General features: G+C 50.6%; 11 protein-coding genes and 1 long non-coding RNA gene across 35 annotated transcripts in view; 2 read left to right on the top strand and 10 right to left on the bottom strand.

Moving 5' to 3' along the window:
• The window catches only part of QSOX2 (quiescin sulfhydryl oxidase 2), a 23,884-nt gene extending 9,728 nt beyond the window's left edge, over positions 1–14,156 (bottom strand). Inside the window, exons 1-9 of one of the 2 annotated variants that reach the window (XM_063409208.1) lie at positions 13,583–14,156; positions 8,711–8,811; positions 7,472–7,520; positions 6,260–6,368; positions 5,964–6,054; positions 4,957–5,102; positions 4,278–4,421; positions 2,444–2,573; positions 477–599 (exon numbers count right to left, since the gene is read on the bottom strand). In XM_063409208.1, the coding sequence (XP_063265278.1) occupies positions 477–599; positions 2,444–2,573; positions 4,278–4,421; positions 4,957–5,102; positions 5,964–6,054; positions 6,260–6,368; positions 7,472–7,520; positions 8,711–8,811; positions 13,583–14,141 (1,452 nt within the window). In that variant the 5' untranslated portion in view covers positions 14,142–14,156. The remainder of the gene's footprint in view (positions 1–476; positions 600–2,443; positions 2,574–4,277; positions 4,422–4,956; positions 5,103–5,963; positions 6,055–6,259; positions 6,369–7,471; positions 7,521–8,710; positions 8,812–13,582) is intronic. The other variant, XM_063409209.1, reaches the window with a different exon arrangement.
• A 2,081-nt stretch (positions 14,157–16,237) lies between these two features.
• On the bottom strand, positions 16,238–48,934 carry CCDC187 (coiled-coil domain containing 187). Of its 11 annotated transcripts, none has more exons than XM_063410206.1 (25): positions 48,650–48,934; positions 47,634–47,706; positions 46,871–46,914; positions 46,038–46,131; positions 45,368–45,437; positions 44,337–44,935; positions 42,419–42,517; positions 39,506–39,631; positions 38,529–39,175; positions 38,086–38,177; positions 37,329–38,008; positions 36,800–36,899; positions 32,434–32,609; positions 26,196–26,293; positions 25,734–25,844; positions 25,361–25,464; positions 25,164–25,248; positions 24,193–24,407; positions 22,866–23,049; positions 22,517–22,679; positions 19,474–21,785; positions 18,510–18,851; positions 18,002–18,145; positions 17,442–17,567; positions 16,238–17,158 (listed from the first exon to the last, which is right to left on the bottom strand). In XM_063410206.1, exons 2-25 carry the CDS (start codon positions 47,674–47,676, stop codon positions 16,973–16,975), a joined length of 6,840 nt encoding a protein of 2,279 aa, XP_063266276.1. In that variant the 5' UTR covers positions 47,677–47,706; positions 48,650–48,934; the 3' UTR covers positions 16,238–16,972. The 11 variants fall into 11 exon arrangements, with proteins under 11 accessions (XP_063266276.1, XP_063266278.1, XP_063266282.1 ...); XM_063410208.1 differs by having other exon boundaries at positions 22,586–22,679; XM_063410212.1 differs by having other exon boundaries at positions 45,368–45,453; positions 47,626–47,706; positions 48,650–48,933.
• A 13,837-nt stretch (positions 48,935–62,771) lies between these two features.
• GPSM1 (G protein signaling modulator 1) lies at positions 62,772–131,296 on the top strand. 3 transcript variants are annotated; one of them, XM_063408903.1, is made up of 14 exons: positions 62,772–62,909; positions 84,416–84,637; positions 85,025–85,160; positions 86,151–86,293; positions 87,394–87,517; positions 89,150–89,265; positions 89,404–89,559; positions 91,492–91,600; positions 94,043–94,169; positions 105,674–105,744; positions 108,112–108,291; positions 125,682–125,841; positions 127,939–128,147; positions 128,249–131,290. In XM_063408903.1, the coding sequence occupies exons 1-14, from the start codon at positions 62,851–62,853 to the stop codon at positions 128,432–128,434; spliced, it is 1,998 nt and encodes a 665-aa protein (XP_063264973.1). In that variant the 5' UTR covers positions 62,772–62,850; the 3' UTR covers positions 128,435–131,290. The 3 variants fall into 3 exon arrangements, with proteins under 3 accessions (XP_063264973.1, XP_063264975.1, XP_063264974.1); XM_063408905.1 differs by lacking the exons at positions 62,772–62,909; positions 84,416–84,637; positions 85,025–85,160; ... (6 more) ...; positions 105,674–105,744; positions 108,112–108,291 and adding an exon at positions 113,657–113,753 and having other exon boundaries at positions 128,249–131,296; XM_063408904.1 differs by lacking the exons at positions 62,772–62,909; positions 84,416–84,637; positions 85,025–85,160; ... (6 more) ...; positions 105,674–105,744; positions 108,112–108,291 and adding an exon at positions 121,380–123,423 and having other exon boundaries at positions 128,249–131,296.
• A 1,826-nt stretch (positions 131,297–133,122) lies between these two features.
• Positions 133,123–134,908, bottom strand: DNLZ (DNL-type zinc finger). Its single transcript, XM_063408909.1, has 3 exons — positions 134,571–134,908; positions 134,020–134,159; positions 133,123–133,463 (listed from the first exon to the last, which is right to left on the bottom strand). Exons 1-3 carry the CDS (start codon positions 134,904–134,906, stop codon positions 133,298–133,300), a joined length of 642 nt encoding a protein of 213 aa, XP_063264979.1. The 5' UTR covers positions 134,907–134,908; the 3' UTR covers positions 133,123–133,297.
• A 234-nt stretch (positions 134,909–135,142) lies between these two features.
• On the bottom strand, positions 135,143–141,257 carry CARD9 (caspase recruitment domain family member 9). Of its 2 annotated transcripts, none has more exons than XM_063408907.1 (13): positions 141,166–141,257; positions 140,645–140,866; positions 140,174–140,311; positions 139,499–139,824; positions 138,923–139,102; positions 138,605–138,754; positions 138,203–138,331; positions 137,911–138,102; positions 137,322–137,363; positions 136,691–136,736; positions 136,004–136,074; positions 135,444–135,520; positions 135,143–135,282 (listed from the first exon to the last, which is right to left on the bottom strand). In XM_063408907.1, the coding sequence occupies exons 2-13, from the start codon at positions 140,826–140,828 to the stop codon at positions 135,186–135,188; spliced, it is 1,632 nt and encodes a 543-aa protein (XP_063264977.1). In that variant the 5' UTR covers positions 140,829–140,866; positions 141,166–141,257; the 3' UTR covers positions 135,143–135,185. The 2 variants fall into 2 exon arrangements, with proteins under 2 accessions (XP_063264977.1, XP_063264978.1); XM_063408908.1 differs by having other exon boundaries at positions 138,203–138,328; positions 141,166–141,254.
• Positions 141,258–142,803: 1,546 nt separating this feature from the next.
• Positions 142,804–155,762, bottom strand: SNAPC4 (small nuclear RNA activating complex polypeptide 4). 4 transcript variants are annotated; one of them, XM_063409950.1, is made up of 23 exons: positions 155,451–155,762; positions 154,820–154,860; positions 154,332–154,493; positions 153,826–153,951; positions 153,516–153,594; positions 152,916–152,997; positions 152,288–152,392; positions 151,729–151,801; positions 151,297–151,461; positions 150,937–151,084; positions 150,526–150,632; positions 150,162–150,256; positions 149,921–150,015; positions 149,558–149,643; positions 148,709–149,098; positions 148,227–148,316; positions 147,772–147,997; positions 147,612–147,682; positions 147,209–147,292; positions 146,975–147,002; positions 144,541–146,549; positions 143,906–144,057; positions 142,804–143,304 (listed from the first exon to the last, which is right to left on the bottom strand). In XM_063409950.1, the coding sequence occupies exons 1-22, from the start codon at positions 155,614–155,616 to the stop codon at positions 143,935–143,937; spliced, it is 4,551 nt and encodes a 1,516-aa protein (XP_063266020.1). In that variant the 5' UTR covers positions 155,617–155,762; the 3' UTR covers positions 142,804–143,304; positions 143,906–143,934. The 4 variants fall into 4 exon arrangements, with proteins under 4 accessions (XP_063266020.1, XP_063266019.1, XP_063266021.1 ...); XM_063409949.1 differs by having other exon boundaries at positions 143,924–144,057; XM_063409951.1 differs by having other exon boundaries at positions 143,924–144,057; positions 148,709–149,095.
• Positions 155,763–156,600: 838 nt separating this feature from the next.
• LOC134557199 (endosome-associated-trafficking regulator 1-like) lies at positions 156,601–159,883 on the bottom strand. 2 transcript variants are annotated; one of them, XM_063409958.1, is made up of 7 exons: positions 159,260–159,883; positions 159,144–159,223; positions 158,357–158,430; positions 158,095–158,206; positions 157,780–157,842; positions 157,072–157,205; positions 156,601–156,751 (listed from the first exon to the last, which is right to left on the bottom strand). In XM_063409958.1, exons 1-7 carry the CDS (start codon positions 159,771–159,773, stop codon positions 156,670–156,672), a joined length of 1,059 nt encoding a protein of 352 aa, XP_063266028.1. In that variant the 5' UTR covers positions 159,774–159,883; the 3' UTR covers positions 156,601–156,669. The 2 variants fall into 2 exon arrangements, with proteins under 2 accessions (XP_063266028.1, XP_063266027.1); XM_063409957.1 differs by having other exon boundaries at positions 159,144–159,883.
• Positions 159,884–159,886: 3 nt separating this feature from the next.
• PMPCA (peptidase, mitochondrial processing subunit alpha) lies at positions 159,887–165,354 on the top strand. Its single transcript, XM_063409955.1, has 13 exons — positions 159,887–159,975; positions 160,092–160,294; positions 160,404–160,483; positions 160,836–160,918; positions 161,216–161,310; positions 161,457–161,557; positions 161,961–162,224; positions 162,414–162,506; positions 162,745–162,863; positions 163,321–163,411; positions 163,521–163,583; positions 163,923–164,067; positions 164,361–165,354. Exons 1-13 carry the CDS (start codon positions 159,923–159,925, stop codon positions 164,528–164,530), a joined length of 1,560 nt encoding a protein of 519 aa, XP_063266025.1. The 5' UTR covers positions 159,887–159,922; the 3' UTR covers positions 164,531–165,354.
• Positions 165,355–166,302: 948 nt separating this feature from the next.
• Positions 166,303–176,394, bottom strand: INPP5E (inositol polyphosphate-5-phosphatase E). 2 transcript variants are annotated; one of them, XM_063409953.1, is made up of 11 exons: positions 176,241–176,394; positions 174,483–175,522; positions 172,845–172,968; positions 172,536–172,633; positions 171,096–171,220; positions 170,857–170,976; positions 170,378–170,485; positions 169,494–169,655; positions 168,841–168,956; positions 168,343–168,479; positions 166,303–167,351 (listed from the first exon to the last, which is right to left on the bottom strand). In XM_063409953.1, exons 2-11 carry the CDS (start codon positions 175,316–175,318, stop codon positions 167,219–167,221), a joined length of 1,959 nt encoding a protein of 652 aa, XP_063266023.1. In that variant the 5' UTR covers positions 175,319–175,522; positions 176,241–176,394; the 3' UTR covers positions 166,303–167,218. The 2 variants fall into 2 exon arrangements, with proteins under 2 accessions (XP_063266023.1, XP_063266024.1); XM_063409954.1 differs by lacking the exon at positions 176,241–176,394 and adding an exon at positions 176,011–176,163.
• Positions 176,395–177,064: 670 nt separating this feature from the next.
• On the bottom strand, positions 177,065–203,721 carry SEC16A (SEC16 homolog A, endoplasmic reticulum export factor). 4 transcript variants are annotated; one of them, XM_063408953.1, is made up of 32 exons: positions 203,586–203,712; positions 197,145–199,666; positions 195,939–196,442; positions 195,229–195,374; positions 192,870–192,955; positions 192,073–192,202; positions 191,029–191,227; positions 189,782–189,959; positions 189,251–189,393; positions 188,766–188,827; positions 188,410–188,548; positions 187,917–188,159; positions 187,580–187,677; positions 186,971–187,052; positions 186,709–186,826; positions 186,381–186,492; positions 186,056–186,161; positions 185,464–185,604; positions 185,255–185,368; positions 184,445–184,646; positions 184,014–184,250; positions 183,261–183,349; positions 182,710–182,868; positions 182,373–182,450; positions 182,086–182,142; positions 181,801–181,912; positions 181,364–181,501; positions 181,193–181,287; positions 180,740–180,814; positions 180,081–180,140; positions 179,129–179,203; positions 177,065–178,733 (listed from the first exon to the last, which is right to left on the bottom strand). In XM_063408953.1, exons 2-32 carry the CDS (start codon positions 199,593–199,595, stop codon positions 178,665–178,667), a joined length of 6,498 nt encoding a protein of 2,165 aa, XP_063265023.1. In that variant the 5' UTR covers positions 199,596–199,666; positions 203,586–203,712; the 3' UTR covers positions 177,065–178,664. The 4 variants fall into 4 exon arrangements, with proteins under 4 accessions (XP_063265023.1, XP_063265021.1, XP_063265020.1 ...); XM_063408951.1 differs by having other exon boundaries at positions 195,939–199,669; positions 203,586–203,721; XM_063408950.1 differs by having other exon boundaries at positions 195,939–199,666.
• Positions 203,722–207,775: 4,054 nt separating this feature from the next.
• Positions 207,776–250,299, bottom strand: NOTCH1 (notch receptor 1). 2 transcript variants are annotated; one of them, XM_063408968.1, is made up of 34 exons: positions 250,064–250,299; positions 248,370–248,451; positions 231,996–232,258; positions 231,077–231,415; positions 227,961–228,083; positions 227,600–227,833; positions 227,328–227,483; positions 227,054–227,239; positions 226,531–226,644; positions 225,825–225,938; positions 224,633–224,866; positions 224,181–224,291; positions 223,000–223,192; positions 222,635–222,780; positions 222,005–222,118; positions 220,958–221,077; positions 220,569–220,721; positions 219,942–220,170; positions 219,609–219,810; positions 219,368–219,521; positions 218,948–219,132; positions 218,645–218,777; positions 218,081–218,338; positions 217,860–217,972; positions 216,848–217,425; positions 215,727–216,155; positions 214,793–214,941; positions 213,949–214,165; positions 213,536–213,626; positions 213,161–213,326; positions 212,220–212,515; positions 211,778–211,925; positions 211,568–211,665; positions 207,776–211,140 (listed from the first exon to the last, which is right to left on the bottom strand). In XM_063408968.1, exons 1-34 carry the CDS (start codon positions 250,119–250,121, stop codon positions 209,653–209,655), a joined length of 7,674 nt encoding a protein of 2,557 aa, XP_063265038.1. In that variant the 5' UTR covers positions 250,122–250,299; the 3' UTR covers positions 207,776–209,652. The 2 variants fall into 2 exon arrangements, with proteins under 2 accessions (XP_063265038.1, XP_063265039.1); XM_063408969.1 differs by having other exon boundaries at positions 218,081–218,200.
• A 3,268-nt stretch (positions 250,300–253,567) lies between these two features.
• LOC134557058 (uncharacterized) lies at positions 253,568–257,756 on the bottom strand. Its single transcript, XR_010081980.1, has 3 exons — positions 257,435–257,756; positions 256,807–256,894; positions 253,568–255,988 (listed from the first exon to the last, which is right to left on the bottom strand). It is a non-coding gene; the product is annotated as an uncharacterized LOC134557058 (long non-coding RNA).
• Positions 257,757–275,990: the final 18,234 nt, after the last annotated feature.

Raw genomic sequence — 275,990 nt, 5'->3', positions numbered from 1 at the left:
AGTTCTGTGCAAAGACAACCCTATCACAGGAATTTGCCAAAGTGGGATGGGATTCCAACAGGGAAATTAGAGACTATTTGGGGAAACTCTTCAGGAATAATGCACATTTCAGTGGGTAAATTTCCCATGATTTAAACTCTGACCTTCAAGAGAATCCTGCTGACAGCAGGCACAGCAAAATCAGAAATATCCTCTGGGAATCTTGCATCCCTGGGGATGACATTAGGGACCAAGTATTGCTTGCTCATTATAAAACCCAGCCAGGATTGTGCGCTTCAATTCTCTCATTTCAATTTCTTCGTGTGGATGTGGGTTGTTTTTTATTTTTTCTGCTAATGATTTCACTTTATTTTCATTTTAACCTTCTTATACCTCCATTATGCCTGGGGGAGGAGCAGTAAGTGATGTCTTAGATTGATATGGAATCTTATCCTTTCCTAATGCCCTGTTTTATGCTGGAACTGGGAACAGCTTACCCGCATTTTGTTGTTGACCAGATCCAGGATAGCATCATAAGGGATTTTGTCTAATGGAAGGCTCACCAGCCACTCCTGCAAGGTCTCTAACAACTTCACCACAGGCTGACGGCCAGGAAAAAGCTGAGAAAAATCAAAACAAAACGAGAAGAAAATATTTTCAAGCGCAAATCTCATTAGCGGCGAGACGCTTTTGGATTTATCCAAATGTTTTTGCCGTCTGTAAAATGCTTCTTTTTGTTTTCTGAGGAGCAAATTAATTATTGGTTCTGCTTTCAATAAAAAGATGTCTCACATCAGCTTTTGCTTACAAAATTCAACAAGTTTTTCTGTGCAAAATGTTAAAAATGAAGAAGGCAGGAATGCTACAGAACAACTTGATGTTATTTAGGATTTCACATTAAGATAATTCAGTTCAGAACATTGCTCAAAACAGAGTAAAACACCTCAGTGAAACAGAGGCTGAAATCCTTCTCATTTTGGAAGACCAGTCACAAAAATAGTTCTTTTAGTCAGATTTCTGTAAGTTTAGGAGCTGTTATCCAGAAGAAAATTTTCCTTTCCATGTGTAACAGTGATTTCCAAAGTGACCTGGAATCAGGGACATCCTTAACTCAGAACTCACAGGAGCCTGGCAGATGAATGTGAGGAACTGTAAATCATTATTTTACAGCAGAAATGGTATTTTGCTTTAATGAGGGTTGGAATTATTACAGAATTAAGTCAAGTGTCTGCCATTCTTTAGGGCCCTTCCAGAGGGAGAAAGATTTCAGTCACAAAAATCTTCCACGGAGGGAATCAGAGACCTCAGTGCCTTTGGATTGACCATCACTATAAACAGGAGAGGAATATTAAAATTTTCCTAACAGATACACCTGAAAATATGAATGAGAGCAGAGAGGAAAGTGTTATATGACAAAAAAAAAAAAAGCAAATAAAGGACAGCAACCCATGGTGGGACAGGGCAGGTGGAGATGAGCAGGAACCTAAAAGAGAACATTCCAAATTTATCACCAATACCAAGGAATCAAATGGCATCAGCTGGCCAGAAGCCACAGGGAAGAAGAGAGGATGTTTTAGGGATAATATGATGGAAAGATTACCACCACACTTTCTTAAAGAAATGAGGCCAGCTGGAGATTTCTGACCTCTGATGGCTGCAGGGGGGAGCTGGCTGGGTAAGGAGCTGTCTGTCTGATTTTCAGATAAACCCAGATATTTGGAAATGGTTCATACAGGCCTTGTTATTCCCTTAAGAGTTATTGATTCACTTTGCAAAAATAAAACATAGTGTTAGCTACACAGTGAATAAAAATAAAGATATATTGGTCATTTTAGGAAGCCGGCATTATAAAGCAAAATTATTTTAAATTTTTCCAAGTCATATCACATTATATTACGTATATTTTCTTTTCATGCAAATGTAACACTTAAGTATTTTTAATTTTTAAATACTCAATTATATTCAATAGCTCAGTTATTTTTGAATACCTATTTAATTAAAATCAGTACCTCAATTATATTCAAAATTCAGACAGAAGCTACTAACATCTCTAAACAGAACAGCATTTGCCAAGTGTGCATTAATGAAATCCCAAAGTCAAGAATGAAAAACAAAGGTTGGTTTAATCCCACTGAGTTACAATAGCTACTTATCCTGAAAATCTGATAAATGGACTATATTTACAGTGTTTATTCAATATGTTGCAGTCTACTTATGCTTTATTTAATTCTGAGCCCCCTGAGGTGAAATTAAATTGCATTTTAACCCTGTAAGTATGTCAGAACAGCAAACAATACCTCAAAAATAGCCTTTAAAACAAAGCCACCAAACTCTTTCCTAAGCTACTGAGGATGCACACACACAAACACTGTGCAAGACATTTGCAGAGTATTTATGCCCCACGATAAATTTTCTGGTGGAGTCACTTTATCTTCACAAATAATCAAAGCCCAGCAGTGCCTACCTTGGCAGAGATGGTGACAAAGTCCTTGAAGGTTTTCAGCTCAGCCCCCTCGAGCGCCCTGTGCGTGGCCAGCTCCACCCGGAGCAGGAAATGCAATCCTGACTCAAGGTCAGCCATGTAGAGCCTGGACCTGCAACACAAATCAATCCTGGGTGCTCTGGCAGCTCCTGCCACTCCTTTTTCACTAATTAGAGGTAAAATTGATGAGAGGTGTTATTAAAGCCCCCCCCCCAGCACTGCCACCCCACAGGGATTGCTGAGTCCTGCCCAGCTCTGAGTCACAGTTTGGACAATTGAGGCAGAAGCACACATGAAAAAGGTTTTTTTAATATTTGACTGAGTTTTTTGTCTCCCAGCCAGCTTTACCTTCTCATGAAATGACAGCCCTGGGGTGAGGAAATTACAGCTTCTCTGTTGGGCTGACCACAAAGAGAATCAGGACATGCTCTGAACAATAGGGCAGGGGTGCAAACAAGACTGAAAATTTCAGTGTGTTGGAAAGGACTGAATTAGAAATCCTCTCCCAAATGCAGCAGTTTTACTGCAGCTCCTTCACCTCCCAGTTAAAACACAGCAGCTGTTAAGACAAGAGTTCTGACAGGTACAAGTAAAACAAATAAAACATTTTTAAAGTTCCTTCTCACAATCAAATATCTTCATAACTAACTCCCTTTGTGAAGTACAAATGCAGCAGGGACACAGCCTCAGCTTTCAGAGCTTTTCAGGCAATGCAACTGAACAAACAGAATTTCAGAGTTAATACTTCTTGTAAGAGTTCAGCAGCAGTATTATTGCTAAAAAATAGATTTAAAAAACAATCATTGAAAAACCTGGCTGCTCCCACCTCCTAAATAACATGCAGGAAAGAACATATTAAAAACCAGAATCATCTATAATCATATATACTACATCTATAATTTAATTTAAGCCACAGAGTTAGTCTGAATTTATCTCCTTAATTAATAAAGTACTCACTTAAATTATAAAAAACAGCAAAATTCTGCTTCAAGTTTCTTAAATAAGGAGACATCCACAGGAATGCAGGAGGTTCTCCAAAAGGATCTTATTTAGAAGATACTTGGGGTGGAAATTCATGTCAACAAGATTTTGCCTTGCTGGAAAGCAGCTCAATTTAACAAAGTTGTTTTGCTAACAGAATGTTCCATATAAAGTATTTTATAATAGTCACTGAAAGAAGATGACACTAATAGTGTCTGTGAAAGGAAAATAAGTATGATATTAAAGCTCTCAGCCCCACATCTTTTCCATCTAAAGATGCTGAGGGATTATCTCTCTGCAAAGGCTTTGCATCCTTCTCTCAAAGAGGGAAAGAGGGTGAAGATAAACCTCAGAGGATTTGGGGTGATAAACATCTTTTCCAGTGACTTTAGTATTTTCTATTATACTTGCATTTGATGAGCCCTTTTCAGTGGGCAGTGTTTCACTATTGCACACACAGAGAATTTCCTACAGATATCTTACAGCTTGGTATTTTATAATTTATTTTTTCAGGGACACTGATCACTTCTTTCAGGCAGTGGGTGGAAAGTCCTTGGTAATTTCAAGGCAATTGAGTATTTCACAACATTTCTGGTAAAATCGTTCCTTCCAGAGCAGTGCACACATTCACTGCTAAAATCAAAATACCTCAGTAATTTCACCTGTGGATTGTTTGAAAAGCTGCTCACAACTGAACTGAGCAGAGTAAAATGAAGTAAAATATGGAACTACATGAGGATTTTATAATAAACTACAGCACAGCTTCCCATGTGGCAGGAAAAAGCTGTAGATAATTTTTAATAACCAAATTTATTAAAATCAAGGCATCACTTACTTATCAAACTCTTTCCACGCCTTGATTTCTGTGCTCTCCTCTTTGTTTTCTGGAGCAGGCAGCTGCAGTGGCAAAAGGAGTTTTTTCCTTACACCTGGCAGTGACTTTAAATATGAAGAAAAGAAAGACCGTAGAGGCTTCAAACTGCAAATGGACAAAGAGAGATCACTCTTAATCTCAGCCTAAATGAATGTTCAAAGCAAATAAATGTATTTATACAACAAGATATTCACTTTGGCTTATGTTTTACAGTCCTAGTACAGCATGGCCTGTTTTGATACAAACAGAAAAGAAATAATGTTCAATTTATGAATAACAAATCACTTGGATTAGGGGTGTGAAATTCAAAATAAGAGCAAATGATTATCCAAATGTCAGTTCACGTTACACAAGAAATGGTTTTTTTTAAGAACTTTGGGGTTTCATTTATTTTTCCCACTTTTATTCCAAAGTTTTTTTTCCTTTCAGAAGTATCACAGTAATAAATTAAAGCTGTAAATAGGCAACAGTGGAAGTAAAAGCATTTTAAAAGTAAAGTAAGTACAAATTTTACTGATAATACAGGGAACACCCAACTTCAGTCAGTACAACATATTGATGAGGTGTCAGGACATCAAATCCTGACATTTTTGTAAGTGAAGTGAACCTCCCCATAACCCTCTGACAGATAATTACTCACTTGTTAATTAATCCATGGCTGCCATTGGGCTGTATCAGGTAGCACGAGGGGACAGAGGTGACCCCCAGTTTCTCCAGGAAAGGTTTATCAAAATTCAACGCTCTCCTCACCACGATGTTTTCATACTGGATCAAGTCTAAGGTAACCTGGGGGATGAAAGGATGCCATGAATTAGACATTGTTCAAGGAATATCCAATCTTGCAGGACAGGACACATAAACAGAAGTGCATCATCCTTTAAGAGCATCATTAAGCAGTTTGCAGGAAGTGCAGCTATGACTGCTCCATGCACATGAACAAATTCACTTAAAGAAGATTTACTCTTCTCTAGAAATCATTACTCCTATCTTCTTTTTTTTATTTTATTTTTTCTTGGTCTGTTCTGGTCTTTTCCTCCTTTCTTCCATCAGTGATGACACATGGCCTCCTTTTCTTCAGCAGTATGGGAGGGTTTGTCCATTTTGTGTTGTAAACATGAAAACAATGCTATTTTCTGTTTCGCTAAACTGTTCTATAAAGCTCAAATACTACATGACACCAGTAAACATTTTTTCAGTGAAAAAATGTTCTGTTTTTCAGAACTCTGTTCTGAAAGCAGACTCCACTTTGTGTTCATCAAATGACTCTGTCTTCCCCTCTAACTGTAGATAATAAAAACAGAGTGTGACAAAAAGCTGAAGAACTTTATAACCTTCACATTTCTTCAGTAATGCCCACTTGCATCACCACAGCAACTTCCAGAGAACAAATGTCTGGAAGGAGCCTGATCCCAAAGTGATTCCCACTTTTGGCAGCACAATCTCCTCCACTCACGACACTGGACCATCTCAGCATCAAATCTAATTAGAAACAATTTGCAGACATTGGATGTTTCCACACAGATTATGCTTGGATAATTATAGAATTTTTTTTCTTTATTTATCCTAGATCTCAGCAAGAAGAGAAAAGTAATAATTGTCTGAGCTAACAGCAGGCTCATCAGGTGGGGAAATGATGCCCAGTCTCACCTCCCGGCCCACGTAGGAGCTGTTGCTCTCAAACACAATGGCTGTGTAGTGGTGGCTGCTCTTGTCAAAAAGAGATGGGAAATCACTGGACCTTTGAAGAAAAGAAAAGTAATTTTGTTTGTAATGTTGTTTACAGGATGCAATACACCCACTGTCACCCATGGAATTTCTCTTTAAAATCTCATAGCAGAACGGGTAGTGAAAAAAAACCACCTCACTTCATTTTTAATCTTCTACATTTTATTTAATTAACCGAGTAAACAGAGAGCAGCCACATTTGAAAACAAGGAACTTACAACAGTGGATCCAGTGGTGGGCAAGCAGGAGGTCTCCCCTCCTGGGAATGGTTCTGCAGGAAGTCAATCATCATCTGCCGAAGCGTTTGCAGCTCTCGATCTGCTCCTGCTGAGAACACATTCCAGAAAAACACAGCCCTTCAGAAAACTGGGAAAAAATGACTCACATGAAAGTTTGCTGCTCATGTGGGTTTTTTCATGCTTTTCTGGGTCAGGTTTTTGCTTCAAATTCAGACTTAAAGCCCAGCATACTATTTGGCTGAAGAAAAGGAACTAAGGATTTAGTTGTAGGATTTCATTTTAATGTTGCTGTGAGATGGAATTTAAAAGCTGTCATCCCACCCCAAAATTAATAAAACTTCAACACTTTTCCAAATGTATCCATCTGCCTGCATTGCTGATTTTCTCTTCAAACAATGCTTGATTCTCAATGTGAATATTTTCATAGGAGCTGCTGTGGGCAACTTCAGCAGGATATTAACCACAAATTAAAATCTGCCAAGGTGTATCATTCCTACCAAATGGAGAGGCCACAAAGCCATGGAACAAGAGGAGGAAATAACTGAAGTGTGAGAATATTTTATTTGCTTTAAAATAACCACATTAAAAGACAGAAAATACTTCCAGTGCCCTAAAGGTAAAACTAAGGTTCTGTTGTACAGGAAGGGTTAATGGTGCAGGTGGTCTCTCCTCTGACCTCTGGCCTTTGAAATGTTCATCCACAGAAAGGGACAACATCACTTTTGTCCCACACAAACCACCTCAAGCTGTGATGCTGTCAAACCCTGGGATAAGCCTATTTTCAGGGAGTCCCCCTCTGAATGGGAGCTCTCCCAACTCGGGATGCTGGGAAGTGGCTGAGGGATCAAAAGGCACCCGAGTCAGGATTGAGCAAATTGGATCTCCTGCTGATGAGGAGTGTGCTGGAAAAAAAAGGATTAAAAAAAAAATTAACAAGGTGTTTGTGAAAATTAACAGCTATATTAGAAAAGAACAGGAATGTTATCCCTGAGTCTCTTGAAGAAATGTTTTGCCTGCCTGAAATTCTGATTAACACTTCATAGAGTATTTGAAATATTCTGCCTTAAAGAGCTATTTAGTGTCCACCCCATCCCTGTCCAAAGGAATTGACAGAAAATGGGATTTTGTGTGACACAGCCCTGGCTGACAGGAAAACTGCTCTGGGAATTTCTTACATGAAAATGTTCTTACCTTGGTAATTTTCTCCAGTTGTGAATTGCTTTGTAAACGCTTTGAAGTACTGCGTGGGAGAAAAGAAAAGTCACTGTATCAGACAAAAAAATCCAGTTTAGGAACAAAAACAGCTTTCAAGAGTTTTTGCTTTTACAGCTCTAACTACAAAACATTTTTATTTATCTCGTTGGGAGACAGTTTTCCCTCTTAGTCTATGAGTTCCAAAAAGCTGCTTCTCACCTACCTGAGGGCAAGAGGAAAAATACCTTAATGCATAATTCAGTGGTGTGTATTGATCCTGTACTGCAAACATTAACCCAAACACAAATGAACTGATCACCAAATCAGTGCTACCAACTGTGTGTGTACTTGGAACATTATTCACATTTTCCCAACTCCCTCCAGTGGTTAAACAGGAGATCTAAGGGAGCTTAGCTGCCTTCTGTTACAAAAAATAAAATGGAAAAGATTCAGTGTTTAATAAAGAGGATATCACAATTCACACCTAAAACTTTGGAGAGTAAAAGAAAATTAACATAATGGTTTTACTATCAGGGTAAAAGATCACAAATCCTACACTGAAATGTCTCCTGTTTCCTCTCCTGTCATCACAGTTTATTCAACCCTCTCCATCCACCACATTCTGCTCATACTTAATAATGTGATTAATACAGACTGACTGAGAAGGTAAAAATTGCATTTAGACTTAAAAATAAACAGTGGCAAATACTTTTGGCTAATGTGGCATCTCCTTTAAAAGGCAGTTTAAGCATTTTATTATGAAAAATATTATGAAATTAATCATAAAAATAGTGAAGGATCCATCAAGGGTAAATTTTTAATTTTTCATTCAATCAGCTGCTTTCCTGAGGCAATTTCAATGTGCTCCCTTTACTTTCACACACCAAAACGAAAAACATTATTAATAATCCAGTAACATCTGAATTTGAAAAATATTACTACAAATGTTTTTTATCTAATAATTCTATTAAAACTAAATATACATGTGATAACATGATACTTTACAGAATGATATCTTCTTTCAATAAGAATTTTTCTGATTCAGAACTGAATTACTGCTCAAAACAGCTGCCTCAGCTCTTGCTTTCAGCAAAACGCCCTCAAATTAATCTTTTATCAACTCTGCAGTTTTCTCAGCAAAGCAAAGCAAAACTCCAGCTACAGAACAATGAGTTACACAGTTTAATTCCTATAAAAAATGCATCATTTGCCTAAGCAGGACGTTCTGCCACTTACCCTTAAAGTTGGGTAATAGTGGATCCCATATTCTTTGCACGTCTCATAGTTCCCCTCTTCCCCACAGTCCAGCACTCCAACTCTAATTGCAGATTCCCAGTCTGCAAACAAAGATATCTTTCAATTTTCAGCACAGATCCCAGCTGATGAATTACCTTGCTTCCCATGGAAACCAGCAACAGGACTCAGAGATTCCAGTGGCATAAAAATCCAGCCCTGGGTCGATTCTCATTTGCCATTCATTTCCATCCCCCAGTGTAATGCAATCTACTGATTTTTAAAATAACTAAAACCTCCCTGTTTTTCTTGGCTGCATCAGTGTTTTCCACGCACCTAAATAAGAGGAATCCCAGCACACAATGCAGGGGTGAATCCAGTAAGATGAAATCAGGGCAAACCCAACAATTGCAAGGGACTGAATTGAATTCCTCAGCTTTTCCCACCAGCTGTGCTCATAAAATAGAGCATGCAGGATGTGTATAACTGAATAAAATTCATCCAACAGTTACTCATCCACATGGCTGTCAATTACAAACCCATAAATTTGATGCACCTTGTATTAGAGCTTTTTTAACAAGCTGCTTTTTCTCTGACTTACAATTTTCTCAGAGGATTCAAAATTACAAACAACCCCCAGCTCATGCAGTGTCTGCTGAAAGCTGTATTTATCTGACAGTATTGTTCAGAAATACATTACTTAGACCTCCAAAAAATACCTGAGTTTTTAACCAGAGTGTTTAGTGGTTGAGTTTGAGCATCACTCTGACCTTCCCTTATAGCAATACCCACAAGAGTTCAAGGATTTCCATAAATACGCTTGTATAACTCCAATAAAAGCTTTCAACTAACTTACAGATTTTTCCTTCTCCTTTTGCTGGGAATTTATCTTTTGTGAGCCAGGCTCTGCTGCAGCAATCACTTTAAGGAAGAATCACTCCAAGAGAATCCTTAGACAGCTGCTTTTAAAAGCAAAGTTAAATCAAACCAGCCGTGGGCAGAATTTGAAAGTCCCCCACAATTCCCAATAAAATTTAAAAAGCACTAAAATTAAACTTCCTTTTATAGCAAAGAGCACGATGCTTCATCAAGTTCAAGGGCTGATGGAGACAGTTCTGGTCTCTGAAATTTAGCTTTGACCTTTACTTGTGTTTGGAGAACAGGACAGCTGATGGAGAGGTTTGTGCTGAACATGCCAAGAGCTGAGCGGGCACCAGGAGAGCCCTCAAACCACGCTGGAGCAGATGGGCACCCATTCACAGCAGCACAAAGCACACAACAGCCCATTTCATCCAACAAAATGCAAAATACAAAAGAAAAGTTTGGCTTCTGGTTATCTCCTTCATTCAACTTTCACCACTCCTCCTCCTTTTTCCACCTGTCTGGATCCTCCTCCACGCCGTGAATAGGAGCTCTCTGAACACAATGCAAATAACACAATGCAAAAAAAGCAGCCCCAGGGTTAAAGAGCACCAGCTGGGATGTGCTGCTCAGCATTCCTGCTGCTGGAAACGGAGCTGCTCCTCTCCAAGGGATGCTGGAATTACTGGAGTGCTCTGGAGTTACTGTGGCACTGTAGCCTGGGCTGGCTTTTTTTAAAATACTGATTAATTTTAAATTAGCATTAGTGGGTTTGAAATACTGACTCACAAACGACGTGAAAGATCAGATGAGGGATGCATTAACCAGTACAATCTCTGTTTATGCTAAACAAGCTCCAGTGAATGACAGGACTGTGTTGGACAAACCGGAATCCTGCAGGTGGAGGTCAAAGCTCCCACGTGAGAAATGCCACAGCATTGACCTTGAATTACAAGGAATATATTTCCTTTTCACAAGCCTGGGTGTTTTCCTTCAGGAGGTTTCAGTCAGGGAGGCAAAAGGCTCATCACAGGCACCTCTCTCACAGCTACTTGAGAATTGTCTATTTTGACACTTGGCTGTTTCCTGAACCATGATAAGGTGACTGCAGTTCCCCACCAAATGTGTTCAAAGAACAATTTCGTGCAGGAAATAATTATTGCAGGATTTGAAACAAAACCTGCTAAATTTGGACAGTTACTCCAAATCCTGAGGAGTGAATTGATTCTGTGTATAATTCACAGGTTGTCCTATGAGGCATTTCCAAGAGTTTGTTATTACACGTAATTCCAGCCCGTGGATATTTTGCTGGATAGACTTAATCATCTTTTAGACAGAAAAAGGATAATTAACTCTAATGGCCACTTTGGCCACTGCTGTAGTAAAATGAAATGTGTGATTAGAAAAGCAGCAGCACTGTTCTGAGGGGGAGTATCAAAATAAAAGCATAAATTACACAGAGGCAAACACTGATCCTATTTTTCAAGACTATGTTCTGCTGTGAAGTCTGCAATGGTAGTATTGCCAAGATTTAAATGAGAAACAAAATAAAAATTAAGTCTATTAATACAGGCCTTTTTGGACAAAGCTGTTGCATCAATTTAACTGGATTTTGTTTGTATATCAAATCAGCAAACATAACCCCAGTGTTCTAGGAGTTCCCTAATGTAAAATCTGCATCCTCAAGGATATCCTTTAATATCCTAGCAGATGAGTAAATATTTTTGAAAAAGAAATGCTGAGACAGATGAAGTGGGGAAAATGTTTTGGGTTTGGTTTCTTTGATGAAACTACCAATGAAAAGTGTGACTGTTCTCAGTCTCCTAAAATCCATTCATCCAGCTTGAAAATGGAAACATTTGGCTGACAAGTAACACCAGAAGCCAATAGCATTGGCTGGTTGTGCCAATGTCCACAAACATTCAAAATCCACTTTCTAAATGGAGAGTTTTCATAAAAACTCAATGGATTAAAGGAGAGGCCTTTAACTGATTGCAGTGATACAAGTGCATAACAGCATCTGCAGTTACCACGTCTGCAGATGAGAAAGAAAATGTGTATTTGAAGAAGTCTTTACAAGTTACAAAGGTATCACCCTGCTGTAATCCTACATAAATCCCTGTCTTATTTTGACCAAAGCTCTGGCCACTTTGGGCTCTTCATGCTCTCCACTGCTGTGCTCAAAGACCTCCTTGTTACTTCAAAGAAGGAAAAGTTCTAATATTATTTTGGCCACGAGCAGATTAAAGCAGCAGAGAAAATGTTACATAAACTTATGCAAATTAAACAGAAAAAAAGGTACTGGTTTATAAACAAACCCCTTATGCAAGTAAGGAGCATTTGAAGTGCTCTGAAAACCATGACTGCTGTGTGTTCCTCTGCTTTTGAGTGTTTGCTCATCAATCACAATTCCTCAGCGTGCGATGAGTTCATCAGGACCTATTTTAGGGTGGTTTCCATCTCTATATCTCTAAATGTACATCGAATATTCTCATTTCATGTGAGTTGTTAATGCTATTCAGAGTGTCACAGAACAGCCAGAGCTCTTCAGTCCCTCTCAAACAGAAATCATGAGTGCATTAAAACTGCTGTATCTATCCTGGAAATGCCTCCTGGGTGAAATGTGAAATTAAGAGTAGTTTAAAAGCCTTTTACACTGCTATATTAAGCATAATATTTCCTACAAATCTGATCTCAGGTTTCCTCCATAGCAGAAGTACTGAACTTTAATCGATACCTCAGGGGCCTGTTTGTTTCTTTACATCTACAAATAGAGTAAAACACTTCAGCACCTGCCAAAAAACTGAACAGGCTAAGAGACAGCAAGGCAGGTCCCTCAGCACAAGCTGTGGAGGCCACCATTACTTTTAAAGTCAGTAATTGATAAATCTGAAAACCTGGTTCTCACTTTGCTTAATTCTTGTATTATTTTCTGGTGGTCCTTTTCCCCCTTTGAGCCCATCCACAGTACATTGAATTTGCAAGATATAAATCAAGTGTGTGCACGGCCTCTCCAGTACCACAGTATTTTTTGTTTATCCTGTGAAACAAGCTGCTCTCTTTACAAAACATTTAGAAGATAAACATCGTGCCTTCAAGAGTTCAGCCTAAACAAACCTCGGGTACACAGGGACACTTCCATGCAAACCCACAGCTGAAAGGTGATGTTTTCTCCCTGGATTCCTTCAAAACCTTTAATTTGGAGGTGTGCTTCCACCATCCACCCCTTGCTCTGTCCCATGTGCTATTTTGGCTGTGTGGCACCGCCAGGGCAGGGGATGAAAGCGATGCTCACACACCAAAACACCACCGGAGCAGGGGATGAGGGTGATGCTCACACACCAAAACACCACCAGGGCAGGGGATGAGGGTGATGCTCACACACCAGAGCACCACCAGAATAGAGGATGAGGGTGATGCTCACACACCAAAACACCACGAGAGCAGAGGATGAGGGTGATGCTCACACACCAGAGCACCACCAGAGCAGGGGATGAAGGTGATGCTCACACACCAAAACACCACCGAAGCAGGGGATGAGGGTGATGCTCACACACCAGAGCACCACCAGAGGAGGGGATGAAGGTGATGCTCACACACCAGAGCAGGGGATGAAGGTGATGCTCACACACCAGAGCAGAGGATGAAGGTGATGCTCACACACCAGAGCACCACCAGAGCAGGGGATGAAGGTGACGCTCACACACCAAAGCACCACGAGAGCAGAGGATGAGGGTGATGCTCACACATCGGAGCAGAGGATGAAGGTGATGCTCACACACCAAAGCACCACCAGGGCAGAGGATGAGGGTGATGCTCACACAACCCCCGGCCACACGTGGCACGGCCCACAGGTGACACAGTGACCGAGGCCCCGCTGTCCCCCAGCCCAGCGCCCCTCGGGGCACCGCCGCGGCCCTGCACCGGCTCCGGGCACGGCGGGAGGCCGCGAAGGGCCGCGGGACAGCGGCCGGGCCGGCGGGGCCGTGTGCGGTGACCCGGTCCGAGCCTCACCTTTGACGTCCCCCGCCAGCGCTCGCCAGGTGGGCGCGAAGGCGATGCAGTGGCCGCAGGACGAGCTGTAGAACTGCACCACCCAGGCGGCCGAGGAGTTGAGCAGCGCCGGCCGCACGGAGCCGGCCGTCAGCACGGTCAGCGGGTCGTGGCCGGGCCGGTACAGGCGCGCAGTGGCGGCGGCCGCCAGCAGCAGCAGGAGCAGCGCCGGGAACAGCACCGGGAACGGCACCGGGAGCGGCACCGGGAGCGGGAGCAGCGCCCGCCGGCCCCCGCCCGCCGCCGCCATGTTGGGACGCGCGGAGAGGGGCGGGGCGGGGCCGCGCCATAGCAACGCGCCGGCCATGGCGGCGCGGCCTGAGGGCAGCCCCGAGGGGAGCGCGCTGTGTCCCGCGTCCCTCAGCGGAACGGCGGCTGCCCCGTGCTCCGGGGAGGAGCCGGGATTGTCCGTGTTCCTGAGGGGACCGCCCTGTGTTCTCTGAGGGGATCGGGAGCCGTCCCGTGTCCGCTGAGGGGAGCGGGGATTGCCCGTGTCCCTGACGGGGCTGTCCGTGTGCATCAGGGAAGCGGGGACCCCTCTGGTGTCCCTGAGGGGAGTAAGGACTCTCGGTGTCCCCTGAGCGTTGCGAAATAGGGAATGTATAAAATTTTTATTAAAAAAAGAATATTCTTTCATGTTTGATTCGATCCGTGAAACAGAGAGCAACCGACAAGCTGCAAGTGTTAGAAAAGCGCTCGTCACAAGTGGCCACGCACAGGAAGGGGTTGCCCTCACCGGAGATATTCCAGAGCCATCGGGACACAATCCTGTGCCAGGTGCTCTGGCCTCCTGTGAGATCACCCGGTGGCCAAATTGATGTGACAATTGAGAAAGAGACGGTTTAACTTCACGAATGTGCTCGCTGAGCAGAGATGAAAGCAGGGCAGCCTCTGGGTCGAGAGCTCTTTCATCCCCGAGTGCCTCTCTCGGCAGGGAAGAGCCTTCTCTCCTCAAACCGAAGCTCCGATAAAAGGCTGTGTGTAGGCGGTCTGATAGAACTTCTGTCCTTTCCATAAATTCAGGATGTGCACTAGTAATGGATTTTAGCACCTTTTAGAGCTCTAGCCCAGTATGGAAGTCTCCTTTAATTTCTAAATATGGGCTCAAGGTTTTTCATTATGTTAATGAGATGCAGAAACCTAACATCATCCCCAGAGATGGGTTTCAGAGGAGTTTAAAACGTAATAATGAAAGACTGAGGTCTCTGAAAAGATAATCTTGCTTCTGCTGCTCACAAACACTTCTTTTAATCCTTGAAGGACAACTAGGAGACAAAGGGGTTTAAATTCTTACTCCAGGCCCATCGGGGATGTTCAGGGTTAGAACTTAATTTATCATTGTTTGTGGCCAGCAACCCACAAACAGTACAAGAGTAAAATTCTACTACTTTTGCCTTTTCCTGACCCTTTCTTTTATTTGACCATTAAATCTGAAGTGGTTCAGACACATATCTTTTGATCCATGTCCACAGCTACAACCTAAATGGTTTCTCATATCATATCTCAGCTTTGGGGTTTTCTGTCTCTATTTTTCCTGGGTACAGCAAGCAAAAAAAATAGATGGTTACAATAGCAGAGCCTAGCAGCTTCCAAGAATTGAAAAACCTTGTAGCAGCTGCTAATTAGGATTTTAAAAATCTGCAGTGCCTGAGATATTTTAGAGCACATTTTATTCAGAAGAACTGTTAAATGTATGAAGATGAAAGAGATGGATTACAGGAGAATTAAATGTAGGGTTTAACTGAGAAATAATCATTTTCTATGAAAGATAATGACTCCTCTTGAGGCTAGTATCAAGATTTATTGACCCAGGAGGTTAATATTGATCAAACCCAAGGCAAACAAAATATTAGACCTTGAAGGAGAGTAATCTTGATATTGAAGCCTTGCCACTGAGTGAACAGGTCAATATATCTGGGTGCCGGAATCTCAGGTTTTGAACACAGAATTGGTGAGGGATATTAAACACCTCTGACATGTCCTGTGTTCACACTTTTTATTCTCATCAGCAGGAGATAACTTTATAGCTGTGTCCTTCCCTGTGTGAGCGTTCAGGCTTCACTCACAGCCCTCACAGCAAATCTGATGGCTCTGCCTCAAGTGTAACATAAGGCAAAAATCAAACAAGTCCTTCAGCTATTTCTCCATATCTAAGCAATATTTTTAATAGATTTCATTCCAAACACAAGGATCCTGCTGCTGCAAAACCAGAGTGAGAATAAACTGAAAAACCAGAGTGCTGCAATTTATGGATTTGTCATTGTATCCAACACTCCAAGTCCAGGAGGAAAAAAAAATTGAGTTAAATTTTGCTATAAACTGACAACAAGAAAACAAGGAACTCATGTGGATTAACTAATCAATGAGGATAAAGTCAGAGACAAGGAAATGTACCACTAGAGACATGAAAATAGTTTATAGGATAAGATCACCAGTTAAGGCGCTGGGGGCAGAAGTTGCCTTTTTATTTCTGTTCATATGGCAACAAGCAGGGGAGGGTTTAATGTGCCCAGCAAAACAAAACAAAAGTGCACCCACTCACTGCTGAGAAGAGCAGTATGTACAGGATAATCTGTAGTTCTAATTGATTTCACTGAAAATAAACAAACAAAATAAGCCATGTATATAATATTTTATTCAGAAAACAAGTACAAAAACAATTAAGCCAATAGCACTTAAAAATATTAACATAAAATGTATTCTATTCCCCCCAAACAGATTTTAAGTATTGCATTTTTAGAAGTTACATTTATTATTGACCCTGATTTTAATTTTATTTGAAAGACACTCTGAATGAATAGGATTAGAAAAAATCTGATCTCTTTACAAGCAATTAATCAATAATGGAATTCAGTTTCTGAATTCCAGGAAGAAATATTTGCACTATATTTATTTTAAAAAGAACTAACAAAAATTTGATTTTCTCAGTACAAAACAGGTGGACCCACAGCAATTAGCATAGTGAACAATTACCATGCTGAGCAAATGCTTCTCTTTCCTTGTCAAAAATCTTGATTTTTTTTCCAGTTTTGCCAATACAAAAGGAGTATTGATTTCCTCTCTTTTGTCTGTTAAACAACATTCTCAGCACCCCACATTTGGATGTTGTAAAAATTCAATGGGCTCCTGTGAATTGCATGATAAATAACCCAATTGCAGGCACATATCTAATTGTTAGGAAATGAAAGTGCTGATAGAAAAGTCTCTAATTTAAAGTGCATCACATCAGTATTTGCCTCATTTGCATAAAATTATAGACATTAAACCTGAATATCTGGCTCTGGATCCTGCAATTCCCTGTGCCACCTCTCTGAAACATCTCCAGGCCCCTTTAAGCAGTTTCACTGTGTTTTAAAAGAAAAAAGATGGTGCACAGCCACCTTTAAAACTGGCTTTTTTCAGATAAATCTTATTCAGAACTCTGATTGTATCCAGGATCAAATTATCAAATATGGCTTCAGTCATCCTCATCTTCACTGTTAATTCATCATCACCATAGGAAGTCCACTGAGCTTCTTCTTTGCGGAGCTCCTGGATCTAAAACATAACATGGAAATGGATTTTTACTTCAAAAATATGAGCTTCACAAAAATGCTGAGACACTACATCCAATCCACCAACTTTAATCTGCACCATTAATTTATTTAATTTAAACCATTCACAAGAACTGGAAATACTGGATTATTAATTCCATTTTTTAAAAGTCAGTAATTTGAAGTTCTGAAATTCATTTAAGTGAATGTGATTCTCATAAAAGGATGAGAATTTCTAGTTTAAATCTAGAGGAAATAAACAAATTCCCATTGGAAAGTCTGCTTACCAGAATAAGGTCCACTCTGTCTCTCTTACAGTTTCCATACTTGGTCATATTTAGGATTTTTCTTTTCATTTCTAAGTCATTCTTTTCCAGGCTCATTATTTTAATAATTTCACCCTGAATAAACGTCTACAAAATAAAGAAGGCTGAAAAGAACTCTCCTCATAAGAATTCTGGTGCTGTGAAGGTTCCAGATGAGTGACAGGTGCCAGTGTGAAGATCCAGCTTTAAGTCCAGAAACATCCCAAGGTTTAGGGGACTGATTTGGAGGTAGCTGATCAATACCGGCCAACCAACACATTTTAATCATAATATTACTGTAGAGGTTGCTCACAAAATAGTCATAATTAGGAGAGTTGAAAGGCCCATTCCCAACTCCATACATCTGGAATGTTCTGACTAATCAGCTCAGTATTTATTCAGGCATTTCAGAGTAATTCTGTTTCTTCTCCCATCACTTCAGTTACATTGCCATAACCCTCACAAATTCCACATTTCTTTTTGTCACTGCAATCTCTGCTCTTTTCACTCTTGATCCTGTACTTTACATTTCCAGAACGTACCTTGACATCACTGACATCCGTCCTTCTGCAGAGACGCCTGCAACAGTGAGAGCCCACATTTTTTTTCATCCATGGAAACACATTTGGCTTTGCAGTCACTTGATATTCTGCACACAGCAGCTCACGGCTCAAATCAAATACAACCTGTAACAAAATCAGCAGGACTGAAGGCAGGAGAGCAGGATTCCAGTCCCCAGCTTCCCATGGAACTTGGCTTTTCCTGAACAGACCCAAACCAAACACCGGGTCAGGTGTCCAAAGTGTTATGGTGGAACTCTGGCAAAACTCTGGATTCTCTGCAAGGACATTTATTCTACTGGATTTATTCTGCAGCAAATTGCAAAATACTCCTGGTAGTACCTTTCAGTGTCCCTTATTTAAGGGAATTTTAGTACCTTTTAACCCTATATTTAGTGTTAGCAACTGGAATAATATTAAATATTAGCTAATATGATTCAGCCTCCAGAACACTACAAAAGTTAACTAACAGTTAGTGCTTTAAAAATACCTGATTATACATCCTCTTGCTTTCTGCTTCCAAATCATTCCCTGAGAGATCATTACATTCCAAGTACTTTGGCATGCTGATGTTCCTGAAATTTGAATTTATGTTCTCTGGGGTCCATAATTCTTCCACAGCATATGCAGACAAATTTTTAACATAAGAACTGTTGTGTGGTATCACAAGAGGAACTTCCACAGTTTTCTTCCAAGGAGCTGAGTGCCACTGGTCTAATTTGTACAAGTATTGCTTTTGTGTCTGCCTCACCGGCATGTTTAGGTCAGAATTAGGCTGATCAAAATCTTCAGAGCTTCCAAAAACACCAGCATCAAGGATCTTTAAAAGGAGCTTCAAGAGAGAACAAGAAAAGACAGATAATATATTCCATATTTTCAGAGGGATTGAGATTATTAGCAACTGATCAAGGTTACACTTAAAACCATCTTATTCATGGGTTCAAAGAAAGGCTTACTGATGTATTATTAAAAAAAACCCAAAACTATTTTAACTGTATTTGGCAGAATTCAGAATTAGAATTACAGTTCTGGAGTTCCATGAAAATTTTTGACATTTAGCATCATTTTTGTTCGAAATGTGGAACTGCTCTCCCCACCATCACCCTCAAAGCAATTTTCTCACAGCCAGGAACTGGAAAGGAGTCAGGCAGATGAGCTGACAGGTGTTCCAGGTTTGCTCTGAAGTCAATAAAAATTGACGTTTATACAGATTTATCAGTTTTGACAATTGACAAATTCCAATAAAGAAGTCACATTTTCTTTGTTTGGACCATACATGTGCATCCATCGGATACAGGATAATTCCTTAAATAAAGAATGGGTCATATGAATTGAGCAATCTGGTTTCTAACATTGATATAATTTTTATGGATGATGAAAAACTGGGTGACACAAATTCTTGCCTTTATAGGCAGGGCCAGCACTTGAAATAAAAACTTTCTCACTATACTTACAGGCAAAGTTGTTGGAGAAGTCTCTGGAGATAAATGAAGTACCTTGTCTGCTTTTGATCTGTGTTTTCTTTTAATCTTCTTATATTCTTTAACTGCATCATCTATAAATTTAGTTATAATTCTGTCTGTTACTGTGTGACAATCATGAATGCAAAGTGTATCAAAATCACCCAGTAAAACATCAGAAACCTTCACTGATGGTTCAGATAAGGCAGCAGCTGAATTTCCTTTGAGGAGAAATGGTTTCTGATTGTCTTCTTGCCTTAGGTCTTTGCCATAATTCATCATGTCTTTTTCAAAGGCACTTTTATATTTGTGTTGAGCTGTTTCAGAAAATGCAATTAAAATGTCAAACAGAAGTTTTTTACTGAGTTCACTTGCAATATCATCAGCAAGTTTAATTCTTTTCTGATCCTCTACCAAGCAACAAATATTTTTGCTTGTGTTTACCTCATCTGTCTTGTTTTTCTTTGGAAGAACATCTGCAAATATCATTTGTTTTATTTGTGTCAGTTCTGTTTTTTCTTTATCTGACCCCAAGCACATTAAGTTCTTTTGACAGAGGAATTCATCATGGTTACACCGGTTGGAATGGGGAAACTTTTGCCCTTTTCCAGGCAGCGAGGCACTGTGTAACCCAGACTGCTTTTCTTTCGCTTCAGAACCTCCTGCACTGTTTGTGTCTTCTGCTTTCTCCTCTGCAAGCCCCACTCTCTGCCCATCATCTTCAGAATATTTGCAGTCTCCTTTGAGGGAGTTATCATCATCATCATCATCATCATCATGGAAGGAGTCAGAGTCTTCCTTTCCCATGTAGCTGGAATTATTTTTGTTCACCCCCAATGGGTGTGAAATCTCATCAGGTCTGACAGACACCCCACAGTACTGAGCATACTCAAAATATCTCACCTCTTCACAAGTTCCAACATTGTCACCTTCAGCTTTGGCCAGTGCAACACCAGCCCAGTGGCCACTGCCAAAATGAGTCTGGCCTTTGAACATGAGAGTTTCAGGCTGGCTCTGCTTTACCAACACTCTGTCCCCCATTTCAAATGATGATAATGGGTCAGCACTGGGCAGCTTTTCATACATTTTGCATTGTTTCATTAAGAATTCAGAACTTTTACTTCCATCAGAAGAATCTGTATTTGACATAGGCAGAAACTCCAAATTCTGCAAAGGCATCTCCTGTTCTTCATGCTGGTTTTCTGACAAACAGCTGGAAAGAGCTGTAAATGTAGATTGTTCTGAGAGACGACCATCCTGAGCTGAAAAAGCACCACTTGTCTCTGTACTGAGCAGGGGAAATTCCTCAGGCACGGTGTTATCAGGTAATGGGGGTAATGCATCCATTTCCAGTGACAGATCTTCACCCGTGCCCTGACGAGACTCTGATCCTGTCACTTGTTCTGGTGGAGAAGCAAAATCATCTGTGCTGGAGGCAGGATCACCATTTCTCATTGCAGCTGCACCTAAAGGGGGAGGAGGAAGATCTTCCCTTGGAAATGACAAATCCTTTTCTTTAAAGGATGGCAAGTCAGCACTTCCAGAGGACAATACTTCATCCACAGGACACAGCATTGCCAACAAGGCATCCTCATCACCTCTGGAGGTTGCACTGCTGCATGAAGGGCTGGCAGCTGCATCATTCCCCAGTGCTGGGATCTCCTGGGAGCAGGGTTTGTTTCTGCTGCAGCTTTGTGGCTGGTCCTCTCCCTCAGAAGGGTTTTCAGACTGGGAGGAATGTTCTGACTCCATTCTGGAGGCATTTTCTTGGTCTGCTGGAGTGAAGGAAAGCAGGTGATCAGCACAGACACAATCCAGTGCATCTCCGGGGTATTTCTGGGTGAGGGATGAAGTCTCAGCTCCATCATCTTCAGGCAGCTCACGTTTGTTGTGTTTGTCACTAGGTGATGTTTCTTTTCCACTGCTTGTTGCTATTGGCATTTCTTCTGAGAGATTAGCAAACACATCACCACTGGCACAGACAAACTCTTCTGGGACACTGACATCTGTGTCCTCTCCGTGTTTCAGCTCTAATTCTGGGTCTGAAATGGAACTTTTTGAGATATTGGTCAAAACTGCAGACACCTTCTGAAATTCTGAGTGAGGAGAGTCTGATCTGGCACTTTCACATTTCAAAAAGAAGTTGTTTGACTTGGACAATGATTCAGTGGAAGATAATCCTTCAGAAAATGCTCTTAAATTTAGTTCATCACAAGCTTCATGAGAAACACGGTCCAAATGCTTCAAATATTGACTGGAATCCACCTGATGAGTCTGAGAAGGGACAGGCACTTCCACTTCTTTAACTAGAATATTTAAAAGATTTTTTTTAAAAAATCAGCATTTAAACAAAATATTTTATAGAAGAGCTTGCTGATAGATCACTTAGGATACACAAATCTATCTTGCTCCTCCACTATACCTAGGAGTAAATTAGGAATTGGACTTTATGATCCTTGTGAGTCCCTTCCAAATCAGGGTTTTCTGTGATTCTATGAAATGCAGAAAGATGGTTCATTAGAGAAATGACAGAAATAGGAAATATTGCCACAGTAAATAAATATTTATATTACAGAGATTATGCACACCCAGAACTATGTAAATGAGATAACTGACTCATATATAAACACTTTTATTTTTCACCTCTCCTACTGAGAGTAAGAAATAAGAACTGAGGATAAAACCTGGAAACAAAAATAACTCCAGCATGTCCTGTTCAAGTCTATCTCCAACTGATCTATGTTCTTTTGAAAAGAACAGCCTCAAATTCTTGAAAAACTGTATCAAAAGAGAGCAAATTGTTAATGACACAATCAGAGTAAGTTATAATTTTGTTCTGGGGAAGCAGTATAATGATATCTCTTAATAAACCTCTGAGAGATCCCCACTATCTTGCCCAGCAGTGATTTATACATTGGCTATAGCGAGCAAGACACTTGGGTAATAAATGAGAAGATTGTCTCTCTTTCTGTCTGGATTAAAATTTGATTGAAGTAGTTGAAACAGATTGGACATAATAGCATTAAATATGATTGACCTGTTCCTTCAAGAGTATTTTCTGCCTGAACCAGGCATAAGTTACTCCAAGTAGGAAGCATCCCCAAGCCTTTCTCTGGGTACTTTCTGCCACATGGATTAATATCTTCATGATTTTTAGGATCAGGGTTTGAAAGAAGTCCTTCTTCCTCCAGCACAGATTCCTAGAATGTAAATATTTAGGAGACAGAGTTAATGGCTTAAGGAAAAAGTGCACATAAGCAACACACTTATTTTGACTTCATGTTCCTAAGTGCCAGATGAGTCTTGTGCTGGTCCTATTTTAAGGCAAATATAATCTGGGACACCCTTTCTTTAGGCACTAATGGAATTCCAGAGGTGGTCCTTACCAGAAATACACACTTTTGATCTTTTCTTCTAGTCAGTGTGGCTAGAGGTTCCATTCCAGCTAAATTTGTAGATTCCAGAGGTAAGAAAACATTATCCTGAGCATTAAAGGACTGCTCCAAACCCAGGAACTCCTCCACCTGTTTCTGGTGTTGTACCAGTGACTCCTTGTTCTCAGTAGAAAAGCTGTAAAGATTTAGACATGGAATGTATCATTCCTGATCAGTATAAAATACGAACATACCCATGCAAGTGAATAAATAGCATAATCACCACCCTGCACTCCTACACAGGACAGAGATCTATGGACAATCAGCCAGAATTTGGGTGCATTTGAGTTCCACCAGCCCCTGGCTGCTCCAGACTGACACCAATATTCACTGTTCTCCTACGAGCAGCCTTGTCAGTAATAAGAAGTGAAAGCACAGCCAAGAAACCTTTTAAAGATTTCTCTGACTTGTAATCAATAACACCATGAATTATAGATCAGTTCCATGCAGGGATTTATTTGAAAGCCTTCCCCTGTGGGGACTTTAAGTAAATGCACAAACCTGACTCACCACCCTGCTAAAGCTCTGGGTAACACTGAATGAAAGGAGGTTTTAATTCACATAGATAAATATATGTCTCTAACTGCTTTTTCTCTCCCTGAAGCAAACTAGATTTTTGTTCTGAGCAGTGTGGATGCCGTGGGGTTCTCATTCACACTGCTCCGTGGGAAGCAGACAGGGATGCAGGGGATACAGCTCCTGAGGAACAGCAGGATGGGGATTTCTCAGTCTGACTAAACTCCTGAATTATATCTCACTGTAGGATTTTACATGGCACCTCTGCACTTCAGTTTAAGCCTAAAATTTAGCCCTGTGTATTACAAAATCCTTCTGGGGTTAAACCCTCTGTGAAGCACAGACCAGCTCTGAGGGGCTGAGTGATACAGAGGCTCAGAGGGTGACAAAGGAGTGAATTTCACCAATTAAATCAATACATTTCCACTTATTCCATATGGGTTTTGTGAAGCCTAATTAATATATAGTTGCAAAGTGGTTTGAGTTTGTAGTTAAAAGCCACCATGAAAACATGAATTATCATTAGCAGTTGTGTGGCATCATGAAAGGTGCCCTGAGGAACTCACCATTTAGGACAGAATGATAAGCAGTGATCCTGATTAATCAATTTCTTGAACACAGAAGTCTTAAAAATTTATCATCTTTATAAACTTCCTCTTTGGAGTATCTAAAGCTCACACAATTATCTAGGAGATACATGTCTGCATCTTCTCCACCGGATCTGGTCTTACCTTCAGCAATCACTGAGAAAGGTTTTACTCACCCCTCATAATTCTTGCTCTTTTTATGCTTTAGCTGAACACAATTGTCTTTACTCCCTGACTTAATAACCTCCTTTTTCCCAGCCAAACTGTGCAGCTTTTCCTGGAGTTGTGCTGTTGAATGCTGCATCATTAGGATTTCTCTCTGCTGCTTTAATAAAAGCTTCCTTTCTTGATGGGCTGCCCTGTGGATGTTTTGCAGGTGCTGGATTTCTGCCTACACAAAGCAGAGAAAGAAAGGATCATAACAGAGTGAAGATAACAAAGAACTACACTTAAAAATATGTATAATGTTTCTTAATATAGGGCACTTTTAATCTCAAAATACCCTGGAAATTCAATATGTAGGTTTTTCCCTTTCTTATAAAAAATTTGCAGGTTTCACCTGTGAAAATTGATGACTGTTAAAGGGATGTTTTGATGGGGTGGGAAATGGTGTGACCTTTAAAAATGAATTGTCTTCAGATCATTCAGAACTACAGGGTGCTTGTGGTTTGCACTAGGAATTTCTTTACTTAAACAAGAGGCTCGTACTACTTAAGGAGCAGGACAGAAATTTTCTGAGTACCAAGTGTAACTGTGAACCATGCATAGCAGAATAACTGAGACTATAAAATTATCTGTCAGATTAATTTAATATATTTCAACATCACAAGCATAAATCAGTGGAAACCTACATTATATGACCTGTTTGTTATGGCATAAATAGAAAAACCCACAATAACAGTGAGGTTAGCAGAAGAGAAAAAAAAAAAAGATGTTTTCTTTTATCCAAGATTTACAGACTGCTGACTTTGGCACAAAACCCACCTCACTGTGGGGATGTAGGAAACATGCAGAATAATGGATGCAAAGTGATTTTTTTAAAATTTTTTTTATTTTTTTTTAACACCAACCCCACTTGCTCCAGTCAACTCCAGACACCTCCCTGTGGATATGAGATGAATCCCAGCTCCTCTCACTGCAGCATTACCTGCTCCTGTCTCAGCTCCATCAGGATTTTGTGCTGCTTTGCTGCTGTGGCAGATGCTCCAGTATTATCTTGGTTTTCCAAAACACTGGAGATCACAAGGATGAGAATCAGAGTCAGATTTAGTGCCCCAAAAAATGAATATAGTCAAACCAGAGGCCAAATCCTTGGAGTGTCTGGCTGTATCCTGTCCCCTGTACCTGCCAGCAGCAATGTCACCTTCCAGCCTGTGTCCTCTCAGTGTCTGCTCTGCGTGGTAGGGTCCTGTCACAGGAGGATCATTGCTTTTGGAACTCCTGCTGTCCTGCACACACAGAAATCGTCACAATGACCTATTTGAAAAGCAAAACGTTTAACCCTTTTTTCCCTGCCTTTGGAAAGCCCCTGGTTGTAGATAATGCTTTTCCTATGCCAACAATTCTTAAAGAGTTTAATTATTGGGCTGGGAGAAAACTCTGTGGGCATGTGAGGGTAAGGTGGTACAGCAGCTCACAGATTGCTGAGTATTTAGAACTGGGCTCATGAGAGTGGGGGCCTAGAGGCATTAACCCAGGATCTGAAATCATAACTTACCTCTGAACTGAGCTGCAGCAGGTCCCTCAAAAACCTGTGGCTTTCCTCAACCTCTTGCTTTGCTTTCTCCCTCAGCACCAGAAGCTGATATTTCTGCTGTTTCTGCTGGAGCTGTGTTAGGAAATGCCACATTATAAAAGATATCTTTAACCAGGTGACACAACACCTGAGAGCTGGGGACAAAGGGCAGGACAGGAGACACCCAGGCAGCTCCTGCCACATCCTGCTGCTTCAGCTGCAGCACAGCAACATCTCCTCACCCACCAGAGCCACACCAAGGTCACCAAAAAGCAAATCTGGCCTGGCACCTCACTTTTATAGTCCATGGGGTTTATAGCCCTGACTGAGATCAGCTGGTGATGGCCTAAGCACACCTGAACCAGGGGATAGGGAACATCTTTCCACCCGGGACAGCAGAACTGGAATTAATTCCCTTTTCTGGGTACACAGTGTCCCACTGACCTTCAGTTTGTGAGCCAGTAGTAGGGAGGTTTGCCTCAGAATGTCCAGGTGGCTCCTGTGTTTGTCTTCCAGCTCTGTGGCACCAAAAACTCCCTCACCTGCAGAAGTTTAGGGGATCATTACAAGGGGAATGTGTCCATTGTTCCAACTGCATTTTGCTTTCCAATCCTCTCTGGGCCTATTTTTGGAAGCCTCCCAAATCTGACATCTGCCTTTATTCCTGAAATAATTTCTCTGCATACATTTACTTCTTCTACCATAACTATAGAAGGAAAATGTCAGTACCTACATCCTGTCAAGAAATGTGTCAGCAAATCGTGCAAGTGTTGGGAACTGTCAGGACTTAAAGGTCTATGCCAGGAGAGGAGGAATGAGGAACAATTCCTGTTCTAAGCCTGAATTTCAGTGTGGGTTACTGTCACTCTTGGTCCCACTGCTCCTTTGCTGCAATAACAGGACCAGAGCCAGGGCACAAAAGAAAAACTTCCCAGTTTTGTGACAGGGTTTCCCGTGTGACAAAAGGTCACTTCTTTAGGAACTCGAGCAGTATCCTGCATGTCCCCTCCATCTGTACTGGGGTGCAGGCTGGTTCCTCTCTCTTTTCTTGCAGGGCCACACAAACCCCTGGAAAAAAGCTTTCATTTTAAAGTGGGGAAGTTTTATCTCTTGCTCCAGGTTCACATTTTTCACTGCTTCTTCCCTCTTGCCCCTCCCCTGCCCGTGTGTGACAATGCAGCTGATATTATGTTTACCAGAGAAATGTTCTTGGCTGCTTGAGCTTCTCAGATGAATTGCTCAGCTTATGCAAACAGGTTGTGTGTTTATTCTGTGCTGTGCCACTGTCACAGCAACCAGAGTCATAAAAGAATGGAAGTGTGGGTCATAAATAGAAATAGGTTTGACTTGAAAACTTGAGATCAAATCTCTGTCTCTATCCAGGTCACCTGAATCCAAATTACCCCGTGGTGCAGGATAAGCCCATGACATGCAGAGTTTGTTTTTGCTTTACAGACTGAAGGGTCTGTAACACAGAAGGAGCAGAGAGATGGGCTTGTTTGCATATCAGGATGGGTTTTGTGTTTATGTGGGTGTGAGTGAAATAAAATATTAAATCTTTGAGCCTGGTGCAGATTTTCTATCAGAATGCTGCTCTGTTTTTATAAACAACTTGATTGCAGATTTCATTTTCCTCCTACAGTGATACCATACAAGGCTTCTCTTAACCCTCTCCTTTTTGGAGTCAACAGACTGGATAGAAATCTCATCCTTTATTTTGGTAATGGGCCTTTCCTGGTTTTGGAGGGTGCTTTGAAAAGGCAAAATCATACTAAATTATCTAGACATGCCAAATGAAGAGTTCATCTTTTTAGAAAGAATTTTCATTCTAGCCAGTCTTTCTAATTTTGAGGACTGAGTCAGACTCTTTAATGACAGTTAACGAGAGATGATTTTGTGCAATGACCTATTTAGGCAAATGGAGTGGATGAAAAAACTGGGTTTTGTACATAGAAGTTTTATTAGTGGTTTTATGCAATGCAATAGGAAAAAAGACATGTGAACAATTCTTTAGTGGGTTCACAGACAGCACTTTCCTTCAATACTAACAAATAAGGTAATTCTATTTTAAAAAGTTTCAGGGTATATTTATTGATGCTAAGTTGTCTGAGCAGCTTTTAATACTAATATCTGGGCCAATCAGAAATATGATCATCTATTAGGATTTAATTTAAAACCTGATAAATATTTTCAATTTGTCCCTCAAACTGAACAATGCTCTTGTTCTTCTGACCAAAGCCCAACCAGTGCTATTGACCTCAAAGTGATTAAAAAGTTTGCTCTGATCTTTTTTTCCTCCTTTTGAATGTAATTTTCCTAATTGTGGCTATTTCCAGATGCATTTCGTGTGTTGCAACATCCTGCATTAAAGAAAATACCATCTGGCTAAACTTCACGTCCTTTTAGGTGATGATGAATGGCATTTACTGCCTACCCAGATAGCTTCAATGTGCATACACTCAGCCTGGTGAAAAAAATGCTATTTATTAAATCACTTTCCGCTGCACCTGCAGAATCTCAGCAAAGCCCTGTAGAATCTCCCTGACATATAATTAAAAAAGCCAGGCTAAAAGTCTCATTTTTCTAATCACTTGAAGCAAGGCAGAAGCATTTACTGCTGCTTTACTCAAGGACAGCTTTTTCTCTTTCTGCCCATGTCAGCAATCAGACCAACCCAGTTATTATAAAAAGACATACTTGCAATTTTAGCTGTAAGCACGACTTTGTCTGCATTATTGCCTGGAGGTGTGGGAATATGGGGTGTAAAATGTCCTGAAATGCTGCTGTGGAGTGGAGCAGATCCAGAAGGAATTGCCCCACTTGCTCCCATTCGTGCACTCCTTCCCCTCTCAAAAATTACCGTGTTAGCTCAATTGCTTTATTATTTCAGGATGCTCTCCAGCTAAGGTGAAAAACCACCCAGATTTCAGCACTCTCTGTGCAGGAAAGGAGCTGCAGTGATGGCAGGTAAAAGGGGAGGAAGAAAAGAGATTTGGTAACTCCCAGCAGGTCCTTCTCTCCTCTCTAAACACGTCTGGTATCCCGCTTGTCACCGAAGAGTGGCTGCTTACCAAACAAGGGGATTAGTGTGGCCTCTGCTGCTCGTGGCCTCTGCATATTTTGTGTTTATATCTAAATCCTCTGGTGTGGAGGGCTGGCCTGAGTTCAGCTCCCAGCCAGATGTTGCAGCACATGGCAGTGCCTGACCCTGCTGCTGCCCCTTCCCACACAGAGCTGCAGGGCAGCTCTTGGCTCAGGATAGCAACAGAGCTGAACCTGGACCTAAACAGAACCCTGAATTTCCATGGAATGGTCCTTCTGTTCCTCATCAGTTATCCTGAATTCCCTCTGTCAGTGACAGCATCATTGCAGACAGCTCCAGAGGTGCTGGAGGCAGGGCTGGAGCTTGCTGGGGCTGTGGGAAATACAAAACACAGCCTGGGATTTGGGAGGGAACATAAAGAGCTGCTCAGCTGAACACTCCCCATCACAGCACAATTAGCTGGAGCTATGCTGGTACATTTCTGTGCTTGTTCCACCAATTTAATAATTTCTCTCTCTTCTACAAGCAAGAAGGCAGCTCCCTCTAGTGATACAAGAAAATATGGCAATCAGCAGTTTACAGGAAAGATGACACATATAAATACATTTTTCTTGTAGTTCAGGTTAAAATTCTGCATTTCAAGAATGATGGAAAACATTCCATTTGTTTTCCAAATGCAAATTATTTTAAAGCAGTAGCCATGATTAAGCATCAACATTTAGAAAATACTTTTTTAACAATTAATTTCAGCTTAAATGCTGTTATCTCTCAAATACAAAAAAGAAAAAAGAAAGGAGACAAAAAGTTTGGTCTGATGAAATGAGATTTCTGGCTCATTCAATCCAGTCCGGCTCAAAGGCCGTTACCCAGACTATAGGAAGGGGAAAATAAAGTTCTCTTATTTAATAGAAATACAGAAATTTAGATACTGTGGGCTGTATTCAGAGGACATGCTGGAATGGCAAGGAAGGTAACTCATCTCCTCAGCTCCCTGTGGGAGAGCCCTGGTGGTTTGGCACGAATGACAGAAAGATTTTACCTAGCAGTGTAAAATACAAAGCCTTTCCTCATCAGCTCATTGGTTATATCAAGTTTTGAGCCTAAACTGATGAGAAATTCATGTAAGTGCAAGGAGAAATACTTCCAATGCTACCTGTGGAGACAATTTCTGTTCATGAGCTTATAGGATTTGCAGTTATGGTTTTTATACTGGCTGTATTTAAAAAGAAAATTCAACAACTCAGGACAAGTTCACTGTCTTATCCCAGGCAGCAAACAAATATTTTGTGAATATCTTCTCTCTGCTTTAAGATGCTTGAATTGAAATTTGTTAATTTGTTAAAGTGTGTTCACTACAGAAAATCTCTTTTTGGCACAGCAGTGGGTGGCCAGGTGACGTGTGTCCCTCTGAAAGGGGAATATGTGCATTGTGTGGGATCACACCTCATTGTGTTGCGTGTGCACGGTGACTTCTGTGTCCCCTGAAAGGACAGAGCCAACTGCTGGGCACTGCCTGGAGCAGACAATGCAGCCTCGAGGCTGAATGTCCCTGCTGGGGTGGGGACAGAGCCACTTGTGACCCATATTTCAGCCCCACATTGTGTTGAGCAGTTCGGTGCCTCCTGTGCTGGGAGTGATGCTCCCCATGCAGCCTTGGGCTGGCAAATTCTCAGGGAAGGGAAAGGTTTCTCCCGGCAGGGACACGAGGCAGCAGCTCCTGTTGTTGCTGTGGTGAATTGTGGATGGTTGGGCCTTGTAGAATTGGGGCCCTCGGTTATTAATAGTAAATAAATAGATTGTGTTTCGCTGGGTTAAACACCTCAGACAATGGCCTTGCTGCCCACTCGTCTGAGATGCCCTTCTGGTCCCTGAGGGGGAGGGAGAGGCACAGTAAACAATGCTGGCTTCTCCACCACCCCAAAATCCAATATGATGTATAAAATGTTGTGAGGAAAACAATGAGGAATCCTTAATAAGAGCAAAGGCTTTTTGTAAGTCCCCTCTTTGAGGAAAGGTTATCTGATCTTGTTCTTTTGTCTCGGAAAAGCCCTTAAAACAATGCACCATCTGCTCCTGTTTGGTGGGAGCAGGCAGGGATCTCTCCAGACAGAGCGGTCTGCACGCTACTGGTCGGCTTTTAACCCTTTCGGCCACAAACTTTCCCTCGGTTCTGTGTAAACCTTTGCTCCGGGCAGGAGTGGCCATGCCCTCCATCCCTGGCCAGCCCTGAGCACCCTGCAGCACATCCCTCCATCCCTCCATCCCTGCATCCCTCCATCCCTCCATCCCTCCATCCCTCCATCCCTGCATCCCTGCATCCCTCCATCCCTCCATCCCTCCATCCCTGCATCCCTGCATCCCTGCATCCCTGCATCCCTGCATCCCTCCATCCCTGCATCCCTCCATCCCTCCATCCCTCCATCCCTCCATCCCTCCATCCCTCCATCCCTCCCTCCCTCCCTCCCTCCCTCCATCCCTCCATCCCTCCATCCCTCCATCCCTGCATCCCTGCATCCCTCCATCCCTCCATCCCTCCATCCCTGCATCCCTGCATCCCTGCATCCCTGCATCCCTGCATCCCTCCATCCCTGCATCCCTCCATCCCTCCATCCCTCCATCCCTCCATCCCTCCATCCCTCCATCCCTCCCTCCCTCCCTCCCTCCATCCCTCCCTCCATCCCTCCATCCCTCCATCCCTGCATCCCTCCATCCCTCCCTCCCTCCATCCCTCCCTCCCTCCCTCCCTCCCTCCCTCCCTCCCTCCCTCCCTCCCTCCCTCCCTCCCTCCCTCCCTCCATCCCTCCATCCCTCCATCCCTCCATCCCTCCATCCCTCCATCCCTCCCTCCATCCCTCCATCCCTCCATCCTTCCATCCCTCCATCCCTCCATCCCTCCATCCCTGCATCCCTCCATCCCTGCATCCCTCCCTCCCTCCCTCCCTCCATCCCTGCATCCCTCCATCCCTGCATCCATCCCTCCCTCCCTCCCTCCCTCCCTCTCTCCATCCCTCCATCCCTCCATCCCTCCATCCCTCCATCCCTCCCTCCATCCCTCCCTCCATCCCTCCATCCTTCCATCCCTCCATCCCTCCCTCCATCCCTCCCTCCCTCCCTCCATCCTTCCATCCCTCCATCCCTCCATCCCCCCTGCACCCTGCCCGTGTCCCATGCCTCTTGCTGTCCAATATCCCTCACTGCTTCGATGGGGTAATTATGAAAAGTTAATAAAAGAGACCTCCAGATGAAGCTGCAGAGGTGCTGGAAATGTCTCTGAGCTAAATGAGGTTTGTTCCACCTGTAGCTGTCGCTGTGAGCTGAATTCACACCTGTGACAGCACAGTGTGGAGAAGGCAAAGAGTTTCTGTTGCATTTTATGCAATTTTAATAATAATGCCATATGATCTCTTAAATTGTGCATGGATGCTGAGAGGACAATTTTTTCATGCAATCCTTTTTCACCTTCAAAATCTGGAAGAGAACCAGATATTTGAAATTCCCCCTCACCCCAGAGGATTTTCCAGCCCTAGCCAGAACCATCAGCAAGAATTCTGTTGCAATGAGGGAGTGTTCATTTACTGCCACAGCACAAGAAATACTTTGGGAGGGCACCGAGTGACGCTCTGGAAGATGCCACCTTACCCAAGTCCTGCTCAAAGCTGTTGGTGCTCAGAGGGGCAGAGGGCTGGAAGCTCAGGCTGTCCCAGATCCTCAGGCTCTCTCCACGAGATGGGTTGGCCATTTCCTCTTGGTTCTGAACTTTCAAAATAGTCTCAAATCCACATTTATCCCTCTGTGATGTGAGTTTTCCCTGCAGGCTGTGTCAAGGAACAACAACAATTAGTAAGTTTTTGAGATGTGTATAAAGCAATCTTTTGAACTTAAAAAAAAAAGAAAAAAAAAAGGGTTATTTCAGCTAAACAGAACTATTACATTTTGTCAAATGGAAACAAAAGGCTCCTTGAGAAGTCATACCTGGCAACGAACAAAATCTCCTGTCTTGTACCTTGGTGTTGTCAGGAAAGCTAACAACGCTCATTTTTACCTACTCTAATTACTGCCCTGAAAGAGCTGGGTATTTTCTGGTGGCAAATACAAACAACAACCTTGCAGTGTGGAAGCTTCATTTATGAGGGCTGCATTGTACAATCCGTGCCATTGTTGGGACTTGGTTGCACAATCCAGCTCTGAGCCTTGGCAAAAAAAAATCTGTTTAGAAACACCAAGTCCTGAACTCTGTTCCAGTGTTTCTGGGACTTGTGCTGAGCACATCTCTGACCCAACTAAGATCTGGGAGTGATGCATAAACTTTAATATTTCAAAACAATGTCAGCACCAAGTCCCACAGACAAAGCCCTCAGCTAACTGATATTACTTTGTTTTGGTCTGTAACTATCTGAGCTTAACTAAAAAGATTAAGAAAGAAGGTGTGAAAATGGGCATTTATTGATCAAACCTCAGCTGAACCACACGCAGGGACACTGAGACACTGAAATGGTGACAGATGTTTTCTTTTTTATACAGAAAAATGAATGTGGAAATTTTTTTTTTTCATCAGCAATCAGCTTAGGAAAATCTTATTTCATTTTTCACGCTAATAAGCTTTTCTTTGTTTTTCATGACCCAGAAACTGCTAAAACGATTAGTACAGCTTCCACTAACGCGTCTTGGATGTAGTCTTCAGAAAGTGGGAGCAAAGGTGGATGAGAGAGAAAGAACAGAGGAAACAGGGAGTTCTTACAAAGCTATTCTAATATTAACTGGTTAAATGCGCTGAGTTTTGTCTCTGCAATTGTGTTGTGATGGTTTTTTAGGCAATGTTTTCTTAGGCTCTTGGGAAATGCCTACTCTGTTTGGGGAGACTGATGCCAAGGTTTGTGTCCTGGGAAGGGCATCAGTGGAAATCAATGCAGATTCTACAGAAAACACTGGATTTCCACAGCAACACCTGCCCTCCACACACAGCCAGCTCTACATCAGCCACCACAACTCCCAGCTGAAGCTCTCTGGGTGTGCACTAAATAAAAAGCATTGCTGAGTGCACAGGAGGAGGCAGAGCTGTCATCCAACAGGTGACTGTCCAGCCACCACCCTCTGTCCCAACCCAGAGCACTTCCAAATCTGAACTTACAGCAAAAACAGGATGATTTTTTTGACTCTCGAGAATGTAGCCACTTACAGAGGCAACCAAAACAAAATAAGATGGAATTGCCCCCACATTTGCTGGCGGTTTGGAGAATTCCCATCAGTGAGTCATTTGCATCAGCAACAAATCTCCGCCAGCCCCTGCGGACGGGGGAGCAGCCGGGCATGAAATGGGAACATTTCTTATGGAAACAGGCACCTGCAGGATTTTGGGCATGAACATGAGCTGCTGTTTTCAGAGCCGTAATTAAACATGTAAACAGCAAAATGTGCTGTTGAAACTGGCTGTGGAGAAGGTCGTGCCCAAGAGCGCTGGGTTTGGAGCGCTGGATGTTTTGTATTTGGGAATGAGGCCGGCACACAGTCAGTTTTAACAGGGGGCTTTGTTCAGATGAGCTATTGGAGAGAGAGAACTCGGTCTGTTGTAGCCAAATGTGGACTCCTAACTCCTTAGCAGTGGAAGTCAGAGCACAGACCCAACTCAGCTGCTTTTACCGTCACATTTTCTAACCCAGCTCTAGCTACATCAATGAGAGCTCTGTAGAAACAGGTTTACAAGACCGAGAACACAGCACTGACCCCTCCTGTTAGCACAGCCTGTGAAGTTTTGTGTGCAAGTTAACAACAGACAGGCTCCCTTCACCGCCTGCTGGCATTCCCCACAGAGAGTTCAGGCACTCAAAGTGAAAATGTTCCTGGAGCAGGGGAAGTTTTGGCCCTGCAAAGTTCCTCAGTCACCTCCTTAGAGCACACTGATGCTCCTTTTTGTGGTGGTTTTCTGTCTGATTTATCTGTAGTGACACAGTTGATACCACAACTTCAGGAATAATTTGATCAGGGGAGCCTCACTGTGTGCCACAGGACTCATCCACTTTTGTTTCCTGTGAGTGTGCAGACTTCAGGAGAGGTGCAAAATCAGACTCTAGATTATATTCAAATAAAAGCTGAGGACAAAAGATGGGCTTTTACTCTGAGCCTTTGTATTAATTATGTACTTTACCAGTAGCTAAGGAATGTTTAGGCATGGGGTGGTCTGTCCTTTATATTGTCTCCTCACTGTCACTGCTGCTGCACACAGGGAGGCCTCAGCCCACCAGGAAATGAGCCTGGAGTCACAATACAGCCACACTTTCCACTTCTAATCTCTAAATACAGCGATATTTTATCAGCAAGTAGCTCTCCTCATCTTCTGAAGCAGCACTTGCAAGAGGGTTGTGATTTATTGTTTGAGAGGTTTTATTGGTGTTTTTCTCGGTGATGCTCTGAGGACTTTTTGACTCTGGCTGCTTTGCTTTCTCAGTAATTGCACTGTTCAGCAGATCGGTGCAATCTGTCTTATTTCTCCTCGGTTTGATGCTTGTCCCTTACAGCTGGGGGCTGTTCCCGTTGGGGTTTCCTGCACCTTTTTTTGGTGCATTTGGTGGTGAATTTGGGTGGTGTCAGGACAAGAGTGATGGAGGCCAGGGCAGCCGGGCTGTGCTCCCCAAGGAGCAGCGCAGACTCAGCTCTGACTCTGCACTGCACACTCTGAGTTCCCCCCTGCTCATGTTTTATACATTTGCCATCTCCTGTGACAGAACAGCTCCATAATCCTTGCAACAGATCTCCCAAAATCAGCCCAACCTTTGTGAGCGTGGTGGTTGTGCACAAAGAGCAGGGGTTTAACTCTTGGTAATTCCAGTAATTACTCCTAATAACTTTGGTAAGCTCATCTTTCTGGACTTATCTCTCCAATTTTCATTTTCCTCCCGCACTGAGCTGTTCAAAATCTCCTTGGAAGGAACACCGGGCACGGGGCGCGCTCCGTCCCGCTCGGGCGGCGCCCTCCGGTGGCCAAAGAGCATCACGGCAGCGGGGCCGGGATCCAGCGGGGCCGGGATCCAGCGGAGCCGGGATCCAGCGGGGCCGGGATCCAGCGGAGCCGGGATCCAGCGGGGCCGGGATCCAGCGGGGCCGGGATCCAGCGGGGCCGGGATCTAGCGGGGCCGGGATCCAGCGGGGCCGGGATCCAGCAGAGCCGGGATCCAGCGGGCCCGGGATCTAGCGGGGCCGGGATCCAGTGGAGCCGTGATCCTCTGGGGCAGGGATCCAGCGGGGCCGGGATCCAGCGGGGCCGGGATCCAGCGGAGCCGGGATCCAGCAGGGCCGGGATCCAGCGGGGCCAGAATTCACCAAGCAGAGCCGGGATCCACTGAGCAGAGCTGTGATCCACTGAACGGAGCCGGGCTCCACCGAGCGCAGCGAGGATCCACCGAGCAGAGCCAGGATCCACCAGCTGGAGCTGTGATCCACTGACCAGAGCTGGGATCCACCCACTGGAACTGGGATTAACCAACCAGAGCCGGAATCGACCGGAGCTGGGATCTACCTGGGATCCACCTGGGATCCACCACCTGGACTCAGGATCCACCGGACCTGGGATCCAACAAACAGAGCTGGGATCCACCAACTGGATCTGGGATCCACCGGAGCCAGGATCTTCCTACTGGGGACAGGATCCACTGACCAGACCTGGGATCCACGACTGAATCCAGGATCCACTGACAGGTGCTGGGATCCACCAACTGGACCTGGGGATCCATTGATACTGGGATCCCCTGCTCCCAGGGAAACCACTGCTCCTGGGAAGCCACCAGACCCAGGATCCACTGACTGGACCCGGGGATCCACTGCTGCCAGGAGATCCAGCAAGCCCAGGGATCCACCTCTTCTGGGAACCCACCAAACCCTGGATCCACCAGCTGCTCACGGGGATCTGCTGCTCCCAGGAACCCACCAGCCCTGGGGAACTCACCATCCCCGCTATTTATTTTAAGGCAGTGTGGCCCATTTAGCAGAGAATAAAATATCCAGCTTTGTTTACCTGCTAGTGAGGAATCTGTGAGCTGGACAGGCTGGGCTGCTTGTCGGCTTTTCATGCCATAGACTTATGTCCACCCTGGAGCCCTCATTCACAGGGAAACCTTTTAAAAAGACAAATGAAGACATTTAATAAATATGCTCTTCGTAGAAATGAAATGGCCCAAGCTTTGGCATCTATTCACTGCCTACTTATGTGTGAGCACTTCAGTATAGCTCTTCTTATCCACAGGTTTTAAACTACACGGGCTTAAGTTTATAATTCTTTTACTTCAGGGAAGGCCTAGGCACCAGAAGGTGACATATCCAAAATTGGTGGAAAGTCACAGATAAAATTATGAGATGTGGTTTCACATGAACAAGGAGAGGGGAGAAAAGTAAAACCTAGAAGAGCCACTGCTCTGGGATTTTCCTAGGCATAACATTTCCAATAAATAGCTGAGGGGAGATGAAGCTTAACCCTGCCTGTAGTTATGAAAAACCTGGGCAGAGGCACCTGAGCACCCCTGTTGTGTCAGTTCAAAAGGATTTACCTTGCAATGCATTGCTCAGGTCTCCTGCAGGATTGAGGGGATGTTCTCCTGCACTAGGAGTGATCCAGGGCAGTTCTCCCCTCTCAGCATTCCCACCAGGCAGAGGAATTGGCATTTCCTTCTGTCTGTCCAGGGCTGTTGGTCCCTCAGTGCTGCCCACCAGGCCAGTCCTGCCCAGTCTGTGACATTCCCTGGTGGATGTCACATGCAGCACATTGGGATCTGTGGTGTCCAGGAGCGTTTGTGCAGTCCTTGTCCTCTCTTGCCCATCCCTGGAAGTCTCAGGTTCTGGGACAGAGGGAGGATCACTGTAAAGGTGCAGAGTTGTCTCTGGTGATTGTTTGTCAGCAGAGGATTTAACCCAGCTCGCTGCTCTCAGCCTTTTCCTCACCACGTCAATCTTCTCTGCAAGTTCCCTGCACAGGCTGTGAACAGCCCCCACTCGATCCTCTTTGCTTCTGTGTGGAGAAAGTCCAAAAGATGAGTCCTTGGAGGAAGGTTTTGCATCTTTCAGAGGAACAGAAAAGCTCAGAGGAGGTGAATGCAGAGCTGGGGGGGAGCAGTCCCTCAAGTCTTCACATTTCAGAGGACTGAGAATCCAGCATTCGGGTTCCAGTGGTGCTGCAGGACCTGATGCCTCTCCTTTTTTAGGTGATTGAGCCGTTTCTAGGAGTTGATTCCTGTTTAAAAAAAAGAGAGATGTCTGCAGTGTGAACTGAGAAAGAGGCTTTGTAGGATGCCTTTTATGTCTGAGTACCTGCCTCTGTGATCTTCAGGTGCCAGAGGAGAGGATGTTTCATCCACCCAGGCAGTGAAACTCCTTTCCAGTACTCCCCCACTGGTTTTCTCCTGAAAGAGAAGAGCCCAGCAGTGTAAGCACTCAACACCTGGCAACAGAAGAGGAATGTTTGGCTTTTATTCCACCTAATAATTGGCTCATGTCACTGGAAAACTGCTCACACCACACAGCAAACCTGTTCTTTCAGCTCAGGCAGTGGAGATTTCCAGGTTTTTGGCCTGAAGTCGAGGGTTCCAACCCTACTCATGAGCCCAGCAGTTTATGTCATAATTATAAGCTAATTGCTCTGTTTTTCTAGATAAAACCTTTCCTCCCTGGCACTCCAAAGCATTTGTATGAAGTGTTTCATATCCTACACAGTGCTGCACTGATCAAGGAGGGGTTTCAGTCTTAGGACTTACTTGCTCAAAGTCACACTGAGGATTTCCTTTGGCAAAACCCGTGTTCCAAATGGGTTTGTGCATCTCATCAGGACACGATTTCTTCCCAACAGCTTCTTTTTGTTTCCTGTACACTTCTTGCAACCTCTTTTCCCTCATTTCTGCAGCCTGTGCCAAGGACTTTTTCTCTTCAAGGAGTTTTTTCTTTCTTTCTGCCTTTTTTTGATACATAAATTCCCGAACACTTTCAGGGCTGTAGGGGTGAGGTTTTTTAAGGTTTACCCTCCTCTTTGAAGGTTGCTTCAGGTTTTCTTTCTCAGACCCTTTCTGTCTCTGAGGAGAGGCACTTTTCCCTCTGCTGCAGCTTCCCGAGGTGCTGGGCTTGGCTCCAAATTTCCTTAGTGAAAGTCCAGGAGGAGGAGAATGGATCCCTTGGGGTTGGTGTTTCACAGCATCTCTGGGGAGCCTGAAATGTCTGTGCTCCTCACAGGACTGGCTTTGCAAGGGAAGGTTCCTGAGTGCTTGGTTTGTATCTTCTGTGGGTGCCCTGCTGCCCCTTTCAGCACTCTGAGCTCCAGGACTCTTCCCCACAAATTCATTTCCCTTCACTCTGGAGCTGTTTTCCTTCAGTGGCATTGCCCCAAGTCCTGGACCTCCTTCCAAAGGTTCTGTGGGAAAGATTTGGGAACAACAGGGGTGTAATTATTAAAGAGAGTAAAACAATTCCTGTATCTACAGCGTGCATCTCCCAACCTGCTTCCTACGGCAGCTCTGAGGATTATTTGCATGTGTCTGTTGTGAAATCTGTGATATTCAAGGGGGAAGATCAATCTGTAAAGGTGAAATTTGAAGCTGCAGCAGCCAATTGTTATTGTAAGAGCCATTAAAAAAAGGTGCTCAGAAGGGCCTGGAAGGTTTTTGTTTCAATTAGGTTTAATAAACTCTTTTTTGGGGGAGGATGTGCCAAAACAACCAGTGCTGTAGAGGGACAGCCGTACCAGGGGCCTTTGCTGTGCTCTGCTCTCCAGTTCTGCTCCTCAAAAGTGGAAGTGGAGGGGGATCCAGCAGCCTTCTAGCCAACTTCTGACCTTCTCTCCACGCAAAAACACCAGGCAGATTCACACCTGAAACAAAGAGTTTGTGTTTAATTATTAAAGCCCCACAAAGGCTATTGTCACTCTCCTATTCAAGTCTATTTAATGGTGATTTCCAGGAATCACACTCAGGGTGTGGGAAGGTCTAAAAAGTTCAGTCAGAGCAGGTTTAAAATGAAAAAAAAGTTGGTGCTACTTTGGTAACAAAAAGTTTTTAAAGCCCTCAGACTGTGGAGGCTGCCAGGGTCATGAATCACATGAGTTCATGAGTGTAAAATGTGAAGGTTCAGTGCTTTCCTAAGGCTTTACCATCAGCAATTATATAATTTAACATTTGTAGTGTGTTCACACAGCTCTTACAGGTTTTACTCAGAAACCAGTGACTCCCAGAGGCCTCAAGAACTCTGAGAAAAGGTCAGGACTTCCTCAGTGCCAGCACATTTGAGAACAGAAGGAAAGGGGATAAAATTATTCTTTTCCTTGTGATTACTTCAAACTCACCAGAGGGAACGAATTCATTTTTAAACTGAGAATCAGCAGGATGTGGTGTGGCAGAATCAATGGAAGATACAGGACAAGGGACAGTGTCTAATGCAGAAATAAACTGTGCAGAATGCAGCACAAACAAATTATTCCTGCTTAATAGGTGGTGTCACATAATAGACAACATTTATCACTGTTTTACTTCATAATTTCAGATTGCATTCACAGCATGCCAGTACTTGCACAATTATGTATTTATTGCAAACACTTCTCCAGCACAAGGTGGCTGAACAGGTACTTGGTGGGTTTTGCATGGAAATTCCAAACCCCAGAATCTCCCCCAATTAAAATCCTCAAGGTTTTTTTTTTTAATAGGAAAGATTTTACTCAGAAATCAGCCTCAGCTCATCAAGGCTCACTCAATGGACTGAGTCAGGCTTTCCCTGCTGCTGCTCATAACTTGTGTGTGCTGAGTGTGGGCAGCACCTCGGAGCCAGGGGAGCTGCTGGACACACAGGAATGACCAAAGACTCCCTGGGACTGCCCAAAAATTCCCTGGGACTGCCCAAAGACTCCCTGGGACTGCCCAAAGACTCCCTGGGACTGCCCAAAAATTCCCTGGGACTGCCCAAAGACTCCCTGGGACTGCCCAAAAATTCCCTGGGACTGCCCAAAGACTCCCTGGGACTGCCCAAAAATTCCCTGGGACTGCCCAAAAATTCCCTGGGACTGCCCAAAGGCTCCCTAGGACTGCCCAAAGACTCCCTGGGACTGCCCAAATACTCCCTGGGACTGCCCAGAAATTCCCTGGGACTGCCCAAAAATTCCCTGGGACTGCCCAAAGCCTCCCTGGTTCTGCCCTGAGGTTCATCCCCTGTGCTTTGGGAGCAGGGTAAGGCAACATCTCCTCTGTGCCACGGCCACTGAAGGAGTCACAGCCAGCAGGTTTTATTTCCTCGTTTGCAGCAGCCTCTGAGGTGCTCTGCAGGCTCGTGTGGGTCGTGTCACAGGGGAGATGAGGCTGTTCAGACAGGGAAGAGCTGCAGTCCCTGTGGGGCTGGAGTCACCTCCTGCAATCCCATGGAGTTCCTTGGAAGGAATTATCACCAGATCTGTGCATGGTGTTCACAGAGGGAACTGCCAGAATCTGCTGGGCTCAGGGGGGCTGGGATCCATCCATGTCTTTAAGGAAACACCTCACTGTGTCACTTTGTTTTGTGTTTAGCAGTACTAAAAATGCATTTATTTTGTACCCTGTCCTAGCTCCTGCGAATGCACTGCACAAATGAATATGTGGATCTAACAATCTTTGCCTCACCATGTTGTTTATTTCAATTAAATCTTCTTTTTATCTGCATCCTGTTCATTAACTACAGCAACTACAATTCTAAAGTTCAAGAGCAGCCTGCATTCCTGATGAGAACAGTTGATAGAAGAAACTCTTTTGATTTAAATATTCTCCTGGGTTTTTTCCCCTACCTACGAACAGATTAATATTTTATAGCTGTGGTGACTTAATTTTTTGTTAACTACAGCAAATTTATAATTCATCAAATTTCCTGAGTACTCTGGCTCTGACCCCTGCCCCTCATTCATCTCTTTGTAGCCCTGCCTTGGCTCTTTCAGTGACAGAAACTAATAGCCAATAAAGACACCATGACACTGGCAGTTACAATGATGAATGCTTCACGTGGCATGGTCTTATTATGACCCACTCTCAGAGGAAGAGCAAGCCATTTTTCAAACCATCCATTAAAACAAAAAAAAAAAGGAGGGAGAAGGAAATTATTACATATTTCATGCATTTTAAATCATACTTAGGGACTACAGCACGTTATTCTGGGAATTCTATCTGGATTAGAGAGCTGGGATTTTTTTATTTCTGTTTCACAGAAGTTATTGGGGAACTTGGGTGGTGTAAAGTACAACCCACAGCACTTCCACTTCTTCCCCACAACATTTGAATGCAACCATTTCTATGCAAAGCTACAGCATTAAATGGGTAAACTGACACCAGGAATTCAAACCTGCCCTTAGAAATACCTGTCAAATAAAACTGAGAACCAGCAGTTGAGACTTGGATAATTCATCTGACTTTTCACTGCCTGGATTTTGCTCCTGCTCAGTAGGACAGGAAATCCCTGCCTTTGGTGGGGGATAATTTCCCTTAATTCATTAGGGAACAGAACTGCACAGGTGACAGCTCTTCCCACTGAGGATGTACAACTTATTTTTAATTTCTGATGGTTTTTAATCCTGGCAGGTCTGGAATTCACCTGCTGCAGGGAGTTCTGTCCATCAGTCCTTGTAATTTCTCATGGTTTTCAGCCTTACCTTTCCCTGCCACTGCTCTCTCCAGAACACAAGACTTAGATGAAAGCTGCCTCTGGTGTTCTGTTTGAATTCTCCATGCTGAGCTTCTCTCTCTTCGGTCTTTAATCAGGAGGTGAAAATAAAACACAGAGAAGAATTAGTGTAGCTGAACCCAACAATCCAATCCCAGCCCCATTTTGGAATACAAAACCAGGAGTCTTTTTATTGAAACTGGTCACCAAACATGCAGGACTCTTTCTTTATTTTATTTTTGTTGTGTAGGTGTCCCAGCAAAGGAAGCACTGGCCTGTATCCATCCCTGAGGCTCCATCCATGACTCTGTCTATCCATAAAACACAAAAACAGCCCTGCCCAAAGTGCTGCATCCCCTGGGTGCAGTGGGACACCTTCCCCTTGGTGTCCCTGCAGATCCAGGCCAACCTTTCCATGCACAGCAAACACTGAATACTTGGGGAATTTCCCAATTGTGACACATCATTGCTAACCTGAGATCTTTGGGGCTTTTTTATAATCCCTTCCTCAGCCAGGGACAGTAAATCCTTCTCTGCCTGGTATTCTGCACTCTTCATCAGGCAAGGAGAGAAAAGAGCTGGGGTCAGAGCACTAAAACCCAGAAATTCAAATGTTTGAGAGCCATTTGAGCTGCCAGGACCTGTGCAGATGCTGGTGTGCAACAGCTGAGCTCCTGCACGTGTGGAAAGCAGCACTGGGCTGCCAGGGCTGGGCTGCAGGTGTCTGACACTGGGAATATTCGGCAAAGCAGATGTGACACGCTTCTTTCAGCAGCAAACACAGGCAAAGTGAACAAGATGCAGCTGAAGTGAGTGTCTGGAGCTGTTAATCCCCAGCCTCAGAGTCTGTGTCTGTCCCACAAGTGGAACAGTTTGTCTGGCAGTTCTCTCACTCACTCATGTAAAATGGTCTGGGTTAAAAACAAACAGAACAAGACTTCCCTTGGGAATGTCCCAAGGAGGCTCAGCCTGGATTGTGGCTCTGGCTTTAGGAGGGGTAACATCAGGCACTGGGACAGAAAATTCTGCCTGATGCAGCTGGAAAGGGACCCGTGACTGCCACAGACCCGAGGGCAGCACCACAACATCCCTGCAAGAGGGGCCAGGGAGCAAACCAAGGGAAACGCCCCTGGGAGCAGTGCCAGGGATGCCGGTGAATTAACACTAATGCTATTACATTAAAAAGCAATGAGATTTCTTACGTGCAGCTTTTCAGCTCCTCCAGTCTCGTATTTCCTCAGTAATCCCCCCTGGCTGAGGCTGCAGGGCTGCTCCTGACTCCAAGCCCTGCTCCCAGCAATCCCAGATCTGGAACCACACTAAACTAAAGTGACAGCTGTCCAAGGATGGTTCTGCAGCCCCAAACTTAGCAGCAAAGCAGGATAAGAAGGTCTAATAATATTTGCTTTCAGATCCACTGAATGGGCTGTTAAATCCCCTGTAAGGTCTCTGAACTACACAATTCCTGCTTTAAGTACCTGCGGTGCCTTTCCTCACTACTGTACTGCTGGCTCCTAGTCCATGTTTTATATGTGGCAGAAGGAAGGATGTGGGAGGAAAGCGGAGAAATAAAAATAGATTGGCAGCAAATTCTTTACTATTTTGAGGAAATTTGTGAATTTGTGTGTGCTGGGGAGCAAATCCGGTGAGGAAGTGAACTCAGTGAGCAGGGCGGGATGTACAGTACAGGGAGGTTTGGACCTGCAGAAATAAATGGATTTAGCACAGGGAGGTTTGGACCTGCAGAAATAAATGGATTTAGCACAGGGAGGTTTGGACCTGCAGAAATAAATGGATTTAGCACAAGGACATGGGTGATCCCTCCAGGTGCCACAGGGAGGGGTGAAATTTTAACTTGGGAATACCCAGTTCCAGCCTTTCTCCAGAGATCCCAGACCACCACTGACCTGTGTGAGCTGCAGCAGGAGGAGCAGAGGACACCCTGCAAACCTTTCTTTTCAGGGCTCTCTTTGGCAGGGGCTCTTTAGCAAAAACCAGGCGCTCCTGCTCCCGGGCTGCTGCTTGCTGCCTTCTCTTCTGCTCCTGGATCCTCTTCTTGAGTTGCTCTAATTTATTTTGGGGCGATTTTCTCCACAGCTCCTCCAGTTTGTGTTCTCTGGCCCTGCTGGCTGTCCAGAGGTGGGATGTGGGGAGCAGGAGAGCCGTGGGCACGGGGGTGTTGCTGCCACATGGGACAGGGAAGGAGCTGCTCCCTTCAGGGGAGCGAGGTGGGTGATGCAGGGAGCAGGGAAATTTTTCCTTCTGTGCTGGGAATCTTCTGGAATCTCCCAGCTCCCTGAAATTGTCCCTTCTTGGGCTCTTTGAGGGTGCCCATGTCGCAGCTGAGCCTTTTCCATGCACAGCCTGGATCCTGGCAGGGCTGCAGCGTCCCCAGGCTGCCCTGGGGGACAGAGGGGACATTCTGGACGGGCCAGAGATCACAGCAGGGCCCTCAGGCAAACAGGGCTGTGAGTGAGCAGGGGGGAGAACAGCAGAGCTTCTCTCCCTTCAGAAAAAGAGAAACAAGGGTCAGTATGTGGGATTGGAAATTATTCACTTGGTCAAACACTGACACGAGTGACTGCTGAGTTTGTACGTGTGCCCTCAGCATCTGCACAGAATCAGCATTTTGCCACTCGCCAGCAGCCTGGCAAATAAAGATAATATTGGGGAAGTACAGGGCAAATCGTGACCTGATATGAGAAATTATGGGCATGGGCAGAGAACTGATGTCAGGCACTTCCTTCCTCCGGTGCCTTGTTGGTCACAGCTGAGGGAGAAATTGTTTGGTGACTCTTTTGTTCCTTTTTTCCCCTAATAAATAATAAGGTGCTAAACTTTGCCTGAAGTCCTGCATCCCAGAATTTTAAATCTCTTTACGTGTGTCTTCACCAGCTGTTCATCCCACCCTGCTGAGATTATTTATTATATTATTTACCTGTGGGCTGGAGCAATCTTGTTGCTCTTTTTCTCACTCAGAGCTGTTTCATCTTTGTTCCTCTTGCCATCTATAGCACATCAGAACTATGTCAAAATGTCAAAAATATTCCTGAACCATTAAATTCAAAGAGCAACTTTGACTGGGGACTACCCCTCAAAAAATCTGGCCCATAAATATTAAATAAATATTAAAGGCTGGCAACCAAAACTGTTCCCAGCCAATAAACCACCTCAGAAACAAATATTTAACAGATGTAAAAATAACAAGTCTGCTTTTGTCATTAGTTTTTAAGATCATTCTGGATTTGGGTTAAATTTCCTGCTTTTTTTCTTCTCCCACTTCATCTTTTAGAAACGATTTTGAACACATTATGCATTTCCTGCCAAAGTTAGCAAACAAAATGCTGCATTTACATCACTCCCGTGGATCTCCAGGGAAGGAACCCCCAGAGGAGAAGCACAGGGAGCTTTTGGTGGGTGTTGATGCTGCAGCTTTTGCTTGAGCTCTCCCCAGCAAGGTGTGACTTCCTGTGCATTGTTAGATTTTGCTGGGAACACCACAAAAAGCTGATTAAAATACAGACTTGCCTCAGCAAAGAGGGTTTTTCACTATCTCCTGTCACCTTCCCTTCCCTCCAGCCCCATCTCAGCGGTTTTCCAGGACTCACCAAAGCTCTTTCCGTGCCAAAGCTTTTTTCTGGCTGCCTGTGATTTGGCACAGCTCCACGTTTGATGATCAAATTTGTTTTCAATCCTTTGTAGCTGTGAAAAAGCAGATTTTTCTTTTGAAAGGAGACATATGTTTTGGGGTTTTTTTTTCTGGAGTGGCTTTTTGCTGGCATCCACTGCTTCTCTGATTAATTTTGCAGCTCCTAGTGACTGTGTAAACACTGGCTTGTCTGAGCATGTTCCATGTGGTATTTCCTACAGTTGGAAAGAATGCAATTGACTGGGAAGATGAGAGGTGAAATCACCACTCTCCTTTATGTACAATTTTTATTGATGTTTTTAAAAACAGCTTAAGCTGGAGGTGACCCCAGCCAAGAGCAACTTGAGCAGTGGGATGCTGCTGTGTGCAAGCAACACCCCGTGGATTTGGATAATATTCTGCATTTATCCAAGGAATGTCAGTTATGATGGCAGCTGCTGTGCTCACAACTCCATCGTGTTCCCTACCACGGCAGGGAGAATCCAGAGGATGTCCCAGCTGTTGTTCTGCTCAGGGCTTCAAACATGAGCAAGGCAAAGCTTTGTCTGTTTTTGTCATGAACTTTGTGAGTGCTGTGAAATTGGGTAAAGCTCCTCACTTTTCCCCTTATCCTCTCTTTGTTGTTTAGCAAACAAAGAGGGGATGTGTTCACTGGAAAAAAAAACAAACAAGTGGAAGGTTTACATTGCTTTCAGTTACAATTTTTCCATGGAATTCAGCCCTGGAGGTGATAAAGGCAGCTGACAGAAAGAGATAAAGGTGCGTGACAAGTGCTCCCTGAACTGCACATACCACTGCTTTGGCTTCCTGCAGACTCTGCCAAGCCAAGGCCACAGCTGTGGAATAAAGAAATGAAAGATATTTTAGCGTCTCTTCATTATTGACAATTTCCCCTCATGCCCAAGCCAGAATAGGTCACTGAGCTGGTGGCTGAAGCACAGAACTGCTCCTGAAAAAATGAGTCTGGGCTGCTTTTGTATCTCAGTGTGTGCCCAGTTCCATCAGCTCTCTGGGCTGTGTTGGTGCTTATTCAGCAAAATCTTTGCTGATATTAGCACACATTTAGAAAAGACTGAGCTGAATTTCCCAATTCTGTCCTATTTGTAGTAACTGCTTAAAAAAAGAAAACCAAACCAACAAAACACCACCAAAACCACACAGGACTAATCATGAAAGAATGGCTCATGTCTTTTTATGGAAAAAAAATACGTGACACATCAGATAGAGAGAAGCTCCTGCTGTGAACTCATTGAATACACTCGACAGAAACTGAGCTGTGATGCTGTCAGGCTGAGCAGGTTCACAGAGCAGGTTTCTTTAGAAAGCAGCATGAAATGGGGGCTTGGTGTTGCTCTGAGGGCTGTGAACAGTTACAAAACTGCCCAGTGCTCCCAAACTTCAAAATATTTGCTCCATTGTGCCTGAAGTGACAGGATCCAGATTAAACTAAGCACTGAAGTCTTTCCACAAGCGATAAATCCCGGGTTTAAAATAAAGTTACCCAAGCCTCTGCCACGAGTGTGCAGAGGAAAGGAGAAGCTCATTACCCACACACCAGTCAGAGGAGCCAGGTCTCCAGAGGCAAAGCTGTTCTCCATCTTTCAGCTCTGCTTACTTGGTCTCCATGTCTGAAACAACCGTGCAAAAGGACAGGTCACTGCTGCCCTCTGAGAACAGCCCAGGGCGTTTATATGCTGATATAAATATAAATTTATATCTTATCTCTTATTGCTGACTGCCCATAAAGAGTCTCAGCATTTACATTTTTATGGAGTTTGCAAATGTTCTCTGCTATTATTAATTTTCTCAGCCTTGTGAAGGGGTCTTAGGAGAGACAGGGACATGACAGAGCTGGTAAATGTCCTGCTGTGGGTCAGTGCACTTTGCAGAGCTGCCTGGGAGCTCAGGAATGGCCAGAGAGTTGGGAAAAGCAGCTCCATCCATCCATCACCCATCATCCATCCATCCATCCATCCATGCATCCATCCATGCATCATCCATTCATCCATCCATTCATCCATCCATCCATCCATCCATGCATCCATCCATGCATCATCCATTCATCCATCCATCCATCCATCCATCCATCCATCCATCCATCATCCATCCATCATCCATTCATCCATCCCTCCATCCCTCCATCCCTCCATCCATCCATCCCTCCATCCATCCATCCCTCCCTCATCCCTCCGTCCATCCATCCATCCATCCATCCATCCATCCATCCATCCATCCATCATCCATCCATCATCCATTCATCCATCCCTCCATCCATCCATCCATCCATCCATCCATCCATCCATCCCTCCATCCATCCATCCCTCCCTCATCCCTCCGTCCATCCATCCATCCATCCCTCCATCCATCCATCCATCCCTCCATCCATGCATCCATCCATCCATCCATCCATCCATCCATCCATCCATCCATCCATCCATCCATCCATCCATCCATCCATCCATCCATCCATCCATCCATCCCTCCATCCCCCCATCCATCCATCCATCCATCCATCCATCCATCCCTCCATCCATCCATCCATCCCCCTGTTCCTGCCAGTTCAACCTGTACCTTTTGAAGCCTCAGCCATGCACGGAACAAAATCCCCTCTTAGGAGCTGTCAAAAGCCCTTTGGAGAAGATCTGCAGCCTTTCAAGAGTGGCTGATCCCAAGGGCACTTCCAAAGAGAGGTGTGAGAGTGATCCAAGAGCTGAACTTCCCAAGATGAGCCATCCTCAGGCTCCAGCTCCTGCCACCAGCAGGAGAGACACGTCCCAGATCAGTCCCTGCCCTGCCCGGGAGTCCCGGGAGGAGTGGAGGAGTCCCACCAAGCCCTCCCACCAAGCCCTCCAGGGCTCAGCCACTCCACACCTTTGTTTGTGCCCCTCCGTGCGGGGCGACAGCGGCCACAGCACAGGGAGGGGCTGTTGGGAGCAGAGGAGAAAACAAACAGCAACAAGAGGAGCCTGAGCGCTGATCTCAGCTTGCAAACACGTGGCGAGGTGCCAGCAGATTTCCAGACCAGCCCTTGTGTCCTTTCCAGGGCGTTTGGCATCCTGGCGGTGACCAGAGGACAGGGCAGGGTGACCAGGGAGCAGCTCGGCACTTCTGGGATGCCAGAGCAGGCAGAGAGACCAGATCCCCCTGGATCCTCATCCCAGGGCGTCTTTCCTCACTGCAGAGCAGCTCTTCCCATCCCAGGGCATCTCTCCTCACACCTTCCCCTGTGGGCTCACCCATCCTGCTCTCAGTCACACCTGAATTCCTACTTTCAAGAAAGCAGGAAGCCTAATTTTTGGGTTCTATTTAGGAGACAATTTTAAAAAATAGTTTCTGGTCTTTATGATTATAAACAAAAATTTGATAATACAAAAGAAATGTATACTAAAGTCTCAGGTATATATCTCACGTATTTTAAGCGCCGCGATTTTTTAAGTGTAAGCATTTGAAATCCGGGCTGTAACTATTCAGGTTCTCGAGGTTTTGGGTTATCCGGAGGGAACAGTGTGATAAACCAACAGCAGAGGGCAAACGCAGCCTGCACAGCGGAGCTGCTGGAGTGTTTGGAGCCGGGACAGCCCAGGGGAGGGGCAGGTGCCGCCTTGGACAAAGCCTGGACCGGGAAGCATCAGCAAAACTCTCGCAACAGCAACAATTCACTTTCCTTTTCGTTTTCACTCTTTTTATGGAGCATCTGATGGACTTCACACGGCTGTGATGTCCTGGACTGAAGCTTGACCCTGCATTTCTTACAACCCCTCAAAATTACCTCTGCAAAGCCATCAAACACATTTCTGCTTACCCCACTTACTGCTGCTGGGGGTTGAATTTCAGTGAGCACCCCAAGAAAATGCTCTGTATTCTCTTCTCCCACCCCACTGCAGGGCAGAGGCAGCTGTGTGCTGTTCCGTCAGCATTTTGGTTCATATTGAATCTGACTCCTTTTTCTGGTTTATAGTTTTACTTCTCTGTTCATTCTTTGTAACTCCACAGATTTGCTTCTAGCAGCAATGCCGGGATTGTGAGTGTTGGTTATTAAAGCACTCAGAGGGTGGGGTGAGACTGGCACCACATCCCTCCATGCCCAGGGATCCCTGTGGCCTCTAAGAACTCCTCTTGAAGAAGCAAACTCAGCCTGATCTAATAAATATCCCTACTCAGATATCCCCAGGATTTCAGCTTTTCCAGCCTAACCAAAGAAGGAATTCCTGGGCTGACAGACTGCAAATTCCCGTTTCAAGCTGTTCCAAGCCAACGTTCTGGCCTGATTAGAGGTTTCAGTGCTGGGAATGCAGAGCCTGTCCAAGAGGGGAGCCACAGCTATTCCCTGATAAGAGCCCTGACTGCAGTCTGGGGGCTCAGGGTGGAACCTCAAAGAGGGGACAGAACACGATGTGCAGCCTCAGCAGCGGGAGGGACACGCTTGGGGAAGGTTTGGGAAGATGGGACGCTGTGACAGCCACCAGGAAAGCCCAGAGCTGGTCCCAGGGATGCTGCTGGGATGATGGGAGAGCCAAGTGGAGCAGGAGTGTCTGTGCTGTGACAGGCAGAGCTCTCGGCAGGCGACGCCTCTGCGCTCCCTCAGGTCGGACTGGCGCCTGTTTTGGCTCCATATTTTCTCAGCAAGCTGTCAGAGCTGACAGGAGCCAGGAGAGTGACAGATTGCCACTGTGTTATGCTGCACATCTTGGAGTGTTAGACCACAAATCTGCTGAGAGATGGAAGTGAAACCTATCGCTGGGCCAAATCCCACTTCTGCAGAGTGTAAAACTCCCAAGTCAGGGCGCCCAGTGTGAGCTGAGGCAAAGAGGAGCAAAACCATCAGGATTTGTATTTTAGATCTGGATGAGCAGAATGAGGCAGTGATGTACAGTTCAGTCCTGCTGGCTCCACAGCTCCTGTCTCATGCAACCAAGGCAGGAAGAGGCCCTGGGTTTTCACTCCTGTGGCATTTTTGAGGCACCAGCCCCCAAAACACTGAATTTCCCCGGCTGAGATACTCCAACTTCCACCTACTCATTTTAGCAAATCAGACAACAGGCTGTGGCCTATTCAGAGCAGCTTTTACAGAGGAATTTTAGGCTTTTTCTGGCAAGGATATTGCAGAGTTTCTCATCTAAGAACCAAAGGAGGTGCAGCTGATCCCCCACACGGGGTTTTCCCACACTGTCTGGGTTGGACTCTTCTTTTTCCCAACCAGCTCTTCCCCCTTGCTCACACGATGCAGAACAGGGCAAGAAGTGCCCAGCTCTGCCACACTGTGGCACTCAGAGCTCCAGTGGGGATTTCTGGTGTTTTTGCAAGGCAAAATCAGGTGAGTTTGGTGTTTACTCAACCCTGCACGAGGCTGTTTGGAGTCTGAAGGTTTGTTTGATATGGATTCACCTCCCAGAGGCTTCAGCTTCTGCTGCTGTGCACTGTCACTGTTTAGGAAATACTTCACCCAGTAACCCACAAAGTCTAGCAAAATTCAGGAAGTGCAGATGTATGTGAACCAAAACTAGAAATTCCTCCTAAGTCTCGGTGTTTTGAAATTTTTGCACCCTCCAGAAACGCTCCAAGAATCTTACAAACAGCCCACAGCTCTGGCAGCCACACTCCTTTATTGCCTTGCTGGTTTGCTCCCTGTGCCTGGCTTTGTGGGAGTGTTGTGAGTTCCCAACTTCTGGGAAACTCGTCCAGCTAAAAGGAAAGAAAATGGTATTTCTTTGTTGATTTTTTTACAGTGCCTGACTAAGCAATTTTCATTGGTAAACCATCTCCACAGCAATTCTCAGTTAGCAAACAATCGAAGCCCAAATCTAGACTTCGCTTGCCAGCTGGATGTGACATGAATTTTGTAGTGAGCATGGGGAGGGAAGAGGCAGCTGATTAAAAACCAAGTGCACTGCTCTAAAATCCGACAGCCGAGGCCCCAATCCTGCACCCCCTGGAATCTGTGACAAAACACTCCCTGAAGTTAAAAGGGACAAAGATAAAGACACTTAATAAATTGGGATTTGATTGGAACCCGCAAGGAGCTTAGGGGACCACTCTGCTTTGAAGTCATTCTTAGCAGAACTTATCATCTCTCAAATCAGCTGCATAATAAGACTGAGACAAATGGGCTGCCCCATTAACGGTGCCATATCACAGCTCCTGAGATAAAACACAAATTTCTTTTTCCACAGGTAACGTTGTGAGATATCAGTGTCCATGTAAAACACCCAGAGACCGGGAGGAGTCTGATTTTTGCTGGTACCTCTGATAACATTTCCTCTTTTTTTGTTTCAGATGAAATTCCTAATTCCCTCCCACACTGCTGGGAGGCAGCAGATCCTTTCCCCACGGGCTGTGCCATCCCCACGGTGGCTGAGTTGCTCTGAGTGCTGAGAACAGCTCGGATGCAGGTGGGAGCTGCCACGAGCCTGCCCAGGCTCAGGGAAGGATTTGCTGCAACAGAGACACGCTGCCTTTGCTTGGCTGGCAGCCAGAAACACCAGGGAATAGCAAACTCGTATTTTCCTACTGATGTCCTAAAATAACAGGAGTAATGTGTGTCAGGATAGAAGCAGACCTTCGGAATATCTGGATTTTATGCTGCCTGCCAAGTGGTGTCTGGCAAAGGGCAAGTGTTCTCTTGATGTGCTAAAATACAGATCCATCATCCAGTTATTGGGGGAAAGCGTGTTAAGATAGGGAATAGCTATCCATGGCCCATTTGGGGTTTTTTTTTCCTATCAATAGGAGACTGTGTGAATGGAATCTGAAGTGAAAAGAGGGGAGTGCTGCCTGCACGGTGCAGTGGAATGTGAGAGAGCACAGCATTGCCATGGAAACCCGCTGTAGTAAACGGGGCTCTCCAGCTGCAGGAGAGGATTTATAGTGCCAGGTCGGGAGTTGGCAATTGAAATCACCAATCTACAGGTAAAACGACACATTTCCTTCCACCTTGTCACCCTGCACTGCCAAGTGAGAAAGGAAGGGTGCGTGGGTGGTGAGAATTACAGTACAGAGTGATGAGGTGCCTTAAAGCCTGACCTAAAACACTCAGGAGCTGATGCAAAAAGATTCTTGTGGATCTTGGTGGGGGCAGGAGCAGCCCCGTGTTCCCTGTGCCCCAAACCAGAGCAGCAGGCACAATACCTGTGTCCCTCAGAGGGACGCGAGGCAGAGTCCACAACCCACAGATTGGAGATCCCACAGCTCAGGGATGCTCCTGGAACTTTACCAGAAGAGTCCATCTGGTAAAGCTCCCAAACCAGCCTGCTACACCTAAAAATGAGACAAAATTTGCTGTGAGCCCCAAGCCCTGCTCTGTAACAGGGGCTCAGATAAATGGGGAATGATTTACTGTGTTCAGATGCCCCCATTTATTGACACTTAAGCACAGTGATCTATGGAGTGCTGTGAGACAGCAACAACATTATTTTTGCAGTGCTGCCTTCATCATCATTTATTACCAGGTCCTGAGTGCTGAGTCCATGAGTTCCTGGATTAGACACAGAAAATCTGTGTGATCCCATTCCCAGCTAAGGGCAGGGGTTAAATCTGACTTATGTGGAACCACCATGGGGCCAGGGTGGGCTTTAGCTCCTCTAAGTTTAATCAATTTGCCTTTTCTTTCTATCCTGTAAACCTCAAAATCCCCTGATTTACCGTGGCTTAGTGTGACTGGATTAAAATATGCAGGTTGCTGCACACCTGGGTATATTTGTGTCACTAAACAGAAGAAGGAAAATTCCTTTTGAGCTGGAAAATGCAGAGTCCATGGTGGCAAAGTCTCAAAGCTCTGTGCACTGTGTGAGGCTGTTTTATTGGGCTCCCAGCCTTTTCTTCACATGTTACTTTGTTCTGCTCCAACCTTTCAACAAGGCATCAAACAGCTACCAAGAAGGGCAAGATTTAGCCCTTTCCTTCAACAAGAGGAATGTTTGAAATCCAAACAGTCCAATCAAAATCTGGGAATTGGGTCCTCCTGTCCTACCTCACTGCTGCATGTTTTGAATCCTGCCCACACAGCAGATGCTGCCAGCCACAGTTCCACTTCCCACTGCATTTATTCCTCTCTGGAGTGCTCCCCTTGGCCCTTCCAAATCCCTCCTTCCACCTTTCAGCTCTTTACATCTACTCAGCAATTTGCAGGTCATTAATCCCAGCCCTGGCATCGGAGCTGATGCCAGTCCCAGCTGGGACACCAGCACGACCATGAGAGCAGAGGAGCTTTATAAATCCCCCTTGCTAAGGACAGTCCCTGGGGTTGCTGACCCTCTGCTCATAAATTCACCTGATTCCCCTCGATTGTGTTTGTTTCACCACTAAATGCAATCCAAAACAGTGTCAGTGGAGAAGCAGCAGGCTAAGCCAACACAACAGGACATCTCCTGCCTTGTTACGCTCCATCAAGTCACGTTGGCCTCAGATTTGCTCGAGTTTCATTCCTGCTCTCCCCTGGGATGCCAGGCAGCACAGTCACTTAACCCAAGATTGTTTATGACTGACTGGAATCTGTTTGCCTGGCTTTATTTTATTTTATTTTTTTTTAATTTAATTTAATTTTATTTTATTTTATTTTATTTTATTTTATTTTATTTTATTTTATTTTATTTTATTTTATTTTATTTTATTTTATTTTATTTTTTATTTTATTTTATTTCATTTTAATTTAATTTAATTTAATTTTAATTCAACTTTATTTTATTTTATTTCATTTCATTTTATTTTAATTTAATTTTATTTGAATTCAACTTTATTTTATTTTATTTTATTTCATTTCGTTTTATTTTAATTTAATTTAATTTTAATTCAACTTTATTTTATTTTATTTCATTTCATTTTATTTTATTTTATATTTATTTTATTCTCTCCGTCTCTTCAGATAAACACCCAAACCAACAAAAATATTGCCTTATTATTGACCAAGTGAATCCATATGGAGCTGAGTGCAAAGGAAAACAGATACCAGTGCCTGCCCATCTCCAATGGAAAATCAACCCTGCCTATGTTGAAGGCTGGATTCAGCTGGTGTGAAGTGCAGCTCTCCCAGTTTATGTAAGCAGGGAAGCCGACCCCGAGGATTTCAGTTTGCTTGCAGCAAATCGTAGGCATCTTGGAGAAACAGCAAATCCTGGGCGCCTGGAAATGATGGTTATTCAGGGAGCAAGGAGTGCCAGCACTGTGCAGGAATTTGGTAGGAAAATGCTGGAATTTGGTAGGAAAATGTGGACTCGATTAATTTTTCTGGTAGGAAGGAGCTGAATTTGTAGAGACCAAGATCCAGGCGAGGGAAATTCGCTGTCCTGTCCCAGCCCGGACTGGGAGGGTTCCTGCTCGCCCCAGTTTGGGTTTCTATGTCAGCATCACTTCGCTCATGAGTGAAAGTCAAAAGCAGCAGCCAGGAGGGAGGGACACTCCGAGGAGCCTCCACTGCTTTTGCTTTTCCAAGGAGGAAAAAGAGAGGATGGAGATTGCAGACACAGACTAAAGCTGTGCCAGTCACAATCCTCTCCCTCAGAACCAGGACTGCTCTTGTCCCCGTGGGCTGCAAACAACAAAGGACACAAATATTTGATCCCACTTGGAGCAAACGTTCCCGTTCATCACCCAGGGATGGATCCACCACAAACCCACAGCGCCGGGATTCACCCAGCCAGGGAAAATATCCAATATTGGTGATAACCAGAAGAGTTTTCACAGCTAACAGGGCAGGCTGTCTAATTAAAGATCTGGTATAACACAAACACCGGGTGTTTAATTGTGTTTAACTGCAGCATTTTCAGCCACCGTTCTTCCAGACCCCACCTAATGCAGGCTGCACTCTGAAAAGTTAATTGTGCCTCTGTTTAATTACCTACATTTTAAAAATCACCTCTTATTTCCAGACTGACCCTGCCTCACTACAAGTTCTGGGTGTGCCACTTTCTCCTTTCTGTTCCCAGAATATTTTCTTGTCTATGAAGTTAATTCTCACCTAAGATTAAGTCAGACTTTAAACGTCATTTAAGCGAACAGAACCAATTCACCTGCAAATTTTGCATCACTCCTGTAGGTGATATTTACAGTCTTGGGTGCCTTGATAAAATGCTGGATTGATAAAAGTGTTGGATAACACTGGACCAAGAGTAAATCCTTTTGGACACACTAGAAATTCCTTCGTCAGATAATTACTTTTTGATGCATGTTACTAATTTTTCCATCCATTTAAAATAACTTACACTGATTTTTTTTTTCCTTCTTTTGGGTACTATTTTTAACAGAATGTCATGCAAGATTAAGTCAATTGCTTTGCAGGAGTCTAAATATATTATGTCAGCAGAATTATCTTTATTAACTGAAATGATATGAGAGATTGCTTCTTTGATGAACAGTTTTCTGGAGCAAGGGATTGACATTCCTCAGCCCTTTTGACTGCATCCCATATGAGCATTGCACCAGTATTGGATTAATGAGGTACTTGGGTAATCCCACTTGCTTTTATTCTAAGATATTTAATAAAATCACAGAATCACAGATGGGTTTGGGCTGGAAGGGAACTTAAAGCTGATCCAGGGACATTTTCCACTGTCCCAGGGTGCTCCAACCACATCCAAGCTGGCCTTGGACACTTCCAGGGATCCAGGGGCAGCCACAGCTTCTCTGGGCACCCTGTGCCAGGGCCTGCCCACCCTCACAGGGATTTTTTGTGCCTTTGAACCTTTCCTTGTATTCTGTTATTTGCTCAAAAATCAGCATTAATGGTGTCTGCCAGTTACCAGGCCTAAAATGAGAATTATTACTTTTATAAAATGCTGCCCAGTGTTGCTAAAATGTTGTCCCAGTCTTCGACCAGAATGTTTAGAACAGTCTTACCCTCAAGTGCAAGAAATGTAGAAAAAAGTGTGTAAAAATGTAGAAAATGAGCTGTAAATGGTGGTAATTTTGCTCTGCCTTTCGAGCCTGTGGTTTGAGCAGTTTTGGTGATAACCAGAATGTTCTTCCTGTCACCAGGCTCTGGTTTGGGGACCGGAGCTCGTGGTTGGTGACAGAGCCACTCCAGCAGCAGCTTCTGCTCCTCCTGCCTCAATTCACAGAATTGTTGGGACTTACATGGAAACAAGTTCCACCCCAAGTGTTTGGAAAGCACTTGCAGAAGCCTGACTAAATAATGCAATTACACTGCAAATATTGACAGTCTGTTTAAAAACAAACCCAAACATGCTTGTAATTAATGTCAGTACCAACAGTTACAACTTAAAAGGAAATAAAGCCCCCTTCAAAGGTGAAAATGTTTATTTCCCCCTCTGGGCTTTCAATTCTTAACACAAGATTGCTCTTTATTTCACTCAATGCCAACGGGAGGTTTTCCCAGACTGCCAGCAGAAGAAATTGGGGTTTTGTCTGTTGACTCTTGGAAATTGAAGTCGGTTAAACAAATCCACTGCCAACATTGTAAATAGAAGCTGATCATGACTGAGCTCTGGGATGTTTGTCTCAGAAATAGAGCTTTGATAAGGTGCCTCCAAGAAAACTCCCTGGTAATGCCATCAAGGCTCCCAAGGCCAGAAAAATCCAGGATATTCCTGGTGAGCCCCAGGAGAGCCTCCCACCACCCCACTGAAGCTCTCTCGGAACAGGCACCACCAGGCTGTTGAATTCTGCTGCAGGAACAAAGAGCTGCCCCCAGGCAGTGAGAAGGGATGGGAATTCACCAAGGGATGAGAAAGAAGCAGAAATGAGCCTTGAGCATTTCCAGCTTGCTGCAGACATCCCTGGGTGCCAGGCCCCTGAGGAAACTGCACCCAGAGAGGAGATGCCAGGGCACAGAGGAGGCTGGCACGAGGCAGAGCTCTGCCACAGCATCAGCTGCTGTGCTTGAGATTGCTGAGTTCCAAAGCCTTCCCAGGCTCTCTGCAGAGTCATTCTGCTCCGAGGTAAAGGGCAGGGTTTCAGGGGAGAGGAGCTGCCGGGTTGTGGATACAGGGGATACATGACATTAGCACAAAGGCATCAGGACAGTCCCCTCTGGCCTTGCCTAAAAAATCCCCAGCTCCCACTGCCAGCCCACAGGGCTCCATCTCATCAAACTCCCTACGAGCTTGGGAGCAAGGGCATTTTAAGGATCTCTTGCTATTTATTTAATGAAGCATTTTCAGTCAAGCTTGAAGGCTGAAGGAAGCGGATGAGCTCTGTCGCTTTGTTTGCCTCCTCTGAGGCCCAGAGGAGCATTAATGAAAAGGAAATTCAGGGACATCACAGACACAGGATGTATAAATATGCACAAAGCAAAGGCCAGATCCTCAGGTGTGCCCACGAGGGGATGGGATTGGTGAGAATCACTGAGGTCTTGATGTTTTCAATGCTGTACCAGCAGAGAGGGGTGGGCAATAGGGTGGGGAGAGAAGGGTCAGAGCCCACTGGCTGTGTCCAAGCCCAGCTCCTGGGAAGGGCTTGCATCCAGCTCTATGGGCCAGCAGGAATCTCAGCCACCCCCAAAATGGGCAGCCAAGCTCTCCTGAGCCCCTCTGAGCTCAGCAGTTGTGGCTGGTTCAGGAGTGCCTGCACGCAGCTGAATTATTCAGAGGAGCTCGTTACTCAGAGCTTTTCCTGAATGTCTGTGCTCCAAGAGGTTTTTAAAAGAGACAATCACAGTCAGCAAAACAACCCTGCAGTCTCAGATGATCCTCTTTATTTCAGGTATGAATAATATTCCTGGCTGTGAGTCTCTATTACAGGTTATCTGCAGATTGTAATAACCTTTTTGTGCTTCTACTTTGGAGATAAAATAATGGTTCCTCACTGAGTCCTTCCCTCTGATCAGAGGAGTTTTGTTGCCTTAGGACCAGTCTCAGTAGAAGGAAGGATTATAAAAGCCCTTGAAAACTGTAATTTCTTTCCAGGTCCTGAAAAAGCAGCTGTGTGGCACAGCAGTTTTATTTAGACCTGTTCAATCTTTCAGCAGCGTGGAGGGTTCTGCTCCCCAAGCACAGACATTGAACCTTGTTCTTAATTTGTTGTTTTAACTGAAGGAATAGCTGAGCACTCCTGCTGAAACCCATCCCTGCTCCCTCCCCACTCTCCTGCGTGGCTCTGAGCTGCTCTGAGGAGGATGTTGTTGCAACTGGTGTAATTATGCTTTATGAACACCCCAAAGCAAAGGCAAACATTCCTGCTTCAGGCAGGCCGTGTGTGGCCCCAATTTGCACACCCTCAGACCCTCCAGGGGCATTTTTATTATTCCCTTTTCCTTTCACAAAGCCAGCTCCTCTCTCACCCATCTTCACACTGCTGTCGTTCAGACCCCTGTGCTCACAGCTCAGTGACACATTAGAGACCTCCAGCCATCGTTCCTTCCCCAGGAGGGGTGGGTGAAGGTGATTTTGTCACCTCCACTTTCCAAACTGGCATGAGGCAGCACCAACAGGGATGTTCCACAGAAAAACAGCCCTGGCTAAGGCTGCACATCATCCCCTCCCTTCCAGCTCTGTGTGCCTGGGGAAGAGCTGGATCCAAGCTGAGATATCCCCCCTGTGAGCTCTCATCTCCTGCACACAAAGGAAACTACATCACTTGGGGGGAAATCATGGGGATTTCCTTTTTAAAAAGGTGCAAATTTCCTCCAAGTTCATCTCCATGTAAATTCGTGGCTGTGAAACTGATGTAAGTCAAGACAAAGTTTCTCCAGTTTTGCTGTGTGGGTCTTTTTCAGTCTGGTTTAAACCCAGAACTTCCTTGCAGGCTGTGTTTAGAGGAATTTAGGAAATGGAATGCAGGACAAGAGCAAGGTGCTTTTGGAACCTGCCAGCTCGCAAAAAAAAAGAGTGCCAAGTGTGGTGATTAATCACAAGTGTTGCTAGAAAGAGAAGACAATTCCAGTGCCAGTTCTGTAGTGATTTCAGCTGGGGTCTGTCGGCTTGGGAGCCTGGATTGCAGAGCTCTTCTTGCACACAAACCCCAGCAGAGGCCCCCAGCAATCCATTCCACGAGCTGCAGGAGAGCTGCTGTGCTAATTAAGATAAATCTTTGTGTTTTGGAGGGAGTGCCTGGCTCTGGTGTGTCTGAAGACACGGAGGCAGCAGAGGGATGTTTCTATATCTTGGCAATTCTTAAATGGTTGGCAAAATTTACTGTTGACTTCTGTCTTGCTTTCTTGAACTTTCTGTGCCTTCCTGCTCTCAAAGCTGTCTCTTCCAAGTGGAAGGAAATATGGCAACACTTGGAGCTCTTTCTTCTTGTGTTGTGATAGCTTTGGGTGCCCATTTACATAAAAAATGTTAACAACTGCTCGAGAAGTCTTAAGGATCCTGTAATTCTATTGCTTCGAGCTGTGATTCTGCCTCTGTGTAAGTGAAGATGCAGAAACACTCAGGAACTGGGAAGAACAAGATTTTGAGCTTTAAGATTGCAGAAACAAGAGATGTTGGAGGTGCAGGGGTGAGTAAGGCCAAAGGAAAATGAACCCTGGATTGCCTTTGCTGGATTCTGGCCCGGCTGTGTTGTACCCTGCCCTGTTCTTCAGGATCCACTCCTCCTTTTTTCCATTCTGCAGCAGCCCTTTTAATGTCTAAAGGTTCCAGCTCCACTTCTTGATCTTATCTGCACTGAACAAATCAATTCTCATGCCTTTCTCTGGTAGGTCACACTTGTCACGTTCATCTGGAGCCTCTCTAATTGCTCCAGCTCCTTCCCAACACATGACACAACGTGCACACAGTTCACCAGAGGAATTAGTGGCATTTCTGAAGTACTGGGCTTTCTTTCTTTCTGTATTACAATTTTCCTGTTTCATTGCAGCTGAGCAATGGATCTGAGTTGTGGCTGAGGTCCAAGTCCTTGCAGGGAGCTTCTTGGCATGAACATGTAGGGTTAACCAAACCCAACCCACAGCAAAGCAATCGAATTATTTCATCTAATGAATTCCAATCTATTGTGACCTATTTGCCACTTGTACAAGAGGAGAGAGAAGCCGAGTTTGTCAGATGATAAATTATCCATTGCAAATTCATGAGTTTGAAGGCCAGAGGGGGCCATTACGCTCATCTCAGCCTGACCTCCTGCACAATCCAGCCCCTGGAATTTGACCCAGCAATTCCTGTGTCGTTAGTGGGGGTGACCCGCGTGCCCAGAGCTCTGTGGAACACCACAGCTCTGGCTGGAGCCCAAACTGGAAGCTGGCCTCCTCCCTCCGTTCCCCTGCTCTCCCTTCCAGCATTGTTTCTCTGAAGGGCAATTCCTCTCTCTTCCCACACTCGCTGAATGCCAGCCCAGAGCTGGGGCCCAGCTCAGCATCCCCAGTGCCTGCGGCTGAGGAAGGGCTGCAGCTGCACGGGCTGGGTTTCATCTTGTCCTTGTCTGGAAGAGGGGGAGGCCAAAAGTGCCAAAATCTCTCAGGGCTGAGCAGTCCCACATTTCCACGGCTTGTGAAAAGCTGCTTTGCACCAGGTTGTTTGCTGCTGTCAGTGAAACCACAAACCTGGGTAAAAACTGGCTGATGTGAGGCACAGTGTTCCAGCTTGGTCCTTCCAGTGGGCATCTGTGGCTGATTACTCAGGGGGATTTCCTTTTTTTGGGATAATAAGGCACCCAGGACAGCACCACACCTCTGTGGGTGAGGAGACAGCTCTCAGTAGGATGGTTTCAGCTTTCTCTGCTGTGCTTTATCTACGGAATTGAGGCTGTTCCTAAGCTGAGACACAGACACAGGTTTGTTTATGGGGCTTTGTTTCGAATTTAAAAGCCCAATCAATTAGCTCTTGGGAAACAGGCTTTTGTGGTTTGCTAGTGGGGTGTTATTGATGATGTTCTTTTCTGAGCAGGATCTGGGTTTACTCCTGAGAGGGGTTTTGAGCAGGTCCCCAGGGTGAAAGAGGCAGTAAATAGGCACGGCTCTGAATTCCCACCAACCACAGCATTCTGTGTGTGCAGAGCAAGCTGCTGGAACCCGGGGAAAGCAACAGTTTGTAGCTGTGCTTGTTTGGGAGTGGGTCTGTGATGATAATGACGTTTAATTTGCTGTTGCTGGGTACATGGCCCTAACTTTCAGCCAGGTTTCTGCTGAGTGACCAACGCCCTGACTTTTCCAGGAGCATCTCAAGCCTTGGAGAGCAGAGGGAGCTGGATGCAGTGTTTGAAGGTGAACTGCATCCTCCTCTAGGTGTGGAAATAAATATTTAAGGCCCCAAGTTTCAACAGGACGTAGTTAGCTGAAAGAAGCTGTTGTGGGCTGGAGGGAAAATCCCTTTTCCTGGGAGATTCCTCGCTACCAAAGAGAGCAGCCAGACTTTGCCTCGTGGCTGTGGCACAGCACAGCAAGTGCAGCCCTGCCAGGTCCTGCCAGGTCCTGCCAGGTCCTGCCAGGTCCCAGCTGCTCGTGCTGGCTGCCTCCAGGTGCAGACACTTTCGAAGACAAAAGGGCTTGGGCCAAACCAAAACCAAGACTCATTATCCAACAGCTCCACCTGGGCAGAACTCAGCGAGGCTCCCTCGGCGGTGCCGTGCAGGTGCGGTGCCCGTACCTGGGGCTCTCCCAGGTGAGCGCTGGAGCTGTCCCCGGGGGGATGTCACCGTGGGGGTGGATGAATGTCACCGTGGGGATGTCCCTGAGGGGACAGAGGGGGCTCTGCCGCTCGGGGGATGCCGTGCCCGGGGCCGCGCTGCCCGTCCCGCGGCGGGACCCGCCGTGCCGGGCGGGCGGGACGCAGGCAGGCCGGGTGACATCAGCCGGAGGAGGGGCCTGCCCGCGAGTTTCTTTGCTCGGTGCATCACTTCCCGGCGCTGCCATACTCCGCTGCCCGCTCCCCGCCGCGGGGCCGGCGCCCATGGCGAGCCCGCCCGGCGGGGACAGCCCCGGCTCCGCCGCCCGCCGCTTCTACTGCAGGTGAGCGGGGAGAGCCCGGAGCGGGGCCGGGCAGCGAGCCCGAGGAGCCCCGGGGACACCCGGACCGTGGGGACAGCCCGGGGACAGCCCGGCCCCGAGCCCCGGGAGCGCGGCGGAGGGACCGGGGAGGCAGCGCTCGGGCACGGGGAGCCGGGCACGGGTGGGGATCCAGGCGGGATCCAGCCGGGCACGGGTGGGGATCCAGGCGGGATCCAGCCGGGCACGGGTGGGGATCCAGGCGGGATCCAGCCGGGCACGGGTGGGGATCCAGGCGGGAGCCGGGCACGGGTGGGGATCCAGCCGGGATCCAGACGGGCACGAGTGGGGATCCAGCCCGAGAGGAGCCGGTCGCGGGTGGGGATCCAGCCGGGATCCAGGCGGGAGCCGGGCACGGGTGGGGATCCAGGCGGGCACGGGTGGGGATCCAGCCCGAGAGGAGCCGGTCGCGGGTGGGGATCCAGGCGGGAGCCGGGCACGGGTGGGGATCCAGCCGGGATCCAGCCCGAGCGGAGCCGGGGGGACGCGGCGCTCCCTCCGTGGGCGGTGGGAGCTGCGCTGCCCCGGTGGGTCCTGGGCACCGGGCTGGATCAGCGGCTCCTGTGCTGGGCACGGCGATGCTCGGAGCTCCCCGCGGCTCGGCGTTCGCATGGGAGGCTCCTGCTGGCACTGCAGAGACTTCGGGGCTCAGCTTTAAAACTGGGCGCTACAGAAATTCACGCAGTGCTAGGGGAAAAAAAATGCTCCAGGCTGTTTGGCGTTCATGGCAATGCCCATTCTCTTCATTTAGATCAAAACTGGAAAAGACTAAACCCAAAAAAGACAAACCAAAAGATTAAATGAGTGACTCTGAGGCCTTACAGCGTGGTTCCTGCTGTTCTCTCTCCATCACTGTGTTCTGTCTCTCCTCTGGCAGCCTGAAGTGGAGGCGATGCAGTGGCTGGACTAGAGGGCCAAAAAAGCCCAAGAATGCTTGAAGTGTATGGGATCAGTAGCTTTTCTTCAATTTTCTTTGCATGCTCTGCACTAATTAGCACGGCAGCTAGTGGGTTGTCTGCTTTAATGAGTGTTGGTTTATTAGGGAGGGCAGCAGGTGTTTTCTCGGTTATGTTGTATTGTAGAGCAACTCCAGGGAAAAAGGAGGCAGCAGAGTTAATATCATTACTCTGGGGGAGAAACCTGCTGGATTTTAACCAGACTTGGGCTTCTTCTTTTTTTTTCTTTGTTTTTCTTGGCAACTTTTTGGGGACTAGATTTTGGTCACTTCTGCAAAGGAAATTTTAGCAGGAGACTGCTTATCCCAAAAGTGTGCCTGCACATGGACACTGCTCCCAGCTGCTGGGAAGGGTTTTCTTGTGGCTTATCTGGGTGGTTCTGGCAGGGCATGAGGGTTTGAAAAGTCTCAGCTGTGCCTTTCTAGGCCTTGAAAGCAGATGCTGGTGCAGCCTCTGTCCGCACTGCTCTGCCAGATAAGTGGTAACTTGGTTTCTTCCTTAATTTCACTTTTATTGCAGGGCAGAAAGGAGGGTGAATTCAGAATTCAGTGCCTCTGTCTGGTGTGATGGGTGGAACCTGAGGTGACTGGGCAGCAAAGCCACAGTAACTGGTACTAAAAGCTTAATATGTGAGGTTTTCTCCTTGCCTGGGAGCATTAATTGAGGTGTAAGAACTGCAGAAGGCACTGTGCAGGCAGGGAGTGCCAGACCCCTGAGCTGGGGGGCTGGGGGAGGTATTTTCCTTCTAGGAAACGGGGCCGGGTGGGGAGGAACATGCCAAAAATGAAAGTGTTTATTCATTTTATTACATCCTTTAGTGGTTCCCTAAATTCAAGCCCTCCTAAACAAAGGCATGTGCTCTGTTGTGCTGGCAGAAAATAAGCCATGTGCTGACTGGGCCAAACATCTCTATTTACAGAGACTGGAGTCAAAACTTTTGCTACAGCAGTCACACACCACAAACCAGGGTGTTTCTGCCCCGTGCAGCTCTGTGTGGCTGCATTTGCTCACCTTCCTGATGCCTTTCTCAGAATTGTGGAGTTTCAGGGAGGAAAGTTGGAAGTCCAGGGCTTTGGAATTTGTGATTCTGCAGGGCTGGTGGATGTGTGGGGTCAGCTCCCGGTGTCGGGTCCCTGCTGGGGCTGGTTGGAATTGTCCAGTTCTGTGATTGTGCTGCTCAAATTTGAGCTGGCTGAGTTCTGTGTGAGCCTGAGTCACTGCTTTGCCTTTTGTGGGGTTTTGGGCTGGTGTTAATTCAGCTGTGTGAAACCTCTGAGGACTTGCTGAACAGAATAGAGAAATTTTAGGGCAGAATTGTGAAATACCTGCTGGCAGCAGGTGTCCTGCTCCTCTCCACTGCTGCAGGTCTCTAACTTGCCTTTTTGTTCTGGCTGGCTGATTTTGGAGACATAGGAAGCACCAAATCCATCAAATGGTTCCCCTGGACTGTGGTGGCGACAAATCCATGCTGGGGACAAGTCCAGCATTGTCCAGAGAGCCCCCCTGGATGTGGCCCCTTGCTTTTAAAAGGCCACTCTGGAGATTTCTGGCTCTGGGAGGGAGACATGGACATGTCCTGGGGAAACCCTCACTGTACTGCACTGACACTGTGGAGATGCTATTGATCTCACACAGAAAGAACATTAGATAATGCTGCAATCAGTCCAGAAACGCATTAATCTGGCCTGAGAACTCAGATAAAAGCACACCTTGCTCCTCCCTTTCCCTTGCCCTGCTCTCTGTTCTCCTGCAGTCTCTGTTTTCCAGAGCACTCCAGGCTTTTGTGATGTTTACAAACTTCCCTTGATTGTGTCACAAACAGTCCCCATCTCACTCATTAGTGTCACCAGGGCGAGGACATGACCTGAATGTGCATCGGGCAATTAGAGAGTGCTCTGAGCACCACAGAGCTCGGGAGAGGAGGCTCCTTCCTCCTGTTCTGACGGGATAACTGGGATGGAGAAATTGCTGGTCTGTGGGCATGGAAGGCAGCAAGAGAGGGCACAACTCAGCCTGGTGGTTGAGGCAGAGTAAAATGGGGTTTGCAGAGCAAATTGGGGAGAAAATCCACTTTTGGGGTGAACCTCTGTCTGGAACAGTTCATGTTTGTTCTGTGTGTACCCAAGGGGTAACAATACCATGGAATACTTTGGTGTTTTCCCTAGTTCCTGTAAACTCGCACAACTTTTGAATCTGGACTTTATATAAGGCTGACAGCTATTTTCTTTTCAAGAGGTGGTATTTAATTGTATCTGCCTGAGGTGAAAATTAGCACCAGCAGCAGTGCTGGGTTTGGAAAAGTGCAATCAGCTTCCTCTGTGGGATTGGGAGAGGGCTCAGGTGCACTACCAGAAACCTGGGAATGACCATTTGGGCTCTGTTTACTCCACAGATTCAACTTGAAATTGCTTATTGCATTTCTGAATGCTGGTTCAGAGGTTTCTGAACGATTCTGATTTTTCTTCTGTTGGCAGTTTCCACCGGGCAGAAGGACGTGTAAAACGGGACAAACATTTCTAAAATAGCTGTGCTGCATAATGGCTGGCCTGAGCAAAAATTATATGCTATCTTAGCAGGCAGGGTTGGCTTTGTTGACATCTGTCTGGGGATGTTTTGGATTTCTCACTTGTACTTTCAGCACTGGTGAGTCGTGTGGTCATCCCAAAGTGGAGCAAGCAGGAATTGAGTGTCCACCTCAGCAGGGAGAGGAGGGATCCTTCTGGGCAGACCTGGGACTCGGTGCTTTGCAGGTTTCCCCAGGATTTTGGGCGTCCTTTTTGATTTTTCTGTGTTTTTCCTGGTGGGATGTGGGCAGAGAAGCTCTGTCTCTGGTCTCTCATGGGACAGGGCTGTGCTTTTTGCCTGGCACAGGTCCTGCTTTGCCTCCTCCCTGCCGGTGCTGCTGCCACACAAACTCTTCTTGTCCTCCGGGCGTTAATTGCACACCTAAATGAGGTGAGGTGTTGCTCTGCCCTCTCCCTGTGCTGACTTGCACTGGTTCTGCTGGTTGTGCCTCTCCTGGGGTGAGAGCAATCCCTCGGGATGCTTCACCCCCAAATCCTGAGCCTTGTGCCAAGCAGACAGCAGAGAGAACGCTGTGCCTCGGCCGCGTGTTTGTGGTTATTCCACATTTGCCTCTGAGTCAGCTGAAGTCAGATCAGTTTGGGACTCGGCTGTGGCCTGAGGACACCCCTCAAAGGCAGATTCCTGCCAGATAAATGTTGATAATCGAGATAAATGTTGATAATCTCACCAGAGCTGGCTCTGGAAGCAGCAGTGACCCTTCCCAGCTGGAATGCTGCTGTGAGGAGGGAGCTGTGCCACCCACAGCTCCATGCCCAGCTGCTTTTTGCTACCTGTTGCATTGGTCACTGGATGCTCCTCTCCTGGAAAAGTGTCCCCAGGAGCTCGTGGCCAGCAGGAGAGGAGGGACACTGGAAGGAGTTCCTGTAAGCAGGAGATTTGTGTTTGGTGACTGGGTGCAGCAGTTTTTGTTCACTCCATGGGTGGTGGGTCCTGTTCTGGCTCCAGGTCCTGTCAGAGCTCTGGTTGATACCACAGCATGAGCTGCTTATGCTGCAGGAAAATCCTGTGTGTGCTTAATTTCTGTTTTCCTGGAGGATGTGGCCAATTAGGGATCTGCTGCCCCTTATTTTCAAAGTTAGGGGAAGCAGTGCCTGTTACACCAGAGGATGAAAACGTGTTATGAAAGCTGAGGAATTGATTTGTTATAGAAGAGTGATTTTTAAAATCCTTTTTGGCTCTTCCTCTCTTGAGCCAAATGCAGCTGGACCATGACCACTCTGGTGACTGGGGACAGGAACAGGCAGCACAGCTCCCTTGGCATTCCCCTCCTCCAGCTCAGTGATCAGTGTCCCAGACATTGGATTTTTTCCTGTTATTTTACATAAACCACAGGGGAAAGCCTTGCCTTGGTAGTGCCTTGAGGATGAGCAAGGAGCAGAAAGAACGGCTTAAAATTGGGAATGCTGGTAAAAGTTTGGGGAATCAGGTTCACTCCTCGCTGATCCAGGCCTCAGGATGGAGGGAGCGTCTTGCAAGGCAGATGGGAGGGGATTTTTCGTGGGCTGGCAGTGATAGAATGGCTTGGTTTGTTAAAGGAAGCTCACCAGGATGGAAGATCCTGCCTGGATTCAGCCCTCTGGAGTTTGTGTGTGTGTTCCTGGTGGAGCAGGAGGTGTCCAGGTGTGCCCTGAGGGGTGACATTGCCACCTCTGCTGCTCTGTGCTTGGAGCTGCAGCCAGGGCAGTGCTGGGGTGGGACAGGGGTCCCTGCAGGGCCACCCTGCTGCCACCTGCCTCAGGTGGCTCTGGGCTGAGCCTGGCCTGTGTCCTGGATCCAGGGACTTCCCAGATGTGGCTCCCTCCATCTGAGCTGTTTTAGGACATCCCCAGCTCACAATTTTGTCACTGCTCTCTTCAGTCTGAGCTCCCCACAGAGCAAATGCTGCTCTGTCTCAAGCCTCATCTCCCAGCTCTCATGTTCCTGTTTTCCCCTCTGTGCTCTCTTCCCTCCTCTCCAGCAGATCAGACTTTCTGCTGCTGGAGAACATAACCTGTATTTTTGTTGTGGTATGTTGATTTCTTGCTGCCTCATGTTTTTGCACTCGATGTCCAGACTTGCTTGAAGAACAGGTTTGAACTCTGCAGGTTTTACACTGCAAGAAGCCACAGGCAGCAAGTTTGTGAAAGTGGAGAGGTGGATTTTACTGAACTCTTGATGCTGTTCTGCTTGAGAAGTGATTTTTGTCTCCAGATTGCTCTCAGGTGCTGTGTCCCATCCCTCCCATCCCAGCCCTGCTCTCTGTGCTCCTTTGATCAGCCAGCCCAGAATTCCAGAATTCCACTTCCCTTTGGAAAATCCTTTGCCAGCCAAAGCCATGAAACCCAAATTCCTCCTGGTCTGAGTATCCCAACCACAAAGTGGGGCTGTGGAATTCTGGGCCTGGGCTATTTATATTGTCAGTGGGAAAGCTTCTCATTGACCGAGCTGCTCCCTCCCTAAAGATATTTTAATTAAATGTTATTTGACGGATCTGACTTTCTAATTGGCTTAGATTTAACTGATACAAATGTGATTTTTTTTTTCTACTGGAAACTGAAGAGAGTAGGAATAATTTTGTTGGAAGGCTGTTTGCATTCAGAGCCACGTCCATCTGTTGTTTAATGTAATAAGCTGATAGAGTGAAATTAAAAAAAAAAGCCAGAAAAAACCCCAACACCAAAAAGTCAACATCCCTGCCAGTGCTTGGTGAGGAGAAGGTGAAAGGGACAGGCTGCCTCAGCTTTGAGCTCTCTAAACAATGCCCAGCAATGTTATGCAACTGCCTAGGGAAGGAAGTGAAAAATTATCATTACAGTGCAGTTTCAAGGGCAATATTAAATGAGCAATTTGCAGCACAGCTCTGTGCTTAAGTGACTTAACTCACTTCTCCTGAGATAAAATTAACAGGGCTGGTTAAGGACAATAGCCTTGACCTCTGTCCCCTTTAGGAGAGAGGCTCTTTCTAGAACTGAATCTGAGGCATGGGACTGGGAGCCTTCAAAGGGGGGAGCCAAACCCAACCCAGAGTAAAGGGCTCGAAGTTCCTGAGGGGTCCCTGTCCCACTGAAGCCTGGAAAACGGGGGACAAGCATCTGCTGAAGCACTCATTGAGATCTGTTCCTTGTTTCAGTGGAAGGATAAGACCTTCTGCAAGGCCCTGGACACTGGAGCAGCAACAAACCCCTGAAGTAATGATTTGGAAAGCAGTGCTGCTGTCTGTTCAGTACCTTCAGGCTAGGAGTAAATAGCTTAAAAATCTATTCCCAGTTTACTTTCAGCAAGAGGATTTTGCCCGAGGATGCCAGGCACTGGAACCACAGGCGTTTGTGACTCTGAGATTAGACAGGATCTGTCTAAAGAGGCTTCACCTTCTGCTGTGAATCAGTGGCTCTGTGCAGCTGCCACCCCTGGAGGGATTTTTGAAAGAGGAATATTGGATTGTCTTGGCTCCCCTCAAGCTTTTCTGTTCCACTTTGCTCTTACACCCTCTGGAGCAGCCAGAGGGGCTTCTCCCTGGGAGTTAAGGGCTAATGCAAGAGAAACACCAAGAAAAAGGACTTAAATGGGGAAAACACTAATAACATGGCTCAGTGTAAGAGCTGTTTCATGTTCCACCTGGGAGCGGATGTTTTGTCTTGGAAGCTGCTTTTAAAAATGCATGGGCAGGGCTGGGAGCTGTCAGTTCTGTCTGCAGCTGGCTCTGAGCTGCACAGGGTGACTGCTGGAGGCAGCTCTGAGCACCCAGGGGTGCCAGGGCTCCTCTCCTGCCCTGGGGTCCTGCTCTGTCCCCCTCACACCCTCTGCCTGCCAGGGAGCAGAGCTGGCTCCTGAGAAAGGGAGCCTTGTCCTGGGTGCTGTGGATGCAGGTCCAGCTGCTGATCTATGATGGGATTTGGGACAGATTCCTTGATTTGCAGCCTCTCCCTGGGAGGATTGCAGGAGAGTCAGCCCAAGGAGATCAGCTTTGCCACAGGGCAGCACAAATAATTGAGAGTTGTGCTGAGCTCCCCAGGGGAAGCCCCACTCTCCTGCTGGCACAGTGTCCATGTGTGTGCTGGAGTTTCTCCGTGCCTGGATTAACAGAGCTGCACAAATGTGTATTTACAGGTGGAACAAAGGGGATTCCCAGTTCTGCTTGCAGGACTTTCCTGATGCTCCTGTGGTTTTGCAGAGCACTGGGCTGTATTTGCTCTGGGGGGTGTCACAGCAGGTGCCATTGGAGTGGTCACCTGTACCTGGTGGTACCTCCCTGGGCACTTTGGTGTGAATTGTTGCATTTTCCTGTGCTCTGGAACACCTTCAGCCCAAATTAGTTGCTGTGGGACAAGTTTGTTCTGTAATCCATGCTGCAGAGTTGAGGTGGCTCTTTGTGCCCTCCATCTGTGGAGGATCCTTTCATGCCTGAGGAGAGCTGGGAAGTGCTATTAATACTCATCTCTCTTGGGCTATTTGTTAATTACTGTTATTCATGGTTTGTGTGATGGTGCTGAGTGGATCCTGGCAGGGCTGCATCCATTCCAGCGTTTCAGAGTGTGTGGTAAACACCAGTATTTTACTGCAGCTTTTCTGGGAAATACTGTTCCTGTTCTCAAGGCTGGGAAATTGTATCGCCTTCAGGGTGAAGCAGAATAGGAGTGGTAAAACTGGGACCTGAACGTCCTGACTCCCACTCCTTTCCTTCAGCACTTCCTCACCCACGTCAGAGTGAGGGTAATTGTGCTAATTGTGAATTGGAGACCTTGGCTTCGTCCTTTGCTGGGCCCTGCTGGGCAGTGCAGCGCTGGTACCACACAAAGTTACAGCGGCTCTGCTGCTCCAACAGGGAGCAGAAAGTTGTTCAGGAGGAATTTACGAGCTGGTGAATTAAATACCAGGCTCTGCCTTGCAAATGTGTGGGAACCCTGCAAACCACAGGAGAAGGAGCAGACCTGGGCTCTGGTCACTGTGAAGGACTGGCTTGAAGAAAGCAGAACAGCCCTGAGTGCTCAGGCACCTGTGACTCCATGAGTTCCCTGTCTCTCAGGCTTTGAGAAGAGAACAGTTAATTTAAAAATGGAGAAAGGGACACGGAGCAATGTTCCCTGTCAAAAAATCCTGCAGGTTAAATTGTGTGAGTGAGTGGAGCTGCCCTGCCTTGGGGTGGTTGTCTTTTGGGGTATGGTGAGAGATGGAGAGAGAAAAGCACAAAGCTGTGGTGACAGCCAGGCAGGATTTGGGATGGGCAGGAGCTGCCAGGGCTTTGGGGAGGGTCCTGTCCTCACTGTCCTTGTGCACTCACCAAATCCCAGCTGGTGCTGCAGCAGCACCAACCCCTTTTTTTAGCAGCTGTCTGCAGAGATTTGTATGGAGGAAATGCTCTGGGGATTGGATCTTGCTGCAAAACACAGAGGCCATCAGATTCAGCTTGTTTATCAGCCAAGCCTCCTGCAGCATGAAGGCAGGAATACAAACCACCAGCGACTACCAAATGAAAATATTGAGCTTCCTAAGCCACGGGTGTTCCTATTTTTCCCCTGACAAACAAGCCCTTGTGATTTCCAGCTTGGGAAGCCCACGGGCCAACATCTCCTGGTGCTTGAGTGGAGACTTAGAGCCATCAAAGCAGCTGAATGTCCTGGAATTGTGATACTCCACGTGTACCTCCAGGCATTTCCTGGCCTCTGAGTTCAGCTGAGTGTCTGAGCTCCCGCACGGGTCTAAATAATAAAACATATGAGTTCACTGCGATGTGCCCAGAATTTTAAGGCTGCAGCCCTTGGCCAGCTCTTGTATGAATTTCTTCCATCAGGGCAGTGATCCAGGAAACGACGAGCACGAACTGCTGGGTTGGTGGAAGGTTTGGTGCCTTCCTGGGCAGAGGCAGGGGAGAAAGGAAAGCTGCTGGTTTCTGTGTGCTCATCCCTTCCGTGTGCCCTGTGGCAGGGCAGGCAGGGAGAGCTCCAGCAGGCACCACGGGCTCTGAGGAGATCTTGGTCCATGAGGAGCTTCTGCAGAGTGCTCAGGTGTGTGAGGAGTTAATCGTGAACTGACTGAAAATACTCACATTTTCCTCTGCTGTTCTGAAGAAAAGAAAATCTCACTCTGCTTTAATTAAACCATCCTTTGGCACCAGTGATTTTGGCAGAAAGTTGTCACCAGCTGTGCCAGTGAGTGACCACTCTGCAGAGAGGGGACCGGCAGCGGGTCTGGCACGTAAGGATGAAGAGTGAGCAAAGAAAAATGCTTTGTTCCCTGCACTGAGCAAAGTGATCCTCCCGTGGTGGAAATCCCTTCCTGAATGGGTGAGGTTCCCCCGGTGTGACTCAGGAATTCTCCTCAGGTTTTCTGGGGGCTCCAGCTCTGCTTTGTGGAGCTCCAAGCCCACGTGCTGTGAGCAGATCTCACCTGGCCAGGGCAGCTGTGTGAGCAGCAGCTTGGGAAGGGGAGGGAAGGCAGGAGATGCTTGGCAGACCTGTCTCCAGACAGAACTGAGTCATTTGTCGAGGCTGACGCTCTGGGAGCTGCCTGCCTGAGGCTGGCATGGCTCAGGCAGGAGAGTGAGAACGCAGCCATCCAGATACACACAGAGGAGAGAAAAGTAACAGCCCCCGACATGTGACTGCAATGGAAATTAAAAAAAAAACCCGTCCCCAATTAAAGCCATGTGTGTTGGTGGATGGAACTGCTCCTGAAAGGTTGGTGGAGGCTGTTTGTGCAGCACAAACGCAGCCTCTGTGGAATGCCCTGGATTAGAAGAGGCAGGCTCCTCCAGCACACGAAATCCCTGTGGAAGCAGAGCTGTTCCTGCATGGCAGCAGCTCCCCCAGCCCACCACCCTTAGGGGTTAAGGTAAGAGCTGTCTCTTCCTCCCTGTCCCTGCTCCTGAAGTACATTTTCCGTGCAGCCTGGGGCTGTGCCATGTGTTTTTTTCACTGCTGGATGATGATGATGTCTCTGTGCAGGAGCAGAGATTTTCTTTTTCTGCAGACATACATAATTCAGTTGTCAGGATAAATGGGCTCGCTGGATTTGGGCTTGTGTGTAAGGCTCATTCTGAATTCTCCCTTCTCTCGCCAGTGTGAGGCAGGAGGGGAGCAGGGAATTCTCCCAGAGCTCCAGAGCAGCAGCCTGTGGTCTGTAAACTCACTGCAATTCCTGTGAGGCTGCAAGAAGGATCTAAATTAAACTCAAAACAGGCCTGTGAGAGGAGAATTCTTGCTGTATTTGGGAAGACTTATCAAGAAAAATGATCGTACAAATTCCTCTTGTGGAAAAACAGGACCAGAGCCCACTTCACACGTAAAGGATGTGATCTACATGAAAAACTCCTCTCAAAATACACATCTGCTGCTGTTTACACCTCTGATGGAACTGCACTAATGCCACGGTGTCAGAGCCAAACTGATGTGGTGTGTGGGGAGGAGCAGGACTTGCCTTGATCCGCACAGCAGCGTTTCCAGCGTGGACATTTCCCACGGAGCCATTCTGGGACAGAAGCGCTAAAAATCAGCAGAGATGCGGTGGAGGGCTCAGTCCCACGCTGCTGTGGAAGCAGGGAAAGGAGGATGCTGGAGGGTTCCCTGCAGAGGCAGCAGACACCCAGCACAGTGCCAGACAGCGGGGCTGCTGGAGGAGGAGCGAGCGGAATTCGCGCCTTGCGCGGTGTCGCTGTAGGACACGAAAAAAGGATGAGAGACTCCAAATATTTCAGAAGGCAAAAGGCATAAAAAACATTTAATTGTCTAATTTTATAAGGTGTTCTGGTACAGACTTGACACGATGAGTGAACAGGACTGACACCTCCCCAGTCCCATTGAAACGGCCAAAATGTTTTTATCTGAGAGCCAGAAAGCAACACGCCACCTGGAGAAGATCGTTTTGGGAGAGGATGGTTGTTCTGCCAAGATTGTTTTGGGAAGAAGCTTTCCTAAGAAACTTTTCCCTTGGGAAAGGAATTAGCAGCTACCAGCAGGCTAAAATCTCTAAAGCCCAAAAATACCAGGTCCGTGCAGTGCTCCGGGAATCCCACCACGCTCCGGTCTGGGGGCTTGCACATTCCTGGGATGCACAGATTTGTCCCCCGTGCTCTGGAGCACCCTGAGGTACTTCTGCTGCTGGTCTGCTGGGTTTGGGTTTGCACTGAGGAGCTGGAGGAACAGTTTTAGGGGTGCTGGTGAGGGTCGCAGTGGACACCTGGCGGATATTTGAGCCTCTTCCCTTGTTTTTCAGACAGATGCGGAATTATCTTTACAGAATCCAGAGGGATGCCCTGTGGCTGTGTAACAGCCAGGGAGAAGGGCAGTGTCGAGTGTGAGCTCTTGTTCTGTTGGCCTTTTAAACCCATGAGTAGCTCTGGGCTGATTCCTGATTTTTGGCACCCCTGGAATTTTCAGGGAGAGCGCAGCAATGCTTTGAACAGCCCTCTGAGCAGGAGACAGCTGCAGAAAAACAATGTGAAATCGGTGCAATCTGCTGTGCTGCAGCTCTGCCAACAACAATCCGTCCTGGTGGCTGGCAGAATCTGTCCTCCAGCCCTGGCAGAAGCTCTGCCCACGTGCCCTGTGTGACCCGGGAGAGCCACCTCTGTGAATCCCTCTGCTTTGGGCACTCAGGGCTGTAATCACTGAGGGAAGAACTATCACAGGCTCTCCCTGGTGTGCTCTGGCTGGATTCCACCCTCCTCACAGCCTTTACCAGATGATGATTTGAAAAAGAAGTTGCTGCATGTTTGGATTTGCTGGATTTGTCTGGTTCTTGCTGTTTGCTCTTCAGTGAGTTCTGCAGGAGGTGCAGGGCCAGGTTTGTGCTGGCTCTGTCACTGAGGTCCCATCCAAACCCCCTTCAGGTGCGAGTGCTGGTGCTGCAGAGCATCCTTGGTGAGCTGGGGTCACTGAGCACCTCAAAGCCTGCATGGTTATGAGTTTTCTGATGGATCCCAAGGCTCCTCTCCCTTGGACTGAAACCCTTGGCTTGGGGCTGGCGGAAGCAGATGAGACAGGAAGGGAGCTGAACCAAATTGGCTGGAGGTGCTGTGGAGTCAGTGGAAAAAGCTGTGGTGTGAACTTGCTCGTGGTTTCCTTTTCTGCTGCATCACGATGACGATCCTGTCACCATGCCCTGGGCACGGGCTGTGGCTTGCAGGGGCTGTGGGCAGGAAGGAGGCAGCACGTGGGGAGTGTGTGCAGCCTCCAGGAGGTTTGGGATGAGAGGGGACATAACCTGGGACAGGCAGAGGTGGCTCCTTTGGCTTTGCTGATGTTTCTGGGGCTTGGCAGCACCTTTTCCATGCACTTTTTCCTGCTGCAAGCCCGTGCTCCAAGGCAGGAGCAGCTGAGAGGGGAAGGAGAAGTGGGGGCTGCAGCTGGAGGGGCTTCCAGGCAGCTTGAATGGAGAATAAGCTGGGGCCTGTGGGAAAACAAGCCTGGCTTTCACTGGAGAAGGTTGTGCAGGAAAGGAAACCTCACGCAGCCTGTGCAGCTGCCCAGAACAACTGGGACCATTGTGCTGGTGGCACTGGTGGAGCTGAGCTTGGCCCTGGCAGCAGCTGGGGGTGGCAGGACCTGGGGGAGGAGCTGGGGGAGCTGTGATGCTTTCAGTCAAAGCTGTCTTGGCCGTGTTGGAGTTTCACTGGGATCCCTGAGGACTCATCCCTGCTCCCATCCCAGGACAGCATCCAGGGACCTGGCTGAGCCCCCACTCTCTGGGGACAATTTTAGAGAGGATATGTCTGTACATCTCTCATTTATGGCTCTTCTGAATTCAGAAAGAACCCTCCCAAACCAGGATTTGCCAATTTTCAGTATTAAGTTTGACCTGAGTGAGCTCCTCTGTGCTGGTGGGTAATAGAAGCTGAATGGCATAAATAAAATAGGTAACAAGTGAATTGATTGTTTTCATTGTGTGGCTGTTGATAAGGCAATCACTGTTTTTTCCTGATGTACATGGTAATTGTAACCTGCTGGATTCTGCAGCATGTTTGTTTAAATCACAGCATATATTTTAGTGAGAGTGGGAGATGTGTTGACCCAATTGCCAGAGTAAGTTTGTAATGAAAAGCCTCTCAGCCTGCACGTCCTCTGCTGCTCTCTGGCTTCTGGAAGTGACTGAAGGAAATAGCACTTCACTGCTGCTGAAATCATCCCCAGAGTGCTGTTTAATGGCAGCCTGATGGATTAACCTCATTAAAGGTGCTAGTGTCGTACAAGAAAGCAAAATACTCCTGGAAAACTCAGGAAGCTTCCTTCCTTGTGCTGAGTTCGTTCCAAGCCTCCTCTGTGACAAACCAGAAATGTCTAAAAGCCCTGTTTTAACCCTGATTCAGGTGCTGGTTTGCCTGGTGCTCTGCAGGGCACATTTCAGGGCTCAGGTGCTGCAGGAATGAGACAAACTGCTGGGTTTTGTGTTTTTGGGAAGGAAGGAGCATCCTCAGGCATCAGCATCATGACTCCACTTGTGTTTGCCAAGCTGGTGCTCCTGGCCTCTACATTTATTTCTCTTTTTCTCAGAGGGCTGCTGGTGGTTGGGTTTATTCCCTGCTAATGAGCTGTGCAAAGAAATTGTGTTCCAGGCTCATTTTGTTCTCAGTCTTCTTGAAAGTGAGTTCTCCTGCACAGTTCTCCTTCAGACAATTTGATCAGTTCATACACTTGGTGGATTCATAATATTTTTTTTTTCCATTTGGGAGTCAGAACATGTTTTAATGAATTAATTTTCAAACTGATATCTCCTTAATCATCACTGCCTCAGACCCTGCAAAGTATTTGCATCTTATAATTTAAGTGCTTTGAAACTGGCTATCAAGTGAAACTGTTAACCAGGCTGAGATGAAATTCACATTTGCACCTTAATCTCATCTGAGCATTTTCAAGTGCTGGAAGTTAATTACATCCATGGTAGTCCTTTGATACTTGAGTAATTCTGGAGCACAATGACTTAAATTTGTGCTCACTGCCTGTTAGAAATTTCACTCCTCAGCTGACACGGAAAAATTTCCTTGTGCTGTCTGCTCTTCCCGTGGCTCCAGCTGGATTTGTGGGCAGGATTTGGGTTCAAGTGTGTCATTTACTGAGAGCCCAAACCTTCCAGGGGTGGGTCAGGTGTGTGCAGGTCAAGGGTATCTCCAGCTGCTGGAGTTGGGGCTTTTCTTTGGGCATCCTCAGTGGTTTTTGGCTTTGTGCTGAGCTGTGTGAGCATCCCTGGATGGAAGGGGCTGCACCTCACTCCTGATGGAGCAGGAATTCCTGCCCTTGGCCCTTGTTGGGAGAGCCTGGGTTCCTTTCCCTCCTCTGCAGCAGACTCACAGCAAGCCATGATGTGCCCACAGAGCCTCAGCTGCCTTTTTGACAAATGGAAGAACTGCTGCCCTTGCACCTCTGCAAAATATTTTGGAGTCCTTAGGTTGAAGTTGCTGCACCTACAGACTCAGATTTATAAGCTGCTTCATAAAATGCTCTGAAAACAGCAAATAACTCCCATCTGCCCTCTGCTCTGCCACCCCCACGGATCAAAGGCACAGGGGTTGTGTAAGCAGGGGGATGCTGGGTGACTTTTGCTTTCCAGCAGGCAATGGGGAGTTTGAATTTGGGTTTCTGACAATGACGCAGCTTGCTGGAGCCATTCCCTGTGAAATGGGGTCTTATTCAGCACTGCTAATAAGAGGGTAAAGGCAGCTAAATACAGCTGTCCTCCTCAGTGTCATTTGGGATTTATTAGCAAATATGCAGCGGAATTGAAGCCCTTGTAAGTACTCTGCAGCTAATGGTAGCTAGCAATTAGCTGAAATGACTACTGTGCAGCACTGATGCTGCATCACTGAGGGGACAGGAAATCTGGAGCCAGCAGCTTCCAGAACTCCCTGGAGTTTTTTCTGTTTCATGCCCTTAGCAAAAGACTGTGGTGAAAATCTCTGGGTGTGGGTAATCCCCGGAGCTGCAGCTTGAACAAACACCTCCCCAGCAGCAGTAAATGTGTGTGGATATTCTCATTTTCAGCTCAGGGGTCACTGAAAGGACTCACTGCAGTGCTGCTGCCAGTGGAAGTGTGTGGAGTGGGAACCTCCTCCCTTCCAGATGTGCAGGGATGTGGCCCAGATGCTTGGATCCAGTTCAGAAATCGGGGAGGACTTGGTGCAGCATTTCATCTCTGAGCTTTTCCTCTCCAAAACTCAACAGGAGGTTTTGTTTCCTTCCCCTCACTGAGGAGGTGAGGTGTAGGTCAGGGTGTCCCAGGGGCTCTGTCCTTTGCCTGGAGGGGAACCAGCTCCTGTGTGTTGCCTTCCAGCTTCCAAAAGTACTTTGAATCAGGCTGATTTCATGTATATCTTGATTTGTTTGTGTCTGAGACACAAACCTGCCTGTCAGGAGGGGATTGGTGCTGGGGGTGTGACTGGGTGGGCAGTGAGGGGCTGCGCAGAGATCTGCATTTGGGGTGAGATAATTCTCATTATTCTCGAGTATTCTCATTATTCTCCTGCCGGGTTGCTGCTGGGGGTGTTGATGGAGAGGAGCAGAGTGGATAAGAGGGTCTGAGTTATGGATTGGTGCGGTGCCATGGCGAGGAGATGGCATTTAAGGGCAGGAAGCTGAAATCACCTCTATTTAGGAGTGAACAATTGGATTTTCTTAAAGATTGGAGCTCATTTGGGACCAAATGAGAGAGAGAGGCAGGTGTGGATGCGGTGGACTTGCCTGGGGCAGAGTAAACAGGGAAAACTGCTCAAAACCCCTTGGGAGAGTGCCCCAGGCAGAGAAGAGCAGTGGCCTGAGGCTAAATGGGGGTGAATTCACTGTGAATAAACTCGGGCTGTGCCTCAGGAGGATCTGGAAGCTTTCTTTAGGTAGAGAAGGAAAGGAAAATATTGGGACCACTCCCCATCCCCAGGGGTCTGAAGCACCTGGTGGTGCAGAGCCATCAGCTCAGGTCCAGGAAAGAAAATGAAATTGCTGAAGGAGAATAATTCCCAGCCTGATTGACTGGCAGCACGCCTTAAAGAAAGTAATTATTTAAATGCACATTTAGTTCGTTAAGCCATTGAATATGCATTTACACTGAGCACCTGGTAAATCTGCTCCTTTTTTGGTTCAGAAGAAATGTTTAATTGCCCGTCACCAGTGCTCTGAAATTAGATTTATTTTTTGTACAAAACCTAATCAGATTGCAAGTAAGACGCTAAAATCTGTTGCTTCACTAACTCATATCAATAGAAGTACTAAGGGGGATTTTTTTACTACTCTTGGTGGTTTTGATTGGGTTTTTTTCTGCCTTACCTTCTGTCTAAAAGCTTGGAGTTTTGATGGTCTGATGGGGAATGAGTTTTGCAATCGCCCCCACTAACATGAATCAAATATCTATAAATACCTTTTCCCTTTTCTCCCTTTTTTAAAGGCAGTTTCACCTTGCAGGCAGGAAAAGGTTCTCTTGCCCTGTGATATCTGCAATATTTAAGGCAGCAGACAGCTGACCCCAGGCTCTGTCTGGTGACAGGATAATTTTCTGTGTCCCCTGATGGATTTGTTGTCAGCAGTGACAGGCTGCTGTGAGCAAGGCAGCCCTGAGCAGGGTGTTGGGAGGTCTGAGTGTGTGGTTTTCCTGCTCTGGGATCTCTATCAGCCCCTAATTATAATTTCCTAATTATAGTGTTTGACAGCAGTCGTGGTGATCGTTGATAATGGCACTGGTGGCACCTTTGCTGTTCCTGTTATTTCTCACTTGACAGTGTCCCCAGCACTCCTGGGACTCTCTGCCTCCTCCAAACTGCTGGAAACATTTGATATGTAAGAATCTGTGTGTTTCACCTTTTCCAAAGGCACATTTTTGCTGGGGAGCTCTTTGAACGAGCTTGCAGCAGGCAAAAAGGCAATCTGTGCTCCAGCTCCTCATTAGCTGCTGCCTGACAGTGATGGGTGACCCTGGGAATTCTTGTTCAAGGCTGCTCCTCCCGTTTTTCTCAGCTCTTTCTGCCTTCACATCAGTTATCCTTTAAAGAAGAGCTTGAGGAGGAGGGAGGGAGGCCCTGCCCATGTTGGATTGGGAAGAGGTTTCCTCCTGCCTGTCACTGCACAGGGGAGGGTCGCCCTTTTCTGCTTGTGAGTGTGAGAAGCAGCATCCACCCCTGGACTGGAGACTGGCAGGTGTCACATTGATGGGGACCAAGGCATCTGCCACCCCCTCGTCCCCCTGGCACAGCTCTGGGCAGATTGCTGAGTGCATTTGTGGCCAAACACTGCATTTAAATGTGGCCTCAGCCCCACTGCTTCCTTCTGCCAGTTCAGAAGGAAGGCACAGACAGCAGAAGAAGAGGCAGGGGAGGGCTTGGACCTTGTTGTCATTGCCTTTTTTCCCTTTACTGCTCTGTCAGGGTGGTTCAGGTTTGTCCTTTCAGTTCTGTTTTATGAGTGGTTGAGCTGTGGGCTTTGGAGGCTTTTAGAAGTGGAATTTTAGTGTGTTCGAGATTGTTCCTTGACCTTTAGTTGATTCTTCTGCCCTTGGCATTGTGTTCCTGAGTGTTTTTGAGCCTGAAGTGACTGAACTGTGTGCACAGGGGCTTCCCAAAGGCAGCTCTGAAGGGCAGGTGGGGTTTTACAAGTGAATTGTGTTTTTGTTGATGGCTGCAATCCTTGTTTGATGTCCAGGGCAGCGAAGGCTGGGCAGAGCAGGATGCAGGGAAAAGCCTCCTGTCCCTTCCCCCTGTGTGCTCAGGTCCCAGGCCCAGCAGTGACACTAATTAGATAAGTCAGATACTCTGCAGAGCAGCCTGTGCAAGGACAAACAGATTTTAATTAAGGGCTGTGTGCACTGGAAGGTCATGGCACTGGCCAGTTGCTATGGGGACACCAGGACAGCACCCACAGAGGGTGAGTGTGGCACAAAGAGGGCTCTGGGGCACAGGATTCACCTTGGGTATGGCAGATGTGATCCCACCCTTGCAGTGTATACACGAGTTTTGTTTGCTGCAGGAATGGGAACCTTCACTTCAAGCTCTTAAAATCACCCCAGAAGTTCCATGTGAGCAGGACAGCAATGCCATGAATTTGGGAAATCAGTCTTCACACCAGTTCTTTGGACTGTTTACAGCTGGTGGACTCAGTTTCTCAAAGACAGCCTGGATATTGGAAAGTTTGGGTTGAAATTTGAGCTTAAGTTAGTTTGCTTTTGTCTCTGCCACCTTCTAACTGGACTCCAGCGTTAACTCCAGTGGTGGTGACTCATTCCTGCATTTCAGGGCCTCTCAGGATTCATCCCCACTAAGCTGCCTGAAGTTAATCCTGCTGATTTGAGTACAAGATGTTGCCTTCTTTCAGTCCCAAAGCTCCTTTTGGCTGTTTGGGATGTATCAGCAGAGACTTGTCAATACCTGATGATGATGCAGGACCTGCAAACCATGGATGTACCTTGGGACTGATGAAATTTTGGTGGGATCCCCAAGCAGAAACTCATTAATTTTCGTGTGGTCTAGCAAGAGGATCAGCAGAGAGAAGTTAAATGTTTTTAATGTTTTTATTCCTGCTATCAAACAGAAGCAGTTTTGTTGCATAAATAAAATAGCCACTCAAATGTGGGCTTTGCTTTGGAATGAAGTGTTTGTGTGGGAGTTTGAGGAGGGAGCTCACAGGAGCTGCTTCACAACCCCCTCCTCCCTCTTGTTACCTGGTGGCTTCAGGGACAAATGAACAGAGAGGCAGAAGAGGTCACAGGTGTGTTTGGAGAGAGAGTTTAAAACCAGATCTTACGTTATTTTTCTTTTATTTGGCCAGTCCTTGTGGTTGTCCTGCTTTGCAGGATGCCAAGAGTTGGGTGTTTGGAGCCAACCGAGCAGGGAGATTGCCAGGGAAATGGGCTTGGATTTCAGGCTGTGCATGGACTGCTCATGGAGGAGCTGCCTTTGTTTCCTGGCAGCTGAGCAAGCACCGTTCTGTCTGTGTGTAGGGAAAACCTGTCAGGGTTGGTGTTTGCTCCTTGCATCTCCCTGTGCCCCTTGTTGCCAGTGTGGGATGACAGGAGATGTGGGAGCACAGGCCTGGAGCAGCAGGAGCTGTGTCCTGGAGCAGTGCTCTGTGCCCTGGAGCAGTGCTCTGTGTCCTGGAGCAGCAGGAGCAGTGCTCTGTGCCCTGGAGCAGTGCTCTGTGTCCTGGAGCAGCAGGAGCAGTGCTCTGTGCCCTGGAGCAGTGCTCTGTGCCCTGGAGCAGAGCTCTGTGTCCTGGAGCAGTGCTCTGTGTCCTGGAGCAGTGCTCTGTGTCCTGGAGCAGTGCTCTGTGTCCTGGAGCAGTGCTCTGTGTCCTGGAGCAGCAGGAGCTGTGTCCTGGAGCAGCAGTGCTCTGTGTCCTGGAGCAGCAGTGCTCTGTGTCCTGGGGCAGCAGTGCTCTGTGTCCTGGAGCAGTGCTCTGTGTCCTGGAGCAGTGCTCTGTGTCCTGGAGCAGTAGGAGCTGTGTCCTGGAGCAGTGCTCTGTGTCCTGGAGCAGTGCTCTGTGTCCTGGAGCAGTGCTCTGTGTCCTGGAGCAGCAGGAGCAGTGCTCTGTGCCCTGGAGCAGTGCTCTGTGTCCTGGAGCAGTGCTCTGTGCCCTGGAGCAGTGCTCTGTGTCCTGGAGCAGCAGGAGCAGTGCTCTGTGTCCTGGAGCAGCAGGAGCAGTGCTCTGTGCCCTGGAGCAGCAGGAGCAGTGCTCTGTGCCCTGGAGCAGCAGGAGCAGTGCTCTGTGCCCTGGAGCAGCAGGAGCAGTGCTCTGTGTCCTGGGGCAGTGCTCTGTGCCCTGGAGCAGTGCTCTGTGCCCTGGAGCAGTGCTCTGTGTCCTGGTGTGTGCAGGGCAGGTTGTCCTCAGCCTGCAGAGCCCCTGGTTGCAGGGCTGGGGCTCCTGGGTGCCTTTGGGGAAGATCTTCCAGGGCTCAGCAGGAATCTGGGCGAGTCGTGCTCTTGGGCTGGGTACCACAAACCTCCTCCAAGTGCTGCGAACAGACTGGAAACCACCTCTGGGCATTTATCACCTTCTGACAGACCCTTGCTGTTCTGCCTCTGGACAGGGGAGCTCTGGTTTTTTCTCAGCAGATATCCACCTTTGACCCAGATAGTTTTGACTTTTCCTGCTCGATTTATTTTTAAAAGAGCAAAGAGAAGCATCAGGCTAGAGGAGCAGGAACATGTTGTGTCCATCCCCCTTGGGAAGGGGCTGGCTTTGCAGCAGGCAGGACATTCCCAGTGGAAATTTGGGAGCCCCTTTGGAGAATTTGGGATGGGCATGGTCTAACAGGGACAGCTGTGATGTAGAGGGGAGCACTCAGAGGGAAATGTTTTCCTTCTCTTGAGGCACTGTCACTGCTCACAGTGCTCTCTCTGACAGCATGGGGCTGTGCCACTGCCAGAGGTGTCAGAAAATGCACAGAGGAAAGCTGGCCTGGAGGCCAGTGTGCTGTGGAAAAAGTGACAGCAGGAGAGTTAATGAAAAGCAGACACCGAGAGCTGGGAGCTGCTCAGCCAAGAAAATCTGCACAGGCCAGGGTTTTCTCTGGTATCCAGCAAAAACCTGTTACAATTTGGCTTCTCCCCTGTCTGTTACCCCAGGGAAAATGGTTCAGATATAAATACCTGGGTATGTGGCTGCTGCAGCACCTGGAAGGAAAGCAGGTGTTACTGCTGTGATGATTCCATGTCTTGCAGCCAGGAGCCCTGAGCTTCTTGTCCAGATTCCTGCTGGGAACCTGGGGGCTGCCTTTGGCTGCTTGCAGATGTGGTCTGTAAATGAGAGAATCTTAGAATGGGTTGGCTTGAAAAAGACCTTAAAGACCATTTCATTCCAAAATGAAATTAATTTTGGAATTTCATTCCAAACCCCTGCCATGGGCAGGGACCCCTTCCCCTTGAAGGTGGAGTCTGAATGCTCCTGTGTTTTGAATCCAGGGGAAAATGTAGAGGTGCAGATTTCAGAGCAGAGTAGGAGCACTGCAGCCAAACCCCTCTAGAAACAATTCCCTTGTTTTTGGCAGGATGGAGGCATCTTGCCTGGAGCTGGCCCTGGAAGGAGAGCGCCTGTGCAAGGCTGGGGACTTCAAAGCTGGGGCAGCCTTCTTCGAAGCAGCAGTGCAGGTGGGGACAGAGGACCTGAAGACTCTCAGTGCCATCTACAGCCAGCTGGGCAATGCCTATTTCTACCTGAAGGAGTACTCCAAGGCCCTGCTGTACCACAAGCACGACCTTACCCTGGCCAGGTGAGTGTGTCAGCTCTGCTTCATCCTCATCAGACACAGCCTGGAGTGAGGGCAGCTTCTGTGGGGTCTGGACACAGAAATGCACATCCAAAACTGGCCCTGAGGGTGATTGGAAAGCTTGGGACACACCAAGGATGGGTCAGCTGCCTTCAGAGCAGGGAGGTGGAGAGAGGGGTGTGATGTGAGGAGCAAGAGCAGGGCAGTGTCACCTCTGTCCCCAGGTACTCCCTGTAATGACCTGCAGTCATCAGAGCACTTTGAAACAGCAAATAGGGAACAAGGAGCTGCCTTCAGAACTGAGGGAAGCTCAGATGTCTGTGCTGGGAAGCTGCAGCTTAAATCTGGTGAGTAAAAGTCTCTGAGCTCTTCAACACCTTCACCTTGTAGAACCATTGGGGACCGAATTGGAGAAGCCAAGGCAAGTGGCAACCTTGGGAATACCCTGAAAATACTGGGGCAGTTTGATGAAGCTGTGGTGTGCTGCCAGAGACACTTGGACATTTCTCGGGAACAGGGAGACAAGGTAATGGGGTTCCAACAGGAAATATTTCCTGGCTTTAAAAAGAACCTGTCTGCAAGGCAGGAAAAGTGATCTGGTGAGGGTGGGCTGTGCAAGGAGCTGCAGGGTGAAGCTCTGGCTGCCATCACACATCTGGTGCTGCTGTGAGGGTGAGGATGGGAGAGGAGAATGGGGGCTTGTGGTTCTGGAAGATGGGGAAAAAAAGTGGGCTTGTGGTTCTGAAAGGTGGGAAAGGAAAATGGGGGCTTGTGGTGTTCTGAAAGGTGGGAAAGGAAAATGGGAGCTTGTGGTTCTGAAAGATGGGAAGGGAAAATGGGGGATTGTGGTTCTGAAAGGTGGGAAAGGAAAATGGGGCTTGTGATTCTGAAAGGTGGGAAAGGAGAATGGGGCTTGTGGTGTTCTGAAAGGTGGGAAAGGAGAATGGGGCTTGTGGTGTTCTGAAAGATGGGAAAGGAAAATGGGAGCTTGTGGTTCTGAAAGATGGGAAAGGAAAATGGGGGATTGTGGTGTTCTGAAAGGTGGGAAAGGAAAATGGGGTTTGTGGTTCTGAAAGGTGGGAAAGGAAAATGGGGTTTGTGGTTCTGAAAGGTGGGAAAGGAAAATGGGGGATTGTGGTTCTGAAAGGTGGGAAAGGAAAATGGGGTTTGTGGTTCTGAAAGGTGGGAAAGGAAAATGGGGTTTGTGGTTCTGAAAGGTGGGAAAGGAAAATGGGGTTTGTGGTTCTGAAAGATGGGAAAGAAGAATATGGGGGCTTGTGGTTCTGAAAGATGGGAAAGGAGAATATGAGGGCTTGTGGTTCTGAAAGATGGGAAAGGAGAATATGAGGGCTTGTGGTTCTGAAAGATGAGGAAGGAAAATGGGAGCTTGTGGTGTTCTGAAAGGTGGGAAAGGAGAATGGGGTTTGTAGTTCTGGCCATCTCTGCCCAGCAGTGGGAAGCTCCACGCTGGGATGTGAGCTGTAATTCCTTGCTGTTGCCTGTTCTTCCTCCACAGGTAGGTGAAGCCAGAGCTCTCTATAATATAGGGAATGTTTACCATGCAAAGGGAAAGCACTTATCCTGGAACACGGCCCAGGACCCGGGCTACCTGCCTCAGGAGGTCAAGGACACACTACAGAAAGCATCAGAATACTATGAGTGAGTATCCAAGCTTGGCCAGCCCCTTCTCCTGCAGGGAACAGAGCTACACACAGAGAATTTTCAGGTTGTAACAGATTAGGAATATTTCCCTGACAAGCTATGTTGGCAAATTAATCCCAAGGAAGGTGAGAAAAGGTCTTCTGTAAAATCTGAGCTAAAATTCGTGCTGGTATTGGCTTTGCAAATCTCGCTGTGGTTTGAATGGTGACCATGCAATGAGGTGTCCCAGCCTGCTGCTTGCCAGAGCCGTGTTGGAAGCTGAACTCTCAGCTCCTGTGGCCCCTGCTGCTCTCTGCTGGCCTCGGTGAGGATGGATCCATCTGTCACCCAAGGGAAGAGTCACTTTGAATCCTGGTTCTTCTCAAGACCTGCACTTTGTCTCACCTGTCACAACCTTCCTTTTCCTAAATCATTTCCAAGGTCACTGTCACGGGTCACACAGGAAGGTTGGCACCAGAATTTTGGGCTCATGTTTTTCTCCTGGTACTTCAGAGTTCTGCTTTTGTGATGCAGTTTAAAATAGGCTTTTTAAGTGAGTGACAGGATCTCATATCCCTCCCCTCATACCTGAGGATGTGACAGTGCCTATAAATAGCTCACCACCCTTTTTCCAAGGAGTGGTGCACGTAGCATGGCCAGGGGCTGAATTTGTGCCATTGGTGAGAGCTCCACCACTCTCTGTGTGCTGTGTGTGTGCAAAGGGGGTTAAAACAAGATCCAGAAATGCCAGGAAGCTCCCAGAGCAGAGCCCTGGTGTGGGACTGTGGATTTTTGCCTCTCTCCCTGGAGCAGGACGGGGAAATCTTCCTGTGCCTGGGTCCTGCTGGGGGGTGACATTTCTGGTTTAGTGTGGGATGGATCAGCCCAGGTGTGATTCCTGCACACATCCATGGCCTGAGGGGACAGCAGGACCTGCACCCCTGGTTTGGAGCTCCCAGGGGTGTCCAGCACAGGTCACCAGCCTGTCACCTGTGCCCAGGTGCTTGGGAGGGAACTCCCTTCTCCAGGGCTGGCTCTGCCTCCTTTCTGTGCCAGTTTTCTCACCGTGCTCCCTGCAGAGCTGTGGCTCAGGGATGTTCTGCCCCGGTGTCTTTCAGGAGGAACCTGTCCCTGGTGAAGGAGCTGGGGGACAGAGCTGCCCAAGGCCGGGCTTACGGCAACCTTGGCAACACCCAGTACTTACTGGGCAACTTCAGCGAGGCCATCGCCTTCCACAAGGAGGTAGGAGACACCTCTGCCCCCTCCCTGGGCCTGGCAGGAGCTTTCCTGCTCACCACAGCCCTGCAGGCACAGGGAGCTGCTGTCCCCAGCTCTTTCCTCCCTCCTGTGTGAACCCCGGGGTGTTGTAACAACTCACACGAGCAAATCTTACTCCAGTCCTCGTCAGCAGCTTGAGGGAAGGGTGCTGTTGGCTTGGAAACCAGAGGAGGTATCCAAGGGCACATTGCAGCTGGGTCTGGCAAGGGTTTTTTTTTCCTTTTTTTTCTGCTCTTAATTTGTCTCAGTCTCGATTTTAATAAATGCAAGCCATGAATTTAATTAAGCTGCTGAAAGAGCTGTTGATCAAGAATAAATGCTGCTTGTAGAACATAATAACTTTCTGCAAAGCTTTACAGGGAGGTGAGGTGACAAAGTCTCTGCCCCAATTCAAATGCAATTTAGCTTTTCTTGCAATGTGTGTATCAGTTCCTTTGCACTGGTGGAAATTCACTGCTCCTCTGGTTTTTAAGTGGTGGGGGGACAGCACTGGGATCCAGCATCACTCCCACTTTTCCAGGAGCTTTTCCTGATGCTGAATTTGCAGAAGAGGGAGATGTTTCCTGCTGCTCCCACCCCTGGCAGGCAGGTTCATCACAGCCTCGCTGGGAAGGAGCTTTGCAACCTGTGGGAAATCAAGGCACAGAAAATTCTCCAAACCCTGTGCATGCACCCAAATATCAAAATGAATACAGAGTTCCATTTGAAGCCTTGGAAAAGGATTCCAGCTTCAGAGACCATAAGCAGGAATGTGAGTTTCTAATACAGACAGAGATGTATTAAGCAATGTAGTGGAGAGTTTTAAGGTTTTAAAGTTAAGATACAGAAATAGTTGTAAAGGCAATAAGAAGTTTTAAGGTGTAGTTCTGTAAGATTGTTTTTCTAGCCAATTATCTATCACTAGATAATTGGCTAGAAAAGGTCCTCATTGCTGCAGGGCGTGGCTAATTAAATTACAGTTTAATTAGCCATTGGTGTGAAAGCTAAAACAATGCGTGGCAGTAGATTATTGGCTAGTAAACCTTTAAAACCTCTTGTTACCTGTGGTTTTGTGAGCACTGACCACAAACTCCTGGTGTGTCCAGTGAGGACGTTCAGTCCAGTCCAGTGAAGACGTTCTCACTCCTTGAGACTGAGGCAGTAACTCAGGTTTTGAGATGTGTTACCTTGAGATTTTCCTAGCTAGCTGAGCGTTTCATATTAAGTGGAAGGTTTGTACCTTCACACGCTCTTTTCATGTAAACACCAGCTATGTTCTATAAACATAGCCACTGTTTTCACATTCCATGCTGGGACAAACAAGACTCTGTGACAGTCCCAATGTGGCAAGAGGTGGGAATGCCCACTCTCCAATCCATGGGCACCTTGTGAGAGGTATAAAATAGGAAGAATAAACAAGGCAGGGTTCTTCTGCCCTGCTGCTCTGATCAACCCAAAACTCTGGCTCTGAGTGTCTTTCTGGCCAGGCTCACAGCAATAGAGATGTCTCCCAGTGGTCCTGATGTTGATATCTCAATACCAGCCCTACAAGCTGCCCCCCTGGGGGCTGCTGTGGGGCAGGGAGGTGTCCCCGTGCTGACTGAGCTGTGTCTGCAGCGCCTGGCCATCGCCAAGGAGTTTGGGGACAAGGCAGCAGAGCGCAGAGCCTACAGCAACCTGGGCAATGCCCACATCTTCCTGGGCAGGTTTGACACCGCTGCTGAGTACTACAGGTGAGTCCAGGGCTGTCCCTGCACACCTGGGATGGCACAGCCGTGCCCTCAGCCCCGGGGGCTGTGCCAGGGCTGCTGGGCAGGGTGCTGCTCCCAGGGGTGGCTTCCCTGTGAGCAGGGCTGCTCTGTTCCCTGCAGGAAAACGCTGCAGCTCTCCAGGCAGCTCCGAGACCAAGCAGTGGAAGCCCAAGCTTGCTACAGCCTGGGGAACACGTGCACGCTGCTTCAGGACTATGAGAAAGCCATTGAATACCACCTGAGGCACCTGGTGATAGCACAGGAGCTGGGGGACAGGTAAGGGAGTGTTACCATGAGATTTCCTAGTTTGCTGAGCGTTCATAGTAAGTTTTATAAGAAGGTTTTTCACCGTCTCACGCTCATTTCAGAGAAACAGCAGTTATGTTTTGTAAATATTACCATTGTTTCACATTCTTCTTCTTGGAGAGGAGTGACTGTGTGACAGTCCCTTTGACCAGTGTGGTTGAGAGGTGGGAATACCACTCTCCAATCCATAATCACCTTGCTGAAGGTATATAATAAGAAGTAATAAATCAGGGATTTTCCCTCCTGCTGCTCTTCTGCTCTCCCAAATTCCTAACTCCAGGCTCACAGCGACGAGGGAGTGCCTCAGTGAGGGTGAAGAGCACTGATCCTGCTCTGACCTGCTGTTCTCCCTTGCTGGGGTTAAGCCCCAGTGATGTGTGTGCTTCAAAGTCATCAGAAATCTCTGGGCAGCCAGTCCTTAGTCCAGTCATCTGCCAAAAACACGATTCACCTTTCTCATGTCATTCCAACCTGGAGATTGTGCCCTCAGTGCTGTGCTGTGTGGGCTGAGTGAGATTTCTAACGAGAGGTACTTCAAGAAGAATGCGTGGTGCTCAGTGCTTTGCCAGTGCCTGCTGCTGTGTTATCCCAGGAGCGCCTCTGGAGAGCTCCCTTATGTTCACAAAAGTTTTATTTTCCTTTAAAGCTGTGTGTTTAGGGCACACAAGATGAGCCACTTTGCCCTACTGCTCTGGGTTGATGCTGGAAACCTCCATGTACAAATGATGTTGCATAAAGAATGTAGAGATCGTGTTTCTTGGTCTTGCTCCTCATTATTTAGGAGGCTTGGCCTTTTAATTTTTCTTAATTTTATTTTTTGAGAGAGGTTGGTTCCTTTTTCCTTGGATATTCTGACCCTGAGCCCTCTTGCAGCTGAGGTGGCTTTGCCAGCTCGTTCAGCTGAATTCCCTCGGAGGATGAGTGTCCTCCACTAGATGGAGCAGGGACATCAGGATGGGAGAGCTGTGCCACCACCCGGGCAGGCTCTGCTCAGGGCAGGCACAATCCCACCCCGGGGTGAATCATGCTGTGGGGGTGCAGCCTGTGGGCTCCTGCGTTTCTGGGAACACACACCCTGTGAGCAGAAGGCATTGAACAGGGTGACAAGAAAAACGCTGGAATGCTGATCAACCCGCCCAAACCTCTGAAAAGGGAGTTGCAGTCATGCTGAACCTCCCCCTGCGCCCCCAGGTGCTTTTTTTATCCCTTCTCCCCCCACATCTGCTCGTTTGCAGAGCTGAGCAGGCTCTGGGGGAGCAGGAGGCTCTGCCTGCTCCTGCAAACAGCTGCTGAAACTCCAGAGAGCCAGGCTGGGGGTCCACAGGGCAGGCTCCACATTCCCCTGCTTTCCCTGGCTGGAAAAGCAGCAGCAGTGCCCTGGAGACCCCATGGAAATCCATCCCTGCCCTCTGCTGGGTGCAGTTTCGTGCCCACCCTGGTGATGCAGAGCTGGGGCTCAGCTGGAGCTGCTGCCTGCCTGCACTGTTCCCTCCTTGCCATGTTCTTGCTGCTTTAGCTCTGGGCTGCTGCTGAACCAGAGCTGGGTGTTGCATTCTCTCTGTGCAGCTCTGCAGAGGAGCCCTGGTTGTGTGAGGTGGGAGCTGGGCAGGGGCTCTGCCTTCTCCCCTGGGGCTCACCAGTGAAGCCAAACCCTGCTGGCCTTGCTGCAGTGCCACAGTTTGTCCCTGTGGGCCAGTCCTGCTTCCCAGGCTCTTGTTCCTCCCCAGCTCTTGCTGAGCTCAGTGCAAGAAGAGTTGAAGAAGTCCAGCACGCTTCATTTTCCAGTGCAGCTCCTCTGTGGAGGTGGAGGCACAGCAAGGAGCCTGGCTGTCAGTGCTCTCCCAAAGGCCCTGCTGGGCTCTGCCCAGCATTTCTGTGGTTTGACAGTTCCCTGTTCTGCAGGGTGGGAGAAGGAAGAGCCTGCTGGAGTCTTGGAAATGCCTACGTGTCCCTGGGGAGCCACGAGCAGGCTTTGCACTTTGCAAGGAAACACCTGGAAATCTCCCAAGAGGTAAGAGGAGCTGGTGCAAATCAGAGGGAACCTGTGGCCCCTGCTGAGAGCAAGACTGTTTAATCCCAATAAGTTCTATTAATGCAGTTACCTTGCTCTCACTGGTCTGGAAAGCCCTTCTCTCTGTGCTGTGTCAGTGGTGTTCTTAGGAACTGCAGAGCTTGGCTGGAAAACACTCTTTTGATGGGAGGCTCACAGCCTTCCCCTTAATTACAGCAAATGTGTGAGCTGCACTTTGCTCTTAACCAATGTTCTGGGTGAGAAAGGACCTGGGGATTGTCCCCTGGCTGGCCAAGGTGTTGTGCACCCAGCAGGTGTGAAAGCCCTCGGGTTCCTCTTGGTCTCCAGTCTGTAAAATCCCACTTTCCTGAGCACAGGGAGACTCCAGCTGAGCTGCACCTGCAGTGTCCTGGTGCAGTGGGTGCTGTCCCTGGGTGCCAGCCCTGTGCCACTGCCACCCCCTGTGGGGTGCTGGGTGTGCAGCTCCTCTGGTTTCACCTTGGCCTTGCCCAGCTCTCTGCAGCTTTCCTGCTGTTTCCAGGTGGCTCAGAAGTGCAGAAAGCCAGAATTCCATTGTTTGCTCTTTCCAGTGTGTTGAGGAAATCGGCTGTGGCCTCTTTAGTCTTCCCCAGATGAAGAAATTGCCCTCTTGAAGCACTAATTGAAATCACCATCTGTAAGTGTGCTGGGTGTTCTCCTGCCTGTCTATTAGGTTGGCTAAATCTCCGAGTAGGGCTGACACAGCAGCCTAATTACAGATTTAATTATACTTATCAGACACACAGAAGAAATACTCTTCTTTGGCCCTGTACATTTTAGAACAAATTAACTTTCCCAGCTCTGCACAGGCTGGGGCTGAGTCCTCAGAGCCAGAATTCACCTGAGGGGCCCTGGGAGGATCAGCACTGCTGGTCCTGAGGCCCTTGGGGTGGAGGGGAGCCCCAGCAGGGTGGGGGTTCCCAGTGTTGTCATTCTGTGCCTCCAGCTGTGTCAGGAGTGGGTTTCTCGTGTCTGGTGGCTGATGAAGTCCCCCCATCGTGAATTATGGAGCAGTGCAGACACTGTCCCTTTGACAAGCACCAGGATTTTGGCCAGGAGAAACCTTGTGGAATTCAACTTTTTCAAACTGATGCTCATAACTCACTTCCCATCCCCTTCTTCCCAAAAAAATCTGATGGTGGCATTGGAATCCAAATGAAACCAGCTCAGGGTGACTGGAAGCTGCTGCAGGTTGATCAGAAGTTACTCACAAAATCCTATTGGAATGCAAGACCTAAAAACCTTGGAAGCTGCCCCAGCTCTAAGACCCTGCTCTGGAGTGATTTTTTCATCTCAGAGTGAGCTCCTGGGAGGCTGAGGGCAGAAAACAGGGCTGAGCTTTGGTGTGTGTGCAGGTCCTGCCCAGGGTCACTGTCCTGCCCGTCTGTTCTTGGTTGTTAATGGGGCTTTGGAGATGATCTGAAATGAGTGGAAATCAGGGAAGCACTTCATAATTGAGCATCAAGGACTGTAAGACCTAACATGGACACAGCAATTTCTGTGGAGATGATGTCAACAGCAAATCCCCTGTAATTGGCAGGGGGATTTATGCCTGGTGATAAGCCCTTTGATCTGCCTCCCTTTACTGGCGCTCGGGGCTTTGGCATAAATAATGTGGGGATTTATGGTTTTGTTCCTGCTGCAGTCTGTGGCAGGGGACACAAAGGAGCTGTTGCCAGGCATTTAACAGGAGCCAGGCCCCTCCAGGGGAGCAGCCAAGGTCTTCTCTGTCACACAGGCTGCTCTTCCCTTCCCCTGGAGGTCAGAGGCTGTTCCTGGGTGACCTCAGCAGCACAGCCATCCTCTGCTCTGGTTAAACTTTGAGGAGGATGCAGTGCTGTGCCCTACAACCCCTCACTTTAAGCAGCAGGAGCTGTTGGGCAGATCTCTTCCCAAACGTAGCATCAGCTCCCTTGGCCTCAGGCCAGCGAGAGGTGGGAATTGGGAAAAAATGTGGATTTTTTTTTTGGAGTGTTGTGTGGGTGGATCACTAGGAACAACTCAGAGTTGTATGGCTCTGAGCCAGGAGAGAAGGGCTTGGGGGCCCTGCTGTGGCACTGCCCACGTGGCTGATGGCAGCGTGGTGTCTGTGCTCAGGCACCGTGGAAATACCCGAGGAAGGGGCTGGGGGCTCCAGGGCTCTGTGCCAGGCCAGCTGTGGCTCAGGACAGCCCAGATGTGCTCAGTCCTGTGGCACTGGGCGAGCTGAGCCCTCTGTCCCTTGCACTGAGCTGTGTCTCGAGGTGCAGCACGGACCCCTTCCCAAATTATTGTGGTTCTGGTGTGTCCAGGCTCTCTTTTGCCTGGCTCTGTGTTTGATTCTGGGGTGGGACTGGCACACCCTTGGCTGGGGGCTGTTTGCTCGTGCCTTTAACCCCTTCCCTGCTGTTTTTCCTGCTGCAGATCGGGGACAGGAGCGGGGAGCTGGCGGCACAGCTGAACTTGGCCCAGCTCAGGGCAGCCCTTGGCTTGGGCCCCGGGGATGAGGATGTGGCTGCAGGTCGCCCCTACTCTGGCTACGAGGCACAAGGTGAGTTCCTGGTCTTTTGGTGGATTTGGGAGGCCTCAGGAGTTGCTGAGGGGAGGGGAAGGTGTTTGCAAGTGGGCAAGAAATACAAATGCTGGAGCAGAATAAGGCTGTGGAGTGCCCTCACCACAGAGGGGACTGTGATGTGTTTGCTCTGTGCTTTTTCCACAAGCTGCAAAGGCAGGGAAGGATCCCCCAAAAAGGGCACAGAAGGAGTTAATAGAATTAATCTGCATTGGGAGTGAAATGCCATGTGCCATGCAGCAAACTGGCTTTTGTGTCTTTTAAAGCTCTGCAGGGCTCTTTGCACTGATTTGACTGATACCAAAGGCTTTCAGGAGTGACTGGCAGGGATTTTTCATAGAATCACAGAATCACAGAATAATGAGGTTGGAAGAGACCTCTAAGATCATCAAGTCCAACCTATGCCTTAACACCTCAACTAGACTATAGCACTCAGTGCCATGTGCAGTCTTTTTTTAAACACATCCAGAGATGGTGACTCCACCACCTCCCTGGGAAGACAATTCCAGTGCTTTATTACTCTTTCAGTGAAAAATTTTTTCCTAATAGCTAACCTGTACCTTCCCTGATGTAGCTTGAGACTGTGTCCCCCCTGTGTTTTTAGCTGCTCTTGTTCTGATTAGCACCCAGTAACAAGCCCAGGGCATGGGCTGGAGGCAGGTTGGGACTGTCAGCATGTGTTAGGTGACATCTCCCCCTTGGGACACCTGCAGCAGCGCTGAGCATGCACACAGGATGTGACAACACGTGGTCACAGCAGCCAGAGTGGCTTTACTGGGCCCTGGGTCACTCTGTCTGGGCTGCCAGGGGGCAGGGCAGCACAGACAGGTCACCCCAGTGCTGCCAGCCTCACCTGGGCACTGTCCTGGAAGTGCCCACTGCAGGCTCAGGTGGGTGCCTGGCACGGGCACGTCCAGCTGGCAGCACCGTGCTGGGGCAGAGTTATTAATCCACACAGCCTGCATCCCAGGAGGTGTCCACTGATTAAATGTGACCTTGTTGGCACAGGCACGTCCCCCTGTGGGCAGCAGTGACGTGGGGGGATGATGCTGGGCTGAGGCACCGTGCCCTGGGAGGGGAGGGAGAGGCTGGCTGTGCGTGTGTGCTCCCGTGTTGATCTCCTGGGCACAACCTGCCACGTCAGTGCTGGAGCTTTTCCTGGGAAATGGAGCTGTGCTGGGGGAGCCAGCGTGGCCTGCCGTGTCTCACTGGAGCTGAGCTGCTGCCTCAAATGCTGTGGGGGCCACAGCAGCTTGCCCAGCCTCCCTTTGCACGTCAGCTCCACTTTGCAGCTCCTGCAGAACTCATTCCTGGCGTCTCCTCAGGGGCTTCCTCTTGGCAGGTTACTGTGTTGTGATAGGGGTGAGGAAATGAATGGAAACTCAACGTTTGTGCAGTGTCTGGGGCAGAGGGAGGTGTGGCTGTGGCCCAAGGGCTGCTCCCTGCCCTCCGGGGATCCAGATGTGCTGTGCTCACATCTGGAGCCAGCAGTGGTGTTTCTGCTGTGGGACAGAGGCAGAGCTGTGCAGGTCTGTGTGTGTGTGATCCCTGGAGGATGGGAAAGGGCTGAGCAGCTGCAGGCAGGGCTCTGGAGGCTGCAGTGACTCTGTTAATCCGTGGTGCCCTTGCTCACATTCCCAAGGCTGGGGCTGTTTGTTGAGAGAAGGACAAAGTGTTCTTGGAGGAGGAACACAAGTGCAGGGAGAGAAGGATCTTGGAGAGCAGGATTTCCCCTCTCCAGCTCCTGGCAATCTGTGGGGAGGTAAAAATCAGCTCTGTGCTGGTGGGCTGGGGCCACAGGGAGGGAGCTGAGATCACACCTGGCTGAGCTCTGGGTGCTTTACAGGTGGGGAAGGTGCTGGCCCTGCCACAGGGAGACGTGCAGAGGGCACAGCCTCCCTCCTTGATTCCTCCTTGGCTTTTATCCTGCCTTCAGCTCTCTTACTCTGAACTTCAGTGGAGGATGAGAGGCCACCAATGTGTCTCTGAGCCCTTGAGGGAAGGGAGATGTATTTAATGACAGCCAGAAATTTTGGTATCATCCTGTGCACCTATTAAATGATTAGAAGAGCATAATTATTTATATTATTAGTAGCAGCAATTTGCAGCCAGAGGAACATCTGTTTCTGTAATAGGAAGCAGGTGAGAGAGTTGAGATTCAAGTTCTGAACCAGCCGTGCCTTTTGATGTTGACAAATCTCATGGTGAGGAGAGCTTTCCAAATTTTTTTTTCCATTCAGATTCTTTTTCCTGCTTAAGGTTACAAAATGGCTGCATATTCCTAAGGATGCTAAAATCCTCTGATTAGGCAAACATGATAAAACACCTCAGTTTCATCAAGCAGATACAGTAAAGCTTCACAGCAAAGGCTGAGGCAGATTTTCACTGATGTCCTTCACAGGTTGCTGCTGCTTTTGGGGCTTGGGCATTGCCCTTCCCTGGGCTCTGGGGGTGGAAGGAGTGACTGATGTTTCCCTCTGCTGTTCTGGCTCCCCTTGCTGAGCTCTTCATGATTTTAATTAATATTCTGAGGGTATTTGGATGTCAGAAGACAAAGCTGGAGGCCGGGGAAGCGGGGCAGGGCTGCAGGAGTCTTGTGAAAGCAGCGACCTTGTTGAGAAACACAAACACAGAGAGCTTAAAGCAACAAACTGAAGGAAGCTGGAGAGGAGCTGGAACATGAAGTAAATAAACAGGGGCTGGGTTTGCTTCTCCAAACAACCACAAACGAGGCCCTGAATAAACCTCCTTCTCTTTCACACACTGCAAGCTAAGAGTTGAGTGCTGGAGAGAAGTGAAGGACTTTCCTGTGGCTCCATGGGGTTGTTTTTAGGGGTGACCAGGGTGAGAAGTAGCACTGGGAGATGTCCTGGGGTGCAGACAGGCAGCACTGGTGCCCTTTTCCAGGGGAGTTACTTAGGGCAGAAGCTGCAGATGTGCTCTGTGAGGAGCTGCCTGTCCCAGTGAGGATGAGGAGCACTGAGCTGCCCCTCCCTGGTCCTGCCCCTGGAGGGGACAGTCAGGTCTGGGGATGCTGCCGTGACCCTCTGGGGGATCCTGGGAGGGCAGCACAGGGACAGGCATCCCCCAGCACCCACGGGCTGGAGGCAGAGAGGAGCCCTGGCCACCTCCTGTCCCTCTCCACAGTGAGAAGTGACTGAGGGCTGCTTTTCTTTGCTTTTGGCAGCTCCTCAGCCTTCACCTGTGGCGGCAGCGGTGTCAGGAGACACGAGGCAGCCTCTGCTGGCAGCTGGCAGTGGGTGGGGAGGGCTGCAGGTTTTCCGGGAGGCCTTGGCAGGGGGATGCTCCCAGAGCTGCCTCCTGGCACGGTTTCTGTGCTGTTTGCAGAGCTCAGACACCCCTGCCCTGCTGTGCTTGGCTCTGAGGGCAGGGAAGGACCCAGCCCTGAGCCTGGCTGGGAGCAAACCCAGTGTAGGAGGTTGCAGTCCTGGAGTACAAGGAGGTCTTGCAGCTCTGAGGAATTGCTCTGATGCTGGGCACATCTTTGAGTTCAGTTTCCCCCTCCACGTGCAATGGGCATCATTTCTCTAATCGAGGCTGGAATAAGCTTCTCTGCAAATGAAACATCAGGACTTTGGGTGAAAGAAGGAGCCTGACTTTCCCCTCTGCTCATCTCCTGCTGAGGGATGGTGGGCACGAGGCTGCTCTGCTCGTTTGGTGTTCCAGGGGCTCTGTGCTGGGAGTGCCCATCCCTGTGAGGCAGCCCTGCCTCAGGTCGTGTTCTGCAGTGGGCACAAACCCCCTCACTCCTTCCTGAGCACTGCTCAGCTCTGTGGGGCTTTGATTGTGGGGCTCTGCATCCTCCGTGCAGTTCTGAGCTCATCTCTTCACAGGAATCTTTGAACCCTCGGATCAATCAGACCGGAATAGAACAAATCTGCTTTCATGTTTTCCAGCCTGTTTGTTTTTGTTTGTTTGCTTGCTTTAAATATCTTTGAAGTACCTAAAAAGTGTTTAGGGCTGATAAACCAGGCAGGGTTGACCATCCCTGTGCTGATGCCAGCAGGGAGGGGGTGATGCTGCTCCCCCTGCCAGCCTGGGGCTGGGATGCTGCCCAGGGACAGGGATGTTCCTTCCCTGGAGTTTGCTCAATTTTCCCTCAGAAAACTGTCAGCTGAGAGATGTGGCCGTGTTGAGAGCAGCATCTTGCTGACAGTGAGCTGTCCCTGCCCCCTCAGGCTGTGATTTCACTGTCTGGGAAGCATTTGCCTTCCCTGGGGCAGAGCCGGGGTCACATCCCCAGCCCTCAGTCACGCTGAGGAAGTGCAGCAGTTGAAAGGGCTTCATGTTAAATATCCTCAGCTCCATTTGATTTTTCCCAGCAGCTGATGAGCTGCAGCTCAGCTTTTTGTCACTGTGGCAATGAAAGCCCGAGGCTGTGCTGGTTAATGGCACCTGCAGACGCAGGGGTGATGGATGAGGTGCTGCAGGAGCAGAGTGGCTTTTTGGAGGGAAGGGTTGGTGGTCTGGTGGCTTTGTTGTGCTCCAGCAGGTGCTCAGAGCGAGATCAGGGGCAAATATTCCCGTGTGCCTGCAGGAAGGTGTCCCAAAGAGCTGCCTGTGGTGGCCCTGCAGGCAGCAGGGCAGGAAGGAGAGCTGCTCCCACTGGGGCGTTCTGGAGTGAGGATTCAGGACTTCTCCAAGATGCCTCTTCTTCCTAATGAGTTTCTTCTAAATCCTCTGCTGTTACAGCTGTTAAATCATTCCAGCAGCACTGATGGGGGGGATGAACCTCTGAGTCATTTGGATTTTAAAGTCAGTAATTTAGCACTCACTTCAGACTGCCCCAGTATTGGCTTTAGGAAGTTTTAAAATACTCTTCCCAAGGATTTAATGTTCCTCTCTCATCTTGCTGTGTGCATGAGCCTCCTTCCCAGCACTGGTGTAAAATACAGCAGGAGTTCTTGGCTCACAGCAGAGGAAACGCTCCAGGACTGGAGAAGATGATGTTGTGCTACTGAAATTTGTTTTATCTTGATGCCAAGCGAGATGGCAAGTGCTGGAAAAGAGGATGAGGAACAGGCCAATTCTTGAAGCCTGTGGCAGAGGAGGCACAACGTGGCTTGTGGCAAAGCCATCCATTCAATCAAGATTAAATCTCGTTGTGGGGAGGGAGAATTTTTTGGAAATCATTGGTGCTGGGAAGGCTGCAGTTCCTTTGGCTGCAGTTCCAGACTCAGCAGCACTCCCAGCTCTGCTGGGCTGTCTGGTTCCCGAGTGCACCTTCCCCAGACAGCTGCCCTGGGTAGGAAATGCCATGGCTGTGATGCTGCTGTGTCCAACAGCACTGCACTGTCTCCAGGAACAGGAATCCTCTGCTTGCTGTGCCTTTTATGCAGCACAGAGCAAGAAAAGAGAAGAGGGAAGTTCTCTCTCTTGCCCAGGTAGAATTTCCTTTTCTCTCTGGATGGCCACGGTCTGCTTTGGCATTTCTCTGCCAGACCCTCAGCCCTGTCCCTGTAATCTCTGGAGTGACCTCAGGACCGTCCTCCTTCCCTGGCAGGGACAAGCCCTGGGACAGCCAAGCCTGGCTTAGCAAAAACACCTGGCAGGGCTCAGGATGCCAGCCCAGCGTGCTCCAGCAGCTGCTGTGAGCTGGTGCCTGACACAGCAGCACCCAGGAGGAGGCATCAAGCACATTCCCCCTTTTTTTTGAGGATTTTCCTGGGGGTGTTTGATGGCTGCTAAGCTGGCACGTGGTTGCTCCTTCTCTGCCCTCCCTGAGTCAGTCTGGAGGACAAAATCGTGTCCTTGGGCTTGTCTGGCTGCTGGAGATGTTGCCCCTGTTAATTATTGCGTGCCACTTTCTAGCTAAATTCTGGTTTTGATCTCTGCTGATAATGGGTGGTGGGAGGTCAGGAGACTCTGCTGTATCCTGGCAGGGAAAATCCTGCCCTTAGAAGCGAGCCAGGTGTGGCTGCCAAGTCCATCACACTTCTCCTGAATTAGCCCCGGGGGTTTTGAGCCTCCTCCCAGGCTGCTCCACCCCGTTCAGTTTATCTCCCAAAAGATCCTTCTGTCCCCACAACTGCTCCTCTCTGAAGTGCCTGGGGGGGTTTGGAGGCTGTGCCTGACATGGCCCAGCCCTCCCACAGCCTCCAAGGCTTGTATTTGTCGAGAGTTTCAGGGCTGGATGCTCAGTATTTCTGCAAATACCTCTCCTAAATATTTCATTCTTTGACCCAACTTGCCGGTGTTTTATTTGCAGATCACCCTTGGTTAGAGAAAAGCTAGTGCCCGTTGCACATTTGGGGGAAAACTGAAATCAGAGATGTGCCCAACACCACAGCAGTTACTCAGAGTTGTAGGCTACAAATAAAATCCCCTTGTACTCCAAGACTGCAGCTTTCCTACACTGAGTACTTTACTCCTACTGGGGGAAAATAAATAACAAATAAGAAAAAAAAAAAGAAGCTCCCTTGTGCCATTTCTACCTGCAAGGAGGACTCATTTTTCAGGTTTTAGCTCTTCATATGAAGGTGAGGGCTCTTTGGCCAGTGATCCAGAGTGTCTTCTGTGCCAGCTGCTCACCCTGGCTGCAGTCAGCAAACCCCCCAGGGCTCTGGGGGCTGTGTGGATGGGCAGCATCGCTGTTATTCCTGTTATTCCTGTTATTCCTGTTATTTTCCTGTTTTTCCTGTTGTTTTCAGCCCGTGGCTCAGCTGTCAGGCTGCATTGTGGAGATGCAGAGCTCGGGTGACACGAGCACAGAGCATCTCCTGCCACATCAGCCAGACGAGAGAGCAGCTTGATGCGAGGGGAGCTTCTCTTTATTGCCACGGATTGTGTGCAGCTCTTTTAAAGGAGCAGAGGAGGAGAGAACTGCAGGGTTCTTGTTCTGGAGCAGGGTTTTGTTGTGCTCAGGACCTGCTGGGAGGCTGAGATGTGCTTGTGCTCTGGATACAGCTCATCAGAGCCTCCCAGCAGAACATTCCCGTCCTTGTGGTGCCCAGTTCTGTATCCTCAGACACAGAAGGACCCAGAGCTGTTGGGATTCCCTGGTCCTTCCCTGCCTGCAGGACCGGGGTGAGCAGATGGTCCTGCCCAAGGATGGGCACACAACAGCTTGGCACCAGCATTTTATGGCCCTGTCATCGTAAATGACTGATATTATTTGCTTTCTCCATTTAGCAAAAAAGTGTTGTTCTACCCCAGTAGCAACTGGGAAAACAAATGCCAGCATTTATCAGGCGAGTGCTGACAATAATAGAGGTCAAGTGGATTTATAGTGCCAGAACCCATTATGTGTTTGAAGACTAATTAAAGCCTTAAATGAGATGCTTGTCCTACTGGAGGCTGCTCTTTTCTTTCCTTTTTTCTTTTCCTGCTGCTGTGCTTGTTTTCCCCCTCCCCCTTCCCTCTTTAGGAGCTTTGCTGTAATAATGGAGCACGAGGCTGACAGAGCTCCCCTGATTAGATGTCAGCAGCGGATGATTTGGGATGCTCTGGGAGCACTGGACCGTATCTCCACTGTCACTTCGGAGCAGGGAAGGGTTTCCAGACCAGCATCCCACCCCAAACAACTGGCTTGGCTGCTCTGATTTAATTATCTCCAGCAATATTTGGAGTTGTCTGCCAGAATCAAGGTTTGGCTCTGTACAGATGGGGGGAGGCGCTGTGCAGAGCTGCAAGAGCTCGCCCAAAAGCCAAGTCAGTGTCTTGGTTAATGCAGGTACAGGAGGAAATGACCTTTTCATGGCAATCCAGCCCGTCCTGGTGCTGGATTTGTTGTGATGGTTGGGGTGCCCAGTTGTGGGGAGCGCTGCAGGCAGCGGGGGCTGATGCTCCACAGCCTTTCCCTGTCTGTTTTCCATGGGTTCCCCTGTCAGGTTGAATTCTGCCTGCTCTGGCACAGCCCCCCAGAGGGATCCAGGACGTTCCCAGCTGCGGATACAGCGCTGGAGCTGTGCCTGGGGTGGGAATCCTGCTCTGGCTGGAAGCAGGAGGGAGGCAGAGGGGCAGAGCTGGGGCTTATCAAAGCACATGTCAGCCTGATAAGAGCCCCTGCCAGGGCTCCCTGAGCTGCTGCTGCCCACGTTCAGCTCGATCCTGTCAACTGCAATCTCCTGGAGATGGAGCCTGTCTGTGGAGCAGCAAAGCTCTCTCTGCCCAGCTTGCCCTGGTGCTGCTTTCCATGGGAATGATCCCATCACCATCCTTGATAAAACTTCCTTGTGTTCTCCGTGGCTGCAGGTTAAAGATGAGGATGTGAAAACCGTTAAACTCCCCTCAGCAGCCAAACTGCAAAAGCAGAAACTTGAAAAAAAAAAAAAATTTAAAAAATCCCATCGGTTCACGGTGCTGTTGAGATCATAGATGGGGAGGAGGAAGAGATTTTGAAAAAAAATATTTAAAAAAGGAACAACACCCCCTGAGCAGTGAAAAGAGCAACATCCCAGGAGCTCCAGGAAAACAGGACATGAATGCAGGCAGTCAGGAGCAGTGCTCAGCTGATGTTCACAAGAAGGTTTCAACTTGCTCTCTTTGAGACCTCAGTAAACCTCCGAGACAGAGAGAGCATTTAGAAAGGCCCCTGAGGTTTTCCATTACTGTGCAGCAGGCTTGGTAAACATGCCAATAAATGCTGGAGAGAGAGAGGTGGGGGGAAAAAACCTTCCAGAGGAACAGACCTGGGTTTTCAGCTGCTCAATCCTTCACATCCCCGGCTGCTGCTGTGGACCAGCACTGGGGAGAAGGAGGCAGAACTCAACTTTGGCTGAGCATTAAGTGGTGCTGCAGGTATTTCTGGGAAAAGTGAGTTGGGACAGGCTGAAAGTTGCATCTGGAGCCATCTGAGGGAATGGAGACAGAGAATTAGCGGGACTCCTCCTGCTGTGGGACGCTGTGAGTATGGAAAGCTCTGCTCTCCTGGAAGGTGGAGGAGGACGTGTGGGATGGGAAGGGGACAAGCTCCCACACAACTGGTGGGAGTTCTGCTGGTGTGGATGCAATTTCTTGTAGTCCTGAGTGATGGGGACCCTCTTAATGCTGCTTGTTTTAGTGGTGGTGAGTGGGGACAGTGTTTGCCCCCAGCACTGGCTGGGATTTCTGGAAGAAACAGCTGAGTTGGATGAAGTTTTCTGCAATTCTCAACTTCTTCCTCTCTCAGCTCAAGTGTGTGTAAACCCCACACAGTCACAGCAGCCACAGAACAAGAGAAAAAGATGGGTTGTTCTGCTGTGCTTATTAAATTAACACCAGGCAGGTTTTCTCTGCTGGGAGATTAATGGCTGCTGGCCAGCGGTTCAGCGCCCTGGGAACACACAAAAGCACCTGAGGATGGAGGGGTGTAATTAATGACTCTTTAGACAGTTGGAAATGATGTGTGTTTATCTAACTGGGCACACTTTGCTGCTCTCTTGCTTTCCTGGAAGTGGCTGTTAAATGGGGCCGTGAGGCAAACTCGCTCCCAGGGGCTGGGCTCGCCTCTGGGGCCCAAATGTGCCTCAGATTTGGGGTTTGGAGGTGACTCTCACTGCAGACCCACCTTGCTGCTGGAGGTTATTCTGAGGGAAGCCACGAGCAGCTGCAGCAGTGCTCAGAGTGTGTAACTGGGAGCCACTGGGAGGCACTGGGAGCAACCCAGCGCTGCCTTCCCCTTGCTGAGCTCCTGCCTGAGCCATGTGGCAGCACCCAGAAGTGCCTCACCCATCCCACAGCCATCTCCTCCATGCTGGGGGTGGTGGGAATGTGGTGGGGCAAAGAGGTTTTCTTCAGGGATGGAGCTGTTGGGCTTTAGAAGGGGCTGCCCACGGTGTCACCACCCCTGGAGGTGTTTGAGGAATGGCTGGATGGGCACTCGGTGCTCTGGTCTGGTTGACAGGGTGGGAATTGGTTGGGTTTGAGATTTTTGAGGCCTTTTCCAACACAAATGTTCTGATCTGCTGGCAGGTGGGCTTTGTGTGGAAGGGGTAGAGCTTGTGGAAAGTGCTGCTGGTGACGTGTTCCTCTCTCTCCTGTGTGTTCATGTCTGTTCTCCACCTCCAGCCCTGATGTCAGTCCCCCTGAACTGAAAGCCTGGCAATGAATCACCTTGAAACAAAGCTGGTGCTCATGTGCTTTTTGGAGTAGAGAGGCAGAAATGTGCAGAAATGTTTTGCTGACTGGGGCTGCAAGCAGTAGAGATCCCTTCAGGGTGGTGAGGGGCACAGACAGAAACTCCAGGTCACTTGTGAGTGAGCTGTGATTTGTGTTCAGGACCCTTGGTGGGGACCCAGCTGATCTGAGCTTTTCAAAGCAGTGCTGTGCTTGGGGTTGGTGCAGTTTGGATACAGCTGTGGTGGCATCTGGAGCCCTGGGTGTGCTGCTGCAGGAATCCCTGGAGCCTTTTCCCATTTAATCCCCAATCCCTGCTCTCAGCCAGCCTTGATTTGTGAATTTTGTGCCTTCTCCCTCTCAGGTTTGCCCAGTGGGCAGCTCTGTGTGCCCCTGAGCTCAGAGGGGTGACGAGCACTGGTGCTGCTGGGCTGGGGGGAGCTGAGCAGTGCTGGGGTTTGGGGACTTTGCTGCTGCAGGAACCACACAGAGCTCTGTGGTTTCTGTTCCCAGGGCTCAGCACGGGGCTCATTCCTCCCCCAGCATTTCTCTTTGAGCCTGGAAGGTGTCACAGGACCTTGAGAGGAGAGTTTTGGGCTCTGCCCTGCAGGGTGGGGAGCAGCTAAACTGAGCCTTCAGGAATGACCAGGGAAGGGCAGAAGCTTCCCCAGGTGTGCTGAAAGCATCCCAGGGTTTTATTTTTATATCCTGGCTGTTTGTCAGCGAGGCAAGAGCAGCTGGAAGAAGGTTGAAGGGAGACTGGGGAGGTAAAGAGTGGAAACCAGAAGTCAGAGCTGAACTGTGTTTCACCCACTCTGTTGTTGTTGGAATCAAACATCAAAATCGTATGAAATCTCAAATAAATGTCATAAATCCTGCCAAGTTTTGATTCCTCTTTCAGGTTCAAGGCAAGATTTTGTTCCCCTTAAGGCTGGGCCTGTGATAGTTAGAAAATATTTGCTCCTTCACTTAGTTTTCCAGCCTCTGTGACTATAGAGAAAAGCTCAAAGTTGAGTTCCAGAAACATTCTTTCAGTTAAAAACATGATGATAAAGCAGAAAATCCACAGATGTATGAAATTGTCTATTTGTTATGATTTTTCTCAATGCCAGTCCCATGACTTCTGTGGTTTAGGGTGAGGTTTGGAACTCCTGAATTCCAGAGACCTTGTCTGAGATCAGGGTCGTGGTGTGACCTGGCTGCAGCTCCACAGCCAGAGCCTCACACAGCCCTGTGGCAGTGCTTTAAAAAGACCCAAAACAGGGAAAAAACCCCACATTTGAATCTCAAGGCCAGCACAGCTGCATCATCCCATCCCTTTGACTTTTAGCTGAGCAGAGCAGAGGAGCTGCCGTGTTTTGTGTTCTCTCTGTGTGACATTTGTGCTGTTGGGGACACCCCCCTGACGTGAGAGTGTTGTTTTGCAGGAGCCAGGCCAAAGAGACTCCAGAGGAACAGCATGGACAGCTTAGACCTCCTCAAGTTCCCCTCTGAAAAGGTAAGCAAGGACGCCTGGCCTCAGAGATTGTCAGTGGGAATCTGTGCACGGATTCCAATTGGTTTGTTGTTGACTGGCTTCATTTGCAGGGAAATATGCAATTAGCAGATATCACTGGAGTCAATGGGATTAACCAAAGAGGGTTTCTGGAGAGCTTGGAGGAGAGGAACAGCTGGTCTGACTAAAAAGGCACTTATCACTCAAAGCTGAAAAGTCATTTCTGGGCTTTTTTTGAAAAAGGAGCCTTTTATTGGAGGATCACTGTGAGCAGTTCAGCCCCTGAGTGGCTGCCAGTGCCTGTCACCCCCGTGGAGTGGCACAGAGGGCAGATAATTTGTTCCAGGGTTTGTTCAGGGTTTGTTCTGGGGGCTCCAAGGATTGCTTTGCTCCTGGGAATGTCAGATCCGAGCAGATCAGCTTTTCCTCTGCGTCCCCAGGGCTGTTCCTGTAGAGCTGGGGGGCCCTGAGCCCTTCCAGCCACGGGGGTCACTTCAGTCTCAGAAAATCCTGCTGGTGCTGCCGAGGGCTCGGCCGTGCCTGCTCCCAGAGGAGATGGCCAGGCCTGCAGCCATCCTGCCTTTTTGGGGTGTTTTTGGCACAAATCAGCCACGTTCACCCAGTGCATTCCAGGCACAGCTCTCCTGAGTGTCCCAGGGAGCATTTCCCCTTTACAGAACTGTCACAGAGAGGAAAAGCTCACCCAAGCTGCAGGTGGGTGCAGTTGGTCAGTGGGAAACAACCTCAGGCTTGAGGAACCATTTAGGTACCTGGAACTCCCAGTAAACACTGGGAAGGCCAGGCACAAACTCCTCCCTGAATTAACTCTCATTGGAAAATAAATTCCAAACGTCCTGACGTATTTTCATCAATTCTCCCCTTGGCTATTTTGGCTCTTGCCTGCTCTCACCAACGTGACTCCATCTCTGGGGTGTCGATGGCAGGGACAGCAGTGCCCAAGGTCAGGGGACAGTGGCCGTGTCCTCATCAGAGCAGCACAGCCCCGAGGGCTGGCCAGGGCCTTTGCTGATGTGTGAGTTGCTGTTCATGCTGTTGGTTCCCTGCTCTTTGCTGGAAAATCTGGACCCCACTCGATAATCCAGGCAGGGTTATGGATTTCAGGGGTTCCACTGGAGGATGGAGCAGGCAGGAGCTGTGTGAGCACTGCTGTTCCCCCTGCAGTGCCCTTGGGAGGGTGTGAGTTCACCTCTCCTTCTGAGAGTGTTCTGCATGCAGTTCCTCTGCTCTGTGCCTCACAGGAGGGCTCACAGCCCTGGCAGAGGCTGCTCTGCTCTGTGCTGGAGTGAGCTGTGACCTCTCCAGCATCTTCTCGCTGTTTTCTCTACCAGAGAAGCCTTCAGAGCCAGCAGAGCCCCCCTGTTTCCACACTGCCAGGAGCTGCTGCCCCGTGCCTCTGCACAGAGCTGTGTGTTGGGGTGTTGCCCTGGTTTTTCTGAGATTTTTTTAAAGCCTTCTACTTGCTTGTAAGATGGAGTCAGTTCTTTAGTTACTGTGCAATATTAAGGGTCAGTTTTTCACTTTCTCACACTTTGGAACACAAACAACCTTTCTTGTTTTTGTTCACTGTCCTTTGCTTACATATTTCCAGCCTGAAAATAATGTTGGTTGACAGCTGGTCTGGCCAGTGGGGTGAAGGGGTAGTAACCCCAGAAACCAATCTGCTACCAGACCCACAAAATTATAAATGGAAAAGAAATAAACAGGCTGGCACCTTTTTGGTGGGGAGCAGCTTTCACTGAAGACCTCTGCCTCTGTGTTGTTGATTTTGTGTTCTGGGCAACACTGGGGCACAGGCAATGCTCACCTTGGTTCTGAAGCTCCAGCACATTGCAGGAACGCTGCTCCCTGCTCACCCTGCCCTCTCCAGTGTGTCTCTTACTCCTCCATTTGATCTGCTCTGGTTTTACCTCCCAGCCTCTTGTCTGTTCCTTTGTGTACCAGACTAAAACCTCTTTCTCACACGCTGGCTTTGCCCCTGAAGGTTCTTACGTGCTGTAATTGAGTCATCTCCTGTTGTCATGCACTGAGCACCGTGAGGGCTCCAACCAAGGCACTCCCCAGGTCTCATTTATGTTCACGTGGCTGCTCTTTAAGATGTGGACACTGGCCTGGCTGTGCTGGTGCCATCAACAGGGCAATTAATCTCTCCTTTGTTCTCACTATTCCTGTTTGGGATCTCTGTCACCTCTGTTCCCCACAGAGGGGTGACAATCCTGTGTTTCTGTGGGAGCACTGGGCACAAGCCCCACATTTCTGTGGCTTCCCCTGCTCTGTGGGCAGGAGCCAAGAGAGCTCCACGAAAACCTGAGCCAGGCAATCGCTGCAGTGACTCTTTCTTGCTTTCCCAAGGACCAGAATGGGGACAGCCACCACGTGGGAGAGCTGAAGATCTCAGGAAAGGAGTTCTTGTCGTTACCTGGGAGAACGAAGAAATACCGGGAGCACCAATCCAGCTCGGAGAGGAAAGCCCAGGGCTCCAGTGCCTCCCCCCTGGATGCTGGGGAGGTCCGAGTCCAGGTGCCACAGTCGGTAGGAAGATGATTTTAAGATGATTTTAATCTCTAGTGCTGATCTGGGAGTTTCTCTTGTTTGTTTTCACCTCATTTCCAGCCGGATGTGGGGGTGGCAGTGGGGACTTTGGGCTGGAAAACAGAGGCTGTAGCTGTGCTCTGTTGGCTCTGGGGGCAAATCCTTTTGCTTTTTGGAGCCTCAGCATCCTTTTAGCAGAGCAGTGGTAGCAGTCTCCATCACAAACTGGTCTGTGAGGGGTTTGCCCTCAATATAACCTTCTAATTTATAACCCTCTCTTGAGGGACAGGAGTCTGGAGCTGAACTTAGCTGAGTTTAGGATTGTCAGGACTTTGTGATGCCTTGAATCCCAGAAAAGCACAGCAGTCTGGGGGCTTTGTGGAGCTCGAATTGATCAGCTCCTGGGGCTCATGAGGAGTGGGATTGGTGCCTTCAAACACCAGAGCCTCTCCCAGGTCTTTGGTGAGCGACCAGAAGCTCAAATGTGGGGCTGTAGATGTTCTCCTCGTGTTCTGATCACACTGAGGGTCAATGTGTGCACAGTGGTGTCTCAGGATTCACCAGAGATGGCAGAAATCATCACCCAGGAGCTCTCCTTTGGAAGCAGCACACACAGAGCTCATTTCCTCCAGAGCTGGCCCTGATGTTGGTGATTTCCAGGTTCCTGCTCCTGTGTGAGGAGCTCTGATCAGTCTGTGCATGATTCCCTGGAGGCTGGTGAGGATCCATGTCCTGGGAAGCTCCCCAGATGCCTTTTTGCTGTTTTTAACCTGACAGTTCTGCTGGTTTGGGCCGTTCCCTTCCTCTTGTGTTGATGTTTGTTGTGACACATGGCGAACACAAATACTGGGGAGCTTTCCTGCAGCTGTGCTGGGTTTGTTCCCAGCCCTGGAAGCAGGGCTCACACCCACAACGATGGCACGTTTCTGGATGGTGGGAGGGGGCTTGGAGGTGTTTGAACCCAGTGATCTCAAGTGAGAAAGCCCCAAATCCTCAGCTTGTTGCCAGGAGAGACGAAGCGTAACAGGAAAGATCAATGATCTCATGGGTGCTTGGAAGTATTTAGGTTTTTGCTTTACACTGAGTCTCTAACACACTATCACAGCTCTGTGATCACGCAGTGATTCCAGATGGAATAAATCCAAACCAGAGAAGAGAGGCCTATTTTTCTTTTTTTTTTCCGTGGCATTTAAGAAAAAGCGAAATTAAATATTTTCATGCTGGCTAAGAAAGAGTCGGAGCTGCAGAGCTTGGGATGAAGCCTGGCTGTGGAGTGGGGATGCTTGAAGGTGTTTCTGGCTCTGAGTCCTTTCTTCCTCATCTGTAGATCATGGGGAGAACACATCCTGCTATACCTGAGTGCATGGACACATCCCTTTTTTACCACAGACATTTCTGATTTTCAGTTCTCTGCCCACTGGAGACTGAATTTTTGCACCAACTGGGTTTTCTGTTTTGTTTTTCTGGACTTGTCTGAGCTCATTCTTTGCTCTCAACAGTGCTCATGGAAATGCTCTGCTGGGAAAAAACATTTCCTGCAGCTCACCGGTGCAAACATGACCATTGAGAAGGAAAACAAAGCTCATCTGAGCCAGAGAGGAGACAGCAGCATGGGGGCACACAAGGCAATAGAAAGAGAGGAAAAAAAACCCACTTCTGCCAGAAATAGCCTTGTATTTTTAACTCAGACATTCAGCCAGAGACCAAACAAAAGCCACGCTCCATCGGGAGCTGGGAAAAGCATTCCTTAGGAGTGGAGCTGTGGATCCACGGGCTGTGTGTGAAAAAAGGCCCCGTGGGGCTTTGCCACCCGCTGGTGAGCCCTTGGCAGCTCAGGTGGGGTTTGGGGACAGCCCAGAGGGCTCTCTGGTGGCTCTGGGGGCACGGAGGGGTCACCTCAGGGGAGCTCTGGTGCTCCCAGCTGGCAGCTCTGCCAGGCTGGCTCTGCAGCACGGGCCAGACCTCAGAGTGTTTAAAGAACTGTGGGTTTTGCCATGAGCAGAGCAACCCCACTGTGTTCTGCTGTCACAGGGGAGCTGCAAAGCTGCAATTGCATCCATGGCAGCCTTTGTAATCAAAGGCACCAAACCCCACCTGAACGGGAGGGAAGCTTTTCCTGGTCAGGCTGTTCAGACAACAGATTCCTCATTTTGCAAGGAAAAAAGCAAAAATTCTCTTTAACCCTTTGGTAAACGGTGAGTCCTTAATTAGAGGTGATCCCTAAAGGTTGATCTGAGGTGCTTTTCTGGGCTGCCACAATCCCATGGCGGAGGAGAACCCAGACTGTGAGCAGGAAAAAACCCATCCAAGGACTCCCAGGTCTAGAAGTGTGACCTGTGGGTGAGTCCTGCTGGCAGCACAGCCCTGCCCTCCGTCCCGAGGGGCTCCTGCAGCCGGGGACATCCAGGGTGGGGAGGTGCAGGGGGACATCCAGGGTGGGGAGGTGCAGGGGGGACATCCAGGGTGGGGAGGTGCAGGGGGGACATCCAGGGTGGGGAGGTGCAGGGGGGACACCCAGGACAGGGAGGTGCAGGGGGGACATCCAGGGTGGGGAGGTGCAGGGGGGACATCCAGGACGGGGAGGTGCAGGGGGGACATCCAGGACGGGGAGGTGCAGGGGGGACATCCAGGACGGGGAGGTGCAGGGGGACATCCAGGACAGGGAGGTGCAGGGGGGACATCCAGGGTGGAGAGGTGCAGGGGGGACATCCAGAATGGGGAGGTGCAGGGGGGACATCCAGGACGGGGAGGTGCAGGGGGGACATCCAGGGTGGGGAGGTGCAGGGGGGACATCCAGGGTGGGGAGGTGCAGGGGGGACATCCAGGGTGGGGAGGTGCAGGGGGGACATCCAGGACGGGGAGGTGCAGGGGGGACATCCAGGACGAGGAGGTGCAGGGGGGACATCCAGGACGGGGAGGTGCAGGGGGGACATCCAGGGTGGGGAGGTGCAGGGGGGACATCCAGGACAGGGAGGTGCAGGGGGGACACCCAGGACAGGGAGGTGCAGGGGGGACATCCAGGGTGGGGCGATGCAGGGGGGACATCCAGGACAGGGAGGTGCAGGGGGGACACCCAGGACAGGGAGGTGCAGGGGGGACATCCAGGGTGGGGATGTGCAGGGGCTGACTCAGAGCTCCTGCATTCACCACCCATCCCCTGGCTGTTGTTTGCTCCCTCTTCCCCGCGGTGTGATGGGGTAATGCTGCTCGCCTGCCTCCCCCGGGGGGGTTACAGAGGCGTGTGATGATGGCTGTAAAGTTGTTTGAGCTTGGGATGGCAGGAGCCGGTGGTGGTTGTTATTAGCATGGGTGATGATGCTGCTAATTACCGAGCTGCTGGGAAACTCCCCATGGGAGGAGGCGGCGGAGGGGAGGCAGGGCAAAGTGGAGTGAGCAGGGGATGGAGAGGAGCCTGTCCCTCCTGGCAGCTCTGTCGGGCCCTGAGAGGAGGGCTCAGCGTGCGGGGAGAGCCGTGGGGATGCTGGGCTGGATGGGAGAAGCCATGGCCCAGGTGCTGCGGAAGGTAGGAGAGCGTGGCAGGTCCCCCCTGTGCCTCAACCTTCCTGCCAGGGCCGTGCAAGAGGCTGCTGTGGAATGTGATGCTCATGGCCCTGCTGGGGCTGAGAGGGGCTTCCTTACCCTTCCAGGACCCCCTGAAGTGGGGGAATGTCCCAGCCGTGGCTGGTGGTCGCTAGGAGGAGACCCCTGCCAGGTCTGGGGATGGGCAGGACAGGGTGGTGCTCACCTGAGCCCAGGTGTGCAGCCCCCATGGGGAGCTCAGGGCTGTGCCTGGCTCTTCACAGCAAAAGAGGATTTGTTCTGGGAGAGGCTGACGAGGGTGAGGTGCTTTTGGTCACGTTTTTGCTCTGTTGCAGCAAAAGTGGCTGCATTAAAGCTCTGTCCCTGTGCCTGCAGGTGTGGGCAGCCACATCCAAATCCCTCCCTGGGACTCGTGCAGTGCACACCTTCTGAGTTTCCTCTCTCTTAGAAGGAACATCAAAGCAGAGGTTTTGTACTACATGAAGCTTGCAGACATCAAAGGCTTGCTCGTAAATTTAACCCCTCTCTCCACTGTGGTGAAGGTCAGAATGTTCCAGCTTGGGTTTGACTTGGGAGCAGATGTCTTTTAGGAGGTTATTTTTTTTGAAGGTTACTGGAAGGATGGGATTTTTCTAACACTTTAGAAATATCAGAGATTGTGTCCCTCACTCTCCTCTGTGCAAAAAGGAGAGGGCCCACAGAAGAAAGGGGCTGTGTATTCTGGAAAGGATTTCCTGGGGACCTGCCCCAATTCTGGGCCTGTGTTTAAGGTCAGAGATCTTTGAGGTGGCTGGGGCTGAGCATGAGCCAGAGTTCAAGGGCTAAAACACTTTATTGTGTCAAGGTCCAATAACTGGAGTAAAACCCATGGGGTGAGACAAGGATCAAACCCAGCTCTCTCTGGATCTGTGCTCTGGAGATGGTCCTGATCCTCTGGACTCTTCCCTTCCCAGGGAGGATTCCTCACTCTCCAGACCTGTCCCTACCCTGTCCTCAGCCAGGCCCATTTATAGTCAGGAGAAAGAGGAGCTGTGTCTGATTGCAGTGACGACTTGCAGGGATGGGTTGCTGATGTATTTAGACACTGAACGATTTTCAAGCACTCTGCATCGCCAAACATTGCCTGGGACGAATGTTTTTATAAGGCCTTCTTTATGATTACAGTGAGAAGCCATAAAAGAAAGGAATTTTTTTTGTAGGTCATACATCCCCGCCCCAGAGGCAAGTTGCCAGAGTTCTTTTCTGTCTCAGGATTTATCAGGGGATTGTTGGGTTGCAGGATGCTCATGGGTGACCCTCTGAGGGTCAGTGGCAGGGAGCAGACCCAGAGGATCCTGCCTGTCCCTGCTGAGTCCGGGGTTGTCCAGGCAGCTCTTGGCTGTCAGGTGTCCCCATCCACCCCTGTGACTCCCCTGGGAGCTGCACCATGGGCTGGATGGATGCTGGGCTGCAGGGATGGATCAGTTCCAGGGGTTCTGGCCCCACAGCATCATTTCCCTGGTTGCCTTGTCTTGTTTGAGGGGAGATTGATGCTTCCCCAATTCCCTCTGGAGCTGGAACCTGGCGTTTACACCAGGCAGCCTTTGCTGTTCTGTGGTTCCTGTGCACCTCCCCTCTGTTTTAACACCAGGTGGGTCCCTGCTTCATCTCCCTGCTGTGTGAATCCCACAACACAGGGGCAGTGCAAAGCACACCCTCCTTCCCCCCACAGCCTCCACGTTTGCTCAGCTCCAGGGCTATAATTATGCCATTAGTGCTGGTCAGACTTTCTGGTGTAAACGTGCTCTGAGAGCCAGGGAGTGGAGAGGAAGGGAGAAGCCAGAGCCAGGGAGAGAAGAAAGGCAGCTGCTGCTAAATTTAAGACTGTTCCTATGACACCTGGAGGCTGCTGTGGTGGTGTCAGTCCTCTTGGAAGTGAGCAGGTAAACACGGAGCTGTGGCTTGTTCTTGGAGTGCTTTATCTTCCTGTTCAGCTGGTGGGACCTTGCAGAGTGCTCGGGGCAGGGAGGCTGTGCTGTTTCCTAGCTGGAGGCAGGATGTGCAGGAAAACCTGGAGAGCTCGAGCCTGACAGGTATGGAGAGGCTCTTCAGGGATCTGGGCTGTTGGGAGAAGCAGTCAGGGGTGTCTCCCCAGAGTCATTTTACATTGTCTGACCTGTCTTTCTCTCTGAGTCTCTTTGTTAAGCTGTAAGATCCTTCTTTTACCTCCTGTTCTCTGGCTCAGGTGGGCTTCTTGCACAGATGCTGCACAAGCCAGGAGAGGTGTAAAAGCTGCTCTCCCAAACCTTGGAGGTGCAGCAGAGCCAGAGCCAAGGCTCTCACGAGTTCTGCAGAGCCCTGGCAGTAATTATTCAGTGGGACTTTGGTAATGGGAGGCAGGGAAACAAACGTGGGGTTAGAAAACCTCTGCAAAAAGTGGCTGCACGGAGATGGTGGGGGGAGGCAGCAGCGTTCTCTGGCTTGTGCTGCCTCTGCTGCATTCGTTGCCTCAGAGGCAAATTATCAGTTTTCTTCCTTGAATATTAACAGCTGCCAGGTAATGAATTCCCCCTCTCTGTTTTATAATGGCATTAAAATTGGGATTTGCCTTGGTTTTCTCTGTAATTATCCAATGAGCCTGTGTGAGTGAGAGGGAGGCAGGGCAGAGCTGGCTCTGCTGCAGGCGAGTGTCGTGCCTGGGGGGTTGAACTTGGGAATGGCCCTTCCTGAGGGGCAGATCCACGGGACTGAACGCAGGAATGACCCTTCCTGAGAGGGCAGGAAACCTCCCTGAGCTCCCTGGGGCAGGGCAGTGTCTGTACAGGCTGCAGGGACCGGTGTCCCTGATCTCCCTGCCTTTAGGATTTTGCTGTTGTTTGCACACCTCTTTCTGTGTTTCCCCTGCTTTTCCCTCCTCCCAGGCTGAGGTCAGGCTGTGGATCAAAGCTGAGCTGTGTGCATGGGAGGCAGGATTTGTACAAGCCTGTGCCTGTGCATCAGCCACGCACAGGGGGAAGAACCCCGGGCTGTGCCACGTGCAGGAGGGCATCAGAGCCCTGGCATCTGCAGGGGTGACACCAAGGACACCCAGGGTCTGGATGTTTCTCTGATCCCTCAGATTGAGGATCAGGGGCTTCATATTCCATCCTTAACTGGTTCCATGAGGAGGCCAGCTCTGGAGCTAGGAAATTGTAAGAAAGAGCCTCTTACCAGAGGAATCTGCTTTAGGAAGGAGGTAAAAACCGAGCTGGTTGTCCAAGGTCACCTAGCAGACTCGTGTTGGAGGTCTGAGGGTCAATGACCCAGGCTGGAGGTGACAAGCCAAGCCCTCCAAATCCATTCTTCTCCCCTTGACTCACTGTAAATGAGTTTGCAGTTACTGGCACTTTGAAGCCATAATTGAGGTCTGCTTTGCTCCTTGCACAACCTTTTCTCCCGGCAAACTGTCAGCCATCAAGTGGGATGAGACAGTAAGAGAGATGTTACACTCACCATTTCCTAGAAACTGTCACTTTAAAGAGAACAGCTCTGAAAAAAAAAAAAAAGAAGGATGAACTGAAGCCAAACCCAGAGTGATAAACCTCCAAATGTTTGATTTCTCTCAAAATCTAGAACTTTTCATTCCTTTCTTGGGTCTCTATCATGCCTGGGGCACTTTGTACCTTCACAGTTCTGGCCTCTGGCATTTATTAAACTTCACATGGCAGGAGAGCTTAAAAAATATCCTAGCCCAGGTTCTCTTTGGATGTAAATCAGTCTAACTGGGCTCGAATCCCTGCAGCTGGGGTGACAAGGGGGTCACCAAATGACAAAGGGGCTGTGTTTGATTTTCCTGCCAACCATCCCCGAGCTCCCAGCTGTGGCTGGTGGGGTCTGGCATGGATGGATCCAGCAGATCCCTGTGCTGGGAAGGGATCATGGTCTGGCTGTGCTTGCTGGGGCTACCTAAAGAATCCTTTCTGGACCAATAACTTGTGTTTCTCTTTATGTAAATTATATTTTAAACCAGGAAGTGCATGCTAATGTTATGTTTGCTGGGTTTCACTGAAGGACAGAGCTGTAGAACCAGCCCAGTTCTGTCTGAGCCTTATCTTTGATTGTGGCTGTTCTCAGCTGCTGGGCACAGCTGGAGGCTCCCCCAGAGGACACAAACACAGCACGGCCTTGGGGCAGGTTTGGGTTTTGGCTGTAATTGCCCAGCTTTGGGGAGGCCAAATCATCCCCAGAGAGCAGCTCCTGGGGCATCCTGCCCAGAGGCCACCCTGCTGCCTCCACTGGCACCAGCAGCTCCATCCCTGGAGTTTGTGGTCAGAGAGGAGGGTTCAAGGAGGCAGTGACCTCCTCAGGGGACAGGTTGTTCCTGATGTCACTGCTTTTGGATGGATCCCATCAATGCAATCCTCTCCTTTGGATTGAGGGTGACCTTGGGATGAGCAGAGGGTTTGGGGTCTCCCTGAGCTGTCCTTGCACCTCTACTTAGGGTGCAGGAAACTGAGGCTCCCTGGGAGCTGGCTGAGGGTCCCCATGGCTGCAGGAGGAGGATGGGAATCCATAAATCACAGGAAGGTTTAAGGGCTGTTTCATGGAGCTCTCCTGATAAAACCTGCCGTGGCAGCAGGAGGGTTCTCCTGTGCCCAGGTGAGTGTGAAGGCAGCTGAGGGTGGCAGAATTAGAGGTGCAGGCAGCAATTCCCAGCTGGATAGAAGGTGTCCCTGGACAGAAGGGGTCCCTGGACAGGAGGAGTCTGTGGTTTTTGGCTGCAGGCTGTGCACAGCCTGTGTCAGGTTAACGTGGCCTCTGCTCACACATCACCTTCAGCATCCACATTTCCCATTAGCGGTGCTATTTTTAAGCCTCCCTAGGCAGTTAACACCAATTAATCTAAAAAAACCCAAATAATGGTTTTTCAGAGCCCCTCATTCCCTGTGTGGCCCCAGGAGCCCTGGCAGAGCCCAGCCCAGTGAAGTGCTCCGAGTGCAGGGATGGCTGGAGAGGCTCCCCTGGGGAGATGTGCAATTCCAGCAGGGCCCCAAACCATCCCATGGATCCCATTTTCCATCCTGGATCGTGCTGTTTGTGCCCCAGGGGAGGTTCCAGCTCCCTGCAGAGCAATCGATGCAGCTCTGTCTGGAGAGCCGGCAGGGCCTGGGCACTGCCTGTGCCTGGGTGCAGGAAAGTCCCAGGAGGATTTTTTACCTGTATCTAAAGCCACCTGAATCCCAGTGTTCCCTGGGCACTGTCATGTGGAGCAAACCCCAAACTGGGTGTAGTTTGTGTAGTTTCACCCTGCCCTCTGCAGCAGCAGGTACCAGGGCAGGAGATGCTTTTGGCTGATAGGAGAAGCTGCTCCTGCCTTTGTGTGATTTTTGTCCTGCCTGTTTCAACTCTCCTGAGCAGGTCAGACAGACGTGGCTGCAGTGGCAAACCCACAGGTACCAGCCCCAGGAACCCTCTCTGCCCCAGCAGGGCCAGGATTTCGTGTTTTGTGGGGTGCCTTGCACAACAAGGCCTTGATCTCGAACGCGGCCTTCAGGCACTGCTGGGGTGTGAGTAAATAATAATTAAGATCTGGGCGTTTGCTGAGCGAGGGGTGTTTATGTGCAGGCTGGATCTGTTATGGGTGCTGATGTGGAAGGGTGTGCACAGCTCCACAACTTCCCCCATCCCCAGCACCCCTGAGGAAGGTGCTGCATCTGCTCAGCTCCTTCTTCAAACCTCGCTGTGCTCAGAGCAAGTAGGTGTCTAAATAAAAAGTCTGATTCAAGAAAGCAGCACAGTTTTGGCAATCCAGAGACGAGCAGGCTTTTTTTGCAGAGCGTTTTCAAAGCAAACTGTCAGGAGGTTCTAATGTGAGGAGCCAGGGAGTGCAGGGGATGGGGAGAGCAGGGCATCTCTGCAGCTGCACCTTTGCACTGTCTCCATCACCAAAGAGGAGCTCACCTGCCCTGCTCTGTGGGGCTCAGAGCGGGGAGGTGGATAGAGAAAGTGCTCTACATATTAACCTTGTGCTAATTAATTGGGAATATGGGTTATACCCTTTCAAGCAACAGAGTTATTTCAGTTTAGCAAATTAGTGCTGCTCAGCTGAGACTCCACGGCTGAGCAGGGTCCTGGTTCCACCCCTCTGCAAGAGCAGAGTCAATCACTGCAATGAGCTGTGGCCAAACCCAGACCCCTGTGTTTTGCTGCTTGGGTGTGTGTTGGTGTGCACAGCCAGGTACCACAGCCCTGGGGAGAGCTACACCCCAAAAACTGACTGCTTGTTGTCATGCACCTCCAAGCTGAGTTGTTCCAAACAGCAGTTCAGGTTCACTGCCAGTTTTGGTGTTTAAGGGATCCCCCAGGTTTTTGGTGGGCCAGACTGACCTTTGTAGCCACTTATCTTCTGCAGACACTGACCTAGAATGAGAATGCTTCTACCCTGTGTCCTTATTTAGTAAAATAAGCTCCAAGTGCCAAATCCAGGCTGGTGTGTTTCTGTTAAGTGCCAGGGAAATCCAGCCTGGTAAATGCTGTCAAAATCCACGTGGAAAAGTTGCTACATTAACTGCAGAGGACTGTTTGAATGCCTAGAGAAACCAGGAGTAATTCCCACTGGTCTCAGCGGTGAGGACTGGACTGACCTGTGATTTCAGGACAGGTTGTTGTGTAGCTGAGGAAAAAGTGTAAATCCTGTATTAATGTGCTTGTGGCACAAAGTGGCCCAATCTGGTCGTGGTGGCAGCAGCAGCTTCCAGACAGTCAGATCAGCACTGCAAGCAGCAGAGGTGGCAGTAACACTTCAGCCAGACACCCCCGGGGCTCCCTCCAAATGCAATCAGAAATGATATTGTCACCTTCTGCTGAGCCTCAGGCCTGTGTCTGAGCCGTGTGTGGCAGCAGGGCACGGTCCCAACAGGTCAGCACTTACTGTATTTCGGAAGGAGGGAGTGTGGGTGAGTTATTTAGATTTTGTTTGGAACAATAAAACCCGAGTTATTTGAAATCTTAACAACAGAACCAGCTTTTAGCACCGGCGTTTATAGGGATGAGTGGGCGAGTTGTTTAAAGGGAAAAAAAAAATCTTTGAAAACAGTCCAAGTGAGGGTGATAATTTCATGCTCCAAGGGAAGCGTGTGCACATCCTGGGCAGGGTGTGGATGGGCTGTGCCAGGGGCTGGGCACAGCACAGTGCAGGGCACACGTGTGCCCAGGGCATGCTCAGCTCCCTGAGCTCCAACCTGACGTTGTAGGTTGTGTCTCTGCAGATCACAGATGTCTCACTCCTTATTCTTCACTGCATCCTAAACTCAGAGGGAAAATGTCATTTCCTTATGTTGTTCCAAGCGCCGACCTCCTCTGTGTGGGCTCTGTCCCTCTGTTACACCCATTTTCTGCATTTCCCCCTATGCCAGCTGCAGATTCCCCCTTTCAGAGCTCTCCAAAGGCTGCTCAGCTCTTCAGATCAGGGTTCATTCCCTGTTCCTCTCCATCCATGGGATCCCCTGAGCCCAGCCCCAGTGGGAAGGGGGCTGCAGCACCAGCACTGAGCTCACAGGAGCTGTGCCTGTGCCCTGCCCTCCCTCAACCCTTCTTTTCCTCTTCAGCCAGGTACCGAGCCAGGAGTCCTGATCTCAGGTCCCACACAGTTTCCATCTTTCTCTGGAAATTACTGTGTGACTCCTAGAAATTAATTTACTGGTGTGGAATAGCACGGGCAGTTCCCCAAAGCTGCATTTTTTGTTCAGCTTAAAGACATTTCCTACTTCTCCAGTGAAAAATGAGAATGAAGGACAAGTGTGGACAGAGAGCTGGGAGTGCCAGTGGGGCTCTGTCCCCATTTTGCCCCTTTGGAAAAGTGCTGTTCTTCCCAGTGCCCCATTTCATGTAATTCCCATTTCACAGACATGAGGTAAGAGCAGCTCTTTGGCTGCTGCGTGGCATTTCCATCTTTCCCTGTTTAAAACCCTGTTGCAATTAGAAATTCCCCTCTGTCGAGCGGTGTTACATTTAAATCAAGAGATGCTTATGGCTGAGCAGCCTCGGCTCTTGCAATAGGACAAAAAAACCACACATATCTAATAATACAAGGAGCAGGAGGACTATCAGGAGCTAAAAATGGTCCTTCAGTATTTTGGTGCTTTAAATCCAAACGATCAGAGTGTGTCTGTGCGTGCACAGAGCGTTTGCTGCCGCGGTGCCTGTGCCTGCGGAGCCGAGCGTGTTTGCAGATGTAGTTTGGGAGAATCGATCCCAATCTATTTTTAAGGTAAAGTGAGTGTGGCGGGTGGGAGGTGAGGAGGTGGAAGGAAAGCTAAATATTCACGTAGCTGCACTGTGTGTTTAAGAGCATCATCTAATAACGGGAGGATCGTGGCAGCGAGGTGAGGGAGAGAGGAGCCCTCTCCGGAGCCCCCCCCCGCGTTGTGCCAGGGCACGGAGCGGCTCCGGGAGGAGGTGGCAGCGGGGCTGTCGCTTTAAGCCTCGGCTCGCACCCAGCGGGTCACTGGAGCCGGCGACATTCTCTGCACATCGCGACATTCTCTGCACATCGCTCCGCGCAGAGCCCGCTCCGCTCGGCGGAGCCCCGGGCAGCCGGAGCATCCCGCGCCCGCATCCCGCGCCCGCAGCGCTCCTGCCCGCGGACATGTGAGAGCCGGAGCCCGGGGAAGAGCCGCCTGCTGAGGTCAGTGAGGGAAACTCGGGGCTTGTTTGTGTTTTCTTTTTTCTCTGAAAAAATGAGAGGCTGGATCGGGAGGAGCAGGAGGAGGTGGATGCGGAGACGCGGAGGATTCACTCGGGCTGGGATGTGCCGTGTGTGCTCGCGGGTTTAAAGTTTTCAGGTAGCCCCGGTGTGAACTTTTTGTTAATAATATTGTTGCAGCTGCAGCGGTGCTGGGGCTGCTGCGGGTGTGCTGTGTCTCACAGCAGAGGGGGGCCGGGGGGTCCCTGAGCCCGGCCGTGCTCAGGGTGTGGACACGGAGTGTCTGTCACTCTGTCACCAGCGTGGCAGCAGCGCCAGGGGATGGGCACGGAAAGGGAAGTGGTGTCCTGAGCAAAGACCGGGCGAGTTTTACAGCTCTGCTGCCTCTGAAGCTGACGAGGAGTGGAGACTCCAGCCGAGGAGCTGGTGGCTGGGGACAGGGACAGCCCCACACTGGAGCACAGGGACGATTCTCCAGGTATTTCATCTCCTGGTAAAACAGGCTGTGGATTTCAGCCAGGGATTTCCTTCCACTCCTCTCCTGCAGCCCCCGCTTGCCTCTCTGCAAACCTCCCCCTCGGTTCCTTTCTCCAGGTGAGCTTGGGAAGTTCAGTGCCTGATGTTTTTGGGGTTTGAGGCTGTGGCCGTGCCAGAGGTGCAGCTCCCTCAGTGAATTCACCGGGGTGAGGTGTGGGGTGGTGCAGGATAAAGAAAAGCCGTGTGCAGGGGACTGACACAGCCCTGGATCAGGTGCTCCTGGCACCGGTGGTCACCAGCAGCACCAGCCCTGCTCCTGCCTGGACTTTTGGAGGTTGGCTGCCTTGAAAATAGCAGAGGTAAGGAGCGGTGACAGGCTGGGACAGGCAGACAGGGCAGGGCACGGGGGCACAGATGTGTGGCAATGGGTAACTGCTGCACCTGGGGCAGGTAAAGCGCCTGCTTGGGCAGGGGCACAGATTTCTAAGGACTGTCCACAGGGAGGAATTTGCTCCTGGGGACTGATTGCTGGGTCCTGTCCCTGCTCTGTTACTGTGGGACATGGTCAGGTCACTCCATCTCCAGGTTGTGTCCTTCCTGAAATAAGGTGGAATTGTGGTGGGCACGTTTAGGTGCCGAGGCAGCGCGCTCTGAGGGGTGACTGAGAACTGCTGTGTTACCCCTGAACCCACTGCTGTCCTCGCTCATCCCTGCCCTGGGCACTCGTCAGACACCTTCAGGGAGCAGCTCCTGAGCTGGATCTGCTGTGCCAGACCCACCAGGGTCCATCACCTGCAGGTCCCATCAGCTGTCCCCTGGGAGGGCTGGACAAAGCCGGAGCGAGAGCCCTTGATCCTGCATTGGGTCAGGTCTGTAAGGATCCCTGGAGGACAGGAGGGGAACCAAAGGCAGGTCACTGCCCTGGGGACACCAGCTGTGAGAGAAGCTGGTCTGACAGAGGGACAAGGTTTGGCCCTTTGGGTGACTCTTGGGTGTCTGTGGTTTGGTTTGGTGGGCAAAGATCCCTTCGAAAGGAACGTTCCACCCAGGTTTGGGTGACCGTGGAATCGCTGAGGGGTGTGCCACGACTTGGCCAGCACAGAAATACCTGCTGTGGTGTTTGGGGACCTCTGGGGCTCTGTCCCAGAGGGGATTTAACAGGCTTTAGAGGGGCTCAGCGGCGCTGTCTGAAGATCTGCATCCCGAGCTGCTGTGGGGGCAGAGGAAGCTGTGGGAGAAGCCACCACCAGAGCGTTGGCTTGAGGGGATCTCTGGCAGCAGATGTTGGTGTAGCGGGGGCACAGCTGGGGCTGGCTGGGGGTCTGGGTTTCTCAGGTGCCACAGAGAGATGGGAACAGGGTGCTGATCCCAGGATGAGGCTTGGCAGTGGGAATGTGTCCGAGAGAGGTTCTCTGCAGAGTCCCAGGTGGGCAGTGGGTCCAAGGTGGAAGCTCTGCAGTGCATTTGTGGGCTGTGGCCTCAGGTGTTGGGCGCTGGGAAGTGGTTTAGTTCTTGCAAAGAAGCTTTCTGCCTTTGTTTAATGGCTTTCCTGAATCCGGGTGAAAATGGCCAAGGGGTGTGAGGCTTAGGAGTCAGTTCTGACTTTGTTTTGCCTTGCCTGGGATTGCTCCAGCCTTGGCCTCACCTGTACCTTTGGAGTGGTCAGACTGAGGGATTTCCACAGGAGATGCTGCTCCATGTCCTGCACCTCTGGGACAGAGCTGGGCAGCCCAGGACCTTCCCAGCCCAAAACTGTGACAGATTTTATTTAGTGTGAGAGTTTATCAGAGAGGAAAATGGGTGGATTTGTGCTTCTCCATGGGGTGTAATGACCTTGGCTTGGGGCTCCTGAGCTGGTCCCAGCCTACAGGGAGAGGGGACAGTGGCAGAGCAGGCGCCTGTCACTCTCTGCAGCTGCTTTTTGCTGCCTTTTCTACACCTTGGCTGTGGTTTTACACATCCTGAATCCACCCAGGCAGGTTAAACAGCCTGTTCCTCCACCAGCAAGGGAATGTGTGCAAAAGCCTGGATGCCTTCCAGTGGCCTGTGTGAGGAGAGGGAGTCCTGTCCCCAGCACTCAGAAAATGTGAACAAAGCTCTGACCCCATAAGTGGGACCTCCACCTGCTTGGGATGGTGCCAGACCTGTCCTGCCCAAGGTCAGGGAGCAGGAGCAGAGGCTCCACACTTGTCCTTGTCCCTGTGTGGGCTGAGGTGGGAGTGTCTCTGTTCCCGTGCCAAGGGCAAGCGGGTTTGCAGCCAAATCTGCCCCGGGGAGATCTCTACAGTGCCAGCAGCCCCTGGGTCCCTCTGCCCCCTGCAGATGGGGTTGGTTTTACTCTTTGTGACGGCGTCTGGCTGCCACAGGAAGGTGACAGTTGGCAGAATTTGGGCAGTTGCAGTGCTGGAGGCAGAGGAGGAGGGATGAGGGCAGACAGAGACACCGGCCATGAGGTGAGAAGGGGTTTTGGGGCTGGAAAGCGAAGCTGGTGCCCAGGAGCATTTGGGGATGTGGCTGTGCTGTGGCAGGGCTGTTGCTCAGCCCCATGAGGGGATGCCCTGGCTCCCGGGAAGCCCCTGACCCTGGCAGAGCCAAGGCCCTGGGCGAGCACAGCTCAGAGCAGATGGCCAAGCCCCAGGGTGTGATCACACCTCCATCTGCCCTGGCAGCTCCTGCCTCGGGGCTGGGAGCAGCCTGGCAGGGAAGGAGCCCAGCCTTGTCGTATTTGGGCATTTTAATTAGAGAAGTTCAAGCCTGGGGCAGGGTTTGGTTCGAGGGAGCCTTGTGCCCTGAGGCTGCCCGTGGGCCATCCCGGGCTGGCACAGCCCTGTCAGCACTAACATAGCCCACGGGCAGTGCCCTCCTGCCCCTCGGGTGCCACTGGGAGGTGGCACACAGCCAGCCCTGTCCCACACCTCCGTGTGCTTTTCCTACTGATTCAGAGCATCCTTTTCTCTGCCAGGTGCATTGGGAGGGTCCTGACACCCTGAACAGCAGGGTCTCTGCAGGATTTGATGTCTGTGGAGGGGGAACTCTGAGCTGGGGGCTCTGGCCAGGCACTGCCAGGCTGCTCCTGCAAGCTGGGACTCCTCCCTGGATCCAGGACTGCTCTGATTTACTCCGTGCAGTCGTGGAACAGCGGGAGGGAGGCTCGGTGTGAATGAACCGGTTTCCTCCTCTACCCTGAAATTTGGGTCACACAACCCAACATAGCAGAGCTGTGAGAGATGTAGTTCACCCTCAGTTCAAGCCCAAGCCAGCTTTGGTTTCTGAGGTGCAACTATTGGTGGTTCAGAGGGTCCATTGGAGCTGTGGCTCCATTAGTGGATCAGCACGTGGCAGGCAGGAGGTGAGAGGGGTTTTTCCCCTCCCTGATCAGCTCCCACATTGCCAATGTTCCTCTCTGGCCCGCTGCTAATTTTGACGCTGCCCTAAATAGAAGCTGAGTGCATCTCATCTGCTTCGCTTAGCATACAGGAAAATTGTTTTCCTTCATTTACCCAATCCAACTTGTGGCTTTAACCCTGTCAGCACAAGTCTCTCCCCACTGCAGAGCTCCCTTGAAGGGCTTTGTCTGTCCCTGCCGTGGGGAAGAGCTCTGGTGGGATTGGGAGGGCTCCCAGGCTGCCCAGATGGCCACCAGCAGAGCTGGGAGAGGGATTTGGCTTCATCAGCAGACAAGGTAATCCCTTGCTCCACTGAAAAGTCTGGCTGTGCCCTCTGCATCTCTCTGGTAGAATGTGCAGCCCCTCAGGAGGGACCCAGTGCCCCTTCCCAGACTGGCCTCTGCTAGAAAATAGCTCAGATAGACCCAGTTCTAGGAGGTTTTGGTTGCTTTTTGTTGTGGCTTTTTTTTTTCCCAGCAACTGGTGGGACCAGCTTGGTGTGTAGGGAATATCCCCAAGCCTGACAGATGCCCCTCTTATCACTGGCTAATTTTATCTCCCATTCCAAGCGACTCCTTGGAAGGATCTGTCGTTCCTGCTGCTCTGTCTGCTCCAGATCAGGACACACAGCCCCTCTCCCTGCTGGAAGTGGCTTGGAGAGGCTGCCTCCAACGCGAGCTTCCTGCAGCACAACTTAAATATATCCCTGTCCAGTGCAAGGTGCTCATTTGAGACTCTTGTGCAAGAGCTGTTGTCCTGAAAATCTGTAATTTTGTGGCATTTTCAGCTGGGTGGCTGCTACAAGTGCTGTGCTGAGGACACAGGGGAAGCATTGGGGTGTGAGGGGCAGTGGCTTGGGAAGGTTGGATTTAACTGGTGGAAAAAGCAAACGCTGAGCTTGGGCTGAGCCCTGGCTGGGCACAGGGCAGCTCTTCAGCCGGGGTGGCTGCACGGTTCCCTCATCCTGCTCTGAGCCCAGCCCTTTCCAGCCCAGAAGCTCCCTCGGAGCAGTGCCAGGGTGAATGCTGTCTCCTTTCCCCTCTTTCCCATTCAGCCTCCAGGTTTCTCTGGCTGCTCTGCAGCGACAGCGGCTGCATCCGTGTGCCGGGCTCGGGTTTGGGCTGTGGCAGTGCCCGGAGCCTCTGGGGTCAGAGGGACCAAGGAGCAGAGACCCAGCAGGCTCCACACCCAGGGCACAGCCAGGAGCCAGCCCCTGGACAGACCAGGAGAGGGCACGGCTGTACCCTAGGCTGCACTGGATGGATCAATTTGTTTCAGGGACGTATTTGGGGTGTTCTGACTCAGACTCTCCTCTCTCTTCCCAGAAAATCAACCGGACTCCTTCGGACGAGGAATGCTTCTTTGACCTGTTGAGCAAGTTCCAGAGCAACCGGATGGATGATCAGCGCTGCCCGCTGGAGGAGTGCCCTGCCGAGGCTGCGGAGGCAGCTGCCACGCGGGTCCCTGCCCTGGGAGAGCGGATATGTGAGCACTGATGCATTCCCAGTTCTGATCCTGTGGGAGTGACGCTGCTCCCGCGGCGTGCCCAGCTGTTGCCGTGCGCGTCCCGTGATGTTTTCCCTCAGCTCGCTGAACTTTAGCAGTTCCTTGGCAGTCTCAGTCAGTATTTAAGGAAGGAAAAAGCATTCTTATGGAAATGGTTGCTGAGGGAAAGGCTGGAGAATGTGAGCTAAGGTTTGGAGAGTAAATTAGCGAGAGAAATGCAACATACACTTGGATTTTTTCAGTTCAGTCTTGGATTCTGAACGGGGAGGTTGGCACAAGGATTTTTCTAGTACCTCCAGGAGGAAGATGATGATGGTGATTGCTGAGGGAGCTTTGTGAGAACCTGGGGTCTGGGACACGCAGGGTCCAGGTCAGGCTTTCTCAGGCAAGTTAAAATATTGCCAGTTTTTGTAATAACGTTGCCATGGAGGGAAAAACTTCTGGATTTTGTACTGTTCTTGGATGCGGTGGTGAGAGGTGCTGTGTGAGGACAGAGGAGCCAGAAGGATGGATAAACAGTGGGAAGCTGCTCAGGCAAACAACTCAGCCCTAGGAAGGACATGAATAAATTGAGGAAGGCGCCTGACAAATAGGGCAGGCAGGGCTGTGTTTGCACTTGGGTTTCGTGGCTTTTTCAGTGTTCAGGGCCTTTGTTTAACCCAAGCTGGGGAGAAGCTCCGAAATGCACGGATCAGCCTCACACGCTTAATCACCAGCACAAAGGGCTCAAACCAGTTATTTAACCTGATGGATTTGTTCATCATCAGTTTCCAAGTGAATACAAAGTGCAAATGGGAGAGAAGACCCCTGTCCCTGCTCCCAGAGCTGCAGCACAAGGAGCATGTGCCAGGGCAGGGGCTGAAGCAGAGAAGGTCAGGTTTTGGCAGGAAGGCAGGTTGGCTGTGAGGTGAGAGGGTTTTTATCATCTAAAAATAAGGTGGAAATGAGCGTTGCTTTGTCAAGGATGTATTTCTGACACACAAGTGCATTTGGCTGTAACAGCTGTGTAATTTAGGAGATGGGGTTGAAAATGTGAAGCTTTATAAAGAATGCACGAGCAGCCCCACATTCTGTTTGGCTCATTTGGGCTCTGAGCCTTTTGGACGTGTTATTTTTGAGGATTCTTTGTTAGCTGAAGGGGAGGAAACTCATCCCTGCGTCAGCACCGAGATTTTCTTGTGTTTCTGCAGCTCCATGAGCTGGGGCTCTTAGGACTTGTGTCGGGAGGCTCGGAGCGGGCTCTGCTCCAGTGCTTTGTGCTCAGGGAAAGTAACACCACTTGGGCTGGATTTCTCAGTTTTCCTTTGCTGGTCCCTGCCTGAGTGCAGTGTCTGCTGTCTGGGAGTCTTTCCCTCCTCAGCAGCTGCAGGAGCCAGCAGGGTCCTGCCAGGGAGCGCTGCCCAGAGGAGTTTGCAAAGGGTCAGTGCTGGATGGATGGACTGGTTCTGGACTGGGACCCAGCACGGCCCAGGCTCTGCTGTGTGGGTTGAGAAGAAGCAGAGCCCAGGAGTGTTTTGCTGGTGCTGACGCAGGTCCCGCAGTCCGTGACAGCTGAACTCACCTTGGCAGTGCCTCTCCTTGAGCAAACAGGATTTCTGGGGTCCTGGGAAGGTGCTGCCAGGTGAGAGGCTCAGCCAGGCCTGGGCTTTGCTGATGGCCTGTCTGCAATTATTCCCAGCTCTTGGGACAGTGTGGGTGCCTGTCACAGCCACAGGGGCCATCAGGAACTCTGCTCACCTGTAATTGCCCAGCTCTGCCTGTGCCTCTTGGTTCAGGTGGAAGCCAGAGTGGAAGCAGCAGTGCTGGAAACAGCAGGGATCACACACAGGTGGTGCTACTGGGTCTCCTGGGCGGAGGTGGCACCTTTGGTGGCCTCCAGGAGCTGGCTGAGCCCCGCAGGGGACCCAGCCGTGCAACGTGGGTGTGTGAGGTTCTGCGTTATCGATTCCTGATTCCCCACTGCTGCCTGCTGGGTTTGTGTGGGGTGGAGAGGAGTCTGGGGCAGGGGATCTGGGCTCAGCAGCTCAGGCAGGGCAGGCAGAGCAGTGACCCTGCCGTGTTCTTCCTCTCCCCCAGCACAGTCCACCCTGATGGCATCTCCACAGACAGAGGAGTTCTTCGACCTCATCGCCAGCTCCCAGAGCAGGCGCCTGGATGACCAACGTGCCAACGTGGGCAACCTGCCTGGCCTGCGGATAACCCACAACAACCTGGGCCACCTGCGTGTGGAGGGGGACGCCCAGGAGCCCGGGGACGAGTTCTTCAACATGCTCATGAAGTGTCAGGTACGGCACAGGGCTGGGCAGCTCTGACACGTCTGCTCCAGCCCCCTGCTCCACGGCGGAGCTGTGCTGGCCCTGCCCTAACGCCCCTCTCTCCCCTGCAGTCCTCCAGGATCGATGACCAGCGCTGTGCCCCCCCAGACTCCATCCCCCGTGGCCCCACCATGCCTGATGAAGACTTTTTCAGCCTCATCCAGCGTGTCCAGGCCAAACGCATGGACGAGCAGCGTGTGGATTTGGCCTCAGCCCAGGAGGAGGAGGAGGAGCAGCAGAGACCTGGTTCCAGCTAAGAACTGGGCTTTGGTCTGGGGGGGTTGTTTCAGCTTTATTTTGTTTTTTAAAAAGGAAAAACAGAGTAGGTGGTTTCAAGTCTGAGTGTTCCTGTGCTGCCAGTCTTGTCCTGGGAGCTGCACCTCCATCGTGTTCCTATGGGAGAGCCCAATGGATGGGGGACAATTTTTAAATAAGGGGTTTTTTAGGATACTGGGCCACAGGGCACAGCACCTGGAAGACTTTAGCAGCCCCTTGTTGATCACCTAAAACCCCAGGGACTTGGAGGAGCCCACAGGGGGTAGTTAACTCCAGTCTTGATGTCTTTTATTTCCACAACACTTTTATTTAAACAGGGAAAGGGAAGAACCTTTTCCATTTTGAAGTCCTTCTGTCTTCCCTGACACAAATGGTTCTGGATTCTTCTCTGGAACATATTGCTCAGCTTTGTTCCTTCTACAGGAGAAAAGAGCCCAAGTCCTTTAAACCTTACTCCGCCCCAGCTGCATCGTGGTCCCACACACCTGAGTGTATTTTAGGTTTGCTGAGGACTCTCTGGAGAGCCCTGGACATTCTCTTCTTCCAGCTGCAGCCCTGCAGGACCTCCTGAGCAGGGGAAAGGAGGAAAGAGGTCTCTGCCCAAGTGTTCATCAGCCCACGGCAAACAGGGACAGCTCCTGGTGCCAATGAGCCAATGTGAGGGTGTCCAAGACAGAACCTGTGTGTGACAGGGCCCTGCCTCAACAGCCAGCAAAGCTTTCTGCCCATGGCTCGTCCCTTCTTCCTTCTGTGTCCAACAGCAGCTTGGGCCAATGGCCTTTCCCTCCTCTCGTTTCTCCCCAGACCAGCCTGAGCTGCTCCCAGTGAGACATTCTGGTTCTGCCCCCCTGTCTCCAGCCACTGGAGCCTCAGCAGAGCCCCAGCCTGGGGGGCTGGCTGGGAACTCACATTTACTGTCATTCCTTCCCCTTTTGGACCAGCTGGAAAAGCTGGAGGAGGGAGCAGAGACCTGACTTGAAGAGGTGAAGTCTTTTTCCTTTGCTTGACCAGAGACTCTGCTGGACTTCAGAAACTGCAGCGCCGAGTTGTGCCGAAGCAGAGAATAAATCCTCACTTCTGATTTGAAATGCGTTTGATGGAAACATTCCCGACCAGCAGGGAGATATTTTTAGACCAGTGATGCTGCTCACGGGGCATTTACCCTGCCTGCACTGACCATGTGGAGTGGTAGCTGCAGTTTACCTGCTACCTGGGAGCACTCACCTGCTGCTTGGCCGAGGCTGGGGCTCCCTCCTGGGGCTGGGCAGAGCTCTGGAGAGGGCAGAGGAGGAGCTGCCCATCCCCTGCCTTGTAAAAGAGGAAAACATTGATGATGATGATGATGATGATGATGATGACCTGACCTGCTGCAGGCTCAGGCCTGTGCAGCTCTTAGCTGGGTGGTGAACTGGAACCTGACCATTAAGCTTTCAGAGGTATTATTGAGGTATTATTTGCCATATACTTGAATGTATGAGCTTATTTATTTTTTACATGTGCATTTGCTAATGTCATTTTAATGGGGAATTTCCAACCCACAGGTACTTGTTTTTTTTTTTCTAAAAAATAATCTGCCAAATGGATTAATATATTAGAAATGAATACAGCTCAAGGGGAAAGGGGTGGGGGGGATTGTGCTTAATAAATATTTGTGTCTAAGCTTCAGTGCAAATACTCATTTCCATTATTTCCTGGCTGACAGCAGGGCTAATCCTGGCCCTCTGGAATAGGGAAGGGGCTGAATGGTGGTCTCTGGTAACAGACACCACCACATGTGCTAAGAAAAGTGTTGTGCACCCACCTCCACATTGCTTTACACTGTGAGCACATGGGGCTCTTGGCAGCCACCACCATCCCAGCATGGATGTGGCCGTGGAGGGAAGGCACAAAGCCCTGAGAATTCCCTGCCCAGAAGTTTCCAGGACAACAGGGCAGACAGAGCAGCCCTGCATGGCTGGGAAAAGGCTGAGGAGAGGCTGAGCTGTTCCTTTCAGGCCCTGCCTGGCTCTGCCCGGTCTCGGTGCCGCCCCGGCGCCTGGCCCAAAGCTGGGTTGTTCCCCAGAGCCACGGGACAAGGGCAGGGAGTGCTGGGCACAGCCCTGGCACCAGCCCTGGGAGCAGACACAAAGCAGCAGCACCAGCTCATTCCAGCACAGCAGCCATGGGCAGGACTGGGCTGGAAGGCGGCCTGGGAGCAGCAGTTTGGATCCTGAGCCCTGTGAGGACAAACCCTTGCCTGGCTCATTTGTGCTGGCCACTGCCAGCCCTGCTCAAAGATTAATAAAGAGCCACCAGCTTGTTCTCCTCAGGTGTTCTCACACCTCTGGATGCCTGGGCACAGCAGCTCTGTGTGACCTGGGGACAGAGCTGTGCCCTCAGGTGTGCAGAGGCTCAGATTCCCAGGGAGTGAGTGATGGTGCCTCACCTCCTGTCTCCATCCTGAGCAGCACAGGCTCGTTCTGAGCTCCTGAGCAGAAGGGACTGGTTACCCCTGAGTGTCCGGAGCAGCCTGCAGTGGCAGCTGCTGTGTGGCGTCCTCCTCTCGTTCCCGGGTCGGGAAGAGCTCTGCGATGCTGACATCCGCTGGAGAGCCGCGGGATTGCCGGCCCGTGCAGCGCTGCTGCTGCTGTGAGCTGCCGGGAGCAGGGCTGTCCCCAGTGCAGGGCAGGTCCTCTTGATGAAGAACCCTAAAAATCCAGCAGAAACACGAGATCCTGCCTTCTCCTACCCGGCTGTACACAAGCACCCAGAGGCACTCACAATACAGGGCTGATGTCAGGCCTGGAGAAAGGCACTCAGCTTCTCCTCACTCCCTGCCTTTGGCTAAAGCAAATCCGTGTGCTTACCTGTGCCCCCTTTCCAAAGCAAACACACTGCCTCATGACACATTTTTCAGAAAAAACAGCTTCAAAAGGGAGCAAAAAATTCGGGGTTTTTACCTGCAATCTCTCAGCAGCAAATCTTTTTGTATTATGTGCAAATTCCCTTCCCTGATGTTGGCCTGAACTTTCAGCAAGAACTGCCACCCTCCCTGCTCAGGGCTGCAGAGGCAACCCCAGGGCACAAGGACCTGTCTCTGTCCTGCCCCCAAAGAGCACCTGGTGACAGAGGGCACTGGACAAGGAAACACTAAATTCTAGGAACAGCCAACATAGATTTTGCTACATTTTTTATTATAACACAGCAAAAATTGCCACCACCTTCCTGTAGCTGGGACCTAGTAACAGGTAAGAAAGGTAAGGAAAACAGTATAAAAAAGCCAGATTGTAAATGAGTTGTTTCCAAGGCAACACAGATCCTGCAACAGCTGCTCTGTTCCACCCCATCAAAGGTATCAGCACCATGGAAGCAGAATGCTGATTTTCAGATTAAAGGTAATAAAACAAACACTTCTCCAGCAGTGCTAATAGGTACCAGCAGCCCAGCTCAGGAGAAGAACACAGCAGTGCTCTGAGATGCAAAATTCTGTTTTGTCAATCCCGGGTTACTCCCGCAGCTGCTGTTTCAGGGAGAGCTGGATCTCACCAGGATCTGGGCTGGCTGATGAAGCTCCTGCCCCTGTTTCATCACCCTGCACTGACACACCCACAGGAACATGACAACTTTCCTGCTGCTCTGACCCGACACTTAAAATGCAACACAAATAAAATTGTTATGAACGCTCCAGATGGAGGAAATTCATTAGTGCCTGCAATGCCCTCACTGAATCCTTGGTTGATGAAGCACCACAAGCACCTGGAGGTGCCTGGCTGAGAGAACTGGGTTGGTTCAGTCCAAGACATAAAGGCTGAGAGAGGTTTTACTGCTTTCTGTGGCTCAGTGATGAGGAGGATCCATAGAGACACACAAGGTCCTGAATATCCTCCTCTGATGAGCCGATTGGACTGGAATCTTCCAGAAGGCTCTTCCAAACTGAATTAGTCTTTGATTGCAACCTCAAAATCCCAAGAAAGCAGCTATTCCACTGTGCAGAGGAATCAAGCCCTAACAAAGCACAGCACTATCACCTCAGTGCCTGATGCACCACTGCCTGAGAGCTGCGTGCTGACAAACTCCTACATCTGTCATTTATTGCTTTTTAAATTTCTAACTAATCTTAACATACTGCAGTAGCACTAATAAGCCCCTCAATATCTGCCAAGACAACTTTCCAGGTCCTCTACTTCTCTCCACCATGCTCCACAGCTATTAATTTTGCCTTCACTCCCCCTCACCAACAAGGAGTTGTAAAACCCCCTTGCTGGAGCTCGAGTGGGATCAAAATACAAAACTTTCCACCCTGACACAAGGGGCACAGAAACAAAACTCTGCAAGATGTCAAAAGAACAGATAAAAGCAGCATTTGACTGCATTAAGAGCAGGTGATCTGACTCTCCTACAGGTCATTTTGGCTTTAGAATTTTGGGACCCATCCCTCAGGTGGTATCAACTGCACCCTCTCCTCAGTTGCCACACCTGAGCATCCCTAAAACCTCCAGCTCCAGCTGCACCTCCCTAGGTCAAACACACATAGACAAAGAATTTTTGGCTGCCTTCTCAGCAGGGAACAAAGTGCTGGGGCACTGAAAAATGCCTGAAAATCAGCAGAACGAGTACCAGGAAAAATACCAACACCATCTCTAAAGACATCAGCTTGATCAAAGGCAAAACTACGCAAGGCAAACACACAAAACAGAGAAAACCCAACACTCGAGTTTATTTTAAAAACAGACAGTTGAAACCAGGGAATGAAGGTGAAGGGTCTCTCGCCACAAGCAGAATGATCCAAATCCCACGTGGCAGGTCTGTCCCACAGGCCACAATCTCATGTGCCACATCTGTCCCACAGGCCACAATCCCTGGTGTCAGGTGTGTCCCTTGCTGCCAGGATCTGGGGGGGCTTCCCTGCTGTCCCCCTCTGCCAGCTGACCTTGGGGCTCTGCAGAGCTTTCCAGCAGCAGTTCCAGGGCTTCCTCACCAGCCACACGTCTCACCTTCTCCCCTTTGGCTGCCAGGATCTCCTCGATATTCCTGCACAGTGATTTGAGAAGCATCAGTGACACCACAGCAAAGGCCCACACTGGCTCTGACACTGTGCAGGGAATTGCAGGTGCATCACCATGAAAACCACCCAAAATTAACCACAGAAAACAACCCAAACCTTCTGGGACTACTTGCATCCAGCAGGATCAATAATTTAGCAATTACAGCTAAACAGAAGCTTTTAAAGGAAGTTAGAAATCACTGGAATTCCACAGCAGATCAATCTACACACTTGAAACATCCAAAGAAACCCAGCAGTGAAGTGATAAAGCCTGAGGGAAACAGTAAATCACCTGCTGGCACCACTAAGGATCCCCTGTGTATCCCACAGCTTCTGCTGCAGCTTCACACCAATTTATTTGGATCCTAGGCAGTGACACTCAAATTATAGTGACTGAAAACAGAGTCCGTGTGTTTTAATTAAATGCATGAAACTTTGTTTTTAGTATCAGCCACATTAAAAAAAAAACCACTGAAACAAGGTATCAGCTCAGGAAGCTGCACCTGAGAGCAGGGAGGAGGAGGATCCTGCAGGCACACTCACCTCTTTCCCTCCAGGTCGGAGAACCAGCCCAGGTTATCGGCGATAACGTGGTGGTTCCCGCAGCCGGGACATGTCACGATCACCACCCCTCGGTGGTAGGCGGCCTTAGAGATGGATTTGGCTGAGCGGGTCTGGCACACCTGAAAAGCAAAGTGGGTTTGCTGAGCACGGTAACTGCAGCTCCTGGGACTTTTAAGAGAAAAAATTTTTTGCCATTAAAAGTGTCTTCCCTCCCTCACCTCTAACTAGCCCAAATCTGCTCCATCATGTTACGATGTTGTGAGCTCAGCCCGAAACACAAAGGCTGAGAGAGCTTTTACTGCTTTCTATGCCTCCCTAATGAGGATCCACAGTGGCTATGGGATCTCCACCTCAGAGATACTCACAAGACCCCGAACCGCCTTCTCCAACACGGTGCTCGGACCTGAAACCTCCAGAGGGCTCTTCCACTCTGAATTAGTCTTTGCAAGTTTAAAATTACGAAAACAGCTACACCAGGAGCCCCTCAGCCACTCTGAGGTTCCCTCAGAGCCCCCCGGCCCCACGCCCACCTTGCAGGTGTACACCAGGCGATAGTGCGTGGCCGTCGGCTGCTCCGGGGCGGTGCAGAGCGAGCGGGCCGGGCCGCAGAGCTGTCCGTGGACGGTGCAGAGCGGGCGGGCCGGGCCCCAGAATTGTCCCCGGACGGTGCAGAGCAGGCGGGCAGGAGCGCAGAGAGGCGGCGGGGCGGTGCGGGCCGGGCCCCTCAGGCCGGGCGGGGGGCGGCGGGGCCGCCATGGCGGCGGCAGCCGGAGCAGCGCCCTCAGCGCGCGCCGCATCGCACCGCGCACGCGCGCGGGGCCGGCCCTGAGGCACGGGCGGCCATGTTGGGAGCGGGCGGCGGCCATGAGGGTGTCGGGCGATGCCCTTCGTTAAAGCGTAATAAAGCAGCAGCTCAGCCCCGCCCTGCCTCACACGGAGATATTTAAACCTGTTTATTGAGCGAGGGGGACGTCAGAGCCACACCATAGTGTCACTGTAGCACTTTTCAGAAATGGTTGTTGGATGGTTTTAAAGTCTAAGCGGTCCGTTGTGAATGAAATTGAGAGGCACAGCCACGCTCTAAATAAAAGCTGGTGTTTCCCTCAGAGGTTGGCTCCTGAGGAGCCTTTGGTGCTGTCCCTGTCTCAGGAGCCCTCGGTGTCGGTGTTGTCGCTGCCAGAGGTGTTCTCCCAATCCACCTCGTGGTGCCGGTGTTTGGGCGCCCTTCTCATTGCTCTTTTTCTGAAAACAAGACCAGACATACGACTTTTAGAAGGTGTTTTCTGCAAGCAAGCAGCATTTCAGACCCTTTTGTGGTTCATTTTATGCCCTCCATGAATCCAGCTTGGGGGCAGGAAAGGGGAAATGCAAATTATAGATATTTCGAGGTTAGCCCTGCTTACCTTTGGTAGCGCTCAAAGCAGTCCTTCATCCTCCTCTTCTCCTTTTCTGCCAGATCCTCGTTGGCCAAGCCACACTCCTTGAAATGGAAAGAAAAAAAACCCTAAAACCATATGGATTTATTCAATGTTAACACCAGGTTGCTTCCTGCATCTGCAGAGTCAAGTACCAGCAGGTTCTTTACTGTGTGTGCAGGATGGTAATGCTCCTGTTTCACAGTTTTACTACATTTATTCCATCAGCATCTGTAATTGTGAAAGTCTGTTTTCTGCCCCAACAGTAATTCTGCAGACAATTACTCTGGAAAACATCCCCACCCAGAGATGAAGGGCAGAAAGTAATTAGAAGTTTTTATGCACAGATGGAGAAATGTCCACTGTAAATGTTTTGCTATTCAGAGCTCACTGTTTTTGGAGGGTGGATTCTTCACTAAGTGCTCAGAGTTTGGAAAAGCAGGAGCTGCTGACATGCTTCTCCAAGCTGATAAATCCATCATTAATGAGAATATTAAAGATCACAAACCCTAGTCATAGTAAAGAAGAGCCCACAGAGATTCTCTTACACGTGCTGATTTTGGGGGCAGATGGCTGTCTTGAGGGCTGAGATCCTGGTTTTGTACTTCCAGGCAATCTTCTGAAAGATAAAAAAAATCACAGTTTTAATCTGCAAAGTAACTTCTCCCTGCAGCAGTTCTTCCAACAGAAGAGCTGTGATGTAACTGCACAGAGTCCACAGCAGAACTGAAACCAAGCCCAAAGCACTCAGAACTCCATCCTGTGATCAATCCCAAGTCACTTCTCATTTTAATTGAGCCCTGAATCTTGCCCAGGATGGTGGAGTTCCCCAGCACACTCAGAAAGAGACAGAGCCACTTCCAACTTAAGCAGGAGCAAAACAAACCTTTGCCAAGAAGCTCTTCTGTTCATTGCATTAAAATAATATTAATGTCAGAGGCCACTGTGAGAAATGTGTTAATCATTATTTTATCCATCACTTGTCCCTGCTTCCCAAATTCACACCTGACTCTATTTTGGTGAAGCTCCTTCTGTGGTGACCAGGTGTTACAGTATATATTTTTGAACTGAGCAGGGTAGAATAATGTTTTTAAAAAAGCCTTTTTAGATCAGTGCTGTTTAGTTTTAGTGAAAATCTCCCATCTCAATGAATGAAAAGGTCATTTAGGTCTTCCAGGAGAGCAAAACAGAATAGACCATCCTCTCTAGAACTCCACTCAGTGTTTTCCCCTTACTTTTAGCTGTTTGTCTATCTTCATCCACGTGACTGTGAAGAGCAAGCTGTGGGGCAGAAAACAGAGCAAGAAAATCAGGACTGTCCCTCAATCTGTAGGAACAGATAAAGGAATATAAAACCCAGGACATGCTAGAACCAACCTCTCTCTCCCTGTTGCTGCCAGCAAACAGCAGACTGAGCCAGGAGTTAGATTTGCTCATGGATTTATCTTCCATGAATAGATCCAGCTTCCTTTGGCCTCATTTATACTTTTGGCCTCCAGACAATGTGACAATCACTCCCTCACTGAAGTTAGGAACTAAGTGAAACTCTTTACTACAGATGGCCCCAGGGGAAGACTTTTTTGCCTCTTCTCAAACAAGTGAGACAATGAAAAGCAATTCAAAATAATTCAGTTCCTTTGATTTGCTTAGACTCAACAAATCTTGCTGACTAATGCCATAACTGTGTCCTACACTTAGAACTTGAGGACACAGGGAGATTCTGTCCCTGTCTTGCTGCCTCTGGACTTTTTGATATCACTGCACTGGGCTATTGAAAACCAGCTGATATTTGGGGAACTGAGCACAGGGGAGGAACATGAAACCATCCCAGAGGAAAGTGAAAGGTAAACAAGGCACCCTACTCACTTCCTGGGAATCTCTGGAGGAGAAGTCATCCAGGTCAGAGGTCTGAAACAAAACCAGTATAGATTAATCATTCCTCAGAAGCAAGGAAGTGACAGCAAGGGAACATACAGGAGACTGAGAGCTCCAGAAAACACAGAAGTGTGGACTTGCTGCCTCCTACACTCCTGTCTGGTCACTCAAGAAAGTACACAAGATGCCAATTAATTAAAATATATCTAATTTAGTTCCAGAAATCTTAGCTTCCCATTTCATCCAAATGGCTCACACCAAGTCTCTAAACAGGGTCACTCTTGGTGCTTGAGGAACCCCTCATAACCTTTGGAAATGCTCCAAACACAAACACAGGTGGCCTGAGCTTGCATCTGTCCAGCTTCTCCATGCCTGAAATCAGGATGAGGTCATAGAAACTATCTTTCATTTTCTAAACCCAGCATTTGCATGGCAATGGTTTTAATTAATTTTGATGGTGGCTCAGGCAGGTGTTCACTGCCTGATGAGCTGGAGCTGCTCAGGCACAAAGGCCTGGGAACAGCCACAGTGTGAGCCCATCCTCAGCTTCCCAATCCCATGGAGGGGAGGAGAGTTGTACCGGTGTGGGCAGCTCCAGCTGCAGCCTCTTCAGCTTGGCCTCAGTGGCCAGGAGCTGACTCTCCTTCTGGAAGAGCTGCAGCTGCATCTCGTCACATCTCTCCCCCAGCTCCCGAATCTGCTTGCGGTAGGCATCTCTCTCCACCAGGTTCTTGGAATACTGCACGTGGAACTGCTCTCGGGTCAGGACAGCCTGTGCAGAGGAACAACACGTGGTGTTCACACAACAGCACAGGCAGGCTGGCACTGTCTGTCCAAAAAGCAGTGATAAGCAGTGAGAGATATTTTATCACCTGGTCTCTCTCCAAAGCCACTTCCTCCATCTGCTGCAGAACAGCTTCAATCCGTTTTTTGTACATCTGGGAGTCCTTCCTCAGAGATGTGCACTGTAGCTCCAGCATCTCCTTTTCCTCTGCAAACTGCTGAGACAAGGTCAAAAGCAGCTGCTTGTGGGCAGAGACTGAGCCAGACTGTCCCCACTCCTGCTCTGTGCCACAGATTGCCCTGGCCAGAGCTCCATGGGGTGTCTGAGCTGTCACCTGCCACACGCAGAGTGCTGAAATACAGGTACAGCCGTGGGAGCAGCAGGGATTGCTCCTGAGCAGCTGCCCTGCTCCACAGGCAAGACACTGCAGGTGTTTCACCTGCCTGTCTAATCCATGGCCCCCAGCAGGAATTTGAGCAGCAGCACCTACTTTGTCCTGGAGCACCTTGGCTCGGCGCAGCTCCTTGCGCAGGTTGTAGATGGTGTTCACCAGCTCCCGGCGTTCCTCCACAGTCTGGCTGCAGTCATTCTCCAGAGTTTCCTTGGAGAAGCTCTTCTCCAAGTTCTGCTCCCTGGCAACCTGCAGGACAAAGGAAGAGGTGAGACAGGGCCACCATCTAACTCTATATCAGTTCTCTCCACTCAGGGCTCTTGGGTAACAGCTGACCCCCACAATCTTCACTGGAGCCTTTGCTGCCCTGACTGCTACAAATAATCCCTTGAGTCCATGCTCAACCACCCCACCAACCTGGAGAGTGTTTTCCAGCTCCTGGTTCTTGGCCAAGAGCAGCTCCTTCTCCTGCTGGATCTCCCACACCACCTCGTGGCTGGGGCGCTGCTCTATGGCGTGTTTCAGCTTCATGGTGTGCTTCCTCTCCAGCTTGCAGTCGTCCTCAGCCTTCATGAGGCTGTGCTTCAGCTGATCGATCTACAAGAAGGTTCAGAGCTCAGCAGGAGCAAGGAGAAAGCTCTGCAAGACCAGTTCTCAGTTCCCCAGCCAAATACAGGATAAGTTTCTCCCCAGCTGTGTTTTCCTCAGGAAGCTTTGTGCTCTGGGGACCACAGTCCTTCCTGTGTGCTAACAGGTACGTGCTCCTGTGCTTCCTTTGTGAGAGCAGCCTTCAGTGAGGGCAAGACTGGTCATCATTCACAGCACAACTTGTAAAATACGGGCCTACAGCGCTGAGCTACTAGCTCAAAGACACGTGCTAGAGAAGATGCTCTGCTTTACCCTGGACTGGAGCATCCTTGGCAAAGACAAGATGCTCAGCCCAGCCTTCCAGGGTCGGGTAAGGAGGAGGAAGCTGGAGAAGCTGTGACTGACCTCCAACAGCAGGTCCCTGTTCTTCATGAGGGCCGCGCTCTTCTCCTCGCTCTGCTTGGCGTAGCTCAGGGCCAGGTTGTAGTTCTCGTCCTTGCACTTGCGCAGCTCCTTGCTCAGGCTGTCCCTCTCCTCCTTCATCCTCTGGGCGCGCTCCTGGTGCTTGCGGAGCAGGCTGTCCCTGACCCACATCTCCCTCAGGGTGTCCTCCTTGGAGTGCAGCCACACCGTGAGCTCCTGCGCCTTGCGCCGCTCCTCCTGCACCGCGCTCTGCAGCTTCATGATCTCGTTCATCAGCACCTGGCTCAGGCCAGACTCGCCAGCAGTGTCTGTTTGTGGGGCAGGGGTCACTCTCTGCTGTCCTGGCTGCTGCCAGGCACACACAGAGCTCCGCTTCCCCTCCACATCACTGCAGCCAACCCTGAGGATGTGTGGGATCAAATTATCCCCACTGTGCCTCTCTGCTCTGTGCCTTCCTGCACCACAGTCACTGATACAACAGGCAGAAGGAAGAATTCATCCTTCTGCTTCCTCCTCCCCCTCCCCAGTCCAGCCCGTGACACCAGGGCTGTTCTTCCCAGAACCCTTCCAAAGCACACATGGAGCAAGGCAGGGAATGCCCCTGACTCTGCTCAGCAGCACCAAAGGAGGAGCTGTTATTGAGAACACAAACATTACCTATAATCAGAGAGAAAACCCTGCTGGGCTCTTTGCCAGTTATTTTCTTATACAGCTGGGGATAATAAAGCTCCAGACTCTCCATAAACGCCTCAAAGCCCTTGTGTCCTGTTCGCTGAAGAATGTCCAGGAGAACACCTGAAATCATGGCAATGGAATATTCTATTCAGTTATTTCTCTCTTCACCTGTTTGTAACACAAGAAAAAATGGCTTCACTTTCTCTACATACAAAAGTCCCTGGGATCCAATCACAGAATAAATTAGGTTGAAAAAGACCTCTTGGATCATTAAGTCCATCCTATGACTGAACCACCTTCTCAACCAGACCATGGCACCAAGTGCTTTGTTTAAACACCAGCAGGGAGGGTGACAGCAGCACCTCCCCGGGCAGTCCTTCCAGTGTCTAACTCCCCAGATAATCCCAAACCAAGGGCCTGGAAACTCCACAAAAACATTTGAAGTGCTCCCACCTGCCTTCCGCTTGCGCATGACCAGGCTGGGGTCATTGAGAACCTGCTCCTCGTCATCAGGGCTGAGCACTTTGCACTGGCGCAGGTAAGGGGTGATCCGGGAAGGGTCGATCACTGAGATCAGCTTCACACGGAAATTCTCCAGGTTATTCCAACAGATCTCATCCTTATCCTCTTCCAGCATGACAGCACTGAGGGGATCAGTGAGCAGTGTCGTCCTGTCTGGAAAAAAACCACCAAAAAAACAAACAAGCAGCCCCTGAGCCTCTCGGAGCAGCGTGGCAGTGGTGGTGAAATGAAGAATGTCACAGACTGAGAATGCAGAAGTGTTTTAATTAGCTGTTGCCTCTGCTTTACGAGCAGTTCACTCTTCCTTCTCCACCTCCCAGCATGTGAGATCCCTGTGTTCTGTCTGACCACACAGACACCAAGTCTAACACCCACAAGAACTGACACTTTACCTTAGAGCTGTAAAATAAACTTTTATTCCCTGTTAATATCAGCCATTCTGTATCACAAACCTTCACCTCTGCAGTCACAAAAGCTTCTTTGATTCTCCTCTTGTGTCCTGGCTCTGAGGAAACCTGTCTTGGGTGTAGCCTCCCTCTGTATTCTGACTAGAGAAAAGATAATTCCAGGAACAAAACTGGTTTCAGAAAAAAGGGGAAACTACTCAGCTATACCCTTAGATGGGAAAGGGAAGGAAAAGACAGATAAATAAAAAAGGGGAAGACAGACAGGGTGATGGGGGAGGAGAAAGATGGTAATGGCATCGTGAGTCAGCAGCAGCACATAGCCAGTGATTTCAGATTAATTCTGTTTTGTTTTCTAATCTGTCCCACTGGGGGTCCAGAAAGCTTCCTTGTGCAGAGGTGAGAAAGACTAAGAATGAAAGTCACAGCCATAGGTGTGTGCAGCTGATTTCAGGGGGCAAAACCAGCCACCAAATCAGAAGAAAGAGGCTCTTCAAAGGCTTTCCAGATGTTAACATATTTCTCCAGGAAAACAGGTGGCAGCAAGAACTCACTCTCAGATGAAAAGGACCATTTCTATATTGATGCCTCTAATTTTGGATGTCGTCAGCTTCCAGCATAATTATGACAAGAAAGAGAAAGGGAATCAAGTTTTGGCAAAGCAAGGAACATCCCCCATGATTGCCAAATGACAGGCTGTGGCCATGGCAGCAAAAAAGGAGCAGCACTGTGATGATGCTGAGCACCACCAGAAGACCTGAGCCTGCCTCCCCCCTTCCCACAGCCCTGGAGCTGAACTCAGGACTCACTCAGAGTGTTTTTAAAAAAGCCTGGAGAACACACAGGCTCCGATGCCATGGCAGCATGACACATGTTCCCATTAGCTTCCCACTCCACTCTTTGTTCTGCTTTCTAAGTTTATAGAGAGTTTTTCCATGTTATCATTAGCAGCAGGGCAGAGATGCTCAGAAATTCTTCCAGCCTGTGTTTCTTGTCATTAAATTAGCTTTACACTAAAAAAAGATGCTGTACCTGTGTCAGCTGTGCCCTTGCTGAAGGTAATCAGTGTGTCTGTTAATTGACCAATTTTGCCTATGGAGGTTTTTTTCTAGTGACAAATCAATTTAATCCTGAAAAAAGACAAATCCAGCTGCTGCTTATGCAGTTTTTCCACAAAAAATTATAAGGGCACCTTTTGAGCAGCATTTGCAATCATTTATTGCAATCATTCAATTATTGCAACCCTGGCACCCAGTGACCCTCTGTCCCCAGCTCTGCCTGAAGAGCCCTCGTGGAAAAGCTCAGACTCCCAACTCCCCACTACACTCAGGAAGTTCAGTCAGTGCAGTGGAATGAAGCTTTCACAGCATTTTCCCTCTAGATTTTATCAGCTTTGCCTCAGCTAACCTTGCACCTCTCTGTGAGACAGAAATTGCTGGGTTATAAATGAAGAAACAAGTTTTTTTAAAGTGATTTGTGATGTCTGTATAGGGCAGGCTGTGGAAGAATCAAGAAAGAATCCTAGTTCAATCCTGCAGTTTTAGGCACATGAATATTCATTTCCCCCATTTTCCCTGGTTTTCATGCAGCCTGAAAACTTCATTTTTCTCATTAGCAATCACTCTCATACACACATTATTAAATGCACTATTTACCAGGAATAAAAAACCACACAGAACACATCAGTAATTTTTAAGTGAGAAAAATAAAACATCTGTATTTCAACAAATACTTAAGAGTCATTTTGATACAAAAGTAATCTGCTGCTTTTTCCACAGTATTCAGTCAGTTACCACGCAAAGCCACTGTCACAACACTAAAAAACACTCAATTACCATATTCTGAACATGGATAAACATTCACATAAATAGGGACTAACACAAGAAAGAAATAAATAACCACCATTGCTTGTTCCCCCACATTTCCAGCAATATTCCCCCTCAGCATCTATGGCAGGTGGGAGTTTGAAAGAGCAGAAGTCTGTGCCTGAAAGATTTCCCTCCAGCCAGTTCTTTTCATTTTTATGCCTTGCCTACAGATGCAGGTTTTGTTGAGGGATGGGAAAATCAATCCAGCATTTTCTTCTTCCCCAGGTCCATCCAGTGAGCATTGGAGGTGGTAAAAGTGACCAGTGCAAAGATTATCTCCTACTGCCATGCAGGGAGGCAGAGCTCATCCCAGTGACCCCTGTAACAAAGCACAAACAGCTCCTATCAGTCGCAGCATTTTTACAGGGAAGTTGCCCTTTTGGAGTTTCTAAAATGAATTTTTCAAGAAAAAAATCCCCAACCAGTCTCATCTGACAGCCACATGAATCACTGTTCATGTTCATTGCATCCAGTGCACCAAAAACCTCAGCAGATATTAGGACATCACCCACTTGTCCCCTGCAGAGGGTGATCTGTTATAACTGTACAGAAATGAAGCCAAATTGGGAAAATTAACCCCAAACCCCACTAAGTTGCTCAAAGATGAAGTACTAAAGAAAAACTCCACTGTCAAGCGTGTAGAGTGCTACCAACTAGGTGCATACTAAGTAGGGTTCAGGGCATGAACTAAAAGGCTGCCAAATGTTTGAATTTCATGAGTTTATATATAAATTTATCACAGAGACATCAACTTTCCCTCTCCCCAAAGTATTATCAGCTTTAGGCTGTGATTGATGGTGACTGTAGAACTCTGTGTCCTCAGGGAACAAGAGCAGAGATCATTTCAGTCCTTTTCTGGGGTCATGATTCATTGTCTGAGCTAAACCACAGAGAAACAGTTCTCAGCAAGATGTACAAACCACCGAGGAGCTACTAACACATTTTCTCCTCATATCCTCCTCCTCCTCTTCCTGAAGCGGGCACTTCTCCTGATTTGGGGAGCACCAGCATCAGCCACATCAGTGCAGGAGCCCAAGGCAGACAGAGCAGGGCTCTCCTCAGCCCTCATGCCCTGCAACAGAAGCAGATGATCAGCACCACGAGAATTACAAATAACCCCTTCAGCCACCTTTTTGATTTAGGGAGATCAGCAAGATTTCTACAACACTCTTTCATCTACTTTCAAAATGCAGCATGGGACAACATTCCATTACCAACGTCAAAGAAGGCACAGAACATCAGTTTACAGAGTGAAAACAAAGGCCTGATTTCAAAAATGCAGGTGTCAGGGCAGCAGATTATAAACAGAAAGGGGAAGGGAGATTTGATACCCCCTTCTGGGAACTGTCATGGTAAGTTTAAGGTGCTACATAAACCATGGGCTTTCTGCAACTGAGCTGCAGAGCTTTTTCTTTCATCAGCTGCAGAACTGTGCTTATTCAAAAGGACCCAAATTTCTGCTACACCTAAGAACAATGGGGGCTTCCCCCTGGAATCCAGTGCAGTATTTATCTGGCAGTAATTTTCTGCTTTTAGCCCCTGGAATCTGTTTTACCTGATTTAGTAAATCAGCATCTCTGTCTCCAGGCTCATCCTCAAGTTTCCAGTCCTCCCGTACTCCTGATAATTCATTCCCACAACTCTCTTCCTCAGACATTTTCTCACTCTGCCACTCCTCGTCATCACTCTCCTCATCTTCCTTCCTGAGGGCTGACAGAGTTGTTCTCACTCTGGGAGGAGGCAGCGTTGCCAGGACAGCTGGGAGTGTGAAGGCTGCCAGGAATCTGGCTTTCAGCAGGAGGTAAGCTGGGTTATCACCCAGTTTCTGCTGCACCAGTTCTCCAATAGCATGGAGAACATCCCCAGTGCCCCCATCCCCACCGGCCTCAGAGGGCAGGAGAGAGGCTGCTTGCTCTTCCAGAGCTGCTTTCTGCACAAGGAGCTTGGAAAGGGTTTTTATGGTGCAGAGGAAAGGTGGCAGATAAGGCAGCCTGGTCTGCAGTGATGGCACCTGAACCCCATGTTTCCCACTCAGCCATTCCTTCACCAGCCCCTCGTCCTCCAGGGAGATGAGGCTGAAGTCAAGGAGATTCTTCTCTGCCCTGGAAGTGCTTGGCTGTGGGGGGACGTCAGCACTCGGTGGTTTGGAGGCAATGGGTCTGTTCCTCCGTGCCTGGGCACGAGAGCAACCAGAGCTCCTTGGGACACTGCTGTGAGGAGCTGCAGCTCCTGGCCTGGTGCTGTCTGGAATGAAGGATGATCCATTTGTTGTGATGGAGTCACTGCTTCTTCCCAAGCTGGTGAGGCTGGGCACAGGCTGGGAATCAGAGCCCTGAGAGCTGGCAGGGGGCTGTGTTTGGGGCAGCACCACGGCACACAGGGCTGGGCTGGCAGCTGGAGCTGCAGAGGAGTCTGGAGCCACGGAGGAGAGCTCTGAACACTCAGGGGTCACAGCAGAAACACTGGATGTGCTGCATCCAGGACTCACTGAGGTCACAGGTGAGGGAACTGTGGACTGCTCAGCTGCCTTTCCTACAGGAGCCCCTGCCCGCTGGGAACTTGGCCCTTTTGTCTCTGCTCTGCTGCGGGGAGGTGGATTTGCTCCAGCTGGTTCAGGAGTCCCTCCCAAACCAGAGACGTTGCTGTTAGAAGTCACAGTTGTGTGGCACTGACTTGTCCCAGCAGCAGCTGGCATTTCCTGAACACCCACCACGGTCTGCACAGTGCTGGGGAGCACACCCTGGGGGGTTACAACCCACCTGAAGGGCAGGACGCTGTTGGGAATCGCGGGAGGGGGAGATTGGGGAGTGACAAGAGCAGGCAGCAGGCGGACTGGCCTCTGCTGGGGCCGGTTCCTCTTCAGCTCACAGGTGACTGGTGTGGAAAGGGACACCTGGCCAGACTCCACGCCAAGAGGCACCACTGTGATCTGGTGAGGCACAAAAGCCTGGTTCTGCAGCACTGCTGAAGCTGAGCTATTGGTTGTGACCTGACCATTGCACCCTCCCTGGTCTGGGGCCTTCTCTGATGCAGCTGGATTCACACCTGGAGAAACCCCTCCTCCAGGGCTGCTTTCCAGAGCTTCCTCTTTTAGTTTCTTTCTTGACTGTTGATCTGTCCCTTGTGAGCAACCGGGGCTTTTCCCATTTTCTGGCACTGCTGAGGAATGGTTTTCAGGCACAAGAGCAGAAGTCTCTGTGGGCCCTGGTGAGCCCCGTGCTTGGCTGTCTGTCCCAGCAGCTGCTGCAGGTTTGCTCCCTGCTTGTGCAGACAGAATGATCTGCTGTGGTGGGTGCTGGATTATCAGAGGCCCTGTAACCAGCACCTGTGGGGCAATCAGAACTGTCCTCTGCACGGCCCTCTTGGCCTGGTACTCCCTTAAACGCTTCTCTCGCAGCAATTCCGAGACAGTTTTAGGCTTCTGCCTTTGGCACAGGGCTGGGGGAGCTCTGTGCACAGCTGGGGCACGGCTCTCTGAGGCTCTCGAGGCAGAAGATTTCCTGCCGGCATTCTTCGGGATGCCCTGTTGGGAATTCCTCTGAGAAGAAGCTTGGGATGAGTTGCCTGCAGAGGAGAAAATTACAATGAATGAACAGTATTTCCAAAAGCCACTTCTCATTAAACACCAAGGAATGTGGGAAAAATCCCTGTTTGTGAGAATTCTTACAACAGTACAGTGCTGATTTAATCAAGCCACATCCTGACAAGTGAACAAGGGGTAACTGCCCCCAGAAATCAGAGATGGGGCAGGAATGCACCCCAATACCCCCCTGAACTGGTCCAGTGCCACTGGAACCCCAGCCCTTCAGGGTTTTTCCAGTCCTTACCAAAGGGGAACATGTTTAAAGATCCAAGATATAGCAAAAATGAGCATGACAATGCAGGTTTGTCCCCAAAGTTCCCCTTCAGTTAAACTGGTTATTAATGTAATAGTGATGACTTATGTGAAAATTCTTGCATATCATAAAGATAAATGTTCTGGTAGGTACCTGAAGTAGTCTCTGTATTTTGGGAAGCCTGTAAAAATAAGTAAATCAAATTATACTTCTGATAAATTTAAAGATGATTAAACCACATCTGCCACTTCCTGAACAAATACAGCCAGCATTTTATTCTGCCTCTGAACCAAAACAAACTGCTAACACATTTAAACTGTGTTGCTGCACTATTAAAGTGCTTATTTTAGTCAAGACTTCAGTGGGAAAAGCTTCAAAACACAATACCTGATTAGCCTTAAGCAGCTCCAATTGCCTCAGCCTCCTCTCCTTAATAATCTTCATACAGCCTTTGGTATCAATCTGGAAGAGCTGCAAGGTGAGAGCTTCATTAACATTTAAATGAGAACAAAAATGTTTTGGTGGGGTCAGAGACAAAGCAAGATAGAGGGGACATGCTTCTCATGCAAGATTCTGGGGATATTTTAAATTCAAAGAAAAAGCCCTGGCAGGAGCAGACTTTTGATGCAGGATTTATTTAATATGCATACCATGAGGGCAGATTAGTCCAGTAATTAGATTATTTGTTTAAGAAACAAAGATAAACCATTTATTTAAGCCTCAAATCGTGAAAAAATAAAGACTCTCACTGTTTGAAAGCAGGTAATGCTATTGAGACAGTAAAACTTACCTGAATGAGCAGTGCAAACAGGGGAGTGCTGGTGAGGCTGACTGACTTCATCTGCTCAGGAACTGCTGCAGCTGGAAAGAAATCCAACATCAAAATCAGCTGGGAATTCACTCAGAAGACATCAGAAAGTCGGGACAAAGGTAGGACGGGCTCCCAGTACCTTTTGTGTGGTGGAAAGGCATCCTCCCAGCCTGCATGGTGCAGGGCAGCAGCACATTGCCCACCCACGGGGTCACTGCCATCAGCAGCTTCCTGTCCATGCTCAGCCTCCTCCAGCGCTCCTTGATCTGGCGCTGAGCTCTCTCTGACAGCCCTGGGACATCCTGCCCAGCTGCTGCAGCCACTCCAGGGGGCTGGGATAAGAGGCTGCCAGGAGGTTTTACGATCTTTAATTGCCATGCATGAAAAAACACACAATTAAGAGTTTGCATTAGGAAGGTTCTGCCATTAGTCCCAGGACAAACCGTTCGCAGGGCAGTTAGGAAAAAAAAACTGTGAGCTTTTCCTCTTGGGATTACAGTGCAAGGTCTATGACTATATAAAAATAAATTCCTACTAAGCACAGCCTGGCAGTGCTCATGTCACAAGGGCAGATAAGACACAAGAGGCACTCACCAGTTTCCTCTGGAACCTCGTGTTACTCTTTAATATTTTTCTCACATCCTCCAGGCTTATCCACAGCACATGTTTTCCACTCTGGGAAGCCTGAAGATGAAAGCACACAAGAAATGACAGAAGGGAAAATCACTCAAAGCAAGTTATTTGCACTGGATATGCACAGCAGGTACAAGTTTTCAACATTCCTGCTGTTGAAGACATCTTATTAAATGAAATCAACTCAGAAGTGAAAACCTTTACTTTTAATCCTTGAGCATCATCACAACACCAAATGCTACTTCATAAAAACTTTCGTGTGAGGAATCTACCAAAAATCCAAAACCTAGATTTTACTGGGTAATTATCTTCACATTTTTTGACTTAACAGTACAAGGGAATGAACAGCAAAATGTTATCTGCTATCACATCCTGCCCTTAGTGCAGCAGCTGTGCTTCCCTTCTAACTTCTGAGCAAGCTCCAAGCTCCCACCCCAGCTCACCTGGGCCATCACTTCTGCAGGATTCTCCACCAGCACGTCCGTGGCATAGGGGTGTGCAATGCCCTTCAGCACGGTGGTCAGCTGGCAGGATTGATCAGCAGCTCCTCCTCTGTCACATCCTGCCCTTGCAAAGTCTCTGCAGCTGCTCCCTGCCCCAGAGAGGAGGGATTGGATTGTGTATCTCTCTGCAGTTGCCACCTGCGTGTCTGTGTGTGTTGGTATCCACAGGTCAATGCTGGGGACTGCACACTCCTCCCTTCTCGTGGTGCTGCTCTCCCTCTCGTCTGAGCTGTCCTCCAGCTCCAGCTCCATGTCCTCCTCACTGCTGCTCTCCGAAGGGCTGGAGCTGTCGTCACCGTGGCGCCGTTTGGTCGCCTCAGATCTTTTCTTCTTGATCAAAACAAGCACACACGAGTTTTAGGCAGTGTTCACCCCTGGCTTGCAACTCTCTCAAATCAGGAAGTTTCCTTTTCCAAAGGAAACAAGGTTTTGGAAACCAAACCGTCTTCAAAATAGTCTTAAGGAGTCAGAATTTCTTGAATGCCTGGGACCAAAAGTGGCAACTCATGGGGTACAGACATGAAAACCTACACATATCCCACCCTTACAGACATTTCAAGGCAGGAAAGAATTCTGGATAATATACAAATATATAGCAAATTAACTTCAGTCCTTCAGAATGAAAGCTGCTTTACCCACCAACAAATTAAACTGTAAAATCCACAACAAAAACCCTGATTGTGTGAAATCAGTGTCATTTTTTAAACTGATTTCACAGGATTCCACTTCTAGTTGAGAGAAACTTAATTGAAGAGATGGGACTGTGACATAGCAGGATTTCCACAATACCTTAGAGCCAATCATGAGACTCCACTTGCTCTGGCACTGAGAGTGAGTCCGATGTGGCAGCTCTGAAGCTATTTTAGCCCAGCGACCTGAAAAGGATGTGGAGGATGCAGAACATTTTTATTTGTGCCACAAACTGAGCAACAAGCCTTTCAATGCATCCATTACACAAATATTATACATTTCCCTGGATAAGAGACAGAGCTACTGAATGAATAGATCTCAAACCCTTAATACCCACAACACACAATACAAAGAAGTTGCAATCATCATTACAAAGCAGAGGATGCAGGGTTTACAATGAAAGAAGAGAAAACCTCAATGACACCTCTAAATTTTTACACGTTAAGCCACAGAAACACCTACCCACGCCATGCTTTTGAACCAGTTCAATCAGCTGCTCCTCTTCCTCCGGGCTCCACTTGCCTTTCTTTACATCCCAGTGCAATACTTTTAAATACCTTCAAAATGAAAACATTACAGCCAGGAACATTCAGTCGTGCTTGTCACAATCAGATCATCCCTGCACTCCAAGGCTGAAGGAAAAGCAGCATTCCTCATCAGAGCTTTCCCTTCGTGAAGGGGCTGGTACCTGGCCTGAACTCACCGGTCCCGGCACTGGGCGTCGCTCCTGCCCGGCACCTCTGTCCGGATTTTGTACCACTGCTTCTCCCTGTACTTCTGAACTGCAGCCATCAGCATCTGTGTGCACCACACAAAGCAAGAGCTCAGATCCTCACCAGCATCAACCCTAACAGGCTTGAGACAGCAGCAGTTCTATTTGTTTCCTGTGCAAATCTCTGGGCAAAACTGTTTAGGAGCTTCTAAGCCCTCTTGAGCTGTGAAGAGCCCACCTTGGTCTGTTTTACACTGCTCTGTGCCACTGCTAAAGCTCAGATCTACAGCCATGCCACACCTCAGCACCCCAACATTCCCACCCTGCAATGCCAGGCCCAGAGAATGCAGCTTACACCATCTTCCTCTGCTGTCCAGGGTCCTTTCCTCAAGCTGGGGTCCACACTCTTTGTCCAGCGGTAAATCAGCTGAGCAGAATCTCTTCCTTCCATGTAATAAGCAACTGGAAATTAAAAGGTTTATTTAACTCTCTTGTAATTAATGCTTCTTCCTTTATCTGGACAACAGTTGCAAGCAGTGATTGCCATAAGCAGCACTTTAATCTCTTAAAAAATGGTGCTCAGCCAGTATCAGCCAAATTTGCAATATGGATAAAGGTTCCAAGAGATATTAAGTTCTTGCTGATAAAATGAAACTTCCAGATAGGTACAGGAAAGGCAGAGATCACAACTTCCAGCAAAGAGAAGAGAATGGGACAGTGAAGCTTTCCAGGTGAATGAAGGGTTTGTCACTTGTGGGTCACTTACTTTTCTTGTATGGGATATGGTTTCCCACTCTCATCTCTTGAACGAGGTCTGAAAGCATCTCATCCTCATCCTTGGTCCATTCTTTCCTTTTTAAATCTTTGTTATGGATTTGGTATTTCTGCAAACACTGGAAAGCTGTCCTGTTTGTCTTAATACAAGGAAAAGAGAGAGAAGCAGGTTATTTCTGAGTACAAAAAGCAAGAGGGAAAAGAAAGAAAAGTACCAAACCTTTTTGGTACTGTTCTTGGACACTCCTCAGAAAGCATTAATTAACAGTGAATTAGTATTAACATTGTTTTTTAAACCTGACAAGAGGCAAAGTAAAGCCAGAATGAACCAATTTGCCAGTTCAGACCTTACCCCCAGCTCCTGGGCAATGGTCTGCCAATCCAGGTAGTTGTGTTTAGCAGCTATTTCCTTCAGCCTCTCTATTTCCTCCTCAGTCCATTCCTTTTTGTTGATGCTTGGATGCTCCCAATTTTGCCAAAACTTCCTCAGTTCTTCTGAGCTACGCTGTCCATCAAACTAAAAGAAACAACAAAAACATGTTTAGTCTCGTAGCTGGGATTAAGACACCTGGACAAACAGAAAAAACAGTATTTTGCATTCCAGATATATCTTACTGCCAAGCTTTCCTACAATTAAATCACCAAATTTAACAAGCTGAGATCACTTAAAAGTCAACTTGGAGAAATGCAAGATGGAAACACAGGGTGCAAACCTGGTCAGGTGATTGTCAAGAAGAAGGACACAGATATCAGAAGCAATAAAACAGCTGATCCCCCAACTCACGTGGATGTTTGAAATTTTGTCCCAGTCATGCTCATCAAATCTGTTTCCTATTAAGTCACTTTCTGGCAGTTGGCTAAAGCAGAAGGTACAAAGAGGAAGAAAGAATTGTATTAAATGGTTAATGAAACACTTTGTCTTCTTGATCCTGCCCCATCCCAATCCTCCCACCTGCTCCTGACTTCCACAAGAACTGAACACTTGGTTTAGCAGGAGAAACAATTAATGCCATAACCAAATACCAGATCTGGATATGGAATTCATTTGTTCATGAGCTCAAAAATATGAAAAAAAAGTCAGAGCTCTGCTCCTTTGTTGGTAAAGTAAGAACCATTTAAAGCAGCACCCGTATACTGGGTGCAGGCACCACACTTTGTGTATCAAGACCCAAACACATTTCTTAGTACAGAACTGTGGAGATGAGAGAGCTGCAGAGCCACAACAGCAGCAAATTTTTTACCACCCAACACCAGTGACCCATCTAGAATGAGAAGGAGGGAACTTTTAGAGCTAAACTCTAAGACATTTCATTTGTCACCAAGAACACAGAAAGACTTCTTACTTAATTGCTTCTATTTCTTGCTCCAATTCTTTGATTTGCTTTTCCAAGATCTGTTTTTCTATTTCAGTCTTCACTTTCTCCAGTTTCTGGTTCCAATAACTCAACCTGTTCAAAAACATTTTTATCACTACTTAATAGGATAGATGGGAATGAGGCCAATGGCATCAGATGTACAGCAGAGACACCTTCCCCACCAGTATCACTCTTTCGTTCAAGTTTATTTCCACACAAAACTCTTCTCCCAGCTTTTCCCACAAGGCACACTCATTGTATTTCTGTCCCTTCAATGCAATCCCTGACCCACAACAGGTTTCAGATAAACCATTTTGGTGCTCACACAGAGAACCAATGGTTGCTGCAACAGCCATAAAGACTGTGCCAGGTCCAGCACAGAAATCCCTTGCTGGACACACCATCAGGTCTCACCACATATCACAATTTCAGCTTCACGCCCTGCAAAGTATTTTAAATTACACCACAGTGCCAGTGGGAAGAAATAGATGGCTGTAATACCCCACAAACACAAGCAATTAACACAGGAACTTGCTGGAGGAAGGTGAAATCTCCACATCTCCCTTCTCCTCCTTTCCCATGCAATGTTCTCCGGGGATTTTTGGGCAGCACTCACTTGATCAGCTTTGGCTGGAGCAGGCGCTGCAGGCGGTCGCTCACCACGGATTTCTGCAGCAGCATCTTCTCTCCAGTCTTCCCTAAACCAGACAGGGGAGCAGGCAGACATCAGTGCAAAACCACTGCCAGGGGACACCCCCTGCTCCCAGCACCCCTGGGAACATCCTCCAGCTCTGCAGAGAGAATTCCCTGCCCAAATCACCAACATCCTGTCAGGCTTGGGCAGGGCACAGCCTCTGGCTCAGTTTAATTGGGATCTCCAAAGAGACTTAAAGACTAAAAGATTTGGGATCTCTTAAAGAGACTTGCACCTCCTTACTTGGTTCAGGGGAGCACAAAGGAGCTGATGCAGCAGAACAAATGAAAAAGGAGTCATTAATGACATAATGAGTAATTTACAGAGCACCCCGTTCCCTTTTAATGACTTTTTTGTGACTCGGTAAGAGGTGTTGATGCTTAACTGCAAACAGGAACACACACACAATATGAATATATAAATTTGTTATATTAATATACACATTTGTTATATTAATATACACATTTGTTATATGAATATACACGTTATAGCTCTTCTAGAACAGCACCCAGACTTACTTACACTTGGTTGAACGCAGCTGTTCAAAGGATTTTATGCCCTGAGCTGCCTTTTCCTTGGCATCTTCATTGGAAGGAGGGCCCTGATGAGGATGAGAAGGGTTAGATGTATTGAGAGTCAGACAAAATTGCTGTTTCTTCTTAAAACTCACAGGGCTGAACAAACATTTCCAAAAGAGGGAGAGTGAAAAGTGAGAGGAAAAAGTTTTCAGGCTGAGGAGTGACATTCAGTTACACACTGAAATAAAAACAGTTTAAACATGACATCCATCACTGAAGACACATCAGTCTGGAAGCTGCTTGTATGTACTTACAATTCCTGTTATTTTATCCTTAAAGTATGGCTTGATAAAATGACCCAAAAAAACATTTGCTGGTAGATTTCTGCCATCTCCTGCCTTGGCTGTTTTTGAACCATCAAGCTCAGACATGATTTCCTTCTGCAATACAAGAATGAATGGAACAGGATCAGTGTCTCCTCCAGATTCCTGATTTCAGGGAGCAGTGGCTGAGCCCCCACAAACACCCCAGGCAGGGTTAAACCTGCAGCACCAGGCTGTAAAATCAGAGCAGGACTTAAAGGCAGGATTTGGAACTTCCCTGAGTTTGCACAGTGCAGATGATTTAAAAGGTTAATAAAATACTAACTTGCCACAACAAGCTAAAATATATCATGTAAAATACCCATTTTTTATTGTAAGAAAGCATGGAATAATCAGTTAAATAAACAATTGGAGTCCTGGGCTTGAGGGGAAGGAAGGATGGCAAATAGTGACCCAGAAAAGCACAGAAATGAGCATTTCACTCCTGCTTTGCTCACCTGCTGCTCTTTGTTTTGTGCAATGAGCAGCTCCACTTCCTCAATCTTTTCCCTGATAACCTCTTGGTACACATGGTTCATCTGCAGGCAGGTTTCTGGATTCTGGGGCAGGTTTTCAATATCATCATCATCATCATCGCTGTCTTCTCCTATTTCCACTTCCTTGAGACAAATAAGGTATTTAGGGAGAAAATAGAGAAAAAAAACCAGTTGTTGGAAAAGCAGGTCTGCAAAAATCAGTTCTGTAACTCAGCACTCCCTCAGCTGAACCTGCTGTGTGCCCACAGCCTGTGGGGTCTGCAGGGACATGGGGCAGGAAGAGATCTCTGACACTGAATAATAAAATCCTGGGCAGGAATACCCAAAATTCAGGTTCTACTGAGCACAAAGCCAAGGCCTGGATTTCCCCAGAGGAGGGTGAGGTTTCCCTTCCTCCCGTTCCCTTCAATACACGGCTGGAAATATAAACTTAAAATGAAAACAATTACCATTTCAGCATGAGACTCTTCATCATCTGCATCATCATCATCTGTTAGACGAACAAAATACAAAAATGTTGATTGTAGTGGGATAAAAGGAAAGCTTTAAACCCAAATCTTTTCAACTAAAACACAGAGGAAAAAGCACCAGAGAGATCTCAGACATGATCATCAGTGGGTTATTTAGTTATACTCCACTTATGCTTTTTTAAATTTTTTTTTCCCTAGAGAAGGAAAACAAGAGCAGCTCTGGATGACTACAGCAAAGCTGACTCGTGGTCCTGCACATGAGAGGCTCCCGGGTGCGCAGCCAAGCGAACTTCCCGAGCCGGGGAAACACGAACTCGGCCCCGGCAGCCCCACCGGGAGCGGCGCGGACCCGGGGCAGCGGCCCCACGGAGCCGCACGGTCCGCAGGCCGCCGGTGCAGCCTCTGCGGACACAGACGCTCCCTCCCGCTGCCACCGGCTCCTCTCGCCTTTGGAAAATGAACTTCAGCAGCGCTGCGGATGGTGCGGCTCACACAGCAGCTTGTGAGGCGCGCTTGGCCCCCGCGATTTCACTGCTGGCGGTACTGGGGTGTAAAGGGAACGTGCAAAGTGCCGGTACCGGGAGCGCCCCGAACCCCCCCGAAGCAGTACCGGAGATGAGGCTGGAGTCGGACAGCGCCAGCTGGATTTCGGCCCCGCCAGGCTGCAGGCTGCGCTCCAGCTGCTCGATCTCGCGGCGGATCTTCTCCCGCTCCGCATCGAGGTCGAGGCCCTGAGGGGAGCGGAGGGGCCCGGCCGGGCCCGGCCCGCCGGACATGGCGGCACCGCCGCTCCCGGGGCTGCGCTGGCCCGGCCCCCGCGCTCCGCCAATCGCTGCTGTGGGCGCGGGTCAGCTGATCCGGCACGAGACACTGCTCAGCCAATCCCAGCGCGGCTCGGCGCACGTGCACGGCCAGGGGCGGCCCCGGGGCCCGCAGAGCCCGGCCCGGGCTGGGCCCTGAACGGGAGCGCGACAGCGGGACAGCGCGACAGGGCCTGCAGCGACACCGGGACAGCGCCACAGAGCCCGCAGTGACACCGGGACAGAGCCTGCACTGACACCGGGACAGCGCGACAGGGCCCGCAGCGACACCGGGACAGCGCCACAGAGCCCGCAGTGACACCGGGACAGAGCCTGCAGTGACACCGGGACAGCGCGACAGGGCCCGCAGCGACACCGGGACAGCGCCACAGAGCCCGCAGCGACACCGGGACAGAGCCTGCAGTGACACCGGGACAGCGCGACAGGGCCCGCAGCGACACCGGGACAGCGCCACAGAGCCCGCAGCGACACCGGGACAGAGCCTGCAGTGACACCGGGACAGCGCGACAGGGCCCGCAGCGACACCGGGACAGCGCCACAGAGCCCGCAGTGACACCGGGACAGGGCCCGCAGTGACACCGGGACGGCGCGACAGAGCCTGCAGTGACACCGGGACAGCGCGACAGAGCCCGCAGCGACACCGGGACAGAGCCCGCAGCGACACCGGGACACGGCCACCGCCGGCCGATCCATGCACCTTTCCTCCGCACAGCCAGAGCACTGAACGGCACCGAGAGCCGCGGGCAAAGGCGGGGCTCTCGCAGAGTCCCAGCCGAAAGCTGCGCAGTTCTGGCTGAACCAGGAGGAGCCCCGGCACGAACCGGGCTGCAGCTGCTCCGTTCCGGGCTCAGGGGTTCGCTGGCTGTGGCTGCACCGCGGGAAGGGATGGAGGAGCCGGGCTGCGGTTTGGTGCGTCGAAATGAGGCCACACACCAAAAATTCACTTTTTAGTAATGGTTTCCATTTGAAATCAGAGCCCTCTGTGTTGTGTGAGTCAGTGTCCAGCCTCTAAGATGCCGCAGCGAATCCCTCTATGGATTTCAGGATTTCAATGATGAGCTGCAAGGTTTCTGCTTCAGACAGCAGCTGCCTGGAATGGGAGAGATACAGTGTTAGATATGGGGACAGGCAGCCAGGCAGTTTTGGGAGAGTTTTCCCACATTCTGTGATTTATCAAGCAGCATTTTATCAGGCCTGGAAACCCAGAGACTCCCACTTTCCAGTTCTTTTTATAACCTACACTCGGAGGAGAACACATCACAGGTGAGAACATTCACTAGCTCCTGTGGCACACAACGCAAACCCCTGCCCTTCAATCCTAAAAATCCCACCGAGGACGTTTCTCTGTGAGCCCAGAACGCAGCGCAGCGCCTGGGAGGGTGTCAGGAGAGTCGTCCCAGCCCGGCTCACCTGACGGTATCTCGGCAGTTGGCTGTGACCCGGCACAGGTGCTGCAGGGCCGCCTGCGCGCTCTGCGTGTCCATGGGCAGCTCCGCCTGGCCCACCTCCAGCGCCCTCTCCTGCCTCGAACCCCTCAGCTCAGCCTGCGAGGGACGGGCAAAAACCACGTGAAACACCCCCAGAACTCCGGCAGATACCCTACAGCTAATGAAATCATCCACACAGCAGTTTTATGGGTGTGGAATGTAATAATTGACTAACACACAGATAGCAATCCAATAAAACGATGTAATAAAGAGTGACTGGATCCCATAACAAGAGTCTTCTCAGAATCATAGTCAGGGCTGGAAAGGACCTCTGGATGCATCCAGTCCAAGCCCCTGCCAGGTGACACAGGAGCATTTGCAGGTGGGTTTGGATGTCTCTCTGGAGACTCCATGCATTCCCTGGACAGTTTGCTCCAGGGCTCTGCCACCCTCCACAGAAAGAAGTTCTTCCTCGTTTCAGTTTCTGGCCTTTGCTCCTCATCCTGTCACTGGGCACCACTGAAGAGTCTGGCACCATCCAGGCCCTCGCAGCCTCTGACAGGACACAGCTCCCCAGCCTTTACTGAACCCACAAACATTTTCCTCAGAGCCTGCAAACCCCTTGCAATGTCCTTTCCACTGGCTCAGTTCTGAGTTGTATCCCTTGAGTCCCAGCAATGCTGCTCTGTACCTGGAGCTGTGCGTTTTCCTGTTTCAGTTTGGTAATTTCCTCAGCTCTGGCAACCCTCTGTTTCTGCAACAGAACAGAGATTATTGAAACCACAGGGTGCTGAGGATAAACCAGGCAGCTTGAGCTACATGGGAATGAGTGATTCCAGCACAGAACTTGGAGGGATATGGTTTGTGCTACACCACGCCGTGTTCTGAATGTTTTAGGAGGTAGGAACAGCTCCCTCCTTCCTCACTGCTCCTTTCTAGGATCTGCAGATCTCACAGGGGAGAACTTCTTGCTGACATCTGATCAAAACCTAAAGCAAACACTTACGGTCATCATTTCGAGAGTACGCTCCACGTACTTCTCAATTGATTCCAAATCCAGTGCTTGTTTTTCTTCTTTGATTTTGTTTTCCTCAAGGCTCTTCTCAAGCACCATTAGCCTTAAAAAGTAAGAGATGGCACACTGTTATAAGATAATAAAAATAAGAGTCATCACTTGTACCATTAAATACTTTAGGAAGGAAATTCTGGGAAAGGATCAAGAATCTCACAATTTGATGTTGTAAGGAAAATGAATTTTTCTCACGCACCTCCCTGCTTGAGTTGCAGTCATCATCTCAAGATCATTGATCCTGCTTCTCAAAACAGCATTCTCTTCTTGTAGCTAAAAAAGAAATAAAAAGACTTACTAGGATTGAGATGCATTTTCCCAACAATACCAACAATCCAAGATCAATAACAGAATATTCAGCTTTAATACTGGAAATCCTTGTGCTTTCTAATACACTCAAGCTTAATTTTACCTTCAGTGTACCCATCTGGAAAGCACTGTGGGACACTGGAATGTGGCACTGAAGCACCAGTACAAATGTGACTAATTAATGCTGCCGATTCTAAATGAACGTGACCTCAAGGGACGACGAAGTCACCTGGGTCATGTGCAGAGCAGCAGGACAGAGAAAGGACTGGCCCTGATCACGCTAAAAAGCACAGTTCCAGACCTATTTCTCTTCCTCAGCAGCTCTTGGTGGCCGCAGGCTGTGACGAGGAGTTCCCTAAGAACCCAGCGCCCAGCTCAGAGCCGCCTTGACACAGAAGGTGCCGGGAGGGCGGGCAGCGCTCAACGCCTCGGAGCACGGCTGCCGGGGGGACCGCTCCGGCGCCGGGCGGGCTCCGAGCGGGCCCCAGGTGGTCCTGCTCCACCTCCAGCGGCTGGTAGCTCTCGCTCCATTCCTCCTCCTCTTCCTCTTCCTCGTCCCCCGACTCTGCGGTCGCCGGCGGCACGGCGGGCCCGGGCCAAGCCGCCTTCGGAGGGGACAGCGGGGCTGAGGTGGGCGTCTTGACGGGGCGGATCGCGGCTGCCGCGCAGGGCCTTACCTGCCCGAGACTGGCCGACCCGTCAGCGGTGAAGGTCTGAGAGTGGCGGAACACGCTGTCGGAGCCGACGCTGGGAGGGACCGACCCGTCAGCGGTGAAAGTCTTGGAGTGGCGGAACACGCTGTCGGAGCCGACGCTGGGAAGGGCCGACCCGTCAGCGGTGAAGGTCTTGGAGTGGCGGAACACGCTGTCGGAACCGACGCTGGGAAGGGCCGACCCGTCAGCGGTGAAGGTCTGAGAGTGGCGGAACACGCTGTCGGAACCGACGCTGGGAGGGGCCGTCCCGTCACGTCTGGAGTCGGAGTGGTAGAACACGCTGTCGGAGGAGGGAGCGCCCGCTCCGTCAAGGCTGAAGGTGTTGGAGCGGGCGAACACGCTGTCGGACAAGGGGCCGTGAACGGCCATTCCTTCACGGCTGGAGGTCTTGGAGTGGAAGAACACGCTGTCGGTGGAGGGGTCGAGAGCGGCCGCCCCATCACGGCTGAAGGAGTCGGAGTGCAGGAACGCGCTGTCGCGGCTGCAGTCGGCCGGGGATAAGCGGCTGGTCTGGGCCGGGGATGAGGGGCTGGACTGGGCCGTGACAAAGGGGCTGCAATGGCCCGGGACGCCCGGCTGGGGCGGTGCCGCCATGGCCGCCTGATGGTGAGGCGGGGCGAGGGCTCCCCCTCACAACGGACCAATGAGCGTGCGGCAACGGCCGCAACGGCCAATCCAGGCCCCGCCCCCGCCCCGCCGAGGCCCCGCCCCTCCCCTGACCCCGCCCTCACGGTGGCGGCAAGATGGCGGCGGCCATGGCGTGGCTGAGGCGCGGCGCCTGTGGCCCGGCCCGGCGGTGAGCGCGGCCCCGGGGACAGCGGGGAGGGGACCGCTCCGGGAGGGGGATCAGCGCTCGGTAGCGGCCGTGGCGGAGGGTGTGCAGTCCGTGACGGTGTCCGCGGTGTCCCGCAGGTGCGGGCTGGCGGCGGGCCGCAGCTACAGCGGCGGCGGCGCGTACCCCAGCGTGTCGCTGGCGTGCCCGCTGCCCGGCGTGCCCAAGGCCGTGTTCGCGGCGGCCGAGAGCCGGGAGCGCTTCGAGACGCGGGTGACGGTGCTGGAGAACGGGCTCCGCGTGGCCTCGCAGAACAAATTCGGGCAGTTCTGCACCGTGGGCCGTGAGTACGGGCGGGGATGGGGGCAGCCGGTGCCACCTCAGCTCCCCCCGAGCCGGGGTTTGGGAGGAGCTGTAAAAATCACGCTGGTTTATTCTCTTCTTTGCACCAGTGCTGGTGAATTCGGGATCAAGGCACGAAGCCAAATACCTCAGTGGTATCTCCCACTTCTTGGAAAAACTGGCGTTCTCTGTGAGTACGGCCCTGCCTTGCCCGGGGATCCCCAAAACTGCACGGGGCAGGGAGGGAGAGCCCCCAGGGAGGGCCTGACCCGCAGGGCTCTCTGCTCCTGAGCTGTTAAAACAGCTTTGATAGAGTCACAGAATCTTCATTGCTTATTAATTATCCTTATTTGTATCCTTATATCCCTAATTGCTTATTAATTATATTTTGGAAGTCTTTGTGGTTTCACCTCCAAGGCTGGCATGTAGTGATCAAACCATGTGATAACCCAAAAGAATGTACGAGATGTTCTGGGTTACACTGAAGGGTTATAAACAGTTGATGCTCTATTAATTAATAACACTGCTATCTTCTTGCTTAGTCCACAGCTCAGTTTGGCAGCAAGGATGAAATTCTCCTCACCTTAGAGAAGCACGGAGGCATTTGTGACTGCCAGGCATCGAGGTGAGGTGCTCCTTCTGCTCTTACCTGGGTGTGGTAGCACTGACAGCACTTGGAATCTCCTTTTCTGCTGTGGGGCAGGAAAAGCCACTTTTTGTTCCCAAGCAGCAGAAATCCATTTGTTTGGGCTGCTGGGAAGCTACAAAAGTGAGCCTGAAAGGATTATAAAATTCAGATCTCTTTCCTTTCAGAAGCATTTAATGATTCAAACAGCTCCATCTGTGATTTCCTGATACTGAGATGACACTGAAGGACCCCAGGAGTGACTTGTCAGTGCAGAGCCTGTTTTTTGTCTTGCAGGGACACCATCATGTACGCAGTGTCTGCTGATGCCAGAGGCCTGGACACCGTGGTCAACTTGCTGGCTGATGTAACACTGCAGCCCAGGTTATCAGGTCTGGCAGCACAATCCCCTGCCTGAAAAAAACCCCATTTCCAACACATGGCTTGCCCTTAAAGCTCAGAATCCTCTCAGAAGGGAGCTGGCAGCAACTGGGGGTTTAGTGTAGGGGTTGCCATCCCTTGTTTTGTCTCATTGCAGATGAGGAAATCGAGATGACCCGAATGGCCATCAGGTTTGAGCTGGAGGATCTGAACATGAGGCCTGACCCAGAGCCTCTCCTCACGGAAATGATCCATGCAGTACGTGCTGGGAGTTCCACCCTGCAGGCAGCCTCCTGCTGCATTCTCTCCTTGTGTTTTTTGGCAGCTTCGGGGTTTATTTTAGACTGTTCTAAAACCAGATTTTTTTTTTTTGTTATTCAGTTTCTGTGATGGGAGAGTTTGGCTGTCCCTTCACTCTGAAATCCAGCATTCTCCACATGTGGAAAAGTCTAACCCAAACTGAAAAAAAAAAAACCTATCTGTAATTTCCCTTTGTTGATGTGGGTGACAAAATGTAACTGAGTTGCACTGGCATTAGTGAAATAATGCTCAGCTTTTCTCTCTCAGATATGAGCTTAATACCAAAGCAAAAATCTTCAGAGAGGGATTTAGGGAAAAATGAAGCAATCTTCGTGACTTTAATGTGTCTGTTCCCTTTCAGGCAGCCTTCAGAGACAACACAGTGGGACTGAACAGGTTCTGCCCCGTGGAGAACACGGACAAAATCACCCGGGACGTGCTGCACTCGTACCTGAGCAGTTACTACACCCCAGACAGGATGGTGCTGGCCGGGGTGGGCATCGAGCACGAGCACCTGGTGGAGTGTGCCAGGAAATACCTGCTGGGCGTGCAGCCCGTGTGGGGCTCCGGCCAGGGCAGGGCTGTGGACAGGTCTGTGGCTCAGTACACCGGAGGCATTGTCAAGGTACGTGGTGCAGGTGGGATCTGCTGGTTTCTCTACTTTGGTTTTGCTTAAGTTACATTTCTATGAGTATGAGCCCGAACTGGCCGTGACAGCTGTTAATTGGGTGGTATGGTAGTTATTGGGAATGTATCAAACTGGGTACAACAGCTGTGAAAATTGGTGCTGATAATCTGTTTGCCCCTCCCACAGGTTGAAAAAGACATGTCAGATGTGAGTCTGGGCCCTACTCCCATCCCAGAGCTCACCCACATCATGATTGGGTTAGAAAGCTGCTCATTTTTAGTAAGTATTAATCTAAAATCCTTCATTTTGTGTGCCCTATGCTTGGAGAATCCCAGGAACACTTGTTCATCACACAAACATTGACGTTTTTGCTGCTGCACATAAAAACAAGCAGCATTTCCCATGACATCTTGCCGAAGGGTTTGACCTTCATACTGCTGTTGTGCTGTGTTTGTTTCCCCTCCTTTACTCACCCCAGACCCTTGAGAGCTGTGCTGAGTTTTCTGTTCCAATCCAGGAGGACGATTTCATTCCTTTTGCGGTGCTGAACATGATGATGGGAGGTGGTGGCTCTTTCTCAGCTGGAGGGCCTGGCAAGGGCATGTTCACCCGGCTGTACCTCAATGTGCTCAACAGGTTGGTTTGTCCTGCTGTTTAAGGGCTGGCAGAAACAATCCTGTAGCAAGATTACATGGGGAAAAAAAGCAAATCCCACCAGGTTTTCCATCAGTTTGTTCTGCTTGGAACGTGGGACTGGTGTGTTGGCAGAATTGGTTGGCATTTTGAGAGGGTAGTAAAGGGCAGAAGTGAGCAGGAATTCTGTTTTCTTCTGCTGGTCCTGTCTGTGCTTTAATCAAAGAATATTAACAGAATTGGCTCTGTATTGTCCCGGGTTTGGTCTCAAGGATTGAAGTGGAGAGAAAGGAGTAGATGCCACACTCATAAATGGTCAGAGGCAGGGATTGACAATTCTCATTGCTCTGCTCAGAATCCTGAAAATGCCCTAGGAGTCAAAATGCTCACTGTCTGTATTTAATTTTTACATGATAAATTCTGAGGTTTAAATTTTAAAATACTGTTTGAATACTCACAGGCACCACTGGATGTACAATGCCACCTCTTACCACCACAGCTATGAGGACACAGGTCTCCTGTGTATCCATGCCAGTGCAGATCCAAAACAGGTACAGAGACACGAGTCCTTAAACTGTGACCACATCACTCAGTTCCAGAGAGTTCTGTGCACACAAGAAGCTCAGTTCTGATCTTCTTTCCATGATCTGTTTTCCCCAGGTTCGGGAGATGGTGGAAATCATCACCAGGGAATTCATCCTCATGGCAGGAACAGTGGGAGAGGTCAGCAGCACATCTGAGTTTGCAGATGGTCTTTGAACTGAAATAATCCCTGGAAGTGTCCAAGGCCAGGCTGGACAGGGCTTGGAGCACCCTGGGATGGTGGAAGTGGATGGGATTTAAGGTCCCTGCCAACCCAAACCAGTCTGGGATTCTGTGAATGCATTGCATTGACTGTGCTAGAATGGATTTTAAAGATAATTATTTTATATATTTCTGTAAAAGAATACAGCAACATTAGCAATGCATCCACAAAGAGAGAGGTGTCTGCAGAACTCTTTTTGTTACCTTGTACTACAGAGCAGCAACCAGAATTTCTTTTTATTTCCTGCTCATTCCCAGGTGGAACTTGAGAGAGCAAAGACACAGCTCAAATCCATGCTCATGATGAACCTGGAGTCTCGGCCAGTGATCTTTGAAGATGTGGGGAGGCAGGTTTTGGCAACAAACACAAGGAAGCTACCTCATGAGCTCTGTGCCCTCATCAGTGAGTAGACAATGCTCTGCCTTGCCTTGAGGGAACTGTAGGGACAGGTAAAATATTCTTGTAGCACTGATGAATTACCTCTGAAAGCCTGCGGGCATAAATACTACAGAAATACCTTTCAAACTGAGCTTGATTGCTTTCAAGCTAACACAGGGCTTATTTTAGTCAGAAGGAAGGGGAAATGAGAGTCATGGTAGAGAGGATAAGGAGTTGGTTTTCTGAGCATCGGCCTAAAGCTGCTTTGAGCTGTTCACAATGGACTGGTCACAGCTCTGCCTTCTTTCTGCCTGCAGGTCAGGTGAAACCCGCTGATATCAAGAGGGTGGTGACCAAGATGCTGCATAAGAAGCCAGCAGTGGCTGCCCTGGGTGACCTGACAGATCTGCCCACGTACGAGCACATCCAGGCCGCCCTCTCCAGCAAGGACGGGCGGCTCCCGCGGCTCTACCGCCTCTTCCGATAGAGCAGCACCTCCTGCTCTGCTCACAATCCCCTCTTTTGTAATGGTTTTTTTTCTGATTCTCATGTTGCTGTACCACCCTCCCTGCCCCCAATGCTCCCAGGCATTCTGTGGAGCTGAGCAAAGCTGCTTCAGAGCACTGCACTGTGAAGAGCTCGTGTGAGGAGCCAGCGCTGGCTCTGGAGGAGTTTGACCCTCTGAGTAGGCTACAAGAGAAGATGGGTGTTGACACCTTTCTCTTGGCTGTGGGGAGAACAGAGCAAGCCAAAATATTCATCACTACAGTGAGAGCACAGCTCTGAGCAGTCCCTGCCTCTTCATCTCCCCAGCAGTGGAAGTGGGGCTGTCACATGAGGCCCCCACTGTGCCCTTCCTGAGGAATGAGTGGCACCTTAAACAGCTTGGCTTACACGGCTGAATTCAAGGAATATTTATAACTGTTACCAAGCTGAACAAAGACTCGGTCAAACTGAATTAGGAAAATAATAGTTACTGTCCCTGTGAAGTTAGGCAAAAAGTCCTGCAATCCAGATTTTGTTACAAATCATGGATCCATTTCATCACTGTAATTCACCGTCTGACCAGGAGTCACCCACCTGGGAAAAACTTCATCTTGCTAGAGCTCCAAGGAAGCAGACCCATGACAGAACCAATTTTCTGTGGAGTTCTCTGCAGAAGTACTGTACATAATGGACACTTGAGAATGAGATCAGTCATATTCTTTACATTTTTCACTTGGACATGAACTGTGCTAAGGAATATTTTTTTTTCCTCCAGAGTTGCTATAGAAACAGTTATTAAAGGAGTTGCTGCTGCTTCACCTTAAACTCGTGCCTCATTTCCTCAGTGTCACCCAGATGGACTGAAGGCCTTGCACAATCAGTGTCACAGCAGAGATGTGGCTCAGCTGGAAGTCAAGATAACAAAATCACAACATTTAGAAATAAAGTCTTGACTGACGCCACATCACACAAAGCCAAGTGCCACGTGTGACGTCCTGAAGAAATGGAGACTCAAAATAGGAATAAAACACTGGATTTCTATAATCCCCTAATATCTGAGTTTAGAAATACCAGACAGCTGCACTGCAGCTCTTCACTGCTAGCTGTGTGTGGTAAGGAGCAGTCCAGCTGGGAGCAGGGCACTGTGAGGCTGCAGTTCCTGCTTCACCCCATCCTTTCCTCGTGCAGCTCAAAGAAAACGTTGCGTTGCTTCTTGCAGAGCCCACAGTGTGGGGTCGTATTCAGTTGTTGTGTATGCTTGTGAGGAAATAAAGAGACCTCTGAACAACTGGAGCAAGTAGTAAGAGTTCTGAAATTCAGCTGCCAAGGGTTTCCTGAACTGATGCTTTGTTCAATGCAAACAATTACAGAGAAATCTGTCCCACCCCTCCTGCTGAAGACAAATGGCCCAGGTCACCCAAACACCACACAAAGAACTCTGGTTCTGACAACAATAAAAAGCTGGTTCTCAGTTAAGGTATTGCATTAATTTATTTTTATTCCTTTAAAAAGAAAGGAAATCCAAATACCTGATGGCTACAGACAGGTCAGTGCCATAAATGTACCGCAGAACAGGAGCCTGTCTTGGACAGGTTGCATAGTCAGCAGCACTTCCTCCAAGGTGTTTGCATGATGTTTTAGGTCCTAAGGTGATTAATGATCCCATCTGTGCCCATGAGGAGTTTTTAATTATTAGCTGTACTTAACATTTCACCAGTGCCATACTGGTCCTTGTAGTATATATAGCCTTAAGACAACACTACTTCAAAAATAGCAAGTTATTCACAGTTTACTGATCTGGAAAAATAAAACCAAAAGGAATTGAGTGTGATTGGAGGTAATGGAGCTGTGTGGAGCTGAGTGGCTGCAGTTGCTCTGCAAACCTCCCTGGTGCACTCCCTAGGCATCACTTTGGTGAAGCATCACACAGTGCCTGTTCTCAGATCAATGCCAGCTGCTGCTGCTGAAGGCAGGTAGTGCTTAATCAGCCCTGGGGAGGACGAGTGAGTTCAAGAAGGGATTGCTTCAAGCAGTCTCAGCAGACAAATATATGGCCTGAGAGTTTGGTATTTACCCCCTTAGTAACAGAAGGCCTATAGAATGATTTTTGAAAGGCAATGTTTCTACACTTCAATGTACAGGAGTACATTCACACACAGTTTGCTGTAGAGGACCCAAAAAGCCCAACACAGGAGCACCATCCATACACAGAACTGGTCCCTGTCACTCCTTGCACAGAATACCAACACTTGGCTACAGAGAAGGAGCAAACCCAACCCCACACTGGATGGAAGTTAATCTGACCAAACCAAAGAGAAAAACAAAGAATTCACCTTTCTGCAAGCTTTTCTCAGGTCCCCTGCCCTGGGTGGTGCCAGTTCCAGCAGCTGTGCCCCTGCATGGAGGGGAACCAAGGGTCTGCACCCAGTGGCTTCCTAAGATAGTCTGGTTAAAAAGAAATCAGTTACACCAGTTTGGGTTGGATGTCTTAAATAAATCACTCCTTTTCTTCGGCAGAAGCACTTGAGCTACATGGATTAGCTCATGCAAATGAATCCAGGATGAGGTTTAAGACATTCATCACAAGCCACAGCAACTGCCAGAGGTGCTTATGCAGACAATTCCCTGCAGTTTGCCATGGCCTGAAATCCTCTTTCGGGGCACCTCTACCACAAGCAGAGCTCTCAGCTCAAGAAATGCTACAAATGCTGCTGGATCTTTGGTCCTTGCGTTCGCGGCGTTTCAGGAGTTCCCTCGTAGCCCGCCTCCTTATTCCAGTTAAATACAGATCTCTGTCAAACAGCCCTGCAGCCAGGGGAATGCTGCAACAGGAACACAAGCCAGCAGGTCAGGGCAGAAATATGTTCTTGTTTGCCCAGCATTTCCCTACTACTTCATCCAACAAAGGTCACAAACCTGGTTTTTACTTTCTTAAGGTATTGGGCTGCTGCTGTGGGAGAAACGAGTTGTTCTTCCACAGCTACAAGTTAAGGTTTTTTATAATACTTTAAAATGCTGGTTGTAAAAGGCAAATGTACTTTAAATTTTAGCATGAGCTCACCTGCTTTCATATATAGAAGACTTTCTTAATGACTCTAAATTAAAACCCATTCATTTGAAAAGCTAAAGCAGGTTACTGCTGGGTTGGTGCATTCACTGGTGTGGTTCATCTCAACAATTCTTACTTTGGTCTGTTTTAGAGAGGCTAGAGGAAACTGAGTAGCCCATCATACATTGTTATTTAATGGGTATTTAATACCCAGAAGCAAAAATTCCCATTGTAATTGCACTGCTGATCAAATACTTGGAAAAATCACTTTTCGAGATATCAAGGTCTTGAAATCCCTGACCATGTTACTCACAAAAAAAGAAAATAATTCCAAACCAAATTTTCTAAGAGGTTCTACTAATCCAACAGCCTACAGCAGGACATTAAGAATTTGGAGGATCTCAAAACACTCCACTGACATCCAGCTGTGCTGAACTGCAGCTTCTGATGGGGAGGGAAAACAGAACTGACCCTAAAGAGGGAGAGGAAGGGAAGAGGAAAGCTGCCTGTGCTGGTAGGGAAAACAAAGAGCTGCATCTCAGATAAGACACAGATTTCTATTCAATTCCAGTGGGCTCTGTTTATCCCCCTCAGAAGGATTAAAGGACCTGGCAGCAGGGATTTCAGCTGTCAGTGCAAGGTTTAAGCTCTGACTGCTCTGACCACCAGCGTGCACTGGGTAAAACCCGAACAGGCAGCAGGGACAGACACAGGAGAACATGCAGGGATCTCTGCAGTCCTGAGGAGCTGCAGGAGGTACTCACTTGTCCCTGCCAGGCCTCACTTTCACACGAAACAAGGCAAACACAGGCCGGTGGTCGGAGGTTTTGATGACAGGACAAGAGGAGTATTTGACAGCCTGGATGTCGTCCTTGTAGCGGCTGCGGAACACGACTCGGTCCTGGAGGCAGGAGAGAGGGGACAGTGGTGGTGACTCCCTCTGCACATCATCCACCCTGGGAACAGCACTGGCTCACAAGAGACAAATCCATTCATTCCTCACTTAATGAAATGAATGTGTCCTTGGATGGGGATCTGTTAATGAAGTGTCTGAGCCCAACAGTTGTTCTGTGCCAGCTCTGAGCAAGGGGAGAACCCCCTCAGACAGAGTATAAGGCAGGAAAAATGAGGTTAACAGCCTGTGCCAAACTCTCTCTGTGCTCACAAATTCAACAGTCCTTTCTTCCAGAAGTCCCAGCTGCCCTTAAGCAACAAATCTCAGCACAACTGAATCCCCTTTGGGTTCTGAAATCATCCCTTACCGTGTAGGAGGGAGTCCTTTGTTTGGAAGTGGTGTCATAGCTGTCCTTCCCTATGTCAAACTTGTAGGAAGGACGGAAATGGATATCAGCCTCTTGGAATCCTTTGAAAATAGACCCTGTAAGGGAAGGGGAGAACAGCATGAACAAACTCCTCCTTCCTGAGAACTGGGCACTGTGTCTGTTAATGCTGGCTACAAACAACAGCCATGTACATCCCAAAAAACCTGGGCTTGGGCTCCAGAGAGGGAGCAAGCTGACATGGAGAGCATAAAAATAGCCAGTGGCTGTTTAGTCAGTGGTCAATTAAACAAAGAAGACCTGGTCCATGCACTTCCCCTTCCACTGAAAGCTTGTGCTGCTTTGCAAACGCCGTTCAAATCTAAATTCCCTGGATGCTGAGACAGAATGATGCCCAGGATATGGAGGAACAGCAGCATTTGGCTTGGGAGGTTACATTAAATACAGCAAACTGCTACAGCAAAAGGTCCCTTGACACACTGCCACTATATCTGACAGCGGCTGAGTCCCTTTTTTAGGGAACTTAACCAAAGAAAGCAGCAAAGGTCTCCAGGAAATGGGGACTGGGCAGACATTCCCCCTGTGTGCAGGTATCTTTGCCTCTGGAGAGGAGGGAGATAAGAGCTGCCCCTCACCCCGACTCATCTCACTGGTGAGCTGGTCGTAGGCCAGGAGCTTGGACACGTCTGTGCCCGGGTTCTGGCTCAGGATGGAGTCCACGGTCTCCCGGTCCTTATTCAGCCTGAAGTTGAAGTCACCAAACCAGAAAACTTCATCAAACCGAGTCGTGACATCACCTGCAAATTCACAGCACAGGGTTTAAGGGATGCTGCTGAATGTGCTCGAGGAGCAGGAAGAAATTCTTTCCTTTCACTCCCTGGAGATATGATATTAAATATGTTTTCTACCTGTGATCACCACTGAATGTGGGAATTAGCAACCCAGGAGAGAACAGAATAGAAATGTTAAAAACGACAGAAAAAGCTGAAAAGAGACCAATCTATAGGAGCTAACACCAGAGGGACACAAAAAGCTATTGCTACACTGCAGATAAAAAGTATATTCAATTTCCTAGTAAAATGACGTAATTATTTATCTAGGTATCAAGTTGTCAGCACAGTATTAGGAAATAATAATGGAACTTTGGTAAACAATGCTCTACATGCAAAGTGACATAATTCTCCTAAATTTTGAAATAAAGTAATTCCTAATTGTTCTAGAAAACACTTGGAAAGTGAAACACATCTGTATCATTCACAATAATTAAACCAAAATTATCATATTGCTAAAAAAATACATCATGTAAAAATTCCCTTCTGAATTTTCTCACTCCCAATTCAAATTTTTTCTCAAGTTCCTAATTTCAAGAAAAAAGAATAAATCATGGGAGTAATAACCAACCTCAGACAAAAAGACTTGTAGTGTCTTTTTACACAGTCTCAAATTGTCACTCTTGTCTCTTTCTCAGTGCAGACTGAGAGACAGTGCACAGACTCTGCTGATCTGGTTTCACACTTACTAGAACTGGATCGATATGGATTTGTGTCCGGAACATTCTTGGGAAGGGTAAGGGCTTGAATGGTTTTATTGTAGTCCAGTTTCCTCTCATTCACTTTGCTGTCCCCAGCTGCAAGACAGAAACCCCATTACTGCCAACAATGAATCATTTTCTTTCAATGACCACTTCTGGTTATACCACGAGCTTCCAAAGGGTATCTGACATTTTCCACATGTAAAATGTGACACTCCGGGAGTGTCTGCACTGAATAATGATGGCAGAAAGTGTGGAAAAAGGGATACAATGGTGCAGAGTTCATTTCTGTTTCCATAAACACAGTTCTTTTGTAAGTTTGTTATGAAACAAAGCTCCCCCCCCTTATCCTCAGCTCAGCAATCCTGAGCTTTGGCTTCAGCCTGTGCTGCCTTTTTCACCTGGGTGCAGCTCCCTCCCCTCCTCCCTCCAGCAGGACACTCGTAGCAAGATTGCAAATGTCTCACATGTGAAGTGGGAGGTGATGAAGAGAAACGAAGTCCCAAAAAACGTGAAGCTGATTCCCAGAGCCCCCTTGGTCTTGATCTGAGACACGATTCGAGTCGTCACCGTGGCGTACTCCACTTCTGCAAGGACGAGAAGGAGACACTGTCACCAAAACGCCTCTGACAGTGAGCAGGGAGGTCAGAGGAGGGAGAAAAGGGCAGGGCACAGGGTGGCAGCAGCCCTTCAGCTCCCCACACACCCGAGCAGAACCAGATGAGGTCCCTGCGGATGAACACGGACATGTAGAGCACGCCGTGGGCAGCCGAGTGCAGCAGGACGTAGTGCGGGCCCAGCGTCTCCTGCAGGCGGATCTCCCACTCCCTCCTGCAGGAGAGAACAGCAGCTGCATCACACACACTGCAGCAGACAGCAAACAAACACCCAGAGAGCACATCCGAGCTGTGCACACCCAGAGAGCACATCCGAGCTGTGCACACCCAGAGAGCACATCCGAGCTGTGCACACCCAGAGAGCACATCCGAGCTGTGCACACCCAGAGAGCACAGCAGAACTGTGCACACCCAGAGAGCACAGCAGAGCTGTGCACACCCAGAGAGCACAGCAGAGCTGTGCACACCCAGAGAGCACAGCAGAGCTGTGCACACCCAGAGAGCACATCCGGGCTGTGCACACCCAGAGAGCACATCCGAGCTGTGCACACCCAGAGAGCACAGCAGAGCTGTGCACACCCAGAGAGCACATCCGGGCTGTGCACACCCAGAGAGCACAGCAGAGCTGTGCACACCCAGAGAGCACATCCGGGCTGTGCACACCCAGAGAGCACAGCAGAGCTGTGCACACCCAGAGAGCACAGCAGAGCTGTGCACACCCAGAGAGCACAGCAGAGCTGTGCACACCCAGAGAGCACAGCAGAGCTGTGCACACCCAGAGAGCACAGCAGAGCTGTGCACACCCAGAGAGCACAGCAGAGCTGTGCACACCCAGAGAGCACATCCGAGCTGTGCACACCCAGAGAGCACAGCAGAACTGTGCACACCCAGAGAGCACAGCAGAACTGTGCACACCCAGAGAGCACAGCAGAGCTGTGCACACCCAGAGAGCACAGCAGAACTGTGCACACCCAGAGAGCACATCCGAGCTGTGCACACCCAGAGAGCACAGCAGAACTGTGCACACCCAGAGAGCACAGCAGAGCTGTGCACTCACAGCAACCCCTCTCACACAGAACAGCAAGTCCTAAGCAAAACCTCCCTGCACTGAACCAAGGGCTGGCTGCTGAGGTGCCACAGGAATCAGCAGAGCTTTGCCATCAGGATGAAATTCTGCATGCCCAGAGAAGATGTCCCATCCCTAGAAGTGTCCAAGGCCAGGCTGGACAGGGCTTGGAGCACCCTGGTCTAGTGGAAGCTGTCTCCACCCATGGCAGGGGGTGGCACTGGATGGGCTTTAATGTCCCCCCCAACCCAAACTACTCTGGGATTTTATGACTTACAGACCTCTGTGAATTTTTTCTCTAAATCCCATTTCCTCTGGTGCTCATGCAATAGAATGCAATCTTGTTAAATGGGTTGATTATTGAAAATATTAGGGACATAATGGAGGCTATTTCTAGTGTAATTCAAAGCAAAATGATTAGTTAACAATAAAAGAAGATGGTTCATTACATTGTTTTTGCTACCTGTCTGGACAGCCTTCTTGAACCCCAATGACATACATGTCCTGGGCAAAGTCTGGATCTGTTGGCAATAAGAAGTCATCCAGATTCGCTGGAAGTTCCTTTTACACAAGAAGTTTAAAACAAAAAGAAAGAAAAGAAAACCAGTATTAGTTATGCAAAGATTTAATAGAAAAATTCCTTGTAATTGGACAAAGATGATGGCTCAGGTTGACAAGGACATAATCATGAATAGCAAACTATCACCCCAGTCCTCTCACAGGAGCTGGGGTAACTTTAGCAAAGGGGCTGTGAAGACCTCTGTGCACCCACCTTCTGCCCCTGCATGTTCCACGTGGCCACAAAGATTCCCATATTCCGATTAGGGAAATATCTGCTGAGTTCTTCTGCTCCCATTAAGGCACCACTTGCCAGAAGGCTGCCTTCCAAATAGCTCCTGCGGACAGAAGATCCAAAAAAGAGCATCTAAGGAAAGGGATGTTGATGTTGTAATCTTTGAATCCTGAAGTAGTCAAGAATATACCTTTAAGAAGAAGGAATTTAATATTTATAAATTGTTCTTCTTGCCTAAAGTTCCTTCCAAAGGCAGGACACGAGGGTGATGGTGAGGCTGCTGCTGCTCAAGTTCTGTGATGGGAAGGCTGAAGCCATCCAAAATCTTCAGCCCCACTAAAACTCATCCAGACACAGAATAAAGAAATTGGTTTGATAACCCCAGGTTGCCAGAGCAGCTGGGACTGCCCCTGGATCTCTGGAAGTGTCCAAGGCCAGGCTGGATGGGCTTGGAACACCCAGGGATAGTGGAAGGTGTCCCTGCCATGGCAGAGGTGGGACTGGATGAGCTTTGAGGTCCCTTCCACCCAAACCGTTCTGTGATTCCATTAAATTTGAGCACCTTGAAGCAGCTCAGTTTACTTCAAACATAAAAACAGCTCCACCATTCCCAGTGTTCTGGCATCAGGTTTCTCCTAATCAAAAAACTCAAACTCACATCCTTCCTTCAATTCAGCTCATCACATCAGCTCTGAGAAAATAATTTATTGAGCCTGAGGTATCAAAATATCCCCTTTGGGAAGGGCAGATGCATCCCACAGCACCTGCCTCTCTGAAGGACACGCTTACACAGAGGTGAGGGATGCTGGCACAGGGACTGCATCTTGAATAAGCATTTTTAATCTTGCTTAAGCTCTGCAAATAATGATGAGAGAATAATGTCAGGGTGTTCTGGCAACCCAACACTGCTCACTTGGCTCCAGCTGCTTTAGGGAGGAATGGGAAAGAAAACACTCATGGCAAACACGTAACAATCCATCTTTGGGCTTTTTTATCAGCTAGTAACACTTTAACTTATCTCAGAATTATTTCCCTCTACTCCTGACTCCCACGCTTTGGATCAATGATTAGATTTTTCCCTCCAGGAGATGCTGGGGCAGAGGAGCTCCTGTGGGATACTGGAGTAGCTCCCAGCACATAATTTGATCCTGCCAGAAACCAAACACGTGCAACATCTGCTCAGCACCTCACAGGACTGCTGCATGACAATTTAAAATATCTGGTGTTATTTTTTTTCTGTAATTTATCCTTTCAGTTCAAGCCAAACGTACTTTTAGATTTTTCTAAAAAACAGTTTTCCCAGCTGCTGGCAGCACAGCCATTGCTTCTTAATTCTCAAACCAGATCATAATACAAGCAAACTTAATATTAAGTTAATTAATGTTAATATTACAAGCAAACTGACAGCAAATCAGACTCGTATTTATGAAAATACTTAGCTAAAGGGAGCAAATGAAGAGTATTTATGCTGATCTCTTCAGTTTGACAGCAGGTTAAATAACACAGAACGGCTTTCGTGCTTCACCAGGAGCTCAGAAGCTCCCTGTCCTTGCCCAGTGAGATTCTCCTCCCTGTTAACACCCCCAAAACCAGGAGCAAAGCCGGGGGGAGCCCTACCTGCTGCGGACATCCTTGGCTCGGATGGGAGTGAGCACGCTGAAGGTGGATCTCATGGAGTCCGTGGAGCAATTGTCATAGAGCGTCCCATTGCCCTGCAGCCTGGAGTCGCTGAGGCTGCTGCTCACCCTCCCAAACTTGTGCTGAGAATAATGCCGGTAATCCAGACAATCTGAGTCGATCCTATTAGCTGTCCTCAGCGAGTGGGAGGCCACGTTGAGCTCCATGGGAGGGAGAGGGCGGGCTGGCATGATTTGGGACAGCCGGGGCTTGCCCCCCGCGAACCCCTTCCCCCGCAGGAGCCCCCCGAAGGCACTGGAGATCTCCGAGGCTCGTTTGCCCAGGTCCGAGGTGCCTGCCCTGCTCTTCCCCCCGGGACTGGCTTCCAAGGCCTCTGGTGAACTGTGCAAGGAGTCCTGCTGGCAGCAGGGATTGCTGGCCCTGCCCCTGGCGGGAGGGCTGGGGGACGCTTCCTGCAGGGAACCATTAGAGGAGCTCGTCTCGTTGGGATCAGTCAGACTTTCCTGGCTTGTTCTAAATCGTCTCCACTTCCTCCAGCTCTTTTCATCCAGGGATGCAGCACGTTCCAGCCGGGGCTTCCGAGGGGGCCTTGGAGTGATGGATTTAATTTTCATATTGGCTTTGAGCTCTTCTGGCAGAAGCTTTAAGGTCTCACTTATGGGCGTGCCTGTCTTCGGAGGTGCCCCATCGCCCCCAGCCTCTTTTTTGGCTGCTTTTCCAGCTTTTTTTGCCTGCAGGTCCTGTACTGCTCCACCCTCCATGCTCCGAGTAAGACACACCCTGGAGTGCTGCGGAAATCCATTTGGAGTACTCATTGTCCCCCAGGTACCAGCTGCGGATGCTGATGAAAAGTTCCTCAAAGCATAATTTCCTTCCCTTTATCACCCTGTGGGTTCACAGGGCTTTACTCAGCCAGCAAGACATGGGAACTGCAGGCAGCTCAGCCTTTCCCTGGCAATGAAGGGCAGGTGAATGTCCAGGCAGATGCATTGTCTGCAAAATTCCAAGACGCGGGACACCTGGATTCCCCCAAGAGAAAGATGCAAGAATGAAAAGTTATCGAGCTGCAAACTGTACTCCTTGGTCAGAAAGCATCTCCTTGCAGGACCTCCCTCTAGCACAACTCACACCTTAACGTGACCTTGTTAGAAAATCACTGATATTTCCCGATTTTTTCCCCAAAAGCAGAGCAGAGACCTCCTTCCCTCTGCAGACATCACGGCTGTGTACACCCTTCTTTAAAGGAAAGGCTGCGCGCCCTGTTAGCACGAAAGGAAATTTAAGCCGCACAGAAGCCACAGCTCCTTGTCCTTGCTGTACACACGGCGTCACCAGCACGACCAGCCCGCAGCCCGAGGCCAGGAAATTTCCAGTGATGCCACAGCCGGGAAATCGCTGCCGCCTTTCCCTGCCTCGCACCAACCCCGCTGACACCGAGAGGACACCCCAGGGGCGGCTTGAGGGTACAGAAAAGGGGTTCGAGCACATTTCTACACGGGGGAAGCACCTCGTCATTCTGCGGCTACCGCGGGCCAGCCTCCCCCGGCCCCGGGAGGGCGGCAGGCTCTGAACCAGCCCCGAGCGCGGTTCGGCACCGAGGGGCCGCGGCCCGCGTTCCGCGGCGGGGCGGGAGGGACCCGGCCCCGGCCTCACCCTCACCCTCACCCGGCCGCGCCTCCCGCCCGCCGGGGCCGCCCCTTCCCCGCCGCTGCGGGCGGGACGCAGCCCGGGCCTCACCGGTTCCTCGCGGCTCCTCGCCGGTGCCCGTTTCGGTGCCGGTGCCCGTTTCTGTGCTGCCCCGGTGCCCGTTTCGGTGCCGGTGCCCGTTTCTGTGCTGCCCCGGTGCCCGTTTCTGTGCCGGTCCCGGTCCCGGTGCCGCTCTCGGTGCCGCTGCGGCCGCCCCGGCCCGGCCGTGGCAACGGGGGCAGCGCTGGGCCGGGCCCGCCCCGCCCGCAGCGCCCCCCGACGGCCGGAGGAGCGCCCGGCAGCGATCGCGGAAAGTCGCGGCTCTGTCGCGACACGGGATGGAGGCGGCGTTTAAAAAGCAGCTTAAAGTAAACGTGTAACGCCTAAGGAAATTTAAAAGTTGCCTGTATGAGGCTTAAAGGTTCAAATTGGAACATTTCAGTACAGACACGGATCACAGAATCACAGCCTGGGGGTGGTAGGGACCTTGAAGAGCACCCAGGTTCCAACCTTCACCACGGACAGGGACACCTGGACAGGGACACCTGGACAGGGACACACGGACAGGGACACCTGGACAGGGACACACGGACAGGGACACCTTCCATAGGCTCCAAGCCCTGTCCAGCCTGACCCTGGACACCTCCTGGGATAGGACAGCCACAGCTTGTCTGGGCAATCTGTGCCAGAGCCTCTTCACCCTCACAGGGAAGGATTTCCTCCTAATATCGCATCCAAACCTGCTCTGATGCAGCCATTCCAGACACCAAAACCACCAAAAACTGCCTTTCCTCACACAGATCACTCCCAGACAAACAGGAAAGGTTCCTCAGCCCAGTTCACTAAAGCAATAACCACAAGAAGAAAGTAAAATGTGAAAGTGCTCCAGAGCGCAAAATATTTTATTTAAGAATTTACAGTGTCAAATCTTACACTTAGGAAAGACAGCCACTCCCAGCTCAGAGGGAGCCTCCTTGAATGAAGTTGTTTGGCAGTCTCTACTGAAAGGAGAAAATAATCAGCAGCCTGGCTGGACTAGAGGAAAGCCAAGTGTCTGATTAGGTTTCAATTATAGAAAAGTAAACCACACTGACTGCTGCTGTCCACGTCTGGAATTGAGAATGGACCAGCACACAAAGGTTTCTAATCCTCCCAAATAGTGTTTTACTTGGGCTGCATACAAACCTTTTGGGACATACATAAGGCTAACACGATCTTAGAAAAGTGGTGTTATTCAGGAAAAGAAAAAAAAAACCAAAACCAACCAACAGTTGGGGACAAATACTGGCAATTTCACATTCATATTACTTCTACTCCTGGGCAGAAATTCAAGTAAAATCAAATAGTTTGGTGGCAAGTTCTAAATAAAATATGGCCTAGTGATTAAATAAATATTTAAAGTTTATTTTTCTCTTTGCAGATAATTCAGATTCTTCAGTGAATATAAACGCTGCATACCATGGTTTTCAAGATTTCCTATAGTAAACCTAAAGATTTTAAAGTCCATCTGCAGAGGCCTAATCCATCTACTTTTAGTATGAAATTTAGCTGTTAGCTATTTAAGACCTTGGTTATTTTAGTAAGGGAGATTCAAGAACGGATTGTTACACTGATTCTGGCACTCCCAAAAGGAAAAAAGAAACAACTTTCAAGCTGTTACCCCCCAGCTGCAGAGTGCCAGCAGTTTGAGAGAAAGCAAAGTAACCGTATTGCACTTAAACAAACACTCACTCGTCAAGAGAACAGCGTTGGCTATGATACAGAGCTCCTTCCCACTATACACTTGGCTTTACAGGTAGTCTAAAACCACAAACTACATACAGACTAGGAAAGATCCAAATCAAATCAGGATTAGATTACAGTCACAGTTTTCATTCAATATAGGTCGATTTATTTGGATGAGCTGTGGCCCCCTCCCGCCTCCCAAAGACCGAACCAGCACGAGGCAGCTCCTGGGTGAGCCTCTCCCAGGGGAACGTCTCTGGTTCCACACTCTGGCTGAAAGCATCACGATTGTGCATGGTCCTCTTAAGGCCACAGTGTTATTTTACAATGTGGACATGGTTTGTTTGTTTTTTTTTTTACCCCTGCTGGGAGGGGAGCATCCTTCAGAAATTAAGGAATCCCTGAAACTATGTCTTGGAAGGTCACGCTAGTAAGGTCTAAAATTAACTTAAGGAATAAATTGCCTATGCAATTTACAAACAGGTTTTGTAACAGACAGCAACTATTTCCTCTCTTGTGTCTATTCTTTATCACAGCGAAGCTATTTCTAGCCAGGTTTTGAAAAGGAAAAGTTACATATATTTCATGTTTGGTAATGGTTTGCGTAGATGAGGTGCAAGCATGAAAGAGATCACCCATCACTGGATTTCTGTCATGTCAGCTGCAGCTGATACCATGTGCCATAAGGCTGAAAAGTTCTTTGCATACTCAGAACATGAGTAAGGATTCCAAGTACAAAGCCATTGTATTCTACTTCAATGTTGGATACTTCCTCTGTCCAATTCTTCCCAGTCTTGAACTTCCAGTGGCTGCAGGAGACTAGAAGAGGAATAAACAAAATGTTCTGTAAAACTGTCATGCTGGAGACAAAACTGAAAAAATTTGGAATAAAATTTTGAATGATAACTTGTTAAATTGAACAGGTGCCAGACTGATTTTTGTGCACATTTAATGCTCTGTGTGCAACAACCCAGATGAAGCTGGTAAAGCACAAAATCAAAGTATAGAATCAGATTGGTTTGGGTCAGAAGGGACTTGAAAGGACATCCCATTCCACCCCCTGCCATGGGCAGGGACATCTTCCACTAACCCAGACTGCTCTCAACCCTGTCCAGCCTGACCTTGGACACTTCCAGGGATGGGGCAGACACAGCTTCTCTGGGAAATGTTGGATAATAAGGATAAGGAAAAAGGAAGATGAGGCTTTCACTCACTTGTGCAAATTGAGAAGGGTTGTAGAACGGTACTGCTCCTGCTGAAGGTGCCCCCGAGGGTGGAACAGTGGCAGGCTGGGAAGAGACAACACTGAAATTAGACAAGGGCAGAGAGGCACTCCAGTGCCTCTCAAACGTGGTCTGCTAAGTTATACAGAGCAAATATTCACAGGAATAATGCCAACAACATGGAGAGCGCAGCCTATTGGAACACTCCAGAGTGCTGGTACAGTTTGCATCCAGACCTAGAACAGGGCTGGCTTCATGTAGGAATTGGCCAAACAATGTCACATGCATCAACTGCAAACAGCAGGTCCAAAGCATGCAAAACCAACACAAGACACCAGTGCAACTCCACTCAATTAGTACCTTCTGCCTTTGTTAGTACACCTTAGCACTTGCCCCAAATAAATGTTCTATGTCAGGTTTTGCTTGACTAAGAAATATCAGAAAGGTTTGTGTCACCCCTTTGTGGTGACCCCACAGCTCTGGAACTTCCAGCAGAGATGAAGCATTCCTTTAATTCCTACAGGGACTTTTGCAGATGGTTTATTAGCAATTTGAGACTGGCAGCAGCAGAATGACCAAGTTTTGCTTGTATTGAGGTTTGTTTCGTTTTGTTGGAGGATTTTCTTGGTTTGGTTTTTTTTTCCTTTAAAATCAACTGATTTCTTAGTATCCCAGAAAAAAAGATGATGAAATTATGTGAATCTCTTAGGAACATAAATAAAAAGCATGCTGGGTTACATGCACTCTCATAAATACACAAAACTGAAGACCCTGTTTGAGTGTAAAAAGGAACACTACATCATGATCTACTTTCAATGATATTTCTGTGAAATGAGGGGGAAATGACTCCAAGTAGCATTAGTATTTGAGCAAATGCAAAATAAAGAGGGGAAGGGGGAAAGTAAATAAGTTAACATAAATGAGAATGGCCAGCCACATGTACCTGATTAAAATGCTGGCTTACTTCACGTGATAATGAACTCATTGAACTAGAGCGCGAAAGCTACAAAACAGCAAGAACACACAAATACAAAAAAACACAAATAAAAAAAGTCGTCATGCATGTCACTGCCCCAAGCTTCCAGTTGTTTTATTTCATTGTCAAAGTCTCACTGCCAAAGGTTAAACCAACTTCAAGTTAAAACAAAACAAAAACAAATGTAAAGCCAGAAGTTAGTTTAAATCAAAAGGACTTCTTAAAGCACGAAATTATGTAGGTATAGAAAACATTTAGTAGGAACAAAGGTCGTGTTACTCTGCCTGGCACACAGCAACTTGCTCTTCTTGTGTCTTGCACTTAATATTAGTGAAATTATATGCATGCATGGAGGCAAGAAGAGACCCTTCAACTGCTACTGAGATTTTACTCTGAAAAAGGCTTCTAAAAGTACTCATGTAGGAAAAGGAGATCACAGAATGTAGGACATGGAGGCAGAGCTTCTCATATAGGCTTAGAGGTCTTTTCTGTACAATTCTGAAGGCAAAATCTTGGCTACTCATCAGCAACTGAATCAGTTACTTGCTGTTTTAGATGAACCATTGTAAGACCACTACAATTAACTGTAAAAAGTCATTAATTAAATATTTTGCATCGAGCCTTACCTCGCCTGACTGGGAGCCATCAGGGTTGGGAACATGAAGTCCAGATCCAGGAGGAAGGGCTGCAGGGTTTAAGTACTGAAGAAAAACAAGGCACTTCTGTTTATCATCATTACTACCAGGCTATCCCACGTTTCCCTTAGAGATGCCACTGAGGCAGAACAATGTTACAGCACATCAGGCAGGTGTAACATGCAGTGTAAGACTCTTCCCATGTTCCTGGCCCCTTTCCTGCACCCATGGAAGCTGCAGTCCTGCCAAATTAGGAAATGCAACCCCCCACATCCATTTTTATTTGCATTTCTCTTCTCCTGCTCCTTCGGTAAAACGTTAAACCACAAACCCTACGAGAACATCACGTTTTATGTACTGTGGCTGTGAAACTGCTGCTCAGAATTGTGAGGGGGTTTGAACAGAGCTTTGGGTTCTGTCTGCAGGACATTCCTGTGAACCCACCTCTGGATCCACAGCAGGGTCAGTGTTGGTTTGGTTTGCAGCTGCTGTGTGCTCTGCTGCTCCACTCCCCTCCATGGGCTGGGATTCCCCTGGAACTACAGAGGAAATAGGATTTAGCCAAACACACCCCATGAACAGCCCTAAAACCTCCCCACAATCCTATCCACACACCTGAGTTTGGAACAAACACGTTGGCAGGAATGGGCATTGGTGCCAGGGGGGCAAACAGGTCTGATGGTGCAGGAACAGCACCACTTGCCTTGGTTCCTCCTGGGTTCAGGACATCCACATAACGGGCTCTGCTTCCAGCTAAACCAGAAACATGCAGAAAAACAGAAATAACCCTCGTGGTTATCATGCCTGTGTCTACTTTGAACAGTTTGCTGGTTAAAGCATCTTTCAGGATCAGGAAATGACTCTCAAGGAATATAAACAGTAATATCCAAATCATGATACTGTGACAGCAGTGCAGGAGTTGGGCACGAGCAAAGCCAGCAATGCCACAGCTCCACTGAGCTGCCAACTGCTCCCAAACAACCCAGGGAAAATCAGAACTTCTGAATTCATATTTTATGCAGAGAAAACTCTTGAAATGTCAGTGCTGTTACCTGCTCTCCTGGAAAATACGTTGACAGAGGCACCAGGTGGGCCTCCAGGCCCAGGGGGAGCAGCCTGAGCAGCTTTAGGAAATCCTGTTGGAGGAGGTGGAGGAGGTTTACTCTGCAGAGAGACAAAAAAAATCCGCTCATATCGTTGACTGATGTTGCACATTTTAACCCAAATTCAGTAAAAAGCAGCTCTCTTAAGAGACAATAACAGATTAAAGAAAATTATGTGCCAAGTACAGATTTTTGTCTTCCACTTAGAGAAATCATGAGGACTCAGATTTTTACCTCTTCTTCTGGTTCATCCAGATTAACCCAGCGTTGTTTCTGCTCATCCCAAACAATCTAAAAAGAAAATCACAGTCAAAAACAAAGAGCTCAAAGCAAGCTGCTAAAAAAGTTTTTAAAAAATCAAACTATTTTTTTTAAAATAGCTGGTCTTATTAGAATAAGAATAATCTTCAAAGTTTAACAATCATTTGTTTACTCATCAAAACCATGTTCATCTGTCATCCAGGAGAATATTAGGAACAAATTCAAGTGTATAAAGATTTCTGTGACTTTTGGGGCCTTACTGATTTATTCTTGTCATCTGGCAGGTGAGCCTCATTCTTTCCTTTTCCCATCAGCCAACGAAACCAGGTTCCACCAGTCTAAAAACAAATTAAATCTACTCAGTTAATTCTCTCTTTCTAAGTTAATTCTTGTCTCACTTTACAGGCAAATTAAAACAAACAAACTTTCATGCAACAACACATTTTCTGTTAGGGACTTCAACTCTGAGCCCAGAGTTGCAACTAATAAGTAGAAATAAACAATTTAGTCAGGGCTTCTTAGGTACTGTGGACCAGGAGTTACCACATTTACTAACAAATCTCCTCCAGCTGTAGGTACCTTTCTAAGAAAGTTTACCTTTCTAGGTGCTGCCTCTTTTTTTGTTTCTTTTTTAGTCTCTTTCCCTGCAGGAGCAGAGGGAGGAGGAGAGGGTTGTTTTGCTGCAGAGTTGGATCTCTCTCGTCCCACAGAGTGAGCAGAGGACTCTGAGGTTGTTCGGGATCTTCGCCCATAGCCCTGGGTGACAAATGCACAGGAAAGCACAGAGTTGTCACTGCTGCAGTGATGGATCACATTTCATCTTGCTAAAAAAAATCCTTCTTTGAAAAATCCATAAATAGAATAGATCTAAAAGTTCATACAAAATAAACCTAAAGATGGATCTTTATCTTTGTGCCTGGTTAGATACCAAGCCAGGACATAAATGCGTAATAAACAAGCAGATAAATATCTGACACGGCATTAATTTTTTATCAAGAATTTCCACACAATGACATTTAATCTGGTTCTGTGGGGACTTCAAAAAACCAAGCTTCAAGTCTTGTTGAAGAGCAATACAGAGTCCCCAAATCCAGTTGTGTTTGCACTGTGCTGCAATGCAGCTGAAGAAACGTGTGAAATAACAATACCATGTTGGCCATTCTGCCATAGAAATCATCCTCTCTCTGTTCTGGGAAGGAGTTTTGTGAAGAAGACTCTGGGGCAACTCTCTGCATTCCTTAAAAAAAAAAATTAGATCATGTTAGCAGGAACACACACCAACAAAAAAAAACAACAATAAACACCAAAGCCCCCAAGCCCTGTTCCAAAGCAGAAGTTTTCACCAGTTATGAGTTTTGTGCCAGAGAGAACCTGGTCTTTTAAAGAATGAGAGCTGCAATTGCTGGGATTTTTTTCCTCTCCTGTCTGGGTTTGTGTTTGCCAGAGCAGGCTAAGGGATGCAACCACCAGGATGGAGCAGGTAAAGGCTTCTCACATCTCAAACTCTGCCAAACTCACATTTCCCTCCCTCCACATGTGTCAGGCTCTGCTGTCACAGAGTTAACACTTATCAGGATCTTAGAAACTCCTGTGAGGCAGAAACCCCTGATATCCCTTGGAAATCCCTTGGAAACAGAACTGCTAATCTCACTGCACTCAGGGATTATCTGTCAAGGTCTAAATCATGATCTGCTGAGTCTGACCTCTCTTTTAAAGCAAACCAAAAAAGCACGATGAATACTACAACTTCTACAGATGTTTCTATACCATTACATGGTAATTTTTAAATTTTCATTACCCAAAACATGACTATTTTGTAAATACTGAGATATTTTCAATTATTCCCTGAAACACTTCATTCCCTTTCTAAGGAAGAAAAGTTGTTTCTTAAGATCCCAGACCTGTTTCAAGGTTTTTTGGCTCTTCTGGCTGTGGTTCCATTTCTTGTGGTGGCCCTCCTGGGGGTAGTGTTGACCCTAAATATAGTGGGGATGGTTCATTTCCATAGGGATGTGAAAATCCTTGTGCAAAGCCAGGTCCTGGGCCAAGAGGCTGAGGAGCCACTGGGTAGAAAGGGACACTTCCCTGGTCACCAGGAGGAATCATGGCAGCTGAGCCATCAAGGACAGCCTGAGGGACTGCAGCATGAATAAAAAAAAACAGACTTAAGAGTTAGAATTAAACAGAAATTCCAGTGTGAACCTTTTACCCTATGAATGACACAATGCAGAATTGAGACCTCTCTGTTCCAAGCAGCCTCTTAAGTGGTTTCTTGTATCAGAAACCCAACCCCTTTGTTTTCTCTCTGTCATAAAGGACATGAAACACCAACCTGAGGGCATCAGCTGCACGCTCTGCATCTGTTGGGCCATATTGGGTAACAAAGATGCCAGCAAGGCATTTTCAGCACCTGGCCCCACGTCACGGCCACCTCCCCCCTCACACTGACTGGCACGGTCCAGTTCAGAGCTGGGAGTGCTGCACTCGTAGGGAGGGGGAGTGGATCTGTCTGTGGTGTAGGCTATTGCACCCTCCTGCAGGAAAAAACAAGATATTTTTAATTGATCTGTACCACACATTGAGTTCATAACCAAGGGAATACAGAGCGAAGGAAATCTTAGGTGTGAAAACAGTTTTTTAGTGTTTAAAAAAACCCTGAGTTGTCAGCCATTTATAAGCCAAGATCAACCAATAATTTAGAGGGTTTATTTGTTTTTAAATTGAAACACAGTTAATTAGCTCAGGATTCAAATTTCTAAGACGTATCTTTAAATAAACAATAATTATTTCCACTCTGTTATGATCTAGCAACACCAATCCACACACAAGATATTTTTATGGCAAGCAGATCCCCTGATCATTGCAGCATAATGAGTCTTGCAATTCTCCTTGCAGTAGGGTATTAACAAAACCCTGTCTCATATAACTTGAATTATTCTGTATTGAATCTCAGGGCACTAAAGTGTGCTAAATTCACTTGGTTTACACCATAACATTTGAAATTTAGGACATGAATATATAAAGTCACTTTCCATGTTTCTGTGATTAAACAAAACCATTTAAATAACTGGATTTACACTTTCAAATTACTGGATTTAATCCTTTAAAGGGAATGATTCATGCTGAAAAGCACACACCATACCTTGATCTGTCCATCCACATGTCGCAGTGTCACTAACCAGGAGGGTTCAATAAAAGATTCCTGTTCTGGTTTTTCTTTTATCTGAGGGTCAAAGAGGCGCAGCTGGGATGACATCTGAGGAAAGGAACCATTGCAAAGTGAGAATTCATCAGTCCCAGCTTCCCACCAGCAATATCCAGCCACAAACTCTTCATTCTCCCTCACGTTACCTGGATTAGCTGGCCAATCAGCACAGGGGAATAGTAATGGGGATCTTTGAGGACAGTTCTGGAAATCACTTCACAGTAGTGGAAAGCCTGGGCAGCAAGGCCCATCTCAGCCAGCCGACAGGCATAGATGAACTTGAAAACCTGGGGAGGCAAGCAGGACAAAGAAACCAAGTGATCACAATGCTCTGGGTGCTAATAAATAAAAGGCAGGCTGACATGTCAGCTGAAAGCTCAGATATCTCATCATCACAACTAAAATTAAAGAAAAAATATTAAATTCTCCTCTTCCACCTAATGCACCCTGTGGAAGTTGTCTATCTGTCTACAGCTAGTGCCAGCAAATTCTGCTGGATTTTTCTTTTGGAATACAGAATTACAATTTATAAAGTTAAAATTCAGAAGTTCAGGATGTAGAGATGAAAGAAGTGAAAATGAAATGACAACAGGAAAACAGCTATATGGCATTACTATCCATGAATATTTCATGTTATAACAGAGAAAATATTTGCCACATTGACTACAGCACATGAGAGATTAAAAGCATGACATCTGCCAAAACAGAAACCAAACCAAAACAGGAACAGCTCCTCACCTGGAAATTGGGCAAGCAGCCAGGTTGACTTCCTAGAGACTGTGCATATTCATAGGCTTCTGTTCTTTGAATGGCTTCATTGGTGGCAAACTTTAAAAATGGCAAGCTGTTTCAAATAGAAAAATATTATTTGAGCTGACAATAAACAGATTTGTCAGTGTCAGACACACAGCTCTGCTAGGCACAAAATATCAACAACTTTTACAAGACAGGACATCAAATAGTTATCTCAAAACCAGCTAGTGAGGAAAAGGGGAACAGTGCAATTTAGTCTTCCATTTTTGCATGGAGAAAGTTGTGTTTAAAAAAAAAAAAAAAGCCAAACCTGTGATTTGATCCAATCAGGACAAGCTTTGTTGTCTTCCTTGTGTAAACTCCAAACCCAACTTGGGCCATAAGGTAACAAAAATGAGCAGCATCCAGCAGGCCTTTAGAAGCTGTAGAGAAACAAAGGACAGAGCTCAGGATATTTCAGTGGCACATTCATTGTCCTGTATTGCTTGGCTTTGCCTTCACAACAGAGACAACCCCATATAAATATCTTTTATGCTCCACTTTATATTTTATAAAGAAATTGGCTGTTTTTAAAAAAATATGCTGAGCAATCAAGCTTTTCCTTCAGTCATCACCCTGCTCATTTCCCCAAGAGTTACCGAGAGTGTCTCCCATGGTAGCAATGGTCCTGGATTCCAAGTCCACATTATTGGTCAAGTTGGACAACACCATTGCTAGATGAGGCCTCCAGTCTCCCCATTTCTCATCTCCACAGCACTAAAATTAGAAGAATTACTAAGTCAAATCAGTGACTGGAGCTCTGCATGGGTGTTTCAACCTAAAAAGGACCACAACAAGTTCTCTGACATTCTGGGAAAGATTTCTGTTGGGAACTCCACCACTCCCTGCAGTGAATCTTACCGTGGATGCAGCTGGCATCCTTCCAGACATGAGCTGGTAAACAGTCTGCAGAGGGTCATTAATTGGAAGGCTGTTGGCAAATCTGCAGAGACATTGCAGAGAAAAACAAAACACAAACGTGGGGTAAGCAGTTAAAATGTACTTCAGCTCTCAGTGGCAATTAATCTAACCCAGTTCAACAGAAGTGCTGTGTGAAAATACTACACTGAACAGGAAATTACCCAGTGGATAATGATCAAAAGTGAAACATTCCCAGTGAACTGGTTCTGTCACTCTAACCTCAGTCAGTCCAGACCAGGAAAACCTCTGGATTCTCCCTAAGCCAGCTGATTTTAACAAAATTGACAGATGAGTTTTTGCAGTTTTTTCCAAGCAAGGCCACAGATGATATTGTTCAATTACTCCCTGAATGGATCAGGTGGCAGAGAACAATTTCTCAGGTTTAAATTTATAGTCAGAAAATCCCAGAATAAAAAGTAACAACTGACAAATAAATACACAGGTAAAATTAAAGCATGAACCACCATGGACAACCCATGATTTTGACATTCTCTATCTCATGAGCAGAACAGGCAGCCGAATTTCACTAATTAAGAAGCAACCCAGTACCTGGTCATCACTCTTGCATGTGTCCTGCTGTCCATTTTGCTGGCAAGGAGCAGAGCATGACCCCACAAACCATGCTTCATGGCAGACTCCAAAGCATCCTAATAAAAACACAAATTAGCTTCCTGGGAACAGCTTCACATATTACTCACAAAAACCAGTTTTACAGCAGTAATTTTGATCAAATCAAAGTATGTTTGTGTAGATAAAAGCTAACACACAACTGTAATTTTGCTTTAGATGATGAACTGTAGGGTATAAATTCCTCTATCAGTGTAATACAGTGCCATGAAATATTACTACAAAAATTGTAGAAATAAGCAGCAGCACAGGCACTCACCTTCTTACGGCCATACAGCAGCAACTCCCTGAATCTCTCAGTCTCCTTCTCAAAACTGTCAACTGTGGTTAGAAGATTATCAGTGAGAAACGAGAGCTGGGCTTCACCAGATTCCTCTTCCACTTGTTCCAAGGCCTCATTAGTGAAATCAATCAAATTTGCCTCATTAGGGGACTTCCCAGGAAGCCACACTGTTTTATGATCTCTGAGCAGAAGTTCAGCCAGGTCTGTTCCCACAACAGTCTGTGTGAATGTGGAGAGAAAACAAAAATTGAAAAATCTGTTATTTCAACAATGCCTGCACTTTATTTGGCACTTCAACAGCAGTATGTGAATATCAGCATCTCTGAGGATGAGTGCCCAGTTTACACACTCCTTCAGAGTGTGATATATTCCAAGATCAGTGACTATAACACATTCCTGACCTTTGCACAAAAATTATTTGTGTACAAAATACTTTAGGATAGATAAAAATTCAAGCAGTGAGACATACCCCATTCTGCCTGCACAACAGTACAATAAAGTCCCAAAGAAGACTTGCAGATTCTTTGTCAATTAAATTTTCATTCTTAAAGCACTGTGCAGCTTTACTTTGTGCAAAATTAATAACATCCACTTTATGGGTCTCATCCCTGAAAAAAGAAAATAAGAAAAAAGTTTTTAATGAGACAAATGTAAATATTCAGATCATTATTTGTGATTAGTCTGAGGAACAAATTTAAAGCTCATGTATTATTTAAGCAGGTGAAAAGCCACAAATATTTTAAGTAATTTTAAATCCTGTAATTTGCAATGAAGAAATAATTTCTGAATGTATGAAAATCATTTCTGAAAACTGTAGGAACATACTTAGCAAGAGGACCAGGAAAGGCTCTCATCTCTTCTTGCTCTGGAGAATGTTGTAACATAGTCTAAAACACAAATATAATCCATAAGAAATTCTTGTAACTCTAAATTTTGGTTTTTACTGCTAAAACCCCCAAAGCTGAACATAACCCATGCTGTAATCAAGCCTCTTAATCAAAATAACAAGGGTGACTTTGTGACAACCTGCACAAGACTGATAATTTATACAATCTACTTTACATGCAAGTTACTCTGTACATCATCCTGTACAAAATTATAAGGAGCTGGATGATCTCATCATGACTAAGTCATCTCTCAGAGGAAGGGAACTTTTAAATTTACTGTTTTACTGATGATTACAGCCCAAACAGATAAAGATACATGCACTGACATAAAAAAAAAAATCAGGAAGTTATAGACTCAAGTTTCCCACTCCCAAAAGAAAGACCTTTATTCCATTACTTCCCATTTTTCCTTTTAAACCTTACCTCCATGCTGTGGATTTCAACCAGAGCTGGCTGACCCTCTGAAGGCAGATTTGGCAGTGCTTTTATTAAGAAGCCCCCAGGCCCAAACCTGGCACAGATATGAGGCACTGAAAATTTCTCAGGTGTTGAGGGCCTTAAAGGTGCTGAAATGGGGAGAAAAGACAAAATAAGAACAAATAACCTGTCCTGCAACTAAGTAAACTTGCTGATGTATTTATCCAATTCAATAATCCTGCAGTGTTAGTGGAAAACACTCTTATTAAATTTGGCTGAATTTTGTAAGAAACAATCAGATCCTTTGTAACCCCAGAGTCCCAAACCTGAAGATTTGCAATAACTAGAACAAAACTAGACTCCAGAACTTTACAATCTAGATTGTTTGTATCAGAGACATTCCTGTCATCTCTGTACAAACACACAACACATCTTCAAAGATCTAAACAGACATCAACACCTTGGAAAAGCTTTTCCACAGAAAGTGTTCTGCATGCACAGCACGATGCTTCCCCTCCTTCCCCAGCGTGTCCATACCTTGCTCCACAGCTGCCCAGCCCGTTTCAGCAGGGTAGCCATAGTCTGGGAAAGGCTGCTGCCCATCAAAGCTGGGATCGTACCCTCCGTAGGGATAATCTGCGTGGAGCGACGCCGCCTGCGCAGGGGTTTCATAGGCAGCGCCCGTTAGGTCGTGATTGCTCCTGTAGAGCTGGCTCTAGGCAGATCAGATTAGTGAGGGTTAGCTGGGGGTTAAACAGAGCAAGCAGCACAGCAAGCAGGACTGCAGGCAGGGAGCATTCCTTCCTGACAGCTTCTCTTCTTGTGAACCGGGCTTACTGCACCACTGCCTTGCAGAAAGACACCCTGGGAGACTCTTCTGTGCAGGTAATTAATTATCTTTGTCTTCTCCCCCAGTGTTTTTTACCATCATTTGATCTGTTCATATCCGAGCATGTTCAGTTCTCTCATAACAGAATTTCTATGTGCTTGTGTGAAAAGTTAAGATTATAGCACGAGTTCTGTTACCAACAACTGTGGGTCAGTAGGAGTGTTCACCTCTGCTCTAACAGACAGAAAATCCCAATTGAAAAATCCCAAGAAATGCCAAATGACATCAGGTGCCTAAAGATTTATGCCTAAACAATATCCAATACTACTTCAAACATTATTAAATGAATTGGAATTCAGATTGGAAAAGTACCTAAACCTTCAAGAAACGTGATAAACTAACTACAGGTAAAATGAGCCATTACATGAGCAAAAACCATACCTCAAAAATTAGCCAAATATTCTCTGAGGTTTTCAGGTATCTGTATTTGTGGTGTGAGTGGATGAGTAATCAGTTAGCTTTGGTTTTTGCTTTTAAAGTCAAAATAACATCATACAAACATGGAGTTAGTCCTTTAACACATCCCAAGTTCAGTAACACAGCCAAGCTCATGATGAGAAAAATGACATTACACAAAGCCAGGCACGCCATCCACTACAGCCAAGCACAGGGAAGGCAACATTCTCACAAACAGCAAATGGATTCAGCAGAGGAAATTTTCCATTTCTCTGTGTGTAGCAACTTGCACAGCTGAGTGCTGATTTTAGTTAAAGTTCTCTTGCCAACCGCGCCAAACATTAAGTTCAAAACTATATCACAAAACAGCCTTAGCTTACGGAATTTTTGAAAACACAAACTCCCCGTGCTAACCCATGAAACATTTTCCTGTTTTCTAACGCTTCACCCACCCCCAGGAGAGCCAAGCGCCGGGCTGGTGCGTGCAGCTGGGACTGACCTGCTGGGAGCGGGAGCTGAAGCTGCTGTGGTGGCTGTGCACGCTGCGGGAGCTGCGCAGGCTGTGGCCCGAGTGCTCGCTGTGGACGCTGCGCCGGTCAAAGTCGTCGCCGTAGGGGTCCCGGTGCGGCTCCGCGTCGTCGTCGAAGCTGCCGGCGAAGCGCGGGTCGTAGCGCCAGTTGTCCTCGTAGCGGTCACTCCTGAGGGGCACAGAGAGCAGGAGCCAGCTCAGCCCACGGGTGTGAGGGAGGGGAGGGTCAGGGGAACTGTGCCTCACTCCAGACACTGCCTACAGAGGTTGTTGTTACAGTAAATAAACTGGAATTCCCTCATGGAGTTCATCCGGATTATTCAGTGTAGGGGAATAGGGTAAAAAGCTGCCTGTTGTTGCTTCTAAGTGCTGCTAACAAGCAGTTTGTAAGTTCACATATGAAGGTGTTTTAAGAATGGGAAGTTCCTTTAATACAACAATCTATTTTGAGAGTGAAAATGCAGCTGTAATAAGAAGGAAATTTTCCTCCTTGTCCTGATGACAATCAGTAAAGAAAATATGTAAACAATCCAAGAATAGATAGATTTGATAGACAAGTGAAACACCTTTTACTAACCAATAGGATAATTAACAAAAAAGCTATTAACCCATTAGAAGTTACACCTGAGGTTTGTAAAAACTGTATAAAAGACAGCACGCAGCCATAATAAAGAGCCTTCTGAAGAGATTCCATCGTGTCACTCTGTATGTCGTGTCCGCCCTAACAACGACAATTCAAGATCAAGATCAAGATCAGTATCACACTCAGAGTGTGTTCTAAAAACCCACACAGTGTTCAAGTGGTCTAAAAACCAGTGCTGCTACCTTCAGTCCTTCTCTCAGAGTGATGTGACAGCTCATCTGTTTTCCCTCAATGACCTACGTTAAAGCTACAGAAAGAACTAGCAACACGGTGAAATATGTGTAACACTGCATTTTAATAATCTGCTGGAGAGAATGTGCTGCCCCAGCTCTGCAAAGGGCACTGGGAGAACATGGATTGAGTGCACAAACCTGCTGCCATATGGATATGCTTCTCTCTTCTGGTAAGGGTTGTGCTCAGCATCGTACCAGTACCTCTGGTCGTAACTTCTGGGGTCTCTGTACCTGGGGTCATAAGGGTATCGTTCCCAGCGACTTGGATCTTTGGAAATGAAAAACAAATGCTTCAGACCATAATCTTTTTCTACTCCTTTCTCTTTAATTATTAGCTGGTTTGGTCTTGAAGCACAGAGCAAAATCAAATCGATGAATTAAAGCTACATAAATATGTCCACTCCTTTTTAGCTTTAAAAAAAGCTTTAAAAAATCAATTTCACATCTTTCAGAGGAACATGGGTGTTATAGTTAGTTACTCTTGGAGGGGGTCAGTGGTTGCCATCAGATCTTTCTAACATCTCTAAAACTCAATCCTGCTATTTGTTCACATGACATTCACAGAATCTCTGTAATCAGTCTGCAGAGTGCCAAGCAAAACATCTCAGGATGTGGACAGATGTTGCTTAAAACCCTCCCACAAGCAATTACCTCCAGATTCCCAATGCCAGCATGTCTCAGTGAGCAATTAGATAATGATGGACAAAACCAAACTCCAGTTGTGAGTCAACTTCTGTTTACACCCACCTAAAATTCACTTTACAGGTTGCCTTCAGGGCACACACCAAAGACACACCCCAGTGAAAGGCAACACATGGAACAAGACTGCTCTGTACTCCCTTACAATGAAATATTTGCACAAAGGAAAGGCAAGCTGAAGGCTGAAGTGAGGAAAATCCATGGAAATAAAATCAGAATTCTTTTGCAAACCTTACCTCCATAATCATAGGAGTTTGGGTAATAGCCTGAATAATAATCACTCCAGCCACCTTTTCCATAATAATCTTCTGGGTACCCTTGCCTGAAAGAAACACACAAGTATAAAAAAAGTTGTTATTCCTCCTTAATCTCTTCTAAATTCAGGAGGAAGTAGGAAATACTCTATGCAATTGATTAGACAGAGTTTCATAGTTAAAATAATGCATTTCCAAGAAACCAAGGAATCATAAAATTAAGACTTTACAACCCAATATACCACTAAATTGTTGTGTGCCATCAAAAGCTGACAGCCCTTAGCACACCATTATTTAGTGGCTTTATAAACTGCTTTGGTGATAAGTTTAATTACTTACAGACAATTAATCACAAAAACTACTGCTATAATTAGCATCCATTGAACTTTCTCAACAGAGAAGTCGGTAATTTAACAATTCATTAAGAAATAATAGCTTCTCCAAATTTAACAGTGTTTTATTATTTAGCTTACGATGATGAAAATACTCATTTACAGAGCTGATTGTCCAAACAAGCACAAAAACCTGGCTAAAACCAACACAGCAAAGTAAGAGTCAGTGTATAGAAAAAGATGATTTCTTCTGATGAAAAAAGAAAGATTGAAATATCATGAGCCTTTATTATACAACATTTTCAGGTCATCACCCTAGAATTTCTGGTTTAAAACGCCAGAGGATGAATGTTAGATGAAAAATGCAGTGTCTACATGCATGTGCATAAATTTATATACATAAATAAATGTATATAGATGTACAAATCCATGTATGTTTGTACCTACACAGGAGCATTGATCTCACAAACACACCTGTGCACACACACAATAAGTGAAGATATTTAATGAAGATATTTAGTGTGGAGTGATGGAAACTTCCACCTTTCCCTACAGCTGAGAGTGCAAACTCCAAAGTGGCCCAGCGAGCGCAGGAGTGTGGGAAGTTGCTAACACAGCACTCACCCTGCAGAGGAGGAGCTCTGATCTTATCAGAGCAGGTTTAGCCACCCAACCAGCCTCCCCAGCCTCCTCCAGAGAGATTTGAGTCCTTTCTCCAAGCAGTTCAGAGAGCTGCATCAGCCCCACTGCACATTCAGGGCAGTTTCACACACACACAGCTCTGCTGCCCTGCAGCTCCACACCACAGTCCTGTCTGAGTGCACTGGCACTCACACATCAGCCCTGACACAGCCACTTCTAACAGCCTTTGATCTGCCACGTACAGAAACTTCAACCCCTTCTAAAAATAGGAGCTCAGGAAGTGCTACCAGAGGTTATCATCTCATTTCAAGAGCTCACAGCACACTTAAATTCATTTAAGAAAATGGTAAAAGTTATCACATGGAGCTACAGCCATTGTTTTGTTTTCCTCAAGACCAAAATACATCTATAATCTTCTGGAGATGGTAAATAAAAAGTTGTATTTGTAATTTGATCACTGCTCCATGAGTGAACTACCAACAACAGACAAACATTACAAAGGGTTTAATCATTTCCAGACAGGTAACAGGAGTTTCTCTGTTAGAAACTGCAAATCCCTCAGCAGGTAACAACAGTAACATTTTGTCATTGATTTGAAATTCATACAAATAACTTACACAATTATCATCAGAAAGCAGCAATCTCTTCAAGGTAACTTGCTGCTTCTTGCTTGAGTAGAGATTTAATCCTGGTTTTATTTAACATTTTCAAGTAGCATCTGAACATGTTGTTCCTCTCTCTCAAATGTCTTTATTTTGTATTAATCAGACAGATCAAGGCTTTTAAGTTTCTCTAATCAAAACCTGCAGTGAAATGAAACAGCACCTCTGCCACTCAGACATTCTGGGAGCCCTGTGAGGACAGCTCATCCACAGCTGAGGGAATTGTCACACAAATGGACCTGTTGTCACCTGACTCACCACTCTCTCCTGAGCACCTGAGCCACTGTGTATCCATGGTGCCTGCAAGGCAAATCCCACACAATGACCAAAAGTGCCATTCATTAACAGAATGAGGGGCCCCTGCTTAAGTGCAAGGCAGAAAATAAATGAGTATTGATTAATAACCCCATGGCCTGCACTGCTCTTTCACAGCAAACATCAGCACTGAGGCTATCACAGTGACTTCCTGCCTGGCAGAAACACCAACAACCCCCAGAGATCTGAATGAAGGGAATAAAAGGAAGAGAAAAGGCTGGGGAATTGGATCCTTTCCACACATGGCATTTGATACCGTCTGTCCCTAGGGCAGCGCACAGAGAGGTCTGGAATTCCTCCCTGAGGTTTACGCTGTGAAACCTCGACAGGCATCACTACCCTCCCTGCTTTGGGGTATCCAAACCTTGACTCAGTGGAGGAGTTACACACCTGGAGGAAGGTCTGTCGGAGCAGTGGCTGGCCCTGGAGCTGGGCCGCTCGGGCTCGGGGTAGCGGTAACTGCCAGGCTCCATGTAGGCACCGCTGCTGCTGTCGTAGTGCCGGTACCGCGGGTCGTACTGCCCGTAGCTGTCCTCCTGCAAAAGCACAGCCAAGGGAAGAGGCTTCACACCTCCAAAATGAACAGTTCAAACCAAAAAACATCACCATTCACACCACAGCGGTGGCACCTGAAGAGATGCATGTTAATAAACCAGTTTAGCTTTCATTACTTCTTGTGGCGGAAGTTATCATCAAGTTATGAATATCCTAAACTCAAGGGAAAAAAACCCCATTATGTCTGGGCTAAAGGCACTTCAACCTCTCTACTAAACCATCAACAATTCAGGAGGCAGACAGGAACCAAGTTTTAACACCTGGACAGCCAAGCCAGTTACAACTCCCAACTTTTTCCAAAGAACCAAACAAATGGCTATGAGCTGACATCTGTGCCAATTGGAATTGCTATCAGCAACTACTTAAGGTTCCACAATCTTTTCAGTGTGACTTTTGCTCCTGCTGTCTGGATCTTCCCTACACTTAAAACACTTCACTCTGAATGTTCTGTTGAATGTTGATTGTGACATGACTGTTTAAATAACTCAAAAAAGATAATTAATAACAGATATGACAGGGAATGAGAGGGAAAAATAAAAACTTACCATGTAATAAAGGTGAGCTGCTGTCCTGGGGTCTGCAGGAGGATAAGGTGGTGGATATGGGGCCTGGTAAGCATCGTAAGGATGTCTGTAGTAGTAGTAAGGGTTCTGGGGAGGACCAAAGGCTTCCTGAGGGGTCTGAGCAGGGGCTGGACGCTGCACGTCTTGCTGCCCGTTGGGTGGGACTGCCTGAGCAGTGCTGGCAGGAGGGGCTGTGGCAGCTGGAGCACCTGGAGGCTGTTCTGACACCGGCTGCTTCCCGGGACTCGTCTGCTCGTACCTTGGCTGGGCTGAACCTGCCTCTTGGGGCCCCTCAGGCTGGGCACGGTTACCCAGCCCCTGGCTCTCCCCCTGCTGCACGGCTTTAGCCCCTGTGGAAATCTGGGAGTCTGGAGGAACTGAGGACTGCCCAGATGTTGGTGGCTGCATTTGAGCTGCTTGCACGTGTGGCAGGGCTCCCTGTGCAGCTCGGTCTGCTGCAGCCTGGTGCTGTGCATCTTTTGTCACCTGTTGATAGAAATGTTGCTTGTCAGGCGCCTCGGCACGTGCCTGTTGGGCTGCAGCACCAGAGGGTGACTGACTGTGCACAGAATTACTTGGGTTGCTTTTCTCCAATGTCCGTGACACTGTGAAGTCCAGCACTCCAGCAGCTTCTTTGCCACTTGATTGATTTGCAGAATTATTAGCCTGTGCTACGGAATTAACAGGGCCACTCGCACTTCCACTGGGAAGATTTGTCCCAGGAGAAACAGATGAGTTAGACCCTGGCTTGCTAGCAAATTCAGGAACAAGGCCTTCCATATTGACATTCTTTTGCCCTTCTGGAGTCAAATTAAGAGGAGTTTTCATAAGCAAGTTTGCAGGCTGATTAGAAGCAGCATCGGAAGAATTAACAGGACTTTGTAATAAATTATGTTTTAACAGATTAGTATTTGGAAGTGCATTAACTAAGAGAGATCCAACTTGCATCACAGGTAATGGCATGTTTTCCCCACCAGTTTGGGGACCCATTGCAGGCTTGTCCCCAACTCCAGAGTCCTTCATTGGCTGATTGTTTTCATTGTTGCTTAGCTGATTAGATAGAGAAATAGAAAAATTAATTGGCTGAGCCAAGTTATAGCTTTGATTAGGCTGAGCAATCAGGATAGGCTGATTTTGCAAAGACTCTGTAGGTGGAGAAGACAATAAACTTGCATAACCAGAACTTGCCTGAGACTGAAGTGCTTCCTCTTCTCCCATTTTGGGAGGATTCTCAAGATTTTCAAAAGTTAGATTTCCATCCTGGGAGTGCTGCACAGCAATAGTCCCTGGTTTACATGGCTGCTGATTAGACAGGCCTTCTTCTGGGGGCTGAATGATTTCCACAGTCTGTTTGGCAGGTACATACACTGCAGGAGCAGCAGGAGCTAGGAGAACATTTCCTCCAAAATTTGGTAACTCATTGTGAGCCCATAAAGTTGTTGCTGGGCTATCACACTTCTTAACTGCTCCCTGAGCTCTGGTGGAGGACCGTCTCTCAGACACTGATTGTATATTTTCCACAACAGAGTGCAGTGTATTTCCAGCTTCCCCAGCACCTGCAAGAGGCCCTGGGTGTACCTGAGGCATGTAAATTGTTTCCAGATTATCTGGTGGCTGTTCAAGATTGCCAGGAGATGCAGCAGGCACTGCTGTGTTCTTCTTGATATTCTTTTGGTTTGAGTGGTTCTCTCTTAATTCAACCACCATCTTGGCTTGGTCGATCTCTGCAGGTTTTATACCAACTCCATGGGACCTCACAGGTTCAAAAGAACTATTTGCACTTGTCTGAAACACTCCTGTAGGCTTAGGAGGACTCGGAGTGGGAGGCTGGGATAGATTGCCGTGGTAGCTCTTGCTCAGGTTTAGCTCCCCTGAATCACCCCCCAGAGGAGAGGAGTCAATCTGTTTGAAGAAGCTGGCGGAGGATTCCTCCTCAGGCTTCCCGATTTCCTGCTGGATAAATGTCCCGGCTTGCTCCGGGGGCCGTGCTGAGCTGGAAGTGCTCCTGTGGCTGATGGTGCTGTAGTTGGAGGAGACGCTGTCTGGCCGGACGGGGTGAGGTAAGGAATCAGGTGCCTCCAAGTTTGGTCCTCCTTCAGCGTGGCTCACAGCAGCGTTCTTGGGAAGCACCTGACCCGGGAAGGATCCGTACCTGTACGGGTCAGGACCAGCAGCAGGGGATGAGGCGCTGATGCCCTGGGGTCCGCTCGGCAGCACCTCCTGATTCTGGATGCACTCCAGGTTCTCCACGTTCTCGTACTGGGACCCAGCTGTGTCACCTATCTGTGCCTTGTCATCACCAGCAAACAGAGAGTGCTTAGCAGCCTGTGCCTCCTGATGGCTGAGGAGTTTAGGGAAGTACTGCACATCCATTCCTTTCTGTACCATCTCACCAGCTGAACCTGTACCCAGCTGTGCCTGGGAGAGAATATTGGTTGCCACCTGCTGAGGATGCACAGGCTGGTGATACAGGGAGGCCGAATTTTGCTGACAGGCATCAAACTCCGTTTTCTCCATTACGTAATTTTTTTCAGATGAAAGTATTTCTTCATTTTCTGCCTCATCCCCTTTAAAAAACATGGAGAGAGTTCCTGGATCTCGATCTGTGGGAATAGATCTATTTGACGTTTCAGACATAGCCGGAGACTGGTTTTTGGGGTTGTTTTCCTGAGCTGTGGGAAGGACAAAACCAGAGTCTTGCAAAGGTGGCTGTGGGTAAAACTGTTCCTGGTAAGGTTGGCTGAACCAAGGGTTAGTCATTTCTGTGTTCTGCCTAAACACATTACCAGGCTGGATGCTGTTCATGTGATGACTGCTGTTTGCAGGGCCGTTTTTGCCATTCCTCTCACAACCAGCGGATAAAGGCGCTTGCAGGATGTTTTGTGGAACACCTGGGTGTCCAGGACCCTGCAGGACACTCGTGTGTGGAGGAGGGTGAGAAGTGCTGACAGGAGGCTGAGAAATGTTATGAACGTCAGTCTGAGGAGACGGCTCAGGATAGGGCACAAAATTCCGAACTGGAGACTGCACATTCCCCCCAGGCCTCCACTGGGAGCCGGGCTGCTGGGGAGGTGGTGGGAACAGTGCTGAAGGTGCATTGTTTGCATCTCTGCCACCATCCTGCCTAGCCCCAGCTTTGTTCGCTGCAGACACCATTCCAGGATGCACACTGAAAGAATTTTCCACTGCTGCTGCTGGGTTATAATGCAACGGCACCGCAGGCCCACGGAGTCCGAGATCGGCGTTGGGATGCCCCTCTGCAGCACTGTTTACAGCATACCCCAGGGACGGAGAAGGAACTGGAACATTAGAAAAGGTACTGGTGCTAATCCCTGCCTGAGAGCCAGGGGCTGGCAGAGACGCGTGTGGTCCGTGAGGGCTGTCCCCGGTGCGCGCGGGCGGCTGCCCCGGGGCTGGCTGTGGGAAGGCCGGGGCGCTGCCCTTGGGTGGGTTATCCAGAGGGGGGCCCTGGGGGGTTTGCCTGCCGAAGGCAAACGGGTCTGTCACGGGCTGCACGGGCGCGGCCGCCGCGTTTCCCCGTTTGCTCAGAGGGCTGTTCCTCCAGTACATGTTGCGAGCCACGCCGGCGGGAGGAGGAGGAGCCGCCCCCGGGGGGACAGGCTGCGGTGGCTGCTGCATGGTGGCCTCCCGGCAGGGTCACACGGTGACAAAGCGCCCCTGGAGGCAGCGCAGAGATTCCTTCTTCTGCCCTGCTGAGACAACACAGGTACAAGTCAGTTGCCTTTCTCACGTGCGGCACTTAAGTAGTTTTTATTTTAGAAACAAAATCACTCAAAGAATTTAAAGTGGAAAATATCTCCCTTTTCTTCAGAATGCATAAGGAACCGACACGCTCCATTGTACTTCTAAATCCAAGTCTGGCATTAATGAAGTGTAAGGCTGTGTGATATCAATGCACATTATTTAACAATTCTATTAAATGATATCCAAGTAAGACTAATGAAACAGAGTTCAGACCTGCACTAGTGTCAAACCCTTCAGTGGTATCCCACTGTTACATTTCCCAGAAATACACATCACAGACAGGACAGCAACCAGCCTGGAACAGAGCCTGCAGAACCATGCCCTGCTCGATTTAATTATGAAGAGTTGAGAAGTCATTATCTAACTCTAATTCTGTTAGAGATGATCTTCAGCCCTGCTGCGCTGGCACGCCATGTGAATGGACCTTTTCACAGGTAAGATGAGAAGCACCCCAAGAAGGAATTCATCAGATGTTATCACCCTCAACAGCCCACTTTTGTTTAACCAAGAAAACATCGTGTGGCACAGTATTGTTGTTTTGAGAAAGGTAATTGCATCTTCATCACAAATATTCTCCCTTCTAGATGAATGCTGCATAGCAAAACTGCATTTAAGGACAGAAAAACAACCAACTCCCCCCACTTCTCAATGACCATTCTCACTTTAACACCAGTGGGACTTGGGTTACAGCTGCACTTCAGGGTGACAAGGACAGTAATCCAAGCCCAACTCCAAACAATACCAGTCAGGAATCGGGTAGACAATCAATTCATCAGGGTGTCTTTTTCAATTTTATCACCTCTTAACAATCTGGGGAGGATGGAGGCTGACAAGCCAGAGGAATTCATCAATACTTGTTCAGCAGAGCTCAGTGAAGCCTTAGCGGCATGTGATAATCTTTTTTCTCATAATACACAACAAATATTGTTTACAATATGCAGAATGAAGTACCCACAGCAATTGCTCCACAACAGATACACTTCTGCTTTATAAAAGAAAAAAGCTGTGCAATTTTTATTTGGAGTTCTTCTAAGATTCAGCATCTTGTCATAAGAGTAATAAAATGGGAAGCCAGAAAAGTCAGATGTTTGTAATCAGGACAAAAACGTAATAGTTATAGAGAAATTCAAATGCAAAGCACTTCTGGTTTCTTGTTATCAAAAAATACTACATATATTTCATAAAGATTTATACCTAAAGAATTCCAATAGAAAGCACACTGACAGTAGCACAGCACTCAGACTTTACTGGACATCAGTAGAACTTCTCCTAAAGAAAACTGTCTCCAAGAGCCCTGTGAATAATCCAGGTCCCTCTTTCAGAGATAACAGAGACTCTCAATTTCTCCCCTATACCCATACATTCCACAGCCATATCTAGAGTGAAGACTCCATAAATTTGTGTTTTATTACGATGGGAAGGACAACACAAATCAGATTTTAACAGAAGCATTAGAGCTCCATCAGTTTCATGCATTACTTGTATGTGCCTTCAGCATTCTTTTTAAAGCAGAGCTGCTGAATTGCATCAAGGAATGCTCACAAAAAGGTTTCAGGACTTTGCAATCTTTTCTCCTGTTACAATCCTGAGGTGAAGGTTTTCCAGCTGGCCATGCTCACCAGCCTTGCTGCCAACCACGTTTCCAGGAAATCCTGCCTAAACACCCATCCCAATTCTCACATGCTTAAGGAACCTCTGGCTGTTTGGGGCATCTCCATTTCTTTTTCATTATGTTCTTTGTTGCATTAACCAGATTTTAAAAACTCCTCTCTCCCCTCCAAATAAACACAAAGGTTTATGCAACATACATTGGCTAGGGGAAGAAAAAAGCTAATTTAAACATCTGCCAAGGCACTTATGTCCTGGAAAGCACAAACTTCACTGAACAAAATATTGGTGTCTACTAAATAGCTCTGGTTTTCATAGAAAAGTTGTTTCTGAAATACAGCTGAGCACAAAAGCCAACTTAAATACCCACTTCTAAACGCCTAATGTGGACTTTACTCCTTGCAGTGTCTTATTAAAAAACAAATCCTAATACTAGGCCATATTTTTGTAACAGCTGGTACCAGTAACTAGCTAATAAAAACAAGTGTAAAGTCCTACTTTAAGGCAGAACTTACCATTCTTCTAACAGGATCTTTGATGGTGCATGACAGGGGTTCAGTGTGAGTGATCAGCTTCCTCAGAAGCAAAGTTAATATTAACAGACTGCACACAGTAGTAAAAGCAAGCAAGATTTGAGGAACTGAGTCCAAATAAAATGAACGTGCCCATGTCAAGTAATTTAAACAGAAGATAATCAGTGCTACTGACCCTCCCTTGTGCCTCGTCCAGGATTTACAGAAATGCTGATTTTAAGGAATTTAGAAATAACCACACAAGTTAAGGGCAATCCATCTCTGCTTTATCTAGTTTGGAAATTCTTAACTTTCAGTTGGTTTATTAATTGATAAAGCAGAGCAGCCTGCTAAACATGAGTCACCAGGAATAACAGTTGTAGAAGGTGTTTCCAGGCCTACCAAAAAAACTTTGCCAAAGAGGAAAAAAAGATTAAAACCCCTCTAGACAAGGCCATAAAATCAATTTAACCTGATGAGCTTATAGCTTCATCTATAAAATAATAATTTTATTAAAAATAATTAATGTAAACCTATCTAAATAAATTACTCTTCACCAGAATAACTATGCCCATAAAGCAGGTTATAGAGGACTAATATTAACTCTCATCCTCACTCATGAGCCAAACAATAAATAATGTGTTCACATACAGAGATTCCTATTAAGAGCAAAGTGACAAACCCCAAAAAACAACCCACTGCAATCTCAAACACAGGAACAGCTGGGAAATGAGATTTGCAGCTTTAAAATCAGCAACTACTTTTTCAGTTTTATCTTATGTAGACAGCTGCACATCTGCACACATGTGGGTGACAGATTGAACACATTCTACATCATTCACACCCCTGCCAGATTCCTACCGGGCTTTTCCTAAATAGCAACCAGAGTTACAAATGTAACAGGACAAGGGGGGAACGGCTTTAAGCGGGCACAGGGCAGGTTTAGTGAGATCAGGAAGAAATCCTGCCCTGGCACAGGGTGCCCAGAGAAGCTGTGGCTGCCCCTGGATCCCTGGAAGTGTCCAAGGCCAGGTTGGAAGAAGCTTGGAGCAGCCTGGGACAGTGGAAGGGGGCGGAATTTGATGATTTTTAAGGTCCCTTCCATTCCAAACCAGCCTGTGACTCCACAAAACCAGATTATTTTCGATTTTGGGAATCAAAAGCACAGAAGCAGCACAAAGCATCCCCGTTTATTCTGAAAGGAGCCCGACTACCAGCTCTTCTCCCCAGCAGGTCCCGACGCTCTCAGCAGCCGCACTCCTGAGTCAGCACCAGTTGCACAGACCTGTGGCACCTGACAGCTCGGAAAAACAACCCTGACCTGGGACCAGCGCCGTGTGCTGTCACAGGGGATATGTGATAGCCACCATCAGCCGAACCCCCTCCCTCCCGCACCCCACGGAACAACCTCCGGACCCCGCAGAGCGTCCCAGTCCCGCCGCCCCACTCGAAACCACCCAGAGCGACCAAAATCCTGCGGGAAAACCCCCGGGCAGCGCAGCCCCGCGATGCGGCAGCGCCTTCGCCCCTCCTTGCGGCACCCACAGCCCGCCCCAGCGGGGCCGCGGGCCGAGCCCGGGGCTGCGGCACCCGCGGCTCCCTGCGCTGCGACAGCCCTGAGGCCCACGCTGAAACACGGCGGGGTGGGCACCGGGGACACCGGGGCCGGCGCGCTCAGGCCCGGCGTTACTCACGCAGCCCACCCGGGACCGGCGGCCCTCCCTCCGGGCGCGCCCCGCGGTACCTGGCAGCCCCCGCCGGCCGAGGCCCCTCAGCAGCGGGCGCGGACGCCGCCGCCCCTCACAGCCCCAGCGCCGGCCGCCGCCATCTTGGCACATCCGGCTCGGGGTTCCGCCGCCGCCGACGTGTCACGGCGCGGCGCGCGATGACGTCACGGCGGCGTGCGCACGCCGACGGCATTGCAGTTCCACGGCCCCTTGCAGAGAATCGGGGGCGGGACGGGCCGCGGGTTCGAGTCCCGGCTCGGGCGGCTGCGGGTTCCAAGGTCACGGGTTCGAGTCCCGTTCGGGGCGCTTCGTCCCGCTGCCTCCCCTGTGCCGCCGCGGTCTCGTCCCTAGGTCGGGGAGTGGCGGAGCGCGGTCCCGTACGGGTCCCGTGGAGGTCCCGGTCCCCTCGGTTGCCCGGTGCGGGTGCAGTGGCGCGGGCGGCCGCCAGGGCGGGACAGAGCTCCGCCGGTCCGGTGCCGGTCCCGGGGGACCCGCTGCACATCGCGGGCCGGGGGAGCAGGGCGGGTCAGAGGCTCCCCAGGGCTGCTGGAACTGAGAAATCCATGCTTATAGACACGGAAAATGAGCTTCTGTCTCACAGAGCGAAGCTGTCACTCGCTGCGGAGCGAGGTCCTGTCCTACACGTCCGTGGGGGCTTAATTAGGCAAGGCACATTAATTGGGGAAGGCTGGGGCGCACGTGTCCAAAAGCATCAGAAACGAATGGCAGAATCCTTAAGGCTGAAAAAGCCTGCTGAGATTACCGAGTACCGGGTTCACCCTAAGCCTCGTCCCCAAGTGCCACATCCGTGTGCCCTTTGGAACACTCCGGGGATGATGATTCCAGCGCTTTCCAAGGCTTAAGCACCCTTCCTGCTGTGAAATTTTCCCGAATAGCCAACCTAAGCCTCCCCTGGCACCACTCGTGTCCCCTGTTCCCTGAGAGCACAGCCTGAACCTCACCAGTGCCCATCCTGCTGTGGACAGGGAGAAGGTGCCCATGGCAGAGGGTGGGATGAGATGATCTTGAAGGACCCTTCCAACCCACACCAGTCCATGAAAACAGCTCTTCGGGAATCAAAAATATGGAAGCAGCATGAAACATTCCCCTCCTGAGCCTCCTTTTCTCCAGGCTGAGCTCCCCCAGCCGCTCCTGCTGCTCCAGCCCCTTCATGGCTCTGAGTTGCAGCTCTATTTTACACAAACACGAAGCTTTTTTTTCTTTTTTTGGGGGGGTGAACCACCAGAAGAATGCCTGTCATTCACCGGGGTGATACTGTCACACCCCAACAACAAGCCTTGGAGAGGAAAACACAACGACCTAAACAAACATCTTAATCAAGGGTCATTATCGGTGCGAGAGCTGTTCCTGCACGCTTGATCATTAAAGCAGGGGAATATCCTCAAAGCCCCGGCCGAGCAGGGGAAGCAGCACTTTGATGCTGGTGTGGGAACCAGAGGCAGCGCTGTGATTTTTAAGTGCCTTTCATCTCCCTCTTTTGTAGGAACATTCTTCTAAACCAGCTTGTCAAATACAATTTCCCTGCGCAGGCATGAGTTGCAGATAAAGCCCTGGTTCTCCCTTGATATTTCCCTGAACAGGTGTAATCTGAGGAAACATGGTTTTAATTAGCCTGATTGGTTTTTTGTGTGCTAAATACCATCAATAGCTCAATTCTGTGCCTATAGTTAGATATTTATGTTACATATTTAACCCCCTTACACAGGCGTACACAATGCAAACACCAACAATGGGATCTCACTTTTGCTATTCTCCTGATAAATACGTGATTATAAAGAATTGCCACATTTAAGCATTCAATCCCTTTTTAACCTGAAGTTTTCTAGCTGCTTTGCTGTACTCAGCAGCGGTTTTGAGTCACCCTTTATAAATACTTTTGTCAGAGAGGACAGCGTGTGTCCTTCTCTGCTGCTTCACAGAATGGTTTGGAAAGGACCTTAAAAATCAGCAAATTCCACCCCCTTCCACTGTCCCAGGCTTCTCCAAGCCACTTCCAACCTGGCCTTAGACACTTCCAGGGATGGGGCAGCCACAGCTTCTCTGTTCCTCACCTCACCTGGAATACAACACAAACGATTCTGACTTTTGCTGGTAATTTATTCAGTCTTCAGGTTGCACACAACCAGAAACACAACCTTGCCCCACGAGCTTGCTATGAAAAGGATCATTCTTTGAGTTTAGAAACATGAAAAAAAAAAAAAAAAAAAAAAAAAAAAAAAAAAAAAAAAAGGAGAGTATCTCTATCCCAGTATTCTGCACCATGTTGGCCAACTGGACAATCTGAGTTTTATTTATTTACTCATTTAGTTGCTGCAGTTCCTCAATCAGGGCTGCAGCAGCTGTGAGCAACTTTGTGAGCAAGCACCAACAGCCCGGAGGGAGAAGCAATACAGAGTAGCAGTTTCTAAATGTCCCATCTAATTGAGCAGGAATAATGAAAACAAAGAGTGAAAAAAAAAGCAAAAAACCAAGCCCTCCAGCATGTAAACAAATAGTTCAGGTGCAGGGATTCCTCAGAGCACCAACATACCTGCCGTGGCAATAGCCGGTGCTAATCTTGTTTTACGCCAACCCTCCCAAACCCTTCCCTTAGCTGGGATGTGATTTTAGTGCTTCTAAAATCTTCTTCTCAGCCTTTTTCACCTGGAATGCTGAGACAGCCGTGCTTGCCATGATCCAGTCATGCAGATCCTCAGCATCTTCTGCTGCTGGGAGAGCTTGGAATTCAGCTCCCTAAAATCTTTACCCACACGAGGTGAAGAGGAGCTTGTGGTGGGTTGGGTGGTGTGGGAAGAAGCTTAAGTGTGAAAGGAGGATTTGAATCTGGGGCCATTTTTCTTGTTTCTCGTTTAGCTTTGCCTCAATCCCAGCTGGATCTGTGACTCCACAATCATCTCATGTACTCACAAGTTGGTTGGTCACCAGAGCCCTCCATAAATCAAAGTAATTTGGGGCTAAACATTTAAAACCTCAAGTTCTGCAGCCTTACTCCTCTACTTCTTAAAAACCTTAAATGACTTCTAGTTTGAACTACCTTGTGGACAATTAATATCTATCCATTTGCTTCTTTCTGGGGTATTTAGCCCCCTCTTTCCTCATCCTGCCCCTCTGACCATTCCTCATGGAAAATCCCATGCTTTGCAGCCCCTCTTGTTAGACGAGCCACATGTGTTGCCTCTTGCAATATCACATTATTTTCCATGTCCTCATAACCCCCCTTTTTTTTAAAAATTTTCATCTGTTCCAGGCCAAATTTCTGCCTTGCCCATGAGTGATTTGTTTTTTACAGCAGACCAGGCAGGAGAGGATCCATCTGATGCCTCCTCACTTTGGGATGAGGCTCTGGCAGCCCTGGAGCCGTGCTGGGGATGGGAATGTGTGGGAGAAGCCTGAGCTGCATGGGATCCACCTTGCAGGGGGAAAAGGGGTTTGTTCTCCCTTAAAACACCCCTTTCCATGGAGTTTGATGCTCCTTTTCCCAGAATGTCACCTCCCTGGCCTCTGAAGGTGCTGTGGGTGGCACATGAAATGCCATTGTCACAGCAGCAGTTGCACAGCAGGTGCTTGGTGGCCCTGGGTCTGTCTGGGGCTGGATCCCAGCCCCTCTCCCTCCCCAGCCACCGAGTGGAAAATACCAACATTCCAGGCTTATGTGATTTGGGAGGAGGTCAATGGCTCCGCTATTTATATCCAGTTATCTGGGGACTTTGCAGCTGCATTTGCACTGCAGAGTCCCTGTGGGGTAGAGAAAGAATTAAATTAAATTAAATTACCCTAAAAATCTTGAGCACAACAAGGACAGCAAACATTTCTGGGTGGTGATTATGCCCACAGTGGCACAAGTAAAACTCCCTCTGGTGCTGCTGTCCCTGGTTTTTTTTTGAAGATGCATGAGGGACATTCTTTACAACAATTTTTCCATGTTTCCCCTTTTAGATCTTGACCTGATGGCCTGAGGATATTACAGCACCCACAGCAGGTAAAGAGTTACCTGGGCAGAGCCCCTCTTGCCTCGCTCAGGTGTCTCAAGCCAGTGAAAAGAGAAATTTTCATTGTGCAAAGCTCTTCTCTGAGTTTTTACACAGAGAACAAGATGTTGAGGAAGCTGCAGCCCTCTGTGCAAGGAAAGACAGCAGGTGTCAAATCCAGAATTCAACTGACCCGTAACAAAAACACCAAGTTCCAGTTTTAGTAAAATCTAGATGCCCAGAAGCATCATTTATTGCAAATCAGTTAACCACAAAAAATACATCATTTTTGCAAACTACAACTTTGCATGTAGATAACTTTATTACAGAAGATATCTTTTCTTAAACTACACTCTAGTTTATAAAACATAGGAAGATTCAACACCACATGATGTTTTTATCACTCATATTAGGCGTGTCACAATAACAATGGTCTGAAATGTTAACTAAGATGAGTGCTCAGCAAGGCGCTGTGCCTTGAGAAATATCCATTTTATTTGGTGTTCTAATAGAAAGGAATGAGGAAAAGGAACCCTTTTCTTAGGTTTTCTTGATTAACTGCTATCTGCCTGTCCCACACACGTTATCTAGTCTTAGGGTGTCTGCTTGCTTTTGCACCCGAGTGAGTGATATTCCAACACCTCTATAAGGTGATATATTTATGATATATTTAAGACTTGCTCATTTAGATTTTTGAAACAAAATCCACCTTTTCTTAAAAAAAAAACCAAAACAACAAACCAAAAAAAACCCCCCCATATTTACAAACATTAAATCTGCCACAGGCTTATACTATATTTTTACATGATACACAGAAAGAGTGCACATCAATATAAAAAAAGATGCATCACTCCAGGCTAAGGTCACAGAACAAAATGTCAACGTTTCACAGCACAGCTGTGCTGGTCCCTCGCCCTCCAGTTTGGCCAGTCCAGCCTCCCACCAAAACCAGCAGCAAATCCCACTGGGCACCCAGTGAGGGCTCTGCCAGAGGAGCTGGGGCCGGGTGGGCACAGGGGTGGCAGTGTGATAACGCTTTGAAATCTCACTCAGGGTGGCTGCACTGCCAGACACACCTCTTAAAAAAATAGGCAGGCCATCCTTAAAATAAGGATGTGGTTTACAAAGTTTATATTGGCATTTCTTTCTTAAAACAGTTACTCAAACACGAAAACGAAATTAAACGAAAAAAAAAAATCAGTAAAGATATTCAAAGTAAAATTAAGTCTCCTTTGTGTATATACTCCATAGTTATGGGCTTGCTCTCTTGGAAGTTTGGCAAATATATTTCTTTTTGATGGGGGACAGTATTCATGTTTTGTAGGGTGTGTTTTTTTAGCTTAGAAACTGTTCTTACAGGTCTATAATCCTGATTTTCTTTTTCTTTTTTTTTTTTTAGATCATAAAAATCATTTAAATATATATATTTTTATATATATAAAAACAAGAGAGAACAAAAATTTCTATTATCAAGGCAAATGTACAACTATATAATACTGAAATTTAAACAAAGATTCATGACTGGTACCATAAAATGTCCTCTCATATAAATGCAAAGAAAACATTTTAAAGTACAATTAAAAAATTTGTCCATACTTTTTTTCCCCTTAAGGATTGATATTTTTAGTCAATTTTTCCCCTCTTCTTTCTCACCTCTCTTTCTGAGTTGAAAAAGAAAAAAAATAAATTAATGGCATTTCAGAATCACAAATCGTTGCTTATAGCTTTACATAAACATTTCCTCTCAAATCAAACACATTGAACTCCTCCAAACAAAAGAGAACATCCTATAAAAACCTAATTTGTTGATTTCTCGAAACGCAACTGGTGTCCCACATTGAGTTCTTAACAATAGAACATATAAATAAAAAGGCAGTGTTCTCATGTAAAATAAAAAGTACATAAATAAATACTAAAAAAAAAAAAAGGAATTAATTCGTCTTTTTCTTTTCTTTTTTTTTTCCTTTTTTATAAAAACATATTTTAAAAGGATCCTTTAATAAAAGCATCCGGAGTCCTTGTAAAAAAAAAAGATCTCCCTCGAGCTTCTGGCTCCCAATGAGAGTCTAAAACACTTTTTTTTTGTATTTTTTTTTTACTTGAAGGCCTCGGGGATGTGTCCCATCTGCGACTGCATACTCGTGGGAGGGCTGGAGATGCCGTCGGACCAGTCGGACACGTTGGAGTGAGGAGAGGAGCTGGACCACTGGTCCGGCGACTCCGGCGAGGGCGTGAGGAAAGGGTGGTCGGGCACCTGGAGCTGGTGGCTGGGGGTGTTGTCCAAGGGGGAGGAATAACTGTGCTGGGAAGGCGGCGTCAGGAACTGCGTGGTGGTCATGGGCTGGGCCAGCGAGGAGGGCAGGGAGGTGGGCAGCAGCTGCGAATCCTGCGGCAGGATGGTGTGCACGGCCATGGCGCCGCCGCTCACCGCCGGCAGCTCGGGCTGGCTCAGCTCCGTACCGAGGAAATTCTGGCCCATGTGGCCGCTCCCGTTGGAGCCTGGGTTGTGGTGCTGCTGCTGTGGTGGTGGCTGTGGTTGCTGCTGCTGCTGCTGCTGCGGCTGCTGCGGTGGTGGCGGCTGCAGGCTGGGCTGCTGGAGCTGCTGCTGCTGCTGCTGCTGCATCTGCTGGAGCTGCTGGCTCTGCATCAGGTGGGGCTGGGAGGCCAGGCGGGTGTTGGGCATGGCCTGGTAGCTCATCATCTGCGACAAGCTGGTGGTGGGCAGCCCGTTGTGCAGCGAGGTCATCATGCCGTGCTGCAGGTTTTGGGGCTGCTGGTGAGCCCCCGGCTGCAGGTTGCCTCTCAGGGGGTTGTACTGGCTCTGCACCATGCCGTTCTGCAGCCGTGTGAGCCAGTCACACTGCCCGTTCAGCCCGGCCCCGCTGCCCACCGAGAAGCTCATGGGGGCACTGCTCATCCCCGTGCTGGGGCTGGACACGGGCAGGTGGGACAGGCGCGGTGGCACCGAGTCGAAGCCCATCCTGCTGGAGCTGCCCATGGCCATATCCTGCTTGCCCGCCATGTTGAGGTGGTTGATGCTCAGGTGGGCATCGGGCATGCCTGGCAGGTGGTTCAGAGGCATGGACGGGGACTGCTGGAACGGGGACGTCATCAGCGGGGGAGAGGCCACATCTGAGAGGTACCCGTGCGGCGACTCCAGGGAATCCACAGGGGACAACACCCCGGAGCTGTCGAGCAGACACCCTTTTCCATCCTGGGACTTTTTCCTGCGGGCTTTCAGGTCTTTGGCGTCCTTGCCGCCGCAGCTCAGCCCCTTGGTGCTCGGCTTCCTGGCCTTCTTGCCCTGCACGGCAGGTTTGAGGTTGCCGATGTAGCTGCTGGGGGAGCAGAGCGGGGGGGACAGCGTGGGTGCCCCCAGGGGCCCGTTGTGCAGCGTGGGGCTCCTCACCAGGTTGTACTCGTCCAGCAGGCGCACGATGTCGTGGTGCATGCGCTCCTGCGCAATGTCCCGCGGCAGCCGGTCCATGTGGTCCGTGATGTCCCGGTTGGCAAAATGGTCCAGCAGGACCTTGGCGGTTTCGTAGCTCCCTTCCCTGGCTGCCAGGAACAGCGGGGTCTCCTCCTGGAAAGACAGCAAGGTTTGGTTAGGGTTGAGGTCACAGATTTTCCTGGCTGGTGCTGCCCTGAGCCCCACACCCATGTCGTTGGGTCTGCCATCATCTCTCCTCTGGGGAGGGTTTGCTCCCTCTTTTTCCTACCCTGCTGAGCCATGTCCTTGTACTGGTATCAAACCAGGAACCCTGTGAGTGACCCAGAACAGGCTGGAGGTGGCCATAAAGACACTGCTCACCAGGCACTGCACAGCCCCTCAGTATCACCCCCACAACCAAATCCCACAGCGCTCCTTTGAGCTAAATCCAACTTCATTCACAGCAGAACAATCAAATCAGAGTCTCAGTGCCAGACATTTGTATTTTAGCCAGAAATTACTCTTTAACAGAGTCCCTAAATGGTTCTTGCCTTGCATACATCAGCCTAGGAGATCCTACCTTATTATTCTGCATGTCCTTATTGGCACCATTCTTCAGGAGGACCATTGCAGCTTCCACATTATTCACAGCAGCTGCCCAGTGCAGGGCTGACTTGCCTATAGAGGAAAGCCACGAAAATACAACACACATTAGAGAGCACTGAGATCAACAGCAAGCAGTCCTTTTGTCCCACATCTGGGTGAACTGGTGTTTTAGCTGCCTCAGTACCTAAATCATCCACGGCGTTGACATCAGCGTGGCAGTTGATGAGGTCATCCAGCATCCCCTCCACAGCCAAGCGAGCAGCCAGGATCAGGGGAGTGGTCCCATCGTGCATTCGGGCATCCAGGTCTGTTGCCCTGTTCCTAATCAGGATCTGCCACAAGAAGGGCCAAAGCAGAGGGAACACCAGCGTTAGGAGGGACAGACAGAAGGCACTCCAGTGTCCAGGTCTCAGGATCTACAATGCCCTTTCCAAAGGTCCAACTCTCCAGTTCTACTCCCAGTCCAGGGGAGCTGCCATGGGGTTGCTGCTTTGCTGTTCCCCGTGACAACAGGAGCTTCATTTCTGACGACTGCCCAGGTGAGCAGCAGGCCCTGTGATCTGACTCCTCACACAGCACCCCTAATTCCCCCCAAAAACCCCCAAAACAGGCACCCAAACCATTACCTGGAAGACCCCTTGGGCGTCGGCAGAGACGGCGGCGTGCAGCGGCGTCCGGCCCATGTTGTCCTGGATGTTGGCGTCGGCGCTGGCCTCCAGCAGGCGCTTGGCCGCGTCCGAGCGCGAGTACCTGGCGGCCAGGTGCAGCGCGGTCTCGCCCGTGCGGTCAGTCTGGTTGTGCAGGCTGGCACCTTGGTAGATGAAGTCCGAGATGACGGCGGGAGCGTCGTCCTCCTCCTCGCTGTTGCCTGTCTCCAGCCCTCCCCCGCTGCACGAGGCGATCATCAGGGGGGTGAAGCCGTCTGAAAGGTAAAAAAAAAAGGCTTTTTACCCTCTGTAATGCTCTGCCTGCGATAGATGCTTGCTCTCCTGGGTGCACCAAGACTGAGTTCCTGACTAGCTCTGAACATCAAACACGAATATCCTTCCTCTGATATGGATCTGAAATTCCTCAGTGGTATCTCACTGCTCACTGCTTTCCCTATTTCATCTGCTCCACGTAAGGTGCAGTTTGTAAGGAAGGCTGCTCAAAGCAAATGGAGTATGGTAAATACCTTCATTATTTCAGAGGACAATTTCACAGACGTGGGGAAGATCAAGTGTTTGTCAGAATCTAAAAAGCTATTAACCATTGCTAAAAACCTTAAAGGAAGACTGTGAAATGTACAGTTGGATGGGAGGAGAGGAATATAGGAGCAGCAGAGAGATAACCTGAGTGATTTAATAGGTACTTCTGTAATTTCCACCTCAATCACTGAACAAAAGAGCTCTCACGGAAAGCAAAATGTGACAGGGTCTCTCTCTAAATCACACACAACAGCAACCCTGTGGTGCAGAGCTTGCAGCAGTGACAGCAAGGGACAGGGAGGGCTGTGGGGCTGCTCCTCTGTGGGGCTGAGGGAGGGTTTGACACGAGCTGACACTGCAGGAGTGCAAGGGGTGCTTACCCGGCCCTCTGACGTTGACATCCATGCAGTCAGCATCGATTTCCCCCTGTGGAGGCGTCGGGGCCATGGAGGAAATGCGCAGGTCAGCGGCGTCCAGGTGCTGCTGTGTCCACTGCCTGTGATCTGTCTGGTCATCCGTGTCCGGCAGCATCGCCTGCTCCTCGAACTGGGGGAAACAGCAGGGAATCAGCTCCCAGAAAACCCCCCCGGCTGAGATCCAGCCTGGGAAGCTCTGCGAGGCTCCAAGGTGTGTGTTTGTCACAGGCAAGTCTGCAAAGGAGCTGAGAGCAGCAATGAGGGGCCCTGAGGGTCCCTCTGCTCCTCCCGTGACAAACCCAGGAGCAGCACAGGCAGGGAGTGTGGCAGAGGGCTTACCCTGAACTTCTTGGTGTCCAAGGTCTCCTCATCACCCCACTCATTCTGGTTGTCATCCATCAGCGTGCCATCCGAAGCATTTTTGAGGGGTCTTTAAAAATAAAACCACACAAAACGTTATCTCCTCTGCAGGAACTGCTTGTGCCACGTACAGGCACAAACTTAAAGAAGAATCAACCAATTTCCAGGAGGTTCCCCTCAAGTTGCATTTCATTTTTTACCAGGTGCAAAAAGATTACAGAGCACGAACCAGACAGAACACTGCTTTTTTCCCCCATGCAGAACTTTAAGACCCCTGACTCTCCTCCTCCCTGCCACACCACTACAACGCCCTGGAGAACAAAACCCCACCGGACTCTCTCAGAAGAGCCCGGAGCAGCCCTGCCTCCCGGGTCAGCAGGAAAATTACTCACTTCAGCCCAACAGAATCCTCCCCCAGAGGCTCCCGCCGCTTCTTCTTGCTCGACTCTGTCACTTTGAAGCCTTCAGGGAACCACAGCTGCCCATGCTCCCTGCGGCGCTTGCGGGACACCAGCACTCCCAGCCCGATGAAGGCGAGCAGGACCAGCGCAGCCACCACCACGTACATAGGATACAGCTGCGAGTTCTTCGTGGGCTCTGCTGTTTCACCTACAAAACAGTGGGGCACACACAGATGCTGAGACATTAAGCTGCATAGCAAACGAGGGACGGAGTGGAAATGAAGGAAAATTTGTTAATAGAGGCACCTAAGTCTGATCTAAATCAGCCAAACCCCCCCCCCTCAAAATAAGGTCATTTTATACGCTATTAATCAGAATTGCAAACTATCGGCAAATTCTCGGCTGCACAAGGCAGCCTGCACCAGGAGACAGCTTCACTTTTTTCTCCTTTAAGGAAAAGGATTAGCAAACTTCAAATCATTGCGCTTGCATTGAGCTGTTAAGACAAAAGGATTTAGGAGGGATTTTCAAGATACAAACTTCAACTCCTTGCATGTCACTGATTGATTGGAGCTGCTTGGGTTTTCTTTTTCTTTTCTTTTTTTAATAACTTTTAGAGTGATAATGATTTTGAAATAAAACCTGGAATAAGCAAAAATAATAAAGTGGGCTCGCAATTTTTTTACAGAAAAGATTTAAATAAAAAAAACCCAAAACACGTGAGGTTATTAAAACCAGACTGTGCTCAAATGCAGCCAATTGACAGATAAGTAAACTCGGGGAAGGCTGCAAAGTTTTGGCTGTCCCTCCTCCCCAGCTGACCAGCTGTACTTACTTTTGACAGCCTCTATTTTGTAGGGTATATTCAGGTTGCCAAGGGAGGCCAAGGCTCCCAGGAATGCTGCCACATCGGTGGCACTCTGGAAGCACTGGGAAGATGACTGGATGCACTGGCGGTTATCAATTTCCAAGTAGACGATGGATCTGTGAGAGAGAAGAGTCAATAAGGACCAGGGAGCCATGACCACACCGAGGACACGTCTCCCTTCCCTCTTTAACCCCCATCAGGGGGAATTAGAAGGTGGGGACCCATCTCCTTGCTCCCCTGTGGCCCAAAGCCTGCAGCTCACACTCATGGTCTCTTGGATTTGCCTCAGTGAATGCTGCAAAATCCAGCTCTTTATCTACAGGAATGGAAGGGAGTCTCTGCTTCACAATGTTTTATAATTACCCAGACACTACAGTATCTTAAATAATGCTGTTTGGGAGCCTGCAGATCATCTCACATCAGCTTTGCTGCTCTAACCCCTTTACTTTCAGGGTTTTCTGATTGAGTCCATGGAGAGGGAGCAGGTTAGATGTGTATGTTTACACCAAAGATCTCCAAACACAGATTGCAGTAATTGAGTTTTACAACAAAGCTCTAGAAAGCATTTCCCAGGGAGAAAATGAGGCTTAACTTAATGACTTCCTGAAGTCAGACAGTCGGTCAGGCCAACCTCTGCTTCCAGGTCCCACCCAGCCCAGCCCCGGCTCCCAACAATGCACAGGACTCCTTCAATCGTGAGAGTCGGCGCAGCATTGTACCAGGGATTCCTGAATGATCACTCCATTTTCCCACATGAGAGCAAAATCCGGTTTCTGTTCACACAGAAAGCAGCATCTAAATACAATTATCTGGCCTACATCCTTCCCCTCCTAGCGTGTTACTATTATCGACACAGAAAACACACTCTGAGTGCTGCTGGGAGAAAATGGAACCCTCTTACCCTCTGATGTCCATCTGGTCAAGCTCCCTCTTCTGCCTCCTGCCAGCCCTGGAGTAGAGGCTGCTCTTCACTTTGTTGATGACAGCACTGGACATATCTGCCCAGTCCTCTGTGGACCTCTTGATGTAATGTTTTTTCAGCTCCTCCTCGTTGCCGTAGTACGGGAAGATCATATACTCCCCCTTGGGGTTCTTCTTGAAGACCACGTTGGTGTGCAGCACACGGCTCAGCTCCCTCAGGAAGTTGAAGGAGTTGTTCTTCAGGTTCTCGGGGGTGATGAGGACCACCACCACCAGTGTGCCATCTGCCAGCTTCTCTGGCATGTTGTTTGCACAGTCCAGACCATCCCACTCGCACTCAAAGTTGTTGCAGCCCTGGTCGCAGTGACCATCCGAGAAGTGATCTTTGCAGTACTGGTCATACAGAGGGCTGGGTGGAGGGAGAAGCAAGGCAGAAGGGAGAGTTAGACCAAGTACAGCAAATAACACCTATGTGCTGAGAAAAGCAGCGGTGGTCTCTCTTTTGTATAAATATTCTTCACCCTGAGAGACACCAAACCAGTTTACATAGAAAGCAGATGTTTCATGCAGCACTGTGAAGCATTTGCTGCTGCAGGTGAGAGAGAGCAGATTTTAAATCATAAAAGGGACAAATTACTGTGACTCAGAGAAGGCATGGGCTCACAGAGTAGTTACTAAGACCACAGTTGGTCCAGGAATCTGGGACTAAGTTCCTGCTGCTGCCAAAGACAATGTTTGGGAAATGCTTGGATGTTAACATCATCATATTTCCTGGCTGCTCTTCCATCTGGGGTCTCCCTGCCTTCAAACTGACTGTGTTACTGCTGTGAGTTGGAGAATTCACTTCTGTAAAGCGATACAAGCAAAGACAGGGAGGCCATCTGCAGTGAGTCAAACCCAGACAGCTTCCAAGTGGATGTAAACTCAGAAGGACCACAGGGAGATGTGATTGCTTGAGTTGCAGCCCCACAGGCAGCAGAACAGAGAGCTGGGAGTGAACAGCAGGCCTGAGTCTAGGAGTTTTACCAGCTACAACCAGCAGAACCAGAGGATCACCACTCACGGGCTTTAAAACAAGAAGGTTTTCAAGAAGCCACTTACTTGCATTGCCCCTCGTATTTCTGGCAGTCGAACCCGTCGTAGAGGCAGCCAGCGTTATTGCACTGAGAGTCACACTTGCCATCATTGAAATACTTCCAGCACTGCAGAGACTGGGAGCAGTTCTTCCAGGGGTCGTTGAAGTTGAGGGAGCAGTCGCCGCCGTCCCAGCCGCAGGCGTGGTTGTTGCATTTCCCATCACAGATCTTGTTGCCGGCGTAGCCCGCGCACACGGCGATCTCGCACTTCTCCTCGATTTTGGGGGGGATGATGTCCTGCCCGATGCCTCCCTGGAAGTCGAAGTCGAGGATGTGGCAGTTGAGGCCGTTGAAGTTGGCAGGGCAGTTGCAGCGGTAGTCGCCGAAGGGGGAGGCGGCTCCGGAGAACTCGCAGGTGCCCCCGTTGTAGCAGGGGTTGGAGGTGCAGGGGCTGCTGGCCGGGTACTGGCACTCGGGGCCTGTGAAGGCCGGCGTGCACATGCACTTGGAGCTCTTGTGGATGGAGATGCAGGTGCCGCCGTTCAGGCAGTGCAGGTTCCCGCAGGTGCGGGAGTCGTTCTCGCAGGTGGCACCCACGAATCCCTGGGGAAAGCAAGGCAAGGAGGGAGTCAGAACCACTGATGCTTGTCCTACAAGCAGCATCAACACACGTGTGTTCTGGGAAACTAAAGCTCGCCCTCTAAAACTGGTGATGGGCAAGAATAATCTTGAATGTGAAGCTCGTTAAAGCATCCTGTCAAAGTGAAGGGAGCTCTTCTCCACAGCTGCCTGTCCCACTTTGTGTGGTGCAAGTAACATTCAGCCTCTTCTACCTTCAGGCCTGAGCCATCTTCTCCCTAACTCTATTCCAGCATCCTTGCAAGAGTGGAGAGTGCACATTTATGGATGCACCCACAGCAAAGCATCCTCCCATCCATGCCTATCCCAGCTGGGGAAGCCTCAGGGGCTACACTGGCTTCTTGACCATCCCTCATGCCCACGCAACAAGACAGAGCCAGAGAGGAGCAGGCACCTACCGGCGGGCACTTGCAGATGAAGCCACGGCCGGTGTTGCTGGCAACAGCACAGGTTCCCCCATTCCTGCAGGGTTTGCCTTTGCAGCCGTCCACCACGGTGTCACAGCGGCGGCCTGCGAGGGAGAGGAGTGCGTGAGGAGCAGAGGAAGGCGTGCAGGGGGGGCTGGGGGCTGCAGGCTGGGCCCTGGGAGCAGCAGGGGACTCCCAGCAGCGGTGCTCACCTGCATAGCCAGGTCGGCACTCGCATTTGTAGTCGTTGACCCGCTGCACGCAGTTCTGGGTGCCGCGGGCGTCGCAGGGGTTGGACAGGCACTCGTTGACATCTCCCTCGCAGCGCTCCCCTACAAAGCCAGGGGGGCAGATGCAGCTGTAGCCACCTACCCGATCCTTGCACTTGCCATTGTTAAAGCACTTGGGCCCCAGGGTGACAGGATCAAAGAAAGGGCTGCAGTCATCCACATTGATCTCACAGTGCACCCCTAGAGAGAGGGGGGAACAACCCACACAGCTCATCAAACAGTATCGGGGGGCTGCTGCTCCCCTGTGCGAGCCTTCCCTGCCAAGGGGCTGAGCCTGACCACGTCAGTGGCAGCCTGAGCCACCTCTCGGGCGGGAGGGACACGGCACCACGTGGCCAAGGACACATGGCCTTGATGGATAAGCCCACAAGCAAACACAAACCTCGCCCGCTGCGTTTGCTGCTGCCAGCCCGAGCAGCTAATGAGCAGAATCCAAGGATATCTGCACTCAGCCCACTAATGCCCCAGCCTGGGGAATTAATTTACCTTGAGTTCCTCTGGGGCAGGAGCATTTGTAGGTATTGATGAGATCGATGCAGGTTCCTCCATTCTGGCACGGGTGGGACAAGCACTCATTGATCTCCTCTGAGCAGTTAACTCCATGATAACCAGCCACACACTGCAAGGAGGAAAGCGGGGAACTATCAGAGAGGTTTCTTCCATTCCCTGGCTCTAGGAGCACAGCCAGCACCCCAGGCTACAACTTGGTAAAGGGGCATCATGCAAGGGCAGCAGAAAGGCAGTAACTGAGGCTTTTTCCCTGGGAATTCCTGCCCCCCAGGCACCCACCTCACAGGAGTAGCCTCCCAGGTAGTCTGTGCAGGTGGCTCCGTTCTGGCAGGGGTTGGGGGAGCATTCATCCACCTGCTCCTCGCAGTAGCTGCCGGTGTAGCCGGCTTGGCAGCGGCAGAAATGAGTGTTGCCAGTGTCCACACAGAGCCCCGAGTTCCTGCAGAGGTGTGCTACATCGATACCTGTCAGGGAGAGCAGAGTGAGATGCAGGGACCTTGGTGACACCCACTGCCCACAGGGCCATGTCCTGCCCACCACACATCCCACAGGGAATCACAGCCTTGGGGGTGCATTGCTAGAGCAATCCTTGACATCACTCTGTGCCAAAGATCCCCACCAAAAGAATTGACCACATCCCTCAGTGCCCAGCACAGGAGACATCTGGGGACCCCAGCCTGGCCCTGGCAGGGGTCTTACCTTGCTGCTTAGCAGCCACCTCACAGGACACACTGGGGACGTCGCAGTAGAGCCCTGTCCAGCCGCTGTTGCACTCACAGTGGTACAGGTTGCTGGTCTGCCAGCACTTGCCTCCGTTTTTGCAGGGCGAGGAGTCACACCAGCGCACCAGGTTCTGGGGGAGCAGAGCACGGGGTGAGGGTGAGGACCCAGCAGGGTCCTGCAGTGACCCCAGGACCCCCCCAGCAGCACCCACCCGTACCTGGCAGTTGAGGCCGGTGTACCCCTGGGCACAGGTGCACTTGTACGTCCCGTAGCTGTCCTGGCACGTGCCCCCGTTCAGGCACGGCTTGGAGTCGCACTCGTTGATGTTGTGCTCGCAGTAGCTGCCCGTGAAGCCGGGCAGGCAGACGCAGGTGAAGGTGTTGATGCCATCCACGCACGTCCCACCGTTGAAGCAGGAGCTGGGGACACAGACACGGCACCCCAGTGAGCCACAGCTGCTCGTGCCCCACACCAAAGCCCCCACACACCAACCCAGAGCTCTGGGGAGGCACAGGGACCTCGGCCCCTGTCCCAGCTGGCAGGACTGTACCTCTCTGTGCAGTCAGGGGTGTTGTTCTCGCAGTGGATGCCGCTGAAGCCGGAGGGGCAGGTGCAGGTGTAGCTGTTGACGCAGTCGGTGCAGTTGGCCCCGTTCTTGCAGGGGTTGCTGGCGCACTCATTGATGTCCTCCTCGCACTTGGGCCCACGGAAGCCAGCCAGGCACTCGCAGAAGAAGGTGCCAATGCCATCGGAGCAGGAGCCACCGTTGTGGCATGGATCTGGGGAGGAGGGACGTGCATGTGAAGGTGTGATGGGTCCAGCCCCGGAGCTTCCCCACACCACTGTCCTCATACACATTCCCTGGCCACACGGAGGAATGGGACTGAGCCCATGGACTGGGCACAAGCCAGACCAATCCCACCAGGAGGCTGGGCAAAAGGAGAACCCATGGCACACATCATCCCCCATCCTCCTTCCTCCTGCTCCCATCTTGGACTGACACAGCTCGACAGGGACACGAGTGAGGTGGCCCTAAAGCCAAGCAGGGCTTGCAGCACAGCCCAGGCCACTGGCAGCCAGGGCTGGTGCATGCATGGGGAGGAGAATGCCAGCCCCAGGAAGGGCGATGAGGCTCGGGGCTGGGCTGGGGGCAGTCTGGGGCAGCCCCTGCTCTTACTGGGCTTGCAGTCGTCGATGTCGGTGTCGCAGTTGCGGCCGGAGAAGCCGGTCCGGCAGGCGCAGCGGTAGCTCCCGTTGGTGTTCTGGCACGTGGCCCCATTCCTGCAGGGGCTCTTCACACACTCATTGATGTCAATCTCACAGGTCTGACCTGTGGACAGAGCAGGACAGGGGTTGTGTGGGCTGGAGGTGCTGGTGAAAGCCCCAGGGGTGACAATGACATTTCGGGCACCGCTCACACCAGGGCAGAAGCCAAAGGATGCCATGGTTGTGTCCCAGCCACCCAGCTGAGCCATGGGGCAGGTCAGGACTGGCTCCCTCTCCTGTGTCTTTCCCTCCCTGAGGGGAGTGGGGGGTTCTGACCCTCAAAGAGGACCATGTCCATACCTTGCCAGCCAGGGGGGCAACTGCAGGAGAAGCTCTTGTAGTCCTCCGACTCCTGGCACTCGCCGCCGTTCTTGCAGGGGCTGCCAGCACAGGGGGCCAGCACATCCTCACAGGTGGCTCCTGCACAGACACAAGCACCTGCTGACACCCTCCAAAATGACAGGTGGCCCAAGACCCTGCTGTCCCTGTCCCCTGCCCTGGACTGCTGCCAGTCTGGGGAAGGCTCTGGACTTCCCCAGCACCCCAGGCAGCCCAGCTGGAGCTGTTTCATCCATTCCGGATCACCCATGACCCTGAACCCCCACAAACTTTTGAGCCCTATCTGGGCTGCATGAAAGCACTGCACACTTCCTTTGGCAGGGAAGTGCTGCTCGGGGTGTCTTTTCCCCCTTGCACTCCCTCCCCCCTTCCCTCTCCGCTGCTTTTCCTGTTTACGTCCAGCCAAGGGACACGTTCCCTCCGAACCCTTATCTTCCCTGTCAGCCAATATCTCCTGAACTGGCCTTTGCTATTTTCCAGAGCCTTCCCCTCCCTGCCTGCCCAGTCCTCCCCGTCCCCCCCAGGGGTTTCTATGGCCACTGGCGAGGGCAGGAAACAGCTCATGGCTTCCTGCAATTGTGCTGGGCCGCGCCAGCGGAAGCGCGGGCCCGGCAAACAGGAATTGGCTCAGCAGAATCCCCCGGCCCCTCGGCCTCGGATCGCCTCCTCCAGCACGGGCATCACGGCTGGGGAGCAGCAGGGTGTGAGCAGGGCAGCCCCTGGGTGCTGCTGCCCCTGAGCCACCGCCCCAGTGCCCTCCAGGATGAGGAGGAAGAGGAGGAAGGGAGGAAGCTGTGGCTGGCAGCCTCTCAAAGCTCCTGCCAGTTTCCTCCAGCTGCGCCGTGGAGAGGTGGAGCCGTGGCTGTGGGCAGCCCCTCGGCAGGGCAGGATGAGAGAAGCCTTCATGCTTAGTGCCAGCCCACTGCATGTGCTGGGACCAGTTTGGTGTCACACACGAAGCAGAAAAACTCTGCAGAGACATGGTGGGACACAGGGTGCTCCCCTCACCTGTGTAGGGCAGGAGGCAGTTGCAGGTGTAGCCAGCAACGTCATCAATGCACGTGCCCTGGTTCAGGCAGGGGTTGGAAGCACATTCGTTGATATTGGTCTGGCAGTTGGGGCCTGTGTTAAGAAAAATAAATAGAAGTGGCTGTGATGGAGGTGTGCTGGTGGCAGGGGGCTGAGGGTACAGTGGGGACACGGTGACAATGACAACAGCACACCCATTGCCCTGGGAAAGCCTCCTGTGCTCAGCTCCAGCCCTGAACTCTGCTGAAGGTCTCCAGGATGGCTGTGCTGCCACCAGCCACACCTGGGGCTCCACTGTCCCCAGAATGAAGCCTCCAGCCCACCCAGCATCACAAGAACACCCACAGCTCCCATGCAGGCCTCGGTGTAGGGGGAACATGGCAGCATCCCTGGCTGCACCCTTAGAATAATGGAATCACAGACTTAATGCTGGAAAAGCCCTCTAAGATCATCAAGTCCAACCATTAACCCAGCATCACCACGTTCCACATCCACACTCCTTTTGAACACTTCCAATCATGGTGACTCCACCACTTCCCTGGGCAGCCTGCTCCAGTCCCTGACCACCATTCCCAGGAAGAAATTTTTCAGAATTAACCCCCCCCTTACCGCTGAAGCCCTCCCTGCAGGTGCAGATGTAGCCACTGGTCATGTCCTTGCAGGTGCCACCGTTCATGCAGGGGTTGGATTCACACTCGTTGTTGTTAATGTCACAGTTTGTCCCACTCCAGCCAGGGTCACAGTCACACTTGTAGCTTTGGGGAAAAATTGGGGCATAAAGAGCTGCTCCATCCTGGCCCTCTAGGCTGCACCAGCCACCATTTATCCAGCAAACCCTATCCCCTCAGGGAAAAATCCATGGCACAGAGCATGGACAAGCACCAAACTCAAGGGACAGATGCTCTCCCTCCTCTAACCCTGAATTTGTTGGGGACCCTTTGGTCCCTGCAGCCCCCCAGCAGCCCCTGGCCTACCCATTCAATCCATCGTGGCATTTTCCGTGGATGCAGGGGTTGCTGTTGCACTCGTTCACTTCAGACAGGCACTTGGGGTCATGGAAGCCCTCGGGGCACAGGCAGGTGAAGCCATTGATGCCATCCTTGCACGTGCCCCCGTTGTGGCAGGGGTTGCTGGCACACTCATCGATGTTGATGTTGCACATGCGCCCTGGGAAAGGGGGAGCAAGGCACAGTCACCCCACAAGCACAGACAGCACTGCGTGGGCAGTGTCCCCTCCAGCCACCCAGGGGATGCCCGCTGGAGCCTGGGATCCCAGGACACAGGGGATGCCTGCTGGAGCCTGGGATCCCAGGACACAGGGGATGCCTGCTGGAGCCTGGGATCCCAGGACACAGGGGATGCCTGCTGGAGCCTGGGATCACAGGACACAGGAGATGCCTGCTGGAGCCTGGGATCCCAGGACACAGGGGATGCCTGCTGCAGGCTGGGATCACAGGACACAGGAGATGCCTGCTGGAGCCTGGGATCACAGGACACAGGAGATGCCTGCTGGAGGCTCGGATCCCAGGACACAGGGGATGCCTGCTGGAGGCTGGGATCACAGGACACACGGGATGCCTGCTGGAGGCTCGGATCCCAGGACACACACGCATGCTGGCTGCAGAGGAGTGGGCTGCCCTGCAGGCAGGGTGATTTGACACCCTGCATCGCCTGCCTGCCTTCATTAAACGTGACTGGGAAGAGGCCGTGCCCTGCGCTGCTTTGGTCCAGGAGGGAACACTGAAGGGAGGAGGTTTCAGCCTGTAACCCTACCTGCCACGGCCGACAAAGCCAGGCTTTATTTCGGCTCCGGGCGGGCCCGGGGACAAGGGGCCGTGCGAGCGGGGAGTGGTGGGGGCTGCTCCCATCAAAGCCCTCCACCATTTCCAGCAGCCATCAAACAAACCAGTCGGACAAGGCAGCAACCTGATACCCATGGGAGTGGGCGCAGCAGGAGTCGAATTCGCAGCACCAGACACCCCTTTGATTTCGGACTGAGCCGGGGTCATCCTCCTGAACAAGCAGGAGCGCTGGAGGGTGTAAAACCTCCTACAGGCGGGATGGCGGCATCCCCCCTCCTTATATTGCACCCTTGTCCTGGTTTTGTGAGGCACCAGCAGCTGCAGGTCCCCAGGGTGTGAGGCCCTGCTCTCACCTGTGTACCCCGGCTCGCAGGTGCACTCGTAGCCATTGATCTTGTCGATGCACTTGCCGTAGTCGCAGGGGTTGCTGGCACAATCATCCAGGTTGATCTCGCAGTTGGGGCCTGGGGAGGACAGGGAGGTTGTTAGGGGGTCCCCAAGAGGAGAGGGGTGTCATTAGGAGATCCCCAGATCTGTCAAAGCAGTAAAACAAAGCCCGCTGGCACCATCTGCCACCACCACCCCACAACAAAGCATCTCCGCCATGGGCAGCTCCCGGCTGGGGCGCGGTTCCTGCCAGAGCTGGGCACCAAACTGGGAGAACTTGTCCTCACCCAGGATGCCCCAGACTGGGGCGGCTGCTGGTGGTGGCCCAGGGCCAACCTGCCCCGGGATGAGGATGGGAATGGGATCCTGCACCAGCACTGCCAACTCATGAGGAGCCCTGGGGTTCCCTCCTGCTCACCCGTGGTCCCTTTGAGGCAGATGCAGTTGTAGGCGTTGTTCCTGTCCTGGCAGGTCCCCCCATTTTTGCAGGGCTGGCTCTGGCACTCGTTGATGTTGATGTCGCAGCGGTGGCCCGTGTAGCCGGGCTGGCAGAGGCAGGTGAAGGAGGCGATGCTGTCCTTGCAGGTCCCGTAGTGGCACGGGTCAGGGTCACACTCATCGATGTCGATCTCGCAGTGAGCGCCCGTGAACCCTGCCACCAGCAGGAGACACACAGGCTGAGGATGGGGGACACAAGGCGGGAATGGGGAACACTCCTTCCCACCCTGTCCAGGTGTGAGGCACTGCACTGGGACAGCTTTACCCACCCCACCGTGAGCTCTGGGACAACCAGGAGCAGGGTGCAGGCAGGGAGCACCCCGAGGTGCTGGCAGTGGGGCTGGTCAGACCCCAGCCCGGGGGGTTTGTCCCGGGGGGCACAATGACCTGCATTAAAGCTGCCCTGGCCACTGAGTGGGGCCCCGCGCTCATCCCGGAGCGCCCGGGGGGGCCGGCCGCAAGCACCCCCCAATAATAACCCCCCCAGCAGCTCCTATTCTCCTGGCCCGCTCCCTCCCCGCCGGGTTTGGGGGTGGAGAGCCGAGGACAAAGTACAGCTTTGACTAGACCCCGCCAAGCCCACATAGCAGCTTTTCATCGGGGCTTGGCATTAGCAAGACACTAATTAGAGGCCATTCAGCTGGAAGATTTCTGGCGGGAGCTGCTCCACAAAAGAGCCACTGTTTGCCACCAGGGCTCAAGTCATCATTTTGTGCAACTGCTCCTTGGGTTTCGGTCGGCGAGCCCCCGCAGCCCTGCACCTTGCGTCCCCATAGAGGCAGCTTTATTCCTTCCTTCCTGCCTTCCCCCTCGCCTGGCAGGCGGGAGCACGGTGGGACGGCTGCTGCGGGGCCACACCTATGGAGCACCAGGCCCCACACACCTGGCTCCGGGGCCAGCAGGCTCCAGAGCTCGATTTGTTCTGACAACACCAGGGAAAGGGACATCCTGCCCCATGGGAGTCACAGCAGCAGCGACCAACCCACTGATGGACGGCTCGGGGACACCTGCCACAGCAGGTGCTTGGAGAGGTGGGCACTAAATGATTTGCCAATGTGGTTTCATGGCACAGCACTGGGCAGGACCCCCGCAGCCCCTCAGGATCCCCTCACCTTCAGTGCACTCGCAGCTGTAGGTGTTGGGGCCATCCACGCACTTGGCGCCATTCTTGCAGGGGGTGCTGGCGCACTCGTCGATGTCAAACTGGCACAGGTGCCCGTTGAAGCCTGGAATGGAGGGAGAAGTCACGTCCCTGTGCACGGCCAGACCCGCCAGGCTCCCCTCCCTGCCGCCGGGCAGCTCCCGCGGGCCCCCCGCATCCCGGCCGGGGCGCCGGGTTTCCATGGGGATGGCTGCTGGGGGCCCTGAATGCGGGGCTGCGACCCACCATTGAGAGCATCTTATTTACATCTCTAGAGGAGCAAAGTCTCTGAACTTCAAAACCTCCTTTCACAGATTAACCGTCTCCCCATTCTCTGCTCCACCCCGTGACTTTGACACCGCATTCAAAGCCGCTGGTGCGGGCCCCCCCCAGCCCCCAGCCCTCCTTCCCAAAGAGGGGCCTTTTCAAGTGCAAAGCCGTGGGGTTTAATCCTCCTTCCCCTCTCCCATGGGCCGGAGCTGCAGCAGCATCGCCTGCACGGGGCTCAGCCCCTCATGGCAATTGGAAAAGCCCCTCCAAAGCACCAAGAGGTGCTCCCTGCATTCTCCTCATTTCGGAGGGCAATGAAACTTAAGGAGCCCATTCTTGGCTGGGGATGCATCCTGGCTTTGTTTCCACCACAGTGGCAGTGGGGCAGCGGGAGGGGTGCCACGTACCGGTGGGACACTCGCAGTGGAACTCGTTGATCTTGTCGAGGCAGTTGCCGTTGTGCAGGCAGGGGCTGCTGGCACACTCGTCCGTGTTGATCTCGCAGTAAACCCCCTCGTACCCTGCCGAGAGAGCCCGCACTGTCAGCACCGTGCCACAGGGCTGGCACAACCCCACAGCAGGTGTGTTACACCCGGGCACACCTGGTGTCCCCATCTTGAAAAGGCAGCTGAGGAGCTGTTCCACACGTGGTGGGATTTGATGCACAAGTTGCTCCTTGGATCAACAGGTTTTGGCTCAATCCAAGCCAGCAAGGTTGGCAAGAGGAGGAGTTCAATGTAGGGCTGATGATGCCCAAATCTCACTTCTTGTCCCCCCACCACACAACCTGTAGTGAGCTCCTTCTTTCCGGTGCTGTCCCCAGGCACAGAGGAGCTGCTGACCCAACCCTGCTGAAGCTCAGGGGCATTTAGAGCCCTCTCACTGCCCACCCCCAGCACTACAGCTGAGCCCACAGGGCTGCCCACGCACCGGGCATGCAGATGCACTGGAACTCCCCGATCTGGTCCAGGCAGGTGGCATCGTTCTGGCAGGGGTTGGAGAGGCACTCATTGACATCAATCTCACAGCGAGGGCCTGAGTAGCCCTGCAGACACTGGCACTGGAAGGACCCTTGGGTGTTGATGCACTTCCCCGCGTGCTCACATGGGTTGGCTCCTGTGAAACACAAGCACAGCCCTCAGAATTGCTCCTGGCTGGGCCACAGCCCTCCCCAGCCGTGCTGCTGTCACCCCTGTGAGCTCACCCAGCGAGCACTCGTCCACATCCTGGTTGCAGGCTGGCCCCATGTACCCCGAAGGACACGTGCAGATGGCTTTGCCATTAACAGGGTTGGTGTCACAGTTGGAGCCCTCGTTGCAGGGGTTGCTGATGCAGGCGTCGTCCAGGTGGCACAGCAAACCTGGGCGGCAAAAGGCAGGTTTGGACATCAAGGATGGTGGGCACACGAGTCACAACCACAGCGAGGAGCCAGCAGGGGACGTGCAGGGCAGGGGACAAGGCGTGACAGGGCCTCACCTGTGCGGCCGTGGGGGCACTCGCAGTAGAAAGAGGCCACCCGGTCGTGGCAGGTGGCCCCGTGGAAGCAGGCGGCCATGGCGCAGTCGTCGATGTTCTCGCTGCAGTCCTCGCCCGTCCAGCCATTGACACAGACACAGTTGTAGCCGCCGTGGTTGTTGTGGCAGGTGCCACCATTCTGGCAGGCGTTGGGCATCAGCTGGCACTCGTCCACGTCCTCAGTGCAGTACTGACCTGCCAGGGGACAGGGCACCTGCATGAAGCTGGCACTGACCACCCCTGGTGTGAAGCAGGACAGCTCTGCCCACACTGTGCAGGACCTGTCCTCCCAGCCCTGTGCCACCCTCATTCCCAGCACTACCTGTCCACTCAGGTGGGCACTGGCAGTTGTAGGTGTTGACGCCGTCCACGCAGGTGCCCCCATTCTTGCAGTTGTTGCCCGGACAGTCGTTGATGTTCTCCTCACAGTTCTGACCCGTGAACCCTGCGCAGAGGAGACACCAGCCGTGATGCCAACCCACCCACTGGCTGTGTCACCACCCTCTTGCCACCCCCCAGCACCAGCAGGTTTTTCATTATCAGGTGCTGAGCGTGTGCCAGGTGGCTTTGAAGCAGCTGCCTGGTTTCATCTTCATCCCCATTCCGCCTCTGCTGGGGCCTGGCAGGCAGCAGCAGCCTCCCCTGCACGGGGCAGGGTGTCCCTGCTGCCAGAGCCTCCAGCTCTGGAGACGCTTGCCCCGAGCACTGGAGGATCTGACTCCACACAAGCCAGAACGAAGCAGGGCTGCTCCCACGAAGGCTTGTGGCATCCAGTGCTGAATCACCAGCATTTAATTTCACTTGTAAAGAGCCTCAGCTGCAGTGCTTGCCCCTGAGGGGGATCCACGTCCCTGCCAGGGCGAGCCACCGTCCCACACAGTGCTGGGCTCATCCCAGCCCACCTCCTGCTTGGTGGAGGTGGGCTGGGATGCTGCTCCTGCTTATCACCTCCACCTGAAGGCGTGGAAACCCTGCCACCCCCAGCCCCTCCAGCAGGAGCACAGCAGCCAGGCTCTTCTCAGGCCATCTGCCAAGCCACTCTGACTGACATTTCTGCTAAAAGCTGCATTTACTGTATGACCCTCAAAGCTCTTGACCCAACTGCTTGAGGTTTGGGATGGTAATACCAGCCCACAGAGCCAGTGTCCATCTGCAGCTGCCTCAAACTGCCCAGGGCATTCTGCAGGTCCAGACCAGGCTGCTCCTCATCCAGGCACCAAAATATGTCAACTTCCACAGGTAAGGACCAGGTGTCCAGACTCATCCACTGTGGGATCCCAGACCCTGGTCCAGCTGGGAACTTTCCCCTCACTCTCTCCACGTTTTCCTCTCCCCAGCCCCATCACATGGGGAGCAGCCACAGCTTTTTATGATTGCTGGTAGGGGTCCAGAGCAGATAACATTGCTCTGCACCTCATTTTCAAGCAGTGGGGCTGAGTCTGAGCAGCAATAACTCACAATGTCCTAGATACCAGGATTAACTCATTTTGAACCATCCAAATGAGTAATTAGTACAGCAATTACTTTAAACTCAGGGTTACATTCTGCAGCGATGGCACGATAAAACAGCCAAGATTAGTTTAACTTGAAGAAACCCCGTACAGGCAGGCCTCTCTGGGAATGAAAAGGGGACATTGTTCCAGGTCTGCTGTGCCACATACCAGCATATCAATCACCCCCTTATCATGAGGAACAGCCCCCTGCCCCTCTGCCTCTGCTGCTGGTGCAGCTCCTGCATCGTTTGGGGTGGAGGAGGTGCTGAGGGAGCCCCTGTCCCCCGGAGCAGGGGCTGTGCCACCCCATGGGAGGTGAACCAGCTCCTGCAGGATGCAAATCTCCTGGAAGCAGCCCGGGGAGCCGCAGCTGGGTGTGACAGGCTGGGAGCAGGGCTCTCCCCCCGGGCCGTGCCTCACCCCGCCGTGCCCGACTGCTCAGTGAAAGTGCCTCGTCAGCAGAATGGCAGGGCAGGGCCAGCACAGCTCCTGCTGCCACCTCCACCTGCCCATCCCTGCGGGACAGGGATGGGAGCTGCTCCAATGGAGCATCGCCCCCAGGAGCTGATCCTGGAAGGAAAGGCTTCCTTCCTGGCACTGCTGGCCTGGCCAGCCCCACACCTCACTGTCCCCAAGGACAGGAGCTCTGCTCCAGCCTGGGTGAGCTGTGGTGGAAGTGAGGCAGGAGATCCTGCAGGGCCCTGTCTGTTCTGGATGGTTAATGAGATCCCTGAGGTACCGCAGCCAAAAGCTTTGGGAAGGGGATGGAACCTCTGAACCTGTGTCAGACATCAAGACAAGATCCCCTAAACAGCTCACAGGGATCACTTACCTTCCCCTAAGCTGGGCTGGCAGCAGGGTGTGGGTGTCTGTGCCATCTGGGAGACCCCATCCCCACCCTGATGCCACGTTCCCAGCAGAGATGGGGCAGGAGCTACAGGGAGGGAGGCTGGAGCTCCCCATGGCAATGCCCAGCCCTGCCCAGGGTGCAGAGCAGAGCAACCACCCAACCCTCACCCTGCTCTGGCCACTGCTGGGCTATGGGTGCCCAGAGGATCAAACCAACCCCACAAGAGGCTCCTCAGGCAGCGCAGGGCTGCCCACAGCTTCCTTCCCAGGGACAGGGCGGGTGCACCCCCTCCACATCTGCCACAGCTGGCCAGTGTGGCTGGCTCGGGTGAGGAGCAGCACTCATCCCAGGAAACACAACCTGGTCTGAGCGTGGCTCTGGGCTCAAACTCCAGTTTCATTTCTCCAGCCGACCCAGGGATGGGGGAGTGTGGAGCTGCTCAGTCCCTTCCCCTCCCTGCCCTTTACTGCACTGCAGAGCCGCTGTCTGAGGGCAGAAGTGAAAGGGCTTGCTGGGGTCAGGGGGCCCTTTCACAGCTGCTGCTCTTCTCCAGGGTTTGCAGGGTGCCAAGCTCCTTTCCAGGGTGCCAAGATCCCTTCCAGGGTGCTGAGCTCCCAGGACAGCCCCCACCAGGCCCCTCCACAGGAGCTCTCCATGCCAGAGGCTGCAATCCTGCTGGGCTGCTCCAGAGCTTGCCAGAGGGAGCAGCAGCGAGCACTGAGAGGGTCTTCCTTCCCCAGCTCCATTAGCACTCGGAAACTTTCCAAAATAGCTATTCCGGGCTAATTATTCCATTCTGGAAGTGGATTAAGCTAAAGCGGAAAAAGGCACTCTTATTCTGGAATATGAGCATCCGCACAGGGGCCTCTGCTCAAACAGTTGTTTTGGAAGAGCTATTTTGGTGAAGCACAAAGTATATAAAGCCCCCAGATGAACTCTCCTCCTCGGGCATCGCTGCCCAACCTCTTCCCTAAGGCACAAGGCACAACGAGCCCACAGCAAGAAGGTTTTGCCCCTCCCACAGCCACAACCTGCGGGAAATTCAGGCACTGCTCATTTAGGGTGGACTAGAGGTGCTGCCCCATCCCTCCCTACCTGGCAGGCAGGTGCAGTCGTAGGTGGTGTCCCCGATCTGGCGGCAGGTGCCCCCGTTTTGGCAGGGCGAGGGGTTGCAGGGCACGTAGAGGTGCTCGCAGTTCTGCCCGGTGTAGGCTGGCTTGCAGGAGCACTGGTAGGTGCCCACCTCGTTGGTGCAGGTGCCCCCGTTCTTGCAGACGGGCGGGGAGATGTTGCATTCGTTGACGTCCTGCTTGCAGTTGGCGCCGTGGAAGCCGGCGGTGCAGCGGCACACGTAGTGGGCCTCGAAGGGCACGCACTGGCCCCCGTTGGCACAGGGGTTGGAGGCACAGGGGTCAGCCTGCTGGCAGGTTTTGCCTGGGGGAGGCAGGGAAGGAGGGTGAGGATGCAAACAGCAGCTCGGCTCTGTTACATTCCCCTCTGGGAATGGTTTCTCCCCCCCTCAGGGATCCCTAGAGCTTGTACCATGTAGTTTGACCCTTCCTTCCCTTTCTGACCCAAACTGCCCCTCCCTGGCAAGAGCTGAGAAAAGACCCTGTTCCTCTGTGCACGCCCTCTTTCCCTCTGGAGACCACCTGGAATAAACATCTTGATCTGCAGCTGAGGGTCAGAGCCTCTTTTGGGTCCTTTATCCTCTCTATGAAATATTCCTCCAAAGCCTGAGAAGGCCTGAGCTAGCTTGGAACCTTGGAGGGGTTAAAAAGGAGAATTTATTTCACAGCTCCTGGTGGCAGTGATCTACACCTGGATCTGGGACCCCACCTCAAACCCCCACCGTGCTGGAGGATCGCAGCCCCCTCATCTTGGCAGCCCCAACCACGGTTTGCAGCCCACCCTCCCCACCTGCCACCAAAACCAGAGGCAGCTCTCCCAGATCTAACGCCATCCCTCCCCACGCTGGCCATGCCCCCGGGTGTCCCCAGGTGCCACCCCTCACCTGACCAGCCGGGCGGGCAGCGGCACTTGTACTCGCTGAGCGTCAGCAGGTCGCAGGTGCCGCCGTTGCGGCAGGGGTTGCTGAGGCAGGCGTTGTCGCGGGGCGTCAGGCACAGCTCGTCGGTGAAGCCCAGGCGGCAGGCGCAGGTGTAATCCACGGTGCTGCCACGCACCACCGCCGTGCAGGTGCCGGCGTTCTTGCAGGGGGAGCTCAGGCAGGGGTTGGGCAGCTGGCACCGCTCGCCCACGTAGGCACCGCTGCACCTGGCAGGGGTGAGACACGCCGTCAGCGGGATGGCCCTGAGGGCACCGGGTGCCCCAGGGGCTGGCCCGGCCCGGCACGCCGGGTTTGGCTCTGCCATAGCTGCTCTGGGTTGGGAAGAGGAAGATGAAAGAGGTGCTGGGAACAAAGGCGTCCCCCACGGAGGGGCCTGTGCTGACTTGCACGGCCGCAGCCGCGGCGCTGACATCCCGCGTCTCATCGTAGGGAGACTCTGCTGCCTTTCCCCTCTGCCAAAGGGGAAATCGAGGCACAAGGGGCGCATGGTGGGGGAGAGGAGCACCCCCATACCCACACCAAATCCACGGGGCCAGGCAGCGGGACAGCCCTGCTCCCTGCCTGTCCCTGCCCAAGCTGGAGTCTCTGCTTGTTTTTATCCTCCCTCCATCCTAAATCACTATAACACAATTAAGCAGGGGCTCAGCATTGGCTGGCAACAGGTGGGACAAGTTCCTGCTCCTTGCAGTCAGCTGAGAGCTTCCCCAAAGGCAGACCCTGCACAGGGAGGGTGAGTGGCCCTGACAAAACAACCCCCAGTGCCACCACCAGCTTCACCATCTGTCACCACTGGCCACCTGGAGCAGGACTGGAGCTGGCACCAGGGAAATGCCCTGAGGGCAAATCCCACCAGCCATCCTGATGGGCCTGGGCAGGATGTGTGGCTGGCAGGACCCTGGCAGAGGGGGGAAGAGGAGGATGGAGCAAAGCTGTGCACCTGACACAAAAAAATCCCAGGGATGAGGCACAAACCCTCCCGTGTGGCATCTCTTGTATCCCACCTGCAACAAGCAATGCCACCACAGGTTTTGTCCCCAGCCAGCTCTGCTCACATTACAGCTGTCCCAAAAAGGAATGTTCTGTCCTGGCTGTGCTGTGCAGAGCAGCCACAGGTGAGTGGGGCATGGGAGGAGTGAGCCAGTGCTGGCACACTGCTGTGCCACACCATGATGGCAATGCCACCACGGGGTGCACCATGCTCAGCTCATGGGCTTCTACCAGAGCAGAAATAACTCTGGGAGCCTGCACGGCCAGGAGTTTGGGGTAAGGCAACTCCAACCAGAGGCGATGGGTGGGGAAGGTGACAGCACCTGGGCACGGGGGACTGTGGCAGGTCAGGCTCAGGCCACCACGAGCTCACACTTGTTGCCATCAGATCTGGTGGGACATCGCATTCCTGAGCCTCCTGCACAGCCCCCAAGCCTCCCGTGGCAAGGGGGGGAGCAGGGGCGTCCCAGAGAGCGCTGCAGAGCACAGCAGTCACCTGCAACCCCCAAAACAAGCCCGTGGGGCTCCTCTGCTGAAGCACAACCAGCAAACCCCACCCTCGGCCACCCCAGCCCGGAGCCACGGTGCTTTGCCGGCAGCAAGATGACGTTTCAGCCCTGCTCCCCCTCTCCTCCTCTTCCCCTACTTTTTTTTCTTTTTTTTTCTTTCTTTTTTTTTTTTTTAACCCAATTCTGATTTCATTGTTGGGGATTGTGTGAGAATTTGTCAGGATTCGGAGACATTTTGAGTTAATGAGACGGCATTATCCAAGCCAAATGAAAAAGAAAATGTGTATAATAATAAATCAGGGCATCTGCTCGGCACACAAAGGGCGGCGGGGAGCAGGTGTGCATCCTAATGAGGCAGAGCAGCTGCCGGAGCCCGCGGACGGTGCCCGGCCCGCCGGCGGCTCCGAGCCCCGGGCGCCGCGGCCGCGGGGCGACGGCGCTTCTGGGTGGCTGAGCGGGGGAATGCGGAGGTCGGGGCCGCCTGAGAAGGGCTCTTTGTGCGGGGCACAGGCACAGGAGCGGGGACAGGAGCAGGCACAGGCACGCCGCTCGGCTGTGCAGTCATCTGGCAAAAAAAAGAAAGAAAAAAAAACTACCGAAAAAACCAACCCCGTGCGCGCCTCCGCCTCGCCGCACCGCACACGCTTTTTTTCTTAAAACAATCCCCGGCGGACAGCGGAGCGTCACGGGAGTCTCTGGCGGGAGGGGAAGGCGGAAAAAAAAAAGAAAAAAGAGGAATAAGGAGAGGCAAAAAAAAAAAATTGATGCCGGACAAAGAGGTCCGGTGGCAGCGCGGGAAGCGCTGAGCGCGGTGGTGCCACCGTGGGAGAGGGACACGATGCCGGGGGAGCGGGAGGGGATGCTCGGCATCCCAGGCCAAGGCAGGAGGCCAGCAGGGCTCTCTGGAATTGGGGTTCCTGCGCTGTGAGGTCGGGGAGAGGGGCACGCAGCCCTACGCCCTCCCACCCAATTAGTTCTCGGACCGATTCCAATTCCAGCGCAGGCAAGTGGGGGTTTGAACACATGGATGGGAAACCAAAGTAAATCCCAGCCTGAATCTGGGCATGGTTATTAGCCAGGAGGTTAATTAGTGATTGGAAGAAGAAGCCTGAGGGACAGGGAAGCCCCTGCCTGAAGGCACAGGGCGGGCTGGGGTCACTGGCAGTGCCCGGGTTTGGGGCTGCCTCACGCCTGGCTGGGCTGCTCAGGTGCTTTCCAGGCTTGTGCTTCAGGAAACCCCTCTAGTTTCATGGAGCTGGTAGATTACTTTAAAATTAATTTCTATTTGTTTGTGTTAAGAGCTGATTTGTGGCCACAATCAGCTGCAGAAGTGAGGAGAGTGCAGCAGACAGCAGGGAAGAGTTGGAGTTTCAGCTTGGAAGGGCCAAGGTGGGCTGTCAAGTCCAGGGTACACTCATGCTCCGTATTTCTCCTCCCAGAAAGGGGCACTCCCAGCAAAACTTCAGGAAAAAAGCAACACAGCTCAGGCACCCTTCCAATGCAGCAGTCACTGCTCTAATCCAGCATTTCCCAACCTCACACAGCCGCTGCCCACACCAGCTCCCAGCACAGCCTCCCAAATTCTGGTTTCTAAGTCATCTTTGTGCCCAGGACATCCTCCTCCCTCACACCTGGTGGCTTCCACACTGCTCCTGCATCTTCTGTAGATGCTTCAGCATCCTGCCCTCTGCAACAGCAGCTCTGAGACAAGCAGGGAAGAGCACATTCCCAGCTATGGATGAAGCCACAGGATGAATTTCCCTTTTCCCTCCCCTCATGGGTCCTGGAGCTCACTCACAGACACTGGAGCTGCATTTCAAAGCCCAGCCACCTCAGCAGATTCAGGGAGTCCTGGCTGCAGAGGAAAGCCTGGAGACAAGTCTCACATGCAAAGCAAGAGATCAAAAACCAGGTGAAGAATCAGGGCAATCCAAATTGCAGTTATTTTTCAACTTTTCCAGGTCTGGAAAGGCTGGATTCAGCAGAGCTAAGTTCAACCCCTAGCTATGCCACAACCTCACCATGCAGCCACCTATTTCTGCAGGGACTAAAAACCTCTCCTAAAGCTCAGCCCAGGGAGCTGAGCTTCATTTTCTGCAAAAAACATGAGGTGGTATCAGGGATTCCAGGTGAGCAGACGTGGAGGATGCGACATCCCCGCGGGCTCAGCCAGGTGAAGATCACCCTGTGGTTTTTCCTTTGGCATTTCCCAAGCCAGGGCTACCCAAACCAAACCCCAAGCAGCTCATGGAAATTAGCATAGGAGACATTAAAGCTCGGCTTTAATTACAGATATATGTGTTGGCAGAGGACAGGGCGGGTGCTGCAGGATCAAAACAGCTCAGCAGGGCCATTAGAAAGTGGCTTTGAGGAGGTGAAATGTGGCCAAGCTGCCCGGGGTCCTGAGCAGCCTCTGTGAAAGCCTCAGTTAGGCTGGTGTGGTCACAATCCCAGCTCCAGGCATGACAAGCACCCCGTTCCCAAACCAGGCAGGAATGGCTAAAAATATCAGAGTGTCTCCCTCACTGTTTCCACTGACTCATTAACATGCTGAGGAGGCTTCAAATGCTCCATTTTAGCCACTGATGGAGGGTGACGACATCCCCATCCCCATCCCCATCCCAATCCCAATCCCCATCCCTATTCCAATCCCAACCCTAACCCCAACCCCAATTCCCATCCCAGGGATGGCCAAGCCCTGCTCCAACACACAATGCTCCCTCTCCCAGCACCATTCCAACAGACAATCTCACACCTCCACACTCCTGAGCTGTGTCCCACCAAGGGACCGGGCAGGGCAGGGGACAGCAGCCAATCTCCACCCCTGTGGGTGAGGGTGCTCCTTGCAGGGGTGAACACACTGATTTACACCCCCGGGTGTCTGGGGCTGCTGGCCATCCCAGTGGCTTTTTTTTTTGTTTCTGGGGGTCAGGCAGAGGCTGGGAGCTGGATTCCCACAGCACCAGGCTGGGATGTGTGGGATGTGTCTTCCCCCTCGGAATGAGCATCCGAGTGCAAACTGTGCTGAGGGGGGACACGATTAATAATGCACTGAGCTGCCTGCCCATAAATCTGCATGATTCATGGCCAGTGGGAAGGGTGATGGAGAAGGCCTTGTCCAAGGTCAGACAGCAGTCCCTGGGGACAGCCTGGGAACAGCAACAGCGGCCCCAAATTCCCACTCTGCTCCCAGCACCAAGCCTGGGCCAAATCTGGATCTGCTCAGCACGTGCATTTGTTGTGTCTGCTGCACATCCTTAAGGAGTTACAACCGGTGGCCCAACGCTGCAGCTATTCCAGCAGGGCTCCAGGAGAGCTCAGCAGATCAGAGAATCAAAAGCATGAATGAGATGCAGGAGCATGGGAGCCAACAAGTGCTGCTACCACGCTGCTGCCTCAGCTCTGCTCTACCCCTCTGCTTGCTGGGCTGCCATAGCTTCCACCAGCAGTGCTGGCAGAGTTGGGGTGCCCATCCCAGCCCCCCCAGCCTGTGGTTTCTGCTCTGGGTGCTCCCCGTGTGTGGCTCTGGTGCTGCCAGCCCTTTGTTCACCCCGCCCCTGCTCGCAAGGCTTTTCCTCCATCCCACCAGCAACAGGTTTTGTCCCTCCGCAGCAATGCGGGCACTGAAAGCATCCCGAGGCAGATGTTTCTGCGACCTCTGACCCAAGACTAATGTTTTCCTTTCTGCACTAAGCTGCCATCTGCCACGGCCGGCACAGATGACACCCGGGCGCTGCCGCAGCCCAGCCCCGCCCCGCACGGCGGCACGGGGGCTCTGCTCAAATTCTGTTCAAATTTGGGATGTTCAGCCCTGCACAGGCACAGCCCGGGGGCAGGGAGAGTCTCAGGGGTGCATGGGGGATGTTCTGGGTGTGGGGGCTCAGCCTGCATCACCCCTCAGCTCACACCAGCTCCCCTGCCTGCCCACAGCGTGTCCTCCCAAGGGGCGCCGAGACCGTGGCAGGGCTGGAGGTAAAACCCACTCTGGGTTTAAAAAGCACAAAAAAAAAAAAAAATCCCCAACAAGCAAAGTGGAAACCAGGTGTAAACTGGAGCACATGCATGGGGTGTCCTCCATGCCCATCCTATGGAAGGGGAGGTTCAGGGGGCAGCCCCACACTGCAGGAGGGGACAGGGGAGCCCCATCCTGGCCCCACATCCAGGCTGCCTCTTATCTGCTCTGCTATCACCTGGCCTCTTCCTCACCCTCAACTGCTGGAAGCGTAAACGGCCGTGGTTGTTTTCCCCAAGGTATGAGCAGCGTGGGAAAGCTGAGCAGAGCAGGCTCAGGACTTTACTCGAGCACCACTTTGGGGGCACTTGAGACTAATGGGAGCAGGACACTCCCTGTGCTGGGTGCAGGGTCTCCCACCATGGGGAGAGGCCCCCACCCTGACAGGTTGGGCTGGGGGATGCCATTCTCTGCTCTGTGGTACCTGTGGCTTGGAACAGCCGCCTCACACGAGCCCAGAGCCTCAGGCAGAGCCACCCCAGCACAGAGAAGGTTCAGGACCACAACTGTGACCTTGAGTGGTGCAGAGGGTCCCCCTGAGGGACCTTCACACCCCCCGAGCCCTGTGCAGCAGCAAATGTGCTGCGTGACCTGTGGGTGACTGTGCCAGTGTGCTCGGGACCCCACGGAGCGAGGCAAGCGGCCGAACGTGAGCAGGACACTCGGATTTCACATATTTGCTGCCAACAGCTGAGGGAAGGAGCAACAACCCGCAGGAGAGCCTCCCTCAGGCTGCACAACGGCCCAGAGCCACTGCAGGCTGCTCCCAGTGCAGAGCAGGGACATGGCCCTGGCCCACTGTCCCCACACCTCTTGGGGTAACCATCATCCTTGGGAACCACAACCTCCTGCCCCATGCCTTCCCCTGCCCCACAGCTTCCCCTGCCCCAAACCTTCCCCAGCAACGCCTTCCCCTGTCCCCCAGCAGCTGCAGAGCCCAGGCAGTGGGGAGTCTGCTTTCCATCAGGCAGTCACGCACAAGAGTCACCTTTCCAGTTGTGCCAGTGGTTCCCTGCCTGGCACAGCCCGCGAGCAACACCCCAGCTTTCTCCTGAAGTTACACCCTTCCCCGTAAGACACGTTTGCTCACTGCCAGCTCAGGGAGCCCTGATCTCCCCTGGCTCCAGTGTGACCAGAGAAAAAGGCCGGTGCTTGGGGATATGTCTCCATGTCCCTGAGAGATGAAATCTGCTTCTTACTCCATCTTATTCCATTCATCCTCATTCCACTGCCTCCCCAAGAATCCCTCCTGTGATGCATGGAGCAACAGGTGCATCCTGTGGTCTCCAGGATGTTTTCCTGCCTTGGGAACGTGCTGCTGACACAGGAGCACGCTCTGGAGCCAAGGGAAGGCAGGGAGGTCTGGAACACGATCCTGCTGGGGAATCAGAGCTCAGCACCCTGCTCTCTGCCCCCAGCTCCTCGCCTAGCATCACCAGGAACACACAGGAGGAAAGGGGTGCAGGGAGACGAGGAATAATTATGGATGCTGCCCTGACCTCCCTGGAGCCCACAGGGCTGTGGATGCCCCCTGTTCCCTGGCAGCCAGGGGCTGGGGGGCTGCTGGAGCCCCCTCTGGCAGCGGGCACAGCTGGGCTCACCTCACCTGCAGCTTTGCTCGCTGGCACGTGTGGCTGTTAAGAAACCAAAGGCTTCACCACAGCCCCCAGGAGAGCCAAGGCATGAAGGCAGAGCTGCCCTCACCCATGTGGGGCACCCCGACTGGGTGATGCACCCTAAAGCTCCCCCGGCGCCAGCACAGCCCCACAGAAACCTCCAGCAGCCACCACGGAGCTCCCAGTACCAAAACCCAGAGCAAGACCTAAGTGTGGTTTTTAAAGAAGTCTCATCCAGGCCCTGCTTTATTAAACACTCTGGGACACCAGCCTGGGAAAAAAGCAGAGTTTCACACAGGGAGGTGCTTGGCAAAGCAGCAGGTTACTCCAAGTGACATCAGGTTAATAAAGCAAGAGCAGATCTCCATTCTTGTTTAATTAAAAAAGCAAACTGCAATCCCAAGTCTTTGATGTGTTTTTTTTTTCTTTCTTGTTCCATTTCATTTTTCACCTAGCCCAAGTCATCTAATTGAGATTTTAAGATCCAGACTTTCATCTGGAGAGAAACTAAAGGAATTCCCAAAGCTGCATATACTCGTGGACAGGAGTGGGGAAAAAACATGCTAGAGCCCTGTTCCTCTTATGAAGGAAGGAAAAAAAAATGGCTTTGTTTCTTAAGCAGACATTAGTCAGGACAGTTTGGGAATCAAAGTTCCCATTGTAATGAAAAACAATATAATCCCATTACTAAGCAGAGTGGCCAGGCTATTCAGGGGTGGTAACTGGCTACCTGGGAAGGAGCTGCCTTTCAATGGAGCTTCATTCACAACAAACATGAAAGATGTCGAAGGAAGAGCCCAAGACAAAACTCGCCTCATTCCCACCCTCAACAATGGCTGCTATGAAATATTTGTTTTCCCCAGTCGATGTTTTTTATATCCTCTGCCGGTGCAAAGCTGCACAGCCCCATTGTTTGTGGGAGCCTCACTCTGCTCAGCCTGGCCCCTGCTCCTTCTCTTGCAGGAGCCCATTTATGGGGTGACCACAAAGGATGTGCTTCCAGCAGAGGATCCCCAGGGAACACAGCCTGGGCTGAGGCTGGCACAAGGTCCCATCACCCACCCGTGGGACTGTCCTGGGGCAAATTCCCCCAAAAAGCACCCACAGGGCCCCTCAGACCCTGGAATGGCACCCAGCACCTGAGAACACTCCCTGCAACTGCTCCCTGCTTTTGCCCTCTAAAAGTGTTTTATTCTTTAAGCCAGCAGAGGAAAAAGTCAGAATTTGGGGGAGATAAGGAATTTCTACCTCCACAGGCTGCCTGCCAGCCTGGTGCCTGAGGTCACTCTTCCCTCCCCACCCTTTTTGGGGTAACTGCTGGTTCTGCCCCGCTCTGGACCCAGCACTTGCTGCCCCTGCAGGTTGGATTCCCTCTGCTGTGCTCTCAGAGCTCTGGCACACACAGCCCCAGCGTCACCACCTCACCAAGTGATGATGGACTCCCTTCTTTTTTCCCCTTTCCCCCTCAAACCGAGTTTTGGCTAAACACCGCTCTGCCCCAGAGCCAAATATGGAAAACTCCCACTCGTGACCCCACCATCCCACCCGTCTAATCCTGAACTTAAAACCTACGATTAGGATCTGAGCAGTCACCAAAAGTTTAAACAAGCTAAATTTAGCCCTGATATTTATAAACAAGGAGGAGAGAGGGGTTTTGCAGAGCACACGGGTGCCCCGTGGCACAAAGCCAGCCGAAAGCCAGAGAAATTCCTGCCAGGGATGTTTCAGTGGGATGGGGACTGGGCAAAGCTGGCAGTGGCCAGGCAGGGAGGGATCCAGCTCCCCTCAACCTCACAGCCACAGAGCTGCTGGTCTCCTTTTGCAAGCAAAACTCCCAAAAATAGTTATTAGCAACAAAACTCTTGCCCACTTGGAAACCATGAAAAGCACCCGGGAGCAGACGGGTATCAGCTCCTGGGATCTGCATCCTGGGATTTCTGCTGCTGCTGCTGAGTTTAACCAAGGAAACGGGTGAGAGAGGGAGGGAAGCCTCTGCCTCCGACACCTTTTGCCGGCAGAAATCCCTGTGTCAACATGACGCCCTCGCCGAGGGAGCGGGGACAATGGTGGCGGCTCTGCCCTCCGGCCGCAGCCCGCATTCCTGCCCCCCTCCCCTGGAAACCCCCCTTTTGTGGGGAGCAGCAGGCCCTGTGAAAGGGCCGTCTGTCGCCCTGCCTTTTGACTTGGAGGTCTGTGTCTAACATTTTAATAGGGGCTGGGGGCCGGGGACAGGTTCCCCCCCCTCCTCCCGGGCTGCTCCCCAGCGGGGTCACTCTCCCAGCCCGCCCCAAAGCTCCCAGAGGACAGCCACATTCCTCCACCCGCTCCAGAGGAGACATCCCATGGGTTAAACACCCAGGAAAGCCTTGGGGAGAGTCTCCTGCTGTTCCCCGCAAGCAGGGATGCTCCAGTGAGGCATGCTGCCCTCCGTGGCTGCTCACTGACAGCAGAAAATTCCTTCAAATAAACCACGGGATGCTCAGGAATGCTCGATCCCCAGGCAGCGATGCCCCTTGGGGTCTCCATCACCCTCTGACACGGGGCAGAGCAGCTGACAAAGCCCAAAGCCACAGTGCCAAAGGCTCCTTTCCACGCTGCTCTTGGGGACAGGTGTGACAGGCACAGGCAGCAGAGGATGAGGAGGGACTGGCAGCAGGATGCCAAACTCAGTCCTCACAACAGACCTAGAGGGTAGAAGCAGAGCTGGCACTGCCACTCTCAGCCATGGTGACTTGAAATCAAGCCTAAAGCAACAGGTTCCCCACCCCTGGGTGCCCCTGTGGCACCCAGCCCTCCCAGCCCACCACCACCAGGCCACTTGCCTGCAGGGTGCCCCTTCTATTAAATAAGGGCAACGTTATAGCATCATTAAAACTTAATAAATCCATTTCCCATATAAATACCATTAAATCCAGGTTTTGGGGAAGGGAATTAGGGTGAAAACTTGTTAAAAGAAAATGACTTTGCCGCAAATAAATTTTTGCAACTTGACTGAGCATGAAAGTTTCCCATTAAAATGCGACTCGGCTCCCTTTGCTGGAAATGTGCAAGGGCCTAATAACCATGGCCTAAACATTAACTGTTTAACTGGCTTTTCCAATATTAACTCCAGGCTGCCATGGGGGGAAGGGGAGGACGTGATGGGTGAGAGCTTAAAGCAGACATTAATTACTGCTGTGTGAGGGAGGAACACCCCAAGCTCGCTTCTCACCAGCATCCTGCTTCCATGGCACACGCTGGGATTTTGGGCTTGTTCTGTGCAGGGCCAGGAGTTGGACTCGACGATCCTTGTGGGTCCTTTCCAGCTCAGGGTATTCTGTGATTCTAGGATTCCCAACAGAACTGATTTTGGGTATGGCTGGCTTTAAGCACAGCACAAATTCTGCTGCACGTGAGGTGGTGGGCACGAGTTGGACTCAATGATCATTGTAGGTTCCTTCCAAATGAAAATATTCTTTCTGGGGACAGAGCTTCTCGTACAGCCCAGCCAAACATCTCTCCCCCATCCCTAACACCTCAGAGGTTTCATTCCTGCATCTCACACCAAGCAATGGGAACCTCCAGCATCATCAAGGTGCCCAGAGAAGCTGTGGCTGCCCCATCCTTGGAAGTGTCCAAGGCCAGGTTGGACAGGGTTTGGAGCAACCTGGGCTAGTGGAAGGTGTTCCCTGCCCATGGCAGGGTGTGGAATGAGATCTTTAAGGTCCTTTCCAACCCAAACTATTCCACAGTTCCATGATCACCCTATTAACCATGAGCAAATTGCTTAAGATATGTGGAAACCCCAACTCTGTCCTGTACCACAGACTCTGCCCATGGGGGACCTGCCAGCACAAGGAGGTGACAGGAGAGGACCTGACCCACCAGACACGCACAAGAGGAAGGCAGAGTCCAGGTGTGGGTGTCCAGGTGGGAACAGGCACCATCACACCTGGCCAGATGCTCAGCTGGGAGCAGCACCGAGCTGCTCCACCAGCAAGACTCAGGTGTTAAACAGTGGGCAGTTCCCAGGTGGGCATCTCTGACTGTCCTGGGGAGCTGCCACGGGCTGGAGTCACTGGGACCAGCAGGGTGCTGCAAAGACTTCCCAACATCACACACAGGAGCTCTGTCCAGTCAGCAGGGCCTGACCCTCACACCTCCCTGCTCCTGGTGCCTTCACATTCAGACACCCAAGAATCAAAAATCAAAAATCCGGCATTCCCCCTTAACACCAGAGCAGCATTTCTGTCCTTATTGCAGAACTCTGGCTGCAGCAAATGCGGGCTCATGAGGGCACCATGCAGCAAGGCAGCATCAGGGACTGACAGGATTTGGGCACAGCTGCTGGGATGGGTGGATGCAGCATCAACCTTCAGGCATGGGGCTCAGCACCATGTACCACGGGCATGTAAAGAGATGAAAACACCCTTTGGGAAGAAACTGGAATCATCCCAAACCATCACTTCTCCAGACTGCTCACCGTTCTAACCCTGAACACAAAGCAGAGCTGCAGGAATAGCCCAGCTTGGGGAGTGGGGAGTGAGCAGCCCATGGTGCTGCCCCATCCCCAGGCAGCAGAAGGAGCCTGGCAGGTCCTCAAGGATGGGTGCACACAGCCCCGAGTGGAGCAGGGGAACCTGAACTTCTTTTTGGCCACTGGGAAGAAGACAGGGCTCAACCAAGACGCCACAGCAGGTCTGCTTTCCATGGGGGGGTTAAGTTATATCCCAGAGGCTCTTCCACTCTGCAGCCCCAACACAAGGTGCAAAACCTTCACCTGTGCTGCCATCCAGATCCAGAGCTCACCAGCTCTCCCTAAGTGCACCCCGGGGCTACTCCCTCGTTAAACACGCTGATGCTCTATAAATTTCACATTCCACTCATGTACACACGCCGCCACCACTTGGGACATCACCCAACAGGAGCAAAACGAGGGTCACCACACCTCCAGGCCTGGAAAAAGCAGGTTAATTTCCAAACAATGTTATTTTAAAACTTGCTAACTGCCTCCTGATTATGTTGTGCGAGCCTTTAATTGGTGAATAGCCTGGTCTTGCAGTGACTTATACGTGTCAGCCTCATGCTACATACAATAAACCATAATAGCCAGGGGGACGAGGTACCAGCTGGAACAAATGGACGTGTTGTAGCTGCCAGCAGGAAGGAAGACAGCGAGTCAGGTGTTGAGATGGGACAGATTTTGGTGGAATCAAACACACCCCACACCATGGAGTGAGTGACCTCCAGCCCCAGGGAGCAGAGCCCCGTGCACTGCTTCACACCAGGAGACCATGGAATTGAAGATGCCCCTGCTCACTGCAGGTGACTTTTAAAAGTCTTTTCCAACCCAAACCATTCTGTGAGCACACAGCTTCGAGGGCCTGGTGGGGAATGTCCCCACTGCTCTGAGGTGATGAACACCACTGTGAGCTCCTGCTCACCTCTGTGCTGTGGGTGCTGCTGAGGGACCTACAGGGATATCTCCTCTCCAACATATCCCATGCTTGTCACACAGGACAACCCTCTGGCCACCACAGGTAACCAAGCCAAGAGAAAAACCAAGCAAAAAACCTCAGCCTAAGCAATAAAATCCCAAGGACACAGAGCAGGAGTGAGTGGGACCACCTGAGAAAACTGATAACCATGGAGACACCTTGCAGAGAGCAGAGATACAAACAGAACCTTTCAGACAACAGCTAAAACCCCCAGTGCTGTCCCAATGACCTCAGCAGCTGGGCTCCAGTTTCTCTTCCACTGGAATGTGCAACAGGTGACACTTTGGTATTTTTAATCTCCCCTCTTACCCATTTCCACCTTGTTCTTTCCGAGAATGAGATCAGACTCGAAAGAGCCATCAAGAGTTCTCAACATGGCTGAATCACTGCTCGTCTACTTCTTTAAGAGCTTCCTCTGGTTGATTGTTCAACACTCCACCCTCTTCCTCTCCAGCACCGAGACTGCATTTTTTCTTTGTTATTATTTCATGGAAATAACGTTGGGTTAAAGCACATGAGAAAAACCAAACCAGAAGGAAACTTCCGCCCTTTACAATGAGATAACAATGACTGAGCAGCTGAATAACTTGAAGGGCACAGAAACTCGCGGGGCTCACATCACTCCTCTGCCTTCCTGGTTGTCTCCTGAAAGAGTTTTGAGCTAAAATAATCACCTTTTCCCGCTACGGTCCCCCTCAGAATGTTTCTTCCCATGTTTCTGGCCCGCTGCCTGTGGAAGCTGGTGGTGGCAACGGGCACCAGCTCAGGAGCCACTGCCCTGGCTGAACGACAACGCTGTGCTGATTCATAAACAGAGGAAGTACTTTAGCAAACTGACTTTTCCCCCTTTTCAGCACAAGCACGGTGATTAATTTAACTTATTCTTTCCCTCCACTGTCTCTTCTGCTTCTCTCAGCAAGAGGAGAACCCAGGCACAGCTCCTCTGGATTTAATGGTGAGAGGCTGATGGAGCAGGGCTGGAAGCTCAGCCCTCTCTCAATGCCATCTGCTTTTAACTAATGGAGCAAGGGAGGTCCTGGGAATAAATGTCACATGGCACAGGGAGCTAAAATCAGCCCGACTCATTTGCAGGGATGCCAGTCAAAACTAGGGTTATCCAACAGTCTAATTAGGAGCTATCACTAAAAGTCAAAAACAACCTCTTGGAAAAGCTTCATTTAGTCTGGGAAAATGCCTTAGTGCAAGGCAAGTGCCTTTTCTGGAATGCCACAGCTGCCCAGCACCACGGAACCTCACGCCAAGCCCCGCAGCAGCCACCAGCTCCAGCCTGCACCTCTTAGAGCTCCAGCTCTGGGACAAAAACACCCAAAGCCTTCAGCTGGGGTCTCTGCAAGACCCACAAAACTGCTGCTGCTCCTCCTGTGCTGAAAGACACGGATAACCCTGCCAAGATGGAAAGCAGCTCCAAAGGAGCCTAATTAGGGCGCTTCTGTCTCAAGCCCTCCAATCCAGTGCTTGGTCCCCTCCATTCAATCAAAGCCCTGCGTGCCCTGCACTGCCTGGCAAAGGGACAAGCAAGATAAGGCACCTGGAGCTTTACAAACTCCCCCTGTAAAATAATAAAAGGCAGAGAAAGCTCCTGGTCTCGCACTGGCGGTTCCCTTTCCGTACCAGGGCTGATAACCTCGGGCTGGAGTTATCAGAGTCGGCTCCACGTAACCCAGCGAGCCACAAGAGCTGGGACACTCGTCCTCTGGAGCAGCATCCCCCTCGTACACTATTTATTTCACTCCACTTTCTAATTGGATTTGTGGGGGCAGCACAAAGGGGCTTTATGGCCAAACTTTGTTAAGTGCCAGGCCGAGCAGAGATGTGGCCAGCAGCCAAAATGGTGCATTTCACGCAGGCGCCAAAGGGCAGTGCCAAGCTTTTCTGCGTCTGCTATCTTGTGCTCTTGGCTCTGCTTTGTTTAAGGAGCTTGGAAGCAAAGCTCCTCGTCAAGAGATATTCAAACAAAGTGAAAAACCAGGATCTTGCGAGTTGCTATCAGGTAACTTGTGAAGTTGCACCTCCTTCAGTCTGGCTGTGCCTCCAATATCTGCCCCCATCGCCCTGCACGGGACAAGAGCTTTAACACACCCAGGGCACACATCTTGTGCTCACACACACTCACCAAGCATCTGCAGCCAAGAGAGAAGTGGTTATTCACAGCCAGCAACCAAGAACTTCTTTAAAACTTCTTTAAAGTTAACTTTTTCTCTTAAAAAAACCCCAACCAACCAACCCACCCTGAGCCTACTCTGGAGGCTTCTCCAAATAGAGCTCGCACACATCAGACCTAATTAGATTCCATCACCATCTGCACATGAAATGTAAATCAGGAGTTGCAGAGACTTAAGAAAAAAAGGAAAGAATGACCACAAGGAAAAGGAGGGGTGTAAGGTTGGGGAGGGGGTGGAGGGTTGGGCATTCTGGGAAGCCATACATGATTAGTCACACAGCATTAATCTGCCTCCCTTAACAATAGCTGCCGAATTTCGACCGAATCCCAGCTGTCGCTCTTTGAATGAAAGAAAACAAGATTTAGAGCGTCAAGCGTTGGTAAGGGCTTCTGTGCAAAAAAAAGTGGCGTGCATTCATTAGTGCCTCACAAAGGGACCCAGCCTTTGTCCATTAAATTGCTCATGTGCCTGATTGATTTGCTGATTTATTTGCACCAAAGGGTTGGGGGGCTCAGCTTGGAGAAGGGGGCGGGAGGTGCCCGGCTACTGGGCAGAGTAACGGCACCCAGGCGGATTTGCAAAAAAGCAACACACATTGTCAAGGGAAACTGCCATTCAACAGGTTGGGATTGGAAATGCCTTCAGGTTCCTCCGCCGAGGACTTCCTATTTGGAAATTTGGGGTGGGTGGGAACGTCTCCCCGCCTGCTCGCAGCTCAGGCCATGTTCAACAGGCAGAGGGGAAATCTGGCCGGAAAACAGAGCCTTGCCCATTCACATTTCTTTTATGGAATAGTTTTAAAAAGGGAGCTGGAGTCTTATTCATTTCTCTTGGTTATTGTTCCCTGGGAGCCTGGAGTGAATCGGCCATCGCTGCGGTGGGTCGGTTGGTCCTTCAAAGAGTCCCAATGCTTTACACATCCGTTTCCCCACAATCAGCTTGGAGAAAGCCCCAGCCTGGGTGCCAGGTCCCACCAGGAATGCCAGGCTAGACCACAGCTTGGCACCAGCACTGGCAGGGCTGCAGGAGGAGGTGCCCCGCTCCCCTGGCGATGCCTCTCGACCCACGGACACCACTGGGGCAGCTCCAGCAGCCAGAGCCACGCCACAGAACCTCTCTCGAGTGTTTATTGGAGATGTACTGGTCACCCTAGTGTGCAAGGGACTGAAAGGCAATGCTTCAGGGCCAGGAGGGAGTGGCTGTAAAACAGACAGACAGACAGCCTCCGTCCCCGCCCGACAGTCCAAGGAGTGCTGCGGGCTGGCCCTACCTCCTGCTCCATCAGCAGGGCAGTCTGCATAGGCTAACACCAGCAAAACATGGCCCTTTGCCCATGTTTTTCCACCCAGCCAGGAACAAAGCCCGATCCTGCCAAACTCGCGGCGACTCCTACACAAGCAGGTTATTCTTGCCACTCAAGGAAAGAAAACGCATCTCGCCCTATTAAATCCAAAGCCTTCAAAGCAAAGTCAACATGCATGTCAATAACTTTGGTCGGGGGAGATGAAAATCCTCTGGCTGCTCCATACTTACTGGCACACCTCCGTCCCGTTGGGAAAAGTTTCACACTTGCCCCCGTTGAGGCAGGATTCAGCAAGCTGCGAGCACCGTAAACCTGCAAGCAGAGGGACAGCGTTAGCTCAGGGCCCTGGTGGCAGCAGAGGGGCTGCATCCGCTGGTGTCACCCAGGCTGGGGACAGGCTCGCTGAGAGCCCAGACCCCCTGTGCCTGCACAGCCTGCTGAGGTGGGGTCCACCCCGCAGGGTGATGGATGGGGCAGGGAGTGTGTGGCCCCTACGCTGAGAGGCTCGCCTAAAAATAAACCCAGGGTGGGTTTGAGGATGTGCTTGCTCCTCCTGCAGGAGGACTGACAGAGAGAAACCCCAGATCAGGCCCTTGATTGACAAATGCCATTTGGGAAAAATCATCCAGCCCGGGGCCCATTAGTTACCATAAGCTCGGTAACGAAATGAGTCGCCCGTCATAACTTGCTATGAGTAAAGGTTTCATTGTCTGGCCCTCAGAGCCAAATTCTGCAGAGTTACCACAGCAACTCGCTGAAAAGTACCAGAATCGCTTCCGATTTCCACCCCGGCTCGCTCTTCCCCTTCTCTGCCCGCTCGCTCTTCACGGTAACTGGTTCTGCGACACGCGTGTGCAGCCGGGGCAGTTTCACATTGAGCGACTGCAGCTTCGCACCGCCGCCGCCACAACCCAGATCCTGCCCGGGACGGCTGCCGAGCCCACGCAGCCCGGGGACACCCGCTGGGGCTCCGTGTCCCACGGCAGACGGACCGGGGTGCAGGGGACCGTTCCGGCCGGGCTCAACTTTCTGCAAACTTTGTCTCCCACGACTCCCAGCCCTGTTGTGGGAGCAGCACCGCTGCTTTCGCTCCCCCAAACCCTCTCAGGGCTCTCCGGAGGGGCTGCTAGCTCGGTCCCGGGGCAGGGGGGCACTGTAGGGTCCCGACCACCCAGGATGGGCTGCCCCCCACCGCTTTAGGGGCTCTCTCCCCGTGCCCCCGACCCGCTGCCCCCGACGGCCGCGCAGCGCTTGGCGGTGATGCACCCGGATCCGCCCCGGAGGGGGGGCCCCGAGGGGCCCCGACTTTCAAGAAACAGGAAACCGAGAAAAATTTGCAAAACGGTCAAAAGCTCTCGCAGAACAGCAGCAGGAGCGCGGCTGCTCTGCGCGCTCCTCCGCCGGGCCGAGCCCCGGCTTCCCCGGCTCCCCCGGCACCGAGCTCCGCTCCCCCCGACGGCAGCGAGCGCCGCTCCCCGCGGCAGCCCCGGGCACCGAGCTCCGGCTCCCGGTGGCCCCGAGCGCCTCCTTCGGGGCACCGAGCCCCGGCTCAGCCGCGCTCCCCCGCGCCGTCCCGGCCCCGAGCTCCGGCCACCCCCGCGGGGCTCAGCCCCGCTCTGCCAACACGGTTCCGGTCCCGGTTCTCCCGCGGGCAACGAGCTCCGGTTCTCCCGCAAGAGCCGAGCGCAGTCCCGGCGCATCCCGCGGCACCGAGCCCCGGTTCCCACGAGGACCCCGCGCCCCGGACGCCCCCGAGGGCGCCGCGCTACGGTCCCGCCGCCGGAGCAGAGTCCCGGTTCCCACGGGAACCTCCCGGTCCGGAGCCCCCGACGGCGCCGGGCTCCGGTGCCCGCCGCGCCCGGCCCCGCTCCCGGCAAACTTCCTGCGGGGCGGCCGGTGCGGGGCCCGTGGCGGCGGCCCTCACCTCGCGTCAGGGCGGGCAGCAGGAGCACCAGGAGGCCGGGCGCCAGGAGCCGCTCCATCCCGCTCTGCTCCCGCCGCTCACAGCCGCATAGATCCGCGGGCTCTCGGCCGAGCCGAGCCGGTGCCGGTGCTTGTGCCTGTGCGGGTCCGCGCCGCCCCGCCGGGAGCCCCAAACGCAGCGCGCCCGAGCGCAGCGACTCCGAACGCGGCGCCTCCCGCGGCTGCTCAGCCCCGGCGGGCCGGGCCGGGCGGCGGGGGGCGGGACGGGACGGTGCGGGGCGGGCCGGGAGCCGCGGGACGGGAGGGGATGGGACGGCACGGGCCAGACGCTCCTCCCTGCCCTGCCGCGGGGGCCGCCGCTGGGAACCCCCTTCCCGCCACCGAGGGTCCCCGAGTGGGACGCGAGTGGGCTACGGGCAGTCCCGGGGCAGCCGCGTCCCTCTGTGCAGCCACCGGACACCCCCGGTGCAGCCCCCGGCATGCACAGACGGATGCAGCGGGTGCAGCTCCTCCTCTCCGTGCAGCCACCGCACAGCCCCGGTGCAGCCTCCCCCCTGCAGTGCCCCCAAAGCCCTCAGGGCAGCCCCCCATTCCCAGTGCGGCTCCAGCACACGTGCAGCCACTACAGAGCCACTACTGCTCCATGCAGCTCCTACAAGCAGCCCCGCATTTCCCTGGGGCAGCTCCGGACACCCCCAGTTCAGCCCCCACCCCAGTACTGGTGCAGCCCCTGCCATGCACACCCTGCGTAATCCCAGTGCAGCTCCTCCATGGTCCCGGTGCAGCTCCTGCATAGCTGCCCCAGTACAGCCCCCCAGTCCCTGCACAGCTGCCCCAGTACAGTCCCCCAGTCCCTGCACAGCTGCCCCAGTACAGCCCCCCAGTCCCCGCACAGCTGCCCCAGTACAGTCCCCCAGTCCCTGCACTGCTGCCCCTGCACAGCCCCTCCAGTCCCTGCACAGCCCCTGGCGCAGCAGTGCCCACAGAGTGACCACAGGAGGCCCCAGACTGCCCCACGGTGTGTCCGTGCAGGGATCTGGGGCACACAAACCACGGGAACGGGGTGGTTGTACCGGGAGACCAGGACATGGACTGCCCATCCCCTGGGTGCTGGGAAGCGTAGTGTGGGGTTCCCCTTCTGACCCCCACCAGGACTCAGGGAACAAATGTCAGGGACCAGGACTCAGGGAATAGCGTGACCATTTCCCACCCAGCTCCCCCGCAGGTGCAGGCAGCTCGCACGGAGCTGGGTCGGATGTTGTTTGTTTTGTGCTGTGAACTCATGAACTCCCAGGCAGAGCCCGGCCAGCCCCGTGCGCCGCATCCACAAATAAACAAACACGCTGGGAGAAGTGGGGAAGCCAAACCCAGGGGCAGCCCCACAACCCTCAGGTGTGTGCAGCTTTCCTGTTAGAGCAGTGACAGAGGGTCCCTGTGCCCTCATCCCCAGAGCCCCATTCCTGCCCCAGCTGCCACTGTGCCACACTCAAGCCTGGAAAACCAAGCTGGAATGCCCCACCTGAAATCCATCCAGGCCCTGAGCCCAGCACAGGTTGAAGCCTTTAATCTGGTGTTTGTGGGTTTCTCCTGTGGCTGCAGGGGGGTGCTCAGGGCTGCACCCACAGAGCAGCACTGATGGGAGCAGTCTGTGTGAGGGTGCTTAAAAGTGATTCTTCCTCACGAGGTTTTGGGGGCCAGCCCTGCTGGGCGAGGCTGCACTGCCTGCCAAAGTGGGGAGCAAAAACTCTGAGTGTGGAGAATTTGGGGTACCAACTGTCCCAGGGACATGGGTACTTAAATCCCATCAGACCCCTGGGTTTCCCCCTAGCCTCTCTGAGCTGTTAGAGGGTACTGGATGGCTCTTTTACAGCTCCCAAACATGAGGACATGGAGGGATGGCTGCTGGCCTCTTGCTGAAAGCTTGGGAAAGAGGAAGAGGAAGGAGGGTCGGCAATGGGTTAATGGGAAGGAGGTGACACTGTGGTCATCTGTGTCTCTCATCTCAGGGTACCTCTCCACCAGCCCCAGGGCTCATCCCACCCCATGCCAGCCCTGCTGTTATCCCACTGCTTCCTGTTGTAAACTATTTCCAGAGCAAGTGTGAAACAATTAAACAAACCGAAGGGCAGAGTCTGCTCACCAGATCAAAGGCGTGAGCCCTGCAGCGGTACCTCGCTCCCGAGGCTCCCTCCTTCCCTGCTCCTCCTGCCTTCCCCTCTCTGGGCTCTGAATTAGTGCCCTGATCAGGGCTGGGGAGCCAAGGCCCTGTGTGGAGCACGGTGCCACCAGTAGCTCAAGCCTTGAACAATTCCAGAACGTGGGTGCTGCCTGTTCTATCCTCCCTGCAGACATGAGTAGGGTGACAACAACTGGGCAGTGGGATGTGACCCCAGCTGTGCCACCACAACCTTGTCACCGTCCTTATCCTCATCTGGAGGTGCGAGGACAGCCTGAAGTTTCTCCACTTGGACATCCTTGGAGATGGAGACTTTGTGCTCTTTCTCCATCTCCCCCCTTTCCCCCTCTCTGTCAGAGCCCGTGGAGCAGGGCTCAGCTCTACCTGCCTGGAAATACCGGCCGAAGCTTTGCCCGGGCTTGTTCCCCGTGTGCAGAAAGCACCGTGCACTCAGCTCAGCTGCGCTCTGGGATCCCTGAGACTTGGCAGAGACCCCCCTGCCCCTCTGGACCCCGAGGGCCACCCCTGGGGACACGGGGCTGTCAGCGTGCCACTCCTGTGCCACCCCGGGATGGAGAGGTGGGGATGCTGAGGGATGGGCAGGGATGCGGTGGTGGAAACTCTGAGTAACTGTGTTTCCAGGCTGCTCCTGGAGGGGCTGGAAGAGCACATGGGAAGCCAGGAGTGAGCCCTGGCGCTGGGTTTCCTCTGCTGGAAGGGTCTGTGTGGTGTCCAAGGATAAACACGGCCAGAGCCGGGCGTGCGGCCACGCAGCCGCGTCGCCTCGTCCCCCGAGCACAGCAGGTCAAGTCCATCTATTTATTGCCACCACCCCGGCGCTCTGTGACCCCGCAGCTCTGGGGCTCTGCCTGGGGAAAAGGCTCTGCTGGGAGGGAGCTAAAAGGGTCCTCTGAGGTTTCCCATGGAAGTCTCAAGATGAGGGTGGCTCCTCCAGCCTGGGCTGCTGTGGGATGTCCCGCTTTAATCTGGTTCCATCCTTCCCCTGGTACAGAGGGATCTGCTGCAAGATCCTCGTGGGGAACCTCCTCAAGTTTCCTTCTCCCAGACAGCTCCTCCAGAGACTCCCACCAGCAAAAGTAAAAAAGGGAGGAAGGCAGAAGTCCAGAAGTCAGCCCCCAGCATAAATCTTTTTGCAATAAGAGGTGAATAAGACATAAATCCAAAGAAACTTTTTCTTTTGAGTGGTCTTCAGGGGTTAAAAATAATGGGATTTTAGGTCCTTTTAAAAATAGTGTTTGTAAAAGGCTTTAATAGAAACCTTGGCAACTGTCCATGTGATTAGTGATTTAAAAACATGAAACCTCCACACATGTTTAAAAGTTTTAATAAGTTAAAATTAAATGAGTGAAACTCTGGGAATATTTTTTTGTTACTGCAAGCTAAGAAAATCATGTCCGTTAAGCAAAACTTAATACAAATATAAACAGGTAATGCACATCTGTAAATTATTTTCATGTCTCCAGGGGCTGGAAAAAAACCTAAGTGAGACCAGCATTCTTATATATATTTTGCCTTGACAGCTCAGGAAAAAATTTGCCAAAAACCAGAGTTAGAGCACTAGGCTGGCGTGGGAAAGTTGGTTTAGTGAGAAATTTGCCCGAGGCTATTTAAATAAAAACAGGCGTTTTTTTTTTAATGGCAAATGCCTGTTAAATGCAACCAACGCGGCTTCCAATCGCCTGAGTAACTTGTGTGCCTATTCCTTCTTGACACTTTCATCTCTTTATCATCACAATCAATATTTTGCTCTTATACCTTTGGTGCAATAAAAATAAGACTGATAAGGCAGACATCAAACTGGATCTCTCCTGCTTTCCCCACCGTGCTTGGCTTGGCATTGCTCTGCTGCCTGGATTTTGGAGCAGCACGGAGGGTTAGCCCTCCTCATGCTGGTACATGCACCCCCACCCTCCCTCGTGCTCTGAAAAAACCTTAATTTTTAGTAATTAAGTGTGAATCAAAGCAGGTAGAGCATCCTGGAAGGTCTGAGCAGATAAAAATGCGCTGGTCATGGAGTCTGTGAGGCAAAACTATCCCCAAACTTCTCCATAATGGGATTAAGCCATGATTCTCCAGAGAAAAGAGGCTAGATTTGCAAGAATGGCCTCAACCCTGTTTTTTTTTTTTAATTTTGCTTTTCTTAAATGGCTGAGTGGAGAATTGTGCCTGGACAGTCACAGGTTAAATCACACCGATCATGCCATCCCTCTGCCACAGTGCTCTGGCAGCACGTGCCCATAGAGAATGACTTTCCTCCTGGCAGTGCAGTGGGATTTGGTCCCATCAGGATGTTCAGGGCTGGGATGGGACAAAGGACAATCAGTCCCTGCTGCCACGGGCAGAGGTTGGTGCCATGCATGTCCCTGCCCTGGCACGGCTGCTGCACCAGGCTTGGCACCCACGGATTTTTCCTCCTCACGGGCTGCTGAAACTGGATTTAATTGCAGGGTTGCTCCTGGCCATCGTTTCTCAGTGTGTAAAGTCAGCTCAGGAACTCTCACCCAGGGATTAGTGACAGACAGGAAGACGTCCTGGAGGAGCAGCTTTGCCCGCACGGTTTGTACCTGGGCAAAAGGTGCTGCTGCCAAATTGCGCTGTAAAATCTGTGTTACGTTTAAAATAAAATGTCTTTATGGGCTGTGAGGGGAGAGCAGGTGCTGGGCAGGCGTTGCTTAGCCTGGCCCTGGCCTCGTTAGTCCCTGTGCTGTTCCTATGCACCTCCATAAAACAACTGAAACATTCTCTGTTGTGTAAACAGAGCGTGGTGGGGTTTGTGGAGCTCCAGTGACAATGTGCTTGTCCCCAGGCCTGTCCCAACCCACACGGGCTGCTGGAAATGCAGCTCTCCCTGTCCTTTGGTGCACGTCCCTGTCCCCTCCATGCTTGTTCATGCCTTTGTCTGCACCCTGGTGCTGCAGACCTTGCATGTCCCTCTCCTGTCCCTCTCCAGGGTGACTCCTCAGGGTGTCACAGACACCCAGCTTGGGGATGGGGGCAGCTCTGCACCCACAGAGGAGATGCAGGGGGTGACCCCGACTCTCTGGAATGCAGAACCCAGCCCAGCTTTGTCCGAGCCCTGGGGACGTGTGGGACACGTTTGTATTTCATGTGTGTTTCATCTTCCTTCAAAGCCATCCATTCCTTTGCTTTTTCTTCCATTCCTCCTTTTCCTGCCGAGGCAGTTTTCATCACCTCAGCAAACAAATCGCTCACCGGAGTGTGTGGAGGGGCCAGGATCAAACCTCCTCCGGTATCTCCGTTAAATAATCAAAAACCATCGCTCACAGCAGCGAAAACCCAAGGGTGATTCTCTGTGCACAAGCCCGGGCATGAACCTGATACTGGATTTCTGGACCGTGGTGCAATGCCAAGCTCATCCAAGCTCATCCAAGCTCATCCAAGTCATGCTTGCATCACTTGCGGGCATCCCCCCAGTTTCACCCGGCTCTGTGCTGCTGGGTTTGCCTCTCCTGGAGCACACGCTCAAGGAAATCATCCTGCCATGTGGACACTCGCCCCGCACAGGTTTCGGGCAGGTTTTCTGGGAGACATCACCCACAGAGGTCTGGGCGTGCCCCTTCTCGCCGTGCTGGCCCGGGGGGGTTGGGTTGCAGGGTCCTGGGATGCTGCTGATACCAGCAGGGAGTTTCAGGGGCAGTTCAGTGCCAGCTCTGTTCTCACAGCTCTGGGATTTGGGACTCCTGCGCCAGGATGAAGCCAGCTGAAATTCTTAAGTGATTACAAAAAGAGAGCAAAAAAGGACTTTTTACACCCCAGCCTTAGCTGATGCTCCATTCACAGGCGCTCCCACCCGCCGCCCCCTCTTTCCTTCTGCATGGAAAAGGGAAGACTGGGAGATGTTTCACTTTCCAGAATGGCTGCAGAGCAGCCCTTTCCCCCCTGAAACACACACAGGGAGGACCACACATCCTCTGCACTGATGCAGGGTGTGCTGCACTGTTGCAGCCCCACGCTGGCGTGGTGGGGGTGCTCCTTTGCCCCCCCTGCCATGGCTGGGCACATCTGTGAGGGCTGCTGTCAGGGAACGCTTCCCACCCAGCTCTGACCTTGGTGCCTCCCAGCAAAAACACCTCCTGGAGAGGGGCCAAACACAATAGCCAGTTCCTTCTACTCCCTTCCTTCCCAGGCAGCCACATTATCACAGGGCCAGGCCGCGAATCAAAGCCAGGCACACGAAGAAGGGAACCAGGAGGAATCGGCCCAAAGATGCCGTTTCCTCTGGGAGAGCAGGGCTGTGGGGCACTGGAGCCGCCTGTGCTATCACAGGGTGTCCCATCACAGCAGGCTCTGTGCCTGGCAGGGAGGGAGGAGCCCTGGAAAACCATTCTTGGGGTACCCAGGAGCTCCAGGAAACCCTTGTGGTGCCCAGTGCACCCCCAGGGCTGGGGCACCGGGGATCCCCTGCCCTGTGCCACACCGTACTGGCTGTGGGGCTTTGGTGGTGCCATAGCTGGATCCAAAGGGTTTGGAGGAGCCCCATTCCCTGACCTCTGCTCATGGGCAGATCTACGTGAGTGATTTCTTACCCAGAAAATCGTTGTGGGTTGTCACTGAATGATGGAATATGCTGATGCGGTAGGGACCCGTCATGGAGTTCAATTCCTGTGCACGATACTATAAGAGATGATATCAAAATCTTTGCTGAAATTCACAACAATTACATCTACTGGCTTTCCTAAATGTCTACTTTTTTCTTTAGCTTTAGGCTGAAAAATAAATGTAACCACAAGTCCCTGTGATGCCAGAATCCTTTGTCTCCCCTTCACGGGGAGAGTTCACTCCCGTTTGGTGAGGCTGCTGCCTCTCAGCGGGACGGGGGCTCGGGGTTCCCTGGCTGTTTTCCCCTCTACAAGGACGGTGTCACTGCTGCTGCGGTGGCACTGTGAGGGCACAGGCCGGTGGCACGGGCCGGGCCGTGCGCCGTCCCACCCCGGCAGCATCTCCGCCCGCGGGCGGCACGGGCCGGCGCGGGTGGCGGGCTGGGAACCGGCCCGCCGGGAGATGTCAGCAAGGTGCGATCCCTCCTCCGCCGCCACGGAGCCGCCGACTTCAAAGCCCGGTGACCTTTCAAATGCAGCAGCTCCCGCACAGGGCGGGGACACTCCCAGGCAGGGAGGAAGCGGGGACTGCAAGAGGGAAAGAAAGCACACGCACCTGGACCCACGGGATGGATGGGACCGACCCCCCTGCCACAGCTCACGGGGACAAAGCGATGCTGCCTGGTGGCACCCACATGCCACAACCGGCTCCCCATCTCTGGCAGGATTCTGTGCCTTTGGTGTCTTGGCACAGCTGGGCTGGGCTGCTGCTGTCACCTGGACTTTGGAGTGCAGAGGCTGCCGAGGGTGGCGGTGTCCTGCCCCTGTGGCACACGGGTTGTGCCAAGGCCTGCATGGAGCCAGGGCCCCATGGAGCAGGGAGCTGCAGGCACGGGACGATGCTCCCACGGACGTCCAGCAGCACAAACACATCAAAGCGTGTCCTGATGGCAGCGAGTAAACAGGAAGGGACAGAAAGACAAACACGGCTCCTCGCAACTGGCGGCGGAGAAAAACAACTCTCTCTCCAGGCGGGAGAGGGTTTGCTGCCCGCTCAGCTGTGACCCCGTGGAGAAATGAGCCGACCGAGCCAAATGAGCCAAATTGGCCAAACGGGCCAAAAGGGCTTTGGGACCACCTGCTGCAAATTCTGTTGGGTGGGGGGCTGTGGAGGCTGAACCCTGCCAGTGGGGGCTGCAGAGGTTGTGGATGCCCGTGTGCTTCTTGCTGCCCATGCACACCATTGTGCTTTTCTCCAGAGCAAAGTGGGTTCAGGAAAACTGGTGGAGTTGGGGCTGAGTGGGATGGTGGCAGCGCAGGCTGCCGCCTCTCCCGCTGCTTCCCCGCTGCCGAGGCCGGTTCCCAGGGCTGCCCGACAGGGCTGCGCCAGGATCCCTAATGGGATTAAGGGCCTGCTTGCCCGGTCATCCCATCCTAATCCTGCTGGGAGGCTAAAAGTCAGGCTGGGACAAAAGGCATTAGCTGCCCGCGCCGCCTGGCCGTGGCCGCTGGGTTCTGTGTGGGGCCGGGGCAGCAGCCACAGGCCCCTCACTGCTGCCGGGTGGGTGGTCACAGCTACTGGCCGACCCCCTGGACACTGCTGGGGACACTGCTGGGGACATTGCTGACACATGGGGACCTCAGCCATGCCAGCACTGGAGGTGGGAGCGTGGCGCTGGCACGGCTCCGCTGGGCGTCGGTGGGACGAGCTGAGAGAGCAGCTGCTGTCCAGCAAAGTTCCTGTTTTTCAGTGAAATCACCAACTCCATGCCTGGAAAAAAACAAGTGAGAGCGGAGCAGGTGCCTGGCCCTGTGCAGGGTAGCTGCAAGGGCACAGCCTTGGCTGTCTGTTGAAAACACAAACTCCAGAGCTGGACTGGTGCAGAGTTAGAAACTGAGGAAACAACTCAAAAGAATCCCTTCTTCAAAGAAAACCCGGATTCAGGGGTTTGGGAGGGAGTCAAACTCTCCTGCTTTGGGGCATGAGAAAAAGTGAAAAGGTGAGAAAATCAAAATTAAATTTTCCCTGGAGGGGGATTATCCCCCATGTGCCTACTCCCCTCCACCTCACCCCTGCTGTCCCCCAGGCAGCCCAGCAGGTCCCTGTCCCTGCAGAGTCCTGGACAGTGTGACCAAAACCACGTCTGCACCCATGGGAGATGACTCCAAGGGTTAGACCCGGGCTGTGCTGAGTGTTCAGGGGGTTTAAATGAAAACATTATTTAAATTAAAGCATTAATGTGATTCTCTGCACAGGCACAGCAATGCAGGAGCAACAGTGGTGCTAAGGGAGGGTGAGCTCATCCCACCCCACAGCACTGCTTGGGAAGAGCCCAAGGCGCCTCCTGCAAAGGGAACACGAGGGTGAGGGGCCCATCCAGGCTGTCCCTGCCCCCCAAACCACAACCATGCCACGGTGACACCCAGCACAGCCCCAGGGGACACGGGGCAGGCAGGGGGGCACCACTCCCCCCGCGCCGGAGCGGGCTGGCTTCGGTTTGCTGAGCGGGATGTTTTCAAACCTGCTCTTGAGGGAGGAGGTTTGCCAACGGAAATATGTAACTGACTGTAAATAATGGCTTTTATCTGCACTGAAATGAATAAGCTCCCGGCAGCAGCAGGGCAGGGGCAGCGGGGCTGCGCAGGTGACAGCGCAGGGTGTTGGGTTACAGCCTCCCCATCACCGCCACAGCCCCCCGATGGCTTGTGACAGGTTCATAAGCTGAGAAATGTGATGCTTTGCAAGGTTCAGTAAATATTAGGACTACTCCTCCCTCTTTCTGGTGCAGGTTTAATTGCGAGGATAATTCATGAGAGCACAAGGAAGGGAAAAGAAAAAAAAACCCAAACAACTGGGAAAATCGGACCTGTTAAATAGAATCCATTAATAACGAAATGATTGTTCCTCTGCATGTGATTCAGACAGCTGCCTAATTGTTAATTACCTCGATATGAGAATAACAGGTAATTACAGGGCTGCATCACGAGGAGCTGACTTTTTTTTTTCCTGCTTCTTTTCTCTTGGTGAATGCCGGAGCCGAAGCGTGCCCCGGCAGGTCACGCCAGGACTCGGAGCAGAGGCACTCCCCAGGCAGGGCTGCTCCTGAGGTGGGAGCTCTGGGTTCCAGCCACGTCCTGGAGCTATTCCTGCTCTTGGACATAGATCTCAAGACACACAGCTTTTCCTCAGGGTGCTGGGAACCAGACACCCCCCTCAGTCATGGGGCCCTGCCCGGGCAGAGCCCAGCCCCGGCTCCACACTGAGCAAACAAGACCCAAAAGTCATTGGTGACCTTGGCTGTCAAATTCCCCAAGATTACTTGATTTAAGAGACATTCTTGAAATATTTCGTTCCCATTTGTCTGTTGCAAAATGTGCTTCCTACACACACGGGCACGCTCAAACCCAGAGGCACAGACGTGCAACACACACACAGGTAGGTACTGAGCGAGTATCTGGCAAAGACAGGACTCTGCTTTAAGTTTTTCTGCACCAAGAAACATTTCTGGGTTCCAGTTTCTAGAGGTGAGAGGATGCAGAGACAGACAGGCACTGCTGGGGGGCTGATAACATCAGTGCAATTAGTGACACTGCTGCTGGGGATTTGCCATCGCTGGCTCCCTGCAATTTTTGCCTTTGGCTTCTTCCACAGAAGTGATGCCAGGCAAGACACAGCTGAGCAAGGAGGCAGTCAGGACAGAGGAGGGTGGATGGAGAGAGTTCTGAGACAGCAGCAGAGGAGGAGGCAGCCCCGGCAGTGCCTCCCTCACTGGCTGGGCTGCACAGGCCTCATCCAGTGCTGGTGTTTCCCATGCAAGGGGAGCAGGACATCAGTCAGGTCTCCGTGGGGTGTGGAGCTGATTTCAGCCCTGGAGAAGGCAACACAACTATTCCATTAGCTGCCCAGAGGGTGTTGGGGAACATGACAGGGTCCAGTGGCTCTGGGGTCACCAACCACAGGCTCTGTCCCAGCCATTCCCATCAGCTGGAGGTGACACACTCGCAGCAGCCTGGAACAGGGACCCTGCACCCTCTGCCAGAGGCAGCCCTGGCCCCGGGCACGTCCCACTGCCAGCAACGTGCTGGGGAGGGAGGGATGCTCTCCTTCTCATCCCGGCTTCCTGCAGGCAAAAATAGCCCCGGGTTCCTGTGTGTGTGGTGTATTTATAGTGTGAGAGGCTCTGGGAGTGCTGCCCTTCTGGCTCTCACCTGTGTTTTGGGGAGGAAACACCATCTCCCTGCCCTGTGTTTGTGCATGGCTTCCAGGCTGGAGAGGCCTCGGTGCTTCCCACGGGCACAGCACAAAGCTGGTCGCACCGTGGGACCTGTGTGACCGTGTCCCTGCTGTGGGGACAGTGCTGGGGTGCCAGGTGGGATAACCCATGGCACGGGGATGTGGGAGACACGGAGGGCGCCTGGTGCTGCCCTCAACACCAGCACAGCGAGGGCAAAGCCTGTGGGATGGATGGCAAGATCCTTCTGAGGAGCAAAAAAAGAAGGAAGTCTGGAATCCAGCTCCCAACTCTGTGCTGCCCAAGAGATCCAGGGCTGGAGGCTCCAGCTGTGAGGTGGGCGATGCCTCCCAGCACTGGCAAGGGCAGGGCTGGCACAAATCACCACCCACAACAGTGACAGGAGCTTATTTTTCTAAGCATATCACCAAAGAAGCTAAATATACATTTTCCATTCAATTCCCCAAAGCAGCGATAGCCCAGAGCCTAAAAATAAACCCCTTTGGGTTGTGCCCAGGCCAGAATTAGACTGCCTTCAGACCAAGCCCTGCTCAGCTCCATCTCAGCCTGAGCCTCCTCTCTGCCTCTGGGCTCCAGGTGGCACAGGACAGGGTGGCTCTGTGTGTCCCCACCTTCTCCAGCTCCATCCCAGAGGCTCTGTGGTGGCACATCCCAAGGTGAGGTGGTGAGCAGAAGACTCCCAGTGGCTGCTGCCTGTTGCAAGCCTGATCTGCTGGGAAAATTCACCTTTTGCAAGGCTTTTCCCAGCACGGAGTATGCCAAGGGTTGGCCCAAACCCCAGTGTGTTCCCCAGTGCTACCATCCCACCAACCTCCCACCCTGGCTGCTGCCTCAGCATCAGTTGCCCATGGCTCACATCCCCACTTCCAACCCCTCTCCAGCCCTGATTTTAGCCCCTCTCCACCCCCACAGGTTTTTCCTGCACTCAAATGTGCAGGGGGGGGTCACACTGCTGCTCCTCCATTTGATGGATGCCCACTTTGGAGAGCTCTGTGGACACAAGGGGCCGGGCAGTGATCCCTTGACCACCCCAGCCAGACCCAGCTCGTCCTCCCCTGTGCTGTTTAACTCATAACCACTGCTCCAGCCCGGTGAAATAACACATTTGAAAGAAACAGAGGGGAAAAAAATACCCCAAACCCTGTAAAACTGAAATTGTAGTTCTCCCGGGATGCAGAGTCTGAAATATTCCCACAACCTTTGCATAATGCATTGCTCATGTCAGACCTCGGGAGACAGAAATTAATAGCTAACAGCAAGCAGGCATGGCACACACGTGGGCTTCCCTCCGTTCCCTGCTCCCAGGGGCTCCCAGCTCGGGGGATGCTTTTCCTTTACATTCAACTCAAATAATTCTCATTTAAAGACACAAGAAGAAAAAGGCTGGAGAGGACTCGCAGAGAATTGGTGCCAAACAGGAAATATTCAATAAATGTTTATCCTCTCGCACAATGGTGGGGTTTTGGAAGTTTTCAGTGGATGAGATTTAAGGCTGGAGGGGTGGAGGGGTTTTTCCTCCCCCTCTGGGCTCTGGATTAGCGAGAGATGAGTTCAGGTTCTGCCTGTGGCACCAAATTCCTTGACTGGGCAGCTGCTCCTGCTGATGGAAGCGGGATCTGGACTGTGCTGTGCCCCTAATTGCATTGAGGGCAGGAGTTAATGGATTTAATTCCTGGGGCAGGAGTCAGAGTTCACTGTCAGCCAGGGCACTGCCCTGGTGGGATGCTCCGTGCCTCAGTTTCCCTGCCAAGCCCTTCATTTCTGGCAGAAACGAGGCCATGCTAACCAGACCCCTTTCCAATCCTCTCCTTCCCTCTGCTTTCCTGGTCCCGACAGCTTTTTTTCCCAAACCTTCCTCCCCTCCCCCCCAAAAATGTGAAAAAATAGCTCCATCTGGATGCTGTTTCCAGCCAGGCACAGGCCCCGGGGCCGGGAGCCAAGAGAGCAGCGCCTGTGAACGGCAGACGTGGGAGCCGGGGAGGATGTGATGGGGAAGCTGTGAGAAAAGCCCGAGGTCGCCAAACCTTCGGCCTCACCTCAGATCCTCTCCCTCGCAGGACAGGGCTGCAGGGCAGTGCCAGCCCCGAGCCACAGGGATGGGGCTGGCTGGGCTGGGGAATGGCACGGGGAGGCACAGAGGGATGGAGAGAGGAGGGGCAGAGCTGCCCAGCTGAGCCAGAGCCACCGCGTTTCCCTTCTGCTTCAGAGCGGGACACCCATGGGACCGCGGCTGGTGTGCAGCAGCCTCGGGGATGTTGCATCACTCCTCCAGCAGCCGCAGCAGCTCCAGACTCCAGGAGAGGGGATGGGCTGGCTTCCCGCTTCCCAGACTTCCCACGCCAGCACGTGTTATTTATGACCCCCAGGTTTTCAAATTAAACATGAATTAGCGGGGGCGGGGGAAGCGGGGTCCCGCTCGTGGCCGCCGCCTCGCTGGGGACGGGGGGGGGACACTCCCAGCCGGCACTGCAGGGGTTAAAGCGCCGGCGTGGGGAAGCCACCTCCATCCTCCAAAATACAATCGACCAGGAAATAAACAGGAGCTTGTGTTTGTTTCAGTGCACAAGTGAAAAATAAAAGGATTTCCTGCGGGCCGGGGCGCCCGGGGTCCCGCAGCCCGGCCGCCCAACCACCCTGCGCCCATTGTTCGCCCCAGCTCTGCCACGGGGGACATTGTTCCCTCCAAATGTCCCATCAGATAAAGGAGCTCTGCTGGCCGTGGCCACCAGCACCGAGGGAGCAAGCCGGTGGGGTTTGTGCAGAATTTGGGAGCAGCACCCAGCTCACGTGGTGCCTGCAGCGAGGCAGTGCCGCCCTGCTTTCCCCCAGGGCTGGGGTGCCAGGCAGGCAGGGACACCCTGGCATCTTTGTGGGTGACCCCACAGTGTCCCCTCCCCACCCCGACTGTGGCTGCAGCTGGAGCAGACCCAGAATTTGGGGTCTGAGCAGTGGAGGGGTGCGTGAAGGCCCGGGGTGGCACACGAGGGCTTCACATCCTCTCACAGAAGGTTTCTCTCTTCCTCTTTCAATCAGCCGAATCTCACCGAAGCAGTAAAACCTCACGTTTCCTACTGTTCAATGATATTTGCTGACTGCAGTGTCACAACAACCGTACCGGATGAGTGGGAAAGAAAAAAATAATAATAATAAAAAAAAGAAACGTTAGAAAAATAACCCTGCATGGTGGAGGCACGTGGGAATGCTGAGCCCTGAGAGCCACAGGAGCAGAAACTCCTCGCTGAGGCTCCTGGAAAGCAGCAGAGAGCAGAAGGAGAAGCATCCTGGAGCCTCTGGCTGCTCCCAGTGCTGGGTCTGGTGGTGCTGGGGAGGACACAGGACTGCACACTTGGGTGTGAAGTGCTCAGCAGGGCTGCCCAGCTTTCACTGCCGGCCTGAGGGAGGTGTTAAGGGCATCTGAAAACAAGGGAGATTTTGCATTTCAAGCCATTCCCCACCTGCTGCCCCTGAAAGGGGTGAAAGCAGGGTCAGGGATCCACCTGGGGCTCCCTAGGAAACCCCCATGCCTCGGCAGGAGGCATTTCAGTGGAAAAATGAAGTAAGAAAAGTGAAAATGGTGTGGAGGCAGCCATCAGCCTTTGCTGTCTTTTGCTTTTGAGTAGCCTGGCCACGCTGGGGTGGGTCTGAGCTCCTCTGCACCTACCTTGCAAAACTCAAGAGAGCTGGACTCAGTTTTGGGTGCCCAACCAGCCCCTCCCCAGCTCCTCTGCTCAAACATGTGGAATTCGGGCTCCACATTGGAGCAGCTCCCACTTAACCAACACTCAGCCTGCTCTGCTGAGAGGCTGCTGGTGGTGACAGCTTGCAATGCCCAAAAAACACCTGGAAAAGCTGGAAACCAGCACCTGGAACTGGGGAACCACCCTGGGGACCACTGCAGCTCTGGGAATGCCGCGCTCCCCGGCCACGACGTTGGTGTGGGGGAGAAGGTCCCTGAGGGATGAGTGGGACAGAAATGCTGGGAGGGGGTCCCTGAGGATGCAGGAGCCTGGGAGGGGGTCCCAGAGGGGTGTGGGGGGCAGGATTGCCGTGGCAGCTCCAGGGGCTTTGCCAGGAGCCACCGGCTCCGAGCGCTTCCTGCGATTTGGCCCTCGGTGAATAAATAACAGAAGCGAAGGCAGCGAAGGATCTCGGGCAGAGTAAATATAGTTCATAACTCCTTTTTTTTTTCCCTGCCTTCGGTCTGATCCCAAGCCCTGTCTGTTTGTACTCTTGCCTTTGTTTTGGGGTTTTTTTATTTTTCTGCTGTGTTTTTTTAACCAGCGTTTGATGGCAACTTCCCAACGACACGTTCAGGCTGCTGAAAGCTCCTCATTTTGCTGTGGCCGGGGCAGCAGCTTTCATTGATGGTTCGAATCACCAGGCAGGCTCTGGGTTGGAAAGAGACAACAATACTACAACACTCAGAGGTTTTTCTGTACAAAACTTGCCAAAAAGGGATAAAAAGAATGGTTTGGGCTCGACTTTTTTTTTCTTTTTGCATTTCACAACTGTAAACTAAAACCACTCTGGGTCGGAATCACATCTGGGCTGGTGGGAGCGCAGCTCTGTGGGCAGTGCTGGCAAACCTCTGCTGGATATTGCTTTGCCTCTCTGGTTTCCAGCTCACCAAACCAAGCACCGAACCCACTGCCTGGTTAACCAACACTCAGCTGGTGTTTGAGGATGTTTTCCTGGCAAATGGACCTAATTGCCACATTGGTGCAGCACATGCCCAGCTCTTCCCAGCATTTCTGGCTGCAAACTGCAGTGCTTGGCTTTGGATGATTCATTTTCAGGTATTTCCCCTTTCCCACAGCTCATTTGGGGGTGTTTCTTGGTTTTCCTCATCAGCAAAGCTAAAAATGGAAAGGCAAAATATTTCCGAGGTGGTGGCCAGGCCGTGGGACCCTTCCTGATGTCCCTCTCGGAGGTTTCTCTTTGGATTTTGGAGGTAATAGGGTGTGCACAGTTCCAGCATGAGAGCTTGGTCTCCTCTGGCTCATATTTCAGTACAAATGGGGTGTCCCAGGGGTGGCTGGGCCGGAGCTGTGTCCACATGGATTGTGCTGGGACACTGGGAGCGCTGAGCTGGGGGCAGCTGTCCCAGCTGCTCTTCACAGGCAGGCGAGAGATTTCTCATCCACCAGCAAATCAAGGCCTCCAGGGGGGAACAAAACCACCCCGTGTGCTGTCACCTGTGGGAATGCTCATCCCAGCAGCTGGAGCAGCCCCTCTTCCCTCTCCTGCACATCCCCTGCACCCCTGGGACCCCAGCCCGGGGGTGGGAACGTGCCCTTCCCATGGCTGCCAGCACAGACAGGTGGGGAACAGCCCCAGCTCGGAGCAGACGATCCCAGGAGGAACTGAAACCTGCCCGTGCTGCCGGGGAAATGCTCCTGACACGGCAGCACAGCCGCCACCAGCCTGCCTGCCCCTCGTCCTTCCCCAGCTGGTTCCTAGAAAACCGGCTCCCAGACGGACCCAGGAATTGGATTTTGCCCAGTGCAGCTTTGCAAACAAACCCAGGAATGATAATGGGGAAGCAGCCAGTCCCTCTTTGGTGTCGTTTTGCTTTGTTTTTCTTGCACGTTGGAGCTTCCCATCATGGTCTGGCAGTGGCTGGAGGCTGCATCAGCCTCTCTGACTGAAAGGTCTCCAGAGCAGAGCAGAGCAGCACCAAGAATTGTGTCAGATGTTGGTGAGGCTGAGCCTCTTCTCCCGCCCTTCTGAGATGTCACTTTTCCCCTGGCATGGGGCTGGGACAGATGTGCCAGCCCAGAAGTTCACCTCGAGCCTACTGGTCCTACCAGGACCTGGCTGCACCACCTGGCAGGGGAGGAAACACCTCAAGATGAGCACCATGGCAGGGAGAGGGAAAAGTGACTGTGACACATCACACAGATAACTCAAGAAATCTCCTGGGACAAACCTGGAGGAGTGGGGGGAGAGGAAGCCAGGGGCATCCCCATGGGAAAACACATACATGTTTGGGCAGCGAGAACAGAAGTGCTCATTACTCATGAAAAAAAACCCCACAGAAGTTCTTTTCAGGCATCAGCTTCCAGTAACAAAGCCAGATTGATGGAAAAAAAAGTGCTTTTATTTTTCATTCACCAACGGAGAAGCTAAAAAAAAAAAAAAAAAGGAACGCAAAGAATAACTGGGGGAATATAAAGAGTCAGCTGAGGGAGCTGGGTCCCAGGGGCACTCAGACAATGCCTCCTGCCCCCGGGCTTTTAATTATTGTGCTCAGGAAATCAAACAAGTGTGCTATTATTTATTTGGAGGAGGCATCGGTTTCCGTGTGTTTTACAGGGGTTTGCCCATGGGCACGGAGGAACGATCCCTGAGCAGGGACCGGCCAAACTGCTTTGGGTTGGCACTGGGCAGGGGGAATGGGAGAGGAGCCGTGGCCCCCCCAGGCTCCCCGGACAGGCAGCACTGCCGGTTTTGGGGTGCTGAGGGGTGAGCAGGGCTTGGAACTGGTGCAGCCCCAATCCCAGCGGCTCAGCACTGCTGGTGGATGGCTTGGGGGACTGCTTGGGGCTGGAGGATGCTCCCTGTGCCCGGCGGAGGGTCCTCCCCTGTCCATTCCCTCCTGCTCCCCATCCTCCCTGGCTCTGCTCTCCCCCTCCTCTCGCCGCGCCGAGCCCCGAACGGAGCCCTTGGTATGTTGTGTGAGTTGCAGCTCAAGTGAGTTTTATTCAGCTCCACTAACCTTGGCAGACAGACCCCAGGGAAAGGGACAAAAGGACAATTGTTTGCAGCAATTTTGCCCTCAATTGGTTTCCCCATCAGCTTGCAGAGCGGCGCAGCCAGCCAGGCACTGCCTGACTAACAACATTAAATTCAACTCGCGCTGCTGCGAGGTGCGGGGGGGGGGACGGACGGAGGAAACCAAACTTTTGGGGGTTTTCCACGCACAAACCCCCAAATCCCGGCAAGGAAAAGCGGGGGAGCAGCCCCGCTCTGCGGGACGGCAGCTGCTGCCTTTGTCCCCAGCGCCACCGCTGTCCCCAGCTGTGCCACCCGCTCCCCCCGGGCCCTGCGCGCCGCCCCGCCGGGGCCGGCTGCCCGCACGCCGGCCGGGCCGCGGGGCGCCGGGCTGCTCTGGCTCCAGCTGGAGCCGGCCCAGCCCCGGGGCAGCGAGCCGGGAGCTGCTCGTGCCTCGCTCCGCTGCGCCCCGGCACCGCATCCTCACCCCGAGGCGGGGACCCCAAACGCGTGGAGGGTCCGCGCTCCAAAGCGTCACCCGGCAGAGACCCTTCCCAGGCCCCGGAGGGTCTTTGCAAAGCTTTTATTTCGCTGCTGTAATTCAAGCCGCTTTCCTGCACGCCCCCGGCTCGCTGCCGGCCCCCCGGAGCCTCCTCAGGGCTTGAGCAACCGGCACGTTCGTGCCAGAGATGTTTGGTGTAAAGCGCAAGGGTCCCAGTGGAGGAGGGTTTGGGATGTCTTTCCCTGTTCCTGATCCCCCCATCCCAGCCTGAGCGTTTCCTGCACTCTCCCCACCACTACCCTGGGCTGGGGTTTGGCTCCAGGAGCGCCCGCTGTGCCTCCACACGAGCCTTTCCTGGGAGCAGCGGGGCCCTTGGGAGCAGGAAATCTCCCATGGCTAAACCAGTCCCACCCTCTGTTCTCCCACCAGAGCTCCGACCTCACAGCTCCGGAGCTGGTTCTGGAGGGACACAGGCTGGGGAGGGCAGGAGCTGGGGGTTTGGGCACCTTCCCCTTTGCAGCATGAAGCTGTAAAGCCCAGTCTGAGACCCGGACTGGAACGAATGGGTTGGTTTTGGCCGGGCCCCAGCTGGAATCCTGCCTGCTCCGTGAAACCAGCGCGGCTGCGGAAGCGCAGGGCTCAGCCGGCTCGGGGACCTCCGGCACCCAACACCCCCTGCCCCTCCACGGGCACCACAGCGAGGGCTGGCCGTGCTGGGGTGAGGGGGAGCTGGGATTATCCCAGCTGGGATCCTTCCTGCCCAGCTCCAGAGGGTTTGTGGTGCTCCCGACAGAGCCACGAGGACCCCACGCGCGGGCGACGTGTCGGCGCAGTCCCCTCTCCGTGCGCCCCAGGACATCCCTGCACGTTTGAACTCCAGCAGAGCCAGTTTTGGGTGGCTGCACCGAGGCGAGGGGGATCTGCCCGGGCTCATCCCAGCAGCGGAGGGTGCGGGAAGCAGCCGCCCTCTGTCTCGGCACGGCGGGATGGGGCAGCAGGTGGATGTGGAAGCACCTGTGGAGCTGGGCTGGTGCATCCCGGGCTCCTCGGACCCACAGGTCCCACACCCCACACCCCACACTGGGCACGTGGGTGTTTGCAAAGCTCACAGACATGAAGAAAACCTGGCTGCAGCAGCGAGGAGGAATCTTAATTCACACAGCCCTGGAGGCCAAATTCCTTTGCTGGCCCTGGTGGGTGGGAGCTGAGCTGTTGCCCAGCTCAGCAGCAGTGCCCCTTGCACCAGGCACCCCAAAATCGATCTGCTGTGCCATGGGTGGCCTCACAGGCTGGAGGGATCTGACATCCAGCAGACTGAAAGGCCCCCGAGATGCTCTCTGTTGTTTATCTCCAGGGTAATTAGGTAATTAACAAAGCAAATGAATTTCGGTTTCTGTCTTCAGGGCTGGATTTGGCATGGTGCTTGCCCTCGTTTTGGAGCTCTCTGAGGAGCACAGGGTGGACCTGGGTGTGTAAATGCTCCCAGCCATCCCTGCCATCCCTCCAACCCTCCCTGCACTGCAGCAGACACTGTTTGTGACTGGGGGTGACCCCAGGAGCTGTGGGGCAGCTCAGCATCCAATTAAAGCCTCTGATTTTCCATGAGGGAATCTTTTGCTGCAGCACACTGGCTGCAGGAAGGACTGGTCCTTGGGACAGGGCAGCATTTCCAGCAAGCCCAGGTGCCCTGAGCGGGGATTTGGGGGTTTCTCAGGTCATCGAGACTTCCAGCACAGAATCTTTGAATGCTTTGTTCCCGTGCTTTGGGAAGCAGGAGCTCCTCTGGCTCTGCTACAGAGGAGCCTGCAGAAGTGCATGCCTGAAATCTTTGCGAACTTGGCTGTGGATTCCTCCAGAACAGACTTTTCCCTTCCCTGCTCAGCCCCTTCCCTTGGTCTGTGCGGAGGGGGAGAGGTGGGAAGTGGAGCCTGGTGCCATCCCGAGTCCATCACTGATGGAAATTTTGGGGAGAGACAGGACCTTCCTTGCCAAACCACTTTACATCAACAGCCGGCCCAGACTGCCTTTGCTGCAGGGACTGGCAGAGGGAGAGGCTGCGGAACAAAGGAGGAACTTCTCCGCACATACCACACACAAATATTTGCCGTAGCAGCAGGAACAAAATAGCAAATTAGCAGCAAACGAGCTGATCCTGTGCTTGGCCCAAGTTAGCCAGGTAGGAAAGTCCCAGATTTCACCAGGCAGGTGAAACACATCCTCAGAGCAGCTGCCACCAGGTCAATGAATCCCTGCCCGCAGCTTCCATCCCCAACGGCTGCTCGTGGTCCAGCTCGGGGGGAATCTGGAGGGAGGGAGGGAGGCTCGGCACGAGGGGCTCAGGCAGCAGCAGGCACGGAGGGGCCGGGAACGGGGCAGGCGCTGGCTGGGGTTGGCAGGGAAATGCCATGGAAACCCGCCGGCGTGATGCTGAGCCCCGCGCGTCCTCCCGCGAAGAAAAGGGGACAATGGGGCCGGGCAGGCCGAGCTGCCTCCCCAAGCTGTCCTACTTTGCTGCTCTGCCCCATCTGTGAGCTGTCAGGCACCCGCCCCGCTGCTCCCTCCGTCTGGAACCCCCCCGCAGGCAGCGTGTCCCGAGAGGAGGAGGGGGCTGGCCGGCAAGAGTCACCAGGGCTGGGGGGATGCTGGGGGAAGGCGTCTCTGATAAGTGTGGATGGCCTTTTATCTGTCACCGGGGCGTGCAAACAGCAGCCCTGAGCTCTGGCGTCTTCTTGGGCTTGATATTTCTCTTTTTAAAAGTTTTAAAGCACGGACACGCAGCTGTGCGCGTGCTTGGGTGAATGTCAACCCAAGTGGAAAACCCTGGAAGGAAAAGGCACCTCCAAGCAGCCTCCAGCCCCAGCCTTCAACAGCTGATGAGGATTTTCCCATCTCAGGTCCTGTTTTACCACGCCTGCCCCATGTGTGGTGCCATGGTTCAGGGAGGCACGGGCACCCCCTGACTCGGGGAGAGATTTTCCACCCACCACCCCCAGGATCTGTGGGTGTGGGTGCTCCCCTGAGCAGGAGGAGTGGGTGGGAGCTGGGGGAGGCTTGCACGCCCTGGCAGGAGCTGCACGGGGTGCAGGAGCACGCCCAAATCAAAGGCAGCGTTTAATTAAGATTTCCGACGAGGCGAGATAGTGAAATGAGCACCCTCACCAACAGGGAAGGGGTGACTCCCTGGGTCTGCACCGGCACGCCAGGCAGCATTTGCATCCTCAGACAGAGCGGGTTTTAATTGATATTGAGCTGGGATAACCCCAGGAAGATAAAACACAGAGCCCTCTTCATGTCTGGGCCCCAGCTCTCGCTAGGTGCTGCTGGGTCAGGGTGCTGGGTGGGCAGGATGAGATCCCACTGGGATGGAGCAGGGCTTTGCTGCTCCTCTCCCCCTGTGTGCCCAGCGCTCAGGGAGGATGCAGAGAGGTCACAGCTCCTGCAAAATGTCACTTTTTGAAGTGTTTTTGAAGCACTTGGGGGTAAACGTGACCCTCTGGAGCAAATCCCACCAGCAGTGCACTCCTCACACGCACTCCGAGCATCTTCCCGGGGCTCTCCCAAACCTCTTGGCCTCTCCCCAAAAACTCTCAGGTGTCCCCTTCCCCAGGCATCTGCAGGGGATCCCCCAGAGCTGCGTGCTCTGGAGGGACCCTCACCTGCTCCTGCTGCTGCTCCAGCAGCACCGAGGCCGTGCCGGCGGCAGGAGGGGGAGCGGCAGCACGGAGGGGAAAAACCGTTTGAGGAAACGACGCCAGATAAATCAGGCGGATCCATTCAGACCCCGTGCTGCCCGGGAGAAAGGGGCGCCTTTGTGGGGAGCGAGGTGGCCGAGCCAGCCGTCCACCTGCCCCCGGCCCGCGCCGCCGGCTCTGGCGCCAGCGGCAGCAGCTGGGCCGGCCGCGCGCCCCGGCGCCTGCCAAGGGTGCCAGCGTGGCCCTAAATGCTCCCTTTCACCACAGCTCCACGGGGAGAGAGCCTGAGGGCTGCTGGTTGCTCCTCAGCAGCGCCTGGTGGGGTTTGTGGGGTGCTCTGAGGGTGTGGGGTGCTGCACCCCAGCCTGCTCACTGCAGGGTAAATGTTCCTGTCCCATCCAAGAGCTCTTTGCTCTTGTTTCCAGCTCTAACCGCCCCACCAAGGGCAGGGGGACGCTGCTCTCCACCATTTGCTCTGATTCTTGGGATGCTCCACGTGCCACAGAGCCCGGAGCCCAGCGGGGGCTCCCCAGGGGAGGGGAGAGGGGCTCGGGGGTCTTTGATCTGCCCCACATCTCCCCTGCTCTGTGCACAGCTGAGCCCGACACGGCCCCGGCACAACTGCGGCCGAATCCTTCCCTTGTGGCCGGCAGCTGGGATGGAGGGGGGACAGGGAAAAGGAGCCACTGCTCATTTTCCTTCCCCCTCTGGCTGCTCCCCTTGTTCTCCTGGTGGTTTGGGGACCCAGAGCTGTCGGGGAGCCGGGACGTGCCGGGGAAGGAGCCTCCCCCTCCGCCCCGCCAGCTGTGACACCCGGGAGCATGCGCCGCTTCCGGAGAGGAAAATGACATAATTCATACCCAGAATAATTCCCTCCTCAGAGCAAACCCCGCTCTATCTCCTGGCTGACAGCGAGGCCCCAAACCCTTCTCTTGTTTCCTAATCTCCAGCTCGAGCCGTGAGAGATGGTGGGAAGCAGAGGAGAGGGCCAGGCCGGCGGTGTTTGAGACGTGGATATTGCAAATCAGCGCCGGGCAGGGGGGGAGCAGCTCCAGGAATGACGGAGTCCCTAATTACATATGCTCAGCCAAGATTTTTGGCAGCAACATCAGAAAGGAGTTAAAGCTGCCTAATTCCTGCTTACCCCCAAAATAGCCTCAAACAGACAGGACCGAGGTGGGGACACGGCCCGGAGCTGTGGCTGTGGGGGTGGCACTGCTGGGGGACCCCAAGCACCCCCTCCCTGAGTCACTCCAGCTCTGGGGGTGTTAAGGGGGGTGGGTTTTGGTGTCCCAGCCCCCCAGGCCCCCCCACAGCTGCCCAGCTGCAGAGGGACATTTCCCACCGGGGTCGGGCCGTGGTGGAGGGGCTGTGCCTGGTTATCTCCCCTGTGAGGGGCCTGGAGCCATCAAGATCAGCTCCAAACAATCGCTTCCTTTCCCAGGCACCTTCCGAAAAAAAAAAAAAAAGAAGAACAAAAAAACCCCAACAATAATAAAAGAAAAAAAAAAAAAAAAAGCGCTGACTTTTCCCAGTGCTGCCACATTTCCCTGCCTCGTGTTTTCCTGCCCCCACACATCTTCCTCGCCCAGGGATTGTCCCCAGCTGCCTCGAGCAGGGTTCCTCACTGCTCCAGGGCCAGGATTTATCCTGCTGTAAGCCAGCACAGGGACATCCACGCTCAGACATGTGGGGCTGGGTGAGAAAACCCCGATGGATCACCTTGGCCCTGGGGTAGGGATGAATCCTTCACCATGGACCCAATCATATGTGGGCATGGGGCAGTGCCTTTGTGCTGCCAGAGTTTTTTGGGAGCCCTCGTGCAGCTCTGTTGTCATCTCACCCCACATCTCCCCCCAGCTGAGCCCAGCACTGTGGTGACTTTAACAATGACATCTACGGAAAGAGGGATAAAGTACTGGAATTGTCTGCCTGGGGAGGTAGTGGAGTGGAGGTGTTTAAAAAATATTAAACACATCCCTGGATGTGTTTAAAAAAATATTGGATGTGGCACTTGGTGCCATGGTTTAGTTATGTTAGGGCATGATCTGTGATCTTGGAGGTCTCTTCCAACCTAGTGATTCTGTGATTCTGTGATCTTCCCAGGCATTTTCCCAGTAAAACTGACGGATTTATGGGGTGGATTGCCCTTTCCCAGCTGCAGGACCCCCGTGGGCAGTGGTGGGAGAACAAGAAGCTCCGGGATGGCTCTGCAGCAGGGCCTGGGTGCTGTGCCCCCCTCAGGGCATGGAATTGGTGCTGCCAGGGCAGAGCAGACCCCATCCCCGCATTGCTGGGCTCCCCCAGTGCCCGTTCCCAGGGCTGCCATCCCCAGGGAGCCCTGGAGGCAGCTGTGGGGGCTGGACCCAAGCAGCGCCTTCTGCCGTGGGGACCGGCGCGTCGAGGTGTCCATAATTCACTGCAGCCCGAGCTGGGCTGCTGGGGGCTGTTCCCAAGGCTGGGTTTGTCACTGGGGACGAGGCCAGCGTCTGTCCCTGCACAGGGAAGGGCTCTGACCTCCTGCCTGCTGCCAGGGATGTCCTGAGGTGTGCACATTAACCTTGCACACCACCTATCCTTGCACACTCACCTGTGCCCACTCGCATCCATTCCCTCTCACACAGCCCTTCCCTCTCATGGGTGTGGGCACAGCAGGGGGATTCAGGCATGACTCTGCTCAGAAATGTGATATTTCAGGGTTTTGGGGTCAAATCTTTCCCCATCAGGGCATCAGGGTGTCTGGCAGAGGTTTGGGGCCACATGGGCAGTGTGGTTGTGGACACATCCAGAGGTGGCTTGGAGGGGTGGCTGAGGTTTGTCCCAGCTGCCTGACAGACACTGTCAACCCAGGGCCAGCCTGAAACAAAAACGTAGCAGGGCCACCAGCTCTCCCCTCCTTTTTGGGGGTAACCCCAGCCTGGAAGAAGCTTCCCTCATCCATGCACAGACCAGGCTTTGCTCCAGCAGCCTGGGGCTCCCCCTCTATCACCACACGGAGTTCTGGTGTTAATCAGGCTAATTGGTGCCAGGGTGGATGAGCTGTGGGCTGGAGGGGCTGCGGGGTGGGCGGAGGGCTGAGCGTGGTGCAGGAAGCGTGGCTGATATCTGCCCTTGGGCAATATCTGTGTCACACTCACAGTTTCCCATGCTGGTTTGAGGCGATAGGGCTGGGGCAAAGCAGAGGGAAAACACCCCAAATCCCAGCCTGGGGGCTTTGGTGTGTGTGGTGCCCCCCTCATTTATGAGCCAGCCTGGACTCTGCACTCTCCCTGTGCGAGCCTGCACGGCCTCTGCTGCTCCTTTGGAGGAGCCCTCTGCCTTGGCTCTGCCCCACCTTGGCGCTCAGGGATGAAACCTTGGGATGTAAAACTTCTTCTGCCCTCCCAGTTGTGTTTTGCCCCCTCCAAGAGCACCCCGGGGTGTGGTGATGCCCCGTGGGAGGGCTGTTCCTGCTGCTGGGGTTTCCCACTGGAGAAAATTCATCTCCTGGTGATTCCTCTGCCCTTCTGAGGGAGCTGGGGCCGTTTTGGAAGCTGCATCCCAGCTGCCCACAGCTGCCACTGGCGCTTTCCAGGGATGTGGGGTCAGGCTTGGCCTCCCCCTCCATTGTCTGTCACCTCGTTTGTCAGTAACCAGAATCAGTGTTCTGAATCCGCACTGTGGGGTGGGGAGGGGAAGGTTTTTCCGAGCCCCTGGGCCAGGGCTGGGTGCCAGAATGGACCAGGACCAGGAGCACGGCCACAGCCTGAGCCTTGTGGCACTGGCTGCTCCCCCAGCTGAAGGGAAACTGAGGCACGAGCTGCCCTCACCTCTGGCATGGTGGGGAAGTCAGAGGCAGGCACCTTCAGCGTGGTTTTTCTTCACCATTTGTTTATTTTCTCGCGTGCTCCTGAGGCTCTGCTCTTTTGCAAGCCGAGGGCCTTTCGTAAGAGGAGGGACGGGGAAGTTTTGCAAGCGCAGAGAACCCGCACGTGCCTTTGGAAACCGAGCCTGACCTCGGGGCCTGCCGGC

The sequence above is a fragment of the Prinia subflava genome, chromosome 12, assembly GCF_021018805.1.
Source record: "Prinia subflava isolate CZ2003 ecotype Zambia chromosome 12, Cam_Psub_1.2, whole genome shotgun sequence".
Classification (NCBI taxonomy): Eukaryota; Metazoa; Chordata; class Aves; order Passeriformes; family Cisticolidae; genus Prinia; species Prinia subflava.
This window is presented reverse-complemented; position numbering and strand designations above follow the sequence as displayed.

Excerpts from the sequence above, each read along its gene's own strand:
- INPP5E (XM_063409953.1), bottom strand. The coding sequence starts at position 175,318 with ATGAGTACTCCAAATGGATTTCCGCAGCACTCCAGGGTGTGTCTTACT. Across the intron at positions 172,969-174,482 it reads GCCAAGGATGTCCGCAGCAG|GAGCTATTTGGAAGGCAGCC; the intron begins GTAGGGCTCCCC and ends TTCTGTCCGCAG. Across the intron at positions 168,480-168,840 it reads AAAGGACTCCCTCCTACACG|GACCGAGTCGTGTTCCGCAG; the intron begins GTAAGGGATGAT and ends TCCTGCCTCCAG.
- GPSM1 (XM_063408903.1), top strand. The coding sequence starts at position 62,851 with ATGGCGAGCCCGCCCGGCGGGGACAGCCCCGGCTCCGCCGCCCGCCGC. Across the intron at positions 62,910-84,415 it reads GCCCGCCGCTTCTACTGCAG|GATGGAGGCATCTTGCCTGG; the intron begins GTGAGCGGGGAG and ends TGTTTTTGGCAG. Across the intron at positions 86,294-87,393 it reads AAAGCATCAGAATACTATGA|GAGGAACCTGTCCCTGGTGA; the intron begins GTGAGTATCCAA and ends GGTGTCTTTCAG.
- CARD9 (XM_063408907.1), bottom strand. The coding sequence starts at position 140,828 with ATGCTGGAAGAGGATAAGGATGAGATCTGTTGGAATAACCTGGAGAAT. Across the intron at positions 138,332-138,604 it reads CCAAGGTGCTCCAGGACAAA|CAGTTTGCAGAGGAAAAGGA; the intron begins GTAGGTGCTGCT and ends ACCTTGTCTCAG. Across the intron at positions 138,103-138,202 it reads TGGCTTTGGAGAGAGACCAG|GCTGTCCTGACCCGAGAGCA; the intron begins GTGATAAAATAT and ends TCCTCTGCACAG.
- PMPCA (XM_063409955.1), top strand. The coding sequence starts at position 159,923 with ATGGCGGCGGCCATGGCGTGGCTGAGGCGCGGCGCCTGTGGCCCGGCC. Across the intron at positions 160,919-161,215 it reads TGTGACTGCCAGGCATCGAG|GGACACCATCATGTACGCAG; the intron begins GTGAGGTGCTCC and ends TTTGTCTTGCAG. Across the intron at positions 162,225-162,413 it reads ACACCGGAGGCATTGTCAAG|GTTGAAAAAGACATGTCAGA; the intron begins GTACGTGGTGCA and ends CCCCTCCCACAG.
- SNAPC4 (XM_063409950.1), bottom strand. The coding sequence starts at position 155,616 with ATGTCCGGCGGGCCGGGCCCGGCCGGGCCCCTCCGCTCCCCTCAGGGC. Across the intron at positions 147,998-148,226 it reads CGAGGTTCCAGAGGAAACTG|ATCGTAAAACCTCCTGGCAG; the intron begins GTGAGTGCCTCT and ends TGGCAATTAAAG. Across the intron at positions 147,683-147,771 it reads GCCTTTCCACCACACAAAAG|CTGCAGCAGTTCCTGAGCAG; the intron begins GTACTGGGAGCC and ends ATTTCTTTCCAG.
- SEC16A (XM_063408951.1), bottom strand. The coding sequence starts at position 199,595 with ATGCAGCAGCCACCGCAGCCTGTCCCCCCGGGGGCGGCTCCTCCTCCT. Across the intron at positions 192,203-192,869 it reads AAACTCCTATGATTATGGAG|ATCCAAGTCGCTGGGAACGA; the intron begins GTAAGGTTTGCA and ends TCATTTCCAAAG. Across the intron at positions 191,228-192,072 it reads GCATATCCATATGGCAGCAG|GAGTGACCGCTACGAGGACA; the intron begins GTTTGTGCACTC and ends TGTGCCCCTCAG.
- CCDC187 (XM_063410206.1), bottom strand. The coding sequence starts at position 47,676 with ATGGAGAACAGCTTTGCCTCTGGAGACCTGGCTCCTCTGACTG. Across the intron at positions 42,518-44,336 it reads TCCTGCTGCAGCTCACACAG|ACCGAAGAGAGAGAAGCTCA; the intron begins GTCAGTGGTGGT and ends TCCTGATTAAAG. Across the intron at positions 25,249-25,360 it reads GGTGACATTGCTGCTGGCAG|TGTTTTGGAAAACCAAGATA; the intron begins GTACAGGGGACA and ends TGTGATCTCCAG.
- LOC134557199 (XM_063409957.1), bottom strand. The coding sequence starts at position 159,773 with ATGGCGGCACCGCCCCAGCCGGGCGTCCCGGGCCATTGCAGCCCCTTT. Across the intron at positions 157,843-158,094 it reads GTACTCTCGAAATGATGACC|AAACAGAGGGTTGCCAGAGC; the intron begins GTAAGTGTTTGC and ends GTTCTGTTGCAG. Across the intron at positions 157,206-157,779 it reads AGGAAAACGCACAGCTCCAG|GCTGAGCTGAGGGGTTCGAG; the intron begins GTACAGAGCAGC and ends CGTCCCTCGCAG.
- DNLZ (XM_063408909.1), bottom strand. The coding sequence starts at position 134,906 with ATGGCCGCCGCCCGCTCCCAACATGGCCGCCCGTGCCTCAGGGCCGGC. Across the intron at positions 134,160-134,570 it reads GCCTGGTGTACACCTGCAAG|GTGTGCCAGACCCGCTCAGC; the intron begins GTGGGCGTGGGG and ends TTTGCTTTTCAG. Across the intron at positions 133,464-134,019 it reads TCCGACCTGGAGGGAAAGAG|GAATATCGAGGAGATCCTGG; the intron begins GTGAGTGTGCCT and ends ATCACTGTGCAG.
- NOTCH1 (XM_063408968.1), bottom strand. The coding sequence starts at position 250,121 with ATGGAGCGGCTCCTGGCGCCCGGCCTCCTGGTGCTCCTGCTGCCCGCC. Across the intron at positions 231,416-231,995 it reads CTGCCCGCCCGGCTGGTCAG|GCAAAACCTGCCAGCAGGCT; the intron begins GTGAGGGGTGGC and ends TGCCTCCCCCAG. Across the intron at positions 217,973-218,080 it reads GTGCCGACCTGGCTATGCAG|GCCGCCGCTGTGACACCGTG; the intron begins GTGAGCACCGCT and ends TCTCCCTCGCAG.